The 288358-nt window shown below is 45.4% G+C and overlaps 3 protein-coding genes across 4 annotated transcripts; all 3 read right to left on the bottom strand.

The window, feature by feature from the left end:
* Positions 1–90719: 90719 nt before the first annotated feature.
* On the bottom strand, positions 90720–154005 carry LOC126527685 (laminin subunit alpha-1-like). 2 transcript variants are annotated; one of them, XM_072284490.1, is made up of 11 exons: positions 153224–154005; positions 121998–122138; positions 119418–119557; positions 117473–117661; positions 116138–116368; positions 111030–111225; positions 109252–109398; positions 103338–103488; positions 100718–100816; positions 96641–96910; positions 90720–94083 (listed from the first exon to the last, which is right to left on the bottom strand). In XM_072284490.1, the coding sequence occupies exons 2-11, from the start codon at positions 122028–122030 to the stop codon at positions 93941–93943; spliced, it is 1599 nt and encodes a 532-aa protein (XP_072140591.1). In that variant the 5' UTR covers positions 122031–122138; positions 153224–154005; the 3' UTR covers positions 90720–93940. The 2 variants fall into 2 exon arrangements, with proteins under 2 accessions (XP_072140591.1, XP_050031507.2); XM_050175550.3 differs by lacking the exon at positions 153224–154005 and adding an exon at positions 124313–124521.
* On the bottom strand, positions 125107–157638 carry LOC129383858 (uncharacterized). Its single transcript, XM_055068803.2, has 3 exons — positions 157572–157638; positions 155155–155448; positions 125107–125468 (listed from the first exon to the last, which is right to left on the bottom strand). The coding sequence occupies exons 2-3, from the start codon at positions 155419–155421 to the stop codon at positions 125214–125216; spliced, it is 522 nt and encodes a 173-aa protein (XP_054924778.2). The 5' UTR covers positions 155422–155448; positions 157572–157638; the 3' UTR covers positions 125107–125213.
* A 4891-nt stretch (positions 157639–162529) lies between these two features.
* On the bottom strand, positions 162530–286325 carry LOC126527626 (laminin subunit alpha-1-like). The gene is made up of 63 exons (XM_050175438.3): positions 285311–286325; positions 260150–260276; positions 258254–258413; positions 257170–257412; positions 256807–256866; positions 255394–255516; positions 254310–254402; positions 252662–252776; positions 251151–251269; positions 248332–248493; positions 246499–246654; positions 245409–245549; positions 244630–244782; positions 243098–243199; positions 241068–241282; positions 240129–240240; positions 239462–239575; positions 237433–237659; positions 236577–236785; positions 234053–234159; positions 233335–233518; positions 232594–232700; positions 231626–231809; positions 229136–229275; positions 227202–227429; positions 225916–226056; positions 224887–225060; positions 223367–223546; positions 221241–221365; positions 220686–220806; positions 219132–219272; positions 218239–218351; positions 217665–217748; positions 215018–215211; positions 211806–211948; positions 211592–211699; positions 211006–211117; positions 209750–209900; positions 208824–209022; positions 207613–207729; positions 206611–206771; positions 204844–204982; positions 202765–202873; positions 201637–201927; positions 199093–199247; positions 197258–197416; positions 196542–196696; positions 195822–195978; positions 195052–195173; positions 193657–193819; positions 192375–192522; positions 187022–187145; positions 185862–185982; positions 184604–184768; positions 183559–183698; positions 181693–181881; positions 178506–178736; positions 176357–176543; positions 175366–175512; positions 169813–169963; positions 168033–168131; positions 167206–167475; positions 162530–164654 (listed from the first exon to the last, which is right to left on the bottom strand). The coding sequence occupies exons 1-63, from the start codon at positions 285528–285530 to the stop codon at positions 164512–164514; spliced, it is 9630 nt and encodes a 3209-aa protein (XP_050031395.1). The 5' UTR covers positions 285531–286325; the 3' UTR covers positions 162530–164511.
* Positions 286326–288358: the final 2033 nt, after the last annotated feature.

Below are 288358 nucleotides of genomic sequence, written 5' to 3'. Positions count from 1 at the left end.
CAGAAGAATGGAAACACGCGGAAGTCATCATGATCCCGAAACCAGGCAAGAAACTTCAAGTGGAAAACCTCAGACCAATCTTCCTTACATCGTGCCTAGGTAAGATCTATGAGAGAGTGGTTACGAGGAGGCTACAAAATCATATGGAAGAAAACGAGCTCTACCCCCACAGCATGTTTGGCTTCAGAGCCAGGTTCTCGACCCAAGACGTACTCCTGCAAATCAGAGAAGAGGTACTGAGCAATATCCCGTTCAACGGAGAACACATCATCATGGCACTGGACGTCAAAGGCGCCTTTGACAACGTAAGCCACGAAGCCATCCTGACAGGACTAGACAACCTAAATTGCGGCATGAAAATACACAGCTACGTCAAGGCATTTTTGACCAACAGAACAGCAACAATCGGCCTGGGCGAGCTGAGATCCGAAAAGTTCAATACCCCAAACAAACGCACACTGCAGGGATCGGTCGTCTCACCCATCCTGTTCAACGTTCCCATAATTGGACTGGCCCAACAACTAGATCAAATCGACGGCGTACGCCACGGCATGTACGCCCACGATATCACTGTATGGGTCACCAAAGACTCACTCAGGGAAAAGGAAGAAAGATTACAAGAAGCTGCGACATGCGTTGAGGAATATGTCAAGGCAAGAGGTCTAGCCTGCTCAACGGAGAAGTCCAGCTCCTAAGAGTATGGCGAGGCAAGAAGAATCGCACCGTCCCAGAGGAAGTAAACCTGAAGTTGAACATCCACCTCTAAGGACAGCCAATCCCAAAGAAGACGCTCATCAGGATATCAGGATATCAGGAAGGCGGATACAATCGAACCAACGATGTACCCACACTCTAACACTACTTAAAACTGCAGCCAACCAAGTGGCCCGGATGATAACGTGGGTCTCGCGGAAAAGACACGGCATGAAGGAAGCAGACACACTCAAGCTGGTCAGAAGCCTGGTGGTCAGTAGAGTGACGTACAGCCTCCTGTACAACGACTGTACGAAGCACGAAATGCAACAAGCGGACGCAATCCTGAAGAAAGCCCTCAAGACGGAGCTCTACCTACCGTAGTCAACATCGACCGACAAACTCCTGTCCCTGGGTCTACACAACAGTCTCGAGGAGCTCCAAGAATCGCTGATAATCGCGCAGATGCAAAGACTAAAACTATCGGCAACGGGCAGAAGACTCCTGAGCAGATACGGCGGTGAAGCTACCATAAAGGAGACACAAAGCACGGAGACGATACCGGACGAATACATAAACACCATCAAAGTAGCACATATACCCAGCAATATGGACCCGAACCTACGCATGGCACGAAGACAAGCAAGAGCAGAGTATGTACAAAGAACACTGGCCACTAGACACGACACAGTGTACGTAGACGCCGCTACCTACACCGAGGACAGAAACCACAAGAAAAGCAAAGTCGCAACGGTGATACACTCGGACCTAAAAGAAATCACCAGCGCATCAATTCGGAACTGTACGGTAGTTGAGGCCGAAGAGGCAGCCGTGGCTACAGCGGCAGCGGAGGGCTACCGATCCAACAGGTCCTTAACCATACTCACAGACTCTCAAGCAGCATGCCGCAACTACCTAAACGGCAGAATCAGCCACAGCGCGCTCCGCATCCCCCGCTCGAGTGGCAAAACCGTCAACAACCAGGCCAAACACACGATAGTTTGGGTGCCGGAACATACCGACATTACGGGAAATCAGGAGGCGGATAGGATAGCTCGAGGGCGCGCAACAAACCGAGCATCCAACAATCCCGACCCCGCTGAGGAACCCGAGCCCGGTGCCAAAAGCTATTCAGAGATGCTAAACTACTACAGAGGGATCAGACGAAAATACCCGCCCCCTCACAAACAACTAAATAGAGAAGACGCCGTAGCATGGCGACAGCTACAAACGGGAACATTCCCGTGCCCTAAACATGCTAAGCAATATCTACCCAACGCAGTACGAGAGCAAGTGCCCATGGTGTGGAGACAAACAAACCCTATACCATACCACATGGGCTTGCCAGAAAACGGATGGGCTAGCCGTAATAAAAATACCCCAGTCCGGAACAGTAGGACAGGATGCTAGCCAGCGACATCCTAAAAGTCCAACAAGGACTAGTAAGGCATGCACGCAGGGCAGCTACCCTAAGCGGGGCCCTGGACTAGGGGAACCGACCCTGAAGACAAGATGGAAGACTCCATCTGAAGCCGCAAAAATCACTGTAAAATAGAGCAAATAAACGTTCTTCATCATCATCATCATCATCCGGTAATGGCCCATGAAAGAGGTAAGAAACCCTTATATCCGATACGGAAAAGTGGAGGCAACTCGCCAAGAAAGATATCGTCTTTCACAACGTTACTAGACTAGCTTCAGTTTTAAAACTCGGCGCCGTTGCGCGGAACCGCCACCCGCCAGCGCCTTCGTGGCGCTACAGTCGCGCCCGGCTTCACTTCCTCACTGGCCGGCTACGCGGGCGGGCCGGTACGCGGTGCAGCGTTGGTGTATTCTGTGGTTCGTCGTCTTCCACAGCTGGGTGCGTGGCGTTCATCTTTCCAGCGTAGAATTTCGCTTCACTTCTGTCGTCGTAATGGGGAGGCCCCGTTTACGGGGGTATGAGCCACTCATGGTCTTACGAAACAGAAAGATTTAATTTTGAAGAAATTTAATTTCGAAGAATCACAAGCGGCAAATCGCAGGCGAAGGCTGCTAACCAGCCGCCGAGCAAACTCGAGACATCGAACGCAAGCGACAACTGCGGACTGCGGGCATACCGTCAGTGACGTCGTTCTCTCCGTCGCAGCCGATTGTGTGTAACCTCATAACTGAGAAATACTTTAATGAACCCTCGGGATTAAAACCCAGTGATAAACACAGGGGCCGCACGTTTCAGTTTCGCTGATTAAGCATCTTCACGGAATGAAAAATCCGACTTCCTTTTTTTCTTCTTTTTTTTGTGTGTGTGGCTTGTGTGTAGAAAGACCGACCTCACCTTGCTTTTTGTAGCGCTTCTTTGGCTTGGTGAGAAGCTTCGGTGGGGATGAAGGTCATCCTACAATCACGCACTTTGGCCAGATATTCTGGCTCGTGAACCTAAACTGCGCGAAACGCTAAGACGACACGAAGAAACACACGACATTTAGAAACGCTCATGAGAGTGGCTTGTTGGGCTAGTTGGTACATGGTTATACTAGGAAAATGCCAGCAAACTTGAGAGTAGAAAAAATCAAGAGGCAGACATAGACAAAGAGACAGGAAGGTGGCTGGTGGTGACCAGGAAGGTGGTGACAAGCCACCTTTCTGTCTCTTTGTCTATGTCTGCCTCTTGATTTTTTTTCTACTCTCAAGTTTGCTGGCATTTTCCTCGTATAATTTAGAAACGCAGCTTCTGCGCTTCGCTGTATGCGTTTCTTCCTTTCGTGCAGTTTACCCTTCTTTCAGTATAACGAACTGGCGCGATAAATCTTATTGCTGTAGGTGGATACCGCTTTCTCGTGGTATCACTAATTCGGACAAGGAAGGACGCCAGCGAGCGTGAAACACGCGCAAACTGCCCGTCCGCACGAGCTCAAGGCTGTGACGAGGCGTCTGCAGTGGAGCCCGATGGAACAGCGTTGCCCTCTGGCGGCTGACACAGAAGTGGCAATAGCGGCTGTAAGCGCGCGGGCGGGGAGTTTTTACAACTGAAGCTAGTCTATTAACGTTGGTCTTTCATAAATAGCTCAAGTAAGAATAAGCCTCTCAAATAAATATTTAAATATCCGCCTGTTTAGAGAAAGTTTGTTTCAACACGAGACAATGCGAACACAATACGGCACACTTCCCCCAGGACGATAACACACAAAACAGCTAAGCATTGTACACACGGCACGTTTACAAAGTAGGGTCCGAGTCCTCACTCACTAACATAAATAACCTCATAGACCCACGTAAAGGCAGAGTTACACAGTCAACGTTGAGAAGCGCGATTGGCCTCCATTCCTATGGACGAACTGATGATGAATCGTACATATGTATGAGCACAAGACGACCGTCGTGAAAACTTGACGGAAATAAGCAGTTCTGAAAGCAGTGGCTGATAAGACACGAAGAGGGAGATTACGTCGTTGACCTGCGGGCCGACGGGAACGACAGGACAGCGCTCGCCACCGATGACAAGGCAGCCATCATCGGCGCTTAGAGCCATAGAAGCCATGCTCTTGACAATAACGTGGAAGTTGAAGCCTGCCATGTGCTGAACGCAGTGGACCTCAGAGGCCAACTATTGAGCGTCGGTGACGGTCACAGGACCATTCCCTACAAGCTCAGCAACAGTGTGAGAGGTGGACGCTCCTAACCTGAAGCACGAAGCGACGTCAGCAGAAACTCTTCATCTCCAGGTGCAACCAGGTGATGACACCACGTAATCCTTTCTCTATGCGTCCAGTGATGTCATTTCATGAAATCTACGAACCAGTGCTGCTTGCGAAGATATGGAATGAAATTGGAAAGAGCGATCAATAAAGGAAATGAGCAACCATCAATGCAAGCCTTGTCACCAAACACTAATAACGTATAGATATGAGAAAACATATTTCAAATAATGAATTCTGCACCATGAGATACCAAACTTACCTGTATTAATGGTGTGCCCCAATACTATGCTTGTTTTATTCAAACATACCAAAGACCCCTATCCTTTGTGTGCAAAAGGACTACCAATTTATGTAGAACGAACCCCGGTTTGGTATCCAAGAATGCGTCTATAGGCATGTTTTGATTATTTTTGGCACTGTGTTTTCTGTATGTGTTATGGGCATTGGTTATACCTGGCGGTTCCCTGACCACTATCATTTAGTTGTAACGGGAGCCCACCGGTACTTCGAGCGCCACTTCAAGGGCTTGTTCGGCACTACCAGCAGTGTCTGAACGAGAGCATCTCCAAACGCTTGCTATCAGGAGGAAACAATGCCAGAACGTTCCACTAATAGCCGCGGAATCTCCGGTACATAACCAGTACCGGTGATACCGCATCTCCGTGCAGTTGTTACCGTGGTGTCAGACTGCACTATCTTCCGCTATGGCCCACAAAAACTGTCCTACATGAAAATCGCTGTTTGTTCGCAAACGCTTTAAAAATGATTTCGCGCAAGCGTTGGGAGAAATATGTTAGCTGCGCTCCCAGGGAGCTTCCAAAATGGCAGTTGTGGCCCAGTCTGGGCTACGACTGGGCCCGCCACCTGACACTCACCGGTTTATAAATCCAGTGCAAGGCGTCCACATCCTTCGGCAAAGCGCCAGTTGGGAGAGTAGCGTTTCTACCTACCGCCAACTTTCTCCTCAATAATTCATTCCCTTTTTTATACATTATTTCTGTATACTGATTGCCAAGGAGAAGTTACAACGCAAGCGAGATCTTGCGCGGACAAGGAACGCGCGGATAACACAATCTTTCCAGTGCGAGAATGACGTGGCGTCGTAGCGACGCTCTCACAAAGCGCCTGGCACGCCACCACCGCAGCAGAAATTCCCTTTCCACCGCTATACTACGTGGAAGCGCGCACATGACGTGGCATCGCAGCCAATGGGAATTTAGTCGCCGTTTCGCTGCTACAGACCCCGGCTTTTTTGCCCAATGGGCCATTTATTGCTTTCGCATCAAGAATATAGAAACAATACTACGACTTGGCTTAGTACATTTCCGATTCCGGAGGACCAGGACTTGGACGAACCGCAATGTGTGTGTCGCACTTTTCCGCGCGCTTCGTCTAAGTGCTGGTCCTCCACAATCGGGAAGTAAACACGCATATCACATTGACATATCAATCCTTCTACTAATTTGGGTGAAGCGTTGATATCGCTTCGACTTCTGGGCTGCTGCTGCTATTTCCTTGCGCGCCGCGCCGGGAGGTGGTTCAGTGCGTGAATATACATGACCATAGCGTGGCAGAGAGTAAAGTAGACGCGAGAAACTCATTTGGACTTTTCCATCGCGTCGCATGCCCACAATGTAGAGTTCCCTGGGCGTTGCCACATTAGGTTCTTGAGAGCTGTAAATATATGTGGTCCAACTCAAAAGCACTGCAGGAACTGCAGCGCTTGCCTTTCTACTAGCGTGCAAATACAGAGCGGACGTGGATAGAACTGCAGAAAGGAGGGGCAGAGAGGACGGCAGAGAACCGACGCAGTCGCGAAACGAGTGAATAACAAACATTTGCAGTTCCCATACAAGGAGAGAGGGCGGGAGAGGGAATAGGTTAATTGTTAAGGCAGGGAAACAGCAGTTACAGGGCAAAGTGAAGGTATGGTCCGGTACGCGACTGCTATTTCTGAAAAAATAAACACCGTGCAAGTTTGCCAAGCGGTTGCCCTGACGCAAGACGTGCAGGCGCACAGCCGCATTAAAACGCCGTAGGGTCTATGCGGAACTACGGAAGCGGTCGCACGTCAGATCAACACCTCTGTGACCGCTGGGGTACCATGACAACTATGGCAGCACTCAAGGTCGCTGGTTCGATCCCGATCATGGAAGCCGCATTTCTACGGGAGCGCGAAACACAAAGCGCTAGTATACTTAAATTTAAGTGCACGTTAAGGGACACCAGGGTGTCAAAATTAATCCGGGGTCCGCCACTATGACGTGCCTCGTAATCCGATCTTGGTTTCTGGAAGTACAACCCAATAATTCTAATAAAGCTTAACATTTCTGCAACGAAGCGGCGTACCATGTGAGACAATGATAATGCTCAAGCCCCCCTGAGATTATAAACACTGGCTCACAACAACGCCTCAAGCAAACACGTCGGTCTGTGTGTAATGTTTACTAAACAGACAAATACCCGCGGTGCAGGCAAGGTAACGTTCAACATTAAATCACCACTTTCGTATTGCACTAAACGTCAACGACACCGCTAATTGTCGTCAACAAAAGTGAACAGCATAGAAATTTCGCTTACATCGATTTCCCCAGTGCATGGGATCCACATCTCTTTTTTTCTTTATAAGCAAATGCTTTCTTCGCAATGCTAAGGAAGCTCAACAGCGCCGTCTCCAGCCCAGATAAGTGCAACGCGAGGGCCCGGACTGGCTATTGCGTTTTATACTGGTGAGGGCGAAGTCGCGGGTTCGACTCCCGGCCTCTGCGGCAGCATTCTGTTGGGTTCGAAATGCAAAAAAAAAAACATTATCCTGTATTTAATCGCCCGTTAAGGAATCTTCGTCGGTCAAAGTTAATCCGTAAGAACCCTTCACTACGCGGGACCCCTCATAATCACCTGCGCTGTTTCGGAAGCGAAAACCCGGCAATCTTTACTAAATAAAGAGGCTTCCGACAAGACACGGAGCATGATCCAGATACGTCCTAAATCACAATAAAATTCCAATACGCGTTAGGAGTTTATCGAAACGAGCGCCACACTTCGGCGACAGCAATTATTTCGGTCTACCCTATTCAGTTCGGGGTTTGAAGAGGCAAGCGCATAAAACGTGGATATAATAGCAGTGAAAAGGGCAACTCAAAAGCAGATTATCAAGTGAAAAGCCGCGAAGCGGCAAGAAAAACGAAAGAGCAAAGCCGTACACAAACAACTTTAGGCGCACGACTCAGTGGAAGGCAGCGATAACACTTCAAGCAGTGGCGCGAGATACGCACGCAAGATACAGGCAACGCAATTAATCTTGATGTATAAAGAAGCTGGACGGCTGGCAATCACTGGTACAACATTTGTCTGCAATGTTTCGGTATTAAGGCCTTGGAAGGGACCCATCTCGGCGCCGTGACGTTCTATAAGGCTCCTGTCAAATTCTTGCACGAGAGCTATCTGGAGTTTAGATTTTTGAAGAGCCCTCGCTGTCATTCGCCACCACTTTTGTCACCATCATCAACACCTCTCTCTCTCTCTCTTCACTCCCATTTCCCTTCTCAAAAGCTGAGTAGCAGGTCACAACTTTGATTCAGGCCAAGCAATCAGTTTTTCTGTCATAATGCACGTATCTCTATCTCTCTTTTTGTGCCCTGTGCATAGGCTCGCGCTTGTGATATCGCTGACGGGTCACCGCAACCATACAACCATTGTAACGTGACGCCGAAAGCTCTGGTTTTTCGAGCCAAGGAGTTTAAAACCACTTCATTCAATTACGTTTCTTTCACTCTCTCTCCCGTAATCGGGGTACGCACTTGTCATACGCGTATCGCGAGAGGAGACGAGCTCTTATCGGAGTAGCTACTTGAGCGGTTGGGGAAGTGGCGAATTGCCTGTACATTTCAAATTGCAACGACACATATAGCTCTTCCTTTGTTTTTTTTGTTTTTTTTTTTATTACAGAAGCCCCAGAGATAGAAAATGGAAGAGCTGCTCGTAAGCCTCCCATACCATTAATTTATGTCTAAGCTATCGTTCTTCAGATGCGCGGGAAGTTATGCGCGCCCAGTGAAAAATTTTCACGTTCTTGTATTTTGCGTTTGTGATGCATCCCTAGCCTCAACAAAGCTGGGTCATTATGAAATCACTCATATGCTCAGGTACACATGTGTGTCCTTTTGAAAAATAAGATATAATCGGGAGTAAGCGCTTGCCTTGCCTCCCCCCTCACACGCTTACACAAACACACACACAAACTTTTTTTTAGTTTTGCCAACCTTTGTCTCGTTTCGGGCTGCTCAACAGGATCGGCCCTCGTCGAAACAAAAGTGAAAAAATTAATTTCTGTGGTTTTACGTTCAAAAACCACGATTGCGACTATGAGGCACGCCGTAGTGCGGGATTCCTGCTTAATTTTAGCCACCTGGATTTCCTTAACGTTCACCCATTGCACGGTAGACGGGTGCACGATAGACGGGTGTAGACAAAGGGGGCCATTTCGGCCTCCTTTGAAATGCGGCCGCCGCGGCCGGGATTCGATCCCGCAACCTCGGGCTTAGCTGCGCTACACCAAAGCAACTACGCCACCACGGCAGGTCGTAACGAGAGAGGATCTAAGTTTTCAACGCCGGAGTTTATCGTCGTCCTGCCTGCCCTTTGCCGTTGTCTTATCCACCTCTTCCCCCGTAGCAATTTGCAATATACCAAAGAATACTCGATAACCCGCTACCTACAAAAAATTATTCCCATGATGCTCAGGATCCGCAATTTTAATTATCAACAAAAAACAGTTATTATCGGCAGAGCAACCCCTAACCTAGTCGCCGTGGTTGACATAACTGAACTCCGGCAAGGAAAGTCACAGCCTCTTCCGTTGCACTTCGAGATGTCAAGCAAGATGAAAAAACAACTTACATAATGGTATGCCGTCTCCTGTGCAACAAACATGCGAAACGAGGAACTAAACCACTTGAATTTCCTGGTGTCGTCGTTGGATCCACTACACCAATTCTTCAAGACTGACTGAAGTACGGTTCGCTACTTGTGGCAACTCAGATATGGAGTGCCCGCGCCTCGAGCGAAAATGGGGAATGGGGGCAGTAGGATAACGCACGAATCTTGACAAGGAAAAGGATTACCCTCTGATAACAGAAAAGGGTCGTGCAATCAACAAATTCAGATAAAACTGTACGGCTTGTATCAAAGTAGACTAAAAAAAAAAGTCTACTACATAACTATTGAAATAGTTCTGCCACACTGTAGCTGCTGCGGAAAAGAAAAAAATGGACACAATGAGTAGTGTGCATAATACTGCCGCGGGATTTGTTTGCTTTACGTTTTATTGCGATTGCAATAAGATATGGACATTAAAAATTGAATTCTCACCGTCGTTGCGGACGTCACCGTGAGTTAAGGCATTTCTTTTTGTTTTTCACACCGGCTTCTGCACGTATATGAATGCTCGCACTTTCACATACGTGCGAAACAGGCGATCGATGTTATCGCACTCACGAGTGTAGATTGACGCTATAGAGGTACGAACACGTCATCATAGAACGCATGTGATTCTATGTACAGTACGTTAGAATGAGTAGTTGATTGTGTTGAAACACCCTCCCCAAAACTACAAAAAAAAACAAAAAAACAATAAAGTAGAAACCTTAAGATGATTTTCAAATAAGCGTTTTCAAATACCTTACGCCGATCACAGAAATCAAATGGACGCACTAGCGACACGTGCGTTGCATGCATGCTGACGTCACTAGCGGTGTTTGGTCATGACAGCACAAATTATTGTCATGTTACGGTAGACGACATGCCAATGAGATGGACGAGGTGATAGCTGCATGACAACGACGGAAACGTGACTATAGCGTACTAGAACATACTGTTATGTTTCGCCTACAACGCGCGGTAATGCCGGCGCGGATGCAACGGACGCCGGGGCTTTGTTCAAAGCGGCGGACATTTTGGCCCGTCCGACGCCGCCTCAACGCCTACCCGCCAAGCGTGTCCAGGCGTGTTTCAGTGCCACGTGTCTTCGTGTGTGCGTGTGTGTGTGTGTGCCCTCGCTTGTCAAAGCGCGGCAGCGGGGAGCGGAGTTCCCCGAATGAGGAGCCTGGACGTCTCTCGGCTCAACTGTTCACGCCGTCGTGGGGGTGAAGGTTGGCGATGCGTCACTACACTCGGTTCAGCGGGTCTCTCGGCCCGACAGTTCGCGCCGTCGTGGGCTCCTGCTGCGCCGTCCCGTGACCTTCATCCCGTGACCTCCCCCCTTCCCTTTTGGACCGCGACGCCGAGGGTATAAGAGCAGCTGCCCCGGACGCCAAGACAGAGGCTCCGATTTGTACTGTTGAGTTACGTGCTCTCCCGTCTCTCCACTCCGGTCGACCTGACCGGCCGCTCTTTTGCTATGTTAGAATAAACAAGTTGTTCTGTTACCAGTCTTCTCATGCTTTGCCGGGACCTTCGGATGCTTCCAGTGCCCCAGGCCGCCAGGCCAACGCTACCCTTGGGGCTTGCGACCCATTGGCAATAACGGGCGTCAGCACCGAGACCCCAACAACTCGTGCCAGCGGTACGATTACAACATCTGGTTGCCAGCGGTGAGATCGCGACAATGGAGGCCAGCAGCGAAGAGATGCGGTTGACTGTATGCTGAGCAGCACAACGACCATCCGGGAGCAGCGCAACGAGCCCTGTGTGATGACTGGTTGCCTGCAGCGGAACGACTGCGCTGAAGTCTTGGCTGCAAGGTTTGGTGAGTGCGGGACTTTCTTCTTCTGAGTTTTGCCAGGCTTTTGTTAGTGTTAGAAACAGAGCTGGTTATTGTGGTTGTCGTTGCTACCGGGTTAGTTTGCGGCAAGACAATAGTAGGCAGTAGAGAAAGCAGCATTCAGAGCAGCCATGGATTTGAAGTCATTGCGCAAACCGAAATTGCTGGAGCTTGCGAGAGAGTTGGGTCTGGATGTCTCAGACAAACTCAGAAAACCAGAACTGCTAAGGGCTATTCTTGAGTTAGAAGCTGAGGATGACGAGCTGTCGGAATGCCTTGAGACCATTGAGGAGAGGGAGGAGCAAAAAGAGAAACAGGAGCGCGAACTTAAAGAACAGAAAGAGAAAGATGAGCGCGAACGTAAAGAACAGAAAGAGAAAGATGAGCGTGAACGAAAAGAACAGAAAGAAAAAGAAGAGCGCGAACACGCTTTGGAAATGAAGCGTCTCGAGGTAGAGATGGAACGCGCTCGTAATGGAAGTCAGGCACACGGTGCAGGAGAACGAGTATTGTTCAAAATGACTGACCTGATGCGGCCGTTTAAGCTTGGAGAGGACATTGGTTTGTTCCTGGTTAACTTTGAGCGAACGTGCGAGAAGCAGGGGTTCTCTCGGGAAACGTGGCCACAGCGCTTGCTCACTTTGCTACCCGGCGAGGCGGCCGACGTAGTCGCACGCTTGGAGAGAGAGGAGGCAGAGGATTTCGACAAAGTGAAATCGAGTCTGCTAAAAAAGTACCGGCTGTCAGCGGAGGCGTTCCGTCGGAAGTTTCGGGAAAATGAGAAAGGCAGAAGTGAGTCATATACAGAGTTTGCGTACAGGCTTATGTCAAACATGCAGGAGTGGCTCAAAGAAGAGAAAGCGTTTGGTGACCACGAGAAAGTTCTGCAGTGTTTCGGGCTAGAACAGTTTTATAGTCGGTTACCTGAGAACGTGCGGTACTGGGTCTTGGATACGCCAGACGTTAGTACGGTGGCTAGAGCCGCTGAGTTAGCCGAGGAGTTTGTGACGCGTCGGGCTCGCGGAGCTAAGGACGGTCAAAAGGGTGAATTTGGCTCCAAGTTTGAGAGGCCAAAGTTCACGCCCATGAGAGCAAAGGGGGACACACGTAGTGCGGATGCGAGTGAAAGCAGTCCGACCAAACGTAAGGAGACGGCGGCAGCCGAAGCCGAACGCAGAAAGCGGTTCGAGGCGAGGCAAGCGCGCCTGTGTTATACGTGCCAGAAGCCGGGTCACTTTTCGGCGCAGTGCCCAGAAACAAAACCAAAAGTCGTGTTTTTTTCATTAGGCAGCACTGACGAGAACATCAAGCTTCTCGAGCCTTACATGCGAGACCTCCTCGTGAACGGGAAAGAGTGCCGAGTGCTTCGCGATACCGCAGCTACAATGGATGTAGTTCACCCCTCTTACGTAGAACCCGATATGTTCACGGGCGAGTGCGCATGGATCAAGCAAGCAGTGGAAGCTCATAGCGTGTGTCTGCCGGTAGCAAAAGTGCTTATTGAAGGACCTTTCGGAGCACTTGAGACGGAGGCCGCAGTGTCATCTATGCTGCCCCCCCAGTACCCGTACCTATTTTCGAACAGGTCCGATCACCTCCTGCGCGAGAAGGGGCTTTTGTTTGGTGAGGCTAGCGTTCAGGCCTTAACCAGATCGAAGGTTCGGGAGCTCGCTGCAAAGGCGGTAGTTGCGGGGCCGACGTTGTTGAACGATGAGAAAGGGTCAGAGGCGCAGCAAGCTAGTATTCAGAGCACGCCCGAACGGGATAAAATTGAGCCTGTAGCGTTAAAGGCACCAGATACTGGAGAGGAAATTCCCGATGCGGGAAAGTTAGAAGAGCTTCCGGTCGAGCTTCCGGGACTAGGCTCAGTGACGAACAGGAAAGACACCGATCAAGTCATTAGTGACTTAATAAGTAAGGCATCGCTGTCGCCTGAGCAGAAAACCGAACTACACCAGCTCTTACAAGAGTTTCAAGGTCTGTTCTCTGAGAGGCCTGGTAGGACTTCTGTCCTTACTCATGACATAGAACTTACCTCCCCAGAGCCAGTACGATCCAAGGCGTACCGGGTGTCACCCCGCCAGAGCGATATTATGGAGGCTGAGGTAAAGAAAATGCTACAGCTCGGTGTTATTGAAGCGGGTGAGAGTGATTATACCTCCCCTTTGATTTTAGTTGAGGTACCGGGCAAGGAACCTCGTCCTTGCGTCGACTACCGCAGGCTTAATTCCATCACTAAGGATCAAATTTATCCGATCCCTAACATCGAGGAGCGCCTTGAGAGCGTGAGTAGCGCTCAGTTTATTTCCACCCTAGATCTTGTCAGGGGTTATTGGCAGGTTCCACTTACAGAAGAGGCTAGTAGGTATGCGGCGTTCATTTCACCCATGGGGACATTCCGTCCTAAAGTTTTGAGTTTTGGTTTGAAGAACGCGCCATACTGCTTTTCGAGCCTCATGGATAAAGTGTTGCGGGGACAGCAAGAATTCGCTTTACCGTATCTAGACGACGTAGCGATATTCTCCGCATCCTGGCCGGAACATATGGCGCACTTGCGGGCAGTGCTAACCCGCCTGCGCGATGCGGGCTTGACAGTCAAGGCTCCCAAGTGCCAGTTAGCACAGGCCGAGGTTGTCTACCTCGGACACGTGATTGGTCGGGGTCGTCGCCGCCCCTCTGAAATAAAGGTGGCCGCTGTGCGAGACTTCCCGCAACCGCGCACGAAGACCGATATTCGGTCGTTCTTAGGTGTCGCCGGCTACTATCAGAGGTACATCCCCAGGTACTCTGATATCGCGGCTCCCTTGACGGATGCTCTAAGAAAGACAGAGCCGCAAACAGTCGTCTGGGATGAGACGAAGGAAAGAGCTTTTAGCGCCCTAAAGAGCGCCCTAACAAGCCAGCCTGTGCTACGATCGCCCGACTACACAAAAGGGTTCGTTGTTCAGTGTGATGCTAGTGAGCGAGGCATGGGCGTTGTACTGTGCCAACGGGAAAATGGAGAAGTAGAACACCCCGTCCTGTATGCTAGTCGTAAGCTGACGAGTCGTGAGCAGGCGTATAGCGCCACCGAGAAAGAGTGTGCGTGTATCGTGTGGGCCGTTCAGAAATTGTCATGTTACCTAGCCGGCTCGAGGTTTATCATTGAAACGGATCACTGCCCTCTCCAATGGCTGCAGACCATCTCTCCCAAAAATGGCCGCCTCCTGCGCTGGAGCCTCGCTTTGCAACAATATTCCTTTGAGGTGCGTTACAAAAAGGGGAGTCTCAACGGTAACGCCGATGGCTTAAGTCGAAGCCCCTAACGTGAGAATCAGCCTCAAAATTGCTTGTTACTGATGTTTTTCTTCCTGAGGCAGGATTTTTTTTAACTTATTGCTTTTGTGTAGTGTTTCAAAGTGATGATGTGCTTTCTAGTGCAATTTTCCGATTTGTGGACGCGTTCTGAGTGCTGCTAAACTACTGTAAGGAACTAGGCAGCAGTAAAAAAGGGGAAAGAGCCTGGCAGGGCTTAGTGAGGGTTGTGCCGTGCTTGCTGACTGAGCGGTTGACTTTTGGCGTGGTTCTATCGCTTGCCGAAAACGAGAACAAAAATGTCAACTCTCCCGAAGTCACTTTGCAGTGTCCTGTGTGCACCTGAACGTGAGAACGAGGCCTTCTCTGTGCGCTGCGCTCAAGAAACGCCCAGGGACGCCCAACTTCGGTTATGAGCATCATCGAGCGACATCCCTCCGGACAGCGGATGCAGTCCCCTGACCATCGGGATCTCCTTCCCCCGGCGGGGCGGTCTGTTATGTTTCGCCTACAACGCGCGGTAATGCCGGCGCGGATGCAACGGACGCCGGGGCTTTGTTCAAAGCGGCGGACATTTTGGCCCGTCCGACGCCGCCTCAACGCCTACCCGCCAAGCGTGTCCAGGCGTGTTTCAGTGCCACGTGTCTTCGTGTGTGCGTGTGTGTGTGTGTGCCCTCGCTTGTCAAAGCGCGGCAGCGGGGAGCGGAGTTCCCCGAATGAGGAGCCTGGACGTCTCTCGGCTCAACTGTTCACGCCGTCGTGGGGGTGAAGGTTGGCGATGCGTCACTACACTCGGTTCAGCGGGTCTCTCGGCCCGACAGTTCGCGCCGTCGTGGGCTCCTGCTGCGCCGTCCCGTGACCTTCATCCCGTGACCTCCCCCCTTCCCTTTTGGACCGCGACGCCGAGGGTATAAGAGCAGCTGCCCCGGACGCCAGGACAGAGGCTCCGATTTGTACTGTTGAGTTACGTGCTCTCCCGTCTCTCCACTCCGGTCGACCTGACCGGCCGCTCTTTTGCTATGTTAGAATAAACAAGTTGTTCTGTTACCAGTCTTCTCATGCTTTGCCGGGACCTTCGGATGCTTCCAGTGCCCCAGGCCGCCAGGCCAACGCTACCCTTGGGGCTTGCGACCCATTGGCAATAACGGGCGTCAGCACCGAGACCCCAACAACTCGTGCCAGCGGTACGATTACAACAATACATGGCCCGCCGTGGTTGCTTAGTGGCTTCGGGAGTTGCGCTGCACACCAAGCACGATGTCACGGGATCGAATCCTTTGTGGATCGAATCCTTTGTGAATACTTTGTGAAACTTCAAATGGGGTGCTGGTGTCAGACGAAAGTAGTAATGAGCATTACCGTCACATATTGTTTATTCCTAAGCGTTCAATTTATTTAAAAGACTTACTCTAACTACTGAATCCTTACAGCGGTACATCTTAATTCGCGAGGCTGTGACGCTCTTTGAAAGTTACATTAAAGAATAGCCTTCGGGACCCTGGTACGAGAATGGTGTTTGCTTTATACAATACACAAGCATAAGATACGAGTCGTCGGCTCCAATGACGCCTGTCGACGCTGCATGGGTTGGTGAATGAGGACTCGGATACCACTTTGAAAAACGGTATGCCGTGATTTTGACTCGGTCGTCGTATCGTCCCTTGTTGAAGTAAACTTCTCCTAATCACACAAAATTTGGAGACAACCGTGAATGAAATGCGCTCGCTACGCTCTAAATTTTTCGTCGTTCATTCACAGTTTGCTCTTCCTCTGAGACACAGATAATTTCAATCACAATGCAACTGATAACTGCGCTCCCACCGAGCTATCGAAACACAAAAGTTTGAGAGTAGTTGCCAGCATCTCCTGGTATATCTGTGCTTTTGTCTGGCCCTTGTGTTTTGTAAACTGCAGCAAGCGTTGCCCTGAGTCTGCGCTGTCTGAGTGGGACAGGAAAGAAGGGCATGTTGTTTCGTACACGAGTCGTGACCGTATCATTTTCATGTACTTCCCAGGTGCGTCTGCGCAACTTCGTTTTTGCAGCTACAACAACGCTTACTGAAATCCACGCTCTATACACACCTGTATAAAACGTCCGTGTGCTTCCTGCGAAGCGAACGAGCGTGGTTTGGTTTTACACGCTTACCGCATGCACCCTTGTCTCGCGTATAGTTACGACTCAGTAAAGGTGGTGTTCCCTTTCTGTCTGCCTGGTGCCCACATCGAGGAAGCCTCTGCAGGCCGTATGGCAAAGAAACCACGGCCCTGCGCCCACAGTCTTCACCCGTCACAAAGCTCTCGCGCGAGAGCACGTGAGTCTCACGAAGCAAGTTGACGTTTCGGGAACGAACGCGAAACTCGGTCAGAGAGCTCTAGCGCGAGAGCACGTCACTTTCTCTCTGATGAGATGCCAGGCCAGCGCCCAACTGCTGAACGATAGTAACAGAGATGCTATTCTCTCGTCGAACGAAGTGGGTGACCTGCGAACTGGAGTGGGGGAAGCGAACTTCTCCTCAAGCCTGCTGCGCATGCTACAAAGCCGAACCTTACCACGTCAGGGCCGCTATGAACTACAGGTACAACAGCCTCTAAGAAGGAGGGCGTTGCTGAATCATGCTTCTCCCGTTACACTCGTAATTCGGGGAATAACAGTTTCAACGAATGCTTCTAAGTGAGCTACACCTGCACGCGCGGACGCCTTTCTTTTGTGGCTTCAAAAGTGCAATGCACAAGCGACCACCAGTAAAGGTATGGGAACTTGTAGTGCGAATGCCGTTGTCGCAGCACCAATAAAAGAAGTCGCTTTGAAAGCGGCTACATCGCTTAAGCACATTGACTTCTTGGTAAGTGAGCTGATATGTATGAAAAACGTCCGTGTTGTATTTCGACATGCCCCTTTTTAAACGAACGAATAAATGAACGCAGTTCCGAACACCAGATGCCATTTTTGCACGAATATAGCTATACGTATGTATGTGTGAATAAAAACTTTTAACCCGAAACTATTCCATGCCAGGGCTCACCATCAAATTCCTGTAACAGATGTGACGACGGCACGAACGCGTAAATTATGCTCTCTCTTGGCATAAAGTCCCTCAATTATAGAGCGACCTTATCTTGACAGGGATGGCACCGCCATCTAGGAACGGTGAAACGAAACGCTGCATCATGACGCTAACAAGCGCCGACCGTGATCGCCTCGGTATTCTCAGCGCAGCGGGGGCTTCAACGCGACGTAGCCTGGTGTGGGCGGCGTAGGCCTTCTGCTGAGGTGGCAACGCGGTTTCCGCACTTGGTTTGTCTTTCGCGTCCGATTAGCTTGTAACGTCTCGTCCACTACGAATTGCAACTTCAACGTGCAACAGCAGTGGTCACACGCCGCCATACTGCTTCGCTTGCGACGGCATCAACTAAGAAAACTGCTGCGCTAAGCGACGCAGAAAGACAACGACGTCGTCGGACGAATCTCGCTTCGGTCTGGCCAGAGAGACGCCAGCGTGAAGCAAAACGCGTTCGCGGCGAACGCCGTGAACTCTACCACTCGCATTCCTCAAGCTGGGGGCATCGCAACTCAACTGGCTGCCGAGGACACTACGGAGACGAATCGAAAATAGGCTCGTACCTTCATCGAAGCGACTCGCAACAGGACGCCGCACGCCAATCAAGCCTGGAACACGGTCGCCGACCCGCAAATCGTGCGTCTTTCGCTGCAGCGGACCGCGAGTTCACGAAGCAAACATGCAACAGTTTCTGTGATGACGCGTTTCACGTTCGTGTACTGCCGATTTCTACGAAAGAGGGATCAAGCATATCTTGCTTTTTTTTACTTGCATTACGCGACTTCCCACTGGTTCCAACAACCACTGCTACGGCCCAACTGCAATGAAAGGATCGTGGGCAAATATGTCCGCGAGTTGTACATTCCATCCATTTCGTCCGCTCCCTCTTATCACGTGTGACCAGTGTGTGATGTACACTATTGGGCCTTCACCGACCCTGCTGTGCTGACACCATGCCGCCAAGCTTCCACATTTAGTAACATTTCACCTCTCGATATGTTTGTTCATTTGAAGGATTAGACTGCAGTGCACACCTTATAGTTATAGCTTGGTAATGAAAACAGAAAAAGGTGCAAAGACTTTACCTGCAGAAAGGTAGAGAGGTCAGCCTGAGCATATGCACTCCATTGTGCTACACAGAACTGGGGAAGAGAATGAATGCAGCAGAAGAGCAGTGGAGGACAAGGATAACGATTAGACCACTAGAATGCTGGTCACTAAAACCGCAGCATACCCAAGTTACCCTCTTGAGTCCAGTGACGTGTTGTGCATTCTTGAAACTATTGTTACTGTAGCCTATCTTGGGGCCAAGGACCTAGAGAACTACTTTACACTGGAAATTGACGAATAATACAAATTCCTGCCTTATGTCCTTTCAAATTCAGTACATAGCAACATCTAGAATCAAGCAACAAAACCCAATCCTTCACTGTGTTTTCTAAACACATTTCTAGCACCTGCTAGCCTGAACATTCAGACTCTCATCCTCAGCTTAGAGGGAACATAGAATACTTATTTCACCGAATTTCTTTACAGCACAACAGAATATGGCTTTAGTGCAACTAAGAGACATTGTGTGTCACTGTCTTGCAAGGCTCAACTCCAAAGCGACAATTACTACATTTTTCGGAAAATAATGCATGCATGCACAGCACTCAGCAAGACGTATAATCAACTTTTCGCAACAGTGCGCTTGAGCAAGAGCTCCTGCTGCTGCATATGTAACTACTACTCGAAGCTTACACTGTATGAATAAAGCATGCGAAAAATAAAATCTGTTTTCATTACTTCTTGGGACAGTAACAACAGCAACAGACCTGCTATCATCGTGCCTGGTACATGTATGCATAAAAATCATGCACAGAAGAGCAGCAAATATACAATACGGATGATTGCAAGAGGACCCAAACCAGGTGAATTCTGAACCAATTTATTTTCTCTGCAAAAGCCTGACTGTAAACGCATTCATGAATCAAGAGAAAAATCACCATCATTCCACTGAAAAAGTTTCATATCCATCGCTATAACTGCGTATGCTTTCCATTTTATTCACACAGCAGGGTTGGGACTCTGTACTGATTTCATGGCCACTCCGTATGTGCATTGAAGAAAATATGCACAGTTATAAGAGTGCACATAAATGTTTTCAGTTTGGATGTTTACAGAAACCAATTATGGCATCTAATTGGAAACAATTCTGAAGCCACCTACATCAAACTGCCTTTCAATTCAACGCCAAAATTTGACTTACGGATAAACCAGAGGTAATGCGCTGAACTTTTCATTCAAACCATTCTCATGACGTTGCATTTAATATGACACAGATGTGAACACACGAGCAAAAATTCATGTCTTCCACGAATGCAATTACCAACATTTTCTTTTTTCAAACCAATGGCAGTAGCTTCTGTATTCAATCTGACATGTAACAGTGATGCAGTGCGATTTACAAAATGATGGTACTTCTCCCATTATATTATTTGAGACATTTAGGTCACAACACAAATAAAGATTAATCATAAGTAGCGCATACAACGCTAGTATATAGTAAAACACCCCTTCTGTATGACTACAATGGAAGACCATATCTAAATATATTCATAATAAGGCAGTCTTATAGGTATCGACTATTTATACTCTATAGGTGCGTCAGATAGATACTATGTAGTTCTTCATCCAGTTCACCACAAAAGGAAGTGTCAACTTGAGATGGAATTAGAATTGGCTATTTTCATCAGTTATAGTGATATAATATTAAACTAATAAGTGTTCTTAAGCTAGACGCAACTTTCACGAAACTAAACTTCACTTATAAGGTACTGCAGTAATCAACAGCATAGTTACATGCTATGTCATGCTGAATTTTTTTTTAGCCTAAGCATTTTCAAGCATTATGGCACAGTTTCAGACAATCTAACACCACTTCCAAGGCACAGCTGGATTTATGAAATCTTTCTGTACATTTTACGTTTGTACAAATTGAAACTTCTGGAAATTTATATTTAGTGGTTGCAGGTCCTTGCTGATGCAGAACACGTTGCTTTTTTGTGTTCTTTTGAAAAATAAAAACTTGTTGGAAATCAGCGCGTATCTTACCCCCTATTCATCCTCATTTCTTTTTCGTTTCTTCTTTTTTATGTGTGTGTGTGTGTGTGTGTGTGTGTGTGTGTGTGCGCGCTGTTCAACAATATTAGCCCAGGTCGTAAAGAGGGCAAAAAGAGAATTAAATTCTGGGCTTTTACGCGCCACAACTACGATATGATTATGAGGCACACCGTAATGGGGCACTCCGGGTCAATTTTATGACCTACTGGAATTCTCTAATGTGCACCAAATAAACGGTAAACACGGATTTTTTTCTTTCATTTCACCGCCAACGAAATGCGGCCGCCGCGGACGGAATTCGATCCCGCAACCCCGAGCTATATGCAGGGCAACCACAAAGCTATTATGCCACCATGGAAGGTCGTAACGAAAAAGGATACAAGTTTTCATCGACGGAGTTCACATGGTCAGTTTTTGTCATCCTCGTCTAGCAGCCTCCTTGCTGTGTTCCCCCCCTCTACCAAACCCCGTAACACTTTCCAATACACTAAACGGTACTCGATGACCCGCTACATAAAAAATGCTCCCCGTGACGCTACAGATCTGCAATTCTTTATAATATTTAGCTCAGTTACACTTATTACCGCCAGCGCTACCCCTTACCAAGTCGCCGGGGTTGACATCACAATTCAACTCAGCCTGTCACGTTACGGTTGGAAATGAAAGGAGACAAGAAAAGAACAACTTGCATGGTGGCGTGCTGCCTCCTGTGCTGCAAACATGCGAAACAAGGAAAACAAGCACTTGAATTTCCCGGTGTCGTCGTTGAAGCCACTACGTATATTCTTCAAGGCTGATTGAATTACGGCGCAGGTCATGTGGCAACTCAGAGATTGAGTGCCCGTACCGTGTGCAAAAATTATGAGTGTGGGCAGAAGGATAACGCACGAGTGTTCGCAAGCAAACGGATGACCCTCTGACAACAGAAAAGGGACGTGCAAAACACTAAGTAACATAAAACGGTACGGCCTTTATGAAAGTAGACTCAAAGAAGTCTGATACATAACTATTGAAGTAACTCCCCGAGAATCTGGCTGTTTCGGAAAAAAAATAGAAACAGTGAGTAGGGTAGATAACACTGCCGCGTAATTTGTTGCCGTTACATTTTATTGCTACTGCAATTATACTTGGACCTTAAAAAACTTAATTCTCGCCGTCGTTGTCGGCGGCGCCGGGAGGTTCTGCATAAAGTACAAGTGCGGTAAGACCCTATCGCGGCCTGCACGCCGTATGCGGCGAATGCGAGGGGGAACGTGCGAGTGTGTGACACGAGAAGGATGGCACGTGGCTTAGTGCGTCCCACAGGTGGAGGTCACGTGATAAAGCAGGCGCGCAAGGCGGGAGAAAGAGGGGAGGAAGGGTGAGCGCGCGGGGTACCGTCAAATCCGGCGGGGGCAAAGAACGGGCGAGCCGAGATGGCTGGCCCGAGATGCGTGCGGTCTCCGGGCCCGCCTAGTGCTGGAGGTCACGTGATCCCAAGTTTCGGAGAGGCGTTGCAGCGACAGGCAGCACCGAAGCGTTCACTCACCTCTGCCTGCACTCTTCCTCACGCCAACATAGTGACAGCGAGCGTTCGCGATCGTAGAGCGAGATCTGTTAATCCCAGCCTGTGTGCGCTATATATAGACACTACCACGCTTGCTAATTAGTAAACGAATGCTTGCTATGATTGGCACGGTCGATGAAACTACGAACCTTTCTTCGTGTAGTTTGTCTAATACGCTGCTGATCTGTTGCTAATACTCTGCTTATGCGTTGCTAATCTCAATTGACTTTGGGGCGAAACTGCGAACTTGTTCGCTCTCAGTGCCGCACACGCGCAGTCTTGTCGTTTTGGTACGAAGCATGAGTTGTCGCACCAACCGCGCACAACGGCTTGTGCATGTTATGTATAGTGTGATCTCGAATCTGTAGCGCTATCGCCACATTTCGGCGTGCCTTTAATTTGATCTTTCCTCCTTACCGAACGTTCTATAAGCGGTCGGGCTACCGTGAAATGTCAGCGTCATGTACAGACAACGGCCTGTGGAGAGCGGCTCTTGTTTTGATTAACTGCGCACCGACGATCTCGCCGTTATCGTTGTCATTTAAACGTCCCCCTCCTTTCTAGGCTCGAGTTCATGCAAGAAAAAAGATCGATAACCTATTCTCCGTTTCTGCAATATTCTCATCACTTCGTTGTCACTAATTCGTTATAATATTACCGCGTGAATTGCCTCTTCATAACGAGCTGCTGCTTTTCTTTCTTCTTTTTTCACATCGGCTTCTAGACGCAAAGCAATGCTCGCAATTTCACTTACTCGCGAAACAGGCGACCACTTTCATCACACTATGCAAGCTACCTCACTAGTTTACAAAGCTGCTATAGCACCAGGAACACGCGTTTGATGAAGTATTGACACCAGAACTCGCTCATCTTTTACGGTGAACGCTTTTGACGTCTAAGAAATGTTATCGATCAGCGCAGGACGCGTCTACACGTATCGGATGTTTCTAGAATGATATCGATGCTTCTATCCGCTGTCTGTTGACGCTGAACCTAGTGAAATCTGATTGCATGTATGCGCGACGCGAATGGCGTAGAATATTGTGGAATGCACGCGGGTCCAGCGGTTACACTGGAACATTCAACAACTCATCTATAAAAGCCGACGCGCTTGACCCGCTGATCACATTTTGGCGACCACCGACTGTGTTCGCCGTTGTCGATGTTCTTTAAGTGTTGCCTGTTTTTGTGGGCCCAGGTTCGCCCAAAAATAAGCTAGTTCCGCCATTCACCGTTTTGCTTTCTTCACCGTCACTACAACGTGACAGTATCGCATCCTAAATCCCTGCTAAACATGAATGAAATATTTAGAAATCCAAATATTACTAAGCGGTTTACATCTAACCTTCAGTCTCGTGAGCAGTATGTCGAAATAAATAAAATTAAATCAATATCCAAACCGGTTTCATCGGGAGTACCACAAGGCAGTGTCTTGGGTTTTCTTTTATTTCTTACATTTATTAATGATTTGCCTTCTGATATAACTGTTCCACTAAGGTTGTTTGCAGAAGACTCCGTCATTTACAATAGGATCGAATCTTTCAGTGGCCAGTTAGACCTTAAAACAATTTACAAAGAATATTAAAATAGTGTATTGAATGGCAAACGTCAGTGAACCTGGTAAAATCAGTTTATATGACCATAACAAGAAAGGAGGTGACTCTGCGGTACAAATACAGCATCGGTCCACACGAACTAAGAAGATTCACAGAATATAAATATCTAGGACTAATATTTACTCAAGAATTGAGGTGGAATACGCATATCAATCAGGTGTGTAGCAGAGCAAATAAAGTGTTATGGTGTCTCAGGCGAAGACTGTAGAGCGCAACTCCTGAAGTGAAAAGCTTGGCATAAAATATATTAGTAAGGCCAATTATTGAATACGCATAGATTGTATGGGACCCGCACACTGTCATCAACCGTCATAGATGGAACAGAACTCAACGACTCGCCTCCAGATTCATATTTAATAAGTACCAGCGCGTGCATTGTCCTACTGAACTATGCAGACGTGCAAGCCTCTCCGCTTTAGAACTGAGGACTAAGTTTGACTTAATTTTGTATATCTATTTATTCATAACCAGATTAAAATTAATTTAGCTGATTTCTGTGTAATTTCACCAGTTGAACGCTCCAGACACAAGCACAGTTCATACATACAGCCGCCAGTTACACGGAATGATATATTCAAGCATAGTTTCTTTTTCCGAGGGCGATGAAAGAATGGAATGAATTACCCAATCCACTTCTCCTATGTTCCTCTGTCGGTGCTCTTACTGCTGGTTTGGAGAATCTTATTTTGCCGATTATGAATGCGTGATAGCAACTGTTTGTGTTTCTGATGCGCATACTGCGAGTATATTGACTTTGATCACCGCATGTCACTTTCTACAAATACTGCTATAGTATTGTTTTTTTGTTCTACATGTACCGATATCTTGTATCTTTTTTGATGTATTTCTATCCACTCCTGTAATGCTCCATTCTCGGACTGACTGTATAAATAAACAAACAAACAAACAAACACGTCGTTATCAACGCTCGCGATTCTACGTCCAGCACATTAAAAAGCAACGTACACAGCGTTGAAACAAGCTCTGTAAACCGACAAAAATAAAACAGTAATGCACAAACCATATTATGATCTTCAAGTAAGCGTTTTCAAGTAGTCTATTCGGATGACAGAAATCAAGTGGATACACTATCAATACTTCCGAAGCATCCATGCTGGCGTAAATAACGGCGTTTGGTCATGACATCGTAAACTATCGTCGACATGTCATAGTAGACGGCGTAAAAAAGAGACGACTGAAATGATGTCTGCGCAAAGACGACGGAAACATGACCACCAAGACGACGCGACAACAACGTGACGGATACGACACGTGACAACGGCTGCGAACTTGCACTTCCCTACTCGCGCGTTCATCGTCACATATCGTCTCTTTTCTGGTGCCTAGAAGCGCTCGGGTGTTGTGACATAATTGTTCACTTACAATGAAACCGAATACTGCCTCATGACTACTACGAGCTGAATACGCCTCTAGCACTGACTGCCTTCAGTTCAGAAAAGCAACGTGTGGCCGAAAGTTATTGATCAGGAACATACTAACTGGTAAAGTTAGTTAGTCAAGGTGCATCCGAATTTTTTTCTGTCCACCATTTCTGTAATGAATCTCGGGCCAGCATAACTATTCGATTTTTTATCAAATCTGGTTCGTTGAGTAGAGACGCAGCGGAACGCGACACGACGCTAACTACGCCGGAAGTTCAGCCTAATGTGGCTGATATACTGCCTCGGCGGCCGACAATCTGGTCAGAGGAATTTGCATAACTTTGCGGAGCCGGAGCTCCTGCAGATGAGCCACCTCACAGAGTTCGTGCTCATGTCAAGGAACGGTCTCGTGCAAGGGATGGTCTGGCTCCAGTAGCCGTACCGGGAAGGTCGAGTGTCTGCGCTGCGTCCACACGAATCTCCACACGAGGCACTGGCCTCCCACGGAAGTAGGGATAATCAGTAGCTTCGCGTGTGGTTTATTGGTAACCGTACAGGGCATACTTATATAAAAGAACTACTGCGTGTATCAAATCCTTTCAGCTTTGCTCTTAATTAGTGACGTTGCTGCACATTGAGAAAGCTACATTTAAAGATATCCTTCAGGAAAGTAGTTCGAGGAGGGTCTTCGGTTTAGATAACGTACTAGCGTAGGATAAGATGTTATGGCTCCAATGACAGTGTTGTGGCGAACTTGTGCGTCCAATTCACAGACACCGATGTAACCTATTAAGGTTTAGGTTGTTCTTTATTGTAGCATAATGAGGCTACGTAGGCACCTTTCATTGGTGTCGGCTACAAGTTTTCACACTGAACAACTACATACTGAACCTGAAAAAACAAGGCGGCACTGCACTAAATTTTAAGGCTGATCCCATCCGTGCCTAGGCGGGAGGCTGCCTGTAATTCTTTTCTTTCTTTTTTTTTTTTTTTTTTTTTGCCGTGAGTACAGCAAACAATTTTTTACATCAGTACATCAGGGGCTTAGCGAAACCATACGATCGATTGAGATCAGGGTTAAAGAAAAGCAACAAATGGAAAAACAGTGTTGGCTGTACCTAACCAGATTGGCGAATTAAGCAGCACGGAGAAGGCGCATGGTTGCTCAGTTTTAATGCAACGGTTCTGACTGTTTTGCTTCACGAAGTCACGCTAATAAGGAATAGAAATGAGAAACTCGGACTCGGCCTCTGTTACGATGACGCGGTGACGAGTGCGGGGTCCCACGATGTTTGGCCAAATTAAAGTGAGTCCATTTCTTTTTATTTTTGTATATATTTGTATATTAAAAAGTTTGGGGGAGGATGGCGAGAAAGCATATGAATGGTGTAGTAAGCGAAGGCCTGAAATTTGGCAGTCTCGTAGTCATGAGTTGGTATGAGAAGGCTTATTAGTCAGCTGCCTGCTTTACAGCTGCCTGCCACTGGTATTCATCACACTATATTTTAACGTAAGTTACGTGGTTTGTTTTTCTTTTATTTCTCTCCTCATTGCTGTTAAGGCTGTTTTCCTTTGTTATGTTTTGTTTTGAACGTTCCTGCGAGAAAGTTTTCCCTCATATTCTGTGGTGTTCGCGAAATGGCAGTTTGTAAACGCTGCCGATCGGCTTTGCTCTTCAAGCCAATGCGGCTTTGGCAGGCCTATCATGAACTCGTGATGGTAAAACTCTTATGGTAAGAAATTATTATTACTATTATTACTACTATTATTATTCTTGTTCTTTTTTATGACGTTGTTGTCGTCGTCGTAGTCGTTGTTCACCAATAAAAAACCGATTTCACAGTTATGTAAGCTTCCCCTAATAATAATTGTAATTATAATAATAATAATAAAGTATTCTAAGGTGATGTATTGTATACTGCTCTAAAATATACCGCTAATTTGTGAGTAGGACTTTCGCGAAAACCTCGTAAAACACAAACATTTCTGCGTCAGCTGCCAACTCACATATACACATACAAAAGTTCGATATCTAGTTTTGGTGCAGAATTATAGACCTCTAAACGTCTTGCCTATATATTTTAGTTGGTTCCCTTGCCAGCTTCGACAATTCTAGTAATTATAGAGCATAACGTTCTCTATAAAAGGCAACAATTAGGTTCCATTATCTAGGACGGTTCTCTCACGAAATAATTACATGTATTTCGAGAATATCAATTTTAAATGTATTTGAAAGAAAACCTTACTCGACCTCTAGCTAACGCTTCCTCTTGATAGCGAAACATTTATTTTGGGGCAATTTATATGTTTGTGTTGGTGAAGTACATACTATACCTGGCATGCAGTCATACTACGAACCCTGAACGACGCTATATTTCGAAGCAGCTGTTGGATAACGTGAATGCAGACAGTTGAAGCAGGCTTTTATTTTCGAAAAGATTGCGCAGCTCCTTCTTTTACACATTGTTATAATGTCTACGTTTAACTACAGCAACTCATCCGTCCAATATAAGCTCGATGTAGTGTTTGTAGGCAGTGTCCGTTTCATATGCATAATTACAATGTTCCCCCCAAATGGCCAGGATGCTGTTGCGCGTAAATTGCAGTATCTGCCGTAACCAAGTAATAGATTGAATCTTCACGCTTTGAGAATAGTATACTACCTATGTTTACACGCAGAGTTAACGGAAATTCTTTTTCAGCGAAATTTATCGGCATCCACAGCGAAATTCTGCACTGCGAAAGTATGTATACTCGCTGACAAATTTCTGTGGCCGAGAAGGGAAAGCTATACGGAGGCAAAGCGCGCACAACAGAGAGCGCTTCTGAAGAGAGCCCCGTGTTTTCATCCACATTAGTTTACGCTCGGGCAGAGAAAACATAACTACTTTGTGAGCAGCAGTTAAATGGGCCAAAACACCACTGAATGCAAATGTTTACTTATTTTGCGGTTTTCTCTTCCACGCCTGGGCAAACGAGAAACCGACGCACGTCGCAGGTGCGTCGATTCGGCGTCTGTTCCGAGAAACCAAAAGCTCTGTCAAACGCTGGCGGAGTACTTGGCGCGGTAACGTGTGCGAAGAAGCTCCGCCCCCTTAGCTTTACCTTCATTGCCGCAGAAAGTTGTCCGCAACTATAGACCCCTCTAATTACAGCTTCTAATATCTAAGCTTTAATGTTTCGCGGCTCACTGGGTTTCGAGAAAAATCGAACTAAACTTCAGGCTCGACAGCAGAAGGCAGCCGAAACCTCCTTCAGGAAGCATGGCTGGCGTGCATTCAGTTCCTAGCAAGCACGAAGTCAGCGAGGACGCGCGGCAGCCGAGAGAGCCACAGCAAGCGGCCTTCTAACCGTGACGTCGCTGGCGAGAGGGTGCCATTCCAGTTTCTGGCCATTAATGAATCACATACATTATTAACGCGAAAGCCTCAATCGTCTATGTTGGCGATGACCTTGGCGAAACTGCGCCGTGGCCAAAAATGGCCCACGCCACAAAGAGTAAAAACGCACAAAGAAAATTCTCGGCATTATGTTCTATTTCTGAGGGAGGTTCCTGTAAACAAAGTGAACTAGTGGCGTTGAGGAGAATATTTTTGCACATTTCGGTGGGGGTGGTAATCAAGCCCGGGCCACCGCAGTACGAGGAGAGCACGCTTCCCTGAAGCCACGGCTGCTCCATTGTTCTAGCTTAGTAAAAGTGCCTTCAGTGCATGCCTGACTGCACACGTGACGTCGCAGCCATCTTGCTGACCAGTGCGTGCGTCACTGGGCAGGGCGCGTGACGGTGCAGACGACGTGGTGCCACGTCATTGGCATATAAAATGAGCGCGTTGATTACGTTCCAAGGTGTACAAACAGTGTAATGCTTTCGCATTCCCGCGCGCAAACTATCTTAAGTGTCAGCAGAATTTTAAGTATAGTAACTGCTGTCGCGCGAGATCTTCTTGCGTGGGAAAGCAGGCGCACGCGCTCTGTGCATTGACGTCACAGCTTTAGCGGCGGTGGCAGCGGTTACTGGCGGCGAGCGATGCAGGAGCTCAGACGCTCTTGAGGCTCGCGAGGTCGGCAGGCCAAATACGCCACCGCAGAAGAAGCGTGTGCCAGTGCGCCCTATTGAGGAAGTCGCCTTAGTGCCACACCTGTATTTCCCCTTGCGTCTCGTTATGATTTTCGCTCAAACCGCCCGCGCCACATTCCCGCTTCCGCACGCGTGCGGTCGTGCCGAAAAGATCACGTGTCGCATCCTGGTGCACAAATTTCAATTAACACTGGATTCCCCCATGCACTGTAAAGCGATATCTCTGCATCAGCGTCCGATATCCGCAGTCTTTGGCAGCACGGCACGCGGGCAGTGCGGCGGGCGGCTCGAGCGTAAATCTGCCTTAAACACGCTGTACCACTTGACGTGAAACAAATGAGTGACCTTAATTGGTTATATATATTTTGTGCACAATTCTGAGCGCACCCCACCTGGCTCGGCTTTTTTTCAGGTGAAGAGAAGGTGCACTATACGTTTTTGTGGGTGGAGCTTGCTTGTAATTATTCTTAGGTTGTCACCGAATATGCAAGTTAAATCGCCTTACATATTTTACATCGTAAGCTGTTATGGGCTCATGCCAAACTGTCCGTTTCGGTTGGCGATGTTGTCGGCCGCCGCCGGTACGTGTCCGCAGCAGCTATCGTCAGGAGTTCATTTCCTGCCGGGATCGAACCTGGGCCCCCCACTGCGAGATAGTCTGCTACTCTACCTCTGAGCCAGGCCAGAGCTTTTTCTTTTTTCCTTTATTACATGTGAGTAAAACCTTCGGCAAAATAAGAAAAGCAATGCGCTACAATAGTTTAGGGTGAGGAAAACACGCTCAGTAGTCAGGCAAGCACGTGCAAGTGCTCAATAAAGGCATCCAGGCCGGCGCTGTTTTTCTTGTGCTGCGTACAGACTACGAACGTATGCAGCAGATTCCAGAAAAAAAATGACCGATTGCTTCGCGGAGGCTCGGAGTGCCAAATATAGGCCGGTACCATGAACATGTCATAACCACTGCTACGATAAATCTCGGGCCAGCATAACTCTGTGATACCTTTCTCTGAAATTCCGTTTGTTGAATAAAGGCACATCGGAAGGCGACGCCAGGCTGAATACACCGGAAGTTAAGCCTAACGTGGCTACTGTATACTGCCTCGTGGGGCGAGAATCTGGCGCGAGGAATTTGCACAAATTTGCGGATCCGGAGCTCCCGTAGAAGAGCCGCCTCACAGACGTAGTGCCGATGTCGAGGAACGGCCGCGTCCGAGGGATGCTTCGGCTTCCGTAGTCGAGCAGGGCGCGGGTTCTCAGCATCACGTGCTTGCCCGGCGCCACGTAACAAAAGTCGTGGAAGGTCGAATTGCGCGCCGTGTCAATAATGAAATGAGGCGCTGGCGTCACACGAAAGCAGTAGTGATCATTACCTTCGCAAATTGTTTATTCCTAAGCGTTCAGCGTATATTTATATAAGAGACTTACTGTTTGTGCCAAATCCATACAGCTGTACTCGTAGTTCGCGAGGTTGCGACGAACTGAGAAAGTTACATTAAAAAATACATTCAGGAATGCAGTCCAAGGATGGCGTTTCATTTAGAGAACATACTAGCGTATAGGATTAGAGACCTCATCTCCAACGACAGTGGTTAGCTGGCCTGGTTGTCATAATTCAGAGACACTAGATACTGATGTAACCGATTAAGGTTTAGGTCGTTCCTTACAATAGGGTAATGAGACTACGTGGGCACCTTTACATGTTTTTCACACTGGCGTACTATGCGTACTAAATTCGACAGAACAAGGCGGCCCTGCACAAATTTAAGGCTGAGCTCAGCCGCACATAGGAGGAAGAGTGGCTGTTATAGTTCTTTTTTCATTTCCTCGTGAGAATGGCAAACAATCTTTACTTCATCGGTGAAACAGGAGCTTCGCGAAGCCGTACAATCGAGTGCGGCTAGAATTAAGGAAATGGAGCGACTAAAAAGCAGTGTTAACTGTACTTAACCAGTTTGGCGAATAAAGCAGCACACAGAAGCGCATGTTTACTCGGTTCTAATGAAGCGGTTCTGACTGATTTGTTTCACGAGGTCACGTTAATAAGGAATGGAAACGCGCAACTCGGACTCACCCTCCGTTACGGTGGCCCGGACGAACGAGACGGAAATTTACGTGGGCGAGGTGAGATTGGTGTCCCACGATGTGCCGCCAAATTAAAGTGATCTCATTTCTGTGCATTTTTCATTTTTCTCATATCACAAAGTTTGGTGGAGGGAGGGTTGAAGAAAGCATATGAATGGTATAGTAAGTGAGGGCCTCCAATTTCGCAGTCTCGCAGCCATGAGTTAGTATGAGAAGCCTTATTATCCAGCTGCCTGCTTCCCACCTGCCTACGCACCAGTACATGACAAGCCTGTCAAAGCCGCATTGGGCTTGACCAGCGAAGCCGACGGGCAGCGTTCACAAACTGCAATTTCGCGGACACCACAGAGTATGCAGCAACGTATTCTCGCTGCAACATTCAAAAGAACGAGCAACAGCAACGATGAGAGAAATAAAAGAAAGTAACAAACCACGTAGCTTACGCCGAAATGTAGGTAGCCACACTAAAGCAGCCGTTGGCAGTCAGCGCCCGTCATGTGTTTCTTCCGTCTGTCCGTGTTTCAGCGGCTGTTCTTCTACCATGCAGACGTATGTATCATAGAAGTTGAGGCAACCACTGCTTTCCTAGCTAGCGACAAAACTACTGGGCCTGATGGCTTGGAGCAACGCCAGCGCTTGCTTGCATGCAGAGGAAAAATGCGATATAAACGAGTCTTATAGCGCGCAACGAGACACGCAATGTGTCATGCGCGCCGCGTAGCGTCCACATGTATAAACTTTGCATTGCGCTTAAGTTATATTCCCTCAAGTGTCTCGACATGAAGCAGTTGCATATAGCAGTTGCATGCAGCAAGTTGCTAGACCTGGTTGACTCAAGCAGGCAGACTATTTGTCGCCAACCGGATCCGACGTTAATGCCAATAAGCCATCATTATCATTGTCGTCATCAACAACAACAGCAGCAACATACCGCGTCAAGAGGTCAAGGAATGTGTCATGCACACCACGTTTTCTTTACGCCTGTGTTCACTCTTCCGCACACGTTATGGCGCCTCCTCGAAAGATACGTACCGCTGCTCAAGAAGCGAATCGCAGAGCTACGCATGCGGCTACAAACAAGAAACATCCGGCTCAGCAGACCACTGTGCAGAGAGCAGGACAAGGCTCAGCACAAGCCGCAGGTCAACATCGACGCCGGGTGGACAGTTCAAATGGTTCCTGTGAAAACGAGGCGAAGAAACTTCGCCGCGAAGACCCTGTAGTGCGTGGTGCCAAAAATGTAGTGCCAATGGAGCCGTTCCTCCAGCTTACGTTTTGACTGTGCTACGTGTGCCGTGCTGGCCTGTGACTTTCTTTCATCAGTTATCATCGACGTCATCATAGTCATCACATACCTAGTGGTACAGGGACGTACAGCCAATAACCCTAACGCACATACCCTGCGACACATACCAAGCGGCCCTAGCGGGACATACGTTTAGATTGCACCCTCCCTAGGAATGGCCCATGAAGGAGGTAAGAAACTTGTATACCTTGTACGGAAAAGCGGAACCAACTCGCCAAGAAAGACATCGTCTTTCCTAAATTGCTGAAGTAAGAATAAGCTTCTGAAACAAATACTTCAATATGCGCCTGTTTAGGGAAAGTTGGCTTTAAAAAGTGGCGATACGAACACAATACGGCACAATTTCACTAGGACGATAGCATACACAAAAAACGAAGCATTGTACACACGGCAGGTTTTCTAGGTAGTGTCCGAGTCCTCACCAACTAACATATTACCACATACACTCACGGAAAGGCGCAGTTACATAGTCAAAGTTGAGAAGCGCGATCGCCCTCCGTTCCTCTGGACGAACTGATGATTAATCGTACTTAGCTATCAGCACAATACGACCGTCGGGAAAAGTAGACGGAAATACAAGGTTCTCAAAGCAGCTGCTGATAAGACCCGAAAGTGGCACCGATATCTTCTGAGAAGGTTAGATAGAACTCAACGGGTAACCCGTCCAACCGTAGGGCCGAGCCACGCTTCATTGAAGATAATGCTGCCTTCACCTCGTCAGCCGACGGTCATGCACAAAGACGTTCAGCGACCTTAGATGGAACCTGAGACAATCCACTAAGCATTTCGACGTTACCATGATCTATTCGCATAGTCGTACGCGCCATGTTTTCAATATGCGATACAAAGAGCGAATGATAACGCGCGGGAGGCGACATAAGAGGAAGTGTTCTTGGGGCCGTGACCGCATCAGCAGAGTCAGTTGATTGACTCCAATGGCAATACGGAGATTCGTGGCAGCATCCTCCAGTTCTTCTGACGTGCGTCGTCTCAGTTCACGACCCTCAACTGAACAATGCAGACGCCACTGACCCTTGAGCGCGTCGCATGACTCTGGGTCAGATCTAGAAAGAGTAGCGCGCAAGACTCTTGCAAACAAGAGCGTGAGTGCGCGCCGTGTACAACACCAATATCCAGGCGCCAAAGTTTTACTGATAAGCAAGATGGGAACTAAACTTCAAGTATAACTGGTCTCTGATCGGAAATATAAACAGGAGATGAACGTTAAGTTACGACACCAGATTGGGAGACACATTGAGCGAGATTGCTTGGCACATAGACACGGTCTAAGCTGATTGACAACGCGCCGCGTAGCCATGTCCCGACAAATTAAGAACCATGAAAAAGTCGATATGTATCCAGCAACGAAAAGTGCTGGACGAGCCGACGCAAGTCCAGGAAACATGCAGTACACACGTCACATGTTCGACCCTCGCGGAGACGGCCGAAGTTTTTTTGGCCGTTGTAACTCGCCGCGGCGATCAGGGGTGCTGGCCGAGCCAGTGGCTGACGCGTGGGCCCGCTTTACGTCTTGTCGCACCGCCATTTCTACGTTGAGTCCATCCACAATTGGCGAAAGTGCAAGACTACTATCAAATCCAAGGCTGCAGCTATTTTCAGATGGTGATGATGTCGGTATCGGTTGGGCTGTGGGATCGATTTCATCGCCGCCGACAACTTCGGCAGCCGGAAGCTCATTCAGATACAATGGCGCAGTGGCTTTTGCAGAAAAGCCACAAATCGGATGTGGCGTTGTAAGCGACGCAACTGAGGCGGAAGAAGGTACCGCAGATTTCGTGGGTGTGTGGAGAGTAGAAATCGGAGGGCCAGGTATTTTAGCGGTGTTTAAAACCTATGGTAGCAGCCGAAGTGGAGGAGCTATCGGCCACAGCATGCGTGTGCTTCGCTGCTCGGGAGTCCAGCGAACATGGCGTGCTGCGATCGGGCACGTCATCAATAGCATATGGTTTTATTTTTCGGTCGAGGAGGCCGGCGAACATGGAGTGTTGTGACTGCTCGAGCTGCATGCTTCTTTGTCATTTGCCAACGCTGCTTGATGCAGTGTCAAGGCAGTCTCTTTGGTTACGGTGTCACGCGCAGTCGCAACCGCAGCTGACGCCGGCGGTAAGGCGGAAAAGAGTCAAGCAGCAGCGTCCGAGTATGAAGGCCGCACAGGGCACAAGACTGTAGGGTAACCATCCCCTCAACGCCGACAAGGACGCTCACGTCCGTCGCTTTCGCGGCCATGGATACCAGGACGGCCACAGAACGCTGCGGGGCACTGTGCACGATAGTGGTCGCTGGAGCCACATCGACGACACACGCGCTGCAAGCCGCGGAAGGCAAACGTCACACGATCACCAGAGACTCGCAGATAATTGGGGACAGGGGTTGTGGTGCTCATTTCCATCCGAATGAAGCGGGTGCCCGTGAGCACGCCACGTGGTCCGCTCGTAAGACCAGCGTTGACAGAGAGAACCTTGCCGTATGGTCATAGTGCCTGGACGAGGGCTGCGTTCGGAACGAAGGACGGCAAGAAGAGGAAGGTTGCGTTCGCGACCTGCGGGCCATAGAGGACGACAAGACAACGCTCGCCACCGATGACAAGGCAGCCAGTATCGATGATTAGATCCGTGGAAGCCATGCTCTTGACAGTGACTTGGAAGTCAAAGCCTCCCATGCGCTGAACGCAGCAAGAATCCCACCTCGCACAAATCCGGTACAAGGCACTCCGGCCTGACATCTACATCCTTTGGGAAAGCGCTACTTGGGAGAGTAACGCTTCTCACTACCGCTAACTTTTTCAGTTCGAATTCATTCTGTTTTGTTGTACGTTATTTATTGATGCCGATTACCGAGGCCAAGTTACAACGCAGGCGAGAACATGCGCGGACAAGGAACGCGCGGATAACACAGCCTTTCCACAGCGAGGATGACGTGGCGTTGCGACGACGGCCTCGCGAATATCCTGGCGCGCCATCGCGACAGCACATGTTCCCATTCGCCCGCTCAACTCCGTAGAGGCACGTGGCATCGCAGCCAATGAGAATTTAGGCGCAGTTTATCTGCTACACACGTCGCGTTTTTCGCCCAATGGGCCATTTACTGCTTACGCATCAATAATATTGAAATTATACGGCCAGTTGGCGCTGCTTATTTCAGATTCTGGAGGACCTGGGATAAGACCAACCGCAATGTGTGTGTGTCGCCCTTTTCCGTGCGCTTCGTCTAAGCGCTGGTCCTCCACAATCGGAAAGAAACCACGCATATTACATTGACATATCAATCCTTCTACTAATCTGGGTTAAGCGTTGATATCGCATTCAGACTTCTTTTTAAGGCGAAGCATTCTCTTCCACTTCCTTCGACTTTTGGGCTGCTGCTACTTTTGGGCTGCTGTCGCGTCGGGAATTGGTTCAGACCGTGTACATACATGGTAAAAGCGTGGCAGAGGGTAAAGTCGACGCGAGAAACTCGTTTGGACTTTTCCATCGCGTCGCATGTCCACAATTCCCCCCTGGAGTTCTCTGCTCGTCGTCACGTTACCTTCTTGACAGCTGTAATTATGCGTGGCCCAACTCAAGAGCACTGCAGGAACTGCAGCGCTTGCCTTTCTACGAACGTGCAAATACAGAGGGGAGTGGATAGAACTGCAGAAAGGAGGGGCAGAGAGGACAGCAGAGAACCGACGCAGTCGCGAAACGAGTGTGGAACAAACATTTGCAGTTCCCATACATACAAGGAGAGAGGGCGCGAGAGGGAAAAGATGAATTGAGAAGGCAAGGAAACAGTGGTTTCGGGCAAACTGAAGGTACGGTCGGGTACGCAACCGCTATTTCTGAAAAAATAAAAATCGTGCAAATTTGCCAGGTGGATAAACTGACGCAAGGCATGCAGACGCAAAGCCGCATTAGAACACCGTAGGGTCTATGCGAAACTACGGCAGCGGTCACACGTCGGATCAACACGTCTGTAACCGCCGTTGTAGCATGACGGTAGCATGACGACTATGGCAGCAGACACTAGGGACACCAGGGTGTCAAAATTAATCCGGAGTCCGCCGCTATTACGTGCTTCATAATCCGATCCGGGTTTTTGCACAAACAATCCAATAATTTGAACAGAGATTAACATTTCTGCCACGAAGCGACGTGCCATGTGAGGCAATGATAATGCTCAAGCCCCTCTGAGATTAAGAACACTGGCGTACAAAAAGGCCTCTAGCAAACACGACGGCCGGTGTGTTCTGTTTACTAAGCAGACAAATAGCCGCGGTGCACACAAGGTAACGTTTAACATTAACTCACCACTCTCGTATTGCACTAAACGCTGAAGAAATTACACATCCGGCGTCAACAACACCGCTAATTACGTCAACCAAAGCAAACAGCATAGAAACTTCGCTTACGTCGATTCTCACAGTGCGTAGGATCCGCATATGTTTTTTTTTCCTCATAAGCAAAAGTTTTCTTCGCGATGCTAAGGAATCCCAACAACGCAATCTCCAGAGCTGATAAGACCAACGCGAGGGCCCCGAGTGTCTATGGCGTTTTATACTGCTGAGGACGAAGTCGCGGGCTCGACTCCCGGCCTTTGCGCCCACATTCTGTTGCGATCGAAGTGAAAAAAAAAACATTATCCTGTATTTAATCGCTCGTTAAGAAATCTCAGGTGGTCAAAATTATTCCGTAAGAGCCCTCCACTGTACACGGAGTCCCTCATAATCGACTGCGCAATTTCGAAAGCACAAACCCAGCAATCCTTATTAAGTAAGGAGTATTGCGACAAAACACAAAGCACGATCCAGATGCGTCCTAATTGACAAAAAAATCTGAATATCCGCGAGGAGTTTATCGACACATGCGTCACACTTCGGCTACAGCAATTACATCGGTCTACCCTATTCAGTTCGTAGTTTGAAAATGCAGGCGCATAAAACGCGGGCAAAATACCAACGAAAAGGGCAACTCAGAAGCAGACTATCAAGTGAAAAGTCGCGAAGCGGCAAGAAAAACGAAAGAGGAAAGCCATATACAAAAAACTTTCGGCACACGACTCTGGAAGGCTGTGATAAAACTTCAAGCAGGGGCGCGTGAGACGCACGCAAGATACAGCCAATGCATTCAATGTTTATGTATAAAGAAGCTAGACGGCTGGCAATCACTGGTACAACATTTGTCTGGGAATGTTCTGTATTGTGACCTTGGACGGACCCCTGTCTCCAGCGTGACATTCTATAAGGCTCCCATCAAATTCTTGCACGAGAGCGGTCTGGATTTGAGAGATTTGAAGAGTCCTCGCTGTCAATCGCCACCATTTTCATCCTCATCATCAACACCTTTTCTCTCTCTCTTTATTCCCGTTTCCCTTCCCCAAAGCCGAGTAGCTGTTCATAACGTTGATTCAGGCCGACCACCCAGTTTTTCTGTCATAATACATGTATATCTATCTCTCTTTCCTTGTGCCCTGCGCATAGACTCGCGCTTGTGATGTCGCTGACATGTCAACGCAACCATGCAACCACTTTAACGTGACGTCGAAAGCTCTGGTGTTTCTAGCCAAATAGTTTAAAACCACTTCATTCAGTTACGTTTCTTTGACTCTCTCTCCCGTAATCGCTGTACGCACCTCTCATACGCCTATCGCGAGGGGAGACGCGCTCTTATCGGAGTACCCGCTTGAGCGGTTGGGGAAGTGGCGAATGGCCAGTACATTTCAATTGCAATGGCACATATAGCTCTTCCATTGTTTTTTTTTATTACAGAAGCCCCAGAGATAGAAAATGGAAGAGCTGCTGGTAAGCCTCCCATACCATTAAACATATCTAAGCTATCTAAACATATCTGAGTTATGCGCGCCCACTGAAAAAAATTTCACGTTTTTTGTATTTTGCGTTTCTGATGCATCCCTAGCCTCAGCAAAGCTGGGTCATTATGAAATCGCTCATATGCTCAGGTACACATGTGTGTCCTTTTGAAAAACAAGATATAATCGGGAGTAAGCGCTTGCCTTGCCTCCCCCCTCACACACTTACACAAACACACACACAAACTTTTTTTTTTAGTTTTGCCAACCTTTGTCTCGTTTCGCGCTGCTCAACAGGATCGGCCCTCGTCGAAACAAAAGGGAAAAAATTAATTTCTGTTGTTTTACGTTCAAAAACCACGATTGCGACTATGAGGCACGCCGTAGTGCGGGATTCCTGCTTAATTTGAGCCACCTGGATTTCCTTAACGTTCACCCATTGCACGGTAGACGGGCGCACGATAGACCGATGTAGACAAAGGGGGCCATTTCGGCCTCCTTTGAAATGCGGCCGCCGCGGCCGGGATTCGATCCCGCAACCTCGGGATTAGCTGCGCTACACCAAAGCAACTACGCCACCACGGCAGGTCGTAACGAGAGAGGATCTAAGTTTTCAACGCCGGAGTTTATCGTCGTCCTGCCTGCCCTTTGCCGTTGTCTTATCCACCTCCTCCCCCCGTAGCAATTTGCAATATACCAAAGAATACTCGATAACCCGCTACCTACAAAAAATTATTCCCATGATGCTCAGGATCCGCAATTATAATTATCAACAAAAAACAGTTATTATCGGCAGAGCAACCCCTAACCCAGTCGCCGTGGTTGACATAACTGAACTCCGGCAAGGAAAGTCACAGCCTCTTCCGTTGCACTTCGAGATGTCAAGGAAGAGGAAAAAACAACTTACATAATGGTATGCCGTCTCCTGTGCAACAAACATGCGAAACGAGGAACTAAACCACTTGAATTTCCTGGTGTCGTCGTTGGATCCACTACACCAATTCTTCAAGGCTGACTGAAGTACGGTTCGCTACTTGTGGCAACTCAGATATGGAGTGCCCGCGCCTCGAGCGAAAATGGGGAATGGGGGCAGTAGGATAACGCACGAATCTTGACAAGGAAAAGGATTACCCTCTGATAACAGAAAAGGGTCGTGCAATCAACAAATTCAGATAAAACTGTACGGCTTGTATCAAAGTAGACTAAAAAAAAAAGTCTACTACATAACTATTGAAATAGTTCTGCCACACTGTAGCTGCTGCGGAAAAGAAAAGAATGGACACAATGAGTATTGTGCATAATACTGCCGCGGGATTTGTTTGCTTTACGTTTTATTGCGATTGCAATAAGATATGGACATTAAAAATTGAATTCTCACCGTCGTTGCGGACGTCACCGTGAGTTAAGGCATTTCTTTTTGTTTTTCACACCGGCTTCTGCACGTATATGAATGCTCGCACTTTCACATACGTGCGAAACAGGCGATCGATGTTATCGCACTCACGAGTGTAGATTGACGCTATAGAGGTACGAACACGTCATCATAGAACGCATGTGATTCTACGTACAGTACGTTAGAAAGAGTAGTTGATTGTGTTGAAACACCCTCCCCAAAACTACAAAAAAAAAACAAAAAAACAATAAAGTAGAAACCTTCAGATGATTTTCAAATCAGCGTTTTCAAATACCTTACGCCGATCGCAGAAATCAAATGGACGCACTAGCGACACGTGCGTTGCATGCATGCTGACGTCACTAGCGGTGTTTGGTCATGACAGCACAAATTATTGTCATGTTACGGTAGACGACATGCCAATGAGACGGACGAGGTGATAGCTGCATGACAACGACGGAAACGTGACTATAGCGTACTAGAACATACATGACCCGCCGTGGTTGCTTATACTGGCTTCGGGAGTTGCGCTGCATGCCAAGCACGATGTAATCCGAGCTGCTACTTCTGCCATCCCACCGGGGGGCCGGAAAACACATGTCTAGCATAGAGGTAATCCTAAACCACATCCCCGTTACTAGAGTGGACAGGCTCCGGGTGCTCGGTTTACACATTCAAAGCAACCGGCTCAACACATATACCCTACATACACTCCAGACCACAGTCGATCACACCCTGCGTCTTCTAGGGCGAGTCTCCAATAAACATGGCGGACTAAAGGAGGCCGAACTTCTCCGCTTGATTCAGGCCTTCGTTATCAGTAAAATTACATTCGCAACACCATAACTACATTTCCTTAAATCAGAATCAGATAAGATCGACACTCTTTTACGCAAAATATATAAATTCGCTCTCGGGGTCCCCATACGTACCTCCACTAAAAGGCTAATGCTTACTGGAACTTTCAACACACTTTCTGAACTCACAGAAGCCCACTTCACATCCCAATATAGCAGGCTGTCTAACACCGCAACAGGTCGACACATTCTACAAACTCTTTCTATCACTCCGGCACCCATCATCAAGACAAAATACACCATTCCACATCACGTACACGAGAACCTCTGCATCCCCCCACTTCCTAAAAACATGCACCCTGTGCATCACAAACAGCGCAGGAGGCAGCGAGCAAAGGCTCTCCAAAAACAATTCTCCACCTCTAAAGACGTGCTCTATGTTGATGCCGCCGAATATGCGAACAGAAATCATTACGCAATATCAGTCATTAACTCTCACGGGCAGGTCGCTGCGGCCGCCTCCATTCCTGGCTCTTCCTCGGAGGAGGCGGAGGAAGCGGCCATAGCCCTGGCCCTCACAATTCCAAATTCATCAGTTATCGTTAGTGACTCCAAAGCAGCCATACATAACTTCGGAGCGGGTAGGGTCTCTAAGCCAGCTTTCTCTCTTCTCTTGGCTCATCCTTTCAATCAAACTGTGGCATTAATCTGGACTCCCGCGCATGCGGGCCTTGCCGGAAACGAGGCGGCTCATGCCAGTGCCCGAGGATTTACAGTCCGGGCTCAGGCATCAGATGCGTCGGACCTCGCCACGGAGGAGGCGCCGTTTACAGCGCGGGATCGACTTATTACTTACCACGAAATCTGCACACACTACCGATTAGACCGCTTTACCTTTCCGCCACTCATGGGCAAATCCCCGCGTAGGTGTGAAGTTCTGTGGCGACAGCTGCAGACTCGCACCTTTCCGTCCCCTTACCTCCTCCACCGCATTCATCCCGCCATTTACCTTTCTCCCTCTTGTAAATTCTGTGTCTCTCCCAGAGCAGACTTAAACCACATCATGTGGGGATGCCCTAAGCACCCCCTTCCCCCTTTCCTCAAGCAATAATTATCTAGTGAGGAGCAGTGGGAGGCTGCCTTGCGCAGCTCCAGGCCCGAACTTCAGGAGGCCATCCTGGAGTGGGCTGAGAGGATAAAGGAGGCCTACTTCAAGTAGTTCCTCCCCCCACCCTCTATTCCATTGCCCCCTTCCCTTTAAAGAGGGATAAATAAAGTTTTTCATCATCATCATCACGGGATCGAATCCCCGTCGCGGCGGCCGCATTTCGATGGGAGCGAAACGGGAAAACACCCTTGTACACAGATTTAGGTGCACGTTAAATAACCCCAGGCGTCAAAATTACCCCGAAGTCTCCGACTACGGCGTACCTCATAATCAGATCGTAGTTTTGGCACGTAAAACCCCGTAATTTAGTTTTAAAATATACATACGACTATAGTGTTCTCGTATTGTATAGAATGCTAGACTATATAGAAGTTCTAGTACACTTTAACATGACCACCAAGACGGCATGACGACACGTGACAACGGCCGCAAACTTGCACTTCCTTACTCGCACCTTCATCGTCCTCTATCGTCCGTTTCCTGGTGCTGTAGGCACACGGGAGGATTGGCACTAATTTAATGATACACTGAAACAAACCTATGGTAACCTGATCGCTACTACAAAGTGAATAAGCCTTTAGTACTGACTACCTTCAATTCAGCAGAATAACATGTGGCTTAAAGTTATTATCAGGAACATATCACTGGTAAAGTTTAGTTAATCAAGGATCAGTTTGGGAACCGTCGCGTGTGTTTCCTGTCCATCGCTCCTATACGATGAATCTCGGGTGAACATATAACTTTGTGATAATTTTCTCTCGAATGCCGTTTGTTGTGTAAAGACGCAGCGGAACGCGACACGACGCTAAATACGCCGGAAGTTAAGCCTAACGTGGCTGTTGTAGTGCCTCGGCGGGCGCGAACTTGGCCCTAGAAATATTGCGCAACATGGCCAGCCAGAGCGCCTGTAGAAGAGCCGCCACAAGGATTTCGTGCTGATGTCAAGGAACGGCCACGTCCAAGGGATGTTTCGGCTTCCATAGCCGAACCGGGTACGGAAGTCTTAGCGTCACGTAGTAAAGGCGGGGAAGGTCGAACAACCAAACTTTGTGAAACTTGAAATGGGGTGCTGGTGTCACACGAAAGTAGTAATGATCATTACCGTCACATATTGTTTATTGCTAAGCGTTCAATTTATTTAAAAACTTTCTGTACCTACCAAATCCTTGCAGCCATACATCTTAATTCGCGAGGCTGTGTCGCTATTTGAAAGTAACATTAAAAATTGCCTTCGGGAACCTTGTACGATAAAGGTGTTTGCTTTATAGAATATACAAGCATAAGATATGAGTCGTCGGCTCCAATGACGTCATGGCTCTCCAGTACGGTAGATGAATGAGGACTCGGATACCACTTTGAAAAACGGTATGCCGCGATTTTGACTCGGTCTCCGTATCGTCTCTTGTTGAAGTAAACTTCTAATCACACAAAATTTGGAGACAACCGTGAATGAAATGCGCTCGCTCCGCTCTAAATTTTTCGTCGTTCATTCACAGTTTGCTCTTCCTCTGAGACACAGATAATTTCAATCACAATGCAACTGATAACTGCCCTCCCACCAAGCTATCGATACACAAAAGTTTGAGAGTAGTTGCCAGCATCTCCTTGTATATCTGTGCTTTTGTCTGACCCTTGAGTTTTGTAAACTGCAGCAAGCGTTGCCATGAGTCTGCGCTGTCTGAGTGGGACAGGAAAGACGGGGAAGTTGTTTCACACACGAGTCGTGACCGTATCACTTTCATGTACTTCGCAGGTGCGTCTGGGAAACTTCGTTTTTGCAGCCACAACAACGCTTACTGAAATCCACGCTCTATACCCACCTGTATAAAACGTCCGTGTGCTTCCTGCGAAGCGAACGAGCGTGGTTTGGTGTTACACGCTTCCCGCATGCACCCTTGTCTCGCGTATGGTTACGACTATGTAAAGGTGGTGTTCTCTTTCTGTCTGCCTGGTGCCCACATCGAGGAAGCCTCGGCTGGCCGTCTGACACCGAAACAATGGCCGTGGGCCGACAATCTTCACACATCACAAAGCTCTCCTCCGAGAGCACGTGAGTCTCATGGAGCTAGTTGACATTTCGGCGAAGAACGCGACGCTAAACACGGTCAGAGAGCTCTAGCGCGAGAGCATGTCACTTCCTCTCTGACGATTGCCAGGCCAGCGCCCAACTGCTGAATTGTAGTAAAAGAGAAGCCATTCTCTCGTCGTACGAAGTGGGTGACCTGCGAACAGGGGGGAAGCAAACTTCTCCTCAAGCCTACTGCGAATGCTACAAAGCCGAACTTCATTACGTCTGGGCCGCTCTGAACTGCAGACGCAATGTTCTGTAAAAAAAGGAGGACGTCGCTGAAGTACGCTTCCCCCCGTGACACTTGTAACAGCGGAAATGACAGTTTCGTAAAAGGAAAGCTATTCTTTCATCGTACGAACTTAGTGACCTGTATATTGAACTTCACCGTTAACCTACCTTAAATGCTACAAAGCCGAACTTTACTACGTCAGGGCCACAATGAACTACAGGCACAACGGCCTCTAAAAAAGGAGGGAGTTGAAATATGATGCTTCTCCCCGTTACACTCGTAACTCGGGGAATCACCGATTCAACGAATGCTTCTAAGTAAACTACGCCTGCATGCGCGGGCATCTTTTTCTGGCATCAAAAGTGCAATAACCCAAGCGATCACCAGTAACGGTATGGCAACTTGTAATGCGAATGCCGTTGTCGGAGCACCAATAAAAGAAGTCTCTTTGAAAGCGGCTATATCGCTTGGGCACGTTGACTTCTTGGTAAGTGAGCTGATATGTATGAAAACCGTCCGTGTTGTATTTCGACACGCCCCTTTTTAAACGAAGGAATAAATGAACGCAGTACCGAACACCAGATGCCATTTTTGCACGAATATAGCTATACGTATGTATGTGTGAATAAAAACGTTTAACCCGAAAGTATTTGATACCGGGGCTCACCATCAATTTCCTGTAACAGATGTGCCGCCGGCGGGAGCGCGTAAATTATGCTCTCTCTTGACATAAAGTCCCTCAATTATAGAGCGACCTCATCTTGACAGGGATGGCACCGCCATCTAGGAACGGTGAAGAGAAGCGCTGCATCATGACGCTAACGAGCGCAAACCGTGATCGCCTCGGATTCTCAACGCAGCGCAGGCTTCAACGCGGCGTAGCCTGGTGTGGGCGGTGTAGGCCTTCTGCAGAGGTGACAACGCGGTTTCCGCACCACGTTTGTCTTTCGCGTCCGATTAGCTTGCGACGCCTCGTCCACTACGAATTGCAGCTTCAACGTGCAACAGCAGTGCTCACACGCCGCCATACTGCTTCGCTTGCGATGGCACCAACTAAGAAAACTGCTGCGCTAAGCGGCGCAGGAAGACAACGACGTCGTCGGACGAATCTCGCTGTGGTCTGGCGAGAGAGACGCCAGCGTGAAGCAAAACGCCATCGCGCGTTCGCGGCGCCCGCCGTGAACTCTGCCATTCGCATTCCAATAGCTGGGCGCGTCGCAACTCAACTGGCTGCCGAGGACACTGAGACGGATCGAAAATAGGCTCGTACCTTCATCGAAGCGACTCGCAACAGGACGCCGCACGCCAATCAAGCCTGGAACACGGTCGCCGACCCGCAAATCATGCGTCTTTCGCTGCAGCGGACCGCGAGTTCACGAAGCAAACATCCAACAGTTTCTGTGATGACGCGTTTCACGTTCGTGTACTGCCGATTTCTACGAAAGAGGGATCAACCATATCTTGCTTTTCTTTACTTGCATTACGCGACTTCCCACTAGTTCCAACAACCACTGCTACGGCCCAACGGCAATGAAAGGATCGGGCACAAATATGTCCGTGAGCTGTACATTCTATCCATTTCGTCCGCTCCCTTTTATCACGTGTGACCAGTGTGTGATGTACACTGTTGGGCCTTCACCGACCCTGCTCTGCTGACACCACGGCGCCAAGCTGCCACATTTAGTAACATTTCACCTCTCGATATGTTTGTTCACTTGAAGGATTAGACTGCAGTGCACACCTTATATTTATAGCTTGGTAATGAAAACAGAAAAAGGTGCAAAGATTTTACCTGCAGAAAGGTAGAGAGGTCAGCCTGAGCATATGCACTCCATTGTGCTACACTGAACTGGGGAAGAGAAAGAATGCAGCAGAAGAGCAGTGGAGGACAATGATAACGATTAGACCACTAGAATGCTGGTCATTAAAACCGCAGCATACTCAAGTTGCCCTCTTGAGTCCAGTGACGTGTTGTGCAGTCTTGAAACTATTGTTACTGTAGCCTATCTTGGGACCAAGGACCTAGAGCACTACTTTACACTGGAAATTGACGAATAATACAAATTCCTGCCTTATGTCCTTTCAAATTCAGTGCATAGCAACATCTAGAATCAAGCAACAAAACTCAATCCTTCACTGTGTTTTCTAAACACATTTCAAACACCTGCTAGTCTGAACATTCAGACTCTCATCCTCAGCTTAGAGGGAACATAGAATACTTATTTCACCGAATTTCTTTACAGCAGAACAGAATATGGCTTTAGTGCAACTAAGAGACATTGTGTGTCACTGTCTTGCAAGGCTCAACTCCAAAGCGACAATTACTACATTTTTCGGAATATTAATGCATGCAAGCACAGCACTAAGCAAGACATATAATCAACTTTTCGCAACAGTGCGCTTGAGCAAGAGCTCCTGCTGCTGCATATGTAACTACTACTCGAAGCTTACACTGTATGAATAAAGCATGCGAAAAATAAAATCTGTTTTGATTGCTACTTGGGACAGTAACAACAGCAACAGACCTGCTAAGATCGTGCCTGGTACATGTATGCATAAAAATCATGCACAGAAGAGCAGCAAATATACAATACGGATGATCGCAAGAGGACCCAAACCAGGTGAATTTTGAACCAATTTATTTTCTCTGCAAAAGCCTGACTGTAAACGCATTCATGAATCAAGAGAAAAATCACCATCATTCCACTGAAAAAGTTTCATATCCATCGCTATAACTGCGTATGCTTTCCATTTTATTCAGACAGCAGGGTTGGGACTCTGTACTGATTTCATGGCCACTCCGTATGTGCATTGAAGAAAATATGCACAGTTATAAGAGTGCACATAAATGTTTTCAGTTTGGATGTTTTCAGAAACCAATTATGGCATCTAATTGGAAACAATTCTGAAGCCACCTACATCCAACTGCCTATCAATTCAACGCCAAAATTTGACTTACGGATAAACCAGAGGTAATGCGCTGAACTTTTCATTCAAACCATTCTCATGACGTTGCATTTAATATGACACAGATGTGAACACACGAGCAGAAATTCATGTCTTCCACGAATGCAATTACCAACACTTTCTTTTTTCAAAGCAATTGCAGTGGCTTCTGTATTCAATCTGACATGTAACAGTGATGCAGTGCGTGTACAATATGATGGTACTTCTCCCATTATAATATTTGAGACATTTAGGTCACAACACAAATAAAAATTAATCATAAGTAGCGCATGCAACGCTAGTATATAGTAAAACACCCCTTCTGTATGACTACAATGGAAGACCATATCTAAATATAATCATAATAAGGCAGTCTTATAGGTATCGACTATTTATACTCTATAGCTGTGTCAGATAGATACTCTGTAGTTCTTCATGCAGTTCACCACAAAAGGAAGTGTCAACTTGAGATGGAATTAGAATTGGCTATTTTCATCAGTTATAGTGATATAATATTAAACTAATAAGTGTTCTTAAGCTAGACGCAGCTCTCACGAAACTAAACTTCACTTATAAGGTACTGCAGTAATCAACAGCATAGTTACATGCTATGTCATGCTGAATTTTTTTTTAGCCTAAGCATATTCAAGCATTATGGCACAGTTTCAGACAATCTAACACCCCTTCCAAGGCACAGCTGGATTTATAAAATCTTTCTGTATATTTTACGTTTGTACAAATTGAAACTTCTGGAAATTTATATTTAGTGGTTGCAGGTCCTTGCTGATGCAGAACACGTTGCTTTTTTGTGTTCTTTTGAAAAATTATAACTAGTTGGAAATCAGCGCGTATCTTTCCCCCTCTTCATCCTCATTTCTTTTTCGTTTCTTCTTCTTTATGTGTGTGTGTGTCGTATCTTGACTCGTTGCGCGCTGTTCAACAATATTAGCCCAGGTCGTAAAGAGGGCAAAAAGAGAATTAAATTCTGGGCTTTTACCCGCCACAACTACGATATGATTATGAGGCACACCGTAATGGGGCACTCCGGGTCAATTTTATGACCTACTGGAATTCTCTAATGTGCACCAAATAAACGGTACACACGAATTTTTTTTCTTTCATTTCACTGCCAACGAAATGCGGCCGCCGCGGACGGAATTCGATCCAGCAACCTCGAGCTATATGCAGAGCAACCACAAAGCTATTATGCCGCCACGGAAGGTCGTAACGAAAAAGGATGCAAGTTTTCATCGACGGAGTTCACAAAGTCAGTTTTTATGTCATCCTCGTCTAGCAGCCTCATTGCTGTGTTCCCCCCCTCTACCAAACCCCGTAACACTTTTCAATACACCAAACGGTACTCGATGACCCGCTACCTAAAAAAATGCTCCACGTGACGCTACACATCTGCAATTCTTTATAATTTTTAGCTCAGTTACACTTATTACCGCCAGCGCTACTCCTTACCGAGTCGCCGGGGTTGACATCACAATTCAACTCAGCCTGTCACGTTACGGTTGGAAATGAAAAGAGACAATAAAAGAACAACCTGCATGGTGGCGTGCTGCCTCCTGTGCTGCAAACATGCGAAACGAGGAACACAACCACTTGAATTTCCCGGTGTCGTCGTTGAAGCCACTACGTATATTCTTCAAGGCTGATTGAATTACGGCGCAGGCCATGTGGCAACTCAGAGATTGAGTGCCCGTACCGTGTGCAAAAATTATGAGTGTGGCAGAAGGATAACGCACGAGTCTTCGCAAGCAAACGGATGACCCTCTGATAACAGAAAAGGGTCGTGCAAAACACAAAGTAACATAAAACGGTACGGCCTTTATGAAAGTAGACTCAAAGGAGTCTGATACATAACTATTGAAGTCACTCCCCAAGAATCTGGCTGTTTCGGAAAAAAAGTAGAAACAGTGAGTAGGGTAGATAACACTGCCGCGTAATTTGTTGCCGTTACATTTTATTGTTATTGCAATTATACTTGGACCTTACAAAACTTAATTCTCGCCGTCGTTGTCGGCGGCGCCGGGAGGTTCTGCATAAAGTACAAGTGCGGTAAGACCCTATCGCACCCCGCACGCCGTATGCGGCGAATGCGAGGGGGAACATGCGAGTGTGTGACAGGAGAAGGATGGCACGTGGCTTAGTGCGTCCCACCGGTGGAGGTCACGTGATAAAGCAGGCGCGCAAGGCGGGAGAAAGAGGGGAGGAAGGGTGAGCGCACGGGGTACCGTCAAATCCGGCGGGGGCAAAGAACGGGCGAGCCGAGATGGCTGGCCCGAGATGCGTGCGGTCTCCGGGCCCGCCTAGTGCTGGAGGTCACGTGATCCCAAGTTTCGGAGAGGCGTTGCAGCGAGAGGCAGCACCGAAGCGTTCACTCACCTCTGCCTGCACTCTTCCTCACGCCAACGTAGTGACAGCGAGCGTTCGCGATCGTAGAGCGAGATCTGTTAATTCCAGCCTGTGTGCGCTATATATAGACACTACCACGCTTGCTAATTAGTAAACGAATGCTTGCTATGATTTGCACGGTCGATGAAACTACGAACCTTTCTTCGTGTAGTTTGTCTAATACGCTGCTGATCTGTTGCTAATACTTTGCTAATGCGTTGCTAATCTGCAATCGACTTTGGGGCGAAACTGCGAACTTGTTCGCTCTCAGTGCCGCACACGCGCAGTCTTGTCGTCTTGGTACGAAGCATGAGTTGTCGCACCAACCGCGCACATCGGCTTGTGCATATTATGTATAGCGTGATCTCGAATCTGTAGCGCTATCGCCACATTTCGGCGTGCCTTTAATTTGATATTTCCTCCTCACCGAACGTTCTATAAGCGGTCGGGCTACCGTGAAATGTCAGCGTCATGTACAGACAAGGGCCTGTGGAGAGCAGCTCTTGTTTTGATTAACTGCGCACCGACGATCTCGCTGTTATCGTTGTCATTTAAACGTACCCCTCCTTTCTAGGCTCGAGTTCATGAAAGAAAAAAGATCGATAACCTATTCTCCGTTTCTGCAATATTCTCATCACTTCGTTGTCACTAATTCGTTATAATAATACCGCGTGAATTGCCTCTTTATAACGAGCTGCTGCTTTTCTTTCTTCTTTTTTCACATCGGCTTCTAGACGCAAAGCAATGCTCGCAATTTCACTTACTCGCGAAACAGGCGACCACTTTCATCACACTATGCAAGCTACCTCACTAGTTTACAAAGCTGCTATAGCACCAGGAACACGCGTTTGATAAAGTATTGACTCCTGAACTCGCTTATCTTTTACGGTGAGCGCTTTTGACGTCTAAGAAATGTTATCGCTCAGCGCAGGACGCGTCTACACGTATCGGATGTTCCTAGAATGTTATCGATGCTTCTATCCGCTGTCTATTGACGCCGAACCTAGTGAAATCTGATTGCATGTATGCGCGACGCGAATGGCGTACAATATTGTGGAATGCACGCAGGCCCAGCGGTTACTCTGGAACATTCAACAACTCATCTATAAAAGCCGACGCGCTTGACCCGCTGATCACATTTTGGCGACCACCGACTGTGTTCGCCGTTGTCGATGTTCTTTAAGTGTTGCCTGTTTTTGTGGGCCCGGGTTCGCCCAAAAATAAGCTAGTTGCGCCATTCACCGTTTTGCTTTCTTCACCGTCACTACAAAGTGACAGTATCGCATCCTAAATCCCTGCTAAACATGAATGAAATATCTAGAAATCCAAATATTACTAAGCGGTTTACATCTAACCTTCAGTCTCGTGAGCAGTATGTCGAAACAAATAAAATTAAATCAATATCTAAACCGGTTTCATCGGGAGTACCACAAGGCAGTGTCTTGGGTTTTCTTTTATTTCTTACATTTATTAATGATTTGCCTTCTGATATAACTGTTCCACTAAGGTTGTTTGCAGAAGACTGTGTCATTTACAATAGGATCGAATCTTTCAGTGGCCAGTTAGACCTTAAAAACAATTTACAAAGAATATTAAAATAGTGTATTGAATGGCAAACGTCAGTGAACCTAGTAAAATCAGTTTATATGACCATAACAAGAAAGAAGGTGACTCTGCGGTACAAATACAGCATCGCTCCACTCGAACTAAAAAGATTAACATAATATAAATATCTAGGACTAATATTTACTCAAGAATTGAGGTGGAATACGCATATCAATCAGGTGTGTAGCAGAGCAAATAAAGTCTTATGGTGTCTCAGGTGAAGACTGTAGAGCGCAACTCCTGAAGTGAAAAGCTTGGCATAAAATATATTAGTAAGACCAATTATTGAATGCGCTAAGATTGTATGGGACCCGCACACTGTCACCAACCGTCATAAATTGGACAGAGTTCAACGACTCGCCTCCAGATTAATATTTAATAAGTACCAGCGCGTTCACCCTCCCACTGAACTATGCAGATGTGCAGACCTCTCCGCTTTAGAACTGAGGACTAAGTCTGACCAACTGAAATTTTTATAGCTAATTATTCATAACCATATTTCACCAGATGAACGCTCCAGACACAAGCACAGTTTATACATACAGCCGCCAGTTACACGGAATGATACAATCAAGTATAGCTTTTTTCTGAGGGCGATCAAACAATGGAATGAATTACCCAATCCACTTGTGACATGTTTCTCTGTCAGTGTTTTTACTGCTGGTTTTGAGAATCTTATTTTGTCGGATATGAATGCGTGATAGCAACTGTTTCTGTTTCTGATGATATACTGCGAGTATATTGACTTTGATCACCGCATGTCACATATTAGAGATACTGCTATCCTATTGCTTTTTTTTTTCTGTTCTACATGTACAGATATGTTGTATCTTTTTTGTTGTATTTCTATCCACTCCTGTAATGGTTCATTCTTGGACTGACAGTATAAATAAACAAACAAACACATCGTTATCAAACGCGTGCGATTCTACGTCCAGTACATTAAAAAGCAACGGACATTGCCTTGAAACAAGCTCTCTAAACCGACAAAAATAAAACAGTAACGCAGAAACCATATGATGATTTTCAAGTAAGCGTTTTCAGGTAGTCTATGCGGATGACAGAACTCAAGTGGACAGACTATCAATACTTCCGAAGCACGCATGCTGACGTCAATAACAGCGTTTGGTCATGACATCGTAAACTATCGTCGACATGTCATAGTAGACGGCATAAAAAAGCGACGACTGAAATGACGTCGGTGCGAACACGACGGAAACATGACCGCCAAGATGACGCGACAAAAACGTGACGAATACGACACGTGACAACGGCTGCGAACTTGCACTTCCTTACTCGCGCGTTCATCGTCCCATGTCGCCCCTTTTCTGGTGCCTGGAGGCGCTCGGGTGGGTTGACACAATTGTACACATACACTGATACCGATTACAGCCTCATGGCTACTACAAGGTGAATACGCCTCTAGCACTGACTACCTTCAGTTCAGCAGAGCAACGTGTGGCCGAAATTTATTGATCAAGAACATACTAACTGGTAAAGTTTAGTTAGTCAAGGTGCCTCGGAATATTTTTCTGTCCACCACTCCTGTGATGAATTTCGGATCAGCATATAAGTTTGCGTTAATTTTTTCTCAAATCCGGTTTGTTGAGTAGAGACGCAGCGCGACGCGGCACGACGCTAAATACGCCGGAAGTTAAGCCTAACGTGGCTGCTGTGCTGCCTCGGCGCGCGAGAATCTGGTGAGTGGAGTTTGCATAACTTTGCGGGCCGGTGCTCCTGTAGAAGAGCCGCCTCGCAGATTTCGTGCAGATGTCAAGGAACGGCCACGTCCAAGGGATACTTCGGATCCAGTACCCGAACCGGGAAGATCGAATGTCCGCGCTGTGTCAATAATGACACGAGGAGCTGGCCTCCCACGGAAGCAGTGGTGATCAGTAGCTTCGCATGTTGTTTATGGCTAAGCGCTCAGGGCATATTTATATAAAAGAGTTATTCCTTGTATGAAATCCTTTGGGCATTACTCTTAACTAGCGAGGTTGCTGCGCATTGAGAAAGATACATTCAAAAATATCCTTGAGGAACCTAGTTCGAGGAGGGTCCTCGGCTTAGATAACATACTAGCGCAAGATGCGAGGTTATGGCTCCAATGACAGTGCGGATCCGATGGTTTTCGTTGAATTCAGAGACACCGATGTAACCTATTAAGATTTAAGTCGTTCTTTATTGTAGCATAATGAGGCGTCTTTCATTGTTGTCGGCTACACGTTTCCGCATTGAACTGCTACATACTCAACCTGAAAGAACAAGGCGGCACTGCACAACATTTTAAGGCTGATCCTATCCGCGCCTAGGCGGAAGCGTGCCTTTTATTATTTTTTTTCTCGCGAGTACAGCAAACAATTTTTATTACATCGGTACATCAGGGGCTTAGCGAAACCATACGGTAAATTGATGTCAGGGTCAAGGAAAGGCAGCGACTGAAAAAACAGTGTTGACTGTACCTAATCAGATTGGCGAATAAAGCAACACGGAGAAGGCGCATGGTTGCTCGGTTTTAATGCAGCGGTTCTGAATGTTTTGCTTGACGAGGTGACGCTAATAAGGAATGGAAACGAGAGGCTCGGCCTCAGCCTCTGTGACAGTGACCCGGATGAACGAGACGGAAATCTACGCGGGCGAGGTGAGTGCGAGGTCCCACGATGTGTGGCCAAATTAAAGTAATTCCATTTTTTATAATTTATTTTTCTATATCACAAAGTTTGGGGGAATGCGCGGGGGGGGGGGGGGGGGCAGAAAGCATATTAATGGTGTAGTAAGAGAGGGCCTGAAATTTGGCAGTCTCGAAGCCATGAGTTAGTATGAGATGGCTTATTAGCCATCAGCCTGCTTTACAGCTGCCTGCCAGTGGTATACCTCACACTACATTTCAACCTACGTTGCGTGATTTGTTTTTCTTTTATTTCTCTCCTCATTGCTGTTAAGGCTGTTTTTCTAATGTTCCTGCGAGAAAACGCTCCTGCATATTTTGTGGTGTTCTCGAAATGGCAGTTTGTTAACGCTGCCCGTAGGCTTTGTTCTTTAAGCCCAATGCGGCTTTGGCAGGCCTATCATGTTGTCATGTTGGTGAAACTCTTATGGCAATAAATTATTATTAGTAATAATAATAATAATAATAATAATAATAATAATAATAATAATAATAATAATAATAATGATGATGATAATAGTAATAATAATAATAATAATAATAATATTTATTTATGCACCACAAGAAAAAAATACATAGTAAGCGGGCCTGTCGAAGCCTAAATGGCTTGTGTGAATAGGCCCGGCAGTGCCGGCAACATATATTAATAATTATTATTATTATTATTATTATTATTATTATTATTATTATTATTATTATTATTATTATTATTATTATTATTATTATTATTATTATTATTATTATTATTATTATTATTATTATTATCGTCGTCGTCGTTGTTGCATATCATGTTGACCACCAATAAAGATGGGGGCAGCAGAAGACAGCACAAAAACAACACGGGCTGTAAATTTTCAACTGCTTTATTCACGGCAGCCCGCGGGCATATATATACAAATAGAACATGCGCAGAACACAGCAAACAAGGACACTCATCAGCCTAGCGGGGCAAGCAATTATCAAAAAATCTATCTCCGATTGAAACAAGCTAACGGAAGTGTCACTAACACAGTCTTGGCCTTTCCTTTTTATGTGATATGCCTCCATCAGTTCGCGTGCCAGTCTGGTCATGGCTTCTCCCTAGAATCTTTATCTCCTTAAAAAGAGGTGCACAGTGACAGGCATTGCAACTAGGTCAAACCGTTTGTTCTGCGTGTTGTTGTAGTAGTAGTTGTAGTAGTAGTTGTAGTAGTAGTTGTTTTAGTAGTAGTTGTAGTAGTTGTAGTAGTTGTAGTAGTTGTAGTAGTTGTAGTAGTTGTAGTAGTAGTTGTAGTAGTTGTTGTTGTTGTGGCTGTGGCTGTGGCTGTGGCTGTTGCTGTGGCTGTTGCTGTTGCTGTTGTTGCTGTTGGTGTTGCTGTTGTTGTTGCTGTTGTTGTTGCTGTTGTTGTTGTTCAGCAATAAAGAACCAATTTCACAGTTATCTAAACTTCACCTAATAATATATCTCAAGTGTGCTAAGGTGATGTACTGTACACCGCTCTAAAATAGATCGCTAACTTGTGAGCAGGACTTTCGCGAATACCTCGTTAAACACTGACATTTCCGCGTAAGCGGCAAACTCACGTATATAGTTTGTCCGCATGAGATCCTCTAAGAGGAGCGGTTCACAGAAGTTCGATATCTGGCTTTGATGCAGATTTATAGGCCTGTAAACATCGCGCTTATACATATATATTATTTGTTTTCCTCGCCAGCCGCGACAATACTTGTAAAAAAGTTTCGGCTCTGAAGCCAAACTCTATTTCAAAGATTGGCTAGAGTATACCTTTCTCAATAAAAGGCAACAAGTTCCACTAACTACGACGGTTCTCTCACGAAATAAGTACATGTATTTCGTGAATTTCAATTTTATGTGCATTTGAAAGGAAATCTGGCAGGACGCTAGCTTACGCTTTCTCTTGATCGCAAAACATTTATTTTTTAGCAATTTATATCCTTGTTTTGGTGAAGTACATACTATACATAACATGCCGTCATACCACGAACCCTGAACGACCCTATATTTAGGAGCAGCTGTTGCATAAAGGAAATGCAGACAGTTGAAGCAAGCTTTTATTTTCGAAAAGCCTGTCTAACTCCTTCTTTTACACATTGTTATAATGTCTGTGTTTAACTACAGCAACTCATCCGTCTAATTGAAGCTCGATGTAGTGTTTCCGGCCAGTATCCGTTTCATATGCATAATTACAATGTTTCCTCCAAATGGCAAGTATGCTGTTGCGTGTATTGCAGTATCTGCAGTATCCGCCGTAACCAAGTGATAAATTGAATAATCACGCTTTGAGAATAGTATGCTACTTATTTTTACACGCAGAGTTAACAGAAATTTTTTTTTCAGCGAAATTTGTCGACATCCACCGCGCAATTCTCCATTGCAAAAACATGTGCACTCGTGGGCAACTTTCTGTGGCAATGAAGAGAAAGCTATACGGAGGCAAAGCGCGCACAAGAGTGAGAGCGCTCCTGAAAAGAGTTTCATGTTTTCATCCGCGTTAGCTTACGCTCGGGCAGAGTAAACAGAAACACTTTATTAGCAGCAGTTAAAAAAGGCAAAACGCACCACTGAATGTAAATGTTTACTTATTTTGCGGCTTTTCTCTTCCGCGTTTGGGCAAACGCGAAACCGACGCACGTGGAAGATGCGCCTGTTCAGCGTTTGTTCCGAGCAACAAAAGGACTGTCGAACGCTGGCGGACTACTTGGCGCGGTAACACATGAGAAGATGCTCCGGCCCCATAGCTTTACCTTCATTACCACAGGAAGTTGTCCGCAAGTGTAGACCCCTTTAATTACAGCTTCTAATATGTAAGTTTATACTCTTTCGGTAAATAAAAGCCCATAATTAAAATAAAATTTCCTTGGCAGCTTCGAAAATTTTTATTTAAAAAAAAGGTTCCGACTCTAAATCCAATCTCTATTTCAAATATTTGCTCGAATATAACTTTTTCTATTAAACGCAACAATCCTCATTCAAATCACTGCAACGGTTGTCTCGCAAATAATTTCATGTATTTCGCAAACAACATGCATTTCGTTAATTTCAATTTCACACGTCTTTGAAAAGGAATCTGACTCGACCTAAGTGTTTTCTTGATTGCGAAACCTTTAATTTTGGGCAATTAATATCCATGTGTCGAAGAAGTGTATACTGTTAGTGACACGCAGTCATGCTGAGAACCCTGAACGACGCTATGTTTAGGAACAGCTGTTGAACGCGGAGAACGAAGACAGTTGTGGCAAGTCTTTTTTTTTTCTTTTTTTAATGTTTGCGCAACTCTTCCTTTTACACATTATTATAGCCTCAACCTTTAACTACAACAACTCATCCGACCAATAGAAGTTTGGTGGAATATTTGTAGGCAGTATGCTTTTTATATGCGTACTGTAGGGCCCCCTGGGCCGTACTTATCGGCATGTGAGGAAGCTCCGCCGCCGTAGCTTTACCTTCATTACCACCGAAAGTTGTCCGGGTGCGTAGACTCCTTTAATTACAGCTTCTAATATATAAGTTTTAAAGTGACGCGAGTCACTGGGTTTCGAGAAAAATCAAAATAAACTTCAGGCTTGACAGCAGAAAGCAGTCGAAACCTCCTCTATTAGGAAATATGGCGCGTGTATATTTAGTTCCTTCCAAGCACGAAGTCAGCAAGCACGCGCGGCAGCCGAGAGAGCCACAGCAAGCGGCCTTCTAACCGTGACGTCACTAGCGAGAGGACGCCACTCCCGTTTCTAGCCGCTGATGTATCACATACATTACGAAGGCGAAAGCCTTAGGTATCTATGTTGGCGATGAGCTTGGCGAAACTGCGCCGTGACGAAAAATGGCACACGCCACAAATAGTAAAAATGCGTGAAAAGAATGCTCGGATTGACGTTATATTTCTCAGGGAGGTTCCTGTAAACAAAGTGAACTAGTAGCGTTGAGGAGAATATTGGGCACATTTCGGCGTGGGTGGTAATCGAGCCCGGGCCACCGTAGTTGGAGTCGAGCACGCTTCCATGACGCCTACGCTGCTGCATGGTTCGAGCCTACTAAGAGTGCGCCTAGTGCACGCCCGATTGCGTACGTCACGTCGCGGCCGTCTCGCCGACTAGCGCACGTGTCACTGGGCGCCGCACGTGACGTTGCAGAGGAGGTGGCGCCACGTCATCGGCGTCTAAAATGAACGCGTTGATCATGTTCCAACGTGTACAAACGAAATAACGTTTTCGCATCCCCACGCGTAAGCAGTCTTAAGTGTCTGCAGAATTTTAAGTTTAGTAATTGCTGTCGCGCCAGACGACCTTGCGCGGAAAAGCGGGTGCGCGTGCTCTGCGCAATGACGTCACAGCTCGAGCTGCGACGGCAGCGGTTATCCACGGCCAGCGATGCTGGAGCATACACGCTCTTGCGGCTCGCGAGTACGGCCGGGCAAGTACGCCACTGCAGAAGAAGCGTGTGCCAATGCGCCTTATTGAGGAGGTCGCCTTGGTGCCACACGTGTATTTGCCCTGTCTTGCAAGTAGGCCAGCCTCGATTGTATAACTTAATGCATTGCCGATATGTCTTACAGAGAAGTCTAACCCTGATTGTATGCTCCATGTATTACCATATGTGCAACAAGCTTTCGCATTCATGTTTCACAAGAGTATAACACCTGCCGAACTTTTTTGTGAAAGCCACGCTGCAGCGACGTTTGACGGACGGCAATACTAACTAGCTCCACCCACAAACACACCGTGAACCAGCTCTTCACCTCTGAAAGACAGCCCACCAACTTGGACCTCGATCTTATATTGTAGATACTGGGCTAATTAGCAAATAAGAGCTCGGTGTTTCAAGCTAAAATAATAACTTTGCTTGAGAATCATGTCAGGACCAGCCATCAAAATTGCCCTAAGCAATCAAATGCCATCCTGAGGCCAGCGACGCAAAGTTGTGTACCGAAGCAACAGATGTTTGAAAGCCCGGTTTATGCTCAAATCGGGCGCGGCACCTTCGGACTGCCGTACGCGTGCGGTCGTGCCAACAAGCGCACGTGTCGCACGCTGGTGCACAAATTTCAATTTAAACTGGATTCCCCGATGCAGTGCAAACCGAAATCTGTGCATCAGCGTGCGATATCCGCACTTTTGGGCGGGCCCGCACGCGGGCGGTGTGGTGCGCGGCTCCATCGTAGATGAGCCTTAAACACGCTATGCCACTTGACGTGAAATAAGTAAGTGACTAATGGTTGTATATATATTGTATATAATATTGAGTGGACCCCAATTGGCTGGGCTATTTTTCAGAAGTGAAGACCAGGTGCACTATCTGTTTGTGTGGGTGGAGTTTGTAAATATTTTTAGGTTGTCGCCGACTATAGAGGTTAAATCACCTTCCAAATTTTACAGCGTAAGCTGTCATGGGCTCATGCCAAAATAGCCGTTTCGGTTGGCGATGATGTCGGCCAACGGCGATGTCCGTAGCAGCTATCGTCAGGAATTAGGAAAAAGAAAAGACCCAGTTCCTGCCGGGATCGAACCTGGGCCCCCCACTGCGAGACAGTCTACTACTCTGCCACTGAGACACGCCAGTGCATTTATCTTTTTTCCTTTATTACATGCGAGTAGATTCTTCAGCAAAATCAGAAAAACAAAGCGATACAGAAACTTAGGGTCTCTGGAAACACATTCGAAAGCCTGGCAAGCACGTGCAAGCGTCCAATAACGGCACCCAGGCCGGCCCTATTTTTCTTGTGCAGCGTACAGACTACGAGCGTAGGCAGGGGATTCCCGAAAAAGCGGTCGATTGCTTCGCGGTGATTCGGAGTGCCTCTCACACATCCTACTGCGCCAAAGGCTATGTAGGCCAATTATCATGATCCTATCGTAATGGTGAGTCACAGGGACCTTTTTAAGGTAGGAAACGATTTGTGTATGGTCTGATATGTGAATCTTTAGGTGTTCTTCGGAGAACCTCCCATAAGAACACGACTTCCCTACAATCTACAACACAGTGGTAAGTGGATTAAGAATTTGGACCGAAGCGTTTGTTTTGTTGACCTCGGCACGAAACAACCCCTTTTCTAACCAGGTTTTTCCAGGAAGGTTTTCCGAATGCAAGATAAAGGAAGAAGCTTTCGTCCCGAGAGAAATGATGATTCGACGGACACGCTCAAAAATGAGGTGCACGGTAATGTGGAAGAGGAAATATTGTGTCTATAAATGCAGCAGAAAACTCTTTGCGTGAAGCAGGGAACATATACTAAAGCGAGCCTTAATAAAGTGACAGCCTTTACCAGCCTCCTTCTGGAAGCCCCAATGGCTGAGCCGGTGGTGCATTTTTGACAGGTGATAGCATAACTATTTCCAGAATTGATTGAAGTTGTAATATCTCTTAGGAATAGACTGTTTACATCACGAAACAAGAATAACCGGGAGACAAGTTGCCTAAGAAAAAGGTTTATTAGACCAACAGCCCTCTCTCAAGAAGGAAAAAAAGGTTATCACGCCGCGTAGCCTCCACACGTGACCTCCATACATAGGTAGCAAACACACGATGAGAAGCTTGCAAATGATGGCGCCAGCAGTGGAATACCTGCAGGACATACACAACTCGAGCTGCTAGGAACACATTGCAAGCTTCAGCGCGGCGAAATATGCACAACTGCCGCCCCTGCCTCGTTGTTAACCTTACGTTGTATTTCTGCAACTTCCGCTCACCAGTGGAGAACGGCCACATTTGTTTTCTGTCCACCACTGCGACGATAAATCTCTGGCCAGCAAAGCTGTCTGATAGTTTTCTCTGAAATCCTGTTTGTTGGATAAAGGCGCATCGGAGCGCGACACGAAACTAAATACGCCGGAAGGTAAGCTTAACGTGGCTGCTGTAAACTGCCGCGTTGGGCGAGAATCTGACGCGAGGAATTTGCACAACTTTGCGGAGCCAAAGCTCCTGGAGAACAGCCGCCTCAAAGACTTCCTGCTGATGTCAAGGAACGGCCGCGTCCAAAGGATACTTCGGCTTCCGTAGCCGAGCCTGGCACAGGGTCTCAACAGCACGTGCTTGCCCGGCGCCGCGTAACCCAGGCATGGAATGTGGATTGCGCGCTGTGTCAATAATGAAATGAGGCGCTGGCGTCACGTGAAATCGGCAATGATCATTAGCTTCGCATATTGTTTATTACTAAGGGTTCGGCGCATACTCATATAAAAGACTTACTCCACGTGCGAAATACTTGCAGCTATACTCTTAATTCGCGAGGTTGCAACGCATTCAGAAAGTTAAATTAAAAAAGAAATAATTCAGGAATGTAGTCCGAGGATGGTGTTTGCTTTAGAGAACATAATAGCCTATAGGATTAGAGACCTTGGCTCCAAGGACCTTAGCAACAAGTGATTCCATTTCTTTGTATGTTTATTTTTTTCATCACAAAGTTTAGGGTTCATCACAAAGTTTTCATCACAAAGAAAGCATATGAATGGTGTAGTAAGTGAGGCCCTCAAATTGGGCAGTCTCGCAGCCATGATTTAGTATGAGAAGGCTTGTTAGCCAGCTGCACGTATCCCAGCTGCGTATACGCGCCAGTACATGACAGGCCTGCAAAAGCCGCATTGGGCTTGAAGAGCAAAGCCGACGAGCAGCGTTTACAAACTGCGATTTCGCGGACACCACAGAATACGCAGGAACGTCTTCGCGCAGGAACATTCAAAAGAAAAAAGATTCCTAACAGCAACGAGAAGAGAAATAAAAGAGAAAACAAACCACGTAGCTTACTCTGAAATGTAGGTACGCACAGTAAAGCAACCGTTGGCAGTCAGCACCCGTCCTGCGTTTCGTCCGTCTGTCCATGTTTCAGTTCTGTTTTTAAGCATCCAGATATATGTATCACATAAGTTCAGACAACTATTGCTTTCTTAGCTAAAAACAAAACTCCTGGGCCTGACCACTTGGAGCCACGCCAGCGCTTGCTTGCATGCAACGGAAAAATGCCCTATAAACGAGTCCTATAGCGCGCGAGGAGACACGTGATGCGACATGCGCGCCGCGTAGCGTCGATACGTACAAACTCTGCATTGCGGCTCCATTATATTCCCCTAAGTGTCCTCACACGTAGCAGTTGCATACAGCAGTTGCATGCAATTGGTTAACTCAAGACCTGGTTAACTCAAGCAGGCAGGCGACTATTTGTCACCAAACGGATTCGAGGTTAATGTCAATAAGCCATCATTATCATCGTCATCATCATAAACAGCAGCAGTAACATACCGCGTCAGGAGGTCAAGGGATGTGTCATGTGCACCACGTTGTCTGCACACCCGTGTTCCCTCTTCCGCACACGTCGTGGCGCCTCCTCGAAAGGCACGTACCGCTGCTCAAGAAGCGAATCGTAGAGCTACGCATGCGGCTACAAACAGGCAACATCGGGCTCAGCAGACCGCTGTGCAGTGAGCGGGACAAGCGTCAGCACAAGCAGCACATCAACTTCTACGCCGGGTGGACAGTTCAAATCGTTCCAGTGAAAACGAGGCCAAGAAACTTCGCCGCGAAGACCTTGTAGTGCGTGGTGCCAAAAATGTAGTTCCAATGTAGCCTTTCCTGTAGCTTAGGCTGTGACTGCGCTGAGTGCGCTGTGCTGGCCCGTGACTTTTTGTCATCACTTATGATCGTCGTCATCACATACCTAGTGGTATAGGAACACATACCCAATAACCGTAGGGACACAAACCCTGTGACACATACCAAGGGGCCCTAGCGGGGCTTATATTTAGATTGCACCCTCTCTAGGAATGGCCCATGAAAGAGGCAAGAAACTTGTATACTCTGTACGGAAAAGCGGAAGCAACTCGCCACGAAAGATATTGTCTTTCCTAAATTGCTGAAGTAAAAATAAGCTTCTAAAACAAATACTTAAATATCTGCCTGTTTAGGGAAAGTTGGTAAACAAGAGGCGATACGAACACAATACGGCACATTTCCACCAGTACGATAGCATACACAAAAAACGAAGCATTGTACACACAGCAGGTTTTCAAGGTAATGTCCGAGTTCTCACCAACTTACATATAACCACATACACTCACGGAAAGGCGCAGTTACATGGTCAAAGTTGAGAAGCGCGATTGCCCTCCATTCCTCTGGGCGAACTGATGATGATTCGTGCTTAGGCACAATACGACCGTCGCGAAATCTAGACGGAGATACAAAGTTCTCAAAGCAGCAGCCGATAAGACGTGAAAGTGGCACCAATATCTTCCCAGAACGTTAGATAAAACTTAACCTTTAACCCATCCGACCCAGGGACGAAGCTGCCTTCACCTCGTCAGCTAACGGTCGTGCACAAAGACGTTCAGCGGCCTCAGGTGGAACCTAAGGCAGCCCACTAAGCATTTCGACGTTACCATGATCTATTCGTATAGTCGTACGCTCCATGTATTCAATATGTGATACAAAGACCGAATTATAACGCATGGGAGGCGACTTGCAGGAAGTGCTCTTGGGGTTGCAGAATCGGATGCATACGTCTGTCTAAAAAGCGAGTTTCTTGCAAAGCGCAGACCTTAACAGTGTACACAGATTACGTCTGCATCGCCAAGCCGCAGCTGATGAAGCAGACGCTGCGATGAGGCTTTGGAAACGCCTCCGTAGCTCACGCGGCCATGACCACATTAAAGGAGTCAATTTATTCACCCGGAAGGCAATACGGAGCTTTGTGGCAGTATCCGCCAGTTCTTCTGACGTGCGTCGTATCAGTGCACGACGTTCAACTGAACAATGCAGACGCTACTGCATCTTGAGCACGGCCCATGACTCTGGGTCAGATCTAGAAGCACAGGCGTGCAAGACTCTTAACAAACAAGGCCGCGAGTGCACGGTATGTAGCACGCGGATGTCGAGGCGCCAAGGTTTTACTGCCGAGCAAGAAGAGAAGTAAACTTCTAGTATAACTGATCTGTGATCGGAAATAGACACAGGAGATAAAGGTAAAGTTGCCACATCAGATTTGGCGACATACTGAGCTTAATTGCTTGGCACATAGACACGGTGTAACCTGAGTGACGACGCGCCGCGTCGCCACGTCCAGACAAATGATGAACCATGAGAAAGTCGATATGTATCCGCCAACGAAAAGTACCGGACGAGGCGACGCCAGAGCGGGCCTTCTAATCATGGCGACGCCAGAGCGGGCCTTCTAATCATGGCGACGCCAGAGCGGGCCTTCTAATCATGGCGACGCCAGAGCGGGCCTTCTAATCATGGCGACGCCAGAGCGGGCCTTCTAATCATGGCGACGCCAGAGCGGGCCTTGCACATCTGCTCGCATGCCTAAAACACAATTAAATGCCCAACAAGCATCAGGTGACGACCGTCCAGGAAATACACGTCCAGGTCACAAAAAATATCATTGGATTTAGTGGCCTGCGCGGGTCCCTAGATGCCGAAAATCCATAACCTAAATGAAACTAGCACACAATCAAATGCCGATATCCGCCCTGTCCTATGATAAAAAACAGGATGATGTTGCAGTAAAATTCTATTGAATATTAAAATAACGACTCCACTAGAGTGTGATGTCGCGAAAAAGAAAAAAAAAACAATCGAGGTTGAAAGTGCATTTGAAAGCAAGAACTTGTCAAATGGTAAGAAAAAATTGCTTCTTGCCAACGCAATATGTCACAATTTTTAGCGCGGGCCACGCTGATACTTTCGGCGAACATTGCGTGTTGCGAGTGCCCGAGCTGCATGCTTCTTCTTTGTCATTTGCCGACGTTGGTTGATGCGGTGTCAGGCAATCTCTTTGGTTGCGGCGTCACGCGCAGTCGCGACCGCAGCTGACGCCGACGGTAATGGGGGAAAGGCTCCAGCAGCAGCGTCCGAGTATGAACGCCGCACAGGGCACGCGACCACAGGGTGACCATCCCCGTGACGCCGACAAGGACGGCCACATCCGTCGCTTTCGTGGCCATGAATGCCACGACGGCCACAGAACGCTGCGGGGCAATGTGCACGGTAGTGCTCACTGCAGAGCCGAACCGACGACACATGTGTGCACAACCTCGGCAGTCACACATCACACGATGATCAGGGAGTCACAGGTAATTGGGGACCGAGGTTGTCGTGCTCATTTCCATCCGAACGAAGCGCGTGACCGTGCCCACGTCACGTCGTCCACTCATGAGACCAACCTTGACAGACAGAACCTTGCCGCATGGAGATAGTACCTGCACGAGGACTTCGTTCGGAACAAAGGACGGCAAGAGCCGGTTTACGTTGGCGACGTGCTGGCCGTCGGGGATGACAAGACGACTCTCGCCACCGATGACAACAAGGCAGCCAGCATCGACGATCAGAGCCATGGAAGCCATACTCTTGACGGTGACTTGGAAGTTCAAGCCTCCCACGACGCGGGGTCGCAAGTAATGGTAATTTAGGCGCAGTTTCGCGGCTACACACGTTGCCTTTTTCGCCCAATGGGCCATTTAATGCTTCCGCATCAAGAATATTGAAATTTTACGTACAGTTAGCGCAAGCATATTTAATATTCTGGATGTCCAGGGCTAAGACCAACCGGAATGTGCGTGTCGCCCTTTTCCGCACCCTTCGTCTAAGCGCTGGTCCTCTACAATCGGAAAGCAACAACGCATAGACCTGTATTTTCTCCTGTATTATCCTGTACCCTGTATTATCCTGTATTTATACGCCGCTAAGGAATCTCAGGTGATCAAAGTTAATCCGTAACAGCCCTCCACTATATACGGAGTCCCTCATAATCCACTGCGCAATTTCGGAAGCACAAACCTGGAAATTTTTTCGAAGTCAAGAGTCTTCCGACAAGACACGGATCACGATCCAGATACGCCCTAAATTACAAGAAAATCTCAATATCCGTGAGGAGTTTATCGACACGAGCGAAACATTTCGGCGACAGCAATTACTTCGGTCTACCCTATTCAGGTCGTGGTTTGATAAGGCAGGCGCATAAAACGCGGGCAAAATAACAACGAAAAGGACCGATCAAAAGCAAACTATCAAGTGAAAAGTCACGAAGCTGCAAGAAATACGGAAGAGGAAAGCCATATACAAAAACATTAAGTGCACAACTCAGTGGAAGGCAGCGATCAAGCAGGGGCAACACTTCAACCAGGGGCGCGAGATACGCCCGCAAGATACAGGCAATGCAATCAATCTTTATGTGTAAAGATAGATGGCTGGCAATCACTGGTACACTATTTGTCGGGAACGGTTCTTTATTGAGACCGTGGACGGACCCCTGTCTCCATCGTGGTGTTCTATGAGGCTCCCATCAAATTCTTGCTCGACAGCGGTCTCAATTTGAGATGTTTGAATAGTCCTCGCTGTCATTCGCCACTATTTTCGTCATCTTCATTACCACTTCTCTCTCTCTCTCTCTCTTATAACTGATTTCCCTTCCCCAAAGCTGAGCAGCAGGTCAACCTCCCACCTTTTCTATCATAATAAATGTGTCTCTTTCACTTGTTCTGCCCTGTGCATCGAATCCCCCAGGTAATATCGCTGACGTGCCAACACAACTATACACCACTGTCCCGTGAAGGCCAGAGCTCTGGTGTTTCGACCCAAAGAGTTCAAAACCGCTTCACTTGAATATGTTTTTTTCACGCTCTCTCCCGCAATCGCTATACGCGCCCGTCATACTCGTATCACGAGGGCAGTCGCGCACTTATCGGAGAACCTACTTGAGCATTTGGGGAAGTGGCAAATTACCTATACATTTGAAATTGCTACGACACATACAGCTCTTCAAGTATTCTTTATTATTATTCCAGAAGCCCCAACGATAGAAAATGCACGAGCTGTTGGTAATCCTCCCATACCTTCGTCGTATATCTAACCTATCGTTCTTCAGATGAGCGGGAAGTCATGCGCGCCCAGTGGAAAACTTCATGCTTTTTCTATTTTGAGCTTGTGACGTATCACTAGTCTCAACATAGCTGGGTCATTATCAAATGACGCATGTGCTCAGGTATATACGTGCGTACTTTTGAAAAATTATAATTAGTCGGGAGTCAGCGCTTGTCTTGCCTCCCTCCCTCACAGGCACACACACAGACACAACGTTTCTTTTTTCTTTTTGCCGACCTTTGTCTCGTTGCCCGCTGTATAACAGGACCAGCCCTGGTCGAAAAGAAAGAAAAAAGGTTAAAATTAAATTCTTTGGCTTTACGTTCCCAAACCACGCTTGTGATTATGAGGCACGCCGTAGCGGTGGATTTCTGCTTAATTTTGACCACCCGGATTTCCTTAACGCGCACCCATTACACGGTACGCGGGTGTCACCGACATTTCGGGCCCCTTCGAAATGCAGCCGCCGCGGCAGGGATTTTATCCCGCAACCTCGGCCTTACCAGCGCTACACCAAAGCAACTTTGCCACCACGGCGGGTCCTAACGAGAGAGGGTCTAAGGTTTCAACGCCGGAGCTCACTACATCAATTGTCACGTCATCCTCGTCCTACCGTCCCTTTCCCCTTGTCCCATTAACAGCGCCCCCACCCCCCGTAACAATTTGCAATATACCAAAGGATACTCGATGACCCGCTACGTAAAAAAAATTATTCCCATGATGCTCGGGATCTGCGATTATGATTATTAACAAAGAATAGTTATTATCAGCAGGGCTTACCCTTAACCCCGTCGATGTGGTTGACATAACAATTGAACTCCGGCAAGGAAAGTCATAAACCTCTTCCGTTGCACTTCGCGATGACAAGGAAGACGAAAAAACAACTTACAGAATGGTTTGCCGTAGCCTGTGCAGCAAACATGCGAAACGCGGAACAAAACCGCTTGAATTTCCGGGTGTAGTCGTTGGATCCACTACACCGATTTTTCAAGGCTGACTGAAGTAAGGTGCGCGGCTTCTGGCGACTCAGAGATCGAGTGTTCGTGCCGTGTGCGAAAAGGACGGGTGTGGGCAGTAGGATAACGCACCTTGGCAATCTTGGCAATCTTCGCAAGCAAACGTATTGCCCTCTGTTAACAGAGAAGGGTCCTGCAATAAAAAAACTCATATAAAACGGTACGGGCTGTACCAAAGTAGGCTCAAAGAAGTCTAGTGCATAACTATTGAAGTAGCTCTCCAAGAATGCAGCTGTTGCGAAAGAAAAAGAAATAGAAACAGTGACTAGTGTACACAGTACTGCCGCGGGATTTGTTTTCTTTAGATTTTATCGCGATTGCAATTATATATGGCCATTAAAAATTGATTTACCCCCGTCGTGGTCGGCGTCGCCGTGAGGTTCCACATGGAGTCCAAGTGCGATAAGACCCTATTGCGCCCCGCATGCCGTATGCGGCAGATGCGAGGGGGGACGTGCGAGTGTGTGACACGTGAAGGATGGTACGTGCCTTAGCGCGTCCCACTGCTGGAAGTCACGTGATAAAGCACGCGCGCGAGGCGGGCGACTAGGGGGTGAGCACGCGCGAAACCGTCCATTCGGGCGGGGGCAAACAACGGGCGAGCCGAGATGGCTGGTGGCGGCGTGCGTGCTGTCTTCGGTCCCGCCTAGTGCTGGAGGTCACCTGATCACAAGTTTCGGAGAGGCGTTGAAGCGAGAGGCAGCACGAAGTGCTCGCTCACCTCTCCGTGCGCTCTCCCTGGCGCCAGCATAGTGACAGCGAGCGTTCTCGATCATCGAGTGCGATCTGTTAATTTGTACCTTTGTACACGAGACACCACCACGCCTGCTAATATAGTTAGCACGCGAACGCTTACTGCAATTTATACGGCCGATAAAACTAAGGATACTCGTGCAGTTGTCAAATACACTGCTGATAGCGCGCTACGAATGAATCGCATTTCGGGCGAAACTCCGAATTCGTGCGCTCTCATTGCCGCTGACGCGCAGTCTTATAATCATTTCGGTACGAAGAATATCAGTTCTCGCATTACCTTCGCACATCGGCGCCTGCCTTTATTTTTACATCAAGTGATCGCGAATCCGTACAGCCATCTCTGCGTGTCTTCAACTCGATTGTTCCTCCTTACCGAACAGTGACCGTGCTACACGTGACCGGGTTATCGGGAAATATCTACGTCATGTATAGATAATGGCCGGTTGAGAGCCACTTCAGTTAAGATTAAACACCCGCCGACCGCACTCACCGTTATTGTTGTAATTTAGACGTCCCTCTCAAATTTAGGCTCAAGTTCGTGCAAAAAAGAATCGGTAATTTATTTTCTATTTCTGCAAGTATTCCTACCGCTTCGGTGTGACTACTTCATTATAATATTACCTCGTGTACCGCATTTTCATATCATGCTGCTATCATTCGGTTCTTTTCTTTTTTAACATCGGCTTCTGCACGTATTCCAATGCTCGCACTTTCCCCTGCGCACGAAACAAGCGTTCGATGTTATCACACCACCAGGGCTACCTCACGAGTACAATACGAACACGTCAACAATACGAACACGTCATCATGGAACGTATGCGATTCTACGTCCAGTACGTTAAAAGCAGTCGGCCGTTGCGTTGAAAAACGCTCTCAAAAACGAAAACACGAAAACAATAAAGTAGAAACCATCGAATGATTTCCAAGTAAGCGTTTTCAAATACTTTACGCTCATCACAGAAATCAAACGGACACACTAGCAACACCTGCGAAGTACGGAAGCTGACGTCACTAACGCTGTTTGGTCATGACAGCACAAATTATCGTCGACATGTTATGGTAGACGGCATGGCAATGAGACGAATGAGATTGTGGGCGCGCGACGTCGACGGACACGTGACTATAACGTACCAGACCATACCTGGCCCGCCAAGGTTGCTTACAGTGGCTTTGGTGTTGCGCTTCACGCTATAAGCATGATGTCACGTAATCGAATCCCGGTCGCGGCGGCCGCATTTCCATGGGAGCGAAATGCAAAGACACCCGTGTACCCAGATTTAGGTGCACGTTAAAGAACCCCAGGCGGTCAAAATTAATCCGGAGTCCCCACTACGCCGTACCTCCCAATCAGATAGTGGTTTTCGCAAGAAAAAACCATTATTTAATTTTAGAATATACAAATGACTATCGTGTTCTAGTGTTCTATAGAAGTTGTAGTAACCTTTAACGTGACAACCAAGACGGCTTGACGGCACCTGACAACGGCCGCAAACTTGCGCTTCCTTACTCGCGCCTTGATCGTCCTCTATCGTCCCTTTTCGGGTGCCTCTATAGGCGCTCGGGAAGGTTGACAGAAATATAATGATACACTGAAACTTATGGTAGCCTGATGACTACTAAAAAGGGAAGAAGCCTGTAGCACTGACTACCTTCAATTCAGCAGAGTAACATATGGCCGAGAGTTATTATCAGGAACATATCATTGGTAAAGTTTAGTTAATCAAGGAACATCTTGCGAACGGCCGTCTGTGTTTCCTGTCCACCGCTCCTACGATGAATCTCGGGCCAGTATATACCTTCGTCAGAATTTTCTCTAAGATCCCGTTTGTCGAGTAAAGGCGCAGCGGAATGCGACACGACGCTAAATATGCCGAAAGTTAGGCCTAACGTGGCTTCTGCACTGCCTCCGTGGGCGCGAACCTAGACCGAAAAATTTACGCTGCCTTGCGGAGCCGGAGCTCCTGTAGAAGAGCCGCCTCACGGATTTCATGCTGACGTCAAAATACTGCCGCGTCCAAGGGATGCTTCGGCTTCCGTAACCAAACCGTACACGGGGTCTCAGCGTCACGTACTTGCCCGGCGCCGCGTAGTAAAGGCGCGGAAGGTCGAACACCACACTTTGCGAAGCATGACATGGGGCGCTGGCGTAACACGAAAGTAGTAATGATCATTAGCTTCACATATTTTTTATTGCTAAGCGTTCAATTTATTTAAAAGACTAACTCTTTATACCTAATCCTTGCAGCTCGTACTCTTAATTCTTGAGGCTGTGACGCATTGTGAAAGCTGCGTTGAAAAGTATCCTTCAGGCAGGTGGTCCGAGAATAGCGTTTGCTTTAGACAAGACATAAGCGTAAGATTTGAGACTTCGGCTCCAATGCCCACGACCTGCACTCCGAGTGTTGCTGTATGTGCTTAACCTGTCGTTTGAGGAACCGGACACTACCTTGAAAGACAGCTTATGCCTCGTACTTTGTAAATGTCATCGTCCTGGTGGAATTGTGGCGCCATTTTGGCTCAGTGTTTGTATGGTTTCTTGTTGAAATAAACTTTTTCTAAGCACACACAATTCGGAGACAACCGTGAATGAAATACGCTCGCTCCACTCTACAGTTTTCGTTGTTCATTCACGGTTTGTTCTTCCAGCGAGATACAAATAAATTCAATCACAATGTAACTGATCACTGTGTTTCCACCAAGCTACTGAAACACACTAGTTCGAGAGTGATTGCCAGCATCTCCTGGAACATCTGTACTTTTGTCTCACCGCTGTGTTTTGTGAACTGCAGCAAGCGTTGGCGTGCGTCTGCGCAGTCCCAGTGGGACAGAAAAGACGGGGGAAGTTGTTTCCTACACGAGTCATAACCGTTTCACTTTTATGTGCTTCACAAGTGCGTCTGGGTAACCTCGCTTTTGCAGCGACAACAACGAAAAACGGAAGACACTTTGTCGAGACAAAAGTGTGAAACGGCGGAAACCTGATACCATTGCCAATGGCGATTTGTGGCATCGGAAACACCACGGAGGCACACAACTCGTACACAGTAATGTGAATGTTTGTTTGTTTCTTTCTTTCATAAATGCCTGCAACGTTGTTTACCCCTATGCCTATCATTTCGATGTCTTCTGAGTCATCATTTCAAAGCCGTCATCTGGGAGGATGTCGGCTTCCAACTCATGGCCGGTGAACTCCTTGTGCTTTAGTGGGTCCACATCCAGGATGGCTGCTTTGCAGCGCCGAACTGTGGCAGCGCCGTTTGTGGATAAGGAGGAGACGCGTCTTCCATGGCGGTGTCGGGGTGTAGTTGGCCATCATCATCATCCACTTCGCTCGATTGACTTTACTCGCTCGGCTTGCCGCGGCAATATGGCGGTCACGGCGCTTCCGAGCTTCATTTGCCTTGGTACCCGGAGATGCAAGCGACTCGCTTCAAACGCATTGCCTCTCTTGCGTGTGCCCGTCGCGTATTTGGACTCTGTGCTGTCGGAGGCGCCTCGCCGCCCCGTAGCATGTGACGTTTACGCTCAGCCTCTCGTGAACGCCGGTTGCGTTCAGCGACTGGCCACGTCGCGTGTTGGGAGGCACTGGTTTGGCGAGACGAGGCATCTTTCCCACACGATACCACAAAGTAAACTGCCGCCACCGCCGCCGCCACAGCACACCCAAGCAGGCAGTCGCCACGCGCGCCACGCGACAGTGACGTCAGGCCACATAGAGCCCAATCGCGAGGCCACCTCAAGGGTCTGACGACAGTGTACGCAGGGCGCACCGCCGAACACACGGCCGCCACGCGTGCAATGTGATGAGTCATACCGTGCGGCGCCGAGCCACCCCGACACCCGCAATTGACGACAGTGACGCCACGCACGCGAGCCAATCAGGAGGCGCACGCCTGTGCCTAGCGACAGTGACGTGACGACACAGAGGAGACCAATCAGGAGGCCGGAAAGCTGGGACAGTTTCTGCTGACGGCAAATGACCTTGACAATGAGCCATTAAAGGCTTCCGCCTTAAAACTACCAAACTTCACGTTCTATCTCCACCTGCGTAAAACGTCCGTGTGCTTCCTGCGAAGCGAACGAGCGTGGTATGGTTTTACACGCTTCCCGCATGCACCCTAGTCCCGCGTATGGTTAGGACTCAGTAAAGGGGGTCTTCCCTTTCTGTCTGCGTGGTGTCCGCCTCAAGGGAGCCTCGGCTGGCCGTCTGGCACAGAAACCACGGCCCTGCGCCCACAATCTTCACACGTCACAAAGCTCTCGCGCGAGAGCACGTGAGTCTCACGGACTTAGTTGACGTTTCAGCGACGAGCGCCAGGGCGAAACTCGGTCAGAGAGCTCTAGCTCGAGAGCACGTCACTTTCTCTCAGACAGGATGCCAGGCCAGCGCCCATCTACTGAACGATAGTAACAGAGATGCCATTCTCCCGTCGTACGACGTGGGTTACCTGCGAACTGGGGGGGGGAACTAACTTCTCCTCAAGACTACTGCGAATGCTACAAAGCCGAACTTCATTACGTATGGGCCACTATGAATTACAGGCACAACGGCCTCTAAAAAGAAGGGCGTTGCTGAATCATGCTTCAACAACAGTTTCAACGAATGCTTCTAAGTGAGCTACGCCTGCATGCGCGGACGCCTTTCTTTTGTGGCATCAAAAGTGCAATGCACAAGCAATCACCAGTAAAGGTATGGGAACTTGTAGTGCGAGTGCCGTTGTCGCAGCACCGATAAAAGAAGTCTCTTTGAAAGCAGCTACATCGCTTAAACACGTCGACTTCTTGGTAAGTGAGCCGATATGTATGAAAACCATTCATGTTCTAATTCGACAAGCCTAGCACTTTTAAACGTACGAATAAACGAACGCAGTACCGAACACCACACGCCGTTTTTGTACGAATATAGCTATACATATATACATGTGAATAAAAACTCTTCACCGAAAGTATTTTATGCCGGGGTTCACTATCAAATTCCTGTAACGGATGTGACGTCGTCGCGAACGTGTAAATTGCGTTCTCTCTTGAGGGGGAGGGCGCCGCCATCTAGGAACGGTGAAGCGAAGCACTGCATCATGACGCTAACGAGCGCCGACCGCGAGCACTTCGGTATTCGCAGCGCAGCGGAGGCTTCCACGCGGTGTAGCCTGGTGTAGGCGGTGTAGGCCTTCGGCTGAGGTGAGGACGCAGTTTCCGCAGGTGGTTTGTCTTTCGCTTCCGATTGGCTTGTGACGCCTCGTCGCCTACGGAGTGCCGCTTCAACGTGCAACAGCAGTGCTCACACGTCGTCACACTGCTTCGCTTGTGACGCCACCAACTAAGAAAACTGCTGCGCTGAGCGGCGGAGAAAAAAAAACGACGTCGTCGGACGAATCTCGCTTTGATCTGGCGAGAGAGGCGCCAGCACGAAGCAGAACGACTTCGCGCATTCGCTGCGCACGCCGTGAACACTGCTGCTAGCATTTAAAAAGCTGGGCGCGTCGCAACTCAACTTGCGGCCCAGGACACTACGGAGACGGATCCGAAATATGCTCTTACCTTCACTGAAGGAACTCGGTAGCAGGACGCCGCAGGGCAGAAATAAATAATCATAAGCAACGCATACAAAGCTAGTACACTATAAAACGCTCCTTCTTCATGACGACAATGGTACACCATATCTAAATATAATCATAATAAGGCAGTCTTGTAGATATCTCACTATGTGTACTCTATATCTATGTCAGATGAATAGCATGTAGTTCCTCGTCAGTTCACCACGAAAGGCAGTGTCAACTTGAGATGGAACTAGAATTGGAGATTTGCTTCATGCACATATAGTGATATATACTAAACTAGTTAGTGTTTTTAAGCTAAACGCAGCTATCACGAAAGTAAGCTTCACTTATAAGAAGCTGCAATCACCAACATCATATTTACATGCTCTGTCACGCTGAAATTCTTTTTATCCTAAGCATCTTCAAACATTATGGCATGGTTCCAGACAATATAACACCTTTTCCAAGGCACAGCAAGATTTATAAAAATTTTCTGTACATTTTACGTTTGTACAAATTGAAATTTCTGCAAACTTATATTTAGTGGTTGCAGGTTTTCACTCATGCCGAACACGTTGCCTTTCGGGAATGCACTGTTACACGTGCCTCTTAAGCTCTGGGTAAAACTGTGCATTGTTTTTACACGTTCCCTGTTCCTTTCTTTCTTTCTTCCTTTTTTAAGAAATGGAAATTACGTTTTTTTTTTTTATATTTTGAAACTTGGTAAAAACACATAATCATAAAGCACCATTAATTCAATGTGCTGCCAAAACATCGAGGCTACAAACTTCTTGCATGAGTGAAGATGTAATACCAGAGTTACTGCGGCTGACGCATTTTGGAATAAATAGCGGCAGCAAAGCCCGGACACGCAAACCATTCTCTCAGTTGGCAGGACATGTTAAAAGGCAATCGGCCATTGCGTTCAGACACGCTCTCTAAAACGACAAAAATAAAACATTAATGCAGAAACCGTAAGATGACTTTCAAGTAAGCGTTTTCAGTAGTCAATGCGGATGACAGAAATCAAGTGGACGCACTATCCACACTTCCGGCGCATGCATGCCGTCGTCAATAACGGCGTTTGCTCACGACATCATAAACTATCGTCGTTGTGCCATAGCAGACGGAATAAAAAAGAGAGGACTGAAGTCATGTCGGCGCGAAGGCGACGGGAACATGGCCACCAAGACGGCGCGACAACAACGTGACGAATACGACACGTGACAACGGCTGCGAACTTGCACTTCCTTACTCGCGCGTTCATCGTCCCATATCGTGCTTTTCTGGCGCCTGGAGGCGCTCGGGTTGGTTGACACAATTGTACACCTACACTGATACCGAATGCAGCCTCATGACTACTACAAGCTGAATACGCCTCTAGCACTGACTAACTTCAGTTCAGCAAAGCAACGTGTGGCCGAAAGTTATTGATCAGGAACATACTAACTGGTAAAGTTTAGTTAGTCAAGGTGCGTCCGAATTTTTTTCTGTCCACCATTTCTGTGATGAATCTCGGGCCAGCATAACTACTCGATTTTTTTCTCAAGTCCGGTTAGTTGAGTAGAGACGCAGCGGAACGCGGCACGACGCTAACTACGCCGGAAGTTCAGCCTAATGTGGCTGATGTACTGCCTCGGCGGGCGAGAATTTGGTAAGAGGAATTTGCATAATTTTGCGGAGCCGGAGCTCCTGCAGAAAAGCCGCCTCAAAGATTTCATGCAGATGTCATGGAACGGCCGCGTGCAAGGGATGCTTCGGCTCCCGTAGCCGAACCGGGAAGGTCGAATGTCCGCGCTGTGTCAATGAAGAAATGAGACGCTGGCCTCCCACGAAAGTAGTGATGATCATTAGCTTCGCATGTTGTTTATTGCTAAGCGTTCAGGGCATATTTATATAAAAGATTTACTCCCTGTATTAAATCCTCTCAGCTTTACTTTTAATTCGGGACCTCGCTGCGTATTGAGAAAGCTGCATTAAAATATATCCTTCAGAAAAGTAGTCCCAGCATGGTGTTTGGTTTAGGTAACATACTAGCGTAGGATATAAAGTTGTGACTCCAATAAGGCCTGCAGATAGGGCACCTTAAGGCCGATCCCATCCGCGCGTAGGCGGAAGGGTGCCTGTAATTCTATTTTATGCGAAGCATACTAGCCGCACAACCACGCTCTTCGTTGCTGCGCCGCGCGCGGCTGCGTAGCTACCATATGACGTCATAACAGCTGCAAAAGCGGAGGCTCAACTCGTGCGCTCGCCTGCATGAGTTGTTTCTTCGTCTAGCCGAACCAAATATAGCCAAGCAACAGCAGTTCACCAGGCTAAACAGTGGTTCAACAACTAAAATAAAGGCTAGTATGCTTCGCATCCTGGGTTTAACCTTAGCTAAGCCACAGCCATTTTTTTTTCTCGTGCGTACAGCAAACAATTTTTATTACATCGGTACCTCAGGGGCTTAATGAAACCATACGATCGATTGAGGCAGCGACTGAAAAAACAGTGCTGGCTGTATTTAATCAGATTGCCGTATAAAGCAGCACAGAAAAGGCACATGGTTGCTCAGTTCTAATGCAGCGGTTCTGACTGCTTTGCTTCATGAGGTCCCGCTAATAAGGAATGGATACGAGAAACTCGGACTCACCCTCTGTTACGGTGACCCGGATGAGCAAGAGACGGAAATTTACGTGGGCAAAGTGATTGTGATGTCCCACGATGTGTGGCCAAATTATTGAAAGTATATTTCTTTTTATTTTTATTTATTTTTGTATATCACAGTGTACTGGGGGGGGGGGGGGGGGGGGGTGCTCAGGGTGAATTTGGCAGTCGCTCAGCCATGAGTTAGTATGAGAAGGCTCATCAGCCAGCTGCCTATACGCACCAATACATGACAGGCCTGTCAAAGCCGCATTGGGCTTGAACAGCAAAGCCGACGGGCAGCATTTACAAACTGCAATTTCGCGGACACCGCAGAATATGCAGGATCGTTTTCGCGCAGGAACATTCAAAAGAAAAGAGATGCCTAACAGCAATGAAGAGAGAAATAAAAGAAAAAAACTAACTATGTAACTTACGCTGAAATGTAAGTACGCACAATATGCCAAACGTTGTCAGCCAGCGCCCGTCCTGTGTTTCTTCCTTCTGTCCGTGTTTCAGTAACTGCTTTTCTACTATGCAGATATTTGCATCAGAGAAGTTGAAGAAACTATTTCTTTCCCAGCTAACGACAAAACTCCTGGCCTGATCACTTGGAACCACGCCAGCGCTAGCGTGCATACAGCGGAAAAATACCCCATAAACGAGTACTATAGTGCGCGAGGAGACACGCGATGTGACATGCGCGATGCCTAGCGTCGATACGTACAAACTTTGCATTGCGATTCCGTTATATCCCCCCAGATGTCCCGACATGTAGCAGTTGCATATAGCAGTTGCATATAGCAGGTAGCTAGACCTGTTTATCTAACTCAAGCATGCAGGTGTCTATTTGTCACCAACCGGATTCAAGGTTAATGCCAATAAGCCATCATTATCATCATCATCATCAATGAAGGCATTAGGCTTCCCAAGCATCGGATGAGAGCAGCTGTAAAGGTTTTGTAGTCAACGTGGTGATGCGTGGTTGGCCTCCATTCCTCTGGATGAATTGATGACGAATCGTGCTTAAATATCAGCACAATACGACCGTCGCGAAAGCTAGACGGAAATTCAAAGTTCTCAAAGCAGCGGCTGATAACAGACACGAAAGTGGCACCAACATCTTCCCAGAATGTTAGATAAAACTCTAGGGGTAACCCGTCCGACCCTGGGGCTGAGCCGCGCTTCATGGGAGATAATGCTGCCTTCAGCTCGACCGCTGACGGTCGTCTACGAAGACGTTCAGCAACCTCAGGTGGAACCTGAGGCAGCCCACTACGCACTTCGACGTTAACATGGTCTATTCGTATAATCGTGCTCGCCATGTTTTCAAAATGCGATACAAAGAGCGAATAATCACGCGCGGAAGGTGACTTAACAGGAAGTGTCTTTAGGGCCGCAGAACCTAATGCATTAGGCTGTCTATAAAGCGAGTTTCTAGCAAAACGCAGAACTTAAGGGTGTTCACACGGATTACGTCTGCATCGCCAAGCAGCAGCTGACAAAGACGACGCTGCGATGAGACGTACGAAACGCCTTCGTAGCTCACGTGGCCATGACCGCATCAGCGGAGTCAGTTGACTGACCCGACGGGCAATACGGAGCTTCGTGGCAGTATCCGCCAGTTCTTCTGACATACGTCGTCTCAGTGCACGACATTCAAGTGAACAATGCAGACGCCACTGACCCTTGAGCGCGTCCCATGACTGTGGGTCAGATCCAGAAATAGAAGCGCGCAACACTCCCGACACACAAGAGCGCGAGTGCGCGTCATGTAGAACGCCCATGTCGAGGCGCCAAAGTGTTGCAGATGAGCAACAAGGGAAGTAAACTTCAACTATAACTGGTATGTGATCGGAAATATAAACAGGAGGTGAAGGTGAAGTTATCACACCAGATTGGGAGACATACTGAGCTGAATTGCTTGGCACATAGACACGGTCTAACCTGATTGACAACGCACCACGTCGCCATGCCCAGACAAATGAAGAAGCACGAGAAAGTTAATATACATCCAGCGACGAAAAGCGACGGACGAGGCGACGCAACTCCCATGCGTTCCAATCAGGTCGACCCCAGCCCGGGCCCTGCACATGTTCTCGTGAATCTAAACGCAATTAAAATTCCCAACAAGCCCCACGTGACGAACATCCAGGAAATACACTTCCAAGTCGCGAAAAAAATCATTGGACTTACTGGCCAGCGCGGGTCCATACATGCACAAAATCTGTAACCTAAATGAAAATAGCACACAATCAAATGCCAATATCCCATCATAGAGAAAATGATAATTTCGAAGGAAAGTGCTCATAATAATAATAATAATAATAATAATAATAATACGGAATATTAATAATAATAATACCGACTCTACTAGAGCGTGATGTCGCGAAAAAGAAAAAAAAAACAATCTAGGTTGAAAGTGCGTATGAAAGGAAGAACATGTCCAGTGGTAAAAAAAAACTTATTCTTGCAAACACAGAACGTCACACTTTTTCGCGCGCGCCACCCTGATAATTTCGGCTTCCAATATAGGACTTGGGAACCCTTGTGCGTTTAATGAAGTAATATTCAGGGTGTCAGCCACATTTAATTGGGGGCCCCGCGAACAAGTCCACGGAACATGCAGTACACAGGTCACTTGTTCGACCCTCTCAAAGCCAGCCGAGGTTTTTTTTTTTTTTTTTTTTGGCCGTTGTAACTCGGCGCGGCGATCCGGGACGCCGTCCCGGCTAGAGGCTGACGCGAGGGTCCGCTTTACGTCTCGTGAGACCGCCATTTCTACGTGGAGTCCATCCCCATTGGCGAGAGTCCAACGCTACTATCAACTCAGAGGCTGAAGCTATTTTCAGATCAGGAGGATGTCGGTAGCGGTTGGGCTGCGGGATTGATGTCATCGCCGCCGACAACTTCGGCAGCCGGGTGCTCATTCACATGCAACGGCGCAGTGGGTTTTGCAGAAAAGCCACAAATGGGATGTGGCGTTGTAAGCGACGCAACTGAGGCGGATGAAGCTACTGCCGATTTCGTGGGTGTGCGGAGAGTAGAAATCGGAGGGCCAGGTATTTTAGCGGTGTTTAGAACCTCTGTGCGATCAGAACAGCTGGTAGCAGCCGAAGTGGAGGCGCTATCGGCCACAGCATGCGTGTGCTTCGCTGCTCGGGAGGTCAGCGAAGATGGTGTGTTGCGATCGGCCACGTCATCAATAGCACGGTCTTATGTTTCGGCCGAGGAGGCCGGCGAACTTGGCGTGTTGTGATTTCTCAAGCTGCATGCTTCTTTGTCATTTGCCAACGCTGCCCGATGCAGTGTCAAAGCAGTCTCATTGGTTACGGTGTCACGCGCAGTCGCGACTGCAGCTGACGCCGACGCTAAGGCGGAAAAGACTCCAGCAGCAGCGTCCGAATATGTACGCGGCACAGGGCACACGACCGTAGGGTGGACATCCCTGCAACGCCGACAAGGACGGACACATCCGTCGCTTTCGCGGCCATGGATGCCACAGTGACCACAGAACGCTGCGGTGCACAGTTTACGGAGCCGAATCGCTGGAGCCGCATCAACGACACATGCGTTGCAAGCCGCGGTAGTCAAACGTCACACGATGACCAGAGACTCACAGATGATTGGGGACAGGGGTTGTGGTGCTCATTTCCATACGAACTAAGCGGGTGCCCGTGATCACGCCACGTCGTCCGCTCGTAACACCAACGTTGAATGACGGAACCTTGCCGTACGGTGATAGTGCCTGGACGAGGACTTTTTTCGGAACAAAGGACAGCAAGAAGGGGAAGGTTGCGTTCGCGACCTGCGGGCCGATGGGAACGGCAGGACAACGCTCGCCACCGATGACAAGGCAGCCAGCATCGACGATTAGAGCCATAAATGCCATGCTCTTGACGGTGACCTGGAAGTTAAAGCCTCCCATGTGCTGAACGCGGTAAGAATCACACCTCGCACAAATCCGGCACAAGGCTCTCCGGCCTGACAACTACACCCTTTGGGAAAGAGCTACTTGGGAGAGTAACGCTTCTCACTACCGCCAACTTCTTCAGTTCGAATTCATTCTGTTTTGTTGTACATTATTTATTTATGCCGATTACCGAGGCCAAGCTACGACGCAGGCGAGAACATGGGCGGACAAGGAACACAGCCTTTCCACAGCGAGGATGACGTGGCGTTGCGACGACGGCCTCGCGAATCTCCTGACGCGCCATCGCGACAGCACATGTTCCCTTTCGACCACTCTACTCCGCAGAGGCGTGCATGTGACGTGGCGCCGCAGCCAATGGGAATTTAGGCGCAGTTTATCTGCTACAGACGTCGCCTTTTTCGCCCCCATAGGCCATTGAATGCTTCCGCATCAATAATATCGAAATTATACGGCCCGTTGGCGCAGAATATTTCAGATTCTGGAGGACCAGAGCTAAGGCCAACCGCAATGTGTGCGTCGCCCTTTTCCGCGCGCTTCGGCTGTATTTAAACACCCGTTAAAGAATTTCGGGTGATCGAAGTTAATCCGTAAGAGCCCTCCACTATACCCGGAGTCCCTCATAATCCACTGCTCTATTCCGGAAGCACAAACCCGGCAATCTTTACGAAGTAAAGGGTCTTCTGTCAAGACACGGAGACCGATCCAGATATGTCCTAAATTACAAAAAAAAATCTCAATATCCGTGAGGAGTTTATCCACACGAGCGCAACATTTCGTTGACAGCAATTACGTCGGTCTAACCGATTCAGTTCGTGCTTTGATAAGGCAGGCGCGTAAAACGCGGGCAAAATAACAACGAAAAGGACAAATCAACAGCAGACTATCAAGTGAAAAGTCGCGAAGGGGCAAGAAATACGGAAGAGGAAAGCCATATACAAAATATTTTAAGCGCACGACTCAGTGGAAGGCAGTGATCAGGCAGGGGCAACGCTTCAATCAGGGGCGCGACATACGCACGCAAGATACAGGCAATGTAATTATTCTTTATGTGTAAAGATAGACGGCTGGCAATCACTGGTACACCATTTGTCTGGAACGGTTCTTTATTGAGGCCTTGGACGGACCCCTTTGGCCGACGTGGTGTTTTTGCACGAGAGCGGTCTCAATTTGAGATGTTTGAAGAGTCCTCGCTGTCATTCGCCACTATTTTCGTCATCATCATTAACACTTATCTCTCTCTCTCTTATAACTGATTTCCCTTCCCCAAGTCTGAGTAGCAGGTCAACATCCCACCTTTTCTGTCATAATAAATGTATGTCTCTCACATATTCTGCCCTGTGCATCGAATCCCCCTGGTAATATCGCTGACGTGTCAACAAAACTATACACCCCTGTTCCGTGAAGTACAGAGCTCTGGTGTTTCGACCCAAAGAGATCAAAACCGCTTCATTCGATTAGGTTTTTTTCACTAACTCTCCCGTAATCGGTATAACGGCCTGTCATGCTTGTATCACGACGGCAGACGCGCAGTTATGGGAGAACCTACTTGAGCGGTTGGGGAAGTGGCAACTTGCCTGTACACTTGAAATTGCAACGACACGTACAGCTCCAGTTCTTTTTTATAATTATTACAGAAGCCCTAGCGATAAAAAATGCAAGAGCTGTTGGTAACTCTCCCATACCTTTGTCGTATGTCTGAGCTATCGCTTTTCGGATGCGCGGCCAGTCATGCGCGGCCAGTGAAAAACTTCAGGCTTTTTGTATTTTGAGCTTCTGACGTCTCGCTAGCCTAAACATAGCTGGGTCATTATGAAATCGCGCAGGTGCTCAGGTATATATTTGCGATTTTTTGGAAAATAAAATCTAGTCGGAAGTCAGCGCTTTTCTGGCCTCCTCCCCCTCACAAACACACACACAAAATTTCTTTTTCTTTTTGCCGACCTTTGTCGCGTTTCACGCTGTTCAACATATCAGCCCTGGTCAAAACGAAAGAAAAAAAAAATAAAACTGATTTCTGTGGTTTTACGTACCAAAACCACGACTGGGATTATGAGGCACGCCGTAATGGGCTATCCTGCTTAATTTTGACCACCCGGATTTCCTTAACGTGCAACCGTTGCACGGTTTACGGGCGTCCCTGGCATTTCGGCCCCCTTCGAAATGCGGCCGCCGCGGCCGTGATTTGATCCCGCAACCTCTGGCTTACCAGCGCTACACCAAAGCCACTATGCCATTATGGCGGGTCCTAACGAGAGAGGATCTAAGGTTCACACGCCGAAGTTCACTATATCACCTGTCATGTCATCGTCGTGGTATACCGTCCCTTTGCCGTTGTCCCATCTACACCCCACCCCCGCACCGCAACACTTTGCAGTACACCAAACGAAACTCGATGACCCACAACCCAAAAAAAAAAAAAATGTTGCCATTATGATCAGGATCTGCGCCTATAATTATTAACAACAAATAATTATTATCGCCAGAGCTTAACCCTAACCCGGTCGCTGTGGTTTACATAACAACTGAACTCCGGCAAGGCAAGTCACAGCCTCTTCCGTTGCACTTCGAGATGACAAGGAAACGAAAAAACAACTTACATAATGATTTGCCGTCGCCTGTGCAGCAAACATGGGAAACGAGGAACAAAACTGCTTGAATTTCTGGGTGTAGTCGTTGGATCCACTACACCGATTCTTCAAGCTTGACTGAAGTAAGGTGTGCGGCTTGTGGCAACTCAGAGATCGAGTGCTCGTGCCGAGTGCGAAAAGGACGAGTGTGGGCAGTAGGATAACGCGCGAATCTTGGCAAGCAAACGGATAACCTTCTGATAACAGAAAAGGGTCGTGCAATAAACGAACTCAGATAAAACGCTACGGGTTGTATCAAAGTATACTCAAAAAAAGTCTGCTACATAACTATTGAAGTAACTCCCCAAGAATCTGGCTGTTTCGAAAATGAACTAGAAACAGTGAGTAGCGTACATAATACTGCCGCGGGATTTGTTTGCTTTACATCTTATTGCGATTGAGATTATAATGGACCTTAAAAATTGATTCTCGCCGTCGTTGTCGGCGTCGCCGTCAGGTTCCGCACAGAGTCCAAGTGCGATAAGACCCTATCGCGCCCCGCACGCCGTATGCTGCTGATGCGAGGAGGAACGTGCGAGTGTGTGACACGAGAAGGATTGTACGTGGCTTAGTGCGCGCCCAATGCTGGAGGTCACGCGATAAAGCAGGCGCGCAAAGCGGGCGACTAGGGGGTGAGCACGCGCGATACCGTCGACTCCGGTGGGGGCAAAGAACGGGCGAGCCGAGATGGCTGGTGGCTGCATGCGTGCGGTCTTCGGGTCCGCCTAGTGCTGGAGGTGACGTGATCTCAAGTTTCGGAGACGCGTTGAAGCGAGATGCAGCACGAAGCGTTCGCTCACCTCGGCCTGCACTCTTCCTGGCGCCTGCGTAGAGAAGGCGAGCGTTCGCGATCATAGAGTGAGATCTGTTAATTCCTGCCTGTGTGGGCTAGCCACCACCACGCCTGCTAATACAGTTAGTACGCAAACGCTTACTGCAATTTATACGGTCTATAAAACTACGAATCTTCGTGTAGTATTCTAATGCACTGCTGATCGCACGCAACGAGGGAATCGCCTTTCCGTCGAACTTGCGAATTTGTTCGCTCTCATTGCCGCTGATGCGCAGTCTTATCGTTTCGGTACCAAGCATGAGTTGTCGCATTACCTTCATACGTCGGCGCCTGCATTTATATTTACATAGGGGGATCGCGAGTCCGTGTAGTTAACGCCCCATCTCTGCGTGCCTTCAAGTAGATCGTTCCTCCTTACCGAACAGTCACCGTGCTGTACGGTATCGGGAAGTGTCTACGTCATGTGTAGATAACGGCCGATTGATATTCACTCCAGTTAAGATTAAACCCCCGCCGACCGCACTCGCCAATATCGTTGTAAGTTAAAATTTGCTCTCTAATCTAGGTCCAAGCTCCTGCAACAAAAAAAGATTGGTTAATTTATTCTCAATAGAGAGTTTTAGCAGTGGCGTATTACGGTACGGTAAGTGCGGTATACGGCACGGTATTACCGTTCCGTACTAATTTACCGCGATGACCGAAGACGCTTTAGCTGCGTGTGCCGATCGATGCGTACGATAATGTGATAATGATGATAGCGGCTAACATTGTGGCTATGTAGAATGCAATAATTATGCGCTGAGCGCGAAATATTCATTTTGACGAATACTTTTAGAAAGCTTTAGCTTGTCCATACGCGCATTATTTTTTTACAGAAGTGCCCGGCTACGGCAACTTAAGACGCCACTCACAATGCCGGTAGCGCCATCTTGTGACACTTGCCCTGCAACACGTGAAACCTTTCGTAACATAGGTGTTCTTATCTAATCAATACAAAAAAGAGGGTATGTTTCTTGTAAATTGCACCGCTGCTGACACTTCACACCAGCAGATAAGTAGACTATAATTAGTTACTGCAACAAAAAGTCTGCGTCCCCTTTAAGTAAACTCTGCATCACTAGAGGGCGCCACCTACCTGGTTTTTTTTTTATGCCACTGTTTACTTCTTGTCACTTCGTCGCTCCGCAGAATGTGATTTAAGTAACCTCTTGCCTTGGTATTATCACGGTAAAAAAAAAAGCACGCGAGACGTGGACTCTGTGGCCCACATCAGCTTCTCACTCTTTTGGCTTGGTGCAGCTCGGCTCGCGACACACGGTGCCAGCCGAGCCTTACGGACTCCTTACCGTCGAGTGTGCCGTACGGAAAGTCATTCCGTACGGTAAAGTTGGCGCATGCGCAGTCCTCGACCGGTACGGTATTACGCACTTACCGTACCGTATACCGTACTTTCCGTAGCACCGCTAAAAGTCCCTAATATCTGCAACTAATCCTACCGCTTCGTTGTCACTATTTCGTTATAATATTATCGCGTGTACTGCACTTTCAAGACATGCTGCTGCTTTTCGGTTTTCCTTTTTTTTTTTTTTACAGCGGCTTCTTGACATAAATCAGTGTTTATACTTTCACTTACGCGCGAAACAGGCGATCGATGTTATCACACTACGAGTGCTACCTCACGAGTGTACATTGACGCTACAACAGTACGGACACGTCATCATCGAACGTATGCAATTCTACATCCAGTACGTTAAAAAGGAATCGGCCACTGCGTTGAAACACGCTCTCAAAAACGACAAAAAGAAAACAAGGAAACAATAAGTAGAAACCATGAGATGATATTCAAGTAAGCGTTTTCAAATACTTTACGCGGATCACAGAAATCAAACGGACACACTGAAACACTTGCGAAGCATGCATGCTGACGTCACTAACGGTGTTTGGTCGACGTAACATAATTGGTCGATGTAACACGTCGACCAATTATGGTCGACGTGTTACGGCAGACGGCATGGCAATGAGACGAATGCAATGAGGGCGACTCGACGATGACGGAAATGTCACAATAGCGTACCGAAACATACGTGGCCCGCCGTGGTTGCTTAGTGGCTTTGGGAGTTGCGCTACACGCCAAGCGCGATGTCACGGGATGGAATCCCGGTCGCGGCGGCCGCATTTCCATGTGAGTGAAATGCAAGGACACCCGTGTGCACATGTTTAGGTGCATGTTAAAGAACCCCAGGTGGTCAAAACTAATCCGGAATCCTCCACTACGGCGTACCTCATAACCAGATCGTTGTTTTGGCACGTAAAACTCCGTAAATTAATTTTGGTATATACATATGACTATAGTGTTCTAGTATTCTACAGAATGGTAGACCATGTAGAAGTTCTAGTACACTTTAACATGACCATCAAGGCGGCATGCCGACACGTGACAACGGCTGCAAACTTGCACTTCCTTACTCGCGCCTTAATCGTCCTCTATCGTCCGTTTTCTGGTGCCTTGTAGGCGCGCTCGGGATGGTTGACACAAACATAATGATACACTGAAACCTATGGCAGCCTCATGTCTACTACAAAGTGAATAAGCCTGTAGCGCTGACTACCTTCAATTCAGCAGAGTAGCGTGTCGCCGAAAGTTATTATCAGGAACATATCACTGGCAAGGTTTAGTTAACCAAGGAACATCTTGGGAACGGTCGCCTGTGTTTCCTGTCCACCACTCTTACGATGGACCTCGAGTCAGCATTGCTTTGTGATCATTTCTTCTCAAATGCCGTTTCTTGCGTAAAGGCGAAGCGGAACGCGACACGACGCTAACTACGCCGTAAGTTAAGCCTAACGTGGCCACTGTACTGCCACGGCGGACGCGAACCTGGCCCGAGAAATTTGCGCAACCTTGCGGAGCCGGAGCTCCTGTTGAAGAGCCACCGCACGGATTTCGTGCTGATGTCAAGGAACGGCAGCGTCCAAGTGGTGCTTCGGCTTCCGTACCCAAACCGGGCACAGGCGTCTCAACGTCACGTACTTGCCCGCGTCGCCGCGTAGCAAAGGCGCGGAAGGTGGAATACCACACTTTGGGAAACATGACGTGGGGTGCTGGTGTCGCAAGAAAGTAGTAATGATCAATACGTTCGCACATTGTTTATCACTAAGCTTTCAATTTATTTAAAAGACTTACTCTTTGTACCAAATCCTTGCAGATTGTACTCTTAATTCTTGAGGCTGTGATGGATTGTGAAACTTACATTGCAAAATATCCTTCAGGAACCTAGTACGAGAATGGTGTTTGCTTTAGACAAGCTAGAAGCATACGATATGAGACGTCGGCTCCAATAGCAGTGTTCCTGCGGCGTCGGGACTGCGGTCTGGGACACTACTCTGAAAACAATGCTTTGTATTTTCTTTATGTTATTGTCTTGGTGAAATTGTGCCGTGATTTTGGCTCAGTGTTCGTATCGTCTCTTGTTGAAATAAACCATTTCTAAACATGAAATACGCTCGCTCCGCTCAAAAATTGTCGTTGTTCATTCACGGTTTGTTCTTCCTGTGAGATACAGATAATTTCAATCACAATTCAAATTATAACGGTGCTTCCACCAAGCTACAGAAACACAAAAGTTTGGGACTGGTTGCCAGAATCTCCTGGCATATCTCTGATTTTGTCTCAGCGTTGTGTTTTATGAACTGCAGCAAGCGTTGGCGTGCGTCTGCGCTGTCCATGTGGGACAGAAAAGACGGGGGAAGTTGTTTCGTACACAAGTTATAAGCGCATCACTTTTATGTACCTCACAAGTGCGTTTGGGCAACTTCGTTTTTGCAGCGACAACAACGAAAACTACCGAAATACACCTTTTATCCCCACCTGTGTAAAACGTCCGTGTGCTTCCTGCGAAGCGGACGAGCGTGGTTTGGTGTTACACGCTTCCTGCATGCACCCTAGTCAAGCGCATATTCACGACTCAGCAAAGGTGGTGTTCTCTTTCTGTCTTCCTGGTGTCCGCCTCGAGGAAGCGTCAGCTGGCCGTCTGGCACAAAAACCACGGCCCTTGGCCCACAATCTTCACACGTCACAAAGCTCTAGCGCGAGAGCACGTGCGTCTCACGGAGCTAGTTGACGTTTCGGCAAAGAACGCGACGCAAAACTCGGTCAGAGAGCTCTAGCGCGAGAGCACCTCACTTTCTCTCAGACTGGATGCCAGACCAGCGCCCAACTGCTGAACGATAGTAACACAGATGCTATTCTCTCATCGTACAAAGTGGGTGACCTGCGAACTGGGGGGAAGCGAACTTCTCCTCAAGCGTGCTGCGAGTGCTACATAGCCGAGCTTCATTACCTCTGGGCCGCTAAGAACTGCTGGTACCTATTGCCTTGTAAAAAGAGGAGGTCGTTGCTGAAGTATGCTTCCCCCGTGACACTTGTAACTCCGGAAATGACACTTTCGTAAAAGGAAAGCTATTCTTTCATCTTACGAACTTAGCGACCTGTAGATCGAGCTTCTCCGCGAACAAACTTTGAATGCTACAAAGCCGAACTTCTCTACGTCAGGGCCACTATGAATTACAGGCACAACAGCCTCTAAAAAGGAGGGCGTTGCTGAATCATGCTTCTTCCCGTTATACTCGTAACTCGAGGAATAACAGTTTCAACGAATGCTTCTAAGCGAGCTACGTCTGCATGCGCGGACGCCTCTCTTTTGTGGCTTCAAAAGTGCAATGCACAAGCGATCACCAGTAAAGGTATGGGAACTTGTAGTGCGAGTACCGTTGTCGTAGCACCAACAAAAGGAGCCTCTTTGAAAGCGGCTACATCGCTTAAGCAAGTCGTCTTCTTGGTAAGTGAGCAGATATGTATGAAAACCGTCCGTGCTGTATTTCGACACGCCTCTTTTTTAACGAACGAATAAATAAACGCAGTAACGAACACCGCATGTCGTTCTTGTAGGAATATAGCTATACGTATACATGTGTGAATAAAAACTCTTAACCCGAAAGTATTTTATGCCGGGTTTCACCATCAAATTCCTGTAACGGATGTGACGTCGGCGCGAATGCGTAAATTACGCTCTCTCTCTCTCTCTCTGTTGACAGGGATGGCGCCGCGATCTATGAACGGTGAAGCGAAGCGCTGCATCATGACTCTAACAAGCCCTGACCGCGAGCGCTCCGGTAGTCTCAACGCAGCGGAGGCTTCAACGCGATGTAGCCTGGTGTAAGCCTTCTGCCGAGGTGACGATGCAGTTTCCGCACAAGGTTTGCCTGTCGCGTCCCATTTGCTTGTGACGCCTCTCATCAGCAATGCTCACACGCAGCCGTACTGCTTCGCTTGCGACGGCACCCACTAAGAAAACTGCTGCACTAAGTGGCGCAGAAAGACAACGACGTCGTCGGACGAACCTCGCTTTGGTCTGTCGAGAGAGACGCCATCGTGAAGCAAAACGCGTTCGCGGCGCACGCCGTGAACTCTGCCACTCGCATTCCTAAAGCTGGGCGCGTCGAAACACATCTGGCTGCCCAGGACACTACGTAGCCGGATCCAAAATATGCTCGTACCTTCACCGAAGCGACTCGGCAGCAGGACGCCGCGCGCCAGGTGGACGCCGACCCGCAAATCGTGCGCCTTTCGCTGCAGCGGACCGCGAGCTCACGAAGCAAACGTGCAACTGTTTCTGGGACGACACGTTTCACATTCGTGTTCTGCCGATTCCTATGAAATGGGGATCAACTATATCTTTCTTTTTTAACTTGCACTACGCGAGTTTCCATTGGTTGCAAAAAACCACTGCTGTGGCCCAACAGCAACAGAAAGATCATGCACATATGCATGATCTGCGAGCTGTACACTCCATCCATTTCGTCCGCTCCCTCTTATCACGTGTGACCAGTGTGTGATGTACACTGTTGGGCCTTCACCATCCCTGCTGTGCTGACACCATGCCGCCAAGCTTCCACTTTTAGTAACATTTCACCTCTCGATATGTTCACTTGAAGGATTACGCTGCAGTTCACACCTTATATTCATGGCTTGGTAATTAATGCAGAAAAAGGTGCAAAGATTTTACCTGCACAAAGGTAGAGAGGTCAGCCTTAGAATATGCACTTTAACGTGCTACACTGAACTGGGGAAGAGAAAGAATGCAGCAGAAGAGCAGTGGAGGACAATGATAACGATTAGACTGCTAGAATCCTGGTCATTAACATAGGAGGGTACGCAAGTTATGGTCTCGAGTCCGGGGCCGTGTTGCGCAGTCCTGTGACTATTGTTACTGTAGCCCATCTTGGGACCAAGGGCCTAGAGTAAATTCCTACTTTACCCAGGAAATTGACAAATACAAAATCTTGCCTTATGTTCTTTCAAATTGAGTACTTAGCGACATCTAGAATCAAGCAACAAAACGTCATTCTTCACTGTGTTTTCTAAACACATTTCGAGCCCCTGCTAGCCTGAAAATTCAGACTCTCATTCTCATATTAGAGCGAACGTACAATACTGATTTCACCAAATTTCTTTACAGCACAACAAAATATGGCTTTAGTGCAACTAAGAGACTTTTTGTGTCACTGTCTTGCAAGGCCTAATTCCAAAACGACAATTACTACATTTTCCGGGATCTTAATGAATACATGCCCAGCACTCTACAAGACATATAAAACATTTTTCGAAACAGTGCGCTTGAGCAACAGCTCCCGCTGCTACGTATGTAACCACTACTCGTAGCTTACACTGTATGATTAAAGCATGCATAAAATAAAAACTGTTTTGATTACTACTTGGGAAAGTAAAAACAGCAACAGACCTACTAGGATCGTGCCTGGTAGATATGTATGTACAAAAATCATGCAGACAACAGCAGGCAATATACAATACGGATGATTGAAGAGGACGCAAACCAGCTGAATTTTGAACAAATTTATTCTCTCTGCAAAAGCCTGACTGTAAAAACATTCATGAATCAAGAGAAAAATCACCATCATTCCACTGAAAAATTTCATATCCATCGCTATAACTCCGTTTGCTTTCCGTTTTATTCACTCAGAAAGGGTGGGACTGTCTTGATTTCATGGCCACTCCGTATATGTAATACAGAAAATATGCACAGTTATAAGAATACACATAAATGATTTCAGTTTGAATATTTACAGAAACCAATTATGGCATCTAATTGGAAACAATTTTTAAGCCATCAACATCAAACTGCCTGTCAACACATAGATTTGACTTACGGATAAACCAAAAGTAATGCGCTTAACTTTTCATTCAACTCGTTCTAATAACGTTGCATTTAATATGACACAGATGTGAACACATGAGCAGAAATTCATGTCCTCCACGCATGCAATTACAAGCACTTTCTTATTTCAAACCAGTGACAGTGGCTTCTGTATTATATCTAATATCAAACAGTGATGCTGTGTGATGCGCAGAATGATGGCACTTCTTCCATGGTATTATTTGAAACCTTTAGCTCACGACACAAATAAATATTAATCATAAGTAGCACATACAAAACTACAGTCGGAACCCGCGATAACGAAATACCGCAACAACGAAATTCCCGCGACAACGAAACATTCTCGTATCCCCGGCGAACGCCCATAGGATTCAATGCATTTCGTACCTCTCGGCAAGGAAATGTAGCTGTACTGCAATTCCGCATCAACGAAATTTGCCGGAACGTAACTCCGCATATTGCGTAAGGCTAGCAGGCTCCAAAATGTGCTCAAATGCGATTGTTTTGCATTAAAATTGCGTAAAATATCACCACATTACACTTGCGTGGGCGCCGCCATTTTTGTTCACCAGAACAACCAAGCGCCGGAAGCGATCAGTGCGCTGGAAACACGTCATGGCCGCCATCTTGCTTGTTGATCGCCCGTTTGAAGCGGCACCATGAGCGGCACGCACGTTGCTACCGACATGTGACGACGGTGTTTGCGCGCCTACCAGGCGAGATCGTTGTTTGAAACGCGCGTTCATTTTGCGTTCCCCGCGGTTGACTCGGCGAGGCCTAGTCCAATCACGTGAGGCGAGACTGAACGCAAACTGGACGCGCGTTTCGAACAACAATCCCCGATCGCGGCAGTGCACTGCGTAATGTGCGCCTCGGTGGGAAAAATGCAGCAAAAACAAAGAAATCCACGTCCCACCTACGTGGAATTGTTTATGGCGCTTGGGATGGCGGTCGCGGCATATAGAGTGTCACGCATGGGGCCATGATTGACCGATCGTTCTGGAATACGCATCCCTTGCTTCAAGAACGCTGGTTTTGGTGCCACCCGACAGGCATCGTGTGCGGATTCTACACCGGATGTAGATTTGCGCGAAAGGGCCAATATCTCGATCGTTTGCCTTCGCGTACACGAGATACGATCACTTTTAGCGATCAGCACCGGCCGCGTCGGCGCCTACGGGCAACAGCGTGCACTGGAGAAATGCTGCTGCATGCGCTGTTACTCTGCGTCCGGTGCCGAGTTACGCAAAATCTCGGCAAGTGATCGCATCTCCGAAAGCAGTTGACCGTAAATTCTGCGCTACGGCACTACTGCCACTGCTGGTCGACGCATGCGGTACACTTTGTACTGTCAACAATGCGGTTCAATATCCTTGAGCAAAGCCTGCAAAGTAAGCTAACGGAATTTGGACAGCAAAGTTTTGTTCTGCGATGCATTACCTATCTGTGCTGTCTCTTTTCGCAACAACGAAATTCTCGCGGCAGCGAATTTTTTCGCGTTTCCCGCCGATTTCGTTATTGCAAGGTTCAACTGTAGTACATAATAAAACACCCCTTCTTCATGACTACAATGGTAGACCATATCTAAATATAATCATAATAAGGCAGTCTTGTAGATATCTCACTATGTATACTCTATAGCTGTGTCAGATGGATAGCATGTAGTTCCTCGTGAGTTAGCCACGAAAGGCAGTGTCAACTTGAGATGGAATTAGAATTGGAGATTTGCTTCACTTATAGTGATATAATATTGAGCTAGTTAGTGCTTTTTAAGCTAAACGCAGCTTTCACGAAAGTAAGCTTCACTTATAAGGTACTGCAATAACCGACAACATATTTACATGCTATGTCAGGCCGAAATCCTTTTTAGCCTAAACATTTCCTAGCATTCTGGCGTAGTTCCAGACAATATAACACCCCTTCCAAGGCACAGCTGGATTTATAAAATTTTTCTGTACATTTTACGTTTGTACAAATTGAAACTTCTGCAAGTTTACACTTAGTGGTTGCAGGTTTTTACTCGTGCAGAACACACTGCTTTTCGGGAATGCAGTGTTACATGTGCATCATAAGCTCTGGCTAACACTGTGAATTGTTTTAACACGTTCCCTGTTTCTTTCTTCCTTTTTACAAATGCAAACAATATTTTTTAGATGTTGAATCTTGGTAAAAATACATAATCATAAAGCACCATTAATGTAATGGGCTGCCAAAATATTGAGGCTACAAATCTCTTGCATGAGTGACAATGTAATACCGGCCAGAAAGTCTCTCTCCCGATGTCTTTTTTTTCATGTTTCGAAACCTGGAAAAATCGACGCTATTATGAAGCAGCATATACAAATCACTAAAAAAATACATAGTATTGATGCCGAGGCATCTTCAGTGAACATAATCGATATGCATTGTTGCTTAATTTTTCATTTTCACCAAACTGCTTGCCATGTTATTCCTCTGCTCTCTACACCAACAGAAAACAAAAATTTTTATGTATTATTGCTAGAACTTCAATGGCATGAAGCCACAGACTTCCTTCTATGAATTACAAATGTGTGAGTCATACTAATAGGCAATACCATGTTGGCAAACGAAAACATGATGCAGCAGCACGAAGCAAGAAACCACATGATTTTACTATAACTTTGTTCCAATATAGAGCTGTCACCTGTTATCAAAGTGTCAAATTGATAGAGCAGGGCCTATACGCTCGAAGACCTAAAAAGTGGGCATAACTGCAATGGAAGATTTTAACTTGTACAAAAAGAAGTTATCCATAAGATTGCACAGGCAAACCAAGCACACCCAAGACATGGAAGGGGTTAATGCATCTGACGCATGTTGGAATAAATAGTGATAGCAAAGGCCAGACACGCAAATCGTGCTCTCAGTTGGCAGGGCATGAGTTGGGGAGCACGTTGTGCAGGGAAGCCATGTCGATCCAGTCGATGCGCTTGTCATTGATGGCTAGGTTACGGAGACAGCCAACGAAGTTGTCTCGGCCAAATAGAGCGCCATTGCTGCTGTGCTCTGAAGAAGAAAAAAAAAGAAAAAGAAAAATTATGCTTTAAAATTGGAATAGATAGAGCATGCACTCTTGTCCCCACTAGTATTAGGTATGATGACTACATTTTTCTACTATCTTTATAAAGTAGAGGCTTGAACTAGAATTGCATCACACCTTTGCACTTGCTTGGATTTCCTGTCTGGTTAGCAAGTATTCTACTACTTTTTGATTGGTATGTATAATGTGTAACAACTTGCAGATCATCTTTAGCACGCTAGGATGAGATTGTGAACTGCTGCACTGTACAGCCTCAAAGACTCGAGACTCACTGTCACGTTAAAATGTTAACATGAGCTAAAGGACCTTCAAGCTACCTCTCTGGATATTTTCTTAGCCTCCTTTCATGCAGTACATGGAAAATAAATAAGAAAGCATATCTGTAGCCTTGTAATGAGAGCTCTCTTCACCACAACATCTCCCCGGAAAACGTCATGCTGCATGACACAACAATTCATGGGATGCACAACATGTCATTCAGGACACAAAGCCCTCTCAGGATAAGCATTTGTCCTTAAAAAATTCAAGGATGCAACAGCGGTTTTGAGTTAACGAGAAAATCTGTAAACCTCATTCAGAATATGAAACGCTTGAGAAACTGAAAAAAAAAAAAAAGAAATACGCAGGAGTAAAAAGAGCCGTGAAAATCGAATGAAATAACAAACACTATATGCAGAATGCTCAATACAGTTGACTTCCACTAATTCCACCCTGATGGGACAAACGAAAATGGTCAAATCATCCAGGAGGTCGAATTAAACAAGAGGTGGAAAAAACAACACACTGCCTGATTGATATGGCAATGTTCCTACGGTTCTTACACATTCCCAAATCAAACGGGCACCCATTTTTTATGGGTTAGAAGTAGACAACTAATGTAAAAATGATACTAGAGGTCCTAGACACAGTAGAAACTGAACGTGCACCTGATTCTTAGCAAGAAAAATGTATCGTGCCTCCAACGCTGGCAAAAAAAGAAAAAGACGAAACTAGTGAGCTTTACCTTCATGGTGTGACACTTTATTTCACTTTATGACTGTCTGTAAAGAACCACAACATGTCTTCCATAACGTCTACAGTGTGTTTAATATACTGCATTTTTCAAATGACTCTGCAACAATCGCAATCAGGATGATGCTTAGACTAACCCTGTATTAAAGTGGAAAGTTGGGTGAGTTAGTATACATTCATAATGGTAACAGCGCAAGCAAGATGACAGAGTGAAAGAGTGATGGGCTAGCCACCTTGCTAGTTCGCCCTGTGATCATTGCGATTCTCCAGAACACCAAGAACATGTGAACGATTTGTTCCTGCTAGCTTAAAATGTGAAAACTTATTGTTTGAATCCATGTTCTTATTCAGACTGAAAGTGGCGCGTTTTTGTCGTGCTATGCGTGAACACGGCGCTGTCGCCATCCATGGTCACCATCTTGCAGTGATAATGACGATGACCTTGGCTAAGGCTGGCTCTGACAGTAGGCCGTTGCAAACACCGCAAACGTGGTTTCAGTTTCGCATCAGACTGCACCACCCAAGCAATTTCCAGACAAATTTTCTTAGTAAATAGATAAAGTGTGCATTAGAATTGGTTAAACACTGTAATGATACATTGCGAGTTACTGCTTTCAGGTTAAAATTTTCCTGGGGTAGGCCGAAAAATAGTCATTTTTGATGGGAGACTGTGTTTTCGACACATTTACTGTACCCAAAGCTCCAAGACCCGACTATGCCGCTGTTGGAGTCATCACTCAGGTCACCACTGGGGTCGGGCACACGCGTGATGACCATCCAGGTTCAAGTTATCCGGCAAAGGCTCATTTCAGGATCAAAATAATGAAAATTTGGTCAGACAGGAATGTACGGGTGCCAGCCGAGACCTTCAGTTGAGATCGAATTAACGAAAGAGCCAAATTATCCAGAGTCATATTAACGGAAGCCCATTGTATGCTTTCAATATTTGAGCTTACTGCTGTGGGTTTTGTGTGCAGCTACATAACTTCAAAAATCATGAGTGAAGCTAGTTTTAAAGCGCCAGCAGATGACTCATCTGTTCTCAGATTTCTTGGATCATATCAGTCGTGAAGCTCACAACAGGCCCCATGTTTCATAATCGGGACATGCTGGTAGGCCAGTAACATGGGAGTCTGTTAATCAGTCACTCTAGAGCACAACAAAGGAAAAACTAGAAACTACTGTGCTCAGAAACTTGAGCCATAGATTGCCACTAAAAGAAAGAATAGTGTTTTAGAAATATGCAGTAAGCAAAACTATATAATGAAGCTTCTCAACCGAGGCCTTTCTTTCCATATTTTTTTCAATTGAGCCTGCCCTATTGAGCCCCTCCCTTTTAGTAGACGATAGGCAATTACGGCAACGACGCACTAAATGGAAGTTTCAAGTTTCTTTTGCAGATGGCACATCAACCCACTAAACCCCACAGATCGGCGCCCCGAGAAACAACTCTTTGGAGCGCAGTTTCAAAACTGGTGTAATCAAAAAAAACTCTAGTCCGGTTTAGCTTACCTGGGAGGCCACCAATGTAGAGAGGACTCTCGGTGTGCGGTTCCGAGGGAGTGGACGGCGCCAGACCGTACGCAACTTGATGCCGGTCGATGCGCAGCGAGATCTCATTGCGCGAAAAATGCGCACGCAGCAGGTGCCACTGTCCGTCGCACATGGCAAAGCGCGAGCCAAACACCTTGCGGGCACGGAAGGGGCCCGTGCCATTCTGGCCCAAGTCCACGGACACAATCACTTCACCTTCATGAAGCTCCATGGCCAGCGAAGGTGCCCCTGCAGATTAGTGTAGTGTGATCAAGTGCTGCTTTTCTTTTCCTTCAAAGAATGTGCCACAAGAAAAAAATGATATGAAGAAGTAGATGAAAACCGTGCGGCAGTGCATGATGATGCAGACAGTACTGCAAGAACATCTTTGCAATGTTATAATAAACTGCACAATTCATGCTATTGGTCGGAGATGTTGTAGGTTTGTAGATGTTAAGGGGGGACATGGGGATCAAAGCAAACTTCTTTATTTACCAGCCGATTTTGATGAAATTTTGCACAGGTGTTAATAATATCACATAAACAAAACCGTGAAAATATGGCTGCAATATCTGAAGTACTTTTTTGTTTACAAAATTTTTCTGCTTTCATTTTTGCAAAATGCCTGCACACCTGTATATTGATGGTAGGAGTTCAAGCAAACATTGATAGCACTCCTATATGTATCCTCCACACAGTGACATTCCTGTAATTTTTTTAGCCTACCAGATTTTTTTTATATTCTCATTCCTTGGTAGCTACAGTGCAGTCCACTTATAACGATATCGATAAAGACGAAAAATATGATCGTTATAACCGATGATCGCTATATCTGGACTGCAGTTATCAAAAAAAAAAAATTTTTTTAAACGCGTTTGCGCTCTTTACTTTTGCAGCTCTGAACTCGAATTCGCTACTTGCTCTAAAGAATAGATGATGTATACAGTAGGCCGTGAAAAACACTTTATTTCTAGCGCCAATGACCGTGTCAAGGATTAGGCGCGCCGAAATAGTCCGAAATCTGCACTTGCTTTTGCGGCAGCTTCAGCTTCACAACCGCGGTGTGCATGGATTCCAGCTGCTGCGCGAACACTGGCGGCAATCCTTTAGCATGCATAAAATCAATTAAGGAGTCGATCGACGACAGTGCACTTTGCGTGGACATCGTGGTCGAGGTCAAGGAGCCACTGTCGATCTCGTTGTCACTGTCGCTGATGCCGTCGCCACCGTCGCACAACTTTGCGTCTGTCGAGACAGCACATCTTCGGCGATCGCCTCGTCGGTGACCTCATCGCAGAACGAGGCAGCACTGTCTGCAGTCAAAAACTCCTCCTTCGACACACCACCTGTGTCACCAGTAGGAACGAGCTCCCAGAGCTCGGTTATGTCAGCGACTTCCACCGGGTCGGTCTCAGCGGGTTGGGGAAGTTCGTCCTTACGCACAAAGCCCGCCTTCTTTAAGCCATTGGTGATGAACCACTGGTAAAGCGCCTCTTCAACATCGGCGTACAAGGGGTCTCTAAACCCTTTTCCGCTGATCGGAATGGCCGCTGATAGCTCCTGCCTTCACAATCGCGGTGCTCCCGGTTTTCAAGATGGTTGATATCGTTAACTGGACGAGCTCATACTTCTTCACGAGGGCGCTCACCTTAAGCCGCATCGAGAGTCCTGCAAAATATCCATCTTCGTGTCGAGCGACACAGCTTTGCGCTTTGTCGGCGCTATCTTCGAACTGGGTTGAACCGTTAGTTGCACGCTGCTTCGGTGGCGTCAGCCTGCTATCGCGAGAGAGACGCGGGACGGGCGCCACCGCGCCGCTTTGCTTGTCGCTTCTTTTTTTCTTTCTCTCTCTTTGGGAGCGACTGTGGCCGACGCGCATGAAGCAGCTAGCGCCATCTTGTGGCGCGCTGCGCCAACGTTGGCTGCGCCTACTCGTGCGCGGGCGGGGCGAGACGCGCTGCGCGGTAATGGCGGCAGATACGAACTTACGGAGGTAAACATCGCCTCGTCTCGACATCGTTCGTTTCAGGGAACTAAGCAACGCAAACGTTACGATTATTTGGCACGGAAAACGCCGTCCAGACTGCAAAATTTTGATCGTTATATCCGATATGCGGTGAATAACCTATCGTTATAAATGGTTTTTTTCCCCATAGACCTAATGCATAAAATGACACTCTCATGTCGACCCATCGTTATAACCGATATATCGTTATATGTGGTATCGTTATAAGTGGACTGCACTGTACTTCAGTTGCATGAAAATCTCGACTGTGAAAACAAAAGATAACAAATTATTGAAGCAACTATTTTGAAAACAAAACATGTCACTGTGTGCAGTGGTGCACAATGAGTGTAACAAAACAAACGGTGTAAAAATATTCATAACAGTGGCTGAGATATTGGCTTTGCAAGTTGACCTTGGTGGTAGAAAAAAGTTTTGAGAAAACGGTGTTCGAAGTTTTGAGCCATGTTTATTCGAGCAGAAACCACCGGCCTTGTAGGTGCAGGTGTCAGGTTGATCTCTTGGCTTCTTGGATCTTTTATGCTTGCTTTCATGTGCTTTTTGTGCCCTCTTCTTGCTCAAGGCATCTTTCTCAGCCGCTCGACTCGCTTGAGTCCGTCGCCACCGAGCATGCTCCTCCCGCCGTAAACCCTATCTACCGTTCGGTTGCCGGCACAGAACCAAGTGACGCGCGGACAGTGGCGGCGGTCATATTCAACACCTCCGACAAGATGAATTGTGACTCAAGATGCGACTGTATGGTGCGACCGTTGCTGATGCACGGTTCGTTTTCACGGCTGGCAGACGCACGCGCTTGGACCGCACTTTCGTCGTTCATCTCGGTGACGGCGGTGGCACAATTGCGGTACGTCGCGGAGTATTTACGGGACGTCGCAGGCCCGGAAGCATCGGAAACGGCCGTTATTAGTTCGGTATCATCACCATTGGAGCTCAAGGCTGCAACAGCCTGCGAACTGCCCGGCAATGCGTCGACAGTCTCTCTTGCAAGCTAGCGCGCGGACACATCTCTGCTAGGACTACTTATCGTTCGGATGTTCGGCGGCTTGCGCTTGGGCTGCCGAAGCGGTGCTTGGTCGCGTATTTCGTCGTCCACGTCCGCCCAATCATGCTCGAAACCACAAAATGAAATAGAAAACTCAAATCGGAATAAAGCGATGAAGCGGCGGTGTACCTCGAATATCTAACACGTACACAAAGGCGCAGCAGCCAGCGCGCGAGAAAACGGGAGAAGCAGACGCCGCAGCAGCTCGCTTCCAGATCCGGCCAATGGGGCGGCTCATAGAACGCACGTGACGGAGCAAGCCAATCGGCGGCCGTAACAAGCAGCTCCGCGACCTTCAGACTTTTTATGTTTTTATGCTTGCTCTTCTCTCTATCAGGAAATGAAAGAGGGGCGTCAAAAGGCGAAGAGGCGCGCTTTTCAACGGTACCAGCATGGCCGCGCCGCGTACTGCCGTTCCGGAGCTAGGGGCGCTCGAAAACCGCGACTTTTCCACCGATTTTCACGAAATTTTCGCTGTATTGCCTGGTGTATATATTTATTTATGGTACTTAGCAGTCGTTTTCAGCGGAAATACTTGGAAAACTTATAGAAAAGGGGTCAAAGATTCGGAATCTGCAACTTTCTAAAAAGTGATTTTTGGGTCGTTTTTCCATAGTTGATCCCCGCGTCCCCCCTTAAATGAGCAGATGATTGAGGCACGTAGGTCAAAGATATAGAAAGCAAAGTACAAAAAAGCACTTTATACATGACAAAACTGATTTATGCGAAGAAGACAAGAACTTTAGGGTCATGATCTTCCACAACTGCAATTCACCACTGCAAACACCAACTGGATAGTTAGCGTTGTTGTCCATCATCTAAGAGCTGTGCCTGTCTGGTACATCAGACATGGCTTTTCTAAGCGCCTTCAGCCTGATGTTGCGTGTTCAAGGAGAGCATTGTGCACGGGGACCATATTAACATGTGCATTCTCGCCTTCAGTTTACAAAAGACAGATCCATATGGCAAGTTTTATGACTTCACTCACCATCTGGATTTTCGGCCAAGCTCATCAGGACACCATTCAGTCTCCATGTTCGGAATTCTAGCTGCAGTTCCAGCTTATTGTCCACATTGAACTGCTCGTCTGCAACAGAAAAGAAGCACAGACTTCAGTGCAACATTACCAAAACTCTCTTTGAGACAAACAAGAGGGGAACGTAAAATTTTCATCTCATGAGAAGTGCATGTTAAGTGAAGTTCATTGAATCAGCACAAACTGGACAAAGTATGAGAGAACAAAGCTCATTCTTAAGGAACTCTAATTTATATTACTCTTGAGCACCACTTGTAAAGACACATCTGTTTTCCCTGTCACATCAGTTCTTTTCCAGTAAAGCAAATATAATGATATGTACTGTTAAGAAAAGTGAGCAACTTCAAGCCTCGATCTTCTTGTGAACTTCCTTCCATCTTGTTTGTTTTTGCTAAAGAGAAGCATAGCAACTTGGAAGACTTCAATAATGACAGTACTAGTAAACAAATACAGTAAAACCTCGTTAAACCATCTCTGCTAAAACAGTAGTTTCGTTTTAAAAGTAGTAAAGTCAAATCCCCGACTCAGTGGTGATACAATGTTTTGTATCCACATAAACCGTACCAGCTTATTGCATACGTATCGGTTAACACGTAGTGTTTCCACTTTTCGTCGCGCAAACACGGAGGTGCGTCGTCTCCATTGGGCGGCCCGGTCCCGGAAGAACAAGCCTCAGAGATCATAACGGCCTCCAAGCACCCTGTGCGTTTGCGCATTAAGCCACATCAATATCAACATCATTCCAGCGCCGTGCCAGAGAGCATTGTGGCGTCGTGCAAACAAGGACTCGTGTTATAGCGTAGCTCGGATAAAAAAGACGTCGGGTGCTCAGCACAGAAGAAAAAGGAGACATTGTTCGTGCTATCGAACGTGACATGAAGAAGTCGGCGCTGGCACATGACAGGGATCTACTGTTGACTACGATGTGTGGCATTTGAAATGCGAAAAAGTTGCGCGGCAGCGCTGCTGCGACCGCGAAGAGATGTCGGCTGTGAGGTTTGACTTTTCACCATGGTTACCTCTGCTGTTGCCGAAGTGTCGACTAGCGACAGTGATGAGGACGACATGGAAAGCAACAGCACGGGCGATTCAGGCCTCACAGTGGCAGAAGCTGTGCATTACGTCAGCCTCATGAATGCAATAGTCGTGACGAAAACAGCACTCCGCAATGAAAAAGGCACCCCGCGAGTTCTGCAGTGCTACCGCCAGCGTGCATGCAGAATACGCAACACTAACGAGGAATCTGCAATGCGAGTGTTTGCCGAGAAGAGGGGGCCGGCTGAAAAGCTGTCTTGTAGCTTCAGTAGGTTTGACGCCACTGTCATCGCTGCTAGGCCACCGTGGCACCAAACGAAAATAACACTTTTGTCGCTCGAAGTAAATAAATACTGCATGTTTTTTCCCCTTTCATCGCACTCTCTCCGAGTTCTGTTTTTGACAGGTAAGTGGGCAATCTCACGCTATTTCGGTGAAGCACTACTATCGTTTACTATGTACTTTTTCCAAGCTCCGGCCAACTACGGTTAAACAAGGTGTCTTGTGTACAAATTTAGTGCAACTGACCATAATTTAGTGTGCTTTATATCAAGCATCAATGCATCAGCATAATAATTAGAGCTCTAGTGGACACACAGTATGTATAAAGTTAGAGCAACTGACTCCATCTGGCTTGTACAGATTAGCACAATAGCATACACTAGCTGCCAAGAGACAAGACTTTACAAATATGTATGGGCCAAGGCGAGACAGCTCAAATGAAAAGCACCCGTAACATGAATATAGTGCGTCACGCATATCTCTAAAACGGGAGGTGCTCAAATGCAGAATTTGCAGGGCATTCTGTGAAACCAGTAAGAACCCCCCGCCCCCCCCATTTTGACGTTGGAGTACTAATCTCAGTGTACCTCAAAAACAGAATGAGTATAAGGCCCTCCTCTGACCTCGCTAACTTACACGACAAGTGTCTTGCTCCTCATAGAGGTCTCTGGTAGCAAAAATAAGGACAATGCCATTGCCTAGTATATGTGCAACTGGGAATGGAAAACTGACCTAACAGAAAGGACAATAAAGGTAAACAACACTGAGCTTGCGACTTTTTGTGACGGCCACAAAGTTTCGTGCAAGAATTATTAGAGGGAACTCTGGCATTGTGACTGCTCCACTACCATGGGAGTTACGGTTCATACATGGATTTGTCTAACCTTTGGACTTGTGGCTGCAAACGTTCTTGCGAGGCTATTTATTACGCTTTATTTTTCTCATTTTTCAAGCACTCGTAGTTCTCCAACTGAAGCAAAGCAATTGGTCTCTGCATATTCATTGCAGACCCTCGTAATTTTTGGGGGGATCAGGGTGCACCTCGTCATCTTTGTGATGGTGTTCGCCTAGTCTGTCATCTCTACGCCTCTCCCTTTTGTTCTGCAACGGTTACCGGGGGGGTGGGAGAGGTCCCAAACTGGATTCCAGTAGGGGCACTCAGCGCCATAATTACACGGCCAATAAGAACCAAAAAGAGCGCATAATTAAGCCCCCTATGAAGATTGCCTTTTCGACAAAGTATTTTTTGACGTACCATAAACAGCGTAGGCATCTCCCTGGAAGAATGCTCCAGGCTCTATGTTGGCAAAGCACTGTCCAACGCCATTCGACTCTCCACTGGCCAAGTCCACATATCTGTTGTTGACATTGAAGTTCCGGATGCAACCCTTGAAGCTCTCTTTCACCTGCAAGCACACAGTAGTACTCAGCTTATACCCACATCACACAGCCATAAAAATTTGTTTGAATTAACTGAACTGCTTAATGGTTCAAAGATTAATGCCATTTGCACAATGTTGGTACAATGAACATGGATATAACGAATTATCGGATATAATAAAGTAAAATATAGCCTTTCTCACCCATATCAGCATGTAGTGTATTATATGCTTACAATGAATATCCAATATAACGAACATATTTTCATGCCTTGGGCGACTTCGTTACGAGGTTCGACTTATTGCTAATGAAAACTACCCATTAAATTTAGCCTGTTTGATAAATTTGCTGGCATTTTATAATACTGTCTGTGTTCCCACTCGCTGAATGAATTTGTGTTTGTTCAAGTAGCATCACATAATTTCATACCTGCCAAACTGAGAACCTTAAGTTTGTAAAAATCCCGTAAACTCGACAATACGGGTGAACAATAACCCACATATTTTTTTTTTTTTAGTTTGTCCTGGCCATAGGACCTTTTGTGGGCTAAACACATACTTTATTAACAATCGCTTACCTTTAGGAGTCAACACACCAACAACAGCACGCTTACCACATCGGATGTTAAGAAGTAGCACATTGTTTTCAGATCAGTTACTTTTTCAGCGATTTTACTGTTGCCGATCTCACCTGCTTAAGGAACTTTACTGAATAAGCTAGCTCGTACCAAGTACCCTGTGGCTTATATGGCACCTTGCACTGTCACAAGAGGGTGAAGAAGGTGATGTCATAATTTGTTTCTTGCGTGCATTTTATGCAATTTCGTGCCGCTCCATGTTTCAACATATATTCGTGAACGTAAATTATTTTCCATAAGACATGGTGCAGTATCCGTGACATCATAGAAGGTGCCCAATTTCTTGAACATCACGAAAAATTCGGGAGAGTTGCCAGGTGTGCAAGCTGCACGCACAGGCCAGTCTGCAGTGCAAACTGGAGAGTAATGACGTAACAGTTACAAGCAATGTGAGCCTATAAGCTATCCAATGTCTAGTGATAATTTTTGAAATCAAAATTACGATGAGTCCTGCTTCGGCTCTCGTTCTCCAAACATATTAATGACTCTGTTTACACTCTATGACCAAAATCATGGGCAGGACTACAGTACAATTAGACACATACTCAGTGCAAATTATAATCTTTTTTTTTTTTTACGAAGTTGTGTCGTAGAATACATGCTGCTAACAGAGCCTTTGCACATGCAGTGTGAATGACTTCAACTGGTTCTGAATTTCTATGATGTGCACTTCCGATCACACTCAAGCTTTTCCTCCACATTCCAGTTTTGTCGCACTATTTCCTCCAAGCTAACACTGCGTCCTCCCCCATGAATGAACACCTAGCCTCGCCATCAAATTCAAGTGTCTACAGTGAATGCAGTAAATGCAACTTGCAAATGAGGTGGCCACCACTATTCACAGAGACAATGCCTGTCAACAGACGGTTACGTAAATGCATGACAAATGTAGCACGGTCTGCAGCCATGGAAGCTGAACATTCTGACAGATTCACCTGGTTCGTTGTGCTTAATAATTATGAAGTTAATAACCTCTCCAACTAAAAAAAAGTTGGCCCAAAACTACCAAACGATGATCGTTAAAGTAAAGTGATAACTGAGCTAGCCAGAAAGGACACCTACTGTTAGCTCTATACTGGCTAACACTATTGGGCGTTCGAGTGCTGTGACTTCGCAATGCCTCCAGTATCAGCCTGTGTTACAAACCACTTAAAAGGCCTTGGCAAGACACATATCTTGCACTAGTAACACGATCAGAGAACCAAGTCATCACATTTGATTATACTGCCACTGGGATCGGCCCAGTTTACTCGACCAGACATAAGACAGAGTCCATACAAAGTTTGTGTGTGTGTGCGTGTGTAGGGGGGGGGGGGGTAGTGTGATAGAAAGCTTCGCTTTAAACATGCAATTTATTAAACCTGATGTTTTGGGGTCAACTTGACTCTTTTCTTGGAGATCAAACAGGCGAAGCACAACAGTAGCCTCCTATCTTCGGTGTACAGTATCAGCAGTGTCACCCCCAGTTCATTGTCCCTTTGTACCCCACATCCACCACCTTATCCCGTCGATCCAGGAAAGCCAGGAAAAAAAGATTATCAGCCTAAGTGAAACCCCTTCCCAATATAATCAAGATCTTCTATAAGGCTGCACTCGGCGGCATTTGTTGTTTAGTCCTCGTTGAGTTGGCCCGGAAACATTTGATTTTACAAATGACTTTTATTTTTGTAGGAAAATTTATTAAACTGACAAGGTTGCAGCAGTGTTGCACATAGCATGCCAGACAGCTTTGATCATACGGCTAAGAAGAGTCTCCATCAATCATTTATGAGAACCCAGCCCTACATGACTATCATTGGAGTACCATATTTACCAAATTGTAAGGTTCCCTCGATTATAATGTGTACCCAATCTTGAGCCAATCACAGAAGGCATAGCCGCCCTTTTCGCCAATCGGAGACAAAATGGTGAAATCAACAGCCTGATGGATGTTGAAAGTGTATAGAATGGCAGCTAGGTTTTGAAATTGTCACGTGATGCTCCCTCTGCCTTGAATGTAGCAGGCCCACAGAGATGTGTAGATTAAGTTGCATAAATCTTTTAGCCCCAATGACAACAGCCTGTCACTATTGCAGTTTTGATTTTGTACTTGCGTCTAATGCACATGTCATTTTTAAGTAATTTTTTTCAGAACGGAAGTGCATGCTAGGATTGCGCAAACATATTAAACAGCTTGTACAAGCTTCCTGCAATGCTTCAGACAAAAATAACGTCACCATTTCACACAAAGGGCAAAGCATAAAAAGCACCTAGCAAGGTACAGTTAAACCACAATATAACAAACTTAAATATTACATAATTCATGATACATTGCAGTATTTAACTTTTTATGGCTTCTTATCCATAAAGCAACATGTATGTAGAACCTCAATCTAACTAAGTGTGTTTATAGACAATTTTAATACAGTTAAGCCTCTATAAAACAAAGCCAGTGAAATAGACAATTTGATTTGTTATATTGAATAATGCCTTTTATGCAAAAGAGTACAGTCACCAATAGATTTTTTCTTACACAGAAGGGGCCGCAAAACTTTCCTATTTGGTAGCCGGAAAAAGCAAACTTGAATGAGAAAAAGAAAATTCATTTTGTCGAATCTGAGAGTCGTCCACGAAAGATACGTTTTCATGCCGTGTCAACATCTCCACATCAGCGGCACAGAGCAAAGCTAGCCACACTTTCGCCTCCACTCCGCCCCCACGGCTGATAATGTCACCCGCTGTGGGACGATGCTATTATGAAAAGCGCCAGCCATGGGGAGTGAACGCTTGGCCTGCCTCTCGCTTCAGCGCATCTCCGAAACCCAAGATGGTGCAACCTCCAGTGATAAACACACGGAAAGAGAGCACACAAGATGTCCCGTCATCTCGCCACGTCATCTCGGCACGCTTACTCTTTGCACACTGTGCAGATGACCTCTAAACAGGGTGCACTGGTGCTCTTGGGAGTGCCATATGTATGTCGTCGTTCAACACAACCTACAGCTGGTATTTGACAAGTCGCACCTGGTCCACTGTCTTTTGAACACACAAAATTTTCTTTTTCCACGTCAAGGCAAACCACAATTTCTGGGTCTTACTATGAATATCTGGGGAGGGGGCAGTCAAGAGTAGTGCATTTTGTATTTCTGCAAGTATATAGTATAAATGTCGAGGTGTGCATTATAATCGAGGATGCGTTAGAAGTGAGTAAATACAGTAAAACCTTGTTAAACCGTACCCGCTTAAACAGTAGACAAGAACTTTAGGGTCATAATCTTCCACAACTGCAATTCACCACTGCAAACACCAACTGGATAGTTAGCGTTGTTGTCCATCATCTAAGAGCTGTGCCTGTCTGGTACATCAGACATGGCTTTTCTAAGCGCCTTCAGCCTGATGTTGCGTGTTCAAGGAGAGCATTGTGCACGGGGACCATATTAACATGTGCATCCTCGCCTTCAGTTTACAAAAGACAGATCCATATGGCAAGTTTTATGACTTCACTCACCATCTGGATGTTCGGCCAAGCTCATCAGGACACCATTCAGTCTCCATGTTCGGAATTCTAGCTGCAGTTCCAGCTTATTGTCCACATTGAACTGCTCGTCTGCAACAGAGAAGAAGCACAGACTTCAGTGCAACATTACCAAAACTCTCTTTGAGACAAACAAGAGGGGAAAGTAAAATTTTCATCTCATGAGAAGTGCATGTTAAGTGAAGTTCATTGAATCAGCACAAACTGGACAAAGTATGAGAGAACAAAGCTCATTCTTAAGGAACTCTAATTTATATTACTCTTGAGCACCACTTGTAAAGCCACATCTGTTTTCCCTGTCACATCAGTTCTTTTCCAGTAAAGCAAATATAATGATATGTACTGTTAAGAAAAGTGAGCAACTTCAAGCCTCGATCTTCTTGTGAACTTCCTTCCATTTTGTTTGTTTTTGCTAAAGAGAAGCATAGCAACTTGGAAGACTTCAATAATGACAGTACTAGTAAACAAATACAGTAAAACCTCGTTAAACCATCTCTGCTTAAACAGTAGTTTCGTTTTAAAGTAGTAAAGTCCAATCCCCGACTCAGCGGCCATTGAACATAATGTGTTTTGTATCCGCATAAACCGTACCAGCTTATTGCATACGTATTGGTTAACACGTAGTGTTTACACTTTTTGTCGCGCAAACACGGCGGTGCTTTGTCTCCATTGGGAGGCCCGGCAGAACAACAAGCCTCAGAGATCTGAACAACAGCCTCCAAGCGCCCAGTGCGTTTGCTCATGAACCCACATCAACATCAACATCATTTCAACACCGTCCCAGAGAGCGTTGTGGCGTCATGCAAACAAGGACTCGTGTCATACCGCAGCTCGGATAAAAAAGACGCCGGGTGCTCAGCATAGAAGAAAAATTGGACATCGTTCGTGCTGTCGAACGTGACATGAAGTCAGTGCTGGCACGCGACATGGGTCTACTGTTGACAACGGTGTGTGTCACTAAGAAGTTGCTCAGCAGCACTGCTGCAACCGCGAAGAGATGTTGGCCGTGAGGTTGGACTTTTCGCCACCGTTGCCTCTGTTTTGCCAAAGTGTCGCCTAGCGACAGCGATAAGGACGACATGGAAAGCGACAGCACGGGCGATTCAGGCTCGACAGTGGTAGAAGCTGTCGTTACGTCAGCCTCACGAATGCAATCGTTGCGACGTGAACAGCACCCCTCAATGAAAAGGTGCCCCGCGACTTCTGCAACGCTAGCGCATCCGCGCACGGAGAATATGCAACACTAATGAGGAATCTGCAATGCGAGTGTTTGCCGAGATGAGGGGGCTGGTTGAAATGCTGGCTCACAGCTTCGGTAAGTTTGAGACCGCTGTCGTCAGTGCTAGGCCACCGTGGCATCAAACGAAAATAACACTTTTGTCGCGCAAAGTAAATAAATGCTGCATGTTTTTTCCCCTTTCATCACACTCTCTCCTCCATTTACGACATGTAAGTGGGCGATCTCATGCTATTTCATTTAAGCGGTGCTATCGTTTACTACGTACTTCTTCCGAGCTCCGGCCAACTACGGTTTAACGAGGTTTCACTGTACAGTGCATGCTATGAAAAGAAATGTAGCAGTGTTCTGTCTAGTGACAGTGTCTGTCAGAACTTGAGCAAGGCGTTCGCCACACTCACGAGATCCTCAGGGACGGAGAGGCTTAACGCAATGCCGCCAACGTATAGCGGGCTGCGGAAATGCATTCGCTTGTGCACCTGCAACATCAATGCCGCCTTGTCGTCCACGGACAGAGTCAGTCGGGAGCCTTGCTTTGAAAGGCCAACCTGCGAGAGCAATGGGCACGCAAGTTTACAGATTTAGGGACCAAAAAACAAAAACAAAGCAGCTATTCGTTATTAGTTTCATTTTTTATAGGGCTCTTTGACAAGTGTTTCATTTCATCATGTAATTAGTAATGAAGTATGTTTGAATCATGATTACTGAAGGTCTCACAACAATGATCTACTGAGCACCAAACTCTAAAGAAAACTGGCATGACAGTGAAAATATTATCACGCACCCTTGACTCGATCAGCCTATGAGACGAAGTGACCTGCTTGTATCATTCTAGGCTGTGAATGAGATACCAAAAACATGCACAAACATAGGCCGACGTTATATATATTCTTTCTGCAGGGAAGAAATCAGCCATGTGATGACTAACTGGTCATCCATGCTAAACCACAAGTCTCGACTTACAGACATTCAGGACAAAACCTTACACAAATAAGAGATGCATGCCTGTATCTCAGATTTCTATGTATTGGTAGGAGCATCCGAACTTAAAAATCGCAACCTGAACTGATGCCTCATTAATGTGAGCAAGGAGCTGCATTCAACTACTGGACCAATAGTTAGATAATTAAAACACACATGTAATTCCGCTATACCACTGCACACTTTGTGAAACCAGATATTCTCATCTTAAATACTATTTCGTATTCATTTGTTTGGTCACAGTGCCATGGCGTGCGCGGAATTATCTCTACTTACAGTAGTAATGGTGTATCCACACGACGGACGGCTACGTGCAAATCTGCCGCGGACGCTTATTCCGCAGCCCGTCCGGCTGCGAAGCGCATCCACACGACGGACGGACTGAGTAGACGACCGCGCCGGAAAAATAAAGATGGCGGCTACGCCTGAAGCAACTGCCGTCCGCCTCGAAAATGTCAAGTCGTCGTCGTCCACTGTGTGGCCCGTAACTTTCAAACTGAGGATTGTATTTGGTTTAAATTTGTGTCCACAAGCTTCGATAGCAATGTATTCGTGATGAGTGGACACCGTTTCCGAAAGCGATACTCAGATTCTCGGCGCGTAGGCTTAGAGTGGCTGTATTGGCTGAACATTGCCTCGAAGATGTTGCGGCGGCACGGGCGGATCTCAGTGGCCGTAAGTTAATATAATTGATTGTTTTTACTCACTCTAGATGGCGCCATCGGTGTAACAAAGACTTTGTCATAGGTGTTTTCACTCTGAATGAAAATGGAGATCGACAGGAAACGACGGTTGGCCGCAATGCCTGTTGTTTTGTCCGAATTGGACACGAATGGTGTTAGCAGCGATGAAGCTGTTTCAGAAAGTTCCCAAAGCTGCGCTTGTTGCCAGACTGTAGAGCATGCTAGGCTAAATCCGCAGCATTCGACCCCCAAAATCCGAATGCGAAAAATAGCACGGCATTTTCCGTCCGTGGGGGTCGCGGACGACGCGCGGACGGCACAAATCCGTGACGCGTAGTCACGTGATGCGCAGTCCGTCGCAAAAAAGACGGATTTCGTCCGTCGTGTGGATCCACCATAACAAGGCAACTCTTCCTACATTGTTTTACTATGCGATTTTGATGACTTTTTCATAAAAGTCTTGCTTCCACAATTTGTGCTGAATCTGTCAAGTTACAAGATTAACGATTTCGTGCCAGACTCGCGTGATGCCAGTCGCCGTCATTAAGGCCACCATGGCTGTGGAGCTTCTTTGACGTCTTCTCTGTGATTTCAAGCAAGACTCGGCCTCCAGACAGGACAAGAGCAAAGTGCCGATGCGGGGAACCGGCTTGGGCCAGCAGCAGCACTCCGTTGGGGTAGTACGTCCGCAGCTCCAGGCTCACGTTAAAGCTGCACCGTGACAGCGAATCACAGTTTTTCAAAAAAGGAAACTGCACATTGGAAGTTAACCATCTCTCAAAACAACAAAGTAACAGATACAGTATTGGGGGCAAGCTCCATCACTCAAAAAGCTGGCGCCGCCGTCAGTGTGATGTGGTATGAGGGATCATGTGGACACAGCGCGACTACGTTGGCTGCTTCGGAAATATAAAAGCAAAGTGAAAACGAAAGTTTAAAGTCCCACTTGCGCTGCAGTTCTGATCAAGAGGGGATGTTTTCCCGCTTCGCGTGTCTGCTTGACAACGCTTGAAAGCACAATGAAAGGTAGTGACTGCCTTCGAAGGCGTCCAACGTGGTAGGCTACTGCTTGGTGCCGCAGTGCCGGGTGTGCGCAATGCAGCTCGCTGCCAGCCTTCATGCGTAGCCACAGGACAAGAAGCTGCATGAAGCTTGGGTCGCGAAACCTAAAACCGGCAGGCAGCCATTGACTATAACTCGGGTGTGCAGCAAGCACTTCCGCACAGATTTCTGCTACAGCATCGAGGCTGTGATGCTCCGTGAGTAGCAGAAAGCACACACTGAGACGCTCGCCTGGGTCAGCGCAGGAATTTGCACGAGGAATGTCGTGGTGTTCTATTCCAGGTCAAAAATGTGGAGAAAACAATGTGGCTCGTGGAGCGCTAGGCAAAAACTGATTTATTGCTTGCCATGTATGCTCCATCGAGGTGTTTGCTCGTGCCACCCGCTTTGTCACTGGCACAGCAGCGCCTCCACAAAAGTATTATTAATGCACAAATTGAACATAGTAACAAGAAGAATGTCACAAACAAATATGAAAGAAAATAATAAGGACAATGATAAATGACAAAAGCTTCTCAACATTTTTCACAAAGATAAGCATCGCTAGGTGTGTGCAGAAATGCTACATCTATGCATTAATCTCTCAGTTGTGTTTTTCTTTATCTAAGATATTAGGATGCTTTGTCACTAAACCTAATCATAATTCTTATTTTTACACTGTCGCTACTTATGAACTGCCCATGCACACTAATATTTTATCAACCGAAGATAGCACTTCTCATCTCTCACATGCTTGGAGAAGTTAGCATTAAGGGGAGACGCTCCTCAGAAACCCTTTTTTTTAAATATTAATGCTATACAAATGAAAATTGTACCACTTATATAGCTTGATATCCTCATTCCAAATCTGTTTTTAGTTTTAGGATAGCTTGATGCTTTCATGTCCTAAGTGCCATGCATAAGTGAAAAACAGTGCATGTTTGTGCGGCTACTGGACCTAGCAGTTGGCATGATATAGCAGTGCAAAATGGCTTTTCTTGTCCCTAACACTCCACTGAGTGCTAATAACCAAGATAATGCAATTCCCTTGACAGGCAACATTTTGAGAGAATTTCATATCTGATGCTTCGTTTTCAGTGACTGGTACCCAAGGGTATTGAACATTTCCATTCTTGAAAATAAACTGGTTGCACTAAAATCTATATCAGTGCATTCTACACATCTTAAAGATGATGCACACCAAATTTGGTCTTGATTGGACCACAATAAGTACATCAAATGTCGTGCACAAAAGCCATGTTTGGCCAAAAATATGAAGCTGAGAAAAACACGATTGAAAGTTATAAAAGTTCTTTATTTGTGTTGTAGCGCTGAAATCTATACAAAAATTGCACATAATGCAGGCCAGGATATCTAGATCCAGTGCACTACTTTAGAATTCACCTGCGCCATATGTCGTTCTCTCATAGAGTCTTCGTGAGCACCATGCTGACCCACTTCCTGCGCTGTTACTTTCCGAGCCAACTCCAAGTTCAGCCACTGCTCTTGTAGCAGCGAGGTGCACTTTCTTTGTTATGGCGGTGAACGATTTATGGTGCATCGGTTTTGGTAAACCAAGAACTGCACAAAATCGGACGAGTTGATTGTGCACAGCTCTAAAAGCGCGCGCCGCAACCACTGCCTTGATATTCACGGCGAAACTCACTCTTGGGCTGGCCGAAGGGCGCGCTCCACCGTTAGCGTCGTCTACCGGAGATGCACGCCGCGACGAATACGTTGACGAGATAACGGACGTGGTACACGCTGCATTGTTGCAACACAACCCCAAAAACGACGCGAGCCGTTTCCGTTTTTTGGCCAACTCACGGATAAAAAGGTCGCGCCGTCTGCACGCCGGACATGCCGCGGCGCTCACATTCCCGACGCCGATCTCGCAGATAAAGGTGCTTGCCGTCTCCTCGCCGCTCCTATCTTGATTGTCGAAGATTATCTACTTTTTCTCCGATGCGCTGACGAATTCGTCTGCGCTGTCAACGAAACTTGAGCTGCCGGCCGACTCTGAACCGTCAAAAGCGTCGCCGTCACCTAGGTTAGGCTTAGCTGCCGCGGACGTCTCCATTGCACGCCGCTTGACTTTGCGGCGAGTCCCCTTGAACTTGTGCTTCGACCGATACTTTCGAGATCGAAAATCGCGTTTCTTCACGGGATCCATCGAAACAAGGAGCAGAAAAATGCCTGACAGCCTGGGAACACGTCGAGAGAGCGGCGCGTCGCAGAAAGAGCAGACAACCTGCGGCCGCGTCGCGCGGTAGCAGCCAATGGCGCGGCCGGAATCGCACCACGTGATTTAGAAAGCCAGCGAAAGCGCTCGGTTTTGGCGGTGAAATGTTTTTATTATTACTTCCAGGGGAGATTGTGACGCGGCAAAGCCGACCTCGGAGAGAAAAAGCGTAGGCCTACTGCCTTGCACAAGCCCAATAGCTTGCGACGCCGCGATTTGACGCATCACGCGCTGGAAAATGGGCTAGATTTGCACCTTTTCTCGCCACCTCGGGTGCTTTCACCGAGTTTATTTATACTTTCCCAATCATTTACGGCTCTGATTTCTTTATATGTGAAAGAGGAGGGATCAATCTTGCTGAAACAGTCAAAAACATGAAACTGACTTTTCTGATGAAAATCGCCGTTTTTCGACCCGCGTCTCACCTTAAAGTGTCAAGAGTTGCCTGCATTTACTTTCTTTTTTCTTTTTACCATGTACTGTAACTGACTGAAATGTTCATGAGAACATGAAGGTGTAAGGTTGGCACGTAGCAATGGCAGTGAAATATTGACAGAGGTGGTTTGCAAAAGTATTAGCATGGCTAGTGGTTTGCATCGTGGTAAAAAACCTCAAATTGTAAACAAATTCTTCCAGATTTTTTTTTTTCGCTCGACATCACTCAGACCCACCACCTAGCTATACAGTCAAACCTCGATATATCGAACACGGATATATCGAATTATTGCGTATATCGAACGATTTCTATATCACATGGAAAATCGCATGCATTTTTAATTCTTCATTTAGAACGGGGCCGGATGTAAAATGGATATAGTATCGAACTCCGCCGCCCCAGACCAAGTGGGCTCTGTTGACAGGAGGCGAGCTTTCCCGCAACACTCTCGAAGATAGCGGCGGCGCGATCGGCGTTCCAGACTGCTGCGTACGACAGCTGCCCGTATCGGTTGCGCCGAGGGCGCCATTTGAACGTAGCAGCGTACACACGCGGCGGCTTGGAGCCAGCACGGCTGCCTCGATCATGCGCGCACCTGTGCGCGCACGGCGGGGCAAGCCGCCTCGATCACGCGCGCACGGCGAGGCTTGCCCCCCCCCCCGTGCGCGCGTGATCGAGGCGGCCGTGGAGCCAGTTGGAGCGCTTTGTCGGTGCTGAGCCACACATCTTGTGCATTGCGGACTTCGTTGGCGGTGACGACAGCACCGGAACAGTGGCGGAGTTAACAGACGTGGAGATCGCGGCAGAAGTGACTGCTGAGCGGCCAAATGAAGACGCTGTCGAGGCTGATCCAGCAAGCGCTGATGTTGCCCCGCTCCCGACTGCAACTGAGGCTGTAGCTGCTTTGGCCGTTGTACGCCGCTACTGCGGCACAATAGAAGGCATTGGACTGTCTCTTGTGGACCGTTTGGACTATGTTGAGGACGCCGTGGTCAAGCACACGGTTGCCAATATGAAGCAGGCTACGCTGCTTCAGTACTTTCAACGAACTAAATAAATACTTTGTTTGAAGCTTCACGTGAGTATCTATTGCGCCACGATTGGTTCATTGATTGATTTGCGCTAGTTTTTGACGCGTTTTCTACGTGATCTTATATATCGAATTCTGGCTATATCGAACTATTTTGCGGTCACCGTGCTGTTCGATATATCGAGGTTCGACTGTACAATAACATCCCTGAGATACAACCCAGTACACTTCACTACACTAGGCTACATTTTGATGCCAGACCAAGTCGACTGTGTTGCTGTGCTTCAAGTGGTAAGCTGCAACAATGATTAAAAAAGAAAAATGACAAATGCCAGAGACCCTGATTAGTGAACTCAATCACTGCTGGTAGCAATCCGAAACGCCTTACTTTTCGCTGAACTAGAAATGAGCTCCAAGCTTGCACTGGCTAGAGTTCTTTGTACAGCAGATGTGCTCATTCCAATCTTGCTTGAACTAGCCCGTTTAGACATTTGTCAGGCTCTTCACCACTTAACCCGAAAGCACCTCACTACTTGGCAGGTAATATGAATAGGTTTTCAAGACATCAGTGCTCCAGCAAGCCCTGGATCATGTCGGGCATGTCCCCCAAGATCTGCACATGGGGATCACGTTTTCCAACACTTGCACTGCTCCTGAGCTTAAGCTCTGCGCACTGAGAGTGCACGTGGAATGCACCTAAAGTAATGGCAGAATAATCACAGATCGAAGAATGACGCTGCACTATGCGTCACTTTGCATGGCCCAGACGATCACCTCCACAGTGGACGAGTGGTGGAACGAACAGACAGATGAAACAATTAGCAGACATTTTCAGTTCACAAGTACCGCTCACAGCAAGACCCCAGGTTCTCACTTGTTTTGGAACTCGATGGCATCGAACAACTTCACATGGCTGTTGAGAGTGTCCCCAAACTTGACGGCCTTTTCGTGCAAGTCGGGCGGCGGCTGGTCTGAGCACTGGTCGAGTTCTTGCTCCGTGGGGACGGCCATTCGGTCATGCTCGGGTGGCATAGGACGCGGGCGCTTCAGCAGCTGTCCGATGCCGGCTCCTTCGTGCGACACCGGGAAGTTGAAGCCCAGGAGGCTACGCGAGAATTATTGGTGCATTCAGATTAGAGGGAGCCACAAAGAGACAATGTATGGAATGAACAGTTTACTGGCACTTGTTAAAGTGTAGTATCTATAAGTGTCCTGACAGATTTTCAAGGTCTCTGGCTATGGCTGCTGTGTGCTACATCAAGTCAAATTATACAGCTGTAACGACTCACATTTTTCATTTTTCAGAACCAGGTAGGCGAGTGCTGCCAGACATTTATATCCATGGTTGTGGTATACATTCATATGAATACAGTGCTTGTGTATGTGAGCACCAAGAAGCCTGCATAGGGGTAGTAGTCTTCAGAAAGGGATGGATACTCCGTTTTGCATATTAACATGCAAACAAAATAAACACTAGCATAAACAAGAGCAAGTTCACTATGCACAAGTGGACAGGAAAACATGCGCTAACCTAATCCAAATACTGTGTGTAATGTTCAGCTTTATACTAGTAAGCAAGAGCCAACGTTCGTTGCTTCTTCAGAAAATTATCACATTTGCAAACCTGCATGCATTTTGACTTGCAATTATACCTAATAAGGAAAGAAAGGCTTTAACAAGTGCAGAGTCAAGCTCTGAAACAGTCCTACAGAAAGGGTGCATGAGCTCATATATGAACAAAACAACAAAACCTTAAGAGCTACATGTGAATACTGTATGTATCATAGAATGCACACAGCCACAGCCATCCTGTCAATGTTCCTTTGTTGTACTCAGGCAGCTTTGTCAGATGCAGACCTGAAAGGGTTGTCATAAGTGCACTGTGAAATGAAGAAATGAATGTAAGATGTTATATGCAAAGAGCTACGACCAGCGTCGCCCCAGCTGACAGGAATCGAAGAGTTGAGGGGAAACAGGGAAAATAAACATTGCATTCAATATATCGCCATGAATATTACGTCCTATCAAATAATTCATTTTCGAACGTTTTCCTTGAAAGGTATCACACTCATTCAAGCATGTCGCTCAGTTAAAAAAAATAAAGGTGTTTCAGGGCCCATTCAAGAATTATGGCACAAGAGGTAGACAGAAAGTATAAGAGTACATAGAAAGAGCACTTCTTTCTGTCTCAAAAACTCCTTATACTCACACATCATTGAAGACTGCATCCTTGATGGTACCCACAAAGTGGTCCCGGGTCGCCACATGGTCACCTATGGCGGTGCCACCTCGGACGCCCCCAAAGAAGAGGCCTCCCAGGCCAGGACCTTCAATGTCGCCTGTGCCCTTCGGCAACCGCAGGCTGTCTATTTCAGCGTCGTCAACATTAACTTGAATCCTGCGCAGACATTGAGCATGTCTATTTCAGCGTCGTCAACATTGACTTGAATCCTGTGCAGACATTTAGCATTGGTTTCTTGTGCCTAGCAGCTCTGAAGGACAGCCAAGATAATTGAGATGAAACTCGTGTCCAAAACCAACAAATGCTCTATAAGAGATGTACAGTCAAAGGCTTCAGATTAATTTTGGCCATCTGTAATTGATTAATGAGGTACTGAAGACTCAGTACACTGGTGTCTTTCCATTCAGTTCACGCCGTAATGCAGCTGCCACTGTTGGCATTTTAACTCAATTGATCCTACATCCAAAAACAACGACAAACACAATACATACTCGTCTAAATCAGGGATCATCAAAAACTGTGGGCTCATGCAAACCTTTTGAATCATTTGACAGTACCAATGCACTGCTGTGTCCTTAACCCTTACCTGGTGCATGCAATGAAGCCAGCCCAGATGCCTTGCCCCTCAATTTCTCCTAGCCAGTCATCACACTTTCGCTACATATCAGTTTTAAGCTCTTAAGTCAAGACAGGAATCTTCAATGACACCTATATTTCGATATCATTTACTACTTGTCAGAGGATGTGTCAGTGTGTAGGGATCCCGCATTTGAAACACCGAGCTCCGCACAAAGCTTCACCTCTGTGATGCAAGCCGTTTTGAAAGGAGTAAAAAGACATGATAAGTTGCAAGTCAAAAGACGTAGAGTGAGAGAAAATGAAATTACAGAGGCATACTTATGCACTAAAACTCATTTTGCTTTCTCGTGATGACCCGAATAATTTCTCCCTGGTGGTAGGAAAAGGTGTGAAAGTACATTCAAATGGTCTTCCCATGCAAGCAAACATTTCCATTTGAGATAGAAATTGAAAAAAAAAAAAATTGAAATCATAAGACGGTAATCAGCATCCAAGCTCAGTAAACTGTTGAGCAAGGTTTACTATGCAAAAATAAGAATAAAAACAGCTTACACGAGCACAACAGCTGTGTTTACTTTACTTTAAAGGAGTAGTGACAGAAAATTCTCGTTTCATTTTTATTGCTTTATTTAATGGCCATCAAAGCAGTAATTACACTATGGGGTCTCAATTTCTTGCAAATACAAAAAAATAATTACTTACATAACCTTTAATGCAACCAGTTCAAAATGTGCAACAAGTGCAACGTGGTTTCGGGTGTGAGAAAAAGAATACCCATCCCATCACCGAAATTCAAAACCAATTGCGGCAACCTCGCGGTACCAGATAAGACTTATGCGCAAATACACACACGTACACACTACAAAAGTGCTAATGAAAGCCAAGTACATTCAGCACTCCACAGGACAAGAGGGGACAGTGGGTTCCCCTCGATTTCCAATGGAAGGGCTGATTTGGCAGCTCTTGGTAAGTCACTGCAGTGCTTTCAACCGCCGTACCGAGCTGACTGGCACGCTCTTGAGTTGTTCATGATTCCAAGTGACCACTACGTTCACTTCCAATGACACGAGTATTTTCCTTTTTCACGTCTGAATTCTCACTGCACTTAGCATGCATTTTGAATGGGTGGCATAACAGGTAGGGTAACTAATTATTTGTGTTGCTCTTGAGGAATTGAGGCTTTGTAGCATAATTATGGTGTTGACAGCTACCCAAAAAGAATCTACAAAGAAAACGCAACAGAAAAATTTCATGCGAGCACTCCTTTAAGTGAACAGTCTGTGTTTGCCTTGGTAGGTTATAATAAAGAATGACTGCAGTGACACCAACTTACTTTCGATGCCTCTTGATGACAGTGATGGTGTGGAATTTGTTGTCATTGTAGCGCTGTTCCGAACGCGAGGCCACTTCCCCAGCACCGCCGTTCAAGCGTAGCTCAATGTGACCATCCTTCAGAGCCACTGAATAGTAGTGCTGCAAACGGTAATCGGGTTTGCTTTCGTTACTGCCACTGGTGTGCCCCAAGCACCAGAAGTCTATTGCCACACTTCAAGTTGCACGGCGAGAAAGACGGTTATTTATTGTGATACACCACTCGCTAATTATAGCATGTCTATATATAATATGTCTGTCTGTAATATGAAATATAATTATATATGTCTAAGCTATCGTTCTTCAGATGCACGTGAAGTTCTGCGCGCCCAGCCAAAAAAAAAAAATTCACGTTTTTGTATTTTGTGGTGATGTATCCCTAGCGTCAACTAAGCTAGAGTGGAATCTCGATGATACGAATCTCACGGGGTCACGAAAAATATTCGGATTAGCCGAAATTCGTATTATCAGAGCAATTAAAACTAGCTAAATTTAAGAGTCGGAGGTGAATTCACTCAGGCACACGTACATAAAAAGCATTTATTTCTTGAAGAAAAAGTCTCTAATATCCTTCTGCTTCTTTTTCTTTGTCAGGTCACTTAGCAGACTGTTCAAATCTATAAGAACACGTGCACGTGTCATCGCTGATTTCATCCGCGGCCATAGCACGCCTCAGAACTTCGAGCGAGTGCAGCGTTTCAGCCGCCGGTGGTGGGCCTTCACCGTCGCCCACGTTTAACACACAGAACGCGGCCCAAAGCACAGCAGCTACTCTGTCGATGGCACGCGGAAAAGGAGGAAAAGCACAAAAGCAACAAAAACGCCACCGCTTCAAACTCTTCGCGCCTAGTCGCGGCCTCCGCGCTGTACGGAGCCGTGTCCACGCTTGCGCACCAAAAGAGAAAGGGAGAAATCGCGTGACGGGGCGCTGTTCTCTTTCGCGGCCGTAATGAGCGAGCATGAGCCGACCGCGGCTCATGCTCACGGTCGCATCCGTCGGTGCACTGGAATCGTGCTAACTGTGGCCTCTCCTCCACGCAGCGGCGCAACCTCCTCCCTTCCTTAGCAACCGGCGCGCCGGTGGAGGGCGCAGCTGCGCATAGCAACCGTGACGTCACACAGTAGCGGTAGAACGAGCGCGCGCGTCGGCGGTGACAGCTGCACTGCCGCTCCTTCGTCCGCTCCTGCCGCTCCAGGCTCCTTCGCCAGACGTCTTGTTGCAGTCGAGTGGATGTAACGCATGGCTCCGGAGCGGCCCAGTGATTGGGCGCCAAGCGGTTCGGGGAAACGGCAGCGGATGCCGTATAACCCCAACACCAAACGCCAGAAGAACAAGGAGCGAATGCGCATGCGACTACTGAACATGTCACCAGATGTCACGCCAACAGCGACTGATTAGATCGCCGGGTATCAAAGGCAGGGGAGCATAACGAAAGCTGTAGCAGCGACAGGCGATATCGCCGAACACCAAAGCGAGTGACAGGAGCGCAGACGGGAGCAGCGACTGGCCATTTCACCGAACAGCAAAGCCAGAAAAGCGGAGCGCAGACAGCAGCAGCGTCTGGCTTTCGTCAAGCACACTTTAGAATTTCCAGTGCCTTCGGTAATTTTCGTATCAACCGACGCGGGTCGAAAATTGATTCGTAACAACCGTTCTTTAGCACGTTGCAAAGTAATGGGGCTCGGCCGGGACCAAAGAAAAATTCGTATCATCCAGAAATTCGTATTATCCGTGATCGTATCATCGAGATTCCACTGTATGTCATTATGAAATCGCACGCGCGCTCAGGTATATACGTCTGTACTTCTGAAAAATAAAATATAATCAGGAGTAGGCGCTTGTCTTGCCTCCCCACCCCACACACACACACAAACTTTTCTTTAGTTTTGCCGACCTTTGTCTCGTTTTGCGCTGCTCAACAAAATCGGCCCTGGTCGAAACGAAAGGGGAAAAATTAATTTCTGTGGTTTTACGTGCCAAAACCACGACTGTGATTATGAAGCACACCATAGTGCGGGATTCCTGCTTAATTTTGACCACCCAGATTTCCTTATCGTGCACCCTTTACACGGTACACGGGTGTTTCTGCCATTTCGGCCCCCTTCGATATGCGGCCGCCACGGCCGGGATTCGTTCCCGCAACTTCGGGCTTAGCTGCGCTACACCAAAGCAACCACGCCACCACGGCGGGTCGTAACGGGAGAGGATCTAACGTTTCAACGCCGGAGTTCACTGAATCAGTTGTCATGTTTATCGTCGTCCTGCCTGCCCTTTGCCGTTGTCTTATCTACCTCCCTTCCCCCCCCCCCCCCCCGTAACAATTTGCAATATACCAAAGGATACTCGATGACCCGCTACCTAAAAAAAGGTATTTCCATGATGCTGAGGACCTGCAATTATTGTTATAAACAAAACGAGTTATCGGCAGAGCTACCCCTTTCCCAGTGGCCGTGGTTGACATAACAATTGCACTCCGGCAAGGAAAGTCACAGCCTCTTCCGTTGCACTTCGAGATGACAAGGAAGACGAAAAACAACTTACATAATGCTTTGCCGTCTCCTGTGCAGCAAACATGCGAAACCAGGAAGGAAACCGCTTGAATTTCCGGGTGTAGTCGTTGGATCCACTACACCGATTCTTCAAGGCTGACAGAAGTACGGTGCGTCATGGCTTGTGGCAACTCTGGGATTGAGTGCCCGTGCCGGGTGCAAAAATTACGAGTGTGGGCAGCAGGATAACGCACGTATCTTGGCAAGCAAAAAGATTACCCTCTGATAACAGATAATGGTCATTCAATAAACAAATTCAGATAAAATGGTACAGCTTATATCAAATTAGACTCAAAATAAGTCTACTACCTAACTATTCAAATACAGTCGCCGACCGTTTATTCGGACCTCACGGGGACTGCGGAAATGTCCGAATAAACAGGTGTCCGAAAAAGCAGATTAAGAAAAAAAAATGAAATCCTTTATTTCCACGCACTTCTTCGGGCTCGGCAGTAGGCTTGAAGAAATCGTGAGTGCGCCGTTGCACGCTGTCCCGTTTACGCGCAATCAGATAAGCCTGAATCTCGGAGAGGGTCGTACGGTCACTATAGGCGGCTGAAAGCACAGTCACTGCTTGTGCACGCTCCGCATGCGACGGCAGCGTAGCACATGGTGCGTCATCGTCCGGCGGAGCAGCAGAAACCTAACGAACGATCTCGCCGTCGTCGAGTTCTGCGCATGTCAGTACAGCAGTGTCAGCACTTGTGAAACTGTCAAATGAGACGGTGTCCGGAATCACAATGCAACCACTGCGCAGGTCTCGGCAGAATATTTTCCGCGTCAGTAGGGAGCACATCGGAAGGCGACAAATCTTAGGCCTCCCGGCACCCGCTTGCCGGCATTCCCCAGCGCAGTCTGCGCGGGCACTGTCGGCGCCATTAGACACTTGACGCGATGTTTCCGTACGCCACGTTGGATCACCGAAACCTCGACACAGCACACAACGCAAACACCACCGTGCCGACACCAGTCGCACAAACGAAAAACGTGCTACTCGCAGCGTCTTGCGCGAAAGAAAGAAATCAGCTGCTGGATTGTCTTGACATGGCTTACTAAGCTGAAACCGGAACTACTGTACGACCACTCTATCGAACCAGGCATAAACGATGATGATGAGCGGGGATTTCCAGTAGCGCCACTTCGTGGGGCAGCAAGGAGGCTCCGTTCAAAACAAAAATGGCGTTCAGCAAGTCGAACTATGCGCCGCGGTACAGTGTACTATAGCCGCGGTCAGAGTTGGTGCATGATGCCCTCGAACGAGTTGGCTCAAGAAGTGTCCGAAAAATCAGACGAGGGGTTGCAGGGCGTCCGACTTTCGGCAGTTGTTATACATTATGGTCTATGGGGAGAATGGCGGTGCCGCGAAGCTGACCGAATAATCGGGCATGTCCGAATTTTTGGAGTCCGGAAAATCGGTCGGCGACTGTAGTCCTCCACGACTGTAGCTGTTGCGAAAGAAAAAAAAAGAATAGAAACAATGAGTAAAAAATTAGGGGGTTTTACGTACCAAAACCACTTTCTGATTATGAGGCACGCTGTAGTGGAGGACTCCGGAAATATCGACCCCCTGGGAATCTTTAACGTGCACCTAAATCTAAGTACACGGGTGTTTTCGCATTTCACCTTTATCGAAATTCGGCTGCCCTGGCCAGGATTTGATCCCGCGACCTCGTGCTCAGCAGCCTAACACCATAGCCACTGAGCAACCATGGCGAGTGAAACTGAGTAGTGTACATGATACTGCCGCGGTATTTGTTTGCTTTACACTTTATTGAGCTTGCAGTCATATATGGACATTCAAAATCGAATTCTCAACGTCGTTGTCGGCGTCACCGTGAGGTTACGCTTTCTTTTTCACATCGGCTTCTACACGCAAATCAATGCTCGCCCTTTCACTTACGTGCAAAACAGGCTTTAGACGTTATCGCATGACGAGTGCTTTCCCACGACTGCATAATGACGCTACAGCGGTACGAACATGTCATCATCGAACGTATGCGATACTACGTCCAGTACGTTAAAAAGGAATAGTTCATTGCATTGCAGCAAGCTCTCTAAACTACAAAAAGAAAATAAAGTAGAAACCATCAGATGATATTCAAGTAAGCGTTTTCAAATACTTTATGCGGATCACCGAAATCAAATGGACACACTAGCGACACTTGCGAAGCATGCATGCTGACGTCACTAACGGTGTTTCGCCATGACAGAACAAATTATCGTCGACATGTTACGGTAGACGGCATGGCAATGAGACGAATGAGATAATGGCGGTGCAGCGACAAAGAAAACGTGACTATAACGTACCAGAACATACACGGCCCGCCGTGGTTGAGTAGAGGCTTTGGGAGTTGCGCGGCACGCTGAGCACGATGTCTCGGGATCGAATGCCAGTCGCGGCGGCTGCATCGTTATTGTCGTCCATGTCGTCGTTATTGTCGTCGACTGGACGACAATAACGATGACATGGACAATTAAATTACGAGTCCATGTCGTCGTTATTGTCGTCCATATCGTCGACGTCCATGTTGTCGTTATTGTCGTCGTCGTCGTCATTGTCGTCGTTCAGCAAAAAAGAAGCAATGTCACAGTTATGCAAACTTCCCCTGATAATAAATTCCAAGTGTGCTAAGGTGATGTATTTTACACTGTTCTAAGATATACCGCTAATTTGTGAGTAGGACTCTCACAAGAACCTCACAAACACTAACATTTCCGCGTATGCTGCAAACTCACGTATAGAGTATATCCGCATCAGATCATCTAACAGGAGCAATTCACAGAACTGTGATATCTGGGTTTGGCGAAGACTTATAGATCTGTAAAAATCGTGCTTATATACATTAGTTGTTTTCCTTGCCAGCTTCGACAATTCTTCAAAGAAAGTTCCGGCTCTGAATCCAAACTCCATTTCAAAGATTGGCTAGAGTATAACTTTCTCAATAAAAGGCAGCAAGTTCCCCTAACTACGACGGTTCTCTCACGAAATAAGTACATGCATTTCGTGAATTTCAATTTCACATGTACATTCGCCGACCGTTTATTTGGACCTCACGGGGACTGCGGAAATGTCCGAATAAACAAGTGTCCAAAAAAGCAGATTAAGAAAAAAGATGAAATCCTTTATTTCCACGCACTTATTCGGGCTCGGCAGTAGGCTTGAAGAAATCGTTAGTGCGCCGTTGCACGATGTTCTGTTTACGCGCAATCAGATAAGCCTGAATCTCGGAGAGGGTCGTACGGTCGCTATAGGCGGCTGAAGGCACAGTACAGTCACTATAGGCGGCTGAAGGCACAGTACAGTACAGTCACTATAGGCGGCTGAAGGCACGACGTCAACATGGACGTCCATGTCGACGTCCACGTCCATGTCGACGTCAACTTCCATGTCGACGTCCATGTCGACGTCGACTTCCATGTCGACGTCCACGTCCATGTTGACGTCCGCGCCGTCGTCCTCCTCCTAGTCATTCAGCAAAAAAGAAGCAATGTCGCAGTTATGCAAACTTCACCTGATAATAAATTTCAAACGTCAGGCACTAGATGGCCTTCCGTTGTTAGCAAAGCTATTGCACTGCGCTCATTGCCCCGTATGACACTCCAAAATTGTCTAGAGTTATTTTTTAGCATCTCTGGAAGGGTGCGATTAAAAAGCAAGAATTTAGATCGTTTCATTTCAGATAAGTTGTGGTGGCAGATTTATAGGCTGACCAACGTTTATCCGACCGAGATTTGATAGCGCGATAGAGCCTTTTCTTACGGTTAGAAAGACTGTTTATGTATCTGTTGTACCACGGGGCTCTCGTATTCGAAAAAACCTTCTTGGTAGGAATGTATTTAAAGGTTAGTTCTGAAATTTTCGTTTTAAATAAGTCCCAGTTGCTTTGTACAGATCGTTCAAGGTAATCGGACAAAAACTCAAATAAAAAGGAGCATAATTCATTGTTAATTGCATCGAAATCCGCTTTTTTTGTAGTCGCGTATTGTTTTAAGATGCTTTCGCGCGTGTGAGAAAGGCAGTGATATCTTTGCCTGTATAATTACATGATCGCTAATACCAGGCGTGTTAGACACACGATACAATTTCCGGCGTTGATGTCAAAACAAGGTCAAGAATTGAAGATGTATTATTTGTAACGCGTGTAGGAAATTGAACCAGCTGTGTCAAACCGAAATCAGAGCAGATGTGAAGGAAATGGTCTGCTTCAGCTGAATTAGGCGATGAATATGAGTACGAATTTGACCACATAATGTTAGGGAAATTGAAATCACCTAGTAGAATGACTGGCGCTCCGGGAAACAAAATGCTTACGTGATTCTGGCAATCATGAAGGTCGTCATGAAAATCGGAACACCCAGAAGGAGGGCGGTAGCATACACCAATGACAATTTTTTTAAAAGCCAGGTTGAGGCAACACCATGTTGCCTCCAAACTAGTCTTTATACAAACAGCGTAGCTTTCAACTTCCATGTTTACAGCAAGAAGAATGCCACCGCCACATCGATTAGACCTATCACATCTAAATATTTTGTATTTTCTTTCACAGCAAAACAGCTCTTCGTTTGGTATTTTATCAGAAAGCCAAGTTTCAGTTAACGTGACAATATCAACGTTAGAATCGTTGATCAATGCACACATTTCATCTTTCTTCGACAAAAAGCTGCAAACGTTAGTAGAGAGCACAATCAGGTGGCCATTGTTAGCGGACGCGCCGCCACCCCTGGCTTTCTCCTAGCTTCCCGAGGAAGCCAGTGCGCGACCAGAAGGAAGGTGCCGCGGGAAGAAGTTGGCGGCATTGGTTGCGCGTCTGGATGGTCCTATATTATATACCGTAAAAACCCGCGTATAATACGAACCCGAATATAATACGAGGTGAAATTTCTGGGACGAGAAATGGAAAAAAAAAGTTTTACCCGCGTATAATATGAGTGAAAGAAACTCGGGGAAAACATTTATTTAAATCGGACTCAGCACTTCATTCACTGTCGTCCTCCGCTGCGCTTTCATAGGACAATTCCTTGTATGACATATCCTCCCAGAGGTACTCGTCCTCGGTGCCATCGAGCGCGTTCGAGATCCCGCACTTCTTGAAAGCGCGACGCACAAGGTCTTCTGAGATGCTCGCCCATGCGTCCACGATCCACTTGCACAGCGTGGCTGGCGATGCCCGCTTCAGCCGCCCAGTCGGCGTCACTGCAGGTTCACCTGACCGCATCCACTCTGCGTAGCACCGCTTCACCGCGTCCTTGAAAGGCTTGTTGACGCAAACATCTAGAGGCTGCAGCTGAGACGTCATCCCACCCGGGATAACGACGAGTTCAGTATTACAATCACGCAACAGCTTCTTCACCGAGTCGGCCAAATGGCCACGAAACGCGTCCAGCACGAGGATGGAGGGGAACGACAACAGTGCACCGGGCCGCCTACACCAAGCAGACTTTATGCAGTCGAGCACAAGACTCTCATTCATCCACCCTTTCTCGTGGCATTTGCCTACACCAAACAGACTTTAGAGTGTTTTAGTTAAGCGTGTCTACGCTCCGCTAAGCAGCTAAGCGGAGCGGAAGCGCGAATGCGCATGCACCGTCCGCATAGCCGTAAGGGCCGATTTACGCTCAAACCGCCCATCGCCGCACGCCGCACCGCATGCATGCGGTTCGTGAAAAACGGGCGGTCGTCGCGATCGGTCACAAAATTGCATTTACGCTGAAACCGCATGATGCGGCGCGGTTCGCATGCGCCCTCTGGTTGTCCAAATAGGTAACCAGCAACTGGCAACATGCATCAGCGAGTCGGCAGCCTCGAGCGCTGGCGACCAGCAATATTTCGCACCGTGCCAGGATTTTTTTATTACGTTTGCTGTATTATTAGTTATTTTTTTATTAGTTAGCTCGAGCGGTTCGAATGCGCCTGCATCCGCACTTCGGTTTGGGGACGCAACGTCTGTTGAAAGCTCGCAAACATTCGGCAGTGCGCAGAGCAACACTGTTCGAAGTCGGCAACTGTCGCCAACAGCAGACGACACTAGCATATTTTTGTCGATGTAGGTTGAAGCTTCCGCATCATGGTGAAAACGCGACTCCTGCACTGTCACATTCTGTGCTGCATGTGTGGCATTGACGTGGTGACCCACCTTTGGAACACTGTGCAGTCGTCTTACCTGTGCCGCTTTTTTGTTATTTGTTTATTGCTACCGCATAATGTTGCGACAACATACGTCACTATGTGCTCGGTTGTGTACGGCGCGCTGGCGAACTTTTTGTAGCTGTGCTAGCGAAAGCTTGTGTTGTGGACAAGCGACGCACCATCGCTCCTCGGCTGGACGAAGCACCAGCGCGGAAGTAACGGGATGCGACCCCATCCCGAGTCGAGCTCTGAGAACCCTTCGTCGTCGCCCTCAGCGCCTCGGCTACCGGACAGGGACCGAGAGTTTGCCCACTCGAACACATGCAGCTCTCGCCTGCGTCTGTTGTAGAAAATAAACGCAGTCTGTTTTCTGCCACCAACCGATGCGCACTCCTTTCACGGATGGCGCCAGACCCCGTACGTAACACAGGCGATGAGGCAGGAGTTGCGAAGCGGATAATTTTTCGAAGTTAAGGCCGTGGCTACAGGACGAATGCACGGCGCTGTCGAGCCTTTCTCGGGCAAATCATGGGGATCGTGGATTCAGCGCCTCGATTTTACTTCGTGGCGAGCGACGTCAGCGACGAAGCGAAGAAGCGGGCACTTCTCATGTTTTGTTCAGCCGACACTTTCGAACACCGTGTGCGCGCGCTGATAGCGCCGAAGATCCCGGCAGAAGTCAACTTAAATGATTTAGTGACACTTCTTAGGCGGCACTTCGACAACAGGACATCCGAGCTTTAGAGCTGGTACGTGTTTCAAAGACCCGACCAACGGCCAGACGAGTCGATCAGCAGCTACGCTGCGGCCCTCGGAACCTTGACAGCCGACTGCAATTTCGGAGCGCTGCTTTCGGCTACAATATCGACGACGTCACCTGACACCCAAACGACCGCTTCAGCGGCGAACCCAACTATGCCGTCCCAAGATGTGATGCTGCGGGACAGGTTCGTCCGCGGCGTCTGGGATGAACATCTTCCGCAGAGACTGTTCGCAGAAAAAGCCTGACATTTCAATGCGCTGTGGACTTAGTCTTGTCAGCGGAAAGTGCGTCAAGGCATCAGCGAGATATCAAAGGAGTGGTAAACTCGGGGGAAATTAACAGGGCGTCGCAAATCAAGCCAGGAGGCAAGCATACGTCAGCGCGACATTGCTATCGATGCGACGGCTTGCACGACCCTGAAACATGCAAATTCAAGACAGCCGAGTGCCGTTTCTGCTCCAAGGAAGGTCACGTCGAGCATGCCTGCATCTCAAAGAAAAAGAAAAACACGGAACCACGCTCCGACAACTAGCAGCTACGGGCACGCAGTGTCAAACCACCACCTGTCAGCAAATCCTGCTGCAAGCTGCACACAGGTAGTGTACGTACACACTGCCCCAAGTTCCTCGTGGACTTGATAGTGGAGGGAAAGCCAGTCCAGTTTGAGGTGGACACAGGTACGGCATGCTCCCTGATATGCGAGGACATGGACTACAGAAGGTGGAAGAAAAACACTCTGTGGCTTTCATGCGAGCCGCTCGATTTGTGCACATGGTCAGGTAAACAATTACACGTCCTGGGCTCCGCACAAGTTCATGTGATGTTGAGATCAAAGGACTATCTGCTGCCATTGTTGGTTATGAAGGGCACCGGGTGCAACCTCCTAGGAAGAGATTGGTTTTTGGCACTTCAAATTCAGATGAAGGGGATCAACCACATTGGAGAGCCAGCACTAGAAATTACAGAGGTCGTGGGATGACACCCAGATGTCTTCAAGGAAGACATTGGAAGCTATACAGGTCCTTTAGTTCACCTGGAACTCGAAGACGGTGTGACAGCAATGTTTTGCAAGGCTCGTCCGATTTCAGTGGCGCTGCAGGCGCTTATGGAACATAAGCTTGACCATCTACAGCGCCAAGGCATCCTAAAACCAACGCAGCATACCAAATGGGCAACCCCATTGGTACTTGTTCAGAAGACCGATGGTACACTCAATGTCTGTGGTGACTACAGGAGTACTGTTAATACTGTTACTGTTAATGCAGCAGCGAAGAAGGCATCTTACCCGCTACCAACTACAGATGAAGTGTTTGCAAACCTACATGGTGGAACCCTCTTCTCAATGTTGAATTTTTATTAAGCATATCAACAATTGAAAGTTGATGAGAAACAGCAGCACTGCTCACAGTGAACACCACAAAACGACCTTTCAGGGTGGAATGCCTCCCGTTCTGAAATTCCGCTGCACCAGCTATCTTCCAGTGCCTGAGGGAGACAAAGATACCTGGAATTCCAGGGGTGAGTGTTCACCTTGACGACATCATTGTCAACGGGAATAGTGCAAATAAGCACGCACAGCGTCTGGATCAGGTTCTGTAGAGACTAACTGAGAAAGGCTTACGCCTCAAGAAAGAAAAGTGCAGGTTCGGAATTACGTCAGTTTAGTTTCTGGGACATCGAATTGATGGCAGTGGTGTTTGCAACACCGAGAAAAAGTTGAGGCTATACTTCAAGCACCCAAACCATCTGACAAGACATCCCTAAGGGCTTTTCTGGGCCTTATTTCATTTGACGACTGCATTTTGGAGAACAGAGCAATGGTCGTGGTGGAATTGTATAGGCTCCTAGAGAAAAACACGCCCTGGAAGTGGAAGAGCAAGCATCAAGCCAATTTCGATCGAGGCACTTAAGGAGATGATTCGTGCATCTACAGTGCTCGCTCACTATGACGGGACGAAGCCCCTTCTTTTGTCTGTGGACGCGTCGCCGTACGGCGTTGATGCCGTCCTCGCTTGGGAAGATGCTATTTGCCGAGAGGCGCCCATTGCATTCAGTTCATGAACACTGGGAAGTGCCGAAAAGAGCTACTTCCAGCTCAACAAAGAAAGTGCAGCAGTAATCTACAGCATCAGTCATTTTCATAAGTACATAGCTGGCCGGCATGTGACCATAACAGATCGCCAGGCATTGATTGGAATCGTGAGTGAAACAAAGCAAGTACCCCGGGTCTTTTCATCAAGAATTACGCGATGGTGCCTTAAACTAGCAACGTACGATTACAAGTTGCTGTGCAGGCCTGGCCTACTGCGCCAAAATGCGGACACTCTAAGCTGACTTCGACTACCAGCACAAGTTGAACATTATACCCCAAGAGACGTGCTCATGTTGGCTACCATGCTCAGCTTCGAGCTTTCACCGTGTCAACTAGCACGAATGACTCAAGAGGACTCAGTTCTGTCCCAAGTGCTGGAGGCTGTTTCAAACGGTGAAGTTCATAAACTGCCAAAAGAACAGTTTTCATCGTGCTGGAAACTGGAGACTGAGCTTTCAGCACAGGAAGGGTGCCTTGTTAGAGGCTCCCGGATGGTAACTCCAAAACAATGGCGAGAAACTACCTCCTTAAACTCGCACCTGCAAACCACCATATAATTGTGGTCATGAAGGCATGTGCACGAAGGTAATTTTGTTGGGCAGGCATTGAAGCAGATATCGAACGGCTCACTAGAAACTGTGCAACTTGTTGTCAACATCAAAGGGCACCAGCCAGGGCACCAGTGCCCAAATGGGAATGCACCAGAACGCCTTGGGACACAGTTCACGCAGACTTCGTTGGTCCCATAGAAGGCAGAATGCTGGCTTATTGTTGTGGACACATACAGCAAATTGTTGGAAGTGTGCTCCATGCATAATACACAGTCTGCCACATTGATTGAGGAACTCCGGAACCTTTTCGCAGCTTTTGGGCTCCCCAAAAAGCTTGTGACTGATAACGGGCCATCCTTCGTTTCAGTAGAAGTTGAGAGAACTAAAGAAGAATGGGGTGACCCATGTGACAAGCACACCGTACCATCCTACAACAAATGGCCAAGCAGAAAGGATGGCTTTTGAAACAAAACGAGCATTAGCCAAAAACAAGGACGGAACATTCGCGTGTAAGCTGGCCCAGTTTTTCTAGCGCAACACACCACCTGCATATCAACGGGTGAAATACCAGCTGCACTTGGGTTCGGGCGTGAGCTGGATACAGCTCTCACGTGCATTCAGCCCCAAGCAAAAGTGAACAAAATCCATACCAACTGCAACAGGGACACAAAGTCGAGAGTACTCGCTGTCGGACAAGCAGTTTTCTTTCGAAACTTCGGAGGGAATCTGATCTGGACAGAGGGAACGGTTTTGGAAAAGCTAGGCCACAGATAGTGGCTCATTAAAGGCCCAAACAGGTTAGTGCGATGACAATGTGACCACATCAAGCCCGGTGTTTTGAGACACCCCACAGAAGATTCGGCGACACAGGATAAGGGCTGTACGCTAACCGCGAGCAGTGTCCCACTCCCATTTATGCTTGGGATAAAAGCAGATAACTCCACGTCGTCAGAGGCCACTCTCTCAGGAATGCTGAAGCCTTCGCAATCATCGGTGACCAAACCAGAGATTGGCACTGCCCCTGAGACCGTGCCAAACACAACTGCAGAGTCATGCCCGCTGTGGGAACGACACCCTCCGGATCACTACGGCAACTCCATCTAAGAAGGGAGGAAAATGTTGTGTACAAGCGATGCACCACCACTCCTCGGCTGGACAAGGCACCAGTGCAGACGAAACAGGAAGCGACCCTGCCCCAAGTCGAGTTCCAAGAATTCTCCATCACCCCCAGCGTCTCGGCCACTAGACAGGGACCGAGAGTTTGCCCCCTCGAACACATGCGGCTCTCATCTGCATCTCTTGTAGAAAATAAACTTGGTCTGTTTTCTGCCACCAACCAATGTGCATTCCTTTCATGGGTGGGGCCAGACCCTGTACGTAACAGCTTGGAAGAACGCGCATACACGAACACACAGGTGTATCTAAGCCAATGAGCAAGGGATCTGTCACAGCAACAGCATAGCCTGCTGAAGCGCCGCAGCATTATCTATTAACATACTCCTATACAGATGGTTCTATTATCACAGAATACAGCTGTGTTGATTGACAAGTCACTTCGTCACCGAGCACGCATGTGAATCATCAACAGTGGCTTGTTGATTTAGTTGCACTTTGCTGCTGAGGTCTCTTTAGTAGCTGTGAAGTTAATAGTGAGCCTACAATTGCTTACATGATGTAACACCGAATGAATGTACAGGAGCACACAGAGCTAGCATTTGTTCATTCTATGTTAAGTCATTATTTCAAAGTGCACTGCCATGTTAAGTCATGACTAAACAACCAGCCATCAGTACGTCTTGAGCAATTGATTACAATTATGACATACATAAAAGTGATATGTACATATCACAGTTACTTATTCAGGCAGAGATGTTTGTCAGATACGTTTTCAAGAGAAGAATGTTTGCATGAAAGCAAATATTAATTCATATTGCTGAAAAGACACCCCATATAGGCGTGAATTCACCTAATGTTTACATTTCTTTTTGGTGCTAAAAATGTCCCTGCCAATAGAAGTAGTGTTATGTCATTCATGCCTTAAGAGATGACAGAGGTTCACAGGGCACACAAGGCAGCAATGCCCATGCATAAAGGCCAGGGTCACCAATCTGCTGCCCCTTCACTATTTATCCATACCTCTATCAGCATATAAACAATGTACAGCCTGTGGTCAAAGTGAATACAGGCATGCTTGCCCTCTCAGCAATGGCGACAATCAAGGATGATTGCCTTGAGACCGTTTGCTGCTGTCAACATCATTTATGCATGCATTCTCTTTTTATTCTTTTCCCTAGATAAAAAAGAAGCGTGCACAGTCAGTGAGCTATAGCAAAGTAATGTTATTTGATAGCGTTGGGCATGACCCTAATCTCATTCATGTAGTGACAACCTAGCTAGCTAATGCACAGCCACATTAAAAAGAAAGAGAAGTGCATAGGCTAACAAACAGGTGCACAGTACGTGTACTTCATCTTAAAGCAAAGCAAGATTATCAAGTGACTATAGAGATCTAGATTAAGGGGATGCAAGCATTGAGGCCCCCTAGTACTTCGAGCCTCAACGATTACATTCCCCTGATCTAAAACTCTCTAATAAGCTTTGCAATGAATGCAGTGATCTTGCATGCGAAATGGTTGACGTAGTAAGTCGTTTTATATTTGCCTTTCTGAATCAGTAACAGCTTAAACAGGTACACGACAATGAAATGAAATGCTGGCTCATATGGTGTACAAGACACAAGTAGGGGAGAACATTTGCCATGCCTGCTGTAACACCAATTCCCACATGCAGTAGCTTGTAGGCAATGAATGCAGGTTTATTATGTCAGGGCAACTTGCACCTACCCCTAATGAAAGAACAGAATGTCTGCATCGTAGACATTAGTTAATTAGCAGCATGTGCGGGGCAGCACAAGAAAGTAAGGGAATGTTTGTTGCCATTTTTTGTTTTCATAACCAACAGACAGTTTCTTGGGTGGAGCTCTATGATGAATTCATATTATGTTCTGTGTAAATCTGTAATGTGGGCATGTTTTATTATCTGATCACTTCATAAGTAGTCAAATGAATGCAGGTAGCCCCATAAACACTGTGAAACGGAACGCAGAAATTTCCAGTTAAGAAGCCATAGTGACTCACACTCTGTGCTGAACATAAAATAGAAAAAATGCGTAGTGGCAAATTGGGTGCACATTCTCATCTGCCATACAAATCCATATATTACAAGTAATCTTTCACTCGTTCTCGTATTTCTAACAGTTCCACAAACCTTACTGCAGCATCCTCTGTGGAGTAAAATAATCTTGCCAGTCACAGCTACTTGTTCACTCTATTAACATATATTAGCCCCCAGGCTTTCCTGCATTCCTTCATGCATGCTACAATAGCATGGCTGTGCTCAATCACCTCTTTCCATTCCACTGAAATGAAGATGGCATATATTTGTTACCAAAATATGCTCTAAATCATAACTGTTTATCATTCTTTAAGCCTCTGAGGAGTAAGGATGGATGTTCAGCCTTGCTGTTGTGGCATTTCATAGGTTCTAACCCACCGTCATATTTCTAAACAAGCAATGATGAAGTTATATAATCAAGCCATACCATTAGTACAACTGAGGTATTGCTTTCCCAGGAAGTCTCACTGCCACTTCCCTAATTTCGTAAATAATTAGACATGTTGACAACCTCGACATGTTGAAGTTACCTTCACAGCCTGTGTTTTAACACGACGAATAAACCAGATTAACCAAACAGCCCTTACATCATTCTCTTAATCACTTGATATACTAACTAGCACATGGCATTATAGTGATATTATATTCTGTTTGTATGTTCGGTGAATTGCACAAATCATTTTTGTCGCCCTTACAGCCTAGCTGATGCTGTCTTTCTTTATAACAAGGAAGCAACAACCTTACTTGGTGCATTGCTCTGAGAACTATAACTAGCTTCACAGTAGCACTGTACATGTACCCTCAGACCACATCGTAGACATGCTTCTGTACATACTAGAGGCTAGCCACAATCAGCATAATTTTGAAATCTAGATGGACAGGGTGCAAATTCATGTGTATCAAATAAATGTCTGTTCCATTGAGAGGCTGTGTGTATGCGATATAGTTATCAGTTCACTATACTTATGGCAGAAGAACAGAATACACAGAACAACAAAATCAAGTTCTCTCTGAAAAGCTGCTTTTTGCCACTATTATATGCAGCAAAGTAAGACTTCAGAAAGCACAAATATGGCTTAGAACGACAGAAAGCTGCGCTAGTTGGTAAGGATTCATTGTGCAAAAAAGAGGTGAGGTGTGCAGACAGAAAGCAAGAGTAGAGAAGTCTACTTCTCTACTCTTGTGTCCCGTCTGCATGCCTCACCTCTTTTTTACATCACAAATATGGCTTGGGCGCATCTTCGTGCATTGTGAGGTGGGCGAATGTTAATTTTTTTCAAACAGGAATTGAACAAAAATAGTAAGTGTCAAATATTGAATAGCGACACGACGACGTGAGTACTTGTAGTAGCAAGATTTATTTCCGTATATTTAGGTACTACATCTTAACCAACTAGTGCGGAATAGAGCTAACTATTGGAGACAAAGGATAAGTTTTAAATGCAAGGCTACTAATGTTATATATAAAAAAATTACTTGAATAGTGTATCAACAACTTTAGAGCCTCGTTGCAAAGAAGCTTTCCAAGAAATAATGGCTGCTGTATGAAGAGCTTCCAAAAATGCAAAATAAATTGTTTCCAAAAAAACATGAAAGTTGTAGAAAAAACAAACATAATGAAGGGCCAATGTTTTGCGGACACATGTAAAAGGACTTGTTGCAAGGAAAACAGCAGACTTATCACATAAAAGATAAATCTGCTAGATCGAGATCGGTGGTTGGCTTTAGGCAAAAAAAGCCTATGGGAAAGTTTTGTGCCAATACGGCTAAAAGATTCATTCGTTACCATGCTTGCCTTTGGAAGGCTGCATACTCTTGTTCACATGCAAGTACTTGTCACATGTTCGTTGTTAAAAAACTTCCAATTTATATACTGACACAAAAGCCTCCTCTGATCCCAGAAAAAGAATAGTATTGTCATATAGTATCCATAACATTTAGAACATCAGGCTACTATTTTTCACATTACACAAATACTCATGAAAGACAAAACTGCAAGAAACAGCATAACACTTTGGCATAATCCGTAACTGATTATATCAATGAGTTTCCCATTTCATGAGGCAAAGTTGCATAGGGCAGATGGGATGTGATATCTGTGATTCAGAGATGCATTATTGTATCTGAGCGCAAGTATTATACAACTGATCATTGTGGGAATAAAGAAATAACAGGCATTGATTACCATTATGTCATCATGTCACTTCTATCTGAAAAGTGACTATCATATCAAGTCAAACTTGAATTCAGAATCATGTTTATGTGCCCATATATGTGGGCCCCATGAACCGTTGCTTTAAGTGATGACCAGTGTCATGTTATTCCTCTATGTAAATGTGGTTTTGCACTATACACCTATAAAACTTTTGATCAGCATCCTAGTACATTTCCTTGAATTTGCACCAAAGGCTTTCTGTCGCAACACCCTCTTTGCACCCATGATAAATGCTGCAGTCAGTAAAATAGAGCTTTAGATTATTTCCTAAACTGCTTTCATTCCAGCAAGTAGCCGCCGAGCAGACGCTGCGCCGCAAGTGAACATTTATGAGGGCGTTCATACTTGCTGTTTATTAAGGTGGCTGCAAGGTAAATGGAGAGGAAGTGTACAGGTGAAGCGAAGCTCCGCTGTCACATGCATGTAAACAAAGCTTCTGGTTAAGGCGTCAAAACATTTTTTTTATCAATCCTCCAACAATGGAGCATGTACTGACAGGATGGAAAGCAGACACCGAGCAGACGGTGCGGTGCGATGAAGACACCTTGAGGGTCATTCAGCCTTCCTATTAACTAAGGAGCCCTGCAGCTTCCCCAGTGGGGCAAGGAACTACTGAGATGGAGTACAGCTCACAGAACAAATTGTTAGCGTGAAAGGTTGGTGTCGTGTTCCAGGGCTTCCGTGAACGAAGAAGCAGACTGAACTTGAAACATGTTTTATTGCATGGCAGCAACTTAACGTGGCAGAATGACAGCCAAGGAATATAAGGACAAAAAAGTACACCACAGCTTGGCGGCCAACAATTATATACACATAGTGAGCGAGGGTAATGTGATCGCAATATGGCCCGCATGACAGAAAGGGAAATGCTATCACACATGTACACGTGTACAGATATGTGACAGTTGGGCAGTGGCAGAGAAGGTGTTTTGCTGTGTCGCCACATGTGCAAAAGATTGCATAAGGAGCATTTGCATAGCTTACATTACAGCACATGACACCTAGCACAAAATGAAAAATTGCAATACGTGGAGCAGTGATATAACTTCTAAGCTGTTCCCTAGCCTCCTCTCTTCATAAAGTGTAAAATGTGCAGAGACAGCTCTGGAAACAAACGTGTACAAAGCAAGGAATCTGCTTTGATACAATACCTATATTGAGAGGCATAAGAGCATAAGCGACCAGCGATGCTTCTGCAATGTTTATTACTGCAGAGCACATGCAATTGACAAAAAAATCACAGACAATTACGATACTCCCTAATACGAAATTTTAGTTCAGCTCTACATGTGTTGTCATTTCGCTAGCAAGGACAATCGGTCTTGTGTGGCATGTTGCAAATGGAGCGAAGTGTGGCACCATTGCCTTGCCAATCTGGAGATCGCGTGAGCCAGCGCATGGGTGACGCGTGGGCGTGGTTCACAGAAGCCATCGCCAACAAACCTCCCAGACATTGCGTGCTACTCTGGCACCATCTCGTAGCTACCGTCACTGCACTTCGCTTTTATTCGCACGCTTTCGACATACACTCCTCTGCTTACTGCCTCATGGTTCTGCTGCACCTTCCTATCCACTTTTCTCCTCATGCCTCTTCTCACTTGCCGATTTTTTAATCTCCCACTGCATGCTGCCTTTGCTCTCATCTTTTGCTGAACTCGTTCGCTCAGTTTAACCGAGCGAACGAGTGGTCCTCACAGCACGACAAAAGCTAAAGGAAATGCGGAAATGTGCTCAAAAGTAAATGGAATGACCAGCGAAAGGAACACCCTGAATGCATGCACTATAAACCACGTTAAAGGATTGACTGAATGCACGATAGACATGGTCTACAAGATACCTTTGACACGTGGGGCTGATTACATGCGCCAAACAGGCAGGTGCGTAAATGATTGACTGTACGACCATCTATACAACTGCAGTCTGATACAAGCACCCAGAGACCTTGCCATACATTGCGCTTCATGCTGTATCTTCCGCAGGATGGGGATCTTGCTGAAATGTAGTAACCAAAGAAAAAGAAGTCACGGAAGCCTACAACATCAAGATGACCCCATGTGCCATCTATATCACTCAACAAAGAGATTAGCTTAATGAATGACAATAGATGGCGTGGTTAGACTGGGAAGAACATCCCTGAACATGCGAGTAGGCTATATGAAGGTCTCATTTTCCAAAAAATCAGGCAGTTGTTAGTTTGCACTCGGGTGTCGTGCATTGTTTTTCTCTCTTAAGTCCTGTCCCTTCGTCACTTTGCGCAACAGTGTTATGTCGAACAACAACACTGCAGGGCTGGCCTCTTCCATTTCATTAAAACCTGTCTCGCTGGTCTACCTCGTCTTCTCAATCTGCCTACTTGCTTCTTGTGTTGTTGCTGCAATGTGATTAACCAACTTGCTTAAAACAAATTTTGATCGCCTATGAAAACAGAAAGGTTTAGAGATACATTTTCTTAAAAGCGTCATGTGGGTTGCACAGTAACTTTGCCTCTTACCTCTGTTCATGTTTATGCATCATTGCATGTGGCAGCTCGCCAGAAGTGCACATGAAAGGCTGCATATTGCAAAACAACACCTTGCTATGCTGTTGCATTTTTCATGCATTCAGTCTTAGTAAACAGATGGTTTCGCTTCCCACCACATATGATGGTAAAAATATTCAACATGAATAACATTGTGCAGTGAGGTATCATTTCCTGTCTGATGCTTTCGTCCTTGCAAAGACATTTTTCAGTGAATGGAGCCCGGCAAAGCAGTGCACTGAGAGCTTTTGCAACTTTCACCATTTATTACTTCACAAATGTCATTGTCTGAACCTGGCCGTCGATCGCTATGCCGATGGCTTGTGAATTAAATAATTGCCTTAATAAAACACATTCAACTTCACTCAGCACTTTTTAGTACAAACAATGCTAGCAGAGTTATTTAGGGTGAATAATTGTGCTAACATTGGTGTTACTTGCCTGGTCAGATAAACAAATACAACAATGGCTGCGGCATGACTGTGATTTGAAGTGCAGTCTGCAAATGGTGCCTTTCAAGCGTGCCCTCGACTACTGCTATTAATAGTTACCCGAATGAGTATTTTGGTCCTCACTAAGCTAATGATGTTTGATAATTGTTCTCTTGTCCATATTACTTGCCTGAGCCATATAACCAAAATAAAGAATGCGACCACATGACTGTGCTTTTGCATGCAAACTGCCAAAAGTGGCGGTCAATTTCGCGTTGACTGCTGCTGTTTCACCTACAATGTCTACGACGTGGCTGCGCTTTGAAGTGCAGATGCTAAAGGTGCCTTTCAAGCATGCCCTGACGACTGTTATCTCATCACAGGGCCCGTCATGCTCGTAGGTGGCTGCCCAATAGAGTATTTTGGGCCTTCTGACATTGGCATTATTCATCTCAATGGGCTGGAAATAACAGTAGGGGCAGCACAACTGCACGCAAAGCACAATGTGCTTTGGTGTGCACATTGATGTGGCTTTCACTTTCATGTTGACTACTGCTTTTTCGTGTGAAGCTGGACAGTGGCTGCCCGAATGAGCATTTTGGGCCTCACATAGATATTCAGGGTTAACCTGAATAACTATCTGCATTCAGGTTCAGAATAACTATTTGCATTCAGATTTTCCAGCATTTCAGCACGTTTCCATGCCAATACTTATATTGAGCACGATCTGTGTAGGACGTTGCTTTTTCAGAATTGGGCTTCCATTAAAAGGAATATGTCACCAAATGAAATGCTTATTTATTTGAGAGGTCACGGCAGAATGCTTGGCTGCTGCGAACCCACTGGCAATATTTTGGTAGCCCTAATAAGGGCTGTTCTTTCATTACTAAGAAGCTGTTATGCTTCATCGAGTGGCTCAATGCCGGACAGCTCGCAGTCGGAGTCACTTTCTTCACTGTCATCTTCACCCAGTTGGATGATGATGGATTGGATGCGGTCACTTCCAGACGTATCAAGCCTAAACTTTGCCTCCAGGTCCATCACATGGTGAAGTTTCTTCCTCCAGTCTTCCGCCGTTACGTGCTTGATTTTTTCCCTCAAGACGTCTTTGACAGTTTGACGCCTCTGTTGTCCTCAGCTATGCCATTTTTTACCTTTGCCCACACGAGCTCGATAGGATTAAATTCGCAGTGGTACGGTAGGAGCCTGAGTACAATGCAACCGGCCCTTTCAGCTGCATTGTCTCCGATGTAGCTCAGAAAGCGTGGCTTTACAGATGCTACCAATTCAAGCAGCTGCTTTTTAACCATCCTTTCACTGTAGGTGATGTTTTTTTCTTTTGGGCCACTCCTGTATTTTTTCCTTCTTCCAAGCTGTTGTCGGCAATTTCTCTTCTCGCCGGGAATGGTAAGGTGCATTGCCCAAAACAATGACGCTGCCAGCAGGCAACTTCTGCAGAACGTCATTAAACCATCCCTCGAAGTGATTACCGTCCATTTCTTCGTGGTAGCCGCTTGTTTTTTGGCCTCGGAATATATCTAAACAGCCGTCGACGAAGCCATCCTCGCTGCCAATGTGCGTCACAATCAGGCGCTGGCCTTTTCCAGAAGGTTGTTTCAGACCCATCGACAGGCCATTTGCTTGAGCGTATAGGTGTCCGCGCTTCTGCACCACGATGTCTGTCCACACGATCAACCCAGTGTGTACCGCCGTCACCCATGTCTCGTCCAGGAAAAAGATCTTTCGGCATTCTGCCCATAGCGCTCCACGTCACGAAGGTAGCGATTCCGCCATTCAGCGATGTCATACCGGTCGATCAGCAGCGAATTGCGGCTCCTCTTCTTGTGCTTGAATCAGATTTCGACAAGCAGGTGACGTACAGTACACCGCTTCAGTGATGAGAGATCCATTGTTGCGTGTGTCGAGGTATGTGTGGCTGGCAGGAGGTCTCGACCCCACTTCACGCAGAGTCAGAGACGAGGAGAGCTTCCTCGGTTAAGAATTCTTTATACAATGTTTACATGTTGTCGTCGTTAGCAGGAGACAGACCAACAGAGCAGCTGCAAGCTGCTTAAATAACACCCCTCAGTCCACAGATTCCCCAGACAGTCCCTAAGGACGAAACAAGGTCGAGAGAGAGAGGGTCTGGGCAGCCTCCGTGGTCCTAACGCCGCTCTCGGTGGCCGGCACTTCCTCAAACCGCGCTGTGGTGTTGGGACGATCTGGTGGTCGGTCAGAATTGTGCGCCGGTGAAGTTTTATGGCCCGCATAGGACAAAGGGAACCAACTGTAAGGCACAGGGTCGAAACACAGCCCTCCTTTGGAAACCATCCCAAACACAGCGGGAGTCGTTCGTGGTGCGGGCGCTGCCGGTCAAAGAAGGGGGGTTGGGGGGTTGCGTTGCTGCCAGCACGGGGAGGGGCTGAATAGCAGTCTGTGATTTGGTGGCCGCTTCCGTCGTGAACGTCGTGGATGCCGTGGACGCTTCCGTCGTGGACGTCGTGTGCCCGAAGCAGGGATCATGCGGGGATGCATGCTGCCTCCACGATCGACACACCATAGCACTGGCCTTCCGTCAGACAAATCCCAGGGCACAAACATAACACCATATACGCTTCGAGAACTCGTTAGTGATCTTCTCGACCGTCGGTATCTCGTTGCGGCGAAAGAAATCGTGCACACAACCTTGGTGCGCATGTGTCATACTTCATGCTGCGTCTTCTTTTCTCTGCATTTCGTGGGCGCTTTTGTGAGGGCAACAACAGTTTGCCACCCGAAATATGCGAAGCTTTGACCTCCCTCCTCACCTTGAACACTGTGCTTTCGCTGACACCGAGCATCTTGAGTTTGTAATGGTTGCGATAAATGCATTGTTCTATATAAGTACTTGTTCAATAGAAACTGATTCATTTGAAGCTCGGAACAGGAGTAATAAATGTGCCGTGTACATGTAAACAAGCGCAAAAGTCAGAGCTGCTCTTTCTACTTTTGTCACTTGCAATGAAGCTAAAGAGCAGACAACGGGCAGCGTTGTGGAAGGCAAGGGGTTATTTTTCGGTCGCGATCCGGCATGTGCTGTAGCACATCAGAGCTCTACTAAACCAGTTATCAAAATACAAAAGTCTTGATTTATACCTAGAATCGCACGTTTCAGAAGCACGATTTTTTGAGTGGAATTATTTTAGTCACAGAGGCAATTGGACATCGCGCTTTGGTCATCTGGGTGGGGCCTCCCTTTTTTCTAAAGTTGTATCCGACTATAGTCGTTCCTTCTGTGTCCTGTTTCTTCTGCTACAATCCTCGAATCATATATTGACCATACCAGTTGTGGTGTCATCTTCATGCTTTGTTACATGCATATGGCTTTATCGAAAAATGCAAATTGTCAAGAATCAAAATGAAGTATCTAGTTTTCACACATTATATGCTTATCATGCTGTGCCACTGGTGTTGGCACTAACAGTGTGTACTCAGACACTAACAAGAAACAAGCAGCTGAATTTCTTGCACATGCAAGGCGCTCACATCTCTCAGTATAAGAATGTATACTTTGCTTAATCTAGAAATACGCCTCAGGATTTCTGCTGTTTACACTAATGTCCACATGACAAAAATGAAGAGTGCCCGAAATTTGCGTTCATGAGAACAGTGCACACGCGCGTCCACATTTCACGATAGCGCGCATGTACTCATGTAACTTTTAAGCTGTTCCTTATATTGCCTTCACAGATTTTAAACACCTTCATAGCACAGAAGTAACTCCTGAAAAACACACAAGATACGTGAACGAGGCAGAATGGGCCGGAACCAAAACTCGCCCGCAACGCTTATGCACTGTTCACTTCAGAACATGTGCATATTGCATAAAACGAATACTTATACACCTAGCACCACTGCGACGCATTGCACGTACATATCACAGTACACTTACGCTTCGTAAAAGTAAGAACCCTAGCGCTCGAACGTTCTGTACGTGTTCGCGGTCACCAATGCGCATCGCAGCCCGCAAAACAGCTCACACGAAGGTAGACACAAACAGCACATTACGAATGACTGCGATGAGGCGATAATGAAGCTCATCGCTACACATCGTGCCATCACTTCTGAAACACAAACCGTACTGCACAAACTTGCAATCTTCGTATCGATGAAGCGCGCACGCACAACACCTACGAACATCATATGCTGAGGAGGGCGATCGCAATCTTTTCATTTTGGCGCGTACCGAATTAGTGTCTTGCTTGGAATTCAGGTGTATGCGATGGCCTTCGCGTTTGTAATGCACATGCAAAAAACGGCAAAACACACGAAATCGGCGGCTCCATAACTTCCGACCCTCGCGTAAACACAACACACATCCGTCTGTTTCCTTTGGCGATCGCACGTACTGAAGAGATCAGGAAGAGTACAGCTGCTTGTTGCGTTAGACAAATAGCTTTGCAGGTGCTGAATAGCTCTTGCAATGATCACAATAAACCGCACAAAAAACAAACTGCCGCTGCAGCCTAGGGCCCTAGGCCTCGCACTCCGCTTCGCTACGAACCAGCGCCATGTTTATGCGGGCGCCGCACGGAGGCAAAAGTTCACGACCGCCCCTCGTGACGTCACGTCGGCCATTACTGGCGGACCGCTGGCTTGCGGTGCGGCGTGCGGCGATGGGCGGTTTGAGCGTAAATCGGCCCTAAGGGCCCGTACATGGTCGCTCCGCACGTCCGTTCCGCCCTCGTCCGGTCGCGTGCGGAAACCTCTCTACTGGTGAGCGAGGAGCGGACGCAAGTTTCCCGTCCGGCCGCCTGCTCGTCTCTCATTGGCTGGTCCGAGGCGGACAGTTCGGCTGTCGTCACAGCAAACATGGCGCTTGCTCGAAGCGAAGCGAAGCGGGGACGTAAGGCTTAAGCTACAGCCGCGTCAGAAACAGTCTATTTTTTCTCCTTTTTGTGATTTTTACTAGTTATCTGGCACCCACGGAGATAGTCATCGAAAGCAGCAAGCCGGCGTACCCTTCCAGACCTCATCAGTGCGTGCGATCGCCTACAGAAACAGACGGAGCGCAGGAAGTGTGTGTTGTGTTTACGAGAGCATCGGAAGAAATATTTGAAGCCGTCGACTTCGTGATTTTTTGTTCCATGCTTCGCGTGCGTGTCGCAAACGAGAAGTCCATCACATACACGTGCATTCTGAGCAGCAGGACACATGTTCAGTGCGTGGCAAAATAACTAGCGTCCGATTGGCGCACCCAGCGTACACGTTTGGTTTCTGCTCTGTGTATGCGGATCGTTGCCGCGAAGTGGTGAACGCCAGCCCTTCGCAACTTTCAGAAGTAATGATACGATCAGTAGCGATAAATTTTTATCGCCTTGTTATCGCTGCCATTCCGCGTGTGCTATACTGCGCGTGAGCCGTTTGGCGGCTGCGACGCGCCGAGGTGACCGCGACGTTCGAGCTGTGTTATGAAGTGTGTCCTATACTGCGTGTGAGCCGTTTTGCCGGCTGCGACGCGTCGAAGTGACCGCGACGTTCTACCTGTGTTCTTGCTGTTATGAAGTGTGTTTGCAAGCTACAAACCGTGATTATGTATGCGCGATGTGTCGCAGCGTTGCTGGGTGTAGAAGTGCTCGTTCTACGCGATGTGCGTTTGCTCAGAAGTGAACTGTGCAGATGTGTTGCCGATCGCGTTTTAGTATTTAGTACCCTTACAGATAAGCCCTATCACACCGGCCTTTTCTGCTTCGCACATCTATCTTTTCTTTCAAAAGTTGTTACTGCATGGTTGAAGATGCTTCTATCGGTGGGGGGAAATTAGGGAACATCATAATAATTGCATACGTCAAGACGGTCAGCGCTGTCGTGAAATGTGGACGCGCCTGTGAGCACTAATGTCATGAATGCAAATTTCTGGCAGCCTTGATTTTCATAATGTGGACACTAGTGTGAAGATCAAGAATTTCTAGATTTCACGAAGTAAATTGCTTTATATTTTGTGGTGCAAGCGGCTTACATAGCCAAAAATCTGAGCTGCTTGTTTTTGACTAGTGACTAAGCACAGCGTCTGTTTATGAAGACACCGGTGGCATGGTAGATGGATATGTTATAGGTAAGAACTGGATACTACCTTCTTATTAACTAAAAATTTTACGCTTGCTGACAAAAAGCAATATAAATGTAAAAATGAACACGTAGGACGAGTAGTAACAAGTAAGTGTCACAGGTATGGTGTTATATAATATTCTGCTAGCAGCCAGCAGAACTGCGTGAAATAAATTTTGCCCAGAGTTCTTCCTCACTAGCCAGCCATGGCCACGTTACTAATGCAGGCAGAATTGGGTAAGCGAAAGTTTGTGGTTACTTCGTTTATTCACCCTATTTGATTATCTGGTTCGTGTCGCCTGTTTTGGCACGAGCCTTCAGTTTAAAGCGAACAATAGCACAAGTACCAGCATTATATGCCTGATAAGTGCTTTATTTTCTTTCCTCGTGTTCATTCTGCCAACAGTCATTAGCAAATAATGTGCATTAAACTGACTTGGGCCTGTAAAGTATGTCCATTAAATGTTTTTCCAGTGCACTTTCATCTGTGAGTAAATTTACTGCTACCTATCATTCGTGGGTGTGGGATGTTGGACGCTATAAGTGGCTATCTGACTGATCTTTATTTTGAATAGGCCACGGTTCCACTCATTAACTGAACCGTTTTCAGCTGCGCTGCCACACTATAGAAAGGGGGACCTCACCTCTTGTCATTCTTTAGCATGTTCATGGCCACAGTGCATTGTCCATGAGAAGTCAGCTGCTATCACAATATAAAACGTGCCTATTGGCTGCTATGAGTTTATCCTGAACACGAATTTTCACAGTTATGTAAGCATTAGTTATGTGACCGAAGCCAGCCAATGAGCACGAACTGCTGGCAAAATTTTCAAGCGACTCTGCAGGCAGAGTGTCTGTTCCCTATATTATGTTAGCCACACTGCTTTGTCAGTATGCTGAATTGTTCTTTTTTTTGACAGAAATTAACTACCCAGCCAGACAAGATATTGCCAAACCATCAATTTTAGGCCCGTACACATGGTCACTTCTTTATTTTATAATTTTCTGGGCATGACAGCCATGGCTTAACTTATGCACGGAGTTGAGTTGCTGCATGTGAGAAAAAAAATCACTGCGTAGCTAATAGGAATTAGACTGGTACAAAAAAATTATTTATCTTTATGGCTTGTAGTATAAGTGGTGCTGTTCATTTGATGCACACAGTAACATGTGAACACAAATGTATGTGTACCTTGCATTTATGTGCATGTGTGTGTGAATAAAACAGCACAACTTCTAATATCAAGGCACGTTGTACCAACTATACCAATTAAAGATGTTCTATGTGGTATTCAGCTGATCGTATTGAAATTTTATCACATGGTGCAGTTACAACATTTCATACCTGTATGTAAACCTATTTAAGAACTGTATTCACTGCATGCGAGAATCCATATTTTAGGCCAATGCAGTACCTGGGGTAGCAGCTTTTTAGTTAGCTTTTGCCACAGCTCATTAGAGGGATCGTGTTGACTATGCCATCCAAACAACTCATATAAATGTTTGTGTTTAGTATACCAGCAGTGAAATACTGAATGTAGCTGCGATTCTTTGTATACTAGTGAGATTAATTCCACTGCTCATCGTTCTGTAACGTATTGTTCTTCAGTCACACATGGTGACAGTATTTGGCGTCACGAGTTCTAGGCTATTTTTCACATGGGCCTTTTGATGAAGTGAAATCTGCCTCTTCAACAGTAAGTTTAGTGGAAAGCCACCACTGAACCAATAGCTCAAAGGCCAATTCCTGCATGCTTTTCGCCAATTGGGTAGTGCGCGGAAACTATGTGTGATACATCACTTCAGCTACACCAATAATCACACAGCTAAACCTGCCACATATAGTTAAGTCAGTGATATAGGCAGAAGAAGATGATTTACGTATGTAACAGTTACTCATCCCTTGAAATGTGAATGACCCAAACCTTCGCGAGCATATCAGTCACAACCATCCAGCAGCACAAGTGGGAACACTTGTGCTATCACAAACGAAAACAAGTAGAATAGTACCACCGTCTCAGCTGGTTTGTTGTGATTACCTTGCCTGCAAGTTTCTTGTTTATATTGGATAGGCTTCCTACTTCCTACAAATAGCTTGTATACATTTTTGACCTGCACCGCAAAGAGCTGATGTGACAAAAAAATGTGTACACCTTAGTGTTATGTTGCTTTTCATGGTGTCTCAGTTTACTTAATACAGTTTTGAATTTACAGATTGCTTCACATGTTTATAGCTAAAAACCACTGAAAACTGCTTGCATTGTGACTGCAAGGCCACAACGCGAGGATTTGTGTGGTATCCTTCCTGTTCATCGGTGTGTCCTTGCACTATAAATGTAAAATGTCACACCTGCAAACCTGAGCATCTACCCTTACATTTCAAACACTTTTTTGAATGCTCGGCAGTTATGCTTACAAGCACATTGTGACAGCAAATCTACACCACCTTAATTTAAGTGCGATGTAAAGGGTTGTTTGTGCATATCCAAGCTGTTCTAGCGTGCCTGCAGGGATACAGCATTGTCCAGTGGCACCGTATAGTTCAGGCATAACAGTGAACTAGTAAACAAAGCGGCTGATAATACTAAGCTGACCCATATGTAGGAGCATCATATTATCTAACCCGCACGCAAAGTTGCTTTCAGTGTACTGAATAACCGCAGCTTTGATTTACCAAGTTATATTACTGCACACACAGAGCGCTGAAACAAAGTCTGTACAATGGTGAGAAATGTGCCAAGGAATGAAAGATAACTTGTGATGTGTGGATTTGAATAGTAGATGTGAATGCATACCCAATTCACCAGTATGCATGTTTTCTTTTCGAACAATTTTACATTTGGCACAGAGGCTGAGCCACTACGGCCTCTTGACTGCAAATTTCTGTGCTCTCACAGTGCTAATGGGAGTATCGTTCATTTGGCTACCCAAATAGTGAATAGGTAATAGAGCACTACAATCTTTCAGTTTTACGCAGAACACCTTGTGCATTATTCACAAAACTGAACCTAAGGAACTATTCGCTGGTTTGTTATGGAAATAAAAAAATGACAATGAATGTCTCCTCGCTTTTTGTGTGGCCCTGTCTTCTGCCCTACGCACCTTCATTTCATTGTCATGTGCATGTTAAAACAGCAACTAAGTAAGAAAGACAAACACAAAACTAATAACTACATCAACCTTTTCACACCACAAGAGGCCACTGAACTCACTGCTAAGCTACACTTGATAATGTCGGTTTGCTTTCAAATAAATACAGGCATTGGCCAGCTGTTTATGTTATGCTATGCATTTTTCATTTTCCTATATATATGGCTGTGCATGAGCTAGCAAGGTTGTTACTACATAAATACATAAAGAACATGCAGCCCATGCCCAACTAACTCATATAGCCTGAGTATAGCTTATTTTTTATATGTAGAGCAATCAAAATAAACACGCATGTATGATGCCGACAGTATCAAACAATCTCAAGTCGAACATCCTTGTTTGGTGCCATGGGTGAGAGAGGGAGCATGCCTGTCAAGGTACTGCTTAATTTTGTGCGCTTTGGTAATGTTTGTGCATTGTTGAAATGTTAAATTAGGTATGTTAAGTAGTAAGGTGGCAACATATTGGGTAGCCAGGCTGGCAAGAAAGAATGCAATTGTTTGATTTCACTCAAAATAAGTTTTCTTATCAGCAATGTAAATTATATGCTTTCAAATAAGTACTCCCCTTGGAAACATATCTCATGAGTATGCATATATCTGCATAAGGTCACCGCTATACATACATATTGCTTTAAGCCAGTCATAATGAATTGTACATTCACTGCTTAACCTTCAATTTCTTGCTGCATGAAGTTAACCACTTATGCATAACTTTTTTTTTGCACACGGTGAGAACTTCAGTCATCGCTGAGCAAATAATTTAAGGAAAAGGCATTCCATGAATCCAACTGCTTTAAGCACTCTCTTAAAATTGGCAGAGTGAAAAAAAAAAAAAAGCACGAGCGAGCGTATCAGCAAGCTGTACTCGGAGCCTCACACGCGTGCTCAGTGGTAAAAAGGTGCGTCTTGGCGACCTACGCAAATGCATTCCGCGACAGATGTGCGTGTGTTCCGTATTCTTGCAAGCTGTCACTAGCACTACAGAAACCGCGCTTCCGGCGACACTATCAGTCTCGCGTGACGCAGAACGCAGCACGTTGGATAATTAGAGAGGTTTTGTTCAACCAGCCAAGGCAGCGCGCACTGAAAGTAATCATCCGAGAATACGTCGCGTGCTGCGACGTGATGCGATTGCAATACATCTGTAAAAGGTGGCGCAGATAAGACGACTGTGCAATGTTTCGAAGGATGACGGTGCCAATGCAACACATACGGCTGCAGAACAGAATGTGGCAGCCTAGAGTCGCATTTTCACCGGAACGCGGAAACTTGAAATCAGATCTGCAAAAATATGCCAGTGTCGTCTGCTGTCAAAGGTCGTTGCCAACCTTGAACACCTTTGCTCCGCCGAACGGTTGCCAGCTGTCAACAGGCCGCGTCGCCCAATAGGAGTACGCGTGCGTTCCGCTCGTGCGGATTGAGCGTGCATCGAATTTTGCGACACCGTCCGCCTTTCGGGCTTCCGCACGCGGCCGGGCGAGGGCGGAACGGACGGGCGGAGCGACCATGTACGGGCCCTAAGCGGAGCAAGGAACACGGTCCGCTGAGAAGCTGCCTGAGCGGAGCGTGCCGCGCAGCGCTTTGGCTAGCATTGGTGTCAGAAAGGATTGGATTGGATGCAGAAAGCAAGCGTGCTGGCTAACACGTGGCGTTCCCTAAGACGGCGCTTTATTTTCCATTGGATAGAATGGACCGGTAACGCATTACAAGTGCACGTCTAGATACTTCATGGAGAAATAAGTTATATACATACATATATACGTTTTACTGTATAAGAGTGATCAATAGGTGTATTTATTTTCTTTCATTACCCTGAATTTGGCCAGGGGGCGCTGCAACTACGCAAGGACAAGGTTGTATTTGAAGGAAAAAAGAGCATGAAAGAGACCCAAGGGGGAAAGGAGCTAGTGCTTACAAATTTAAACTGGAAGAAAGCGGAAGAGAAAATTCCTAAGCGCACAGCCACAGGGCTAGACGAGGTTCCCGTTAGGCTGGTAAATGAACTGGGACCAAAAAGTAAGGAAGCTCTCGTGAAAGCAGTTGAAAAAACTTTAAAAGATAGACGAATACCAGACAGTTGGCGACAAAGTAGAATGAATTTAATTTATAAAGGTAAGGGGGAGAAAGACAGAATTCACTCGTATAGACCGTTGACCATTACATCAGTAATATACAGGCTAGCAATGCAGGCAATCAAATTAAAGCTTCAAGCATGGGCAGAAAATAATGGCATTTTGGGAGAGCTTCAGAATGGCTTTAGAATAGGTAGGCGTTTGGATGATAACTTTTTGTTCTTACTCAGTGTATTGAAATATCAAAAGCAGAAAGCAGACCGTTGTATGTGGCCTTTTTGGACATTACAGGAGCATACGACAACGTAGACCGCAGCATTTTGTGGGATATTCTGGAAGGGGAAGGCTTAGGTAACGATTGTATACAGCTTTTGAGAGAGATTTACCTAGAAAATACCGTTTGCGTTGAATGGGAAGGGATGAGGAGCGCGGAGAAAGTTCATACCAACAAGGGACTGAGGCAGGGGTGCCCTTTATCCCCGCTGCTGTTTATGATGTACATGGTGAGGATGAAGAGGGCGCTAGAAGGAAGTAATATCGGGTTTAATCTCTCATACAAACAGGCGGGTACAGTAATAGAGCAGCAACTCCCAGGTTTATTTTATGCGGACGACATTGTGTTGCTCGCAAACAAGCAAAGTGATTTGCAACGTCTGGCTAATATCTGTGGACAGGAAGGCAACAATTTAGGTTTGAAATTTAGTGTTAGAAAATCAGGTGTTATTGTATTCAATGAAAACAGTGAACAGACAGTGGAGATAACAGGGCCACGAAATACCTCGGGTAACAGAACATAAATACCTTGGTATATGGATAAACGAAGGCAACGGATATATGGAAACACAGGAAAAAACCACAACAGTCAAGGGGAAGAGAAATGCAGCCATAATGAAGCACAGAGCGCTATGGGGATACAATAGGTACGAGGTCCTCCGAGGTATGTGGAAAGGGGTAATGGTTCCAGGACTTACTTTTGGAAATGCGGTTGTTTGCTTTAAATCAGGGGTACAATCAGGACTCGACGGGAACCAAAGGTCAGTGTGTCGCCTCGCATTGGGCGCTCACGGGAAGACTACAAATGAAGCTGTGCAAGGGGATATGGGCTGGACTAGTTTTGAAGTGAGGGAAGCTCGCAGTAAAATTGAGTATGAAGAACGGCTGAGGAATATGGAGGAAAGTAAATGGGCTGGGAGAGTTTTCAGGTATCTGTACAGGCAAAACATTGATTCACAGTGGAGGAAAAGAACTAGGAAGCTTACCAGCAAGTATGCGGCCTGTGGGGTGGACAACACAGCAACAAAGAAGGTCAAGCGGAAAGTCAGAGAGGCTGAATTAATCTCATGGGTGGCAGCAATGGAAAAGAAACCTGCCATGAGTAACTACTTAAGGGGGAAAAACGAAATTAGGAAAGAAACCATGTATGATAACTCAAAGGGAAGCTCATTACTTTTCGAAGCGAGATCGGGATGCCTTAGAACGCACCTATAAAGCGAGATATAAGAAGGAAGAAGAAACATGTGCTTGCTGCGGTAAAGCTAGGGAAACGACGGAGCATATTTTATTAGAATGTGAATACGTCTATCCAGCGGTAGCAGTGGTAAAGCAAACAGGTCCGCAATAGACATCAGTAAGAGGCGATTGGAGGATTGGTGGAAGAAAAGTAGGGAAACGACAAAAGACGGAGACGTACAAAAGCACAGTTCGCAATAGGGTATCAGAAAATTTGGACGTGGTAGTTCATAGTGTTTTTTTATTTTTATTGGTGAACCTAGGTAGGATATTAGGCAGCATAGTAGCAAGAGCTTAGGCAGCATAACATCCATCCATCCATCCATCCATCGTCCGCTCCGCTACGCTAAACGTATAGCTAAAACGTGAAAATCGCCCGCCGCTCCGCTGTGGCTTAGCGGGGCAGCTCGGAGTGGAGTGTACCGCAAGGACGCTCAACTAAAATACTTTTATCCAGTCGAGCACAAGACTCTCATTCATCCGCCCTTTCTCATGGCATTTAACGACGGCATTTTTCGGCAGCTCACCTTTCGGCATTGTCTTGCGCTTGAAGACGACATGGGGTGGGAGCTTGCGGCCGTCTGCCGTGCATGACAACATGACGGTAACACGCGTCTTCTCGTTCACAGTGGACCGGACACAAACTTGTTTCGAGCCCTTTTCGTGCACGGTGAGGGGCGATGGCATGTCCAGATAAACTGGTGTTTGGTCAGCATTGCCGATTTGCCCTAGCTGAAAGTTCAACTTGCGCAACGTAATAACGTGGCGCTGGAAAGCCACCAGTAACTCTTCAAACGATCCCGGCAGCTTTTGCGAAATTGAAGTTCTCCGGCGCAATGAAAATCCTGCACGGCACATATACCGATAAATCCAATGCTTGCTTGCTCGCTTTGAAGGTGGAGCTCGTTAGGCCTTTTTCTCTCGCAAGCTCCCTAGCTTTTGCCTACATGAGCTCCACGCTCACAGCATGATGCGCGGCTCGCTGTTCTCGGACGAATTCCGTCAGTTTGAGTTCAATTTCAGGAACGTCCCATTCTTCGGGCCGCGAAAGCTTCTTCGCGTTCCGCTGCACTCGAAAAGTGCTTTTTGCCGTCGCCATCTGCGGATGCTTCCCTCGGTGACGCCAAACTGCCTCCCGGCCGCACTGTTGCCGATTTCCTCTGCCGCTAAAATCACATTTCGCTTGAAAGCTGCCGAGTACTGCTTCCGTGCCCCCGACATCGTGCCCCTTCACTAAAAACGATGCACTTCGCGAAGCGCGGTTAACACGTGAACATGCGTGAACTGCCAAAGTCCGCACTCAACAAAGAAAGAAACGATGCCGTAGCCACGCTGCAATAGCGAAGGCAAGCCGTAGCCAGGCAGCAATAACAAAGCCAAGACGTAGCCATGCAGATATCACGAAGCCAAGCCGTAGCCACAGAGCAATAACGAAACCAAAACTTTGAGCCGAACTTTGAAATTTTTGTCCGGAACCGCATATAGTACGAGGCGGAAATTTGGGACGCTAATAACAGGAAAAAAACCTCGTACTATACGCGGGTTTTTACGGTACTGCGTCAGTACTGCAATCATAGCCGTAGCATGTGTCATTAGCAATTAATTTGTTATAGCGCAGTTTGAAAGGGCTGTTCAGTTCTTTGGCATAATTAGTTAGTTTCTCTCTAATACGACGAGTGTTGGCTGAAAAATCTTCCCGCATGACCACTCTGCTTCCTTTGAGCATGTGACGCTTCGAAAAAATCGTTTCTTTTGTTTTGTAGGTGGAAAACTTTACTATAATAGGTCGAACTTTGTTGGTAGAAAATCGCCCGATCCTATGCGCGCGCGCAATGTTATCGGCAGATAAGGTTGTTTCGGGAGATTGGCGAATTAAACTTAAAACATTTTCTTCTGTCTGCTGCGCCGTTTTAGAAGCGTTATCAAGGATACCAAAAAATACTAAATTGTCCCTCCTAGAGCGATCTTCTGCTTCATCAAGACGCACGCGTAGCCTAAGTGCCTCGCTTTCCACCTGCTCAGTTAGCTTACGCGTTGTTGTTAATTCGCACTGTACATCATCCAAAATAGATGTCCGCTTTTCGACAGATTCTAGGCGCGTAACTATGGTAGAAATATATTTAGTAAGTGATTGTTGCTCACTCTTAAGCTCTAAGATGTCGCTTGACATCGTCATCTGTGCAGCTTCAATGCGAATTGAACGTTCATGCATGTCCTTCATTAATTTGTGCATCTCCGTAAGTTGATCATTCATGGGACCCGGATTCCGTTCAACATCGCCGCATATCAACAGCAGTAATTCACACAAAGGCATTAACAAGGCTTCTAGGCATGGAAGCACCCCGATACAGTGGTAGTATGGGGCGGCAAACAGCGAAAACACTCGCTGTGGGCACGGCACAAGGAGCAGACATACATTGTTGCTTCTATAACAGTGAACGGGGCGATCGTTTCTCACCTGCACAAGAAACAGAAACGGGTGGTTCAGACGCATGTTCACGATGCCCGCGCCGTGCCCACAGGCGAAGACCCGTGATGCTTCTTCTTTTATAGCATTGTCGCAAGGCAACGTTGCCGATGGTGGCGCCGAAAATCTGTCGACGCCAGTAGCACCGTCGCGCATGACCATTTTCGGAGGTGATCTTGTCAAGGAAACGTTGAGCCAGTGTATCTGCTGCTCCATCACTCCCACCATGGAATGATTGACACGTGGTTCAGTTGACATCGAGGCGCCTTTGACGAAAAGAACGGCCTGCACAAGAAAGAGAAACGGGTGTTTCAGACGCATGTTCACGATGCCCGCGCCGTGCCCACTGGCGTACATTCTGCTCACTGAAGCCCTCCAAGAGTTCAGCCTCAGTGAGCTCCAGCAAGTCATCGTCCGACACAACGCCGCGGGTGGTGTTCATAGTACGGTGCGGGGTTACTGTTAGTTGGTTATCCCCAAATGACGCAAGCTTAAGCAGTTTCTCGTATTGCTTCTTATCGCGGAGCTCCAGGAGGAGATCACCGCTTGCCATCCTGGTCGCCTTATAACCGGCTCCAAAAACATCAGTCAAAGTCTTTGATACAAGGAACGGTGAAATAGTGCGCACTGGTTTGCCGGGTTTTTCCGAGTGAACTACATGGAAACGTGGGAAGTTGTGGACTTGGCGTACGAAAAACTGAAAAACTTCATCGGTGCGCCCTCTTTTCTGAGGGCGATCAGGGAGTGGAGGAATGGAGCTACCCATAAATATATGTGAAATTTCGGCAGTAGCTCCAGCCACCCACCGTGGAGTCCTACAAGGGAACGCTGCAGGGCCTGAAAAACAGGGCCTGCAAACGCCAGCTGTACGTTACCACTATAACCAAATATGAAATAACCTAGGTTGGCTATTCACACAAGGTTAACCCTTGCTGCCTGGAAAAATTGGAAGTAAAGAGAAGCTAGGAGAAGACAGGAAAGATGAAAAGTGAGAGAAAGACGAAGGCTAGAGGGAGAGAGAGACAGGAAAAGGCAACTACCGATTTCCCCCGGGTGGGTCAGTCCGGGGGTGCAACGACACGTATAGCTCCAGTTCTTTTTTATAATTATTACATAAGCCCTAGCGATAGAAAATGCAAGAGCTGTTGGTAAAACTCTCCCATACCTTTGTCGTATGTCTAAGCTATCCCTCTTCAGATGCGCGCCAAGTCATGTGCGCCCAGTGAAAAACTTCATGCCTTTTGTATTTTGAGCTTGTGATGTCTCACTAGCCTCAACATAGCTGGGTCATTATGAAATCGCGCAGCTGCTCATGTATATATGTGCGCACTTTTGAAAAATAAAAACTAGTCGGGAGTCGGCGCTTGTCTGGCCTCCCCCCCTCCCCCCCCCCCCCCACACACAAACTTTTTTTTCTTTTTGCCGACCTTTGTCGCGTTTCACGCTGTTCAACAGGATCAGCCTTGGTCAAAACGAAAGAAAAAAAAATTGATGTGGCTTAGCTAAGGTTAAGCCCAGGATGCGAAGCATACTAGCCTTTATTTTAGTTGTTGAACCACTGTTTAGCCTGGTGAACAGCTGTTGCTTGGTATATATATATATATATATATATATATATATATATATATATATATATATATATATACGAAGAAACAACAAAATAGAAGCAACTTAATAACAAACATAGCAAGCTTAAAAGAGAATAGACCCACATATGAGACGCGCAGCAATGAACAATGGCTCATACCCTCAACGGTGGCTGCGCGGCCGCGCCCAAGGGCTGAACTGAGTGATTGCAATATGCTTCGCATAAAATAAAACTCATTTCTGTGGTTTTACGTGCCAAAACCACGACTGGGATTATGAGGCACGCCGTTATGGGTTATCCTGCTTAATTTTGACCACCTGGATTTCTTTAACGTGCACCCATTGCACAGCGCACGGGTGTTTCCATTTCGGCCCCCTTCGAAATGCGGCCGCCGCGGCCGGGATTCGACCCCGCAACCTCTGGCTTACCAGCGCTACACCAAAGCCACTATGCCATTATGGCGGGTCCTAACGAGAGAGGATCTAAGGTTTCAACGCCGAAGTTCACTACATCACTTGTCATGTCATCGTCGCACGTGGTACCGTCCCTTTGCCGTTATCCCATCTAACCCCCCCCCCCCCCCTCCCCGTTATACTTTCCAATACACCAAACGAAACTCGATGACCCGCTACCTAGAAAAAGTTATTCCCATGATGCTCAGGATGTGTGATTATAATTATTAACAACAAAAAATTATTATCGCTAGCGCTTAACTCTAACCCGGTCGCTGTGGTTGACATAACAACTGAACTCCGGCAAGGAAAGTCACAGCCTCTTCCGTTGCACTTCGAGATGACAAGGAAACGAAAAAACAACTTACACAATGATTTGCCGTCGCCTGTGCAACAAAAACCGATTCTTCAAGGCTGACTGAAGTAAGGTGTGCGGCTTGTCAGAGATCGAGTGCTTCTGTCGTGTGCGAAATGGACGAGTGCGGGCAGATGAAAAACGCGCGAATCTTGGCAAGCAAACGGATCAGCGTTGCCAGATTGGAAAGTCGGCACGACACCAGAAACTCGCTAAAATTTCCCCAGATTTCACCAGAAAATAAAAGTGCCTTATAATGCACAAAAATGACCAAGAATTAACATTCGTCAAGCACTCATCTTATTATTTATATAATATCACGATGAGAAGGCTTTAATCATCCCTTGGAGCATCGTAGATGCCTGAACGAAACCTGCGTAGCATATCGTCCGTGATAGTGAACTTCACGCAACACCCCTCTCTGGAGGCCAACGTTGTGCGAATTCGTACAATGGAATCCAAAGTTTATAGCGACATTTTGTTCCTGTACTTAGTCTTAACACACGTGACCTGACTGAAGACACGCTCCACCACTGCATTCGACACTGGGCGAGAAAGACACGCCAGTGCATACAATGCAAGTTCCTGGTAGGGCTTTTCCCCCATGGCATTTTTAAACTTGAAAATTCTAGCCCAGACTGTTGCAGAATCCTCAGGAAGTTTCCCATCGAAGACGGCCTGCGCAACAGGTTTTTCTGACAGCGAAACGAGCGGAGCGTCAGCACGTGTGTTGGCTGGCCACGTGACGCATTGCCGGTGGCCGGGGCGGTAAATTCATTCCTCCACTAGAACAGCCGGTGCCGTCTATTGAAACGACTTATAACTATACGTGCGTTGAAACCTAGCGCTAGCATCACACGCTAGCACAAACCTTAGCTACAGTAAGCTTTATATAGTTCACTGTACCCTAGCAGTAGCACAGCAACACAGGGATTTCATGAGGAGTAAACAAATACAAATATAGGCCTTAAAATCGTGGCGGCCGCAGGCGCAACCTAGTGTTAAATGTTTGGATGAGCAGCGCGGGTGGACGGTAATTTCGGTAGAGTGGTTTTCCCCAGATATCCCCAGATTTGGTCTGGTGTAGTAGTTTGTTGGCCTGGCCACCAGGAGATCTACATTTTCGCCAGATTTCCGAAATCTGGTGGCCAATTTCACCAGATGGCAACGCTGAAACGGATAACCTTCTGATAACAGAAAAGGGTCGTGCAATAAACGAACTCGGATAAAATGCTACGGGTTGTATCAAAGCATACTAAAATAAAGTCTGCTACATAACTATTGTACGAGAAGGATGGTACGTGGCAACATAGAAGCGTAAGATACGAGACCTCGCCTCCAATGACAGCGGTGGATAGTCGCAGGTTAAGTTTACGTGGTTATATCCATGTTAGTGAGTAAGGTCTCGGACACTACTCTGAAAACAATGCTTTGTGTTTTCTATATGTTATCGTCTTGGTGAAATTGTGCCGTGATTTTGGCTCAGTGTTCGTATCGTCTGCTGTTGAAATATACCTTTTCTAAACACACACGAAACAAGAGACAACAGTGAATGAAGTACGCTCACTCCGCTCAAAAATTTTCGTTGTTCATTCACGGTTTGTTCTTCCTGTCAGACACAGATAATTTCAATCACAATGCAAATGATAAACGCGTGCTTTCACCAAGCTACAGAAACACAAAAGTTTGAGACTGGTTGCCAGAATCTCCTGGCATATCTCTGATTTTATCTCACCGTTATGTTTTATGAACTGCAGCAAGCGTTGGCGTGCGTCTGCGCGGTCCAAGTGGGACAGAAAAGATGGGGGAAGTTGTTTCGTACACGAGTTATAAGCGCATCACTTTTATGTACCTCACAAGTGCGTTTGGGCAACTTTGTTTTTGCAGCGACAACAACGAAAACTACCGAAAAACACGTTTTATCCCCACTTGTGTAAAACGCCCGTGTGCTTCCTGCGAAGCGGACAAGCGTGGTTTGGTGTTACACGCTTCCTGCATGCACCCTATTCAAGCGCATATTCACGACTCAGCAAAGGTGGTGTTCTCTTTCTGTCTGCCTGGTGTCTCCCTCGACGAAGCCTCATCTGGCCGTCTGGCACAGAAGCTACGGCCCTGCGCCCGCAATCTTCATACGTCACAAGGCTCTCGCGCGAGAGTACGCGAGTCTCGCTGAGCTAGGTCACGTTTCGGCGACGAACGCGAGCGAAACTCGGTCAGAGAGCTCTAACGCGAGAGCACGTCAGTTTCTCTCAGACTGGATCCCAGACCAGCGCTTAACTGATGAGCTATAGTAACATAGATGCCATTCTCTTGTCGTACGTAGTGGGTTACCTGCGAACTAGGGGGGGGGGGAAGCGAACTTCTCCTCAAGCCTACTGCGAATGCTACAAAACCGAACTTCATTACGTCTTGGCCGCTCTGAACTGCAGGCAAAATAGCGTGTAAAAAAGGAGGCCGTTGCTGAAGCATGCTTCCCCCCGTGACACTTGTAACTGCGGAAATGACAGTTTCGTAAAAGGAAACCTATTCTTTCATCGTACGAACTGAGTGACAAAGTTGATCAAAGTTCTCCACGAAACTACTTTGAATGCTACAAAGCCGACCTTCTCCGAGTCAGGGCCACTATGAACTACAGGCACAACGGCCTCTAAAAACGAAGGCGTTGCTGAATCATGCTTATCCCCGTTACACTTCTAATTCGTGAAATAACAGTTTCAACGAATGCCTCAAAGTGAGCTACGCCTGCATGCGCGGACGCCTATCTTTTGTGGCATCAAGAGTGCAATGCACAAGCAATCACCAGCGAAGGTGCAAGTGCCGTTGTCGTAGCACCGATAAAAGAAGCCTATTTGAAAGCCGCTACATCGCTTAAACACGTCGACTTCTTGGTAAGTGAGTCGATATGTATGAAAACCGTTCCTGTTGTATTTCAACACGCTTCTTTTTAAACGAACAAATAAATAAACACAGTAACGAACACTGCATGTTGTTCTTGTAGGAATATAGCTATACGTATACATGTGTGAATAAAAACTCTTAACCCGAAAGTATTTTATGCCGGGGTTCACCATCAAATTCCTGTAATGGATGTGATGTCGGCGCTATCGCGTAAATTATGCTCTCTCTTTACAGGGATTGCGCCGCCATAGGAACGGCGAAGAGAAGCGCTGCATCATGACGCTATCGAGCGCAGACCGCGAGCGCTTCGGTAGTCTCAGCGCAAAGGAGGTTTCATCGCGGTGTAGCTTGGTGTAGGTGGTGTAGGCCTTCTGCCAAGGTGACGGCGCAATTTCCGCACAAGGTTTGTCTTTCTGCGTCCGATTAGCTCGTGACGCCTCGTCTTCTACGGAGTGCAGCTTCAACATGCAACAGCAGTGCTTACAAGTCGCCATACAGCTTCGCTTGCGATGGCACCAACTAAGAAAACAGCTGCACTAAGTGGCGCAGAAAGACAACGATGTCGTCGGACGAATCTCGCTTTGGTCTGGCGAGAGAGACGCCAGCGTAAAGCAGAACGCCTTGACGCGTTCATGGCGCACGCTGTGAACTCTGTCACTAGCATTCCTAAATATGGGCGCGTCGCAACTCGGCTGGCTGCCAAGGACACTACGGAGACGGATCCAAAATATGCTTGTATAACCTTCACCGAAGCGACTCGGCAGCAGGACGTCGCGCGCCAATCAAGCCTGCAACACGGCCGCCAACCCGCAAATCGTGCGTCTTTCGCTGCAGCAGACCGCGAGTTCACGAAGCAAACATGCAACAGTTTCTGTGATGACGCGTTTCACGTTCGTGTTCTAGTAGTTCCTATGAAATAGGGATCAACTATATCTTTTTTTACTTGCATTACGCGAGTTTCCATTGGTTGCAACAACCACTGCTGTGGCCCAACAGCAACAGAAAGATCATGCACATATATGTCTGCGAGCTGTACATTCCATCCATTTCGTCCGCTCCCTCTTATCACGTGTAACCAGAGTGTGATGTACTATTGGGCCTTCATGCTGACACCATGCTGCCAAGCTGCCACCTTTGGTAACATTGCACCTCTTGATGTTTTCACTTGAAGGATTAGACTGCAGTTCACACCTTATATGTATAGCTTGATAATGAAAACGGAAAAAGATGCCAAGATTTTATCTGCAGAAAGGTAGATAGGACAGCCTGGGCGTATGCACCCTAACGTGCTACACTGAGCTGGGTTAGGGAAAGAATGCTGCAGAAGAGCAGTGGAGGACAGTGATAATGATTAGACCGCTAGAATGCTGGTCATTAAAACAGCAGCATACTCAAGTTACGGTCTTGAGTCCAGTGCTGTGTTGTTCAGTCCGGTGACTATTGTTACTGTAGCCCATCTTGGGACCAAGGACCTAGAGTAAAGTCCTACTTTACACTGGAAATTGACGAATACAAATTCTTGCATTATGTTCTTTCAAGTTCAGTACATAGCCACATCTAGAATCAAGGGACAAAACCTCGTTGTTCACTGTGCTTTCTAAACACATTTCAAGCACTTGCTAGCCTGAAAATTCAGACTCTCAAACTCATCTTAGAGGGAATGTACAATACTCATTTCACCAAATTTCTTTACAGCACAACAGAATATGGCTTTAGTGCAACTAAGACTTTTTGTGTCACTGTCTTCCAAGGCCCAATACTAAAGCGACAATTACTACATTTTTTTGGAGTCCTTATGCGTACATGCCCAGCACTCTACAAGACATATAAACAACTTTTCGCAACAGTGCTCTTGGGCAACAGCTCCTGCTGCTACGTATGTAACCACTACTCGTAGCTTACACTGTATGATTAAAGCATGCATAAAATAAAAACTGTTTTGATTACTACTTGGGAAATTAAAAACAGCAACAGACCTGCTAAGATCGTGCCTGGTACATGTATGTACAAACATCATGCACACAAGAGCAGGCAATATACAATACGGATGATTGCAAGGGAACCCAAACCAGGTGAATTTTGAACAAATTTATTCTTTCTGCAAAAGCCTGACTGTAAACGCATTCATAAATCAAGAGAAAAATCAGCATCATTCCACTGAAAAAGTTTCATATCCATAGCTATAACTGTGTATGCTTTCCATCTTATTCACACAGAAAGGGTGGGGCTCTGTCCTGATTTCATGGCCACTCCGTATATGTAATACAGAAAATATGCACAGTTATAAGAATGCACATAAATGTTTTCAGTTTGAATGTTCACAGAAACCAATTATGGCATCTAATAGGAAACAATTTTTAAGCCATCAACATCAAACTGCCTTTCGATTCAACATATAAATTTAACTTACAGATAAACCAGAGGTAATGTGCTGAACTTTTCATTCAAACCATTCTAATGACGTTGCATTTAATATGACACAGATGTGAACACATGAGCAGAAATTCATGTCCTCCACAAATGCAATTACAAGCACTTTCTTATTTCAAACCAGTGGCAGTGGCTTCTGTATTCAGTCTGATATCAAACAGTGATGCAGTACGATGCATAAAATGATGGCACATCTCCCGTGGTATTCTTTGAAACCTCTGGGTCACGACAAAAATAAATATTAATCATAAGTAGCACATACAAAGCTAGTACATAATAAAACACCCCTTCTTCATGACTACAATGGTAGACCATATCTAAATATAATCATAATAAGGCAGTCTTGTAGATATCTCACTATGTATACTCTATAGCTTTGTCAGATGGATAGTATGCAGTTCCTCGTCAGTTCACCACAAAAGACAGTGTCAACTTGAGATGGAATTAGAACTGGAGATTTGCTTCACTTATAGCGATATAATATTAAACTAGTTAGTGTTTTTAAGCTAAGCTCAGCTTTCACGAAAGTAAGCTTCACTTATAAGGTACTGCAATAACCAACAACATATTTACATGCTATGTCAGGCCGAAATCCTTTTTAGCCTAAGCATTTCCTAGCATTCTGGCATAGTTCCAGACAATATAACAACCCTTCCAAGGCACAGCTGGATTTATAAAATTTTTCTGTACATTTCACGTTTGTACAAATTGAAACTTCTGCAAATTTATACTTAGTGTTTGCAGGTTTTTACTTGTGCAGAACACGTTGCTTTTCGGGAATGCAGTGTTACATGTGCCTCATAAGCTCTGGCTAACACTGTGAATTGTTTTAACACATTCCCTGTTTCTTTCTTTCTTTTTTACAAATGCAAACAATATTTTTTTTTGATGTTGAATCTTGGTAAAAATACATAATCATAAAGCACCGTTAATGCAATGGGCTGCCAAAATATTGAGGCTACAAATCTCTTGCATGAGTGACAATGTAATACCGGCCAGAAAGTCTCTCTCCCGATGTTTCTTTTTTTTTTTTTCATGTTTCGAAACCTGGAAAAATCGACTCTATTATGAAGCAGCATATACAAATCACAAAAAAATACATAGTATTGATGCCAAGGCATCTTCAGTGAACATAATCGCTATGCATTGTTGCTTAATTATTCATTTTCACCAAACTGCTTGCCATGTTATTCCTCTGGTCTCTACACCAACAGAAAACAAAAATTTTTATGTATTATTGCTAGAACTTCAATGGCATGAAGCCACAGACTTTCTTCTACGAATTACAAATGTGTGAGTCATACTAATAGGCAATACCATGTTGGCAAACGAAAACATGATGCAGCAGCACGAAGCAAGAAACCACCTGATTTTACTATAACTTTGTTACAATATAGAGCTGTCACCTGTTATCAAAGTGTCAAATTGATAGAGCAGGGCCTATACGCTCGAAGACCTAAAAAGTGGGCATAACTGCAACGGAAGATTTTAACTTGTACAAAAAGAAGTTATCCATAAGATTGCACAGGCAAACCAAGCACACCCAAGACATGGAAGGGGTTAATGCATCTGACGCATGTTGGAATAAATAGTGACAGCAAAGGCCAGACACGCAAATCGTGCTCTCAGTTGGCAGGGCATGAGTTGGGGAGCACGTTGTGCAGGGAAGCCATGTCGATCCAATCGATGCGCTTGTCATTGATGGCTAGGTTACGGAGACAGCCAACAAAGTTGTCTCGGCCAAATAGAGCGCCATTGCTGCTGTGCTCTGAAGAAGAAAAAAAAGAAAAAGAAAAATTATGCTTTATAATTGGAATAGATAGAGCATGCATTCTTGTCCCCACTAGTATTAGGTATGACGACTACATTTTTCTACTATCTTTATAAAGTAGAGGCTTGAACTAGAATTGCGTCACACCTTTGCACTTGCTTGGATTTCCTGTCTGGTTAGCAAGTATTCTACCACTTTTTGATTGGTATGTATAATGTGTAACAACTTGCAGATCATCTTTTGCACGCTAGGATGAGACTGCAAACTGCTGCACTGTACAGCCTCAAAGACTCAAGACTCACTGTCACGTTAAAATGTTAACATGAGCTAAAGGCCCTTCAAGCTAGCTCTCTGGATATTTTCTTAGCCTCCTTTCATGCAGTACATGGAAAATAAATAAGAAAGCATATCTGTAGCCTTGTAATGAGAGCTCTCTTCACCACAACATCTCCCCGGAAAACGTCATGCTGCATGACACAACAATTCATGGGATGCACAACATGTCATTCAGGACACAAAGCCCTCTCAGGATAAGCATTTGTCCTTAAAAAATTCAAGGATGCAACAGCGGTTTTGAGTTAACGAGAAAATCTGTAAACCTCATTCAGAATATGAAACACTTGAGAAACTGAAAAAAAAAAAGAAATACGGAGGAGTAAAAAGAGCCGTGAAAATCGAATTAAATAACAAACACTATATGCAGAATGCTCAATACAGTCGACTTCCACTAATTCCACCCTGATGGGACAAACGAAAATGGTCAAATCATCCAGGAGGTCAAATTAAACAAGAGGTGGAAAAAACAACACACTGCCTGATTGATATAGCAATGTTCCTACGTTTCTTACACATTCCCAAATCAAACTGGCACCCATTTTTTATGGTTTAGAAGTAGACAACTAATGTATAAATGATACTAGAGGTCCTAGACACAGTAGAAATTGAACGTGCACCTGATTCTTAGCAAGAAAAACGTATCGTGCCTCCAACGCTGGCAAAAAAAGAAAAAGATGAAACTAGTGAGCTTTACCTTCATGGTGTGACACTTTATTTCACTTTATGACTGTTTGTAAAGAACCACAACATGTCTTCCATAACGTCCACAGTGTGTTTAATATACTGCATTTTTCAAATGACTCTGCAACAATCGCAATCAGGATGATGCTTAGACTAACCCAGTATTAAAGTGGAAAGTTGGGTGAGTTGGTATACATTCATAATGGTAACAGCGCAAGCAAGATGACAGAGTGAAAGAGTGACGGGCTAACCACCTTGCTAGTTCGCCCTGTGATCATTGCGATTCTCCAGAACACCAAGAACATGTGAACGATTTGTTCCTGCTAGCTTAAAATGTGAAAACTTATTGTTTGAATCCATGTTCTTATTCAGACTGAAAGTGGCGCGTTTTTGTCGTGCTATGCGTGAACACGGCGCTGTCGCCATCCATGGTCACCATCTTGCAGTGATAATGACCTTGGCCAAGGCTGGCTCTGACAGTAGGCCATTGCAAACACCGCAAACGTGGTTTCAGTTTCGCATCAGACTGCCCCACCCAAGCAATTTCCAGACAAATTTTCTTAGTAAATAGATAAAGTGTGCATTAGAATTGGTTAAATACTGTAATGATACAATGCGAGTTACTGCTTTCAGGTTAAAATTTTGCTGGGGTAGGCCGAAAAATAGTCATTTTTGATGGGATACTATGTGTTTTCGACACATTTACTGTACCCAAAGCTCCAAGACCCGACTATGCTGCTGTTGGAGTCATCACTCAGGTCACCACTGGGGTCGGGCACACGCGTGACGACCATCCAGGTTCAAGTTATCCGGCAAAGGCTCATTTCAGGATCAATATAACGAAAATTTGGTCAGACAGAAATGTACGGGTGCCAGCCGAGACCTTCAGTTGAGATCGAATTAACGAAAGAGCCAAATTATCCAGAGTCATATTAACGGAAGCCCATTGTATGCTTTCAATATTTGAGCTTACTGCTGTGGGTTTTGTGTGCAGCTAAATAACTTCAAAAATCATGAGTAAAGCTAGTGTTAAAGCGCCGGCAGATGACTAATCTGTTCTCAGATTTCTTGGATCATATCAGTCGTGAAGCTCACAACAGGCCCCATGTTTCATAATCGGGACATGCTGGTAGGCCAGTAGCATGGGAGTCTGTTGTTAATCAGTCACTCTAGAGCACAACAAAGGAAAAACTAGAAACTACTGTGCGCAGAAACTTGAGCCATAGATTGCCACTAAAAGAAAGAATAGTGTTTTAGAAATGTGCAGTAAGCAAAACTATATAATGAAGCTTCTCAACCGAGGCCTTTCTTTCCATATTTTTTTTAATTGAGCCTGCCCTATTGAGCCCCTCCCTTTTAGTAGACGATAGGCAATTACGGCAACGACGCACTAAATGGAAGTTTCAAGTTTCTTTTGCAGATGGCACATCAACCCACTAAACCCAACAGATCGGCGCCCCGAGAGACAACTCTTTGGAGCGCAGTTTCAAAACTGGTGTAATCAAAAAAACTCTGGTCCGGTTTAGCTTACCTGGGAGGCCACCAATGTAGAGAGGACTCTCGGTGTGTGGTTCCGAGGGAGTGGACGGCGCCAGACCGTATGCAACTTGATGCCGGTCGATGCGCAGCGAGATCTCATTGCGCGAAAAATGCGCACGCAGCAGGTGCCACTGTCCGTCGCACATGGCAAAGCGTGAGCCAAACACCTTGCGGGCACGGAAGGGGCCCGTGCCATTCTGGCCCAAGTCCACAGACACAATCACTTCACCTTCATGAAGCTCCATGGCCAGCGAAGGTGCCCCTGCAGATTAGTGTAGTGTGATCAAGTGCTGCTATTCTTTTCCTTCAAAGAATGTGCCACAAGAAAAAAATGATATGAAGAAGTAGATGAAAACTGTGCGGCAGTGCATGATGATGCAGACAGTACTGCAAGAACATCTTTGCAATGTTATAACAAACTGCACAATTCATGCTATTGGTTGGAGATGTTGTAGGTTTGTAGATGTTAAATGAGCAGATGATTGAGGCACGTAGGTCAAAGACATAGAAAGCAAAGTACAAAAAAGCACTTTATACATGACAAAACTGATTTATGCGAAGAAGACAAGAACATTAGGGTTATAATCTTCCACAACTGCAAGTCACCACTGCAAACACCAACTGGATAGTTAGCGTTGTTGTCCATCATCTAAGAGCTGTGCCTGTCTGGTACATCAGACATGGCTTTTCTAAGCGCCTTCAGCCTGATGTTGCGTGTTCAAGGAGAGCATTGTGCACGGGGACCATATTAACATGTGCATCCTCGCCTTCAGTTTACAAAAGACAGATCCATATGGCAAGTTTTATGACTTCACTCACCATCTGGATTTTCGGCCAAGCTCATCAGGACACCATTCAGTCTCCATGTTCGGAATTCTAGCTGCAGTTCCAGCTTATTGTCCACATTGAACTGCTCGTCTGCAACAGAGAAGAAGCACAGACTTCAGTGCAACATTACCAAAACTCTCTTTGAGACAAACAAGAGGGGAACGTAAAATTTTCATCTCATGAGAAGTGCATGTTAAGTGAAGTTCATTGAATCAGCACAAACTGGACAAAGTATGAGAGAACAAAGCTCCTTCCTAAGGAACTCTAATTTATATTACTCTTGAGCACCACTTGTAAAGCCACATCTGTTTTCCCTGTCACATCAGTTCTTTTCCAGTAAAGCAAATATAATGATATGTACTGTTAAGAAAAGTGAGCAACTTCAAGCCTCGATCTTCTTGTGAACTTCCTTCCATTTTGTTTGTTTTTGCTAAAGAGAAGCATAGCAACTTGGAAGACTTCAATAATGACAGTACTAGTAAACAAATACAGTAAAACCTCGTTAAACCATCTCTGCTTAAACAGTAGTTTCGTTTTAAAAGTAGTAAAGTCAAATCCCCGACTCAGTGGTGATACAATGTTTTGTATCCGTATAAACCGTACCAGCTTATTGCATACGTATCGGTTAACACGTAGTGTTTCCACTTTTCGTCGCACAAACACGGAGGTGCGTCGTCTCCATTGGGCGGCCCGGTCCCGGAAGAACAAGCCCCAGAGATCATAATGGCCTCCAAGCACCCTGTGCGTTTGTGCGTTAAGCCACATCAACATCAACATCATTCCAGCGCCGTGCCAGAGAGCATTGTGGCGTCGTGCAAACAAGGACTCGTGTTATACCGTAGCTCGGATGAAAAAGACGTCGGGTGCTCAGCACAGAAGAAAAAGGAGACATCGTTCGTGCTATCGAACGTGACATGAAGAAGTCGGCGCTGGCACGTGACAGGGATCTACTGTTGACTACGATGTGTGGCATTTAAAATGCGAAAAAGTTGCGCGGCAGCGCTGCTGCGACCGCGAAGAGATGTCGGCTGTGAGGTTTGACTTTTCACCATGGTTACCTCTGCTGTTGCCGAAGTGTCAACTAGCGACAGTGATGAGTGTACCTCAAAAACAGAATGAGTATAAGACCCTCCTCTGACCTCGCTAACTTACACGACAAGTGTCTTGCTCCTCATAGAGGTCTCTGGTAGCAAAAATAAGGGCAACGCCATTGCCTAGTATATGTGCAACTGGGAATGGAAAACTGACCTAACAGAAAGGACAATAAAGGTAAACAACACTGAGCTTGCGACTTTTTGTGACGGCCACAAAGTTTCGTGCAAGAATTATTAGAGGGAACTCTGGCATTGTGACTGCTCCACTACCATGGGAGTTACGGTTCATACATGGATTTGTCTAACCTTTGGACTTGTGGCTGCAAACGTTCTTGCGAGGCTATTTATTACGCTTTATTTTTCTCATTTTTCAAGCACTCATAGTTCTCCAACTGAAGCAAAGCAATTGGTCTCTGCATATTCATTGCAGACCCTCGTAATTTTTGGGGGGATCAGGGTGCACCTCGTCATCTTTGTGATGGTGTTCGCCTAGTCTGTCATCTCTACGCCTCTCCCTTTTGTTCTGCAACGGTTACCGGGGGGGTGGGAGAGGTCCCAAACTGGATTTCAGTAGGGGCGCTCAGCGCCATAATTACACGGCCAATAAGAACCAAAAAGAGCGCATAATTAAGCCCCCTAAGAAGATTGCCTTTTTGACAAAGTATTTTTTGACGTACCATAAACAGCGTAGGCATCTCCCTGGAAGAATGCTCCAGGCTCTATGTTGGCAAAGCACTGTCCGACGCCATTCGACTCTCCGCTGGCCAAGTCCACATATCTGTCGTTGACATTGAAGTTCCGGATGCAACCCTTGAAGCTCTCTTTTACCTGCAAGCAAACAGTAGTACTCAGCTTATACCCACATCACACAGCCATAAACCTTTTTTTTAATTAACTGAACTGCTTAATGCTTCAAAGATTAATGCCATATGCACAATGTTGGTATAATGAGCACGGATATAACGAATGATCAGATATAATAGAGTAAAATATAGCCTTTCTCACCCATATCAGCATGTAGTGTATTATATGCTTACAATGAATATCCAATATAACGAACATATTTTCATGCCTTGGGCGACTTCGTTACGAGGTTCGACTTATTGCTAATGAAAACTACCCATTAAATTTAGCCTGTTTGATAAATTTGCTGGCATTTTATAATACTGTCTGTGTTCCCACTCGCTGAATGAATTTGTGTTTCTTCAAGTAGCATCACATAGTTTCATACCAGCCAACCTGAGAACCTTAAGTTTGTAAAAATCCCGTAAACTCGTCAATACGGGTGAACAATAACCCACATATTTTTTTTTTTTAGTTTGTCCTGGCCATAGTACCTTTTGTGGGCTAAACACATACTTTATTAACAATCGCTTACCTTTAGGAGTCAACACACCAACAACAGCAAGCTTACCACATCGGATGTTAAGAAGTAGCACATTGTTTTCAGATCAGTTACTTTTTCAGCGATTTTACTGTTGCCAATCTCACCTGCTTAAGGAACTTTATTGAATAAGCTAGCTCGAACCAAGTACCCTGTGGCTTATATGGCACCTTGCGCTGTCCCAAGAGGGTGAAGAAGGTGATGTCATAATTTGTTTCTTGCGTGCATTTTACGCAATTTCGTGCCGCTCCATGTTTCGACATATACTCGTGAACGTAAATTATTTTGCATAAGACATGGTGCAGTATTCGTGAAATCGTAGAAGGTGCCCAATTTCTTGAACATCACGAGAAATTCGGGAGAGTTGCCAGGTGTGCAAGCTGCACGCACAGGCCAGTCTGCAGTGCAAACTGGAGAGTAATGACGTAAAAGTTACAAGCAATGTGAGCCTATAAGCTATCCAATGTCTAGTGATAATTTTTGAAATCAAAATTATGATGAGTCCTGCTTCAGCTCTCGTTCTCCAAACATATTAATGACTCTGTTTACACTCTATGACCAAAATCATGGGCAGGACTGCAGTACAATTAGACACATACTCAGTGCAAATTATAATCTATTTTTTTTTTTTACGAAGTTGTGTCGTAGAATACATGCTGCTAACAGAGGCTTTGCACATGCAGTGTGAATGACTTCAACTGGTTCTGAATTTCTATGATGTGCACTTCCGATCACACTCAAGCTTTTCCTCCACATTCCAGTTTTGTCGCACTATTTTCTCCAAGCTAACACTGCGTTTCTCCAAGCTAACACCTAGACTCGCCATCAAATTCAAGTGTCTACAGTGAATGCAGTAAATGCAACTTGCAAATGAGGTGGCCACCACTATTCACAGAGACAATGCCTGTCAACAGACGGTTACGTAAATGCATGACAAATGTAGCACGGTCTGCAGCCATGGAAGCTGAACATTCTGACAGATTCACCTGGTTCGTTGTGCTTAATAATAATGAAGTTAATAACCTCTCCAACTAAAAAAAGTTGGCCCAAAACTACCAAACGATCGTTAAAGTAAAGTGATAACTAAGCTAGCCAGAAAGGACACCTACTGTTAGCTCTATACTGGCTAACACTATTGAGCGTTCGAGTGCTGTGACTTCGCAATGCCTCCAGTATCAGCCTGTGTTACAAACCACTTAAAAGGCCTTGGCAAGACACATATCTTGCACTAGTAACACGATCAGAGAACCAAGTCATCACATTTGATTATACTGCCACTGGGATCGGCCCAGTTTACTCGACCAGACATAAGACAGAGTCCATACAAAGTTTGTGTGTGTGTGTGTGTGTGTGTGTGTGTGTGTGTGTGTGTGTGTGTGCGTGCATGCGTGCGTGCGTGCGTGTGTGTGCGCGCGTGAGTGCGTGCGTGCGTGCGTGTATGTGTGTGTGTGTGTGTGTGTGTGTGTGTGTGTGTGTGTGTGTGTGTGTGTGTGTGTGTGTGTGTGTGTGTGTGTGTGTGTGTGTGTGTGTGTGTTTGTGTGTGTGTTTGTGTGTGTGTGTGTGTGTAGGTAGGGGGGGGTAGTGTGATAGAAAGCTTTGCTTTAAACATGCAATTTATTAAACCGGATGTTTTGGGGTCAACTTGACTCTTTTCTTGGAGATCAAACAGGCGAAGCACAACAGTAGCCTCCTATCTTCGGTGTACAGTATCAGCAGTGTCACCCCCAGTTCATTGTCCCCTTGTACCCCACATCCACCACCTTATCCCGTCGATCCAGGAAAACCAGGAAAAAAAGATTATCAGCCTAAGTGAAACCCCTTCCCAATATAATCAAGATCTTCTATAAGGCTGCACTCGGCGGCATTCGTTGTTTAGTCCTCGTTGAGTTGGCCCAGAAACATTTGATTTTACGAATGACTTTTATTCTTGTAGGAAAAGTTATTAAACTGACAAGGTTGCAGCAGTGTTGCACATAGCATGCCAGACAGCTTTGATCATATGGCTAGGAAGAGTCTCCATCAATCATTTATGAGAACCCAGCCCTACATGACTATCATTGGAGTACCATATTTACCAAATTGTAAGGTTCCCTCGATTATAATGTGTACCCAATCTTGAGCCAATCACAGAAGGCATAGCCGCCCTTTTCGCCAATCGGAGACGAAATGGTGAAATCAACAGCCTGATGGATGTTGAAAGTGTATAGAATGGCAGCTAGGTTTTGAAATTGTCACGTGATGCTCCCTCTGCCTTGAAAGTAGCAGGCCCACGGAGATGTGTAGATTAAGTTGAATAAATCTTTCAGCCCCAACGACAACAGCCTGTCACTATTGCCATTTTAATTTTGTACTTGCGTCTAATGCACATGTCATTTTAAGTAATTTTTTTCAGAACCGAAGTGCATGCTAGGATTGAGCAAACATATTAAACAGCTTGTACAAGCTTCCTCCAATGCTTCAGACAAAATTAAGGTCACCATTTCACACAAAGGGCAAAGCATAAAAAGCACCTAGCAAGGTACAGTTAAACCACAATATAACAAACTTAAATATAACATAATTCATGATATATTGAAGTATATAACTTTTTATGGCTTCTTGTCCATAAAGCAACATGTATGTAGAACCTCAATATAACTAAGTGTGTTCAGATAGATTATGGGGTTTTACATGCCAAAACCACTTTCAGATTACGAGGCACGCCGTAGTGGAGGACTCCGGAAATTTCGACCACCTGGGGTTCTTTAACGTACACCTAAATCTAAGTACACGGGTGTTTTCACATTTCGCCCCCATCGAAATGCGGCCGCTGTGCCCGGGATTCGATCCCGCGCCCTTGTGCTCCGCAGCCTAACACCATAGCAACTAAGCAACCACGGCGGGTAACTAAGTGTGTTTATAGACTATTTTAATACAGTTAAACCTCTATAAAACAAAGTCAGTGAAATAGACAATTTGATTTGTTATATTGAAATAACGCCTTTTATGCAAATAAGTACAGTCACCGATAGATTTTTCTTACAAAGAAGGGGCCGTAATACTTTCCTATTTGGTAGCCGGGAAAAGCAAACTTGAATGAGAAAAAGAAAATTCATTTTGTCGAATGTGAGAGTCATCCACGAAAGATATGTTTTCATGCCATGTCAACATCTCCACATCAGCGGCACAGAGCAAAGCTAGCCACACTTTTGCCTCCACTCCGCCCCCGCGGCTGATAATATCCCCCGCTGTGGGACGATGCTATATTATGAAAAGGCCTCTCGCTTCAACACATCTCTGAAACTCAAAATGGCGCAACCTCCAGTGATAAACACACGGAAAGACAGCGCACACGACGCCACGTCATCTCGGCCCGCCCACTCTTTGCACACGCCGCAGATTACCTCTAAAACAGGGTGCGCTGGTGCTCTTGCAACTGCCATATGTATGTCATCGTTCAACACAACCTACAGCTGGTATCAGACAAGTGGCACCTGGTCCACTCACTGTCTTTTGAACACACAAAATTTTCCTTTTCCACGTCAAGGCAAGCTGCAATTTCTCTGTCTTACTACGAATATCTGGGGAAGGGGCAGTCAAGAGTAGTGCATTTTGTATTTCTACGAGTATATAGTATAAATGTCGAGGTGTGCGTTATAATTGAGGATGTGTTAGAAGTGAGTAAATACAGTAAAACCTCGTTAAACCGTACCCGCGTAAACAGTAGTTTCATTTTAAAGGTAGTAAAGTCAAATCTCAGCGGCCATTGAACATAATGTGTTTTGTATCCGCATAAACCGTACCAGCTTATTGCATACGTATTGGTTAACACGTAGTGTTTCCACTTTTTGTCGCGCAAACACCCCGATGCTTCGTCTCCATCGGGTGGGCTGGCAGAACAACAAGCCTCAGAGATCTGAGCAACAGCCTCCAAGCGCCCTGTGCATTTGCGCATGAAGCCACATCAACATCAACATCATTTAGGCACTGTCCCAGAGAGCGTTGTGGCGTCATGCAAACAAGGACTCGTGTCATACCGTAGCTCGGATAAAAAAGACGCTGGGTGCTCAGCATAGAAGAAAAATGTGACATCGTTCGTGCTGTCGAAAGTGACATGAAGAAGTCGGCGCCGGCACGCGACATGGGTCTACTGTTGACAACGGTGTGTGTCATTTGGAATGTGAAGAAGTTGTTCGGCAGCACTGCTGCAACTGCGAAAAGATGTCGGCCGCGAGGTTAGACTTTTCGCCGTCGTTGCCTCTGTTTTGCCAATGTGTCGCCTAGCGACAGTGATAAGGCTGACACAGAAAGCGACAGCACGGGCGATTCAGGCCCGACAGAGGCACAAGCTATGCGTTAAGTCGGCCTCGCGAATGCAATCATCGTGACAAAAACAGCACTTCGCAATGAAAAGGTGCCCCACGACTTCTGCAACGCTAGCGCGTCTCCGCACGGAGAATATGCAACACTAACGAGGAATCTGCAATGCGAGTGTTTGCCGAGAAGAGGGGGCTGGTTGAAAAGCTGGCTCGCAGCTTCAGTAAGTTTGAGGCCGCTGTCGTCGGTGCTAGGTTGCCGTGGCATCAAACGAAAATAACACTTTTGTCGCGCGAAGTAAATAAATGCTGCACGTTTTTTCCCCTTTCATCACACTCTCTCCTCTGTTTCTGACAGGTAAGTGGGTGAACTCATGCTATTTCGGTTAAGCAGTGCTATCGTTTACTACGTACTTCTTCCGAGCTCCGGCCAACTACAGTTTAATGAGGTTTCACTGTACAGTGCACGCTATGAAAAGAAATGTAGCAGTGTTCTAACTGTCTAGTGACAGTGTCTGTCAGAACTTGAGCAAGGCAATTGCCACACTCACGAGATCCTCAGGGACGGAGAGGCTTGACGCAATGCCGCCAACGTATAGCGGGCTGCGGAAATGCATTCGCTTGTGCACCTGCAACATCAATGCCGCCTTGTCGTCCACGGACAGAGTCAGTCGGGAGCCTTGCTTTGAAAGGCCAACCTGCGAGAGCAATGGGCACGCAAGTTTACAGATTTAGGGACCAAAAAACAAAAACAAAGCAGCTATTCGTTATTAGTTTCATTTTTTATAGGGCTCTTTGACAAGTGTTTCATTTCATCATGTAATTAGTAATGAAGTATGTTTGAATCATGATTACTGAAGGTCTCACAACAATGATCTACTGATCACCAAACTCTAAAGAAAACTGGCATGACAGTGAAAATATTATCACGCACCCTTGACTCGATCAGCCTATGAGACGAAGTGACCTGCTTGTATCATTCTAGGCTGTGAATGAGATACCAAAAACATGCACAAACATAGGCTGACGTTATATATATTCTTTCTGCAGGGAAGAAATCAGCCAGGTGACGACTAACTGGTCATCCATGCTAAACCACAAGTCTCGACTTACAGACATTCAGAACAAAACCTTACACAAATAAGAGATGCATGCCCATATCTCAGAGTTCTCTGTATTGGTAGGAGCATCTGAAATTAAAAATTGCAACCTGAACTGATGCCTCATTAATGTGAGCAAGGAGCTGCATTCAACTACTGGACCAATATTTAGATAATTAACACACACATGTAATTCCGCTATACCACTGCACACCTTGTGAAACCAGATATTCTCATCTTGAATACTATTTCGTATTCGTTTGTTTGGTCACCGTGCCATATGGCGTGCGTTGGAATTATCTCTACTTGCAGTAGTAACAAGGCACCTCTTCCTGCATTGTTTTACTATGCGATTTTGATGACTTTTTCATAAAAGTCTTGCTTCCACAATTTGTGCTGAATCTGTCAAGTTACAAGATTAACGATTTCGTGCCAGACTCACGTGATGCCAGTCGCCGTCATTAAGGCCACCATGGCTGTGGAGCTTCTTTGACGTCCTCTCTGTGATTTCAAGCAAGACTCGGCCTCCAGACAGGACAAGAGCGAAGTGCCGGTTCAGGGAACCGGCTTGGGCCAGCAGCAGCACTCCGTTGGGGTAGTACGTCCGCAGCTCCAGGGTCACGTTAAAGCTGCACCATGACAGTGAAGCACAGTTTTTCAAAAAAGAAAACTACACACTGAAAGTTAACCATCTCTCAAAACGACAAAGTAACAGATACAGTATTGGGGGCAAGCTCCACCACTCGAAAGGCTGGCGCCTCCGTCGGTGCGATGTGGTATGAGGGATCATGTGGACGGACACAGGGACTATGTTGGCTGCTTCAGAAATATAAAAGCAAGCTGGAAGCGAACGTTTAAAGTCCCACTTGCGCTGCGGTTCTGATCAAGAGGGGATGTTTTCCCGCTTCGTGTGTCTGCTTGACAACGCTTGAAAGCACTACGAAAGGTAGTGACTGCCTTCGAAGGCATCCAACGTGGTAGGCTACTGCTTGGTGCTGCAGTGCCGGATGTGCGCAATGTAGCTCACTTCCAGCCTTCACACGTAGCCACAGGACAAGAAGCTGCGTGAAGCTTGGGCCACGAAACCTAAAACCGGCAGGCAGCCATCAACTACAACTCGGGTATGCAGCAAGCACTTCCCCTGGGTCAGCCCTGGAATTTGCACGAGGAATGTCATGGTGTTCTATTCCAGGTCATCAATGTGGAGAAAATGACGTGGCTCGTGGAGCGCTAGGCAAAAACTGATTTATTGCTTGCCACGTATGCTCCATCGAGGTGTTTGCTCGCGCCACCCACTTTGTCACTGGCACAGCAGTGCCTCCACAAAAGTATTGCACAAATTGAACATAGTCGCAGCAAGAATGTCACGAACAAATATGAAAGAAAAGAATAAGGAAAATTATAAATGACAATAGCTTCTCAACATTTTTCACAAAGATAAGCATCGCTAGCCGTATGCATAAACTCTACATCTATGCATTAAACTCTCAGCTGTGTCTTTCTTTATCTAAGGTAATAGGAAGCTTTGTCACTAAACCTAAACATAATTCTTATTTTCACACTGTGGCTCCTTATGAACTGCCCATGCATACTAATATTTTATCAACCGAAGATAGCACTTCTCATCTCTCACATGCTTGGAGAAATTAGCGTTAAAGTGTCAAGAGCTGCCCACATTTCCTTTCTTTTTTCTTTTTACCATGCACTGTAACTGACTGAAATGTTCGTGAGAACATGAGGGTGTAAGGTTGGCATGTAGCAATGGCAGTGAAATATTGACAGAGGTGGTTTGCAAAAGTATTAGCATGGCTAGTGGTTTGCATCATGGTAAAAAACCTCAAATTGTAATTCTTCCAGATTTTTTTTTTTTCGCTCCACATCACTCAGACCCACCACCTAGCTATACAATAACATCCCTGAGATACAGCCGAGTACACTTCACTACACTAGGCTACATTATGATGCCAGACAAAGTTGACTGTGTTGCTGTGCTTCAAGTGGTAAGCTGCAACAATGATTAAAAAAGAAAAATGACAAATGCCAGAGACCCTGATTAGTGAACTCAATCACTGCTGATAGCAATCTGAAACGCCTTACTTTTCGCTGAACTAGAAAGGAGCTCCAAACCTGTACTGGGTAGCGTTCTTTGTAGAGCAGGTGTGCTCGAACGCCCTAGTCCACTCTTGCTTGAACTAGCCCGTTTAGACAATTGTCAGGCTCTTCACCACTTAACCTGAAAGCACCTCACACTTGGCAGGTAATATGAACAGGTTTTCAAGACATCAGTGCCCCAGCAAGCCCTGGATCATGTCGGGCATGTCCCCCAAGATCTGCACATGGGGATCACGTTTTCCAACACTTGCACTTCTCCAGAGCTCAAACTCTGCACACTGAGAGTGCACGTGGAGTGCACCTAAAGTAATGGCAGAATAATCACAGATCGAAGAATGACGCTGCAGTATGCATCGTTCTGCAGAGCCCAGACGATCACCTTCGCGGTGGACGCGCGGTGGAGCAAACAGACGCATCAAACAATTAGCAGACACTTTCAATTCGCGAGTACCGCTCACAGCAAGACCACAGGTTCTCACTTGTTTTTGAAGTCGATGGCATCGAACAACTTCACATGGCTGTTGAGAGTGTCCCCAAACTTGACGGCTTTCTCGTGCAAGTCGGGCGGCGGCTGATCTGAGCACTGGTCGAGTTCTTGCTCAGTGAGGACGGCCATTCGGTCATGCTCGGGTGGCATGGGACGCGGGCGCTTCAGCAGCCGTCCGATGCCGGCTCCTTCGTGCGACACCGGGAAGTTGAAGCCCAGGAGGCTACGCAAGAAGTATTGGTGCAATCAGGTTAGAGGGAGGCACAAAGAGACAATGTGTGGAATGTACAGCTTACTGGCACTTGTTAAAGTGTAGTACAGTCGCCGACCGATTTTCCGGACTCCGAAAATTCGGACATGCCCGATTATTCGGTCAGCTTCGCGGCACCGCCATTCTCCCCATAGACCATAATGTATAACAACTGCCGAAAGTTCGGACACCTTGCAACCTCTCGTCTGATTTTTCGGACACTCCTTGAGCCAACTCGATCGAGGGTATCATGCACCGACTCTGACCGGCGCATAGTTCGACTTGCTGAATGCCATTTTTGTTTTGAACGGAGCCTCCTTGCTGCCCCACGAATTGGCGCTACTGGAAATCCCCGCTCATCATCATCGTTTCTGCCTGGTTCGATAGAGTGGGCGTACAGCAGTTCCGGTTTCAGTTTAGTAAGCCATGTCAAGACAATCCAGCAGCTGATTTGTTTCTTTCGCGAATGCTTTCGCGCACGACGCTGGGAGCAGGCCACGCTTTTCGTTTGTGCGACTGGTGTCGGCACGGTGGTGTTTGCTTTGTGTGCTGTGTCGAGGTTTCGGTGATCCAACGCGGCGTACGGAAACATTGCGTCAAGTGTCTAATGGCGCCAACAGTGCCCGCACAGACTGCGCTGGGGAATGCCGGCAAGCGGGTGCCGGGAGACCTAACATTTGTCGCCTTCCGATGTGCTCCCTACTGACGCGGAAAATGTTCTGCCGAGACCTGCGCAGTGGTTGCATTGCGATTCCGGACACCGTCTCATTTGACAGTTTCACAGGTGCTGACACTGCTGTACTGACATGCGCAGAACTCGACGACGGTGAGATCATTCGTTGGACCACCGCCGGTCGATGACTCCGAGTCGGAAGATGACGCACCATGTGCTACGCTGCCGTCGCATGCGGAGCGTGCACAAGCAGTGACTGTGCTTTCATGCAGCCACCTATAGTGACCGTACGACCCTCTCCGAGATTCAGGCTTATCTGATTGCGCGTAAACAGAACAGCGTGCAACGGCGCACTCACGATTTCTTCCAAGCTCGAATAAGTGCGTGGAAATAAAGGACTTCATTTTTTTTTTTCTTAATCTGCTTTTTCGGACACCTGTTTATTCGGACATTTCCGCAGTCCTCGTGAGGTCCGAATAAACGGTCGGCGACTGTAGTTATAAGTGTCCTGACAGATTTCGAAGGTCTCTGGCTATGGCTGCTGTGTGCTACATCAAGTCAAATCATACAGCTGTAAAGACTCGTATTCATTTTTCAGAACTCGGTAGGTAACTGCTGCCCCACATTTATATCCATGGTTGTGGTATATGTGAATACAGTCCATGTGTATGCGTGTACCAAGAAGCCTGCATAGGGGTAGTCATTTTTAGACAGGGATGGATAGTCCAGTTTGTATATTAACATGCAAACAAAATAAACACCAACATAAACAAGAGTGATTTCACTATGTACAAGTGAACAGGAGAACATGCACTAACCTAATCCAAATACTGTGTGTAATGTTCAGCTTTATACTAGTAAGCAAGAGCCAACATTCACTCCTTCTCCAGAAAGTTATCACATTTGCAAACCTGCGTGCATTTTGACTTGCAAGTATACCTAATAAGGAAAGAAAGGCTTTCACAAGTGCAGAGTCAAGCTCTGAAACAGTCCTGCAGAAAGAGTGCACGAGCTCATATATGAACAAAACAACGAAACCTTAAGAGCCACATGTGAATGCTGTATGTCTCACAGAATGCAAATTCTGCTCTTTGATTCGTCAACCTTGAGATGCCAGACTCATGCTTTACCTTATTACATTACTCATGAACTCATGAACAATACTGTTGGAAAGAAAAGCTGAAACAATATCAGTGAGAAAATGAAGATTAACGCCTCAACCAAAATAAATATGTTTTCCATTTATTTTTCCTGCCTGGACCGGCCAGTATCAGGCAGCCGGCATCATCAAGAACAATATAGCACCGGTAGCAACGTTCGTTCGACGTCGAAGTCTGCTCAAACCAGACTGCAGTGCCAATGCCTGAAGAGGCTACCAAAGCATGAAAGCCATGGAAACTTGTTCCTTATGGTTGATCTTTTATAGTCCCTGAACATCTTTTGAGTGACAACCTATCCCTAACTTGTACGCAAAACCATTCCTTTTTAACATAACTTGAGATCGAGCTAGCTGATTACACAGAAATCTCTAAAGGGGCACCGCAACATTTTATGATGAACATGGTAGGCAAATGTTCCTAATCAGGGGACAATGCCACTGTGTGCGTGCAAGCCAAACATTATTTCATTCCATGCAGCTGGGAACCTACAGCCCTGCATAACAGATTGCTTGCTCTATCCTGTAATTTTCAAACTACTGCTTTTTTTTTTTTTCGTCTAAAGCAAATTTAGTAGTGATGATGTTCCATAAAGTGCAACGGCCCACAGATACTAGCCACTGCACAAAAGCCTGCACGAGCTCCCAGATTTTCTAGGTAAAAGAGAAACAGTAGTTGTTAATGTGTCACAGCCATCCTGTCAATACTCCTTCTTTGCACTCAGGTAGCTTTGTCAGATGCAGACCTGAAAGGGTTGTAATAAGTGCACTGTGAAATGAAGAAATGAATGTAAGAAGTTATATGCAAAGAGCTACTACCAGCGTCACCCCAGCTGACAGGAATCGAAGAGTTGAGGGGAAACAGGCAAAGTAAACATTGCACTCAATATATCTCTATGAATATTAGGTCCTGTTAAAAAATTTATTTGCGAACGTTTTCCTTGAAAGGCATCTCACTCATTCAAGCATGTTGCTCAGTTAAAAAAAAAAAGAGGGTGTTTCAAGGCCCATTCAAGAATTATGGCACAAGAGGTGGACAGAAAGAATAAGAGTACATAGAAAGAGTGCTTCTTTTTGTCTCAAAAATTCCTTATACTCACACGTCATTGAAGACCGCATCCTTGATGGTACCCACAAAGTGGTCTCGGGTTGCCGCCTGGTCACCTATGGCGGTGCCACCTCGGACGCCACCAAAGAAGAGGCCTCCCAGGCCAGGGCCTTCAATGTCGCCTGTGCCCTTGGGCAATCGCAGGCTGTCTATTTCAGCGTCGTCAACATTGACCTGAATCCTGCACAGACATTGAGCATTGGTTTCTTAGGCCTAGCAGCTCTGAAGGACAGCCAAAGTAATTGAGATGAAACTCGTGTCCAAAACCAACAACTGCTCTATAAGAGACGTTGCAGTCAAATACTTCAGATTAATTTTGGCCATCTGTAATTGATTAATGAGCTGCTGAAGACTCAGTACACTGGTGCCTTTCCATTCAGTTCACGCCGTAATGCAGCTGACACTGTTGGCAATTTAACTCAATTGATCCTACATCCAAAAACAACGACAAACACAATACATACTCATCTAAATCGGGGATCATCGAAAACTGTGGGCTCATGCAAACCTTTTGAGTTGTTTAAGAGCACCAATGCACTGCTGTGTCCTTAACCCTTACCTGATGCATGCAATAAAGCCAGCCCAGATGCCTTGCCCCTCAATCTCTTCTAGCCATTCATCACACTTTTTCTACACATTGGTTTTATGTTGTTAAGTCAATACAGGAATCTTCAATGACACCTATATTTCGATATCATGTACTACTTGTCAGAGGGCAAGATGTGTCAGTGTGTAGGGATCCTGCATTTGAAACATCAAGCTCTACACAAAGCTTCATCTCTGTGATGCAAACCATTTTGAAAGGAGTAAAAAGACGTGATAAGTTGCAAGTCAAAAGATATAGAGTGGGAGAAAATGCACTAAACACCCATTTTGCTTTCTCGTAATGACCCGAATAATTTCTCCCTGGTGGCAAGAAAAGGTGTGGAAGTACATTCGAATGCTCTTCCCATGCAAGCAAGCAAACATTTCCATTTGAGATAGAAACCGAAAAAAAAAAAATTGAAATTATAAGACAGTAATGAGCATCCAAGCTCAGTAAACTGCTGAGCAAGGTTCACTATGTAAACATAAGAATAAAAGCAGCTTATACAAGTACAACAGCTGTGTCTACTTTACTTTAAAGGAGTAGTGACAGAAAATTTTCATTTCATTTTTATAGCTTTATTGAATGGCCGTCAAAGCAGTAATTACGCGATGAAGTCTCAATTTCATGCAAGCACAAAAAATAATTACATTACCTTTAATGCAACCAGTTCAAAATGCGCAACAAGTGCAGCGTGGTTTCAGGTGTGAAAAAACGAATAACCATCACATTACCGAAATGCAAAACCCATTATGGCAGTTTCGTGGTACCAGGCATCACTTAAGAACACATACACACAACGAAAGTGTTGCTGAAAGCCAAGTCCATTCAGCACTCTACAGGAGAAGAGGGGACAGTGGGTTCCCCCCGATTTCCAATGGAAGGACTGATTTGGCAGCTCTTGGTAATGGTCACTGCATGGCCTTCAACCACCGTACCGAGCTGACTGGCACACTCTTGAGTTGTTTGTGATACCACGTGACCACTACATTCACTTCCAGTGACATGCGTATTTTTCTTTTTCACGTCTGAATTCTCACTGCACTTAGCATGCATATTGAATGGGTGATACAACAGGTAGGGTAATTAATTATTTGTGTTGCTCTTTAGGAATTGAGGCTTTGTAGGATAATTATGGTGTTGACGGCTACCCAAAAAAAGGGAAAAAGAAAACGCAACAAAAAAATTTCATGCAAGTACTCCTTTAAGTGAACAGTCTGTGCTTGCCTTCGTAGGTTATAATAAAGAATGACTGCAGTAACGCCAACTTACTTTCGATGCCTCTTGATGACAGTAATGGTGTGGAATTTGTTGTCGTTGTAGCGCTGTTCCGAACGCGAGGCCACTTCCCCGGCACCGCCGTTCAAGCGCAGCTCAATGTGACCATCCTTCAGGGCCACTGAATAGTAGTGCTGCAAACGGCAATCGGGTTTGCTTTCGTTACTGCCACTGGTGTGCCCTAAGCACCAGAAGTCTACTACCACACTTCAAGTTGGTTATTTATTGAGATACACCACTTGCTAATTATGGCATGTGCTGCACATTCTGTCAAAACAAACGCCGATATTATTTTACGACCTCAAAACTCGCAGGAGAAGTGTAACTAAATGGTAAAATAAATGAAATGATCCTGCACACTTCACGCACCCCAACTGCCCAAAATGCATGTGGTAACTGTAGGTTCACCATGTGTAACCGTTGTAAATATTTACGTTAGACACCATGACTGAAGAGTGCAAATCGAAGCCTAAATTTTCATCTACAATGAACAAAACATTCATCCTGTGCAATAACGCATTAACAAATAATCGCATTAGAGAAACAGGATTTGTTCAGAGTCATGTTTCAGCATTTTACCAGGCCCCACGCTAGCACAAAGCCGCCAACTTTATTATTATTATTATTATTATTATTGTTGTTGTTGTTGTTGTTGTTGTTGTTGTTGAGTTTCAGAAATAGGGATTCAAAGCTATGGTAATGCTATTGACCAGGTACACAAAGGAGTTTAAACTTTTGGATAGGCAAAGATCTGTGGGGATGCTATTTTTAAAAGTTGCTACCATTATTATTAAGTATTATTATTGATTAGTTGATCAAGCAATCTTCACACACTAAGACAACATGTGGGCTTTAAGAAATGCCATGTCTAAATCTAAGTGCACGAGCATACACTTGCACTTCGAGCTCCCAAGAACGTGGCTGCTATGGCTGGCAGTTGAACTCTCAACCTTGTTCTCGGCAGAAAACTGCCACGGTCACTAGGCCACAGCACTGAATAGCTTGATCAACGTACAAGATAGCATGGAGCTCAGCTTACATCTCTCTTGCTGTCAGCCCCCCGAACTCCCGAGAATGTTGAGATCATGATGAGGCCGTCCGTCTGCATCGACTGGAAGGTGAATCCGAAGTTTCCCTCGGCAGCCAGCGTCTTCCCTTTCAGCTCCAGGTAGCCCGTTCCTTTGAAGCTCACCAACTTCACCTTCTGTTTGGCGACAAGTAACAAGGAAAGTACTGTCAGAAAAGTCAATTGTAACAAGAGTTGTAGGGGTTTACGATTAATAATTTTTTGAGACTGAATGAAATATGAATCAAATGGTGCCAGAAGCAAATCAAATCGAAAAGGATGTTACACACATTTCAAATAGTATTCGAACAATGAAGAGCCATTTTCACTCTTTAACATAAAACGATGTTCGCATCATAGTATATTCACAACAATAGCAAGCCCCCATCATTACATTGCACATTATACAGGTGCCACACAGCCCACTTTCAGTCGTGATCAAGCCCAATCCGGATCGAATTTCTCAGTCAGGATTGGTTTAATTGCACAAGCTGCACGAGGGAGCCAATCACAGTCGAAAATTTCGATCCGGATCAGGCATGATTGCGATTGAAAGTGGTCATGTGGCACTGGTAGTATTACAAAGCGTTGTTTAGTAAAATAATAAATCAAGCATTAGGGATAAATAAGCCAACCGTTTGCATATTCTAGACTCTTTCGTGAGTGAAAATGACAGCGATTTATCCGGTTTAATGTCTGGCTCCTTGAGTGATGTCTTGCATGCTCCACTATGTAACTTCTCATGTTTAATGTCTATACGGCCAATGGAATGACATTTATCCCACTACTGCACGAATTTTATGTTTCATTGCCCTCAGTTGATAATTTAAAATGCCAGAGAAATATTAGAGAAGTATTCACATTTACAAATGGTGACTACACGATTGAAAGACCGAATCAACTTCAACAATATTCTATTTGTTATTTGAAAGTTTCACATATTTGCGTACTTATAAAAAAAACTTCACACAAAAACTGTTTAGTATGTGAAACAATGCACTGTTACAACGAAACCACATTTGACACGAAAACATATGTTTACAAAGAAATCTGCTTTCAAACAGAGTTGATTGATTGATTGATTGATTGATTGATTGATTGATTGATTGATTGATTGATTGATTGATTGATTTATTTATTTATTTATTTATTTATTTATTTATTTATTTATTTATTTATTTATTTATTGAACTTACGAAGAGAGCCAGTAAGCAGGGAAAGAGAGCCGTACCTTTTCACTGCAACCAGGATCCACACCGTATGCTTCATATTTCAGCAAATCCAACGGTGTCGTCTCAACCTGGAGGTTCTTCATGCAGCCTATGAAGCTCTGGAAACCCACAGTGCTGAACCTGTGTGTACAGTCAAATGGCGCATTGTCACACAGTGAGTACAGAGTAGTCTCGCTGAAAGTTCAGAAGCTGTTGTCTGTGGCAGCACTGTGTCGAGCTTCTGCGCCACCTGGATTGATGGATGCAAGGCACATTCCTATGGCACTCGACAGCCACAGCTTTTGCAGTGGCCTAGTTTGGTTTAGAAATCAAATATACCTAATATACCTAAATGTTTCTTTATTTTTATAGTCTGTGGGTGTGGTGACCCTTTCAGGAGACAATTACTAGCTTGGTTCTCTTTCTGTTAGAGTATGTGTTCATATAATCAACCCTTGTTATAACAAATTCGTATGCAAAAGGACAATACAGTTTAACAGGTTGTGAACTTGGGCGAAGTGGTAACACAGTTTTTGCAAGCTTGCTGTGGCAGAAAAATACCTTTGTTACATTCAATACTCAATGTAAGCCTATACATTCATTACAGTTTGAACATGGCAAGGTTCGATGTAATAGTTCTGCGAACGGCCCCTGCGGTACTGTGCTGGTGCTATGCCATGCTGTAGCGGATATAACTGCAGCAAGAAGCCTGAAAATGGTAGTGCAGTTTTTATGATACCACACGGTAAGCGTGACAGCTTGCAGAAGAAGCAGTGGCTGCACAACTTTGGCCGAAAGAACTTTGTTCCAACAAAGAACAGTGTTCTTCGCGGGTAAGGAGCTGTGCAATATTAGCTCTGTGTTCACAACCAGGTTCACCCAGCACTACCAAGCAGGCCATTCATTTTTGCACCCCTGCTCATCTGGTAAAACACCCAGTCCGCTTGCGTTTACCCGAATACCGGACATACTAAATCTCCCCAATGTCTAGTTCCGCTTGAATGAGTTCTTGAGAAGGCTTATAGTGTTGCAAAGATGTTCTGAACATCATCACACCCAAGAACAAAATGTTATGTGTAGCCGTTTGCACCACTCTAGACTCTAACTCAGTAGCCATAACTCAAAGAGAAAACTAGAGCTTTAAGTAAATACATGAGCAAACAAGAACACGCAAACATACTTGGATGTGTCGAAGTCTGGTGGGACAGCACCAAAGTAGACCTTGCTGCGTTTGAGTTGAAGTTCACTTCCACTGCGTCGTGGCAGCTCTCCCTGGAGGAGTTCATCTTCCACGGAGAGGACACCTACCACGACGGTATAACCATCTTACTAAAGACACATCCATCATTTACAGCACAGGTGAAGTTTTCTCAAAGGAGTACTTGCATGGCATTTTCAACTTGTCATGTTTTTGCATTCAAGGAACATCCAAACACATTTAGAAACACTCAATCTGTTAGATACCCAAATTATGCCACATTGTCTGTGCATCGCTACAAGAGACAAATGGAACATCCCTCTGATGTCCAATTTCAAATATCCTATTAACCCTTTGACTGGAAAGGTTTTTTTTTATGTGTTGGTTCAGTGAACATTTAATGCTACATAGAAGTTTCTTTTCCATCGTCAGTTTCTCCCAATAAATCATTCATTAACAATTTATAAATCTCTGTCAAAGTGTAGACAGACCTGCCCCACTGATTCGCCATGGCTGCTCTGTCGAGACAGAGTGACAGAGCACTGAGAGGTTTGCTCCACTTGCAGTCAGAAATTCAACAAGTGTTTTTTGTGTTTAGATTATATCTCATCTAACAGATACGCAAATATTCTGTCTTGCATGATTTGCTTCTAGTGATGCAAGGAGTGCGCTGAAAACACAAAATGAGTATAAACGGAGAGCGGCAGTAAAAAGGTTAAGGACATCCCAAGGATATTGTATCTGGACAAAGTTTAACACCAAATTTGAATATCTTATGAAATATCTTTGGATATCTTTGAATATATTATGAAAGTACCGTTACTACATGTCATATCAGTCCTGTGGAAACCTGATTTGTCATATTCAGTTTCAACTCCGAAGCTTTCTTTCTAAAAAACTCATGTGGGTTTAATTTGCAGCTTTGTCCTACTGTTGTATGGGGACGTGCCACTTTTCTTTTTTTTCCTTTCGTGGCTGCATGCAAGCAGTTCAAGCACCACATCAATCATTTTGTGCCAGCTTCCTCACTAGTACAAACCATAAGCGGCACAGCATGACAAAAAAGTCAGGCCCTCATAAATAGCACCCTGTTGCCGTTGTGGCTTCATTTTGGTGCCTCCCTGTGTTTGCAGGTATGTAAGGAAGTTATCTAACAGAGCACACATTACATAAATTTTGGAGTTGCCATTATATTCCATAGCCTTTATGTTGAGTTGGCAAAGGTCATGCATCGAAAAGGTACTTTTGCATTACATGGCATTCACACGTCAATGCAACTGCGCTTCCACCTACGAAGGAAGCTCATCACATGACAACAATGTCACACCTCCACCAGGCAGCATGATGACACCAACTTGCACCTAATGGTGGGTGACCCTTCAATTTCAAAAGTGCCGTTACTAAAAGCAGGCCATTCCTGCTATGAAGGGATAGACTTGCACGAACCAATCAGGCCTCCTATGCTAGATTTCCTTAGTGATGGTGTGAGACCTTGGTGTCAGTGGCAAAGAGGAGGTTCACTAGCAGAATTGTCACGATTGCACCTCCTAATAGGGGATAATGCAGAATACTGAAAGTAGGCTTTTCCACACTATTAGGTCGCCATACACAAGATAGCAGACTTCCCGCTCATGATACCATTGCACCAAGGGTAAGCTTGCAAACAGTGAGTATGCATAGTAAGGAAGAGATGGTTAGAATAAGGATAGTTGCACTAGCCTCATGTGTTTCTCTTTTATTTTCACTGTAAGGGCGACGCCTGCCGTCTCGTGTAGGTCAAACTCGAAGCATGTCGAAGTGCACATGCTGAATATCGCTTATCCCACAATTCAGGCTCAAAAAAATTTTAGGGGGGGGGGGGGGGGGGTACCACGGTTTATATGTGTGTAGCTCATGCCTGATTTTTTTTATATGTTGGTATGCATCCTGTTATGCAGCTATGTGCAGATACATCAGCCGTCTCATCTGCAAAACTGTCAACTTATGTGCGTGCTTTCAGACTCTTTTGTGCGATATCACTTGCATACGGAACTGTATGTGTTTCTTAGTGTCCTTTTACTCTCTTTTGTGCCTATCACTCATCGTTTAAACTTTACAAATGTTCGTGATGGTTGACTATCGCCAGTGCTTTTCAGTTCTGTTGCACTTTTAGTTTTGCTTTCCCTGTGAAGGAGAGTAGCTGGTGCCAACATTGTCATTAATTACATACTGTGGGGATGCGCGACCCTCGCGCCTCCCCTGATGTTTTCCCGCATAGCGCATCCCCTGATATGCTGTTTTTCCCGCACGGCTCGCGTGGCCTGGCGCCCGCGGCGCTCGGAGTGGTACAAGCGCGGTGTGAGAGATGGCGCCACCGTCGCGGCGGGGTTACTCGGGCGCCGAGGGACAGGCGCTTGCTCTTTTTCCCGGCGGGTCGGCGCGCGGCGGAGGACGTCTCCCGCGAGCGCGCGGCGACCGATGCATCTGCGAGACCGCCTCGCGTGGCCGCCTTGGAACGCGCCACGATTCGCGTGACTATACACGCGAACGACCAGGCGTTGGGATCCAGCATGGAGCGAACATATTCGCTCGCGAGGACGCGGTGAGTCGAACTTCTAGATTTGTCGCGCGCCTATCGGCATGTTTTGGGGATATGAACTCGGCTAGCAGGCATTGATCCATGAAAGGTGCAATAAATGCCCTTGTGACTGTTTGCACTACTGTGTTGTCGTTCCTTTGTCCCAAGAGTACGGAGGAGGAGAACCCCGTATCTCCCACATCTGGCGCCCAACGTGGGGCTCTTGGGGCATAGGACGATAATTTTAAGTGTTGCTTCGTTCGAGACCGTTGTTCGAACCGAAGCGTAGGGCTAGCGTGGATTTTGATCGCTAGCGTCGGCGGCGTGCTTTCTTGAGCGAGGCGGCGGTGGCTGTAGTGTGTTTGAACATGTCAACATGCTAAGCCTTTTGGCAAGTGTTTTTTTAATGACATTCGTCGGTACGAGAGCCACGTGGTCTTCATCCTGGGAGAGCGAGGCTGAGTGCCCGCGGAGCAGTGGCAAGCCTGAAGCGAGTGAGTACGGAAGCCTCGTGGGTGGTCCGAATTTCTTATGTAAATAGCTTCTTCTATCTCTTTGACTCGGATGAAGTCGCGGCTCTGGGAGCCGGGTGGCCGCGGGCCACGGGTGCCATGACGGGCTGACTGGTATTGCGGCCTGGCACCGGGCGCTCCGACACCGTCTGGGACGGTGGGCGCCGTCAACTCGGATGCTGTGTGCACCGAGCGGAGTAGGACCACCTCACAGAGCTAACGTCTCCTCGCGGCTGCCTGTTTTGCGCTCATTTTTTTGAGTGTTGTTTTTGGATGCCGGTTGTCAGAGTAGCGACGCTTTAGGCCTAAGGCTTTACGAAGCTGCCTGTCGCACGTGGAGGGACACAACCTGGTGGACCGTGGCGTTGAGGTGTTGCAAGTTGCTTCCCTCACTCTAGTTAGCCTCGCACGAATTGAAATTACTCGTTCGACTCAAGAAAGCGAGCTTCGTTCACGTGAACTTAGCATCTGAGTAGCTGCCCGATCTTTTGCTAGCCGAGTTGAACATCGTACCACGTGGGCGATGCGCATGCAGAATTCCTCTCCCTTGCACTACTGTAGTGTTTGCCGAGTGTGTTGAGTTTACGCAGCGTGATTGGAGTCACCCCTGGCTTGCTGTCACCTGCACATCGTCTGCGCTGCTGCCCCGGACTACGATCGAGTCACCCCGGGCGATGGTGATGCTGGGGCCAGTTCGGCGCAGCGACTTCGGCGGCCTCCTGCACCCAGCTCACAACCCTCGGCGGCGGACAAAGGAGCCAGCGGTCACCGACAGCTACGGCGGCTCTTGCCAGCAGGGCGCGTCGGCGCGAGCGACGCTTGCTCGTACCGACTACTGCGTCGTCGTCTCCGGAGTCCTGGCCTGGAATGATGCCGTCGAGTCTGCAAAGCTGCTGCTGTGACCGGCGGACGCCAGCGGTGTACCCCAAGGACAGTCGGCTCGCATGTTACGGACAGCGGGTGGACATTTCCCCGGCGCGGCCACTGTTGCATGTACCACCTTGTTCGCGAAGCACGGGTTAATGTTAGACCGTGTGACATGTTCCGCCGGAATAAGAAGTGATTTAAGGTTGGGGGGATGTGGGGATGCGCGACCCTCGCGCCTCCCCTGATGTTTTCCCGCATAGCGCATCCCCTGATATGCTGTTTTTCCCGCACGGCTCGCGTGGCCTGGCGCCCGCGGCGCTCGGAGTGGTACAAGCGCGGTGTGAGAGATGGCGCCACCGTCGCGGCGGGGTTACTCGGGCGCCGAGGGACAGGCGCTTGCTCTTTTTCCCGGCGGGTCGGCGCGCGGCGGAGGACGTCTCCCGCGAGCGCGCGGCGACCGATGCATCTGCGAGACCGCCTCGCGTGGCCGCCTTGGAACGCGCCACGATTCGCGTGACTATACACGCGAACGACCAGGCGTTGGGATCCAGCATGGAGCGAACATATTCGCTCGCGAGGACGCGGTGAGTCGAACTTCTAGATTTGTCGCGCGCCTATCGGCATGTTTTGGGGATATGAACTCGGCTAGCAGGCATTGATCCATGAAAGGTGCAATAAATGCCCTTGTGACTGTTTGCACTACTGTGTTGTCGTTCCTTTGTCCCAAGAGTACGGAGGAGGAGAACCCCGTATCTCCCACAATACCAATAAAAAAAAGGATGACCTGTTAGCCAATACCTGCAGAAGATGTGCCTCCCCGCAAATACAACAGCTATTGCTGTAAAACCATAGCGTTTCCTACAATTACTAGAGGGAACTCTGGCGCTGCGATCGTAAAGCATAGTACAAGGATTTGTCTGATCTTCGTGCCTGGGGCTTTAGATGTTCTTGTGGGTTTGTTTATTAGACTTTATCTAGGCCTAAATTTAACTAAATTTCGAAGCACTTTATACTTTTTTTATTGCAGGAGGCAATAATACTCTGCAAGCACGCATGATCACTGCAAACTGCAGTGGTTCCACTTGTCCACGCGTTTGTGGCGTAATGATTTCAGTACCGGGCTTCTGTGCTAGAAGTCCTGCGTTTGAATCCTGCCATCAGGCAACTTTAATAATGCTCATTTGATGATATATAACGAAGTACTTTCTTAAAAATGATCACTTTGCAAAGTCGCGAAGCAATTCGAAGCCAGAAGGGCGAAGATTAGGCAAATCCATATACTACCCACCATTCGCATTCTGGCTCAACTGCCCTGCTTGCAGCTCCCATAGACACTAGCGCCACAGTTCTCTCTAGTGACTGTACGAAGCTCTACGTGTAAAACCAAGGGAGCACGAACCTTGCAGCTTCTCTCGCTCGGCAACCAGACGGGTCCAGTTTCCGGTGTTGTACCTTCGCTTGGTGCGCAACTCCAAGGGCGCACTGCTGCCCACCTTGAACTGGAACACCACGTGGCCACCCCGAAGCCCCAGCGACACGAATTCGCCCTGCACAAAGGTTTTGGCAAAGGCAAAAGAAAAAAACAATTTGATGCTTCAAGTTTTCTCGGGGTTACATTACCGTCTCCCCTAATACTCCAACCCAGTTGGTCTCACATTAGGTGTTGACGATATTAATGAGACAGTAGGTAGCCCAGAATAGAAGAACTGCAACTTAGTGAAAGTTCTTGGCACTAGCAGGTTTGTACCAAAGAACAGAAATCATGGCACTTAATGACAAGGATGATAGGGCATGGTATGAGCGGACTGACAAGTAGAGGCAAGCAGTGGCCTGGGAATGGCAAGTAGTATAAGTGACAACAAGGTTGATGAGCTTGATGGTATTCTTGTCCATGGCTTGCCGATACAGAAAAGAAAGTTTTGCAGGGTCCTTTTCTTTCAACTTCATGCTCTTTGTCATCTCAACAGCCATACAACAGCTATGTTCACCTTATATAGATATATAGTGGGTGTTTCACATAATTTGATTCAGTGACAAAAATAAAGCGGTAAACCGCAGCTGGATGAAACCAATGAGATATTGTATGCTGCCATGTGGCACTCAGAGCATTTTTTATATACTGCTTAAATAGTTAATTAACTAAGATGAATTATGAGAAAACATCTTAAGATTCACTTTCGAACCAAGTATGTTTCGTTACGTTGTAGAGGGTGTTCAGAAACTACCAATTCAGTTTTTGCGGCAACATACCTTCTGCATGGTGCTTTTTTACGGAATTTAAAGAAAGTCCGCAGTATATAAAAATGAACATGCGACTGCGCTCATGTGCTATCGTATTGCAGCCCTCCAAACCACGTTTCCAAGAACCATGCGTTCGGTGGCCAAGCTATCACTTATCAGAGACGGTTACATGCGGAAAATATTGTGCCTTAAATTGACCGATTAAAAAAGTTCATTACTGAATTTTACAAAATTATGTGCATATGCACTTAGATTTCTCATGCAAGTAATGCCTGCCTCTTTCAATAATCCAGTTAAAAGGCTAGAATCATGCTACCTGCCACAGGCAATTAAAAAAAATTTTGTATAGTCCAAAGAAAGACACCCCAGCATACCGTCTTCCAGTATATTTATGTTTGGTTTCTTCAAGCTCCTTCAAAACACAATCAACAAACACTCACTGTATCAGGGTTTGGACAGATGAACAGCAGCGCATCTTCATCAAAGGTCTTGATGAGCAGAGAGATGTAGTAACTGCCGCTCTGGTAGCGGCGTATCTGAGGCAGGATGGAGTAGCCGTCGCCTTTGAAGTGGAATGCACTTGGGTCCACATCTTCAGTAGGCCTGAAATTTGTTTGCATGCAGTGTTTGCAGTTGGCACGTTGCCATATTGCCACAAGAGTCTCGTTAGCTCTGGCTACACTGATTGTTATCACGTTCCTGCTGCCAGCAAGAATGTACTCCCCAATATCAGATAACACACGATTCTTGAATGTAGCAGTACTTTCCAGAAAGAATAAATAACTGTGCCGCATTCTAGAACTTACTTTGTTACTGCAATCGCACCTGGAAGATTCGACAGTGCATGTGTGAAAGTGGTCAGACACAAGAAACCGTCATTTTATTTGATGACTGACAAACACACTTGTTGCTACCACCACCACTGAGCTGTATCTTAGTGTAGGGAGTACAAGTTCACCAAATAAATTGTTTATAATTTATCCCCCCTCTGCCTGCCCGTCCTCACATGGTAACAGCTACATGAGAATATGTTGCGAAGGAGAAATAATCAGCACATCTAACTAACAATTATTTCTTATACTTCATTTGTGTTATACAAACTGCCTAGGTGCACATACAATTTTTTTAAATTATTTATATTACGGGGTTTTATGTGCCAAAATCCCGATCTGATTGTGAGGCATGCCTTAGTGGGGGACTCCGGAAATTTGGACCACCTGAGGTTCTTTAACGTGCACCTAAATCTAAGTACACGGGTGCTTTCGCATTTTGCCCCCATAGAAATGCGGCCACCGTGGCTGGGATTCGATCCCATGACCTCGTGCTTAGCAACCCAACACCATAGCCACTAAGCAACCACAGCGGGTCACATACAATTTTTCAGCAGAGTGTTGTAATACTAACAGTTAGCTGACTGAATGCTAATAAGCACTCTGCAGACAAGAAACTTACCAAGTTTAGATTTACTAACAGCTATAAAATTGGCAGGCTAGAAAACAAAAGTGCGTCTCCCTTTTTTTAACATATGGTCAAATCTTGATACAATACAAACGAATGTAACGAATTCTTTGATATGACAAAACACATCTAAAATCTGGTTGGCCACAAATTATTTCAATGCCAATGAACATTTACGGTATTAAACGCACAGTGGCAATTAGACATGTATATCAACTCATCAGTATATTCATGGGTTTCTCTTTGATTAAAATTATTTGAGACAGGTGGGAAAGTAATAAGCAAGAGCAAAAACATAGTTCCATCTGCCTTGCCTAAGCATTTCTTTTTCTACATCATGCTGCAGAAATTTTGATCTATAAAAAAATAAACATTACCCTGATTTGCAGCCATCGCAGCCCTCGTTTGTAAGGAAGTTCCAGAGACCAACTTGCTTGCCGTCAAGAATGACTTCGTGCAGACAGCCCACAAATGTTGTTGCAGTAAGCTCTTGTGCAGCCTGGGAGCAGACATAACACAACGGCCTTTTTTTTTTAAACGTAGAAGAAGAACAATTTTTACTAATCTTTCCATAAGGGAAAGATTAGGCTACAGTCTGCCATACTAGTCTTTCAAGGAGAAATGAAACAAAGAACAAGTATAGTAAAGTATTCCATCAAGCCAAACAACCGTGAATAACCAACGTGGGTGATAAGAGAAGGACAAAAGGAGAGTAAGATCCCAAAAGATTACTTAAGTGGCTCAAAAGGGTGCAACACTTCAAACAATGATGAAGAAAATCATACATATAGCTATGTATAAATGAAAAAGTCAAATCGTGGCCATACCAATGGCAGCAGTAACAGCTATCCCTACAAAAGAATTACAAGCCATGAGTAGAACTGAAAATGGCCCTTTAAGTAAGTTCCAGCTAAGCTACCGCAATGTCACCTGACTGCCGGCATCATTGTAGTAGTATCACTTGTGGCGCACTTATCAGACTTATCGTGAGCAGTGTATGATAGCAAAGGAATCACTACATTACACCAGGCCAGTTCTCTGCAGCACCCGAACAGATTAAATGTAAGTGGAGCAGGCCTCGATTCCATTCTTCATGTTATATCCAATTTGGGAGAAATTACAAAGAAAACTTGCAGCAATTACTCACCGAAATATTGTCAGGCACTGCACCAACGTAAAAGTGGGAGCTTGAGTCCAAATCCATCTTGCCAAATCCAGCTGGCGCAGCCCCCGTGATCTCTTCGGGATCATCGCGGGCACCATCAGGCTTGCGCTTGACGCTCAAGGTCGCCACGTTGCCAACTCTGTTCAAGGAGACATTTATTATCAATTTGTGATGCACTTCTTCTGAATACCTTAAAAGAAATTACATAAAAACTGCAAAACAGCTTAAATAACATGACATTTAGCTGTGATACTGTTTGACAAAATATCTGCACCATACTGAAATCACGTATATTATATATACTGAATCCTTATACAGGGTTCGCGCACCTTATTGAAAACCTGAAAAACCCTTAAATTTTAAAAAATGAAATGAAATCAATTTAATACGATGCGAAATTGTATTTTTAGAACTGCTGTCAAAACTATGTGACATTGATCACATTTCTAAATTGCACTAAGAATGGCATCAATGGAATGCAACATCGTCATGGTGCTCAATGCTTACATTCCCACCCACCAGTCGCAGAATGCACAAGAATATGGCACATTCAACACTTTCCGTAAACAGCAGGACTGCATTTCTGCGACCTCTCAAACCAAAAGATCAGTGTGTGAGGTTTGCCATGAAGTAGTGAATATTTTCTATCGGCATTCACGAAATATTCTTTTAAAAGCTCATTAGCACAAGGCAGCCACTTGCCTGAAGACCTCCACTTTGTACCAGTTCGAATCTCGTCCAAGCTGTGGATCATTGGTGTCTATGTGCATACTGTGCGTGATGCTGTGGGTGCCTCCGCCAGCATTCCACGAAAACTTGATCTTTCGGTTCACCATTTCAATGGCCATAAAGTCCTCCTGAATACACATTCATGGGAGAGTCAATGGTGACACAGTTAAAAACGCACCCTTCACATCACGGCGCAAAATACAGGAATGTGTAGTCTCTAAAGACATCCTCATGACAAGGTCCAGTTTGCTAAAACCATTTTCCCCACTAGCTAAACCACCTAGTTTATCGTCAATTGTAAAAACTGTTTGCATCTGCGCAAAACGACGAAAAACACAAATGCGTCAAGTTGATCAAACCACAAGGTATCTGTGGATCACGATGGTATATGTACACTGGACCAAAGGAAGAAGTGTATGTTCCGCTATTATGACTGATGCACCAAAAAACTAAATTCTATTCAGCCTAAAAAGCTAACCAAAATCTATAGTTAGCATCACAGCGGCCTGTGCTAAACTGCACCAAAGTCTAAACACAACGCTGAAACAGCTGGCACGGAAGTTCTCAGCACATGTTAACACACAGACACAGATAATTAACCACATAAGTCTAGATTTCCATTCAACTAAAATGCCTGACTTATTCACATAAATGGCACTGATGTATTCATACTAAGGCAAAGTCCTCACCTTTCCTTTGGAGTTAGCCAAAAAGAACAGCATGCTGTTTTGGTTATCTTCCTTGATGGCATAGTTCAGTATGATGCTGTTGGTCATAGTTGACTCAATCTCGGGTTTGAACGATCTTGAGCACTGGTCATTCGAGTCAGCACTAAGTGACACTCGTATCTGCAACCAAGGACAGCATTAATGACACTGTATTAGTTACTTTTCTTGAAGCGTATCCCCCTTTCACTTGAGTACGTTCAAAATATAACCTTGTGTTGCGAAAATTACATCTCAATTTACATAACATCTTGCATTTTGACTGCAAAATGTCTAGACTCGGCAACCACAAAAGCATTGCAAAAGCATTGTGCAAAAGCATTGTGCAAAAGCATTCGTTAATTCAACAAACTGTTTTCTGTCCATCGACTCATATTCTGAGGCATAATGCATTAAAAACCTTGATGCAATGAAGTGAACTGAATGTCTCCTGTTTTCGTATACACGTACAAACTTATTGTTTTGCATTGACATGACCCACCACCAGCAGTTTGTATCAGTTTTTCAGGACACTCTCGTGTTTGTACTGCTTCCTTTGTTCATAAGCTGTTGCAATAGACCAACTTACTTGCAAATGCAAATGAGCTCATCATTCTATGTGTCCACCTCCCTAAACTTAATGAAAAGTAATCGAGCAAATGTGAACATGATAGCTTAACATACCTGGTAGAAACAGCACTATAATATCAAGTACCAGCAACTTCACTAGACACATAATCAAGTGGTCATAACCAGAAGCGGAATCCGAATGACTAACAAACATGCTTTTCTTTCATTCTTTTTTTGGCACACAAAATCAAGTGAACTGTGGATGATATGATAAACACCATAAGCAAGCTCTCCTACCTATCTATCATGCAATGACAAAGATCGGCCCATTCCAATTAGTAGCACTCTTTTAAAGCTGAAACATGCTTTTTGAAAGCTCGGGCAGTTGGGAGAATGGATGGAGGCAGGAACGGTGCCACCAGTCTGCATGTTGACACATTAATTACTGTTCTAATTAATTCTAATCTTAGATGCAGTGGCATAGCCAGGAATTGCTTGGGAGAGGGTGCACACACTTGACCGGGGCAGGGGGGCAGGGCAAGTGGGTGCTGCCGTATGTCGTTTTACACCAGGTATCCCTGGTGCTCAAAACTTTTGGGGAAGGTTGGGTGGGGGTCGGGTCATGCCCAATGTGCCCCCCCCCTACTTTGTATACGTCCCTATTTGCTAGGTCAGACGATGTGCTTGGAGCAGCCCATTTGTGGGTCTTGCGTATCATCCAAAAACCTGTGAGGCCTTGCAGCTTAGCCTAGCAAACAAATGTTTTCAGGCATCTGTCTGGTTACTGCTCATATTGTATTATGATAGCAGCAAATATTGATAATGGAAAGCTTTAGATTTGGGGGATTAGGGGATGCAAGCGCTAGGGGGCCCAAACGCTTGCATCCCCCGAGTTTAAATCTCTCTAATATTTTGTCGCATAATTAATTTTGGTTTCGTTCTTGTGGCCTGTAATTAGCTTCTGCTTCTAACTGAGAGTTTCAGTTTCAATCCTGAATCACATGTGTCGTCGTCTAAGCATGTGTGACTACATCATATGCTTAAATAATAAAAACCATATGCTGCCAAAGCCAGGCAGTCACAATTGGAAAGGGTGTTGTTGTTTTCAGACACATGCAACGCATGGTCCATGAAGCTAGTTCGAGTGTGGCCAGCTAGCTATAAGGCCGGCACAACCGACAGCTTACACTGTGCCGGGACATGAATTTGGGCCCTTTGTATGTAAAGCTAAGTGCCACTATGGAACTCACACTCGAAGCCCTTTGTCTAGCCAGGAGGATCTTGTCCCGAAGTTCTTTCAGGTTGAGCTGCAGCATGTTGTGTGCCTGGCGAGCTCGTGCAGCAGACTGCTCAGAGCGGCCGGCCAGGTGGTCGGCTTGCTTGATGCCCCGCTGGGCTTCGTCAACTACAGAGTAACAATGAAAGCCAATGTCACAACACTCAGTTATCTCGCATAAGTTTGAGACATACGTTTCACTTATGCGCTCCCAATTTCTTCGTAATGTCTTTTCTATCATAACTCCCATTTTATAGCCTTGTATCTTTCCCGCAATGTGGGCCACTTCAGGTGTTCACTGGAAAGTGAAACAACTATAACCCCTATGCCCTTTCCTTTCCTTTCCCCTCCCTGTTTTTGTCCTATATAGAATAAAGTACTGCTATACTACTACTAGTACTACTACTACTGCTACTACTACTACTACTGCCACTACCACTACTACTACTACTACTACTACTACTACTACTACTACTACTACTACTACTACTACTACTACTACTGCCACTGCTGCTACTGTTAATGTCTCTGCTGCTACTACTAGTACTATGCAGTTTTTCGAAAACTAGATTTTGGGGTTGAATGTCCCATAAGGGATACCATAGTAGAGGGATCCGGATAAATTGCGATCACCTGAGGTACCTTAATGCGGGCCCAAAGTATGGTACATGGGTATTTCTGCACCCTGTCCCCACTGGAATATGGTCAGCCGGGAATCCCGGGACCTCATACTTAGCTGGGGATGGCCACAGCCACTGTGGCAGGTACTCACATTTTAGAACTGAAGAGTTCATTACGTCATCAATGTTGTCACGAAGTGTGCAAACATTGGATGGGATGCGACAGAGATGGCATTCTGTGTTGCATGTTTAAAAGTCAATTTCTTCTGTCCTGTCCAAGTTTCAAGCTGTTTTTCAATGGCATTACCTAACCAATTCACCCAGCTTTCTGTCATGTCTTCAAAGCATCACCCTTATTCTCGTTTGCCATTATCAGATTACGCAGAATAGGAAAATCTACGTCTTCTGTGCCTTTCTTGCCTTATTGACAGAGACATATGCACTAGAGCTTATCAAAGATACTCAGTTGATTCAAGATCATCAAAGAAGTACCTGGCAATTTGCAAGGCACTTGTATTGACAACATGGTAGAAAGACAACAAATGGCTGAAAGCTTCAGTGTTGTAAAAATAAGCATCTGCTGAATTTCCTGCTAAATTCTGGGTGGGCTAGTCAACTAGCCCACCCGGGAACCATGCGCACCAAGAACTGTAGTTTTCAAAGGAGAAGCAGCATAACTCAGAACCGCCCTGTAAATGCTCTCGTGAAAGCTCACATTTCTCCCACTACCGTCACCAAGCCTGGTGCAAGTCCTTTAGAGGGAATGCTCGGAGCAGCTCGGAGCACTTTATGCACTGGAAAGTACCAACTTTGAGAGGAACCACCATGCAAAACATGTCCGATGGGAGTTGAGTGAAACTACATTATCCTGTTTTTGCGTGGGCAGCTTCATTCCGAAACAATTTTACTTAGCCTTCTCAATTGCAGCAAAAATAATGTTTCTTTGTTGCTGAAGTAGAGCAGAAACAGGCGGCCCCACACGGGAGGTATCGAAGCCCTTGACTGGGCATTGTCAAGCACATACATGTCTGTGTATTTGGAGCCAATATGACCCTCTTTAGCTTTCATTCTACTCGAACCTTATATGGTAACTACGCAGGTATTCGCACTGCCAAAGTGAATCAAACACATGGATGAGCAAAATTAATTCTATGCAGTACATAGTTCCATTTGCCTCATATGTCGTTTAGTAATATTTAGAGCGCAAGGACGTCTGCACTTAGTCCCTCCCTCTCCCTCTCTCTAAACACCACAATGCAGCCTGTGTCGAGTTTGAAACCTCAACAAATTAGTCTTGACATAGCACTCAAAATTGAATGGCATTTAACATCGCAAAGCTACACATGAACTATGAAAGATGCCACAGTGGAGCACTCCAAATTAATTTTGACTACCTTGGTTTCCTTAACATGCATCTAAACACTAGCATTTTTTCATTTTAGCCCCCTCCTAAATGCGGCCACTGCAGCGTGGAATTGAACCCGTGACCTCATGCTTAAACACAATGGCATAACCACTAAGCTATTGTGGCGGGTGGTACTAACAACACATTCAACACAACACTGCACACCACAACACTTGACCTGCTTCTTTCCTTGTTAGGAAAGAAGCAGGTCACTGATGATATTCAAAACAAAATGATGTTTCGAGATTCGTACGGATCCCTTGTTCACAATAACAATCGGGAACAGAATGTAAAAACTTCATTTTGCTTAGACTATGGTCAGTGACCTGCTTCTTCCCTAAAATGACTTTACCCGACCAGACACTATTCTGTTGAGCTCTCGACTACAACACCGTTCTTGAGATGCTGACATGCAAAGCTAGTGCCGGCGCTAATTGGCAAGACTAACCTACTTGCGTACACAATCAAACACACACACGCACTTTTCACTCACTGAGGCGCGTCAGGTTGTCGAGTCCTGCAGCTGATCCCGTCTGTAAAGTAGCCACTTTGGCTGTCGTGCCCGCAAGGAGCCCAATGATTCTGTCCACGCGGTCGTTCACCACCTTCTGCTTCCCGTCTGCACGATCGGCTTCCCTGAGCGCATCGTCCAGTGGACCAGCTATGTCAGTGGGAAGACGGTCCAGCTCTCGGTTGATGGCCACTATTGCTTGGTCTCCGTCTTCAATGTCTTCACCAAGACCCTTGAGCCGGTTCTTCGTCACACGCATTGTGTACTGCAGCTCTAGCAAAGCAACAAAAAATGGATACCAGACATGTGTTGCCATCATCATTCAAGTTGCTTGGAAGACAACAGTCTCACCCTGAAATTTCCAATTACCCACAATCATGCGTAAGCCAGAACGGTCTTATGCCTGCAAATTTGCTAATTCCATCCTCTTTATCTAATCTAATGTACATCAACTTTCTTTTCAGCTCTCTCATTCAAATACTAGCCACACAAGGACAGGAAGTATATGAATCAACAATAAAAAATGTTTGCGATTCATTACACAATGAGCCAAAAGAACAAACAAGAAAGAAAATGTAAGAGCAATAAATAACAATGGTTAAAATAATGAAAACCTAAGCAACGAGATTTCCCAAAAACCAAATGTCATACCAGCCAACACAACATATCAATTAATTTTGCAGTTGCAGTCACAGCAACAAAAGCCCTCTCAAGTTTAGGTGTCACAGCTATTGCAAACAGATATTTAAACCTAGCAAACTTTCACCAGCTTCCTTGACCTCAGTGAAACTCAGAATGAGTGAAGGAAAAAATATGGAAAACCAGTATAAACAAGAGCAGTGGAGGTCTAAACCGAAACAATAGCCCAGGGGTGCTAGCTTACCGAAACCACCACACTCATGAACTTTATTTCTAGTAAGTGTAAGTAAGTAAGTGTAAGAGACCCTTGTGCAATTGTTTCAGTTTAGCACTTCACCTGTTTCGTTTTCCTTCTTGTTTTTCCCCATTTTCCCACCACTCATTCTGACTTGTGCTAACTTCAAGAAAACATCATTGAATACCAACTCACTCAAACCACCCCCTTGTGAACTCTGCCAGTGCTAGTCCTACCTGGTATGTCTTCGTCCCTGAGCTGCTTCGCCTGTCTCAGCAGGTCTTCACTTCGCTCCCTTGCACTCTCAGCTTGGTGCATTAGGCTGTCACCAGTTCGTGGATATGCCTGCACATGACAGAACAGTGGCCTTGTTAGCATCTAGCAAAACGTTTATAAGTAAAGCACAGAAGGCTGTGCTTGTTTTAAAAAAAATTCAGTTCTTGTAAGTTTGTTGAGTTCTTTTTTTCTTTTTTTTTCTGCATGAAATGCAATGGCACTGACTTCCTGTGCACAAAGATAACTTAGATGAATGAAAAAACAGAAAGAGGGAACCTAATTCCTAGTCAGTTCCTCTATGCTGTACGCTAAACTTAAACAGACATAACTGATATACAAGTTATCTCCACAAAAGCTTCACACTCGCTTGGCTTTGATATGCCAAGCAGGACACATGCATCACCAAGTTGGATATTAAGGTAACAGTTTTCCTTTGGGAGAAGCCTGGAGCATTCCCGAATGTCATATGGTGCCACATCATTTGAAGTTATGGCTAGAGACTGAAACTTTAGGTAAAAATTATCTTTTTTTCTTTATGTCTGCCTGATAGTGACTATTTAACATATAAGCACGAAAAATTGGTATAGAAATATTTGAATGGCACCTTCATCATGCCTGTAAATCCCTACTTAAAATTGCTGCCTTGCATTTGATTTCCAGGGCCTAAAATTGCCCTTTTCCTTACTTTGTCAAGCCTCACTTTGCTTAAAATGTTGTAACCCACTGGGAAACATTGCTGAAGAAAGCTGGTTATTACCACAATCACTTTACCAGTGTAAAGACTTATTAACAGACTGCTTTGCAGCAGTCTAGAACATCGCTGTGAGAAGTTCTCAAGATTCTATACGTGACAATACACTTGAAGGTGACTTAGCGACCTTGTGCACTCAATTAATATTCTTAGGCAATATTGAGAAATTTGAATGCTCGAGCGCAACTCTGACCCGGAATGTGGGGCTCATTCCAGACGCTCAGGAAAGGTTCTCTGCTATCTGCAATGGCTGTTGCTGATGGAGATACTTCAAAACTTCAATCAGTCCCAAACAAAAAATTACCCGAGTTCTAGGCACTTACAACTGTCAAAGATTCTGACCAGTGAGCATTCTGCAATTCCAGAGAGCACTGGGTCATCAAATGTTCCAAGTTACGAATATCTGCTCCTAACTTCCGTAGATCATGAGTATTTCTTTCAGCCTACAAACTAATATTCAGTGAAAAAAGGCACAACATAAAACCAGGAAATTTGGAGATAGTGCTTGTTTGTCACTGCTTTCACAGCTCTTCCCATGGCATCTAGTCACACTGGATTTCAGGTAAATCTTGTAATCTAGGCAACTTGCCTCATACTGTTTTATCGAGAAAATTAGATCAATTTACCAAAACAGCGGTTTAATGAGCTGTGTTCCTTTGAACATCATAATTTATCCTCAGATGAGTAGCATAAGTTACGATTTCAGCCTACACATGTCTAAAATACACGAGGTATTTGGTGCCTATACTGTATGCCTTAAGTGACAGCTTTACTGCCTGTTATAGGCATCTGAAATAGCATTTTCTAGTGCCTAAAGATTTGAAAGCTGACTTCCCTAACACACTCTTTGTTGAATTGGTCTTTTTTGTTATGAGTAGCCGACTACAATTTACTGAATACTAGTGGGACATATTACATAGAAGTAGGCACTGTATTTTCACTATGGAGCCAAAGACCTCTTAACATTAGTGTCACTTCTGTGCTTCTGAAGGGTCTGTACTCAATAAAAAGTGACATTTGGGAAGCCTTCTAGGAACACTGATCTGACACTTAAGCTTGACCTATTATTTCTACAGTCAAACCTCGATATAATGAACACAGATATAACGAAGTAAAAAAAAATTTCTTGCCAATATTAGTGTGTAGTGAATATATGGTTATAAAGAATATCAGATATACCAATGGTACTTTCCTGTGAGATAAGACCTTGTTATGATGAGGGTCAACTATATTTAGCATCTCTTTATTAATAATCTATGTGTTAAGCAGAGAGTAACAAAGGCAGTACCTCATCAAACGCTCTGTCCGCTGCATCAGCTGCCTTGCGGGCAGCATCCTCGGCATCGTGGAGAGCGTCGACAATGTTCTGGTAGACACGGGCAGCCCGCAGAGGGTACTCGGAGACCTCTTGCGTAGTCCTGAACTGGCTGTTGTCGAGAGAACAGAATGACGCTACAAGTTTCAAGCATAGCGGTTTGGCCGAGTCGATAAATGCATGATTCAGCATAGCTGGCACACGATAAGTGAAGAGAGATGACGATGCATGTAACAAACGAGAAGGGGAACCAAGGGGCTCGAATTATGTTAGTCACTACCACACGAAGCCAAGGAAAACAAAGGAGAAATCGACTGCAGTTATAACTGACGCACGGAAATCGTAAGTAAAAGGGAAATTAATGTGGACGAAAAGACAATTCTGTGTTGGTGGGAGCCGAACCCACACCTTTCAGCATCATCCGTGCGATGCTCAACCAATTCAGCTACCGATGCGGCTGTCCTCCATTCCACCTTCATTTCTGTGTTACATGTAGCGATGCTACATGTAGCACTATGTGTGACACTGTCTTTTATTTTGTTCTTGTTTACCATACGCTACCTACATTGGATGATGTTGCAGACGATCTCAAGTTCAGCCCTTGGGTTCCAGCATTTCTGACAATAAATATTTTATTGGCGCATTTGCTTAAGAATTGTTTAAAATGAAGAAGAAAAAGATGGAAGCGGAATCCAGTCGAGAGATATAGTTACGCTGGTGAGAGGCATTTACTTGCAACAGACGTAGCAGCAAGTACAAGATGGGGTGTGGTCACCAGAACAATGCGTCCACCTTTTCTTCTTTCCACCAAATTTCACTTGCTCTTCTTTGACAATTCTTCAACAAATGTGCCAAGACAACAGGGCACTTTTGACCTGTAATTCCTAGTGCGTGGCATTTTCAGCAATTTGTACAGCACACTTATTACCTCCAAGTTCCAGTTGCCAGATCATACTGTACAACAGAGGTATATCATCATAAGGCAGCCTACTTTGTCTAATGTCAGCATGGATTTCCATCACATTTACTTATCCACCTGCTTGTACCACAGTCGAATCACATTCATTCAAGCCCACAGGAACAATGAAAGTTCATTAGTTGGTTTAAATTGACCATGGTTCAACATAACATGGCCCACGAAAGATTTATGAGTTGTTACATGAATACGCGTATTCACAAAACAATTCTACATCTCCTCCTGCATAAACGAAACAAATCCAAATGTAGAGTTAATGGATACTTCGCAAATAATAGACCAGACGGAAGCCCCTTGTATGAACATTTGCAGTATCAGAGTCACATTTGCGTGTGCGGGTTCCTGGCGCCTTCTTGTAGTTGTGCCTGTCAACATACACATCAGCCTGAATATTTAACATCCACGTCTTTTGACACCTCCCGTCTTATTGAATGTCCTCTCTTTCATTATTTTTGTCTGCATTGCTGTGCTATGGGAAGCCAAAAAAGTCTGAACTTACCATGTTAACCAAGAACCTTGCTTGAACTAAGTGCCTTCCAGATGTATCGAAAACAAAATGGGCTGACGAACACCTTGGGATTTGTTCGAATTAATTAAAATTTTGAATTAGCAGAGTTCGAATAACTGTGAGTCAACTACATTTCCTTTTCTGTGCTTTTCTGTGCATTTCCTTTTCTGTGCAGTTTTAGTATTGGACACCACTATGTTGAATAATGAGATAATGAGGTATTTGTTGGAAGTGAAGCTGAGAAGGTGTCACTTACTCTGCAAGAGCACCAACATGGTTTCCCATTTCGTCGGCGTGGTGTTCACATCTCAGGACGTACTTCTCTCTGTATTCAGGGTTCAGACGATCTAGAATGCCCCGACGTTCCTCGAGTGCATCAGTTGCATTAGAAATTTCCATAAGCAGTCGAGGTAGCTCCTGGGTGTACAAAAGCCAACAAACATAAGTCACACAACATTTTGTGATTGTAGAGGCAACTGCCATTAAATCAAACGCATAGAGTAATGAGTTAACAATGATACAAGTTATAATGACATTGTTTTTAACTACCAGATAGTTCAGTATCAACAATTTTAGCATGAGCTCTATGCAAAAATAACCTGCACCTGGCATTTCAGTCATCTAATGTGACACACAATTTCAAATTCTTGATTTGGAAAAGCTTGCTGGCAAAATTGGGCATGAGATTAATACGGTGAAATAAGGCCAAGTAATGTTGATATGGGCTGACACCATTTCAGCTTTCCTTCATATATGCAAAATATGCTTCCTTGTATTTATTGTTTATTATTATATGTATTATTGAGTGCCATGAGTGTGTGCTAACATGTCTAAATCATTACTGGTGCTACTTGAAGCATCTAAGTATAACAAATTGACACTTCATGTGTACTGGGTTAAGTACTTTGTGCACTTTGTGCACTTTGCTGCACAAACCCTGAGACGACATAATCTAAGTAGTTACGCTAAGCAATTTGCGACAGGAAAATATCATTTCACAAGAAGGCAAGCAATAATTACCAATTTAAACGCTGTTCATTCCACACAAACCTGAAATATCCTAGAGTACAGCAAGTCAACAGCGAGTTTAACCTTTTAACTAGATGGAAGTACACAATTCTGGGCATTACATTCAATCATAATGAATAAATTAGTTACAGTGTTACACCACTTGGTCTCTGCACTGTCTCTTGCAAGTTCAAATGTTACATGCCAAGTCTTTCATGCCCAAAAATGCAGTAAAGGTTACAAAACTCACATCGAACTTGAAGGCAGCATCAATAATTGCATCTCGAGCTTTCCTCAGCCATTCTCTGGCCTCCACCATTGAGGCATTTGCTCTGCCAGCTCCGTCTTGACTTCCACCAATGAAATTCTGAAGAAAGAAAAAAAGAAAGAATTAATACAGACCATCAGTAATAGCTTGAGACATTCTTAACCAAAGGAAGCAAACTGAAGGTCTAACCAAAGGGCATCAAGGTACCATAGGAAATAATGCAAGAAGTTCCGCATGCTGCTGAACAACTTACAAAACAATATCGAAAGCTCTTTAAAAGCTTACTTAGTACAAACGTGCAAGTATAACTTTGATATACGGCCATCATTAGAGATGTAGGTGCTGTGCCACAATTTCAACATCATTTTGAAGACACACCTGCAAAGTGAAAGGACCAGGGAATTTGTACATCCTATCACAAAAACGTAAAGGCCAGCCAGCTGTTACCTGTAATGGCCTGTTAGTTTAAATTTTTCCACACTTGTGCTGCATTTCTGTACACAGAAAAGCTTTTCAGCAGACTGTTGTTGGCAATAACAAAGAACTGCATCTTTTGGAGACGACCAAGCTTAGTGAGGACATGAAGAATGCAAGCGTGTGAGTTGAACTCTGTGCTATGCCAGTCGTAAGTATTGGCAGCGGCACTGTAGATGTACATCGGAGCAGCGCCGTGAATCAAGCATTGCCTTTGGCATATCATCTGCTATACTGCCCCAAGTGATGCAAGACTTCATGAGAAGAAAAAGTTGATCATGGGTGACAACAACTATGTGACTTCTCCCATTTCTGTTTAATAAATCACAAACATTATTGCAACGCGAGTGAGTTTCCAAAAAATTGAAACAGATAACCTGGATGGTTTTTGCCAAGCACAAGTGACTTTGCCTTCACAGCTAGCCACACAATGTCTGCACAATGTCTGGTTCCATAGGAGACATGTGCGAGCAATATCATCATGTTCCTCATTGCTTGCATAATATAAGTGTGCCATGGCATTCGTGCTACCAATTTCTTGCTACTCGATTTCCAATCTAAGTTTCTACTGGCTACGTAATCTTTTTCTTGCTACCGTGAGTTTACCAAGTGCGCGTACCTGGCAAGCAGAATTGCCACAAGTTTCATGACCGTTAGCAGTACTACAAAACCCTAGCACTACCCTCAGGCATTAAAAAAAAAGTATTTGTTCAACCCACCTGAATCGACTGAAGGGTCTGTAGCTCCCTTTCCAGAAGGTCCAAGGCTCTGGCCGTCGGATTCTGCACCTCGTTCTGGATTCGGCGCACCATTTCGCTGAGGAGCTGCTCAATGCGGTCAAGTCGTTCAGCCATGTCGCCCACTTCTTGCAGGTTCAGCACCAGGTTCTTCACTCTCTCGAGGAGCTGGTGGGCCTTCCTGCAAGTCATCAGGAGAGAGAGAGAGAGAGAGAGAAAACTTGCAATAATGTCTGCATGCAAGCATCTCAATGAAACTGTCTTTACTGCCTTGTTATAAATGACCTGGGTTGCTCTACCCCCAGTTTATGTATTGTTGCAGACCAGCGAACAACACAAAGGGATTGAAAAAGGATATGAGGATATGCATGGATGAAGTGCTAAGCTATCGCACCATCTAATAAACTTTCCAAATAATTTAACTTATCTCCACCATGCACCAAGTGCCAAATGCATGGTTGAGAATGTTTAGCTGACCAAATAAGGTAGTAGTATCCGCTGAATTTAAAATGTTGTGTTTTGTTTTCTTTGCATTTCTTACGTTTTGCCTAATTAACCTTGCTTTTCTTGTATGTTAGGTACGTTTAGATCAATGTTAACCTCAAGTGCCTGCAACACCCTTGTGCAAGCGATGATACTCCTTCAATATACAAACGTGTTCAATAAACGCTTATTGAAGGTATCAGCGCACTTCCTGCCTGTTTATCCTTTTACTGTCCCTGTACTACTGTGTCTTTGTCCGCATGAATGCAGCATAGACTAAAGTTTCACTCTGTCAGAGTTCATGTATATATGCTTTCTACTTTAAAAAAAAATACTTCTGTTAAGGACTACAACTCAGAAAGGCACCATAAATGCAATCGACAATACCAGGATAGGCATTTGTTAGACATGTAAAACATTCACACCTGTGCTCCCTGTTTGATTCATCCAAGGGACGCTCAAAGTTACGCTTCTGCAACTCCAGCAGGATTCGTCTTGCTTCTTCGACGAGGCGCTCGATGCCAGTGGCTGTCCCACCATGCCCAAAGACGTGATGCTTCAGATGGTCCACAGCATCTAGAAAGAGTTTAGTTTTCAATCTAAGTTTTATCTACCGTACGTCCACGATTCTAACGCGCATCATTTGTGAATAAAAAGTGCATTCAAATTTGCATGTGCATTGCAATCAGAACTAATTATACTGAAACTGAAAAACGAAACAGATTCTTACTTAAAAAAACAAAAACCCCAGTGCAAGGTTTCTTATGTCTTGCTTTGTGGTTGCCATTTTCCAGTATGCTGTACATGTGGCATTTCTAATGCATTAGATGGAACTGAGGACGACTTTCTGTGGCCGGTAAACAGCAAAAAGGAGGTGCTGTTGCACTCCGATAGCGACTAGCCGCTAAGATTCAGCTGTGTGCATGTTTGTGTCCCTTTGTATATGTTTTATAAAGTTGTTTCAACACGATACACTTTTACTCGGATTTTGTCACTTGATGTGCATGGCAGAATCGACACCAAGTTAATATTTTTTATATTTTGGCAGTAAAATAACCGCGCATTACAATTGGGGGTGCATAGAATCATGCAAATACAGTAATTTAGAAGATACTGGTACCAACAGTGCTATTATCATCATCATCATCTATTATGCGCGTTGCAGGACAAAGGTCATCTTTGGTAATCCCAGTAGTCTTCAGCTCAGTAATCTGAGTCCCAGTAATCTTCAACTGCTCCTTTTATGTGCCATCTGACTCCATGCCACGCCGGCAAACTTTCTAATTTCATACCACTGCACTCTCTGCTGTCATATCTATCATATCTATCATATCATATATCATACATCATATATCATACATCATATATCATATCATATGATATCATATCATATCTCTGCTGTCCTCAACTGCATTTTCCTTACCTGGGCACCAATTACATGACCTACCCGACTTTATTTCTTCCTTTCATTCTCAACTAGACAATCAGCTACACCCATCTCTAATCCATGCACTCTAATCTGGTCCTTACAAATAATACTGGAAACAAATATGAAGCGCTGAAATTCGCAGTAATACCTCACATTACATGTGGCATTTTACAATAACTAGACAGAGGAAACACCGCAACCTAACATGGCTCAACAGGAGCGCGTGCAAATTGAACTCAATGTGGTACGTACCAATGATTTCCTTCCAGTACTTGTTCACAAGCTCCAGCAGATCCCTGGCTCTCAGCAGCAGGTGGTCGACATCATGCGCAACTCCGGGTAGAGTACGGACCATGTCTTTGGACTGCAATGCGTGAAATCAGGAGTCATCTATGAAAATATAGCTCCACAACCGATGTCGTCTAATTCAGAGCTCGTTTTTCTGTTGTACAAAGTTCTGCTCCACAATTTCAAAAACGGTAGAATCTTTTGTACTGGATACTGTAATACAACACAAAAACCTCGGAACTTAAATCAAAATCACTGCCCTAGAGGTCATACTGTAGCCAAGTGATAGCAATGTTTAGTAGTCCTAGTTAAAACTCCTTAATCAGCAGTTAAAGGTAATCAAGACTTTTCAAAAACTCAAGATAAAATTGTAGTACAACTAGCATGATCACAATGCTAAGGAAGCTGACCAAAATTTAACAAGCTGCTGTCCTTCAACAACAACAAAAAAATATGCTACGAACAGCAGACTTGCTTCGCTCTAAGCATCTGTGTGTTTGCCTTTGAACTCAGCAGCAAATAGCCCACTAATGCAACAATTTATACATACCCTTTCATACAGGATCTGTGCTTGTGTCTCTAAGTTGAAGTGGAACGAAAAGTTGGACAGAACCTGGTTGCCACTGTCAACTAGGTGGAGGTAGTTGTCAAGGTCGGTCTGGAAGGCAGAGCAATGTTACAGACAGCGAGTATAACTGAGGTTCCAAATACGCATTATGTCACTGTACTGACAAACTGCGCAACAGTGCTGTTTACTCACTCACCCTCATCACACGAGAGGTCTCCTGAATAGCCAGCAAGTGAATCCAGGGAGCGGAGATGATGTCAGTGGCATTTAACCGATTGAGCAGCGCCAACATGTGTTCCACTTCATCAAGCAGCCGTCCCGTGCAGTCGTCATCACAGGCTGCAACACCAGTGTCATTTAGAGACTTTCAAAACTAAACCTTGCCTGCCACCGATCATTCATATGCCATGCATCAGCTGTGCAACAATCGTCAAACCTGATTTGAATTCTCACCACGCAGCATCAATCAAGCATGATTTACAGTCCAGCAAGTTGCGTTTTACGTAAGAAAGTTTGTGAGTGAAACAGGACCTTGTTCACAATAGAAAAGCACTCTATTCTTAAAAGTAGTCAAACCAAGCTTCCATTAAAAGAAAAACGTTAACTCAGCCTAGTTAATGCAATCCCTCTAGATCACATAATTCACAATACCTAGGACTTAGAAACTGCACAGAACAAGCACAAGTAAGCAACAGGTGGTTTCCATAAACAAAAAATCAAGCCACTCAGTTTCGCTTATTCTTTCCACCCTAGCACAGAAAGAAAGCAGGACAGGGCACCTAGTCAGAAACGTATATAGTATTCATTTACTTTGGATTTGTGCCTCAAAAATACAGTTTGTCATCATGGGTTTTAGCTGTTTTGTATGGGTCTTCTTTGTGTATTGTGTCTGCCTTTGGACATTTCCTCATACCGTCCGATCGCACTTGCCAGCTGTGTCAGAAGAGCAATGGAAAGAATGATTTTAACACGTCTGGAATGGTACTTCGAGTACTATGAAATCTACCCAGATGCTGTGGCCGGATTCAGACGTGGCCGTTCGTCAACAGACAACGTTGTTGACTTGATAACATTTGTGCAACACCAAAAGGCCTGTAAGCGACTATCTGCTGCTCTGTTTCTAGACGTTAAAGGGGCTTATGATAATGTCACCCATTAAGCCATCCTTAGCACGTTAGAAGCTGTCGGACTTGGTGGTAAGATATATATGTGGGTATGCAGCTACTTACCGAGGAGACCATTCTACATGCACACAGAAAATGGCCCGACATCTGAACATTACGGTAGCCGAGGAGTCCCTCAAGGCGGAGTGCTTAGCCCGACTCTTTTCAATCTCACCCTCTGTGGATTAGTTGACAACCTGCCAAGCACCGTACGACTTTCCATCTATGCGGACGACATCTGCATTTGGGCATCAGGTGTGACACGACTTCAGCTTCGCGCTCGGCTTCAGAAGGCTGCCACAATGACATCTTGCTACCTTCGTGAACAAGGACTTGAAATTTAATGCTGGAAGTGCGCAATGGTAGCATTCACGAGGAAGCCAATGTCTGGTTACGGTGTATCTATTAACGGACAACTTATACCATACAGCAGAAGTCACAGATTCTTGGGAGTCGTAATTGACAGAGACCTGTCTTGGACTCCGCATGTCAAATTACGTGTCAATTACGGCTAACTGCTATCTGTCACCTGTTCAGGTTCCTTGCAGGAAAAAGTTGGGGAGTATCTATACACGCTATGTTACAGCTGTACACGGCGTTGTTCGTCGGATTCCTGCGATACAGCCTGCCTGCAATATCCAACACCTGCAAGACTAACCTGCGTACGATTCAGAGTATTCAAGCCCAAGCCCTTAAGATATGTCTTGGCTTACCACGCAGTGCATCAACTGCTGAAACCATTGCTCTTGCGCAGGATTACCCAATCACGACGCACATTAACGTTGAGACAATGCGTATGCATCTCAGGCATTATGCTAGGACCCCTTCCCACCATTTGGCGAGCCTCACTACTGCAAGACCCTGCTCAACATTTAGCAGCATTGTCAGTGCGCATCGTGCGTCGTTTACTTCAGGGTACGCACCTGCGGCCAAGCCAGCGTTTCCTCCGTGGTGTTTGAACCGTCCACAAGTACATATAAAGATTCCAGGACTACAGAAGAAGACAGATATACCGGCCCCTGCTCTAGAACAGCTGAGCTTACTTCTTTTGCATGAGAAGTACAGCAACCACATGCACATCTATACCGATGGATCGACTACGTCGTGCAGTTCTGCTGGTGCCGTGGTTATACCAACGCGAGGAATGACGCTGCAGTTCAAGACTCTGAACACACACACACAACACACACATTATTCTGGTTAACCTCCCTGCCTTCTACTTAACTCTTTCCCTCCCTCTTGTATGGGTCTTAAGTGTGTTTTGGGACAGAACCCAACCAGACACAAAGAGGTTTCTTGAAAAAGGAAACCGTCATCTACCTGAAAGTGGTACAGTAGATTTCCGTTAATTCAACTCTGGTTAATTCGATTTTCCGATCAATGCGATCTCAACCTAAGTTCCCAGCTGGTGCCCATGCATTTCTATGGGCCCAAACTTTTTTTGTCATTTTGATCCTCAAAATTGGCGTGCGCCGGATAGTTCGAACTTGACCGGTCAATGCGCACACACCTGACCCCAATGGTGACCCATTTAGTGGCAGTGTCTTCCTTGGCGGAACTTAGGGGACAGTGAATACGTCACACACACGTCATCCCCTGCTGAAAACACTTATTTACTCCAACCCGTCAGATAATTTGACCAATTTTGTCGGTCCCATCAGGGTCAAATCAACAGAATTTTATTGTACTGCCAAATAAATCAGCGGTATGTTTCAGCATATTTTTCTGCCTCTAGTTTAATTTGACCTGCTGGATAATTTGACCAGTTTCGTCAGTCCCGTCAGGGTCAAATTAATGGAAGTCGACTGTGTAAAGGTTAAAGCTGCCGATGAATGAAACCACACTCTGCAAACTGTAAGCATCCTGGTTAGTTCATATGGCAGAGTGGCTGCACCGGGAAGCTGCTGGTTCCAGATTCAATCTCCAGGACAGGACAAATTTTCTTCATCTGATAAGCTGTCTTTTGGTGAAACCAGTATGGTTTGTTTTTTTGTAGCTTTGCACTATTCTTAAGTAGTGAAAACTTTCCTTATCATAAAGCTTCCTCCACCTGGTGGACTTCTGCAGAACCAATTTGCCAGAGAGGCCTTTCTTATTCCTTCTTTTTTTACTTGGCTTGGAAGGAGATTAGTATTTGTTTGCCTCTCAGTTTGGCTGCATTTGTTTCTGCAATGTTTTTTTAGAAACATAAATGCAGTTAAAATAAGCCTATTGCACAGCTTCGACTTCGCGAAACAGGACTCACATTTGCACCCATACTCGGTGAGGATGTGCCGTGCCGGACAGATGGAGCAGTCGCGACCGGTGATCCCGGGCAAGCAGTGGCACGCGCCGGTCAGGTGGTCACAGCGATGACCTTGTGACCCGTAATGGTTGCATTCACACCTCTCGCACCGACCTCCATCCACCAACGGGTTCCCAAAGAAGCCGTCTGCACACCTGCATAACATAGAAAGTTCCAGTTAAAAGTTGCTTCTACGCAATGCGACTGTTAAGCTAGATGTTTTCACTACAAAAGAAGGTATAGCATTAATATGACAAAATGTGTCATTTTCGATATTTAATAAATTTAGGGGTGAGCAAATATTTATTTTTGAGACCACATCAAATATGAATCTAATAGTGCCAGAAGCAAAGCAAAGCAATTTGAATTTTAAATACCTTTTGAATAGCTTTCAATACAATGAACAACTGTTTTCACCATTAATATAATATTATCTTCGGATGCCAGTATATATATACAAAATGATAGCATGTGTCTGCAGTTGGACGGCTCATTATGAAGCATTGTTTACCAAAAGCGCAACTGTAGCATTAGGAACAAATAAGTAGTTTACTCACAGACTGAGGATTCATTGGTGTATGCAAATAATAGCATTATAGCTGGAAAAGGCTGCTTTTCTGCATGACATATATGCAGCGCTCCATTACACAACTTAACGCGTTTTAAAGCAAAGCTTTTCTTAGCCACCATCCCATGGTTTCACCCAAGTTGGCTGGCGGTCGGTTGCTGGTTGGGTTCTCGCCTAATAGATTCCACCTCACTCATTAAAAAGTTCGATAGAACCCATCTCGCTATGTCTGTCGGTGGTAATGCGTTTAGCATTGCATCAATATAGCAACACAATGTATTGCCATTGTCGAAAGGAGTCATGTATGAGGTGTGTACTGCAGCGGGACTCCACTTTCGCGCTTCCCTAAGAACACTCCGCACCATCTAGCGCCGCTGCTGCAAAGCCTGCACATGACCTCCGAAAAGCATGGTGCGTTGGTGCGGCCAAAAGCTGAGAAATGCGTCTAGCGACAATGAGGCTTCTCTCTCGCACTTCTTTCTGGACACACTATGCTATCTATTGGCACCGCCAAGAAGTCAAGACTATCAAGGCTATCAAGACGAGAAGCATGGCGCATCAGTGCTTGCGAATGCTGGGTTCCCTCACTTGCCGCACACTCAGTAGCCCATTCATGGCACAGCTCGTCAAAGCATTGGCATGAAAGAGGTTCAGTGGAACATGGCACATGCTTACTGCATTTGTCTAAAACATCGGGTTGCTGTCCTTAAAGGAACCCTTGTGACTTGGGTTTGATTCCGCTCAGCATCGGAGAAATTTTAAGAGACCATTTCATCATTGTAGAGGGGCACGTTCCCAGTGGCACACACCTAGTTACCCAAGTTGGTGTTAAACACATTCAGTGGAGAGTGGCACACACGCACATACTGGCACATGCCAGTGACCCAAGTCGGCATCAAAGAGTTTCTTTGAAGAGCGGCACTTCCCCAGTCTCGCATTTATGCAGTGATTCATGTCAGCGTACAAAAAGGTTAGTTGAAGAGTGGCGTAAGTGTACACACTGTCACATAGTCAGACAGTTGTTCTGACAGCTAGTTTCGAACCCTGTTCCTTCAGCACAGCAGGCTGATGTGCTACTGGGGCTTCACGATAAACATTAAGAACGCCGCCCCCTACAGCTCTGCAGTGTGCACGGTTTGTTCGTGCTCGTCTCTATTTCTCTCTATCTCGCCCTTCTACTCTCCTTCTCTTTTTATCCCCCTTTACCCTTCCCCCCGTGTAGGGTAGCCAACTGGAACTGCCTCTGGTTAACCTCCCTGCCTTTCTATGCATCCTTTTCTCTCTCTCTCTATGATGTGCCACCAATTCCACCAAGCACTACCCCGTGACCCAGGTAGTCGGGAAAACGATTAGATACAGACTTACACAGATAGATACATAGCCCCCGGAAAGCGAGTGAAGTATGGTAAGAATGCCAAAGCATTGAAATAGCATCCTGCGGTGGAGTTCTAACCTCAACCTCTGCAGCGAAGCAGCCAATAATAAGTGGAGGTCAATAGGTGGAGGGTACATATCGTGCTATCAACTAGATCACTGTGTTGATGATGATTATAATTTCCATACTATGGCACATACAACGGGGGATTGTCCAAGGAGCGGACGGTACATTTACAACAAATAAGAATAAATGAAAGAATACAAGCCTTTATAATACGTCACACTGCAGAGCACGTGCATTCACAATGCGTAGCACGTGTGTATGAGAACACATGCGTGCGCCAGCTTCCTTTACGCCAAAGATGCAACAAAGAAACAGCCAAATTTATAGCATTTTGCTAACTGCATGCCTCATGAAAGCTTCGTTTCACATAGATTCCAACATGTGCATTGGATCTGCATATTTTTTTTTACTCTAACCCTTTTCCTCCACTGCCGGCTCCTCTTCCTCCAAGCCGATGGCTGGTGAGCAAAAACAGTTCAAAAGAGAACACGACTTCTTTGACGTCGCGTGCAACTACTGGCAAAAAGCAGAGAAAGAGAAAAGCTTTCTGTTGCAGCAGAAATCATGCACTAACAACAATAATCAAAATGACAGGTCACCTCTCACAACGCCTTCCAGTGTAGCCCTCCTGGCAGTCCGTACAGATGTAGTCTGGCCCGTGCGTCTGGCAAGTGCTGCTGAAGCTGAATGCAACGAAAACCAAACAAAGATGAGCTCCAGTAAATAACAAAGCATTAAATACCTTCAAATACAATGCTACACCTAAAAAGTTAGAAAAAGAAAGACTTTTCTCATTTCCATTTCTTGCTTTTATTGAAATTCGCGTATTTTTTTCCCTTGATTGAACAAAGTAGCTTCACGCCACAGTTTTGATACACGAAGTTTTCACAAGCACGAAAAGCAACTATTGGCAAATTCTACAACCTGTAACGTAAGAACATTTTAACTTGTTGTAGAATCTTGATAAGTGTTTACATAGGCAAGACAGGTAAAAAAAGTGAGACATTTGTCTCGTTCGTGGTGTCTGAACAAAGTTCATGATATAATGAAGCTTTTCGCTTCAAGTGTGAATTGATTATATCAAGGTTAAACTGCATAATGAAGGTATATTCATGTCAAAGACTGCAGAAACTACGTTAGACTACAGGCTGCATTGAGAATTACAGTACATACCTGTTTGTGGGAAGTGGACAGGCACAAGGCAGGCATGGTCCCCGCGAGGGTGTCCCGAAGAATCCCTCGGCACAGCGTTCGCAGTGGTCACCAACGGTGTTGCCACCACAGTTCTGGACAAGATGGAAATTTTCTAATGATGCATACAGACACGCGACATGGCTTAGCTACTAGTAATGGGTGCATTAGTTTACTAAGCTAAGCAATAGGCTGGACCAAAATTACATTCGTGAGAGGTTAACAATAAAGCTTAATTAAAATGCAACTATATAACTTCATACTATGCAATGAACACAACAGTTATGTCCCAACAGGTCTTTTCTTTCTAAATAAGAAAAATATAAATTGACAAAAAATTTGTCACTCACAAAACAACTACAAGATTTAGGCACACCAATCTTAGTTGTACACAGGAAATTAGTTTTTGTTAAAACAAAGGACTCGTACTTTTTCTATCACTGCCACATCACAAGCTTATCCTTACTTTATTTGCGTAGCTTCCTCTTTGCATTTTACTCACAAAGCTGCTTGATACCTCGATGTTAAATACCTTCCATCACCTATTCATTAGTCTTCACAGAAGAGGTAGTAAACATACTGCACTGCGTATCATGCCATATGACCACTATACTTAGACGCAGTGCCTACCACCGATGGGAGTGCAAGTATATCCTAAATAAATAAATAAAATAAATAAATAAATAAATAAATTAGTTAACTAATACTAAACTATTTTGCTAACTCAAATGTATTACTCCCAATCTCACAATCTTCAGAAAACTTAGATGGAAGTAGCAATAAACAGTTAAGGAGGAACCTGAAGGCCCTGCATTCTTCTGCTGGAGCACTGTAGACCACTGATGCTGAGATGCACACAACAGTACTCAACTTACAATGCAAACTCCAGTTTCCTTGTGACATGTGCGGGTGCGGTTGTTGCAGTCGCAGGGTTCAGCCCAGCCAACCAAGTCGAGAATATCTCTGCTGTTGAGGTAGTTAGGCTTGAACTTGCGGTAGTAACCTTCAGCAGGATCCTGGCAACAGAAAGCACATTTTCATCAATACTTTTTCATGTGGAATTTTCCTATTTTTTCATGTGGGATAGGGAAGAAATGGCTGTCTCGGTAGTGCTTTGACTTTTTCATGCAAAATTATCTCCATGTTGCTAGGTGCCCCTCAGATGCAGTAAACGTATCGTGCCTTTTACACACTAAAAGTCCTTGTGTTATTTATGTTTTTACATGAGCACTTAAAGGAACTGACAACTGACCCCTAAAAGGAAACAAAGCAAGTTACAGAACCTCGTTCAATGATAACATAATTCAATATATGGAACACAGTTGTAATTTCAATAGCAGCTAATAGTAATAGCAATTATAGTAACAGACAGTACAATCATTTTACAGCAGCAGAGAAAGCTGCACATAGCTAACACAAGCGGCATCGCATTTAATATTCCTTGTGCACCATCAACAAATATATGTTGAAATGTTAACTAGAAAAAAGTAGACTAGGAAATGTTCCACATCCGGTCACTCGAAAGTGTAGCATGGAATCACTGTGCATCTGTTCACTACAATGCACAGTGAACAGACACACAGTTAATAAAGCTAAAATTAGACATGCACCCAAACGTAGTTAACTGCTTTTTAGCACTTGGCTACGTATGGGTGGATGTCTCATTTTCCTTTTATTAATTACTTCTCTCCACCTTGCCGGTTTCCGCATAACTATTACGTCAGATGCACAGTGATTGATGTTCTGCAGCTCCAAGGCTCCATAACTGAGCACAAATAAATTTCACCAAAACTGCATAAGCATTAGCAAACAGAGAAACACAGATGTGTTCAATTTGCTCTTGAGTTGTGAAGGCTATAGTTTATAAGAACAATGGGAACCGGTGGATTTTATTTTCAATAATAAAAATATAAGACCAACAGGCAATGAAGCCAAGGAGAGCTTAGGGGAAGAAAAGTGGTTTTTATGCCGATTTTTAAACAGCAACTAATTAGAATATGGTTACACTTGAAATAAATCCCATATTGTTAACAAGGAAAGGGGGAAATAAAGATGGCAGGAATGACAACACGTTGCTGCCAGTGGGAGAACCCGTGGCCTTCAAATGATGTGTGCGGTGCTCTAGCAAATGAACTGTGACGATGGATTTATGGCAATATCATGGCCATAGTTTTTGATGAAAGCATGCAGACTGCATGACCCCACACAATCGTCGCCCTGCTCACAGCACCATTTATCACATTTTCGACCCCAAAAATCGTTCACTTTCATCTTTCATAACTTATGTAATCATTTAATGCTTCTTTACGGCACAGGACATGTAATTCTAGTGCGACAACAGAGTATGCGGGTATGGCTACATCAGTAGGGCTCTTTTCTTGCATCATGTCTAACGTAACAATTGCTTGAAAATAAGTGAAATGTTTCACCTGGCAAGAGCTTCCGGTGTACTGTACGGGACACCTTCCCTGCTCAACACCGTATGCCAGGTAAGGAGTCACTTCACCATGGTCCAGCGGCTGAGCGATCTCCAATGAGACGTCCTTCAAGCTTAGAATGCAACAGATGGGGACAAGCAGACGTGAATGTTGAACGCGACAAAGTATTTGGCCACACTCATGAGCCGTAAAATAAATTTACATGAGCAGATCAGTTAACCTTCTCACATTTATTGATAGCTTGAGTAAGCACAAACAATAAAGAACTTTTCCTACAAGTTCCTCGCGATAGTTTTGGTGCTAGTCCAACAACAGTCGTCAAATATGTATGTATACAATGCAATTTTCTGCAAGATGAGGCATTTGCTTGCACAAATTTTCCTTGTCCTTGCACAAAATTGCCCGACCTTGTCTTGCTCAGTAACCAGTTGAAGTGTATTACAGTTTGACTACTATTTGGTGATAGAGGTATTGCACAGAAAGACTCTTTTCACGCTATTGTGCATTCTCTCTACAAAATTTCACAAATATTTTTTTAAAACATACCTGGCAAACTTGACATCTGGCCCATCATTGGCTCTTATGAGAATTCTCTGGACGTTTTGGAGGGCAACCATGAGCATTGCACGTGTCACAGGAACCTGGGGGTTGTCCACCTGATACCAGGCATCCTAGAAAACAAGAAAGGTACCATTCTTTTAATTTCATGCAAATTGGAAGTTAATTTTCTTGCTCAATAAATCAGCACATTGCTTTTAATGCACGAGGAACAGCGCACATAATGCTTAGAACGACAGAAAGCTGAGCTAGTTGATAAGGATTCCTAATGCGAAAAAGGGATAAGACAGGCAGACACGGACACAAGAGAAAAGAAGTCGCGTTTGTGTTGTCCACTTCTCTTCTCTTGTGTCCGTGTCAGCAAGCCTTACCCTTTTTTGCATTATGCACATAATGCCATGCCACAGTTATCATGGCTGTTGAATTTCAGGGAAGCCTCAAATGTGTTCCAAAAGAGTGGAAAGTTAGGCTAGCTGGTGATGCAAAATTAGATTCTGTGTGCGTCAGCTGCGATCCTGCTGGCCTCCCCGCACTCCATGTCTGATTAGCCAAATGTATAGTACTCATCATCATCAGCAGGCTGTGTCTGCCACGGGACTATGGCCTCTGCCAGCTATCTCCAATCACCAGTCTTGCATCTGCTGGCCCTATCCTATGCCTACTAATTCCCGAACTTCATCCTACCACATAATCCTTACCTGTCCTTGAGCCTGTTTCCTTTCCCAGCGGGTACTCAGCCCATCTTGGTTTTAATCACCCTGTATATTTTGCATAAAAATAAAAGCCTAACACGGCTACATAGCCAAGCATGAGTAAGTCTACCGGTTGGCAAAATTTTAACTAGTGCTAAAAGTCACGCAAACAATATTAACAAGAAAGAATGCATAAACAAAAAAAGATGCTGTATTTATATTCGGGTCTAGAGCAGTAATTTTTTCACCAAATATTCAATACCCTAGCATCACAACTTGCAATTGCAGGTAATATACTTTGGATTACCTGCACAGAAACAAAAGTGATTTTTTGCTGTTCATATATCCGGAGTCTGAAGTTGCCCTAGATTTAAGAATGTGACTAGATGGAGTAAGGTTTGAATTGATAATTTCAGTTTTTTAAGAATCACTAAGAAGTACTTAATGTTGCCGTTAACAAGCAATTTAAGTGTAGGTTGGGAAGGTTGTACATCAGCTAGCTAACTGACTGGCTAACCGACTGATAAAACTGTTTGGGCAAGAAAGATCACAGCATATTGCTAAGTCAGCTTGAAACCTGCTTTATGGCTACACTTAGTCATGTTCCTGCTGAGTTGACCTGGAAATCTTTGTATAAACATTGCATTATGAATGTGCTAGCTACAAGAGATTGATTGATTGATTGATTGATTGATTGATTGATTGATTGATTGATTGATTGATTGATTGATTGATTGATTGATTGATTGATTGATTGATTGATTGATTGATTGATTGATTGATTGATTCATTCTAATAGCCAATATTAACAGATGTGCTATGACAGACATAGGCATAGTGGCAAGGCACAAAGGGATACACCATGCATGGTTTCTCACAGAAAAAAGATAATTGAAAAGCAGTTGAATGCATATTTGAAGTGCCATGCAAGCTGACAAAAAAGTGTAAGTAGTATCACAGGAGAGAGCAAAAGCACATTAATTTTGCAACGATTAACGTTTCTTCACTCTTTGCATACATTCCAGGAAACTGTGTTACAATTTTTTTTGGACCTCAGAATTTTTGGCATTGGACACTCTTGTGTCACAGTATCTAGCTTGTGACACACCTTAAATAAAATCAAACCAAATTATGGAGTTTTACATCCCAAAGCAACACGGGCTATGATGGATGCACCACAGTCCGATCAATTCCGATCCCCCGACTTTCCTTAATGTTCACTTAAATCTAAGTACACAAACATTTTTGCATTGTGCCCCCTATTGAAATGTGGCCACTGCAAGAGGGAATCGAACCTGCAACCTTGGTGTTCAGCAGCAGAGTGCCATAGCCAGAACCCTTGTATTAGCCCTAGTGGGGCTGACCATACTACAACATGAATGAAAAGAGCGAACGAGTCACAGCAGCAGGTACATATCGCACCTCGTGAATGGGGACGTAGTAAGTGCCAGTTGGCAACAGCTCGTGAGGGTGGAAACCCAAAAGTATGCGGTGGTTTCCCTGGAGGAACACCAGGGGGTACTGGCGAAGCATGGCGTCGGGAAAGACGTCTTGGGCATCGCTCTTGACCGTGAACTTCAGCTTCCCGTTGTAGGCAACCACCTAGTAAAAAAGACAAAAGTGCGACGTCACTCATGCAAAGTGTGACTGTAACACGGCAGTTCAGAACACGGTAGCGCAAAAGGCTTAAGTAAAACCCAGCCAGACACAAAAGCAAGTAAAGTTTGTGCTAGTTTGTAAAACTTATGGTAAAAGACTAACAGTGCAAGCTAGAGATGAGGACACAGAAAATAACAGGACCAGCACTGATTCTTTGCAACTATTTTCCAATGCGAAGTATCATACAGGAAGCTCTCAGCAAGGTCACGCAAGGTCATTTTCAACTTTACGGAGCACCTGAAAAAATGAATTTCTTGCTTACAAATCCAACAAAATAATGCTACAGTCTAAAATTATACCTAAAAATGTCCATAATATCCCAATATCATCAGGATATATGCAGTAGTTAATTTATTAAATTTAATATAAAACTGAATTATCAGACCGAATCTTTGCAGTTTCCACTAGCAAGGAAACACCTAACGAGCAATGAAGCCAATGAATTGATGAAGCCACTATAACTGGAAGATTTCGTTACCTTTACCAGAAAGGACAAGTGGTTGATATGATCCATTGGATGCAGATTCACAAGAAAAAGAACCCAACATTAATGTGACCAGATTCCTTGGGCACCAAAGCAGGACAGGGATAGGAGATAAATAGCTTGACGTTCAACATATATTCCAAGTTTTGTTTATGTGAAGGGAAACTATTTTCTCCACTTTTCAGTAAATCTGAACTTGCGTTTCGGCATTATTCCACGCGCTTTCAACAGAACATGGGTGACAAGCGAGAAGGCATGGTCAGTGCGCTTTGATTTGGCTAGACCTCATTAGTCAATGCATTCAGAATTTGACTGAAGCAAGATCAAGAGAATGTACGAGCAGTAAGGAGTTGCACACATTCTAGAAGGAATGCAGTCTTAAAACAGTTTGGAAAAGAACCGGACGTTTGCTCTGGCGTCATTGATCAGAACCGTACTTTCATTGGCAGAAGCGCAATTCTGACCAATCACATGAGGGCAAGCAAATGGTTCACTTCGAAAACAGTTATGAGATGGCACCACTGCCGACAGTGATTCACTTAGCTGCCTGCCTCTCGAGCTTTTTGAAGGTGGCGCCACAATACACAAGAAAGCGAACAGCCAATTCGGCACCATAAGGCAAATATTTCGGGACAATTTGGGTTCTGGAGAGACTAAACCGGGCCAAGACATCGTCCCACACATAATCTGTGAAACAGTGGTACCATGGCGGTAAAAGCGGAATGTGTCCCACCCAAATCGGGACGTCTCTCCTCATCTTACTCAAGATGTATTCAAGTATTAAAAACTTTTGATTCACCTTGTCCCCAAGAAACTGTTCAGGCAGGGACCAGTAGAGTGGTTGGTCTAGGACGTATGGCAAACGCAAGAGAGTTGAACCGGGGTGGGTGCCAGGGATAACCTTGTACCGGTGCACTCGATCCAATTCTGGCTCACCGGGGGTGGCAGTTATGTCCCTTGGTGGTGCGCCAACCTGAAAATGTATTGACATAAGGAAACTGTGGCGACAAAAGACAAAAGCGTTACACAACAGTACAGGCACAATTTTATTGCTCTAAAAGTATGTTTTGTTGCACTGAAATTGATGTTATCATTATCATGGATACGTGTATAATAATAATAATGATGATGATGATGATGATGGTGGTGGTGGTGGTGGTGGTGGTGGTGGTGGTGGTGGTGGTGGTGGTGATGATGATGATGATGATGATGATGATGATGATGATGATGATGATGATGATGATGATGAAGAAGAAGACATGAGTTAGTGCAGAATGAGCACACCAAGGACTAGTTAAAGTCAAAGATGTTGCAGCAAGAGATTCACAAGAGAAAGGCTAAGATTGTTTGGTCACATTGTGAAAACTGCAGGCCAGATTTTGTAACAATTCTCTTGCTGATATGTTCTGTTAGCTTTTCACGGTTTACTCACACATGCAGCAGCAGGATGTTTTGAGTGCATCAGACACTACGTGTGATAGTCATTGGCACAAACATTGCTTCAAGACTGTTTTGTTCTGGGTTTTGTTTTCCAAAACAGTGCATTTAAACAACTGCAATGTATAACTGACCCGCCCCAGTCGTTGTGGTCATCGGCAGTGGTCGGCGGCAAAAGTTACGACTGCCGCATCTGCTTCACCTGGCCAGAAGGCATTCTACCAAACTTTTGGGTACTACAAATAAACATTTTGTCTATTGCTCGCCAAATAAAAATCGACTAAACCGCAGTTGGAATTGGACAAGTTTCAATAAGAACAAATGATAAATGGTAACACAGGCAAAAATAAACACGGCAATATGTGAGCATGCTTTGCGATGTGACCCTTACCAGTCCCCAGACGCGGTTGGCCTGCGTGCACTGCTCAGCCCGTCCAAACAGGAAGCACTCCGTGCATCCCCGAGGGTTGCTCTCCAGCAACGAGAAGGTCCTGTCTCGACATCGGTCGCAGCGGCGCCCTTCTACATTCACCTGCAAGCATCCAGGGGCAGCATCAGTAGGAGTCATAGTAATGGCTTAGGTAATTTTGTTGCAACATTGCAGGAATAGGCGAAGAACGGTTGTCAAGTTAAAATAGACGTAGTGTGGTTAAACTGATAGTTCGACACTGAAGACTAAAGAGATAGTATTAAGCTAGTTGAGATTCAGAGGAAGGAGACGAGTATCTCGGGCCACTGTGGAATGAACCGAAGGTATGTGAGAGTAACAGAATGGCACCGAGGAAATGGAAGCATATTTGAAAGTGCCAAGGAATAAAATGAAGAGATGATAGTAGAACATTGGCGTGCAGAGGGTAGGTTAGGTACTTGCAAAACAGGGGCGCTACAAAAGATCACTGGGAGAAGTCTTTATTCTGCACTGGATTTTATTTATTTATTTATTTATTTATTTATTTATTTATTTATTTATTTATTTATTTACTAATTTATTTGTGTGTGTGTATTATTTATTTGCTTATTTATTTCATTTAATGTGTCTGTGTAGCCACTGCAACATCATAAATTGGTTTATCTAAGAAACCTGTGTCCCACTAAACCTATAACGCGAGTGGAAAGTCTTGCTGATGAGATTAACAGTTTGGGGTACTGTAGCACTGTTAGCAGATTTGCCTTAGTTGACGAATTTGCTTTTACGTTAAGCGAGTCCAATTCATACTTGAAAAAATGGCCCAGTGTTCAACAGTGTGCTGTTACCTACAGGCATAACACTGGCTACTGAGACAATAAAAATGAATTTTAAAACAGGCTAACAGCGATGATGGTGAAGGTTACAATTAACTCAGAATGACAGGCTAATCACACAATATGGGGGCGAGTGGAAAGTCCTGCAGATGAGATTAACAGTTTGAGGTACTGTAGCACTGTTAGCAGACCTGCCTTAGTTGACGAATTTGCTTCTACGTAGTAGTTCTGCGGAAACCCGCAGAACGTTAAGCGAGTCCAATTCATACTTGAAAGAATGGCCCAGTGTTCAACAGTGTGCTGTTACCTACAGGCATAACACTGGCTACTGAGACAATAAAAATGAATTTTAAAACAGGCTAACAGCGATGATGGTGAAGGTTACAATTAACTCAGAATGACAGGCTAATCACACATTACGGGGGCCGTTTATACCTTGCACGGACATTGGCCTCTCTCGTCACACTGGCAGATTCCCGATTGGCAGGCACTGGGGTCCGTGCCGGCAGGGTGGCAGTCACAGCGCTGGCAGTTGGGGAAGTTGTAGTAGCCCGGTCGGCAGTGGTCACAGTGCTGGCCTTCGAATCCCTCCAGGCACTGGCACTGGCCGGTGTTCTCGTCACAGTTGGGACTCAGGGAGCCGAGCTTGTTGCAGCTGCACAGCTGCGAATTACGCATGCGCGCATGTGTTTAAAGGAAGACACTCGTAAAACAAGAGGGCCATTTTGTTTACTCTTGTTAAGAAACTCAATTTCTTTTAACATTCAGCTGTGCAAGTCGTACTGTGGTTTGTTCTCATTTGCAGTGTTCTACAAGAAAGAACTTATAACTTAATTGTGGAGGGGTTGCTATATCGGTAAGATGTCTCTACCTTTATTATTAACTGTCTGATAGGCCCCTGTAGCGATTCGGTAGGTTAACTAATAACATTGAAATCCACAAGAATAAAAAGTTTTAAAAGTAATTAAGGCGAATCTATGGCCAATTTACAGCCACATTACTATAGAATTCATTACCATCTAATCTTAAGAAATTGTAGGACTTTGCAGATTTATATCAAACCTTCGTTCTTTTTCTCATTAATCATTACACTGGCTACCCTAGTGACAATCACCATTTAAAGATCAAAATCATTCTTTCTGTTGGCTAATGGCTTCGAAAACACGCTGTTTTTGTAGTTACATTTTATCTGCAGAGTGTGTTTGGTTTTTCTAGCTACACCCAGTGACAACGTAAGAGTTCAGCACAAGCTCCACCCACAAAACCACACAGCCAGCTGACCCCTACGCCCCCACTCTATAAACAGTTCCCGAGAGATGCTGATACGGTAAAATGCCATCATATAAAGATGTGCTTGGGACTCCCAAACTCCTTCATTATATACAGGCCACTTGATTGTAAATATTGGACGCCGTACCGCCTGCAAAGAGCAGTTGAGGTTGGGGGGAGGGCGGTGAGAGGAGGTTTACAATTGTTTGGTTACCGCACAGTCCGAACCCTTCCACACAGTCAGTGTTGCTGCATCAAATGGTCCTTGGTATGCACAGCGCAACTTAGTGATGGCACTGCTACTGCGATACTGCCTTCATCGATGAATGTAGGGAATTTCAAATGACAATGCGAAGAACAGCAAACTAACAAAGACAACAAAAAGGCCAAGTGATGGACGATGAGACTAGCGCTTGACCCATCCTCTTTCTGTTGTCTTTGTCAACATGTGCGTGCCGTCCAAGAAAACGTTTAAGTGACACATAAGGCGACACTAAAATGATGTTGCAAAAGGAAACATTGTTTCGGATGCCCTATCTGCGCACCAAGAAAAGACTGGACATCGCAGTGACTGGAACTCGGTGCCTGTAATCACCACCAAAAAAATACCTATTAATGTGTCTACTATTAGAGTCGCTGCACACACAAATAACGCCAGACATGATAAACCGGATGTGAGGCAATCCGCCTGACATTTATACATCCTCGCAGCACCAACTACTCCATACATGCGCCACTGCCGTAGCTTTCCATCGGCAGTGGGAAAGAGGGACCCATATGGGCTCCGAAACATCAAATCAATATTACATCTTATTTATTTTTAATTCGGGAGTGCATATTTTATTTGTATTATGTTCCTTCCTTTTCAGTATACAAGTAATTTCATTGTAGGGACATTTGTTGCACAGGCACTCAAATGTGTTGAAAGAAGTTCGTTTCCATGATGTCATGGAAACACACATAGGTAAATGGCACTGGCACACCTATAATGATGCTCTATGAGCTGGACTGGATGTATAATCTCCATTTCATAACCCAATTATGCACAATGAGCTAAAACTGAAACTGAATCTACAACAATGTGCCCAAAATTCCGGTACCTTGCAGCCATCGACTGGATGGTAACCCCAGGCTCCGGTGTTGCAGCGATTGCACCGAGGGCCCCCTGTATTCTTGGGACAGATGCAACGACCCGTCTCCTCGTCGCAAACGTGACCTGGAGCCTCGCATGGCTCGCAAGCTACATAAGCAAAATGGATCAAAAGAAAAGTTAGTTTTTGCACCAAATACTAGGACACAAAGCGTGTGTCACCAGTTAATTAAACAAGACAAAGGGTTCGCAAGAAGACGGGGACTCGAGCTGATCAACAGTTGCCGAACAAGAGAATCCTTAGCTTGGAGCCAAAACATTAGCAAGGGTAAAGTGGTGTATATTGTAACTATACTCCGTTTCATACATCAGGTGCAACACTGTGGAGGCTAGAGATACTTTTTGCAGTGACTGCATTCGCACGTAGAAATAGCTCAGTGTATTTTAACCGCTTTTTGTGAAAATGTTCTTTATATAAAGTCAGTTCTGAATGAAAATAAGAATTTACCCTTAGAAGCAGACAAACCGTGCGATTATTTGGCTGCTAACAGGTTGTTTTACATCAATTTGCTTTTCGTTGTTTTTTATTTGCATCCCATCATGGCAGCCTCGTGTGCTTGCTCGTGCGAGCAAATGCCGCTGGGGCCTATAGCGAAGCATGGACGGAACGCACGGAGTGATAAAATTTGGAAGCCGCACTACGTGCGTAGCTTCCACGGTGTTGCACCTGATATATGAAACGGAGTATAGTTGTCAGGGATGTGCTCAAGCAAGCATTGGCCACCAGCATGAATCAATCTTACCTCATTGTTGCATTGATCCAAAGAAACTCTAGTTTATTTTCAGAATGAATACTTTCTGAGGTGCACCACTATTCAGTAACTGAGGTATGAGTGTTTAGTACCCTCTACATGGGGTACTGAAAAAAACAAAGATTTCTTGTTTAAACTTGGGCTCCAAGCTGAAGATTCCCTTGTTTGGCCACTGCAGCACAACTTGATGTTGGTTCCGCAAGGCAGTTTGAGTTGGTATGATGGTGGGATTATTTACACTCAAGGCGCACACTATTTTCATGTGGCCACTAATCACACGACTTTTCCCACCTTTTTTCAGTACATTTTTTTTTAAGCACCACAGCCAATAAGTACCCAGTTAGTATGCCAGTTAGCGTCTAGGTAACGTCGCCAGACTCTCTGATCATAGTTGTAAAGAAACAAGGAAGAACATAGAAATGAGTAAATGGTGTGAAAGCTCCACGAAGAACACAATAGAAGGAATGGGCTATGTGTGTTTTTAAAATAACTGTTAAAGGTTCTTTCAGCTCCAATTGTGTCCACTTGTGCATTGTAACATAAACAATCAATGCCAAGGCATCAGGGTGACAAGAAAGCAAAGGTATGAACTATAGAACAAAAGAAGGCCCAGTTTAAATTCAAGGAAACCTCGCGATGAGGTTGTCATCATCCTTGTCGAGTCAAAAACCATTGCAGGTGCGAATAAATGGTCACCTTCAGTAGATTTTTTGGAGGGGGATGAGGTTTCTTGTTTAGGAAGCTTATCTCAGGAGCTCCTATCCAAATACATGGGAATGGAGAAACCGTTTTGCTCAACATCCACTGCACTGAATTTCATAACATTATTTGCATTTCAAAGAACAAGGCTATAATCTAACTACTGTAGGAATCACTGATTTATCGTTTAGGCTGTTAGCATTTCTTTTTGCAAAAATTGTCGAAAATGGAAGGACTGAATAAAATTGGAACCATCCTGTTTACATTCTGCTACTCTCCAACAAAAAATGATGTCATATTTATAAAATGCCCCGGTTAGAATACCTAAAGCAGGCAAAATTGGCGTATTGTACCCTGCTTGTTTAATATGGAAAATGAGGAGCACAAAATATAGGATGCAGCAAAGTTGACAGGACACAGCTCTGTGTCCGTCACCCTCACTACGTCCTGTCTTTCGCGCTGTTAGATTACCTTCTAAACATGCCCCAACCAGCCCAGTTCAGCATTTTTCTGCTATATACTGCTTTGAAGTAAGCCATCAATTTGAGGGTAAGACTTTTGCAGAACCCTCGTAAACACTGCAACAGCTTCATGGAGGCTGTAGACTCTTACATCAAATTAGTCCACTCCAGCGCTCTAATAGATGAAGTTTACAGAGCTGCGATATGAGCTTTTGATACAAAGTTATGGATTCATAAACTTCGTACTGCAATTTTTTGTAACTATGCAGAGTTATGGCAATTTCTGTAAAAAAAATATAGATCCTAAATCACAATTATGCTTGTTGAATTCAGCAGAGTTCTGCTTACTCTCTTAAATGCAACAAAATTTCATTCAAATTGGTCGAGTAGTTGTGTAATGGGAACTTCTGCGTTTCCCATGTACTTGAATAGGGAAAGCACAGTTGGCCCCGAGCTAAAGGCTTCCTTCTAATTACACGTGTCAGTTACTTCACAACCACAAAATAATCCTGGAGAGAGTAGGCTAACCTCTGCAGCCGTGGCGAGAGAATCGGAAGTATCCCGGCAAGCAGACGTCGCAGGCTATTCCTCCAACTCCGGGCTTGCACGGACACTGGCCCGTCCTGTCATCGCACTGCGTGCTCACAGAGCCGGTCGTATTGCAGTGACAGGGCTCGCACCCGCCAGGCGATGCCAAGTTCCAGTATCCAGGCTGTAGACACAAAGAGCCACAGAGGCAATGCATTTTGCACATTAGAGTTCGAGCTCGGAGAGAGACAGTTTTGTCATCACCACCGTTATCATAATCAGCCTATTTTTATGTCCACTGAAAGCACTAACACCTCTCCCAGTGATCTCCAACTGGCAAATACCTTTGTATTGCGCCAGCTGACCCATCTTATGACTGCGAATTTCATCATTTGATTACACCGCTTAAATCTCTGCCGTCCTCAACTGTGCTTCCCTTCCCTTGGCACTTATTCTGTAACCGTAAGAATGCGCAGGGATTTTCACTACGGAGGCCAAACTACCTTGCAGCGCCTCCCTCTCCTCTTCTTTTACATGTTATCCACCACGGGACACTTCGCATACATTCAGCAATCGATTATCACGCCATTTACACTGTTTTATTATCACACTGTCTGTGTTTATAGCACAAACAAAAGATGCCCAAAATTTTACTTTCTTCTAGAAAGACAGGAACAACATCTATAGCAATAATACATTATGCATTAAAATGCAGTAAGTAGTAACTATTCAGGATGCTAACGAACATATGGATAACACGAGTAAGGTTCTAGCACTTACAGATTCTGTCCTTGCCTATTTAAAAAAGAAGCGCAATTAAATTAAAATTATGAGGTTTTACATGTCATATCCACGATCTGATTACAAACAGATCTAGCCCTGCATATGCTGTGAGTAGCACTGCATTTCGGTTGTTCAAACAAATGGAATAAAAAAGCGGCAAAACCACCCAGAACAGATGTGCATACCTTGCAGCGATCACAAGTGCGGCCGACAACGTTGGGTTTGCAGGGACACTGCCCGGTATTTTCGTCACATTCGGGGCTCAGGGATCCATGAGGGTCACAGCCACACCCTGTAAGAGACACAAGACATGTAAGCTCGTCATGATTCCTGCTTTCGTTTCAGCATGTCATACAGGGCAGAAAATCCAAGATCATTCATTCTGTTGTAAAAGAATGTCAACTCAGTGCTCTTATTGACGACAAAAATCAACTTCTCAATGAGCCGCACAATCATCTGACATCTGACATCTGACAATCATCTGACAATCATCTGACATCTTAAGCAGCTAGGGCAATCAATACTCAACACTTATCCATGCCAGGCTCCACAGTGTGCCTCGAGTAGACTAGACAATCGGCCTGCAAATGTTTTAGGCGCTTTGACTCACAGCTCACCAGTGCACAACCTCATCTGCAGTACATGAAGGTGACAGACCTGAGTGCCCGAGCATAGATGCGCTGCACCTTGCAGAGTGTGCTTGACTGATATAGACTCATATCTTCTCTCTCTCTCTCTCTCTCTCTCTCTCTCTCTCTCTCTCTCTCTCTCTCTCTCTATTTAACTCACCCATCCCCCTTTCCATGTGAAGGCTAGCAAACTGGACAAGGTCTACCTAACCTCCCGGTGTTTGCGTGCTTCCCTCTCTCTCTAGGTTGTGAGTACATCGCACAGTCGACGGATCAGTGATCTTCCAAAAAGCTCACATTTGCAGCCATCCAGGTGCAGAGAGAAACCGTAATGTCCTTCGAGGCAGGAGTCGCAGAGGGTGCCGAACACTCCAGGCCGACAGATGCAGTTGCCTGTGATGGGGTCGCAGCGCTCGGAGACGGAGCCCTGGAGGTTGCAACGGCACGGAGTGCAGCCCCGCTCCGCACCACCGAAGCCGTCCTGAGAGTAAAGAGAAGAAAGTGTGCCTGAGGTAAAGGATGTAGGCTTGAAGCAGTTTTCAACTTTGATGTATAAGGTGCAGCGGCAACGAAAAAAAGATAAGAACTAGCAACCAGCGACCATAGCAGGGAAATTTTGGGTTTATTAGCCAGTTGTCAGCTCTAAGGTTGCCGGTAGTTGAAAGGATGTTCATCTGCCACCATTTCCATGAGTGGAAATGGCCAACACTACAACGACAAAGTTTACTGCACATATACAAATGCCTAAGAAAATGAGTGGGAGACAAATGCCACCATAGCTCAATTGATAAAGCGTTGCAGACATCATGGAGGTTCCCACTGGTGACAAGTTGTCTTTTCTTCTTCCTTTATTTTCCTTTTCATTGTTCATTCTACTTTTCAATTAAATGCCACAGTTAATTTCCCCTATGCTTTCACTGACTTCACCGTCTGTTGGCTATGTGGCTGTTAATAAAAAAAAAAAAAATTAGCTTTTGGTACCCCCCGATATAAAAAAAAATTTTTTTTTTCTCACCTGACATCTGTCACACGTGCGCCCCGAGAAGCTGGCCTTGCAAGGACACTGGCCGGTTGTCTTATTGCACACCTGGCTTACAGACCCTGTCAGGCTGCAGTCACATGCTGGAATGACGGAGAAATGTTGAGGTTAGCTGTAACTATAAGTTACGACAAGTGAAGCAGTCCATGGAATAATTATTAGAAGCAAACCTCAGTAAAATAAACATGGATACAGCAAATGGTATTTACGAGGTAAATATGTTGCTCGCTTATACAAGTATGTAACAAATATACATTTGCCATGGCTTGTGACAAATATGAGATATAGTGAAAGCATTTTCGTGTTGAATATGACTTCAGTATAACGAGGTTCGATTGTATACGTATCAAAGGAGGCTCACTACTTGCCCTGCTTTCCACCACGTATACCTAAAATGCAGCATGAGGAAGGCTCACCAGTAAGAAAAAAATGACTTGACATTCCTATTGCATTAGGTGCAAGAGTTATCTTTAAGACTCAAAGAATGCTTGCTGTTAATTAACTTGGTTTTTGCAAGCTAAATTTTTCGTGACGTCATTCAAATCGCACATTTTCGGAACAATTTTCGGACACTGAATTTTGCAAGATGGCTAAGTGGTACACAAATATAGAAAATATATATGAAAAAACTTAGCCCTTGCTAAAAGAGGTCATCGACAGTACATCACAAGGAAGCCTGTTCATCATTAGTTTACATTGCGGTGCAGTATGTGTCATCCCATTTTTTTTTTTTTAATTATGGGGTTTTACATGCCAAAACCACTTTCTGATTATGAGGCACGCCGTAGTGGAGGACTCCGGAAATTTCGACCACCTGGGGTTCTTTAACGTGCACCTAAATCTAAGTACACGGGTGTTTTCGCATTTTGCCCCCATCGAAATGCGGCCGCCGTGGCCGGGATTTGATCCCACGACCTCGTGCTCAGCAGCCTAACACCATAGCCACTGAGCAACCACTGCGGGTGTCATCCCATTTTAATCACAGACTAAGGATTGGTGAGCCACCTTGTCAAACAAAGTTGTACTTGGCTTCCTTTATTTCCAGAACAAGTCTGGATTGGAACCGCCTTACTGCTTCCATCACCACCATTCCAGACAATGCAAGCTTCAAAGCAACCGTGCAGTACATTATTACTGCAGATGTTTTTTATTAGTTACTATAAACCACTCATTTATGCAATGCTGTTGGGCCTGGAAGGAATTGAAATAAATAAATGCTGTAGAATCTCGGTAAATGGAAACTGCTGAAATGGCTTTGCCGCTCAAATGGAACAACAGCCTTACAGTTGGTTGCTTTTGCATTAGGGCCGTCTAAGAAAAAGAATTTGTTAAACAGAACCACATTTCTCTTTGAACCACGGATGAACGAAACTCAAAGTATTACAGAGACGAAACTGAGTAGCCAGTCACAGCAGCATCACGATGCTCATCCCTGTTTGCACCTTTCCTTATCTGATTTTCTCGCCACTTTTGCATGTTCTCGTCTGACGGGCTTTTGTTGGTGCTACTGTCAGCATGACTCTATTATAGTACTGGCTGGCTGTGATTTCTTTGTGTTAGCAATGTCAGTGAGCTGCGAGTTTACTTAGCATTTCCAATGGCGGTAGAGAAACGTGCACGCAGTGTGCTCATGCTGGAGATTAATTACAAAGTTATTGATGGCTTTGAGAGTGGTTGCTTCACTAAGATGGCAATTCTCTTAATAAATGACTTTTTTTTTTTCTTCTTGTGATTATGTACTGTGCAACTAGCTCTAGTCAGCGGCTGCATGCAAGAAGAAACATTGTACAAAGCAGCTTTGTAATCACATCTCCAATACCTATTATATCTGCTGTTGGCAATGAAGTATCTGCCCCTTACAAAAGAAGCATCTTGTGTACCCTCAAGCTCAGACTCTCAGTAAATGGAAATCCTGATAATGGGAACCTATTTCTCTGGTCCCTTCAGGTACTGTTTAAAAAAGCTTCACTGTAAATAAGGAAAATGCTTTTCACCAGGTCGCTAATGCAGCGCAGGTGTGTGGAGTGGGACTGTCGATTCCATTCCAACTTGATTTCATAGAACGAAGTATATTATAATAATTCCATTCCTTTCAATTCCAACAAGTTGGCATAACGTAACAGCTTTGGTAAATGGCATTTTTCTGTTCTAGACAGCACGGCTCGAATGCCCCAACATGTCTGAATGCCCATGTCTTTTCGTCATGCTTTCATGGTGCAAGAGAACAATCGCGGAAATAATACAATTCTTTTCCTATTCAATTTTGCATAAAATAAGCACAATTCCATTCCTATACCATCGATGCTCCAATCCCACTTCCATTCCATTCTGGGCTCCTAAAGACCTGAATGATTCTCGAATCAATCCTATTTCGGAATGGCAACTCTGAAATCATAACACAGACAAACTTGTTGATGTTGTAAACTCTCTTAATGCAGTTCTCAGCTAATGGGGCTTTCTTTAAATTAAAGGATTCATCAAAAGAGCGCAGAGCACTCACGTCGGCAGTCTCCAGTGGCCGGGTTTCCAAAATAGCCATCCAGGCATTCAAGACAGTTCCAGCCGCCTGTGTTTCCACGGCAACGCAAGCAGCGGCCAGTACGGTGGTCACAGTAGCCAGGAACTGATGTGTCGGCATTGGGACCGCACCGACACGGGCGACATGGCTCCCCAGGAATAGCAGGATTTCCATAAAAGCCATCCGCACACCTGTACACGGTACCAGAACGCTAACGTTGCATTGGATGTACTTTATATTTATAAGAATTTATATGATCTAGCCTTTCTAATTACTTTCCTTTTCAGTTAAAGACATATTCAATGAGAGTTTTCTGGATGCCACTGTAATGACGATTCATGGGTTTTAATATCACAAGGGCCAGTTCTGGCCAAAGAGTGCACCACTGTTTATGAAGATTGAATGTTCATGAACAACTGCTCAAAAGTGCTACGAATATGGTAAAGTTTGCAGCAGTTTTAAAACAGATCTTCTGACACTTCCCTGTCAGCAGCAAAAAGCTGTACTTCAGTAAGAAAATTAACTGTTCTGGAAATACTCTTATGCTGATTTTTCAGTAAGCCAAGAGGAATTCGTGGAAGGATTTGTTAATGCTTCACACAGCATAGAAGATTCACACGGCATAGAAGCAGAGGTCAAAGAGTGTAAATTTCATGGTCTACTGGCACACAGTATCTGACAGTTTACTTCAGGTTTCTCTCGTCATTTCAACGTCAGGCTAACAACAAGTGCAGCGGTCATTTGAGTGAATGTTATGAGTGTGTGTTGTGCTTTCAGTTTTTGCGCCAAAGCCCATCAGTCAGATATACTGCGCTGAATGGTGGTAAGCAAGCCAAACCTCTCGCATTTATTGCCAGCGTGGTTTGGTGGGCATTCCAGGCAAATGTAGTCACTCTCCCCGGCCGGGGTCACGACTGTTCGACACTCGGAGGGCAAGTCGTCCAGACTGGCCCCCGGAGGGCAGCTGCACGGCTTGCAGTCATCGGGAAAACCGAGGAGAGCGTTGCCATAGAAGCCCGGCAAGCACTCGTTGCAGTTGGGGCCTGTTGTGTTGTGCAGACATTCCTGCAATAACAGAATAAAGTTGCACCAGAAATGTGCAGCTTCTCATTATCATTCAAGCCTGGATATAGATATCAAAACTAAAAATGGAAGAAAGAAAACTACATCATTCATTCATTCATTCATTCATTCATTCATTCATTCATTCATTCATTCAATCATTGGGTTTAATGTCCTAAAAGCAACACTCAGGCTGTCAGAAGCACCATAGTCGAAGACCCTAGATTAATTTTGCACACGACCGTTTTTGCATTATATCCTCATCAAAATGCAGCTTACGCTACTGGGAATTGAACCCACAACCCACTCGAAAGCAGGATGTCATAGCCACTTACTACAATGGCTAAGAAAGAGCTCTGTCATGTCAGCTAACGAATTCCCAAAGATACGTAGTTGCTGGCTATCTGCAGTTAAACTTGGATGCCAGTTTCTTGGGCGAGGATGGGGGAGGGGGGGGGGGGGGGGGAGGGTCGTTCCCTGCATAGCACCAGCAAAACTTTTATTGCAGGGCAAAGATGTGCAGTGTCGTGCAGCAAAAACTTCACTGCAGTTAGAAAATTACTGCTCTTTTTTGATTAAATTAGAGTGGGCTTTGCATGAATACACAATATTTCAATAGACAAACTGTGATGCACAAATGAAATAAGCATGCACAGCTTTGCAATATACCCATTCCCCTTGGAGTTTTTACAGCAGGGCAGCCTTATTTTCAGCCACGTGACTCCTGTGCCTGAGCTTGCTGAGCAAGGCACAATTTTAATCGCTGAAGCAATGAAGTTAAAGAAAAATATATATACTTTCAGACTTCATTTTCTTTATTCACAGTTTTACTTTCACTTAATAATTAATTAACCTTAATTAAGAGCCCATGGGCATTACATAAGGCAGGAGGGGATGCAAAGGCGTTGCAGGTTCTGTAGTGATATGCAAAGAATAAAGCAAAGAAAAACAAGATAACACACAAAGATTTCATTGGTTGGAGAAGGTGGGTGTATTCCCCCTATATACAAGGAAAATTGAGATGCAAGATGGAATCTAATTTACCACTTGTTTTTGTAAGTTGCTCCTTTCACATTATATTTTGCTGGCCAGTTACATGACTCATGATAAATTTTTCTTTCTTGTGTTTTAATTGTACGACACAAGTACTGCCTTGCCCAAGCTTGGTTCCCTTCTCTAGTTCATTCCTGTCTTCAAAAACACTGATAGAAAGCAAACTATAGCTTTGCAGTTGGGGGTCTAAGCGATAATCGAGCATGCCTGTTGAATCTATGAGCATGTTGTGTACAGTGTTGAGCCGAACACAAGCCTCTACACTCGACCATGCAGCTACTTGAAACCAAGCCAAACTATGTAGTTACCGATCACAGCATCACGAGCCATAATATGCAATGTGCCATACAACTATCTACCCATTCTCATGCACATTCTACAATTTCAATGGCGTGGTCAGCAAAGTAAGTGTTACGCATTATTACCTTTTGCATCCTACATCTTACTTATACCGTCACCTTGTTTATTCATAGTGCTAATTAAGGCCATGCCTTGGTCTTAGGTCAGGCCACAAAATCTGTTCCCCTCCATCAACTTGCATGTTGCTTGTTGTGCAGTGTCGTCAACACGCTACAGCAGTTACAAAAGTATGCAACAGCGAGAACCCCCTACATACCTACCTCTACATGCCCTATATACTCTTTTAATACAACTGTAACGCCCCCCTTACCCAATGCCTCATACAAGGCCTGTAAGGACATTTTTAAATAAGTAGATAAATAAAAGAGATGGAGAAACTGCGGGTGGCTTACATCACATTTGCCAGTGTACGGATCGCATGAGTCGGCGTGGTTGTTGCAGTCGCATTTTTCACAGCGCCCGCCTAACACGGTGTTGTTGACTCGACGGTAGCCAGGGGCACAGAGCTGGAATCAACACAACAAACAAGTCAATTCACATGTTATCTCGCTATTTTTACACCGTTCTGCATATGTTTTTCATTCTGCAAATTTAGCGGCATTAACCTAAATCTGTCAGAACAGGTTAGTTTTCAGCTAAGAACAGGATATCAATTGATAGTATTTGCAAACAGTCAAATTTCCAGCTGCGCATGTTTATTCGGAGTTCTTAAGCTGTCTCCTTGCATGCACTGTCTAGTTTGTCAAAATCTTTCACCAGCCAAAAATAATGTGTGACGTTCTACTGAATTGGTGCGCACGAAAAACAAGAATGTGAAAGTAAGTGCACAGTATGAATGCTGCGTTAAGCCCCTCATGCCTTATCTATCATGGATACAACAGATTGAAGACTATGTGGTCCTCAATCACACATAGATAGCACACATAAATAGCACATAAATTAAATAAATAAGTCAGAAGAAGCAATAAACAAATTAAAAGCTTCTCTCTTTCCTGCTATTTCCGAGATGTTAACACTTCTTCGTGCCATGCAAAAATTATTCAGACACAGAATGCTTACCTCGCAGGAGAGGCCCGCATAGCCAACTGGGCACTGGCACATCTCAACAGACGTCATCTTAGTCAGAGTTCCTGACGTCTTGGATGCCACAGGAAGCTCCACATGATGCATGCTGCATGGGTTGAAAATAAGCATCAACAGCTGAGGTCATCGCCATGGTAATGCCACAGGGCACAGTGTGAATACATTGCATGCATCAAAAAGTAAAAATGAAGCTATCAATGGTGACTGTTTCAGTTCTTAAAGGAAGAGACATTCAGATGTGCAATGCGTGACGAACCTGCTATACATGTTAGCACAGTGCGTAGACATCAGGTGGACACTTGTGTTCACGATGGCGATGGTGGTGAAAGCATACTGTGTATTGTCGATATGTTTAACCCCTAAAATTCCCAAACCTGAGCTGCACTCACCCTACGAATTTATACTAACATCACGAAGAATGAGCTCTACTCGACCCAGCCACAGGTTCCATTGCTTCAATCGCTGTGAACAAGTCACGCGCACCTATCTCACCGCTTACTGCCGAGTTTGGGCATTAGTGCATGTTATTTTGTAGTTCATATTTGTTTTGCTGTCATGCTTCAAGAGAATTATTACTCAGGGCTTTCATGTATAGCAAGAAAAACTGTCATTCTCGAAATACAGTTTCTTATGAAATGTCTCCACTGACTACAAGAAATCGAGCATATATTTAATATTTTTTTCAATGAGCATGTTACATGCAAACTATTGGGGAAGTAAGAGAAAAAGTTGGGAAATATATTTGCAGCTATTCTAGAAAGATTTTGGGAGTTAAAGGGTTAACAAAATGAAAGTGGCAAAACCGCATCAGTTGGCGTAGCTTCATGGCAAAAGAGCACGGCATGCTGCCCTGCTCAACGACCCAGATTCTCAAGAAACACAGATGGCGACATAAAAATGGCGCAAAGCACTCACGCTCCTTCAATCTGGTCAGAGTGGTATTTGGCCCTCAGGAGCAGCCTCTCCACGTCATTCATCACGAGCGTAAACTCCTCACGCGACACCGGTCTCAGAGGGCGGCCATTTTCGTCCAGCAAGTGCCAGCCGTGCTCACGAAGCGGAATGGCAATGGTCACATTGTCCGGGCTTGGTCGCAGGCTCCAGTTGTAGCCAAGCCGCTTCCCATCACCCTGCAAGCACGAGAATGCACATCATCATCATCATCATCATCATCAGCCTAGTTACGCCCACTGCAGGGCAAAGGCCTCTCCCATACTTCTCCAGCTACCCCGGTCATGAACTAATTGTGGCCATGTCGTCCCTGCAAACTTCTTAATCTCATCCGCCCACCTAACTTTCTGCCGCCCCCTGCTATGCTTCCCTTCCCTTGGAATCCAGTCCGTAACCCTTAATGACCATCGGTTATCTTCCCTCCTCATTACATGTCCTGCCCATGGCCATTTCTTTTTCTTGATTTCAACTAAGATGTCATTACCTCGCGTTTGTTCCCTCACCCAATCTGCTCTTTTCTTATCCCTTAACGTTAAGCTATGGAAAGAAGAATGATAGGTGTACCGTTAAGGGGTAACGTAAACGTTAACGAGAATGCACACTGTTACATTTTGTGGGTTGTGCAGTAGGTTTTGCACCGTCTCATCCTGTTATATGTGTGTTTATCTGTGAATGATTTGTGAGTGAATGATCCCCAACTAGCCCAGATCCTTGATCTACTCCGATATTTTATGAAGTGAATCATGGTCACTGATTAAGTCTGCAAAGAAGGATCAACGTTTCGAAACCGCATACGGGTTTCTTGTTAGCGTGTCCTATTCAATGAATGTCACTTGAGTAGACAACACGTGACATAGTGAGTGCACGTGTGTAAACGGATGGCATATTTTCTCCTGTTAGGTTCATCTTAGCTGGTGTTGATGGAATAAGCAGTGATTCCAGCAGCTGTTGGGATGATACATCCTCTTTCTGTACTACGATAGTGCTATTGTTCCAGCCAATCCTTTAGGCTTTCTTCTGGGCATGCTCAGCAATAGCATTTGTCGTACGACTATATTTCTATTGTCACATTTGTGGTCCTTGAGTCATCTTGAGAACTTTCCCCTTTCATCAATATAAAGTTGATGGCAATCAGCACAGGGATTCTTGTAAATGACTAGTGGAAATACCTTAATCGACAACTTTAACTTACATGTTCGTGAGCTGGTTTGATATTTTAGACAGCAATGGTTGTATAGCAGGTGTACCATCTTTAAGAGCCATTTTTTTAGTGTTTTGTGCTAGTGCGTTTCGGTTGACTGTACGTGATGTGGACATTATAGATCATAATGTTACGATAACTTGATTAATGACCATGAGGTAGAAGAGAAGTCATGCAGACGTCAACAGATAATCATCATCACATAGGATCTCACAGTGCTATTACATTGCAGTCACTCAAGTGAAGCACGAGAACCCACATATTTTTATTCACAAGTTCAGTGCGTGTATTGACTCATTAAATTTTGGAATAGTTCACGGTCACCAAATTTTGCAATATGGAAGGACAGGTTGCATAACGTGACACAAGAGTTCAATCTTTTTTTAGATAATTTCCTCCCAAATTCTGAACAGGATTGGAAAATTAAGAACCTCGTCATAAAGTTTGGCGCACCATCTACATTGCTTTTTTTACAATTATGCATTGCACACGTGATCATCAAAATCACGGCTTGTCAAAAGTTAATTGTGTTAGCTATGATATAACCTTCATTTCAGTTAACTGCCATAGCAAGTAACTTGCTTCAAGACTGCAGTTAAATAACTGAATGCATCACATTATGTGTTAAATTGCTAGTCTTGCTTGCTTGATAAACTTACTAAACTTCTCATAGTTTCAAAGTTTCAAACTTTTCATAGTTCTCAAAGTTTTTTTTCTCTGTTTTCTTTCTTTGTGATAGCATCCATGGGTCCAGCGGAGAGATACAATAGCATACGCTTCCCATCATACTCACTTCGATTATGACATCGGAGCCTTCCACGTAGGATCCCGAAGTGTCCCCACGAAGCACCACATAGCTGAGCATGAACTTGAGATTTCCTCCGTATGAGTAGAGCTGTCAATAACACAAAACAGAATGGTTTTCCGTAAAATTTCAACTAACTTGACTTGGAATCTTTACATTTTCCAGAAAATGTCACATCTTTCTTTTTGTTTTGTTTTTTTGTGAACACCTATGCATTAACAGCCTTTACTGAATTCTTGGGACGTGCTCTAACTTTTCTGCACGCAGCCAACTTCTCGAAAGAGAAAGGTGATCATCCACCCAAAAAGTAACATGAAGCTACAAGGAAAGTCCATATGGGTTTAAAAATGAAAAAAAAAGCTTTACAGTTCTAAAAAAAAGTTTATTGTTCCAGGAATTATTTCAAGACCAATGCCATTTTTTAAGGTGGTCACTATTCCATCTGAGCTAACCAGAAGGCTAACAAGTAACACAGAAAGGCAGAACTGATGAAGAACTCAAAGCACACGTACGCTGAATATGGCAAGTTGGCCTTGGGGAAACCCGCAAGGAGGAGAAGTTTCCCAAAAGGTAAAATTGTCATCTGACATGTGCTTTTCAATAAGAGACCAGCATCTTGTTTTTCTTTTTTTAATTTTAATGGTTTCTTTATGAGAAAACCACATGAGTTTCCTTTGTAGCTTCTTGCTACTACTCGGTGGGTACCCCAATTTTTTACTTTGATGAGAGTTCCTCTACCTTGCGGATCTCAACAGAACTGATTTGCCAAAGTCAACTCCTGTACATTCTATCTTGGTGGGACAAAAAAAATTAATTAAAGGGAGCACTTTTAGAGAGTTTGAATGCCTTTAGGGTCCTTCAAACAGAGTTAAGTAAAATTCAAGGCACGCCAAACCGCGGCGGCCAATTGACGAAAGGCAACTGTATAGATGAATGTTGTAAAGTGCGCTATAGAATCATCGTCTGAATAGATGTGTATGCTAGCTATTCAAAAAAGAACACATGCTCTCTCTTTTGAGTAACTAGCACATGTGGGTAACAACATACAGGTTATTCTGAGTGTTGATAGAAACTGCACTTCCAGGTAAAAAAAAAGAATGATTGCATATTTTGCGTTGTAGTTTTAGTAATTATTTTAGCCTCATACCTTGCCATGGACATCTGGCAAGTGTAACCTAGAATGTGTCATTGCACAAGAAGTCTAGGTAAGGTTTACTTAACTTTTTTGCAGTGTTAAAAAAGAATGAAGAAAAGTTTTAAAGCAATAGCTAGCACATGTGGGTAACAAGATACAGGTTATACTGAGTGTTGATAGAAACTGCACTTCCAGGTAAAAAAAAAAATGCATATTTTTCGTTGTAGTTTTAGTAATTATTTTAGCCTCATACCTTGCCATGGTCATCTGGCAAGTGTAACCTAGAGTGTGTCATTGCACAAGAAGTCTAGGTAAGGTTTACTTAACTTTTTTTGCAGTGTTAAAAAAGAATGAAGAAAAGTTTTAAAGCAATAGCTTCACAAACCTTGTTTCCGAGGTATTTCTCAGGTGCCTGCCAATAGTACATGTTCATAGTGACGTCATCGTTCGCAATGGTGAGGCGTCCATTCTCGGGAGTCGGTCGAACTTCTCGGCGGCCGTGCAGGTCGGTTATTGTCCAGGTGTCAGGCTGCTTAACCTGTGCGATTAATGAACAAAAATTATGTGAACTATGAACCTTAGCACAGGAGCCACTGGTAATAAAAATAAAACTGCAACCGAAACGACTTGCAATAGCAAGCTCACGTCTTTCTTGCACACGATGTCATTGATGTGCATGTTACTCTCGATCAGTTGCCGATTCAGGTGCACGTAAATAACATCAACTAGCAAGGCATAGATACTGCGTGCGTTGGGTGTTGCAGCGCCACCTAGCAAGCCCTCCGCAAATGACTACTGTTGCCTCCAACATTTCAACAATTTACTTTGCATCTTTTTTTTACCTTTTCTTCATTTCCAAAATTTTTTTAGTGTGATTAACATATGACACATAAAAGGCTTCAGACAAGCAGCTTAGGAGATCTGAATGCTCGGGACAGTTGACTTGCAGTTGCAAGTAGCAGACAATGGGATGAGGTGAGTAGTGAAAAAAAAGGACTCTTGAGTCGGCCTCAAGCAAAATACACAGCAACACGCAAGGAAACGATGAAAGTGTTAAAAATGCAGGAAACAGTACAAAGTCATTTTTGTTTCGTTTCACATCATTAGCACAAAGCCAAAAGCCTGTATGCTTGTATGCGATGGTTCCTCAAAAGTGGCTCTTACAGTTTCGATTCCCCAGTTGCTTGGTCGGCAAACACTTGTCACTCCAAAACAGAAACATGACGAGCATCCCTCTGGATTGGTCTCGGACAGGTCATAGTAGCCATGTTCACACTGGTCGCAACGATCTCCCTCGACATGTTTCTGAAAGATGACCAAATTAACATGGTACCATGAAGTAGTTGCATCCGATGCAATCATATCAAAGAGTCAAATGTCACATTAGACATGCATATGAGTTGAATGCTTTTTATGCAGTCATTAACCTGAGTGAAAGAAAGTCATTTTGCTTGGTATGCATGAGAATCAGTTTAAGACTGTACATGTATTATTAAACAAAATGTATCCAGACGGTGGTAGCCCTCTGGGTAAGAAGAACACTCCTCAATGCTGTCAGGTGAAATATGAAAATCTTTATAGTGATGCACACAGCTAAAGGACTATGCCCAAACATGGAGTTCTCATAGGAACACAGAGTTACTCATGTTTTGTTTGAACAAGTGTAAAAGCCGATTTGGCACTTAATGCTGCTTTTGTTCTTGCTCAAATTGTGCTGCAAGATCACAATTTTTGGTTTACACTGCTCAGAATGCTTGGCTTCTTTTGCTTGGCTGGTCGGTTCATTAAAAAAATATAAGCCACAGTCATATGTACACCTCAGTGTCAGAGAAGCGAGCTCATATTGATGATCATATGCTCAAAGTATACGACGATAGAGATGACAAGGCAGGGTAAAAATGCAGCAAAATGTACGGATGCAAAGATGTCAAGTATTTTTATGGCCTGTCAGCAACTAAACATCTGCACAAACCAGGCAAATAATTCCAAGTGTTTAAGAGCGATGCGGACAAAAAAACATGCAATATTGTAGCAGAATTTGAGTGAAACAAGGAAGTGATAGACACAAAAGCTTTTTTTTTGTTTTTGGAAACAGAAGCACAAGTATATGTGTATGAACACTCCAACATGCCTCCTGGTGCAGCATCTCCAAATTAGTCTCGTGCCAGGCTGCTTCCCTTTAGGAAAAGATCACTCAAGGACAATAAATTATGAAGGAAGTCTGCTTTGTAAGGACCGAGCCCCCCACACATACCTTGCAGTGGCAAGGGCCATCACACTGGTCTGGATTCACGGTCCCTGCGTGGTGGCATGGGCATGGCTCACAGCGTGGGTAGTTCCGATAGCCCCGCTTGCATTGATCACACTTCGGCCCCGTGAAACCCTCACGGCAGATACAGTCTCCAGGAGACTGAAAAAAATTTGACATGTTGCTTAGGTATCCAGACAAGAAAAACAGTTCATAGAAGGATGAAGACTTCAACTGATCTACAGTGGGTCAAAGTAATAGCCTCAGCCTGGAGTCGGGTTAAGGTTCAGCCAGGCTATAAACAGACCCTCCCAGGCTGGGGCTCCCCTAGTTTGCCCACTTTTGACTATGTTGGCTGTTTTAGAATGAGTTACAATTCTGGCCAGCACTAGAGGCAGTACATTGAGAGCTAAGAAGACAGCTTCGAGCTGAAGTAATGGAATGCAGCTGGAACCGTCTGGAAGACATCTTTGCGACATGCTGCCACCTAGTGTAGACAAGAAAAAGCTAAAGAAAAGTGCATATAATCGCTTTATTTGAGCGCTTTGCATATACGAACCAAAAAAGAAAAGAAAACACAATCAACTTACACAAAGCACTCGAGATAAAGTTACATTTACTAATGAACTGACAATCTTCCCTAGAGGTTTGAAGCCTTCTGCTCAACTGCTGTCTTGTTTAGACAGCAGAGTAGCTCGCATCAAGCATCGTTTATGATTTCAATGTTGTCTTTGTGAAGTTGTTTTTTTTATTTTTTGCCTGCTTTGTCAGAATCAGAACAAAACTTAATATGGCTGCTGCCTGGTTAGCTGTCCATTTAACCATCTACGGTGGGTACTGGAACACATTCTTGCATGAACAGTCAATATAGCTTCAGTTGCCACACCCACACAGGTCTCTAAGCAGGCTCAGAGCATGGGCAGTCAAGAGACAAGCAGTGCTCAAACAAAGCAATAAAATATTCATCTGTCCTTCCCCAGGGTATGCTCGTCTCTGCATTCCTCCTCACAATCATGTGTCACTCCCTGTCTGTGTAAGACCTTGCAGAAATATGATAGGGCATTAGGCCTTCAGGTCGCAAATGTTATTTTTTTTGTGTGTTTCTGCTATGCAACAAGTCAACACTCCTGAGAGCCAACAACTTCAGCCCCAGCTTTGGTAATATTTCTTGCGACCAATGCGAAGTGCCTTGGCAGACAACATCCATGCCCTACCAATGTCAATGGGTGACAGACAAACAGGGTTGTCACTGTAATCGGGAAAGATCATGAATGGGAAACTCAACCATAAACAACCCTCTTTGGGGACCCTTTTATCAACATCATTTTCATCAGACTACGTCATCAACGTCACCAGACGTTCACTGCAGGACGAAGTGTTCTCCCGGCGATCTCCAATTACTCCCATCTTTCATCAGCTGACTCCATTCTACGCCTGCAAAATGATCAAACTTCTTCACACCATCTAACCTTAAACCCACTTCAAATGCGCGCTTCCCTTCCCTTTGCTCTCATTCTGTTGTTCTTAATTTTATGCCTATAATTCTTTGTCCATTGCCCTTTGCGTGGCCCTTGGCTTCTACTCAAGCTTCTTAGTTACCCTCCAACTTTCTGCCCTGTACAATGCAATGATTGTGATGGCTGCAATTATTAGTAGAATGTAATGATTGTGCACTCCTTTCTTCAAGGTTAATGGTAAGCTCCCGGTCATGAATTTGGTAGTGCCTGCGCCACGCACTCCCTACATATGTACCTAAAGGAGGCACTTTAATGGTATATAAACAACAAAAATATACAGCGTCTGATAGTACTACGAGCCATCATGCTGACGTGAACATACCAGACCCTCTTGAATGTGGGAGTCGTCCCCTATACAGCTTCCCGTGGTGCCAGGTCCGGAGCAGGAGCACTTGCGGCAGGGGTTGCGGTGATCCCTCCGAACACCCCGAGGGCGGAAGTAACCATCTTCACAATGCTCACAGTTAATACCGGCAGTGTTATGCTGGCAAGAAAAAAACAAGAAAGAAACAGCGCCGTTGAGACCTCCCGCCAACGAAACTTTTGTGTTGTGCTATGTCTGAGTCTGTTACAAAGCATCAATATCTGCTGCTAGAAGTCTTCTAGAAGTGAAACAATTTCTAATCGAATTCTGCGCTTTGTGAGGAGAGAGTGGCAGCATAAGCGGACCGAGAGCTCCAAGTGAGGCGAGGCAAGGCACGGTTTGATTGATTTGATTGATTGACTTTATTTCCTTCTTTTGCAATCTAAAATTTGCATACACCGAGTGGACCCTTAGCCCTAGGCTAAAGTTCTCAGAGGCTGTGAGGACGGCTGACTGTAGTTGCCAGAGAGAGGACCGGGTGGCACGAAAGGGGAAGGAAGACGCACATGGCACAAAGTGTGGAGTGCGCGGATGAACAGTATGTGGACAGCGTGGGGAAAGAGTCGCGGAGTGAGGTAATAAAGTGAATGTTTACAATGAATGTGTCGACCTGTCTGCCATTCGTAACAGCTTAACGACACTTTACACTTTCTTGCGAATCACCTTGAGGCAGGTAAACTGCATAAAAACATGACGGCTTTATTTCACTGCATTGAGTACTGGTAATGGCTTGTATCTGCATAAACAAGAACAAATTACCCTTGAGAGGGATGATATCAGAACTGTGTACGCAAAAAAAAAAAGAAGTATATGTAGAGTAGACCATGGAGCATCTTGTGGTAAACTCACTCAAACATCATCATCAGCAGCTTATTTTTATGTCCACTGCAGGAAGAAGACCTCTCCCTGCGATCTCCAATTACCCCTGTCCTGTGCCAACTAATTCCAACTTGCATCTGCGAGTTTCCCAATTTCATCACCCCACCTTGTTTCCTGCCATCCTCACCTCCACATCCTTTCTCTTGGCACCCATTCTGTAACTCTAATGGTCCTTCGGTCATTCATCTTACACATTGCACATCCTGCCCAGCTCCATTTCTTTCTCTTAATGTCAACTAGAATATTTGCTCTACCGATTTGCTCTATGATCCACACCACTCTCTTCCTGTCTCTTAGCGTCGCCTTAACTCAACTTACTTGCTTAACTTACTTATCGTTATGGATCTGGCAATGCCATATGAAAGCCAACAACCCATCTTTATTCTTTTGTAAATTTCCTTCTCTTGATCAGGGTCTCCCGTGAGTAATTGGCCTAGATAAACATACTCCTTCACAGACTCTAGAGGCTGACTGGAGATCCTGAACTCTTGTCCCCTTGCCAGGCTATTGATCATTATCATCGTCTTCTGCATATTCACCTTCAACCCTACGCTTGCACTTTCTCTGTTAAGGACCTCAATCATTTGTTGTAATTCGTCCACAGTGTTGCTGAATAGGACAATGTAATCTGAAAACCGAAGTTGCCGAGAAATTCGCTGTTGATCCTCACTCCTGAGCCTTCCCCAGTTTAACAGCCTGAATACTTCTTCCAAGCATGCAGTGAATAGCATTGGGGAGATTATGTCTCCTTGCCTGACCCCTTTCTTTATAGGTATCTTTCTACTTTTCTTATGGAGAAACAAGATAGCTGTGGAATCTTTGTAGATATTTCCCAAGATATTCACATATGCCTCCTGTACTCCTTGATAACGTAATGGCTCTATGACTGCTGGTATCTCTACTGAATCAAATGCCTTTTCATAATCTATGAAAGCCATATACAGAGGTTGAATGTACTATGCAGATTTCTCAATTACCTGATTGACGATGATGGATGCGACCCATTGTAGCATATCCCTTCCTGAAGCCAGCCTGTTATCTTTCTCAGTTGACTGAAGTCAAGTGTTGCCCTTGTTATATCGAAAATTATTTTGGTGAATATTTTATACAATACTGAAAGTAAGATAATGGGCCTGTAATTTTTCAATTCTTTATAATGGTAGAATTCTTCCAGTTTTCTGGAACACATGAGTTTGTGAGACATTGCATATAAAGGGCTGCAAGCTTTTCAAGCATGGTATTTCCTCCATCTTTGATTAAATCAACTGTTATTCCATCTTCTCCTGCCGCTTTTTCCCGGGTCATGTCTTGCAAGGCCCTTTTAACTTTATCGCTATTTATAGGAGGAGCCTCTATATTCTATTCATTACTACTTCGAATGAAGGTAGCATAGCTGCTCTGGATACCGTACAGGTTACTCAGAAAAGCATCTAATAATTTCAATGCACACTTTTCTATTCCATCATACTATTAAAAGAAGAAGCAGTAAGTCACGCAGTTGAGTCTCTATGTCATGCTATATAACAAACCATGTTTTTAATACAATGTGTATACTAAAGAGGCAAGGCTTACTAAAGAGGCATATACTACATATAAAGAGGCATATATACTAAAAATGCAAGGCTTACCTGGCGTTTTAAGTCTTCTCAACCTGGTTTTTGTAGGTACCTAGCTATCTAACATTACTTTTCTTAAGTCCAATAAAACAGTCATTTGCATCTATTCATGCATGACATCGTGAAACAATGGTACAAGCAGTTCTTGTGTCAGTAAAGTGAACAGGTGTTCTACAATCAGGGGCAAGGTCCCATTGACCTTGGTGTATGTCAAATGTGGTGTTAAGTTCGGGCTGATGCAAATTATGACAAGATTTGTAAGAAAAGGAAGCTAGAGCCCACCGAACAGTTCTGGCAGACTCCCCCACCACGGTACTCTCCAAACTTGTTTAAGCTGGTGCCGCTCTTTGCCACTTCAGCGTCATACGCACAAGATGTGGCATGGCCAAAGCACTGGCATTCTGGAAAACAAAACAAACAAAATTTGCAGCATTAAGCTTCAAACCTATCCTTCTCAGTGTACCAACATAAAGAAAATATTTCGCAGTAACTTTTCAAACGTCTCCCTTCATAAAACAACAATTTGCTTCAAAGCAGCACAGAGAAAAACCAAAGCATTATCACATGTTAAAACCAAATGCCGGCCGGAAGCTCATGTTACCTTCATATCACAGGAAGCTGAAAAAGTCATTTTCGATATAATATATTTATTACAGTCAAACCTGTACATAATAAGCACAAATATGACAAATCATATGATATACCAAAGTGAATTTTAAATGTTTCTCACTGATATCACTATGTTATGAATACAGTAAAATGTTGGCAAATAGAAATCGCTTAAACGGAATTGCTGCTCAAACGGAACAACAGCATCTAAATCGGTTGGTTCTGTGTTTGAATAATCAAAAAAACCTTTGTTCAGTGGATCCAAAATTTTTGGAACTCCCTGTAAATGGAACCACAGAAGTGGTTCCATTTACATAGAGCAGCTCTAAGAGATTCTTTCAAAGAGAGGCAGAATTTGAAATATATTTTTGCAACACCTTTCTTCGATCCAAAAAAGCCATCCTTAAGAAGCAGTGGCAAAGGTTAAAACAGGAAAAAAATTTGATAGGTTTTTAATGCATAGCACCTACAGACTTGGACAGCTTCGCAACACTGTCACTCATACCAGAGGTGACCAAAATAAGGAAAACCAAAATTTTGAATGCCTTATAGATCGCGGTTCGATAATTTGGACTCCGCCAGCATGACCGCGTGTTATTCAGCAACTGACTGGAGCAGTAAGAGCTATGCTTTGGTTTCGAAACACCACCAGCGCCTTCTCGAAACTAAAACCAGCGAATCTATAGTCAGTCCAGTAGCCATTGACCACGCCCAAGCCACAGGACAAATTAGCTGCAACATTCTCTTCTTTATGTTTAATGTATCTTAACGTATCTTTATGCTTAACGTGCTAAGATGGTGCTTGACATATAGTGCTGAGCCTCTGTACATCTTTCTCAGCAAATTAAACTGCTGTTAATCGGAACAGACTAATCCGGCCTCTTGAGCTTCCATTTACTGAGATTCTACTGTATATATGCTTATAATTAATATAACAAGGGTATTTACAGGCTGGATGCGAGTTCACCGTGATGAGGTGTGAGTGAATACCATTTTCCACTTGCTTTAAATATCTTCTAAAACTTAATTCTCAGGGAGATACCTGTAAGTGGCGTTTTCTGCATGGGAAACTGCAAGCTTCTCTAATCTTGTGTGGTCCACTAGCACAGCCAACGATAAACTGTTTTTCCATCTACTTGTTTGCGGCGACTCAAAAAAAGACAAAATAAAATCCGGTGCTGCACCTTCGCACTCTGCTGCATCACCGGCTGTGCCCATCCTCCATGGCTGCTGGTTGAACAATGGGCAGCAGCGCTCGCAGCTAGGGCCACAGGTGTTGTGTTCACAGCGACATTGCAGCTGCATCAGCAAGGAATCAAAAGCACAGCACTGTTTGTGTCGCATGCTCATTGGGCACATCATTAACTTGGCTTAAGAGGGATCTTCATCTCAATGGTACCTATAAGATAACTAAAAACGGGGAGGAATTGTTTGCATGGTCTCTACTGAACCTATTTTGGTATGGTTTGTTGCACTTAGAGGACAGAGACTCTTTACTTGATCCTTCATTTCTTTTTATGGTCCCCGAGTGGGCCTAGCCAGGTGACGTTGAGTTTACTCGCGTCTATTGTGGACCAAATAAGGTTGTTTCACTCCCTCACTATCACTCATTCACTCAGAAATTGCCAAAACTCTGGAGATGCCTTTTAAGCAACACATCAAGCTTAGTAAATGCAATAAATTATTGCATGCGGACTAGTTGGTTCTTGAACATGAAACCATATTGCACTGCATAACTGATATGAAAAACACACGAAGAAAAAGGAGCAATAACACAGAGATACACATCATTTTCTGTGTCTCCATGTTTACGTTTATGAGTGTTTCGTATCACCTATGCACTTAACTTGGCTTCCAACGTCTAGTTTACAATGTTGTAACACTGCAAAGAGAACAGACACCATCAAAAATACTGTTAACTGGACAAGTTCGGAAGTCCAAAGCAAAAAAGATTTGTATATCATAGGCAACTCTAAAGTATACCACGAATTTACAGATAGGAATATTGCTTAGGTCAAGTAAACAATGTAACCTTTCGTAAGCTGTAAACTAATGTATCACATGCAGTTATCCACTTTAAACACTCTAATAGATCCAGTCTACGTCATCACTATATCTATTTTTAGTGCAGGGTAATGCATTTGTAAACTTGGTACTTAAATTCTTCTCTGAAATTTACCAATTTTTGGCAATACCTGGAAAGAAAACTGAGGCCCTAAAATATTATGCTTTAAACAGTTGGCAGAATTTAACTTTCTCTCTTAAGTACAACAGACTTCCCTCAAGTTGGCTCAGCCCTTTCCCAATAAGAGCAATTTTACATTGCAAATGCATTTGAATTGCAAAACTGGAGTGGCCTCCGAGCTAATTAATCTTCATCTTAATGAGTCATTCGCAACTTCACCATCAATAACGCACCATCACGTATACACCAAAGGACTAATCACAGTCACAGTCTTTCAGCAGCAACAAAGTAGTAGCTATGACTGCAAATACCTGGTTAGTCAATGAATGGATTCCCAACTTCACCTGAATTCTGACTTGTGTGTATTTGACAACAGGAGCGAAAGTCAATATCTTGGCATTGTGCAATTCACAAAGAGAGACATATCGCAAGAAAGCAAGCCCTGGCTGTCCCTTGCACTCTCTTGTAGCTTGCGTGCTTCATGGTTTGCACAATTTCAAGTGCAAACGCTTCTTCATTCTAGTGTAATGAAATTTCTGCAACTAGTCAGAAATTGCTTTATGAAAGAATGCTGCTTATGTTAATTAATTTATTTATTTATTTAAATACCTTCAGGGCCCAAGGGCATGGTTAATTCTAAACCTTACCTCTCCACCTGATCCCTTGGAAGGACATTCCTGGGCATGTCCTGAGCAGACACACTGTCCTCCGATCGATATGTCCTTAATGGAATAGAAATACTAAAAAGACAAGAAAAAAAAGTGGGGGGGGGGGGGTGCTGTGCTGTTACAAAACAATAAGCTTATTTCTGGTATAACAATGCAACACACATTGAACACACCTTCATAAACGGCTTCTAAGACGACAAAAGAATGTTCTGAATGTAGAAAAAAAAAGTCAAACAATTACATAAGCTTCTTAAAATATCACTTTGGAAGTCAGTTCCATGAGTGGGCAATTTAAAAAAGTATTTTAAAATACATCTATAAAGATAAAAATCTTTGCAAGTACTTACTTTTTATAAAGACACCTTACCAAGCAGTTGACCACTGACCATGATAATCGACTGAACCGTCAATAGTCTGTATAAGGCTCTTTGATTCTCAAACAAGATACAAGTGACACACCTAATGCTTTAACAGCACAGGCACAGCTGACTGTTGCAAAATGAAGATACTAATGCATTTGAAATGAACGTGAATGGTTAGCTAGGTGAACAAAGTAAATCAACATACAGCCAGTCAACCACACATATGCCCCATTTGCAGAGAATTTTAATGAGTCTTGGAGCTTTTTATCCAAGATGTAAAAATGCACTCCATAATCAACAGCAACAGTATATAGAACCTCATTATAATGAACACAGATATAGCGAATCACCAAATTCTACAAGGTAAATCTAAAATGTTTCTCACTGCCATCAGCATGTAATGACTTTATGCTCATAACGAATATAAGATATAATGAATATGTTTTAGTGTCAGACGCACTTTTGTTAAAATGAAGCTAGACCAAAGAATAAAATAATGCGAGAACCCTTTCCCAACCACCATCAATAACTTTACTGTGGTTGGCTTTATGCAGATTAGAGCAGTGGGCATTACAACATTTACAATAATGATTGAGCCATTCATTTCTACACTTTGCCATCGACACAAATGGACAGACTAAGCCAGCAAGAACACCACGCATCCACTGCGCCATTAGTCTAAATTTAAGCAGTATTCTTACCCGCCTGGCTACAGATTTGTCCAGCTTGTCCGAATCGCCATTGGCCTGGAAGCTCATGAGGTCAGCATTCAGGGTGCGGATACGCTGGAGTCGGAGTCGAACGTATCGGGCTTTGGTGAAGTCCTGCATGGGCCAAAAATTATGGCACGTTTTCGAAAAGTGCAAGAAAGGTAGAAAAAGGACGTCTCCAAAACAGCCTGCTCTTAAGTGCTGCGATTAATCAAGCACATCATATGGTTAGGTTCAATTTCACCAGCTCTTTCTCATGTATAGTATTATGAAGTTGTTGTTCTTGACAAGTTCTGTACAATTAGCTCTATAAGTTACTCATTCTTATTTTAAATTCTTGAATTTGAGAACATACTCAAAGATGCCTTACAACCTTTATTATTATTATTTTATTCCATACATGCTTCCTCTTACTATTAATTTTATTCTCCTTTTCCTTTATCTTTACATAATTTCCTTCAGCTCACACTGTGTAGCCAAACTACTGCAGTCTGTGAGATGTGATGTTATGACCAGCAGTGTCAAATAGTACAGTGTGTCAGCCTGGGGAGCGTGTGGTTCAATTTAAATACAGCAAGACTTGCAACATTTTTTATTTTAAACTGATATTAAAGTAAAAGACAGATGGCTCCAATATTTTCTTGCAGGCATGTTGTGGTAGCCAATCTCTTTGAGTAATGAAAGTGAAAATATCAGACTCAATCAGTCGTATATATAAATAGGTACTACTCATTAAACAATGATACATTTGAAATCTTTGCGAGTTCTTGAGTACAAATAAGAATAATAATTATTATTATTTGGTTTGAACACATTCTATTGACAGAGAGAAAAAAGGACAGTAAGGAGCACGCTAGAAGTTGCTCCCACAAAAGGCAGAGTGTGCCTACCTACTCTTCAGGAAGAAAGTATACAAACACATAAATGGAAGATCGGAAGAAAAGAGGAAAGAAAGAACCAGATGACATTTCACAATGACCAAAGGAAAACAATGACAAAGAACAGAGAGAATACAGTACAGTAATAGGAGTAGAACAAATCACTGAGGTTGAATAACATGGTACGGGTAGTACACAACACACAAGCACGGCATGGTTTATGTCATGTCATGTAAAATAAATTTCCTAATTTACTGGCAAGTGATTCAATTGTGACTGCTGCCAAGCCATCAACATTACCATAGCTCACTCAGCATTTAGACGACATGGGCCGGTACTTCTGAAAAACATCTCAATAGACTAGCAAAAATATATGGTAAGGAGCAAGCAAACTTCACCGCCACTTGTGACATCACTAGCACTTTTTAAGCTGCATTATTTATTGTGAGAACAGGCTGCAATCAAAAGCATTTAAAACAATCCAAGTCTAAAGATGTCCACGAGCAGCGAAACAATGTCAACATACCATCAATTTTTCACTGAACTCCTCAGCGCCTGGCCTTCCACTAATAAGGGATGTGTGAATCTGAAAAACAAAAAAAGAAAAAGTCATACATTAAGCTTGCACTTAGATGCTGAACTAAGGCGGAAGTACAGAAACCAAATATGTCAGTCAAGGGTACATATCATTCATCATACTTTTATATACACTATATTTCATAATTTCGTAATTGTTGTGGCAAGTTCTGAAGGCAAGTTTTGGCCACCACAGCTCTAACATACAGAAGCTGTCATGTGCCAACAGCGAGACCAGTGGGCTCTTCACTTTTGCAGTAGATTGTGAAAGCATGGAATTCAAGCATGCAGAGATCCGAGTGCAAACATTTACCTCTCCATCTTCGAATGGAGTAATGCGTGAGTAGAACGAAGTGCAAATCACTTCATCGTCAGACTTGTAAACAGGCTGCCCTGGAGTGGGCGCTATGCCATAGGCCTCCCAGCATTCGCCATCTGATACGGCGTAGTACTGCCATGGTCGGTAAAACACTCCATCAATGGATCGCTCCAGAATCCAGTTTCCAGGCCTTGGCGAGATGGCAGCCTTGACAATCACGTAGGCCACTTGGAACACCTGCAAATCCAAGTTAAAATTCTTTCACAGCTGGATTGATATCATGCAGGCAACTTTGAACAGCTGCATGGTGAAGTTAACAGATTCTCTGTAGCTGCTGAAGCAACTACACTGCTAAATAAGGACAGGTTTTATAAAGCCCGGTATAATAAGTAATGCAAATTACAGTGAACTGAAGGAGGAAACTGAAGCACCATTATGTCAGTGCTCAAATGCACTGCAGAAGACAATTGCATCTTCTGTGCATAAGTGACATAAATGCCTACGAAAAATACAAACTAAAATTGAGGTGAGAAAACACTTAAGCATCTCAGAAAGTCCACGTAAGCATGAGCTTCCCAAGCATCATCAACATATCCCACAACAAATCTGGAGCCATTAATTAAGTGAAGCATGAGTTACTGCAAACACATGGTGGTGCTACTTTCAACTATTAGAGTTCAGGTACATGAAAATCATGTTTATGATACTTTGCAGCAATTCAGCATATTTTTTGGGCAATTACAACATTACTAAAGAATTGCGTGAGTGCTAAGTGTACGGCTGCAATTAAACAGTATTTATTGCAGCAACAAGCTCCATTCTCCAAAGCTTGCTTTGCAACAAGAGCTGCTTGAGAGACAACAAAAATGAGCTTGTTCTTTACTAATTTTTACATGGCTGCCTTTACAGCTCCCAATTACACCTTGAGCATAGCTTTTTCAGTATTGGGCATACATTTTCAGCGGCACTTGACGTTTAACCCTCAGGCATAACTCTCAAGCATAAAACTTCATGTAGAGAACCTGATCGCTGGGAAATCAGGGCGTCCGTTGTTTCGAAAATGGGGACGCAGACAAACCTGCTTGAGGTCGAGGGTGATGGTGACCCACTGGTACTTGCGCCCATGCTGCAGGGAAGGGCTCTGCCACCAGCGGTTGCTGCCATCAATGGCGTACTGGATCGGGTGCCTTCGGTCGGCATAGCGGCTCGTGGCGTCGCACTCTCCGCACTGCGGTTCTCTGAAGCAACAAACAGGTTTCTTCATTGATTGGAGAAAGATACTGGCCTTACGTCAACACACTTGCCATGTTGCTTGAACACGAAATAAAGTGAATCGAATCGAATATTAGAAGACAGAACAGCAGGTGAAGTCGCGTCTGACGGTGAGCATGGATTAATTGATTCAAATGCAGAGCATTTGTCGAGGCCTGTGACCACTGGTTAAGCACCTAAGCATGTTCAAACATGCACCACTTACAATATTCGCTTGAGTCATTGTGCGCAGCTCACACAGTGCATCAAAAGCAAAAGCAGTGGTGGACACAATAATATTTGAAATGTGTCGTATACACCCTGAAGCACATCTGATTGGACCTGGGCTGTAAGATTGAATAACACCTGTTAAGTGTTTTAGAAAAACAGGTTGGAAGGCAGACAAATGGATGTTTGCCCTCAATGTCAGTGTTGTCCTCACTTAGCTTGTTCACTTCTTTCATTGCTTTTTTTTTTAACAATATTTTACATCAGGCATATTTTTCAAGTGGCTGGATGCGTGCTTTCAAAGTTTGCCAGATATGCAATAGTTGAGATTCTCATCCCTGTTGCTCCTAAGGATAAGTTCATGCACCGAGTCCACATTTTGTGAACTTTACAAAACATTTAAGTATTGAAAATTCTTAACCTGTTCTGCTGTAGTATGTTTTTAATTCTTGTGAAGGTACAATAAAATATCGTGAAACTAAATCTTTGATCAAAAATTGGCCCCTCAAGGGGACCATTGCTACCCATTGCATAACTTCACCATGTTGAAAATATGACACCAAAACTGAAGCAAGAGCAAGGTTGTAAAAACATTTAAGAATTATTTTTTTCTGGAACAAGAAACTAAATATTATGTTAACCAAATTTGTGTGGTGGCCCAGCCTCACCACGCATTCATATGCCTTTAGCCATGTCTTCTGAGACAATTTGAAAGTTGGCTTAAATAAATGAATAAAGAAAGAAAGAACCTTACTTCAATCATCTTGTTTTTAACTCCTAGCAAAGTGTGCATCATCAGAACTCATCCCCATTGAAAATATGCAATTGGAAAGTTGAAATATGGGTTAATTTTCTTCAACAAAAGTGAGATATTTTCTGGATACAGAGTCAGAATATTTAATGTTACATAGAGCAAAACAAACAATGTTTAGAAAATATTCATTGGTATGATATAGAATGTAAACACACATGCACGGATCTGTCTGTGAGAAAACAACATGTACTGTAGTTTAGCTGAGGACATGCAGTCACGTTCAGACTTATGACTTAGTCTTATTAGTGAGTTATCTACAACAAGCCCACACCAAGCCCACACCAAGCAGCATATTGCTTTGAGGTGTAATATGGGATTTATATTATATTATATATATATATATATATTAATCTTTTTGGCTGTTATGTCAAAGCTTAACTGTATTGCACCTACCTGCATTGTAAACTTATTTAACATTTTTATCCTGTATTCCCACTCCCCTCTATAATGCTACAGCGACTGAGGGTAGTTGAAATAAATAAGCAAGTAAATAAATAAATATGCCATTCTGACTACAGTTTAACCAAGCTGAGGGCTTCCGTTGAACGCTCGATTACTTTAACCGAGCAGCTACTTCAAGTAAGTAGCAGTCAAGGAATTCACCACATGAAGATCCTTTAGAACTCAGGTAAATAGATTACATATAAGAGGATGTGAGCGAATGAGACCAAGGTAATATACCTATTGTATGTGTGCTCAACAAGCTTGCAGTAGTTGTCAGGTCCCGTTTCACCACACGTCGCATTTACTGTGATGCCTGCATTGCTGGCCAAGTTAAATACAGATGGGAATAGGCCTTTTGCATAATCTGCACAAAAGAAGAAACATAAAAGAAACATTTCGACAAATGCCACAGACAGCACATCACAAACACATGTCACAAGTGCATGAAGAATAATTTGAATCACTTCACTAGTTTTCCTTCACTTTTAAAATCAACCATGTGAGATGCATAAGTTGTCATAAGCTGTCACAAGATACATAAGTTGTCAATGTCCACTGTCTTCTAAATGAGTCCCCTGTACAAATGCTGATTGCATAACCTTTCTCCAGGGCTTCAGGATACAATGGAGATCATGACTGTGATAGCACAGATGAGCCCGATAAATGATGATGATCATTATGGTGGCTAGGTTTTAAAATCCTGAAGGATACACCTAGAGCTTTGAACTCATTTCTACTTCGCGGGGTCCCTGGACATACAAAGGTGCACTGACATTTTGCAGTCAGTGTAAGAGTGCCCATTGACATGAACATATAACACAGCAAAAAACAATACCTACATCATCAGGAGCAAAATGTGCAAGAACCCACTCCTGCAACCTCACTCCTGCAAGTAAATACCGATAATAATATTGATATTAATAATGTACAAAAAAATGACAGCTAGTAAATGCCGCTGAGCAGGGAGCAGTTTACTATTAAGCTTACACAAGCAGTGCCTTTCCATAGCTACATGATTTCTCTAGAATAACACGTAAATTTATATATACCACAAACGATTAAATTACCACGGTAAAGAAGTCTTCCTATGACAATTTGCCTCTCTTTAAGCGCAAAAACTGAGATAAATTTCACACATTACAAAGGTAAGCTAAAGTGAATTGGGCTGTGACAACTGTGAATGAAACCCAAATTTGAAAGCAATGAACAAAGAAACAATGTACTCAAAACTTTAACCTTCTTCTGGCCTGAACAGAGACAACTTCAAAGAAACAAATGGATGCAATCTTAATATAGGTCTTTATTGTGTTTCAAGAAGGTCCCAAAACTGTAGACTTTAACACGCTTGGCAATAACCAAAATTTTATTTACGGTACATTCACTAGGATGGAACTATGAAACATTTCAACATACCGCGTACATCTTTAAATCATAAAGTCAATGTTCAACAGTAATCAGTGTAATCCCAGTAATAATTATACTTACGAAACATTAATTAAGTGCAACTATCTTGCTTCTCACCATAACACTACATCCCTTAAGATTCTGCAGCTGCACCAAACCATTCCCCTCCCACGAGTAAATGTTTTTTTTTTTTTTTTTTGTCATATGTTGAGTCCCAGCCTCATTTCAGATCAACATGGATTCACCCCTGATCTCTGCTTTGTGCACTACCTCTGAGAGCAACGTCACAGTGATTCTGGGTTGCCAGCTTCCGAACCCAGCTTTCTCCTAAATTGGATAAAGAAATTCCCTAGCTTTCCCTAGATTTTTGTAAGGTACACTTGCTCAGTTTGTCAGTATGAGCTTTGTAAAGATATACTTTTTGGCATGCAAATAGATTGAAAATGTATATTTCAATTTATTTCCAAGCTCGTTTAATACATTTGAATAATAAAGTTGCTGCACTCAAGCTTAAATGACGTTGCAGTGCAATCCATCCTAACTACAGTTCGTGCTAACAGCACAGCCTCCTGCTTGAAAATACATTCACAGAACAGCAGGCGAGCACGTTTATACTCGCTCCTCATGCAAAACAAATTTGAACAACAGCGAAATGCCCAGATTAACACAGAACCTTATTTGAATTGTAAGGAAAGCTGGTACCAGACTATACCGGATTACGGAATATGTAACAAAGTCAAAACACTGTGTTCCTTCACGACACCAATATGAAGTATGAGCAATACATTTTTCTTGCATGCTTTGTGATGCATCCGCGTAGCAGTACCATGTACATTTGCGTGCTTACAAGGCACACAGATATGCGTCCATTTTTTTTTCTCATTCACACACAGGACCACTAGGACTCTACAATGTGAGTCTGTTTCTCATCCTACGGGCGGTAAATGCGAGTGCATAGTTGGCTACGCAGCACCCTGACTGCCTAGTCGATTATGCTCAGCGCTAGGTAATTAGATGTGTCTGCTTATGCCGAGATTTGCAGGTACTGCTTTGTTTGGCATCGCAGCATACATTTGTGTCACCGGTGACAGATAAATATTTGTGGAAGTGATCCACACCTTGTCATTTATTTGAGGAGCGGCATTCACTGCAACACAGTACGACCACAAGTCACAATTCGGGCTGACTGAAATCTAAACATGCCGTCACATCAGCAGTTCCGCGTATCAGTTATTGCAGCATTGCAGCAGCGGCTTCTCAAGTCTCCAAGTTTTTATTTCTTCTATGCCATAGCATAAATTTCCCCTAAATTTGAGGAAATTTTCCTCAGCAAGGTCTAAAATCCCTAGATATGGGGAAGATTCCCTAGGGTTGACAGCACTGCAGCGATTTGGCCAATTTATTTATTTATAGTGCCCCAAAGACCTCAATGCGAAGCAATACATAAGGGATAAGAGCTTCTGGCGCCACATGTGGCACGTGAAGGATATAGAGCTTGCCGTCGACACAGCAGGCAATCAGCATGTGACAGTAATACCTAGCTTGAAAGATTCACGGTGACACATCGCGTCGTGTTGTGTCCCATCAGGGCACAAAAGTAAAGCTTTTCAAACAAGCTCACAATATGACTTGATTCCCTGCATTTCGGCTAGTTGCCAAGTGCCATATACTGTGCTGACATGCTCACTGATATCACAACCATTCGCAACGGTTTCCAAGTGACGAGGTGCATGCCGAGGTTTGTTGCCACATGTGAGAAATGTAAAGCGCACTTCCCCAACGTACAATTGCTAGGAAATTTAAAGAAAACGAAAGACGATAATATAATCAGAATAAAGAGTAATGTTACAACGACAGTGATAAACACTTTGACTTGTATAATAAGCAGCTGTAGCGCCCGCTTAGCAGCAATGTCATGCCCATCTCCATATCGCAAGAAGGCATACACGTCCACATAACCGCGATGCGTACGCAACATTATACACAAATCCCGCACTACCACGCAGACGGCCCCTGAGGCGCCGACCGTAGACAAAGCACCAAAGCGTCGAGCTCCCAAGTTTACGTTCACATCGTTCATATTACATGCCACACGCCCAACCCTAGACAAGCTCGCAACTCTTTCTCTCTCCCTCTCCCTCTTTCCCAACGTCTTCCGTAGTGAGCGCGGGAACATTTTTACGAGCTGCCGTGATGCCGGCGCGCGCACTGTGCAATGAAAACAAACAGCGCGACGACAACGCCAGCGAGGCAGTGCGGCAGGCGAAAAAAGAAAAGTGGTCTCCGGTGTCGCCGAATTGCGTGATGCGTTGTTTGCGCCGGGGCTCGTATGAATATGCTGCTTTGACTGCACACGCGCGAGCGTTGAGCGCAGTTTGCTGCAACGTTTATGAAACGTTGGTTTGCTGGTCGATCAACCCGCACGCCGCCAGGCGGCGCCGTCGGCGGATGGCCGAGCGGCACGTAAACATGGATAAACATCCGCGCGCGCAGACAGATTCAAACTTCGCCCACCGACGCTTGCACAATAAAGGGAGGGCGGCAGCGTGCAACGTAAAATGCAGGAGCAGAAAAGGATAATATATGATCGAAGCGATAACGACGTGAGTGAACCACGTCACTTGCGTATGCTACAGGTTCACTTCCACGGAGCGTGCATCGCATCCAGTGCACCAACAGTGCCCGCAACGCAGAGCGATTTAAGGGAAGGGCAATTGTCTTTTGTAAGCAAATAACGGTATGAGCCACCCTCGCGTGCGCCACAGACCGAACAGTCGTGGTGAATTACTAAAGGTGCAACGTCATCTGTTGTTTCTCCTGTTCTTTTTCGGTCTCCGGAATTATTCATTTTCCTTTCTCTTTTTAATTTCCATGTTCAAAACAATTCCTCGCCCGCACACTAAGGAAACGAAGAGTATCCCTTACTCTTTTCGAAGAGTCTGGACTCGTCACGTGTGCGCCACACTTTGGGGGAGACACCCGAACTGTCTTTCGTCAGAGAGTCCCAAGACTGTATGTGCACGATACAAAGGTGGTAACTTAATTTCTCACACAGTAGTCATGCACACTGTGTTCTAGTAGTCTCCTGGACCCTCTCAAGAGGGTTGCAAAACTACTGCTGAAGGAGCCCGTTAGCTACTCTAGATGAGTCAGACGACTGAAGATAAAAGGTCGCATGACCACTCTTGAAGGATTCAGGTAACTATTCTCGACGAGTCCGATGACTCTAGCAGTGTGTGTCAAGTTACACTTAGTGCGCGGTGCAGGACTAGTGCAAATAGAGTAAAGCAACTAATCCATGCAAGTCATTCTACTCTTGATTTGCAGTGTCGTACGTGCCGCTCTTCAAAATGAGTCAAAAGCATTTTGCCGACAGTGCAAAGTGACATCTCAAGATAACTATTGTGAAAAGACAAAATAGAATAATAAAGAATCTGTAGCTAACTTCCCGTAAAGCACATGGCAGGTTAGCAACAAAATGTGAATATTTCATCCCTCTTTGTTAATGTCTTCTGGAAGAGTCAAATGTATCAGTCAGTATAGACAATCACCATGAACATAAGACAGTTCTCTTTACTATTAAACTGGAATCAATGGCCAACCAAGCAAGACAGTCTTAAAGAAGCATCCAAAATGCACCTTGCAGCTGCATATGCATTACACTGCTACGTCACTCAGAATTATAATGGCACCCCAAATAGTATGTCACTGAAGCAAAAGTTCAGTTCACTACAGCACAAGTCTCTTCTAATATGTCGAAAGGTGTTTCAGCTAAACCGCGGCCTGTCCTCTCGAAGTTCATGACAGAGGTTACCGTTACTGGATTTCCGTATCCAATTAACTTCCGATCCATTTATTACTACCAAAATGATACGAACAATTTCATCTTGCGTGCACCCTTCGAACAGCCAGGCCAAGATCAACAGGGATCTTACAGACTACATTTGGCAATACTGTAATAGCTCTAGCCTAGCTCATGCTGTAACCGCTGGCAACAGGTTAGTACGGTGTTCCAGAACAGCGTCATGCGAGACCTAAGATCCGCGCCGGAAAGTTGCCGTGTGACCACGCACGGCTTCCCCGAAGCATTTGAACGAGACTCATATCACATATAGCGTTTATCGAAATATCGCCATCCAGCCTTCCCCAGGTATACAAGTTGCAGGTGTGTTGGCTAATCAATGCACGCCGCCCACACTTAAATGGCATATGACAGGGTCGATAACGGCTACTACAGAGCGATAACTCAACGGCAAACAATATATAACTTTAGTACACAAGGAATATGGTTCCTCTGCTAGAACGTTTTATTGAAAGAATTGCAACATTGCTGAAACACCTTAGCAGAGTTTCAGCATACATATTGTTTCTGTGCTAAACTGTTCTTGCAGAAAGCTTTAGCATACGACAACGTACGGTATAGAACATCTTAACGGGGAGCTCTGAATACCAGCGAGACAGTTCCTCTACTAGAACGTTCAAAGAGGATAGCATAATTACTCGGTGCAAAAAAAAAAAAAACACATTCACCGACGATTATACGTGTTTTCTATACGTTTTCTATACGTGTTTTCATTTCGCGATCTATTTGGCCGGCGCGGACAATCTGTATCGTTCCGCACGTTCCATACGGAGCGAAGTGTGGCGCGACTGCCTCGCTAATCGGGAGACGCGAGAGGCAGCGCGTGGTTGACACGTGGGCGCGATTCAGAGCAGCCACCGCAGACAGACCTCCGCTCATGCAGCGCTTTGGTGAACAGACGACGCACACGAACGGAGCGGAAGCGAGCGAGCGCATCCGAGGAACCCTAACTACACTCCGTTTCATACAGCAGGTGCAACGCTGTGGCGGCTAGAGATACTTATTGCAGTGGCTGCGTTCGAACTTAGAAATAGTTCGGTGTTTCTTGACCCGATTTTTGTGAAACATTTCTTTATATAAGCTCAGTCCTGAATGAAAAAAGAAGAATTTAACCTTAGAAACAATCCATGTACTTACACGGCAACTAACACGTTATTTTAAATCAATTTACTTTCCTTATCTTTTTAAATGCAGCCCATCGCGGCAGCCTCACATGCATGCTCGCGCGAGCAAACGCCCCTGGCGCGCAGCGAAGCATAGACGGAGACCCGCGGAGCGATAAGTTTTGGTGACCGGACATGTTGCGTCGCTTCCACAGCGTTGCACCTGATGTATGAAATGGCGTATAACGACGTGCTAGAGTTACTGTATATGCTAAAGGTACCTTTGGTAGCATGTACAATAACTATACGACGCGCGCTGATCTCGCGCCATTTCGTTGCCACCGTCGCCATAGTCCGTCTTGCGCGGCACTAGGCTTTTCTTCTCACGATTTCGCAATACCTTCCTTCTCCGCTTTCCGCCTCATGGTTCCGCTGCACCCTCCTCCTACGCTTTCCTCCTCGCGCTATCTCCCCTCTCGCCGTCTTTCGTCACCCACTGCGCTCCGCGTTCCTCCCACCTTTCCCTGTGCTCGTTCGCTCGGTACGAGGTACGACGCCAACGCCCGCCGCAGCAACTGGCGCCTAAAGCTGCGCTCTAAAACGCTCTTACAGTTTTATATACGGTAACATGCTTCCTCTGCCAGACGTTCTACGGAAGATATAAACTGTGCTAAAACGTTCTGACAGGAGGGCGGTACAGAGGCTAACACACTTTTCTATAACTCGGGAACCACGTGCTCAGGACTGCGCTGGCCACATCTAAAGATAAAGTGCGGCTCAAAATCGGCTGGATGAGAGCTTGCCTGACTACGTTTATAGTATTCATTGATTTCTCTCGACCTGGCGGTCACCTCAAGCTTTGGAAGCTGGGTTTGGCCCTCAGGAGCGCGTTATAGACAAGCGCGTTGACACGTATATTCATTGGGTTAGGTGGCTTTACTAGTTGACTGAAAGAGAGCTTTATCATATGGAAACGTGGTTTTTACGCCAAAGTGCTCTAACGGAGCTTTAGCTATACCACGGGGACATGGTTCCGCCGCTAAGAAGTTCTGATTGCAAAGTGGCAACGCTGTATGCATGCGGGAAACCTGGTTCCGGTATAGTACTCTGTATAGATTTGGCGATAGACTGCGCATAATGAATCGAATCCAGCTATGCGAATGCGCGCAGCCTATCAAACGTGTATACCGGCTTCGCTAAAGCTATGTATGGGTTCGCTAAAGCTGTATGTATCGGTTCGCTAAAGCTATATGTATCGGTTCGCTAAAGCTGTATGTATCGGTTGGCTAAAGCTGCAATACATAATCACCTACAATTTTGAGCAGTTAAATGGCGTCATCCGCTGCTAAACACGAGGTCGCGGATTGCATTTCCAGTCGCGGCTGGATTATTGTGAAGGTGACAGACAATGCGAGTGGGACGGTCGTACAGCGAGGTTTTGGAATCCCGGCTGGCCCCAGTCAAAATTACTCCAGGTGTCGTCGAGGATACGGCGAACTCTCATCGGGGTTTGCTTTCAGACGTAAACCAAATGAGTTAATCAGCATCAACGCTTTATTTACCAGACCATAGCGCTGAAGTGTCCGCTGAGCCGTCAAGCCGTGAAAGCGGCTCCACAGCGGAGCCACGTAAACCATTGTATGACAGCAACTGTACCAAGTGCATACATTGATAGAGATCCATACATCGTGAAAAAGGCGAAAGAGAGAGAGAACAAGCAAGCTACAATACAACATTAAGCATATCCACCAATCACACGATTATAATGATAAGACCTACGGTGTTTGGTCGTTATAGAGGTGTGGCGACCAAACATCATACAGATCTTAAAATCGTATCTTGCACCGCGTTATTTAATTTTTCTTTTTGGTTGTAGAGCTTGGCTAATGTTAATTCAGGCACCCTTATGTACCTCGTCATATTTCAAGACACACTGAAAGAAAAGCACGAATGCAACGGCTTTATTTTCAAGTGTGTTTAGTGTGACCGGGACGTTTGCGTATGGGCCAAAGTTTGGTACTTAGTATACGTTTTACGAAACAGGGATACAAACCATACGTCGACATGCTTTGTTTTAACCTATCGGCGCGCAGCACAGTTCAGCGGCTATGCGTATATGCGTTCTCCTGCTCAGCCCGAGGTCGCAGGGTTCGGTTCCCCGCCAAGGCGGCCGCATTTTCATAGGGGGCGAAATGCAAATACGCCCGTGCGCTTAGATTTAGGTGCACGCGATAAAGAACCCCAGGGACTCAAATGAATCTTCAGACCCCTCTCCGCCCCCTCCCCCTCCACGACGTCTCGAAAGCCCCAGAGTTGTTCTAATTTTGGCAAACTTTAAAAAAAAAAAAAAACGTGAATCAATCAATCAATACATCAGTCAACAGTCAACCAACCGATCAAAGACAATCGCCCCGTCGATGCACAATTATGGACGACCGTCATTTTGCTCGAGTCTGGGTAAGCCCCACTCAAAAGACGAGGAAGTCAAACCAGAAGTTAAACGAAAAGCTGCGGCTCCAGCCTTCCCGCGTGCTGCACACAATAGGAGTGGCAGGGAGAGAACAAGAGAGAAAAAAAAGGGTGGCGGAATCCGCTGACGTATACGGCAGCGAGGGAACGTGCCGTAGTCAAGGAAGGATGCGGTGTCGCCCCGGCAGACGTGGTGCGGACGCCACGGGGCAGCGCGGTTCATGCCAGAAGCAGCGGCCGCAAGCGGTCCTTGAACTCCTAGGCGCGAGCGAGCGTGCGCGATGTTTTGCACTGTTGTAAACACACGGGGGGAAAGTGGGGTGGGCAAAGGCGTTGTTAGGCTCCGTCTCCTTATTTTTTTTCTTTTCTTTCGAGAAGAAAGGTGCTAGGATCGAGAGTGCTTGTTTTGTCTTCGACGAATTGCCTCCGCGCTGCGTGACCAAAGCGAAAAAAAAGAAGAAATAGATTAGTCGACGGATCTATTTTCGCTATACTTAGTCTGAAGTTGGCTTCACTCGTCCAATTCGCTTTAATGAAATTAAAATCAGTCTTATCACATTCGCGACGCAATGAAGTTGCCCCCCTTTAAAGGGCCCCTCACCAGGGCCCATAGCAAATTTTGGTTACACGTCGGAAGTTGTTACGTGTCCTCTAGGGAGCGTTCTGCCGCAAAACTTTTTCAAATCGGCTAATTAATAGACGAGATAGAGATATTTCAGTGCCGCGAATCTATGATTTCAGGAGGCGAGCTCCACTGCCAAGTGACACACTCTCCACGTTCGCCGTCTAGCCTCCGCAAGCAAAATTCCTTCCCTGCGTTCTCCCATACCGGACCTCGAGGATCGCGTGACGGATACGTCACGGGCCCCGCCTTCATTTTTTTTTTTTCGTTTCGTTCCGCTCCATCTACCATCTTCGTGTTCCAACACTACGGAAGGTCATTCCCAATAGTACTGCGTTCTCGCACCTTTATTTGCGTACTCAAACCGCAATGTTCACACTGTATATAAATTTGCTTCCAAAGGCATACTGCCATAGATGGCGCCTCCCCTCCCCCCCTCCCTTCCCCCCTTCTTTCGTTTCCCTCCGAATTTCTCGAGTGCCGCGAGGCGAAGAGAAATAAAAGTTAAAAAACGATGCGATTTGAGGTCGGCAACGAATCGCTTTAATGATCGTCCTTTTAAGTTGATTGGGCCACGGATGGAGTAACGCCTCATTACTGCGATCTGCTAGAAAAGCCTTAACCTAGCTTAATCAAAGTGAAATTGCATACATGTGTTAGCATTTAAAATCGTCTTGTGCGTTTACTTATTATTTATCTTGTGTTATCAGACCGACTTGGTTGGTTTTGTTCAATAGCAGAAACTGCAGAAGGAGCCGTTTTGTGGCTGTCTTTTCTTTCTTTGTATTTTGTCTGCGTATTTTTATTTTATTTTATTTACAGTACCCTCAGGGCCCAGAAGGGCGTTAAAGAGGGGGTGGGTACAATAATAACAAATAAAAATACATGCTCAAACAATTATTAGTATAAAGGTGATAAATTCAAAACATAATCAGTTATTGCAGTCTTGAAAGATGATGCCTCCTCGATGCAGGCGATGGAGGGGGGAAGGCGGTTCCACTCGGCACTGGTTTTCGGCAGAAATGAGTCAGAGAAAACATTTGTGCGACAGAAAGGAATGATCAAGACGCGACGACATGTACGAAGGCTCTGAAATTGTCTTGTTTAAGCGAGCTATTTTGGTAAAAGATTTTTTGAAAAAGGCAGAGACGGGAAATTTTTCTTCGAATGTGCAAGTTAATAAGGCCAAGGTTTGACTTCATTAAAGAAACGCTAGATGTGCGGGAATAATTAGAAAGGATGAAACGTGCTGACCTGTTCTGAACTGACTCAATGGTATCTGCTAGTGTTTTTTGACCAGGGTCCCAGACAGATGACGCGTATTCTAGCTTCGGTCTAATTAGCGTTTTATAGAACAGTAACTTCAAATGGGGTGGGGCTTTTGAGAAATTCCTGCGAATGTAGCCAAGAGATCTGTTTGCATTGGTCGTGATATGTTCGATGTGCGCATGCCACGAAAGATTACTGTTTAGCTGGATTCCAAGATATTTATAGGAAGTCACGTGCTCAAGGTTGGTTTCATTGATAATATAGCCGAAAGGAGTTGGTGAGTTCGAGCGACGTGAGACAGACATAATTTTGCATTTAGTCGGATTTAAGAACATTAGCCATTGTGAGCACCACCTTGAAATGTTATCTAGATCTTTCTGAAGCATAAAGTTATCATGCTGATTAGTTATTTCACGGTATAGAACGCAATCGTCGGCAAAAAGTTTAATAGAACTATTAACTACGACAGGTAAATCGTTTATGTAAATTAGGAATAATAACGGTCCCAAGACGGAGCCTTGAGGAACACCTGACTTCACGGCGCAGTGCGGGGATTCGGAATTGTTAGCTGTTACAAACTGGGTACGGTTGTTGAGAAAACATTCTATCCATTTCAGAATATTAGGGTCAATATTAAGAGTACTAAGTTTAAGAAGCAGTAATTGATGAGACACCTTGTCAAACGCTTTCGCAAAATCTAGAAAGATACAGTCAATGACTTGGCCTTTGTCTAAAGAGGAAGAAATGCTATGTATAAACGATATTAGCTGTGCTTCGCAGCAGTAGTTTTTGCGAAAGCCATGCTGAGATGAAGTGAAGAAAGAGTTGGATTCAAGAAATGAGACAAGATTGGAAAATATTACGTGTTCAAGGATTTTGCAAGGCACGCTGGTAAGTGAAATGGCTCTGTAATTGAGAGGAGAATGCGGGTTACCTGATTTCAACAGAGGGACCACCTTCCCCACCTTCCAGTCTGCGGGCAAAGTTGAGCACTCAATAGATTGGGTGAAAAGGTACATAAAAAATATGCGGAGTGTTTTATCACCGGAACGTGGAGAAGCCAGCGGTGCCGTAGCTGCCAAGATTTCCAAATGTAATCGAATATTAGAATATATATATATATACACCCTGTCGGAGACGATGCTCCTAGAAAGCAGGCCGTAATCACGATTCGCAATACAATCTCTATGCTCGTATCAATCTTTTAACCGTATCTGACGGAACCTCGCGGTTGAAGCAAAAAGTCACGAAAACGCAGAATTTCCCGCGCATACGAGTCACGCCGCATCCAGGTACTGACTCGTTTCAGCTTACACTCGCGCGTGCAAAACCTGATACACGAATAGGTGCCAAGGTTGCAAGAAAATCCAGTGCCGGTGGATTGTTTCGTCGAATTTGTTTTATGCGCGGACTGCGCACGTTGTCCCGTCGCTGAATACAGTGCATACGTGACGTTCGCGTTGCCCGCATCGGCAGCCCAGTGGCTGTAAATGGAGTTCCGCGCTGTCGAGCTTGAGGTCGTGGGTTCGATCCCGGTCAAGGCGACCGCATTTCGATGCGGGGGTGAAATGCAAAATAAAAAAAGAAGCGGGAGAAAAACGATAGCGTACCTAAATTTCGGTGCACGTTAAAGAACCCCAGGTGGTGTCCCCTACTGTACGGCGTGCCTCAAAATAAAGTTGTAGCTTTCGCACGTAAAGCCCGCTTAATTTAATTGCAGTTTTAACGCTCTCGTCGGTAGCGTGAATAACGTTTCGTTATTAGCTGCTGTGAAAATTAGGTTGATCGACTGATTGATTGATTGATTGATTGATTTGGCCATGATGTACATTGTAGTGGAGGGCGCCTGAATTAATTTTGACTACCTGGGGTTCTCTAGAGCAGCACTGTGACACAACATTTAATAAGACTTCTCTTTTTTTTTCGTTAAATCAAGGTGCAAGTCATCTAAACCCCAGAAGACATACTAGCAAGCGTCAGGGCATCCTGAATAACTTACTATGTTTCTACGGACCATAGTTCTGGTTTCGGAACCCAGGAGGTGCCGTGACGTCACGATACACCGGTACGCTCCAATTGCTACGGCCGTCACACGCGGGTGCTGCCAACAGAAACGCGGCCAGCACTCTTGTTTTAAAAAAAATATGGGGTTTTACGAGCCAAAACCACTTTCTGATTATGAGGCACGCCGTAGTGGAGGACTCCGGAAATTTCGACCACCTGGGCTTCTTTTTAACGTGCACCTAAATCTAAGTGCACGGGTGTTTTCGCATTTCGCCCCCATCTAAATGCGGCTGCAGTGGCCGGGATTCGATCCCGCGAGCTCGCGCTCAGCAGCCCAGCACCATAGCCACATCACGCTTGTTTAGGTACTCTTTCTTTTTTATGGGCAAGATCATCATACCTATAGCCTTATTGTTACGCGGCGTCAAAAAATCTCGCTCTGCGTCGTGACGTCACGATAATGTTGATGACGCCACGTCCGCATTCATAGAAAGCAACTTTCGCACCAAACAAACACATCTTGTAACCGTTTCCCAACCTCCGCACTTGCTAATTAGCATCTTGTTATTCGCGCGAAATGCGTTTGCGAGAGTTACTGCGGCAACTTATTTAACGTGCTTTAAAGTTTGAACAACAGCGCAAGTACAGCAGAGGATAGAACACAGCGCTATGTTCTCTTAGCGCTCTGTTCCCTCTTCTGTCCCCTCTGCTGTCCTTGCGCTGTTATTTAAACTTTAAAGCATGTTTCACCAACAAGCCCAGTCCTACACCCTTCTTTATTTAAAGTGCAGCTAAAGCGCGCGAGCGTTGTTGAGAATTGCGGCCGCCGTGGCCGGCAACCAGAGGACGCCACAGTAACTGCGCCGCCACCCTGGCGGATAAAAGGGACAGAGCAACATTGAACCAACTTGCGCGGGTAGAGTGATCTTTCAAGCAGGTATTTTAATTCACCTGACAGAAAGAAAGCGATTGATTACTGCTGAATGATACTGAAACTATCTCTGAATTTCGCGCCGGAACTTAAGACTCTGAACGTCAGTGTGACGTCACGAACTTTGAAGATCTTTTAAAAGTGCGTAAGCGGTTCTTGTTTTCTTCGTATTTGGGACGTTCTGCCGCAAGAAACGTTATCGGAGCCTACTAAGTTGATTCCGTGGTTCCTTTAGATAGCCACTTTACTGATAAAACAATTAATTATAGATGCTGTAACAAAACGATGATTTCACGGCGTGCTTGTGCGGTAACTTCAAGGCGTCGTCGCGACGAGTCCTTCGTTTTCGCGTCTTTTCTGGCTTTACACCGTGCCTCCTCTCACGGCAAGAGCGGCGGTGTCGTAGTGTTAGTAAAACCTCGTTATAACGAAGTTGAAGGAGACAACTAGTTCGTTATATCCATTACTTCGTTATATCTATTATTGCATGCACTCAATATGAATATCTTCGACGATTTCGAGGGGAACTTCACTTACTTTGTTACACCCATTATTCGGTTATACCCCGTTTCGTTATAACAAGGTGTGACCGTACATCCTAAGACTAACTTACTATTGCAGTTTTGCTCATGTTAGGACATTGCATAGAAATTTAACTGTGAAGTCGATTGGTAAATTACACTTTTGGATTACCATATCGTCAGTCTTTAAGGAACCAGGACATTGCAGTCTAACCGAAACCAGCTGTAACGCAACCAAAGTGTAGCTCGTCGAAGATAGTGCTAGCCTTTCCTCCTTTCCCCACAAGAACCACTTTTCTCTCTCTCGTCAAATTCTTTTTTTTTGCGGCAACGACAAAAGAAGCGGCGACACAGTAACACACGGCGCGTCTGCTGTGAAGGTTATATGAACAATATGTCACCGCCTACAAGAGCTCCAAGTGAGCACTGCACCTTGTGAGCGATAAAGAACGAGAGGGTGCCCCTCCTACAAGAATGCAATAGCTTCCCGCGTCGCAACGTCTTTTTCTGCGGAAACGTCAAACGAATCGAGACACAAGGAAGCCAGCTAGAGCCGCACCAGGAAGCGCTAGGACACAGGACAAGTGTCATACGCCCTTCGGCGGCGTGGGCGACAAGGAAGCGCCGTCTGCTCCTCTCCACCATACACTCCTGATGCGTTGTCTGTAGAAGTATCGTCTGTTACTCTGTACTTCTATTTATCGCCTACAGAAGTGCCGTCTGCTCATCTCTATGTACTCTGATGTGTCGTCTGCAGCGCTGTTCCGTTTCGAAGCAACGTTCGTAGAGCCCGTAACCGCGACACAGGCTGAAGGAAGGCAACTATAGAAAAGACAAGCTCTCTCCGGGTTGACGGGATGGGTGTCTGGCATGCGTCACTCATTCGCCAGCGGACGTTGGTGGTCGCGCGCCGAAGCCATTAAAGTCGACTTCCCCGACATCAGGTGCGCGGGCGGAGAGCTGTACCGCGTATAGTAACGCATAGCCGAAGGGCGCGGCCTCTGGTGTCTGGAAAGCGAACTGCGGGAGTGATGTGCCGCGATATGGGAGCATGTGTTGCGCTGCGTGTGAACACAGCGCGTCTGTTTTTTCGCGTTGCGCAATCGCTTCTGAAGATAGCGGTTCTAGTCCATGGTGTGCGCTTTGGTATCTTGGGGGGTCGCGCGCCGCGGTGATTTATTGGCCGCCCGGCGGGCATCCATGTCCCATCGCTGTGTCGAGAACAGGCCCATCCGCGTGTATATCTTTTATTACTATTATTATTGTTTGTATAACTATGCGCTTGTGCGTGTTGGTACGTGTGTTCCTACGAGGGTGCATGTCGTGAGCATTTCCGTCCGTCTGTGTGAGTGACGTATACACGATTGTTCGTGATAATGTTTGTGTGCGCATGTACGCGTGTGTGCATGTTTATTGGCGCTCGAGTGCCTGTAAATATATACATATGTGTGAACCTGTGTTTGTGATTGGGAGCTTATATTCTTGTCGACGTTGCGCGATGCACTGTTTCGCCATACTCGCGACCGACTGCGCACGACACGGAACAACGTTTATACGGACGACTCCACGTGTTCCATAATGTCCGGCCACAATCATTGCCACGCCATATTATATATATATATATATATATATATATATATATATATATATATATATATATATATATTGTTACGTCTCATACACCGTATACTCCTTATGCGTCGTCGGCAAAAGTATCGTTTGTTCCTCTGTACTTTTATTTGTCGTCTGCAGAACTTCCGTCTGTTCGCCTCTATATACTATGATGTCGTCTATGGCGCTGTTCCGTTTCGAATCAACGTTCGTAGAGCCTTAACCGCGACACCTCTCTATATTGTTACGTCTCATACAACGTTTCTCTAGAACTGTCCGTTGGTATACGTGAACGAGTTCTTTTGCTTAGGAAAGCTTGCGAGAAGGACTCACGGCGAAGCGCGAGGGGAAGAGGATGTGATAACACGATAGCAGATATATCTTGTAAGCGAGCGCCGGGATAAAGTGAGTGTGTTTACACTGTGACACACTTGTCACAACTGTCGCGTCACCTCACATGTATGCGTACACGAGTCCCTCTTTCTTTTTTTTTTTTTTTTATCTCACTATCTCCCACACCCTTCGCTTGCGGCGGCGGTCGACCTTAGCCGATAGCACGATGTTGGCTCTGCTCAGGTATAAGCTCTGGGAAAGGAAAGTTGAAGCGGAAGTGATGGAGGTATAGCAGATAACGCGAGATGAGATGCGGACGACAGAGAGAGATATATAGCCAGGTATTAGAAGCCGGCACGAACAAGCTTGAAGATTAAAAAAAAAAAAGTATAAGCGGAGCGGGAGAGAGAAAGAGTGGAGTCACAGGGCGGTATACTTGGAATGCTCTCCTCTAAACGCATCACGATCGACGGAGCGGCTTTTTCTCTCTCTCTCATATTATATATATATATATATATATATATAAACTCCACATGAATATCTGCAACTGTAGTGAACGCATACAGGCGTCGGTTCCAATTAAATCTGCATGCTTTTACAAAAAAGAAGGGAAATAAACCAGAGCTCATAGCTCCATTTTCAAGCGAGTTGGTCGCATATGCGAATTTAAACCGGTTAAGCATCACTTAATAATAAGTAATGAATTAATAAGTAATTATAATAATTAAGTGAATTATTAAGTGAATTACTTAATAAGTAATTCATTTCAAAGTAGAACCCTGGGTGTCCCAACTATATGGAGCTGCTTCTGCTGTCGGCTCAAATCATGGCGGATGACCACGAGGGGCAGCGGCGCCACATTGGAGGCAATCAAAAGTACACACACAAGAAAAGCCAACAATTAAAAAGGAACATCACCATCAGCCTATATTTGTGTCCACTGTAGGACGAAGGCCTGTCCCAGCGATCCCCAATTACCGCTGCCCTGCGCTAGTTGATTCCAACTTGCGCCTGCAGTTTCCTCATCTTACCACCCCTCCACCCCACCTAATTTTCTGCCGTCCTCGACTGCGCTTCGATTCCCTTGCAATCATTCTACAACTCTGATGGTCCACCGGTTGTCTACCCTACGCATTATATGGTCTACCCAGCTCCGTTTTTTTTTCTCTCTCTTAATGTCAACTAGAATATCGGCTATCTCCGTTCGCTCTTTGATCCACACCGCTCGCTATATACCCGTCTCTTAACATTACGCCTAACATTTTTCGTTCAGTCGCTATTTGTGCTGCCGTTAACTTGTTCTCGAGCTTCTTTGTTAACCTCCAAGTTTCTGCCGCATATGTCAGCGCCGGTAGAATGCAATAATTGTACACGTTTCTTTTCAACGACAGCGGTAAGCTCCCAGTCTGGATTTGGTAATGCCTGCCGTATGCAATCCAATCCATTTTTATTATTCTGTAAATTCCTTCTCATGGTTAGGGTCTCCTGTGAGTAATTGACCTAGATAAACGTATTCCTGTACAGACCCTAGAGGCTGACTGGCAACCATGAATTCTTGTTTTCTTGCCAGGCTATTGAACATTACTTTTGTCTTCTGCATATTAATCTTCAACCCTATACTCTCGCACTTCCTCGGAGAAGGTCTTCAATCATTTGTTGCAATTCATCTACAGTGTTGCTGAACAGGACAGTGTCATCTGCATACCGAAGGTTGCTGAGATATTCACCGTTCATCCTCACTCCTAAGCCTTCCAAGTATACTAGCCTGAATACTTTTAAGCATGCAGTGAATAACATTGTTGAGATTGTGTCTCCTTGCCTGACCCCTCTCTTGATAGGTAATCTTCTACTTTTCTTGCGGAGAGTCAAGGTAGCTGTGGAATCTTGGTAGATATTTCCCAAGATATTCACGTATGTCACCTGTACTCCTTGATTACGCAATGACTCCATGGCTGCTAGTATCTCTACTGAATTAAAAGCATTTTCATAATCTGTGAAAGAAGTACAGAGAGGTTGATTGTGCTCCGCAGATTTCTCAATTAAGTGATTCATGACAAGGACGTGATCCATTGTAGAATATCCCTTCCTGAAGCCAGTCCGTTTCCTTGAGTTATTGAAGTAAAGTGTTGCCCTGATTCTATTGGAAATTATCTTGGTGAATATTTTATACAATACTGAAAGCAAGCTAATGGGCCTATAATTATTCAACTCTTCTTGTGGATTAATATAATGCTGGCATTCTTCCAGTTCTCTGGTACACTTGAAGTCGTGAGGCAATTGAATATAAAGGGCCGCAAGCTATTCAAGCATATTTCCTCCGTCTTTGACTAATTTGGCTGTTTTTCCATCTTCTCCCGCCGCTTTTCCCCGTGACGTGTCTTGCAAAGCAACTGGAACTTCATCGCTAGTCATATAGCAGGAGCCTTTGTATCCCGTTCACTATACTTCCAATGAAGGTAGCGTACGTGGCTGGTCCGGTTACCTATACAACGTTTTGTATCTTCAAAAGAGTTTTCTTCTTCTATAACGCAGAGCCCCGAACCGCTCGCTGACCTGGCTGGCTGACGCCAATGGAAGGTTCGAAAAAACGCCGATCGGTTTTAGTGAGAGTATTCTACGCCCGCAACACAACCGGATACGCGCGACCGTGGCTTTGTGTCGTACAGCCGTAGCATATACGTTCACGCCACGGGAACAGGCGCTGGGGACATATCGCCCAGATAAGCGTCTGAGCGTCGACTCAACGTTGCAGGCTCGCTGTTAGCGCTCCTTTTCTTGTTTCTTTTTCTTTTTCACGACGGACGCAGGATACGGGAGACAGGAAGGAGAAACAGAGTTGCACTTTGACTCCCGCCCGGTTGTTCCTCAGTGTTCTTTTTTTTTTTTTTTTGAGCGCTGTGATGTAACACGTCTAGGCAAGCACTCGGCAAGCATGGCCGGCGGGAACGGCGAAACCACCGCGCTGATGCCGCCGCAATACGACGCCCCTCGGTCAGCCCCGTCGATCGCAACGAGCCAAGAGGCGCATATACCGACTGGTATACCATCGCAATGTGGTGACGTAACCGCGGTTTTCCGGTGTGACGTACGGGGAAGCTGCCGCGGCGGCAGCTCTGCGGGACTGTGGGATCGTGAGAGAAAAAGTGGTTCACGTCGACTCCATAAGTTTCGTTTCAACGACGACGTCGACAAGAAGAAATCTGGCAGACTCAAATGTGCAGTGGGCGTCTACGTAAATGTGAAGAATTACAATTCGTAGAGAACGGTTGTACGAATAATTTAACAGTTGCACAGCGAAAGTTTATGTAAAGACCATATAGGTTGTAGTGTTTATAATAGGTAAGACAGAACGTTCGTAATGTCAAGAGATAAGATTCAAAGCAAACTAAAAGCCAGTGGTACACATCCAGTCGATCGCCCCTTGTGGCACGTAATTTTAGACTGCGCGCAATCACCGGGATCGGCCCACGAAAACGGCGAGATATATAGGCCACCCGTCAAAGAGCAGCTGCGTGGTTTCGGAAAAGAATGCTTCGCTTAAAAAAAAATATTAACATTCAAAAGACGGAAATTCTGGCAGCCGGATTTCGATAGAAGCAGAATAACACTGTAAAAGAAACAAAAACGCTCGCGCATTTTCATTTCGACGCACGCGAAAGAACTCCGGGCGGTCAAAATTGATCCGGAGCTACTATCGGAAACATAGTCTCTCTCGTGGCCCGAGTGGTTCTCTGGAACCGAATCTAGCCAACTAACTAGCGTTCCAATTAACTAGCGTTCCAACTAACCAGCAGAAAGGGCAACCGAACAGGCAGCGAACAATTCAGCCTGCCAACCATCCAACGGCACCAATAATTTATCCAATTAATTAATTAAAATCAACTATAGGGGTCCTCATTACATACAGAGGTCGCGACACCGTCAGATACCTGTGGTGGCATTGCATTTTCATCCTAACTTCGTCACAGAAATTAATATCCAAAGTTGCTTTTGGCCTTCTGTAGAGCTACGGAAGGGAAAGAAACTTTGGTATAGTGGTTACGTTCTCCGTACGAATAGCTCGATCTATTCGTGCTAGAAAGGTAACCACATTATGTCAAGCAGGCAGCCGCAATAACAGTTGTAATCTAACTTCAGCGAAACAAAAAGAGCAAAATGAGTTGATGGTGAAAAAAAAAAAAAAGAAAACGCGTCAGAGCTTTTTCGCTATCCTGTCTTGAGCTGTTTGCTTCGTTCCAAGTCAAGACGTACCATCCACGACGCATGTAACCTTGCTTCATCGTACATTCTCAACGCTGACTCCCCGACCTGACAACCCCCTTACCGTGAAGCATGAAAGGTCTGCAAGAAGCACACACACCTACCCACACACAAACATGTAAAAAAAAAAGACATTTTAACAAAAGCAAGCAATATCGCTCTGCCGACTGCTAATCGGGAAGCTATATATCAACAGCAGCAGCGCGAGATTCAACTACTCGACCTCTCCGGAAGCTGTGAAAATGGATTAACTACGCGGCTTTTGTATTCAGGAACCTAGAATATGGAACGTAGCTTCCTGAAAGAGGAAAAGTAATAATAATTTTAAAAACTTCTGTCGGCAGTACACAGTAAAATGCTAAAAGGGAAACAATTTTCATTGTTTTTTTTCCCTTATCGCTACGCGGTTCCTTTCAAGAATATGTTTCCCTTTGTACACCGTTCTACCTCGTCGACCACACGACGCCTCCTTTCGTGACGGCAAGAATGCGCGATGGAGGACAGAACGAGGCACGCGTTGGTCGGGCAACATTGTGGCTATACATGCCCCGCCCCCTACCGCCCCCCTCCTGCTGCCCTCTTCCATGCACGCTCGCCTCGAGTGTCCGTCATCGTCATCTTCCACACACAACCCGACGACGACGACGAACAGAAGGGGGGGATTCTTGCGAAATACAAAGAACCTCTTTGAAAGCTGCCGGCACTCGGCATCTCGGCACGGGTGACGCTGCAGCCTCCGAACCTCTCAACTATCGCCGGTTCATCGCGCCCAGGCTTTAGGAGACGCACATCCCTACCGGCCGGTTTGGGCATCGCGGTAATCGCTCGCGACGGGAATAACGGAGATCCGATGGACGCACAATAAGCTTCGCCAGAGAATCGTGTCAACCCCCCCTCGACTAAATACGTCCTGTCAGTTGACGTCTATCCAGTCACTTCTTACGAAGAGAAAAAGAGAAACGCGGAAAGTTAGTGGGGAGCTCCATCAGGCGACCACAAAGTGTATGAATACAAAGCCTGTCATCTCCACGCCCGGGAACCGCCTCCCCCAGTTTGTCACTCAAGCTACGCTTCGCGAAATCTGGGGAACATTATAAAGGACACGCGAGTGGGCTTTTCAAGGCGGTGTTTAATGTTTTTTTTTTTTTTTTCAGTTGAAACAGGCAGTCAACAATGCTAGGTGTTTCATTCAACTATGCCGACAAGTAATGTGATCTCGCAAGTGCCAATATTTCAATCAACGCAGTCGTAACCGTAAAATCGTTTTTCTTTAAGCTTTTAGCGATGCTCCAACAGAAACGCGGATCACTGTACCACATTTGTCTGCACACTCTTGAATCTTTGAATACCCCGTTTCAAAGGGAATGTTGTTAGAAATAATCGATATCGCCTTCTTCCGTCCACGTCTCCAGCGATTCGGTACTCTGCAAGCTGCAATGCGCACGCGGACAGGCATGTTGTACCCGATACTGTAAAGGGTAGTTGCGCCAAGAACAGTACACTATCGTTTTTCATAGGTAGCGTTCGAGTACGCTCTCCCGGAAGTTACCTATATTTTGGAGCCATGGACATCGTCGAATTCCGCCGTGTTGTCGAATTCGGCAACTTGTCGTCTCTGATTGGCTCATAGGGCGGCTACGCCGTCTCTGATTGGTGCGCAGAACGCCAACATGGCGGACTCTAACAATTTTCAGAGTGGCACTTGCGGAGCTGTTCCTCGTGTATACCTTAGTTTGACCGGTCACATGACCAACACTGCGGCAGGCGAGAAAAGGTCCTTCCTGAGTTGTGCTACCGTTGCAAACAAAGAAAGAAATATATTCGGTGCGATATATTTTTTTTTAGTCCACACACGCATGTAGTCTGTTCGCTCGTCATAAGTAGCCTGGATTCGTTTGCGTTGTATCTTGTGACTCAGAACAGTTAACGAGAAGAAGGCAAACCGAGGGGCCTATGTGGTAATGTATGTGGTAATGACTCACAATTATATGAATCCAACATTCAGTAAGACACATTATTACCTTTTGCAAGTTTTCTTGTCCCCTTTATTGTGAGCCTTAAACATGGTGCGCATACCCACTACGGATATGGTCCATGAATAGGGTGGTTTGAATCGGCGCTATAAGGGCAACATACAGTACTAGAGCGTATAATTGAAATAAAAAAGACTATACAGTGTGTGTAATGGAGCACTCAGGTTATATGAGTAAACAGCTGATGGGTTTCTTAGATTCCTTTCCTATGCCATACTCAATTCCCTTTCCTCTGTTACTTTTACTACTCAGCTTTAGCGGCATCGCTAAACGTTGTGCTGCGACAGCAGCAACACTCCGTCCCACCTAACGTTTGTGCAAGCTGTGCTGGTGCTTGCATAAACGCCACTTTTCAACTGTTATTTTTACAGCTCGAGCCGTCTGGTGCGGGAAAGTAAAACACCGACGAGAAAGGAAGTTAAAAAAAATAATCATAAGTTCTACGAGGGTATATGTGTAAAGCTTTGGGGGAGAAGGAGGAAGCGGGGGACTGAATCAGCAGTTGCGCACACTGTGTAACTTCTGAAGCCGGCGAGCCATCTTTCGTCAATATTTTAACAAGGCTGTTTTGAAACGTTTTCAGTAAATGCTTTCAAAAATCCGCTTTTCGAAATGCACGAGTACCTACTATAATCATGATTACTGACGGTACCGATAATAGCAAAGCCACCAGCAAATGTCAAACAGCCATTAGGGGCGGAATCCATAATGAACTTGAATTAAATATATACGTACGTATATCTACGTATGCATCCGAAGAAACTCACTTAGCGGGAGAGGGGGGACTGCTTGAGGCGTTTTATGGGATATAGGACGCGTCCGAAAGCTGTACTGCCATGCACGCAGTCATGCAGATTCCGTATATTTTTTTTTTCAAGCGGGAACTTCATGATCGTGCACACGGACTTTGCGGAAACCATGTGATCACATGACCTTGCTGCAAGCATTGCAGTGCAGCATCGCCGCAGGATATTTCCGTCTAAACACGGTATCTCGGTAAGATACGATTCTTCGGAAGATACGATCTCTGTGGAAATCCAGACATGAACACGACTATACGATGATCTGCCGCAACGGAAAGCTTTCCATGTCAGAAATATTTTCGTATTACACAGTCCTTACACATGTTGCCCTTTACGGAATATTGGGTTATACCTGAGACGCAGACGGCAGTATAACGACGCTGGTAGCGACATCTTGAGCCTCTTTTTCCAACCACAACGGGTTAGTAACGATTTCCTGTTGCGTGGGAGTTCACGTTGAAGGATAATAGGAAAGGACTGCACGTAAACGAATACGTCACTGCGGTCGCTTTGCATGACTCTACTAAAATAGAATATGGTTGTTCACTGCAATAATAGCCATGTCTTCCCTGACTAAACAGCGCGCCACAAGGTGGGACCACCAACGCCGCTGTCCACGCCTACGTCAGTCCGAAAATGGTAATACGCGTTTACGGACAGGCAATAGTCTAACAGCGTGGTGTCTGTAGTTGTTTTTTTTCACTACGCCATACGCAGGAATGAGTAACAGTCACGTCCTCTGCCACAGAAGTGTCGCCTTTGAATGTGACGACGAACACGATACAGAACAGGAGCCGCGTTCACATTAATGCGACAATAGCGGGTCGCATTCACTATAGCCCACCACGGTCACTACGATGCGACAGCGTTTACATGCGGCGCATGCCTCTTCGTCCCGAAACAAGCTGGGGCCTCTTTCCGGCGATTTGCGTTCCGCCAGTGAGTGGAAGAGAGCGCACGACGGCAGCCATCTCTCTCTCTCTCTCTTTCTCTCAATGCGACACATCAGCCTTTACATGTCCGCAACATGAGGCGACCTTTACGCCGTCTCGAACTACATACACTCACCTGTCGCATCAGTACGGTTCGCCTTCTCATGCATGTCCCAGCGCATTTCCGCCGTTTACATAAACGCGACGCGCTAAAGACGGGACGCGACACGCCCCCCTTGTCGCATTCATGTGAACGCCGCAGCCTGCCAGTCATCGCGGACACGATGCTGCGAGGCCCGGCCCCCCCTCTACCCCCGATGCATGGAGAGCCCTGGAACGAATATGCCAAGGGTTACCTACAACAAAATAAGCACACATCATTTAATAAATTCAGAAGGATTCAGGACATTTCCCTGTAAATGTCCAGCGCCCTTTTGGAAACAGTATGTCGTTCCGAGTATCGTGTGGACCACCCCGAGACAGGAGTGCTTCAACCAATTTAAAACTATTTTCGCTCTGTAGCGAGTCCCCCTCACAAGGTATATAGTAAAGGTGGTATAGGATGCGCAATACACAGGGACGCAGCGGTTATACTACGTTCTACGTCGTTATAACGAGACGATATCAGCGATTGTAATAAAGCTAAATGAGAGGTGTAAGCTAAAGGTAGCACAGGTGTATTATGCACCATCGTTTAGCGATGGTGCTGGTGGTGATGGTGTGGTGTAAAATAGATTTCTACCTATTTGTAGCCTGATGCCCCCGCGACGAGCAAAGAAAATACATATTCGCCTGCCGGTCGATGCAGGAACGCGCACCTACGCGGATGCTCCGATTTGATTCGATTTATTCCACGATAAAGGAAATGTCTGCAACTCAAAACTTGGACCTGCAGCAGGGACGAGTAACTTAATTTTCAACACACGCTGTAATGCCGTATATAGAGTTCGCAAGCCCCGACTACGAAGGTCCTAAGATTGCACAGAACCGACTAGCCGACTGGTAAGACGAATCCGAAAACAGTCATTGAAACGTGATCTCGCGCCATCTCCGGCCGTCTGCTCTAGCCCGTCGGCCAAGCCGTCCCAGGTGTTTCGCGGCGCTCACGAGGCAGCGCAATCAAAAGTGACGAAACCGCCTGGCGTGCCCAACGGCCGGGGCTATATGCTATATATATCTAACGGTGGGGGGGGGGGGGCACCCGCGGGCCTTATCTCGACAAAGGGGTGTGCGGAGCTCACCGGCGTAGTCGGGACAGTCGCTGTTCCACGGACAGGCGTCGTTCTCTTCGCAGGGACTCGCCGCTACGACGAGCAGCGCCAGCAGCGTCCACCATCGCAACCATCCACGACACCACCACAGACCCCACGACGTCGGCGCGGCGAAGACGCCACCGCCGAGGGCGCCGACGACGTCGAAGCGTCCGCGGCGTGCAGACTGGAGCGCCGCAGTCGCGTCCATGGCCCCGACCGGGGCCTCAAGCACATGGCTGGGGGCGCTGGACGCGCGCCCTCCTCAACGCCGTGACGGAAGCCCCCACCGCACGCGAGTCAAGCCAAGCCGACGGCCACCACACAAACGACGTCGACCACCCTCGCCGCCCGCTCTGAACGCTGTCGAGATGCTGCGGCTCTCCCGCCGCCGCGGCCAAACACTCGTCGTCGGTGGGGTGCGTTTTACGCAACGAAACCGAGCCTCCGAGCTCTCTCGCGGTCCGCCGTGCTCTCTCCCTCTTTTCCTCCTCACTGCCCATACAAACTCCTCGTTCGCGCTCGGCGCCGTTCCCTAGAAGAATCCCTAGGTTGCGTGGGCGTGTGCTTCTCTTCTTCCTCCTCGACCGCGCTGATAACGACGATAAGCAGACACCCGTTCACTTCGTTACGTACGCAGGGAGGAGAGCGCTCGCGGGTGCCGGATGTGCGTTTTATTGTTCGAAGCTGACTCGAATTAGAAGGGGGAAGGGGAGATTGTGAGGAGCTCGAAGTCGCGTGCAATAAAACACCCTCTCCGTGGTTATCGACAGATAAAAAGGACGGCCGGCACGGAAGGGGGCGCCGACGTAACGCGCAATGCGAAGTTGCACCTTGACCGGCAGCTGTGACTCAGTGGCCGTGCGGCGTTCTGTGCTGCCTCCAAGCGGTTTCGACACCCCCGAGCGACTGTGGCTGTACTTCGGTGGGGGCGAAATGATAAAATGTGCATAGTGGAGGGCTCTAGATTAATTTTCATCACTTGGGGTCCTTTATGGTGCATTACATAAACACTAAATTTAACCCCTCTCGGGCTCTTGTTTTATGATGATAAAATAGATAAAAGACAGACATTCACAGAAGAGGTATATAGGGACCATGTGCATGAGCCCAATTTGAACAGAAAGCCACCAGAGGGATGATGCATTTCTTGGAGACAAGTGGGAAGGACGGACAGACAGACAGACAAATTTTCACGTGCCAGAGGCCCAGAGCGACGCACACAGATCCCGAAAAACGTCACGGAACACAAAGCAGGCTATAATTAGGTCATCTGCGATCGTCTTTTGACCAGCACCAAAGTCTGAACTAAGGGATCAGTTTCTGCCTTCCACCGTCCTCGCTATAAGGAACTGTTATCCAAGCCTCAATGTCAGAACGCCATAACCATGCCTTTGAGTGAGTCACCGCGGCAAGCGTATACTAGCTGTATTGACTGCAGCTACTGAGGATATAATCCAGCCGCAAAGAGAAATACGTGCTTCCGCGTGGACATCCATCGACGGCGGTTTTATTTCAGCTCTCAGGTGTCACGTCCGACGAGAGCGAATGGAGGCGAGAAAGAAAATGGCGATGGCCGATAATGCAAGCTCGATCTTATTTGTACAGAGCCACGGTTTCAGGTGCAACAGACAGGACAAACAGACAGACAGACAGACAGACAGACAGACAGACAGACAGACAGACAGACAGACAGACAGACAGACAGACAGACAGACAGACAGACAGACAGACAGACAGACAGACAGACAGACAGACAGACAGACAGACAGACAGATTATGGTATTGGGAATCGGCTTCTCCGTTACGTCAACTTCTAGGGTGAATGGAAGGATGACGAGAGGTGAAGTGAATCCTTACAGCTATTAAGAAGTTGGCTGTACCGTGAGTTCCGCGGTGGTTTCCCATTAATAAACGAAAAAAAAAGGGTAACTATAGCGCCCTCCACACCGTCTGAGAGTAGGACCGAAGAAATGTGTACTGTTAGATACGGGACCGTTTCCTGAGCCTACTTCGAGTTCCCCAGGACACATCGAATCGCACCACAGCTAATTAAGGAGCGCAGAAGCACGGATACCACATTCCTGAGGCACGGCACGTGCAAACAAGTTGGCGGACCCCACTTCGTGTGCAGCCGGTGGAGCTATTCACTGCTTGGCTCTTCCCGAAAGTGAAGCGAGAGCGTGGCACTGTGGCGGGTAAAGTGGGTCCCGAAGCAAGACGGCTGTAATGCGCCGTGAGAACCTGGCGGCGTCGTCCCCATCCATGTATTGCGACGGCGCATTGCAAGTCCGCAAGGCAAGACCGCAGGGAGAAGAAAGCCCTCGGACAAACACCAAGCAGCGACTCTCTTCGCCGGGTGTGACTCCATCGCACGGGCGCCTACCATTGGCCGAAAATGGCGTCACCTGAGCGGGCTCTCCCAGTGGACGAACGTGACGTGTCTTTGAGACACCGAAGGGCTTAAAAGACGCAGACCGCGAGCATTCCGGAGCATTCCTAGAGCATTCCTTGTTTCATCTCTTTCGAACTTCTTGCGACGGGCCGCAGCGTCCGAGTTGCTGCCGGCCCGTAATGACTCTAAGACTGTTAATTGACTCTCACTGTAAATAATGTAAATAAACCTCCCAAGTGTTTCATCCCGAAGTCCTCCTCAACTCCTACAGTACCAGCATGGACAGTGCAGTCATACTTAACGAGAAAAGAGAGTCTGAGTGAGGTTCAGCGCACTTCTGTGGTAGACACAAACACACATACAGGCACACACAAAAGCGCGCGCACACGCACACACAAGGCATCAAAGCCAGATATACTCAAACACGCAATAATATCTATCAACGGCGCGCACACATACAAAAAAAGCGTTTTCGCAGTTGTACACCAATATATCAACATATCAAACACATCGAAGCTGTATAAAGCCGTTTTCACTCCCTTCGGAAGGCCTTGGCGTCTAAGCAAACTCCGCGCAAATTTTTGACGATTAGAGTGCGAGCAGTGGCTCGCATGCAGAAAGTAACTGCTTTTCACACCGAAAGA

This window comes from Dermacentor andersoni, chromosome 9, assembly GCF_023375885.2.
Source record: "Dermacentor andersoni chromosome 9, qqDerAnde1_hic_scaffold, whole genome shotgun sequence".
Lineage (NCBI taxonomy): Eukaryota > Metazoa > Arthropoda > Arachnida > Ixodida > Ixodidae > Dermacentor > Dermacentor andersoni.
The sequence above is the reverse complement of the archived record's forward strand: the minus strand, read 5'-3'. Positions and strand labels throughout refer to the sequence as shown.

Coding starts and splice junctions, on each gene's coding strand:
- LOC129383858 (XM_055068803.2), bottom strand. CDS start 155,421: ATGTCAACTGAACCACGTGTCAATCATTCCATGGTGGGAGTGATGGAG. Junction 125,469..155,154: donor CGTTTCTGTTTCTTGTGCAG/GTGAGAAACGAT, acceptor CTGAATGACTAG/GAGGAGGACGACGGCGCGGA.
- LOC126527685 (XM_072284490.1), bottom strand. CDS start 122,030: ATGTTTGCTGCACAGGAGACGGCAAAGCATTAT. Junction 116,369..117,472: donor GATGCAGTCTTCAATGATGT/GTGAGTATAAGG, acceptor ATTCTCGCGTAG/CCTCCTGGGCTTCAACTTCC. Junction 96,911..100,717: donor CTTGGCCGAAAATCCAGATG/GTGAGTGAAGTC, acceptor ACTAATCTGCAG/GGGCACCTTCGCTGGCCATG.
- LOC126527626 (XM_050175438.3), bottom strand. CDS start 285,530: ATGGACGCGACTGCGGCGCTCCAGTCTGCACGCCGCGGACGCTTCGAC. Junction 243,200..244,629: donor AGAAATACCTCGGAAACAAG/GTTTGTGAAGCT, acceptor TGTTATTGACAG/CTCTACTCATACGGAGGAAA. Junction 211,700..211,805: donor AGACCTCTCGTGTGATGAGG/GTGAGTGAGTAA, acceptor TCTGCCTTCCAG/ACCGACCTTGACAACTACCT.